General features: G+C 45.9%; 3 protein-coding genes and 1 long non-coding RNA gene across 5 annotated transcripts in view; 1 reads left to right on the top strand and 3 right to left on the bottom strand.

Moving 5' to 3' along the window:
- The first annotated feature begins 18,471 nt into the window (after window positions 1-18,471).
- Window positions 18,472-35,026, top strand: FAM174B (family with sequence similarity 174 member B). Its single transcript, XM_032122847.1, has 3 exons — window positions 18,472-18,766; window positions 25,864-25,995; window positions 31,181-35,026. The coding sequence occupies exons 1-3, from the start codon at window positions 18,492-18,494 to the stop codon at window positions 31,182-31,184; spliced, it is 411 nt and encodes a 136-aa protein (XP_031978738.1). The 5' UTR covers window positions 18,472-18,491; the 3' UTR covers window positions 31,185-35,026.
- A 21,065-nt stretch (window positions 35,027-56,091) lies between these two features.
- ST8SIA2 (ST8 alpha-N-acetyl-neuraminide alpha-2,8-sialyltransferase 2) lies at window positions 56,092-87,837 on the bottom strand. 2 transcript variants are annotated; one of them, XM_032123045.1, is made up of 7 exons: window positions 87,664-87,837; window positions 73,202-73,264; window positions 71,222-71,350; window positions 70,432-70,689; window positions 67,977-68,270; window positions 59,672-59,814; window positions 58,446-58,538 (listed from the first exon to the last, which is right to left on the bottom strand). In XM_032123045.1, the coding sequence occupies exons 1-7, from the start codon at window positions 87,759-87,761 to the stop codon at window positions 58,528-58,530; spliced, it is 996 nt and encodes a 331-aa protein (XP_031978936.1). In that variant the 5' UTR covers window positions 87,762-87,837; the 3' UTR covers window positions 58,446-58,527. The 2 variants fall into 2 exon arrangements, with proteins under 2 accessions (XP_031978935.1, XP_031978936.1); XM_032123044.1 differs by lacking the exon at window positions 59,672-59,814 and having other exon boundaries at window positions 56,092-58,538.
- Window positions 87,838-132,860: 45,023 nt separating this feature from the next.
- SLCO3A1 (solute carrier organic anion transporter family member 3A1) lies at window positions 132,861-271,006 on the bottom strand. Its single transcript, XM_032122688.1, has 10 exons — window positions 270,617-271,006; window positions 247,613-248,078; window positions 169,321-169,419; window positions 166,165-166,428; window positions 157,463-157,627; window positions 155,321-155,519; window positions 154,322-154,460; window positions 149,787-149,962; window positions 146,410-146,474; window positions 132,861-141,971 (listed from the first exon to the last, which is right to left on the bottom strand). Exons 1-10 carry the CDS (start codon window positions 270,788-270,790, stop codon window positions 141,592-141,594), a joined length of 2,127 nt encoding a protein of 708 aa, XP_031978579.1. The 5' UTR covers window positions 270,791-271,006; the 3' UTR covers window positions 132,861-141,591.
- A 13,253-nt stretch (window positions 271,007-284,259) lies between these two features.
- The window catches only part of LOC116450577, an 11,025-nt gene continuing 6,926 nt past the window's right edge, over window positions 284,260-288,358 (bottom strand). The window contains exon 2 of the long non-coding RNA XR_004242838.1: window positions 284,260-284,811. This is a non-coding gene — a long non-coding RNA (uncharacterized LOC116450577). The remainder of the gene's footprint in view (window positions 284,812-288,358) is intronic.

Below are 288,358 nucleotides of genomic sequence, written 5' to 3'. Positions count from 1 at the left end.
TTTCTTCTTGGACCAAATGAGTGCACACCCCATATGGAAGCTCATTTTACTATTAGATTTATAGAGCATCACTAGATATATAACCCCAAATCACTGCAGTTAAACAGCCTGTGAAATTCCTGCAAACATATGAGAGAACACATGAGGACAAAATGGTGAGCACAGCTTTTCCCTGGCATTTTTAATGCCTGCAGCAAGCTTTGGTTGCCCAGCAGTCGGTGCAGAGAGAGCTCCCTCTCCTGCTGAAAATCCTCTTTAGCCCCTGTCCACCCATGGGAGATGTTCCATTACCCAGCATTTACAGGGATCAGGCCTGTGGCAGTGTGAGATGCCATAAATAATAACATTTACATGGACACAGAGACACAGCACTGACAATTTTGTTCACCTCCTGTATTATTTGCAAGAGAAAAGGTAATTTTTTTATTTTCTTTTCTACTGCAGCAAGATTATCCCTGTCAACGGAAATCATCCAGCATGTAAACAATTCCTCTGAGAACCTGTCACTTCACAAAAAAAAAAAAAGCCAAAATACCCTGGAATAATCATGTTGTCTGCTGCAAGGGATCAGTAATCTGACAGTTTTAAGCAGGTGAGATGCTCCTGTCTGCAGGCAGGTGACCCCGTGCAGTGCTGAGGCACCAGGTTTGCACTGCGAACTGCAGCTGACGCAGGGAGGATTTTCCAGGAGCATCCACATCCAATCTCATCCAGAGTTTGCACTGTGTACAAATGTTTCCTGTAAATAGGGTTAATGCTCATAATAGGTAGCAAAGTGAGTAGGATTTCAGAGCAGCTGGAGAAATAATTGGGCCTGCATGGAATGGCTGTGTTATACCAGGCTGCACCAACAATTTCAACTGGCTATTTATACTCCTCCGAGGACTTTGCTATTGCCCACTTTTTTTTTTCTTTTCATTTGACCTGATTTGTAATGAATAGTCCTGGTTTCATAAAATGGAAGGTGTTGACATATGGAACATTTTTAAAAGTTCTCTTTTCCAAGTGTCAGAAACCTCTCCAGCTTGCCAAAACATGGCCACAGGTGTAGATCCTCCTCGATAAAGAGGAGGAGTTCAGAACAGCAACTTGGGGGTAGCAACAGAGCTGATTGTAACACAAGGTTTTCACTTTCTAGGGGCTTTAATAAGGGAAAAAAGGAGCCAGTGACAGTAACTGAATCAGGTTGGAAGGAAAATTGGTTGATTTTTGGTGTGAATCAGCAATCCAAGAAGAGGATGCTCCAGGGCAGGGCTGGCAGCAGCCCTCTGCCTCCAGGATGCAGCTCAACCCTCTGGGCTGTCTCTGCTACAATGTACAACAAAACAAGGAGATTTGGGAGTCCTCAGGCAGGTCTGAATGCTCGGGGTGTGCAAACAATGAGGGTCCCATTGCTGTAGTGCAGAGTGAGATGCAATGCCCCAGATCCCACCAGGGCTTCTACCCCCGTTCATCTGAACCTCATCCAAAAAATCCAAAGCTCTCAGCTCCCTCAAGACCTCTGCCACCCTGCTCCATGACCATAGCAAGCTTGCCCTCTGGGTAAATCTGTGCTGTAGGAAGTGTTTTCCATGGATTTAACAGATGGGTGAGCTGAGACGGGATGAAGTGTGTCATTTGGGGCAGAAGTGGAAAGGGAAGTTTGTTGTCCTACTCCTTCTCCATCGTGACCAGCTCCATCTGTTGACACTTCAGCACGATGCCAATTCCAGTGTGACTCCGATTAGTCTGCAAAGTGCTGTGTGTTGATGTTGTGGTTTGATACTTGGAGAGCTCTGTGAAGATACTTAATTAGGCAAAATTAATTCCTTTGAGAGCAACCTTCTGGCATCACTTTGGAAAGTGCTAAGAAGCTTCTGTTGTTCTGACACTTGTTAAAAATTGGCATTAGCCATTTCCTAAATTATTTTTGAAAGGGTAATCAAGCCACATTGCTCCCCAGGTCAAATGGGAGCTGTGACTTGCCTGCCAGCAGTGCTATGAGAACACGAGGTGCCAGACCTCCTCACCAGAAGTCACTTCCCACAGCTGTTGTCACCCTGAAATGTTTCACTCCTGCCTGAGCAGTCAAGTCCTTTGGCCTCATTGTTCCTGTCCCTTTTTTGCCACTTTCACAGTGATTGTGGGGTCTGATGATGGCAAGACAGACACGGTAGGATGGGGGAGCATCAGTGGTGACTTTGCTGGCCAGCTCAGCAAGGTGCCATCCCTTACAGCTACCTGATCTGATGGGGAGTGGGAGGTGAATGGGTGCCCCTCTCCCTGCCTGCCTTCTCATGCAGTCACACAGGGATACCAGAATTTCTTGTGGGACCATCTGCTGCTAGTTCTGCAAACCTCCTACACATAAGGGTGCAGAAGGACAAAATCTTAATATGATTAAACTTCAGGAGCTGCAGAGGTCTGCGGCTGTACCTGGTTTGGAGCGAGGAAGGAAATGGAACAGGCTGGAAGTACTATGTGAAACACACTTAAACCTGGAACAGTCCCTGTAAGCCTCTTCCCTTTCACACTGCACCCATGAGGCTCTGGCTGCTTGGGCCCAGTCACATCGTGGAGGAGCCCTTTGCAGTCAGTGGTGGCAGAAGGGCCATGTGAAACTGCATATCCTCCCACCAGAGACCACTTCCTGGGTATCCATCTTCTGTCCCAGCTTCCAGTCCCCTCCTCTTCTCCCTACAAGCTTCCACATGGGTTTCTCAGCATCTTGTCCATCAATGTCTGTGCAAAATAAAATTGTCATTTTGAGTGTTTGCTGTGGGTCTGTGGGCTTATGCTGGGATAGAGCATTCCATGGCTGCCTTGTAAGAAGCAAAGGGTTGCAGCAGCACCAAAAGGGATGGTGTTTAGCCCTCTCCTGGCATAGCCTGAGCAATGCAGCAGCACAAAGGGATGCACAGCATGATGTACATTTTAGTCCCTCTCCTCACTTCCTTTAAATTCCCTCCTTAAAAAATCCACTCATATCACACTATAAAGGAAGAAAGAATCTATACTTAACCACTTAGTTAGGGATGTGTGCAGAGTGCTCTGCAAATGGGATGGTACCAGAGTGTGCTGTGCATTTGCCATTTAAATATAGCTGTATACACACCCTCGGCCTCCTGAATGGCTGAAACCCTCCTAGCAGGTGATCACAAGCCTTTCTATAATCGAAATGAACTTAATCCCGACAAAAACCTAGCAGCAGCTGCTGTGAAAGCTGTGGCTGCTCTCCAAGTATTTCTTACATTCCCCTGATCTGTATATTAAAGTGAGACTGATTGCTGTGCTGCAGAATCCTGCCACAGAGTGTCTCTTACAAGAGAGCTGCTGTGGTTTAGATTTAAGGGCTTTGTTGTATTTTTCATAAGAATTCTTTTCTCTTGTGTGATGGTTGTCACACAAGGATCTGAGCTGCTCAGATATTAATTACTTAGGGCCTGCAACAATACTCTAAAGTAAAAGGTAAATACAGATATTGCCTCTCTTTCTCCTACACACACTATAGTGATATACATGGGTGTTGCCTGAGTGGGGATGAAGAAGCAGAACTGGTTTTGGAGTTAAAGTCAGCTGCCAGCCCAGAGTATGTGCACAGGATGCTGAGAGGAGACAGCAGCCAGCTGGAACATATGAGAAATGACTGTAGCTGCCCTCCTAATTTAACCTTCATGCCACAGATCTCTGCCTGAATCCCAATGTGCTATGGAGGAGTGGGACAAGGAGCAGCTCTTTCTGTAATTCCTGATTTTTCACTGTTGTTGATTTTTCACTGTCTGCCTTGGCTCCTTTGAGTCCTCCCTCCTCTCTTGTCCCTGGATCTCCCTGGGCTTTGCCGAGTGGAGAGTGAATGCCGCTTTGCTGAGTGGTGTTCACTCAGCACCAGCAAAGACCAACCATCAAGCAACTTCTCTGGCAAGAAAGAATGTCATGGCCTCAAAGGTGAGCAAACCCAACAGCAGAAATCCAGGGCAAGCGTGGCTCGGCGAGCGTGCAAGATGGATTGTGCTGAGCAGCACTGAGCTCCTGCTCCCTCGAAGCCACGGCAGCAGCGAGGGCATCACAGCCCTTGATAAGTCCTCTGAGCAGGAGTACAACCACCAGAGTCAAGGTGCCTCACCCAGGAGAGCACTTGACTGGGAGCAATTTGTCGGTGGATTCCAGGGCTCGCCGGTCCCTGCAGAGCTGGACTCGGGCTCCCCATCTGTTGTGCTATCACTGCTTTATGGCTTCGACTCCCAGCACGGAAAACATTAACTCAGTCTTACTCAAACTGTTCCTTCGCCCCAAGCTAGCCAAGGCACACGCTCCCGGTTCGCAGTGTGACATCCCAGGCTGTTTGAAGGGCAGGACAGAAGATGGTGCTGCCGAGCCAACATATTTTAACAAGAAAACTTCTGGAGCTGCTGGGTTTCTTGACAGCTCCTGTTCCAAAATAATCTTTGTTTAAACTAAAGAGTTGTCAAGGAGATAAGTTTAAGCAGCACATGAGCTACAGAGAAACATCCCACAGCCAGATCAGGAGCAGATGTGGTGAAATATTGATGGACCAGGGTCCCTAATTACGTCTCCTACTGAGGAGCTGGCTTGAAATCTGGAGCCTTCCTGCTTTGTATGCGGCACCGTTGGGATAAAGCGATGGGATCCCTCGCAGAGCTACATGGGCAATTGGGCTGGGATGTCTGTGGCTAATGAACAGGCGTCAGCCTTGTGGGAGCTAATGAAATGTTCAGAACAAAATGTGTCACCTCCAGGTACCGTCTGTGCCTCACTCCTGGTGTTTAATCCTCTTCCCTGCCGCTGCCTGGGCAGCCCCGCTCCCTGTTTACTGGATCTTCTCCGTGTAAAACAACAGGGGCAGCAGAAAGAACAAAAAGCACCTTTGATCATCAAACTGGGAGAAATGGTGTGAAGCTCTTAGGCTGTGCTTTTTATTTATTTTTTTTTAATTACGACTTACGTTACCCAGAAAAGGCAAATAATTTCCATGCATAGTGCTGCCTGCTTATTTTTAATAGGGAAACTTTAGCTCAAACTGAGAACAGGTAGAGGAAACTGGTTTATGTTTCACATCCAGTGTACCCTCATGGTCCACAGTTCACCTGCCTGGGAATTTCAGTGGTTTGGTGGAAAGAAACATCCTAAATTCAGATGCCTTTTCTAAATCCAATTTACTTGGCAGCTGTAAATAAAGCGGCTGTAAAAGAAGGGGCTGTCTCAGAGTATGTAATTTCTAACTCACATGGCACCTGTAAATGCAACTGAGCACAGGGTGCTGAGCATCTAATGCACAGCATTAGACCATGTTCTGCTTTGTCCCTTCTAGGAACCCCATGCTTGGTGAAGCCTGTGTGGCTGACAGGGCTGGAAATCAGAATTTGTGCTGCACCTCAGCACATCTTGATGCCAACAAATGAGGCCTCTCCTGTTAATTCCTCTAGAAAAGGTGCCACACACAGGCACACCCATGGCAGCAGAGATGATGACAGCCATCAACAGTCAGGAGCCTTCACTTCTGGCCTTAACACCAATTTTCTGGGTGAGCTCAGTGGAGCCACTGTGTCCTCTTGTTTTCACTTATCTGGCTCTACAGCAAGAATAATATTTACCAATTTTACTGGCCACACTAGAAAGATTAATTAGCTAATGCTTGTTGAGTACTTTGAAGATACAAAGCAAGAAATGCATACTATAAAATAAATAGATAAGAGCAGTGAAATCCTCATGCATCTTTCTTCAATAAAGGCTTATATGCCATTCTCCTGATTGATCTTCTGTCAATCCAAACTCTGGCGCTCTCAATATAGAAAGGTCTAGAAATGCCTCAGTTTCCCCATTGTGTCTCCAGAACAGCATTAATTGGGATGATCACAAGCTTTTACTTACTATTTCGTCCCAGCAATCCTAACAGTATGGGAATGGGTGTCTGCAGATCAAAGACAGAGACACCAGGCTCGGGGACTGGCCCTTGAGCCTGTAATCCAAAACCACTTAACAGGAGCCTACATTTATTAAACGAGACCATCAGTCTTCAGCTACTCCTAGAAAAGCTGAAAGGAGAGGAAAAGGCAGTGAATCTTTCGAAACATGACAGTGTTAGAGGCCATCTTTTCCTAAAGCTCCTGTATTTCTCTCAGTGTTTTCTGTGCAGCAGGTCATTATGAATTACTAATTACCAGAGCAGGCCAGGCGGGTCCGTCACTGACCTGCTGTGTAAGCTGGGCAAAAAAATGGGTCTGTCCCCTCTGCCTTGACTCCGTGTAAAATATGTGCTCTGAAGAGGCTTGAAGCTTAATATAGGTCTTGTTAAGTGTTCATAAAAGATAGCAAAACCCTTAGATTAAGAGGTACACCAGAGGAGAATGATAGGGTTATAAAATCTATTTCTACACATAACTCATATTTATATAGTCCCTTTCAATCTAACAGATCCCAAAGCTTTTTTTCAGCATAACACCCTGATATACTGTGTTCACTTCACCTACCAGTTCAAGGCAACCTCCTCTGAAGTGAAATGTGGCAGCTGTTTAAAAGCCCGAAGCAGTAGTAAGTTTAATAATAGGAAGGCATTTATATGGTCTTACAAACTTCAAAGAGTTAATTCTCTGCCCCTTCAGGAGGCAGACAAGGTTTATTATTCCCATTTCACAAAGGCAATATAACAAGAGTGGACAAGAGTGGAGGAAATCTGCACTCCCACAGATTTATAAAGCAAAATTTCGTGCATGAGCCTGAAGTGCTTTTAATCCCACACAGAGAAAACATATCAACATGTCTTATTAAAAAAAAATCCTTTCCTAAAAATAATGATGTGGAGAGATTTGATCTGGATTCTAACACCTGCCACTACTGGTGAAAAAAAAACCTTCTCAAGCACGTCTTGACATAGAAACATCATGGTCCACAAATGCTTCTGTGCCATGAAACAAATTGGGCGCTCAAAATATACTGCCAAGAATCAGACAATCTGTTTTAAGAGGTCCCAAGAGTTACTAAAGCCCTCTTGAAATACAGCAGGAGAGAAAGCTGCAGCAGCCTTAATGCTGGAGGCAGGCTGGCATTGCTCTCCCACCACATGCGGCTCCACGGTTCTCCCCAGCTGGCCTGCATCACACAGCAATGGTGCTTCCAACGAGCAGGAAAAATTCCTTCTGTTGTCCCCAGAGGTTCTGCAAGATGGTCCTGAACTTGGGAAAACAAAGTTACAAAATTGCTTGGATTTAACCACTTTCTCACTGGGAACTGGAGTCCCATCCCCAGGTGATATCACCATCCTCATATCGTTTCTTGAGTGCAGTCCTGATGCAGGATTAAGTAGGATCTTAAAAGGAACATCTTATCCCTGGGGTCCCAAACACCATTTCACTTGGTAGCACAGAAGTCTTCAGCTTTCATTCCTCCTACTGCTTCCCACCAAGGAATTGCCCTATTTCAACTTCCACTCTTATTTGCAAGCCAAAGTAAGAAACACCATCTTTTAGACCACTCTGATACCTTAAAATCTGCTTATCTCCTCCAGACTGCATAGCCCGTGTCATAGTCCCTGCAGCCTCCCTGCAGCCCTGGGGAGCTTTCAGTTGGGGCTGCAAAGCTGTTTTCAGCTGCGCTGCCCAAGCTCCCAGCAAATGGATCTGGAAAATTTTCCATCCAAAAAGCCAATCCCCTGCAGATGCCTCGAGTCACTCCTACAACGTGAGCAATGCTCGGGGCTGGTGGAGGGTGAGCTGTGGTCTCTGTGTCTGGCAGGATCTAGGACAGGGAGCTGGGAGAGATGAACTGACCCGTGCTGAGCATCATCAATCCTCCAGCAAAGTGATTTCCATCACGGGAGCACATTTGCTGCACGAATCACATCCCATTCATCACCGCTACTGCCTGGATGTGACTCTGCCAGCCAGGGCTTGGCCTCTCTCTCCAAAAAGCCCCTGATGTGCTGTACAGCAGCTTCACCGTGGATCAGTGCTCCCTCCTGACTCATTGCCCCCTTCCTCACTTCTCGGGAGCTGCGGGAGCTGCTCCCTTTCATCCATCACCTCCCTGGAGCCGTGCAGCTGCGGAAGCTGTTCTGAGAGCAACATGTTATCAAAAGCTGCTGCAGGGCCCTGCCAAACCACCTGGTCTGAATTCACAGGCTGGGGCTGACACTCCTTTAGGCACACAAATGGAGAGTAGGGGTCTGGTCATAAAGTGTGGGCTTTTCTGACACTGAAACTCAAACCCAAGAGCAAAATCATTTCCTACTGCTGTGGCACTGAGCTCACAGCACAGAGCTTCTCACCTTCACTACCATGCAAGTCAAACATGCCACCAATCTAGATGATGGCCCAGGGGAGAAAGGTCCTTGACATATTTGATGCCTTATGAGACAATGCAGATGTCGTGGAGGAGATCCTGCGACTTTGCTTCCTTGGCAACCTCGATGCCAGGACCCTGAACCTGCCATTGGCTCTGTATGGCATTTGGCCGCGTTCATCCAGTGCTCTAGCCCTGGAGAGGAAGCAGCCCAGTTCTGCTGGTGGCCTTGGTGGTGACAGCAGCTCTGCACAGGTCCATGCTCTCCCTGTTCTGTGTGCTCTGTGATGTCCCAGCTCCGCAGGCAGCACCGGTTCTGCTCTGAGCCCTGAGGAATGAGTGTTATGAAATGTGTTCTGCCGGGTCTGGCTGACGACGTCAGTTGATTTCTCAGGCTGACAGGGAGATTTGCAAGCTTAAGATGGCTTACAGGTCACAAGATGAAGCCTGGACCTAGACACCCGTATATTTGTGCTCAGAAGTTGAGCAAGTAAAGGAAATGTTTAAATATCTTTCCCTCCTCTTGATTCATTGCCTGTGGGATGACTATCCATCACAGGTACGAGTGTGAGGATGGAGCTGCCCGTCTCTACTCCACCGATGCCTCTGGGGAATCCCTGAATCCACATCATGGTGGGTGAGTCACTGTCCTTCCCATGGAAAATGGCATGGCACAGCCCTAGTTGGATGAAATGAAGGGACAGAGTGAAGCCTAGGTCATTCTGGCCACAATTTATGGGATGAGACAGTGGAGCACAGGCACAGGATGCTCCCAGTCTTCAGCTGGTGTTGTCAGCAGAACTGCCCCCACCTGAGAAGTAGGATTTTTCCATTAAAAAAATCCTGCAGCTCTTTCTTTCTTTTTTTCCCCCTTCCCTCTTTAACTCTGAAAGAATCCCATTTAATCTGTAGGGAGCTTTCCCTGAACAAAAATCCCCACCAGGTTTGACCCTGACCTTTGCAAATGGAAATATGATGTAGTGAGAATTGAGAGCTGAGAGTCAACTGGCATCTTTGCTTTTGCTGCTGAAATAGAGCAGGTCGTTTCACATTTCTATTATGAGCCTCAGATAATGGGGAAGAAAATTAGGTAATTCCATTTTTTGGATTAGTTGGTTTTCTTGTCAGCTGGGAGATGGGATCTGATGTATGTGGAGAATGACTGGAGGCACAGGATGAACAGAACAGCTGGTCACAGATATTGTCTGGGATTCTATTTCTGCATGACCTGCTCCAGAGATATCAAAAGAGATTGTGGCTGTCTCCCCTGACATTTATACCTGTTTTCCAATGCTGACTTCAAAGCAATTGCTCTGCATTTGCCCACATTTGAACGAGCTGAGAATCTGGACCATTGTTTAAAGATAGTCTTGAAACTTACCTAAACTTTGAAATGATTGAAAATGAGTTATGTATGGAGACACGAAAATTAAAGTACATCAGGGAACCCTCAGGCAATAGCAAGATGTGCAGGACAGCGAGCCTTGCCAAAGCTGACAGGTATTTGTTTATGGGGAGAATTAGAAGCTCTAGTTCAAAGTCTGCAAATTGCCCCATGAAAGAAGCACCTCCTCATCACAGAGACTGAATTCTACACACAGGCACATGTGAAGAGTTTGTAGAATCAAGAGCAGTGTTAGAAAAAAAAAAAAAAGAAAAATACACCAAAGATCACTGCATGAAACATCAATAAGCACAGCAAGAAACAACAGGATACCAGGCAATCTTTAATCTGAGAAAAAAAGGACACAAACCCAACATCTAGAAAGCAAAGCCTGATTAAGGTTAACAATAAGTGTTTTAAAACAAAATAAAAAAGGCAATATGTGAGGTTAATGAAGCAAAGTGTTTGATTTTTCACCTCAAGGGGTCTCCAGTTCTGGCCATTCTGGAAGAGATGCTTTAGTGCATCCCTTAAGTGACTTTAGCAAGCTCACCTGAGGATTGAAAGGAGCAGATTTGATGTTCTCATGCTTCTTTCTGATCTTAAAAATCTGTGAGCCTTTTTGGATTTGGTAAAGCACTTGATAACATATCACAAAATTTACCTCTTTGGATGATCTGAATGCAGTAATCCATGGACCAAATCACAGCTGAGTGGCTGCAGACAGAGGAATACTAAACAGGGACTGATTCTGTTACAGAATTATGTTTATTAGAGCATCACAGAGATCAGGTCTTTGGTCTTTACTGACATTTTTATTGATGACTCTAAGGAAGGATTAAACAAAAGGATGGCACGCATTCAGACAGTGACATGAAGTTGAAAGGGATCACAAACACCAGGGTAAGCTGAAAGATAATGCAAAGGAATCTGGGTAGACTAGAAACTTGGGGTGAAAATTCCCCAGTGCAGTGAATCTGAGACCTGAGCAGCCTGAAAGTTTCATCTCTGCAGATGCCTATAGGCTTTAAAGGTGATGCTCATTAGGATCACACCACGGGGTGAAAAGCCGAAAAAGTGCAATGTGTGGGGAGATGCTCCATGTGAAGCCCTAGAGATGTAATACAGTGAGCCAGAAGAAAAACAACAAAGGGTCCTTCAGCATTTCTGGGAGGCAGGTCATTTAATAAAGATGTCTACCAAGAATCTTCTCTAACAAAACTCGATGTATCGTTTCCCTTCACCGAGCTGGTGTCATGCCTGCAAACTGCACATGGCTTTGTCTCCTTGATTCATTAATTTCCATCCAAATGCCCAGGCAGAGCCTCTATTAGCCACCTCTATTGACAAGAGTGGATTATTCAGGGAAGCGTAACTAACTCTCTCTATTTCCCTGAAATCTATGCTCGCTCCTCTGCTGGCAGGTGAAAATTTAGAAGTGAAGAAGTCTACTGCCTTTCCTTTGGTTTAGGTGTTTGGGGTTGGATTTAAGGAGGGATTCTAGAGATTCCAAACAAGGTTTAGGCCTTTGGTACCTGCCACGGTGTGCAGGCAGTCTTGAGTTCCCTTAACCCATCTCCCAGCACCTCTTGGTTGGAAGAGAAGGGGGCTAGGACAGGGACAGGACTCCTAGGGACACTCTCAACTGCAAATGAATCGTTGATCTGTAAGCCCTGGGGAAACTGGGCAAATGTAGCCAGTTAGAGGAGCTCTTCTGTGCAAGTGTCCCTGCCATGCTGTGGCATCCCTCCCTTCAGGACACTGTGCCAGCAGCCAGGGAAGGGCATTCTGGAGGATAGGTAGGATGGAGGAGTGCAGCCAGGGAATTGGGACAAGAGAACCTGATGCCAGATTGCTCCAGAGCACCCAATGCTAAAGGATTTGGAGTAGGTGGGAGCAGAGGAATGACATTTGCCTGTCGGTTCACACCACTCTGCCTGGCATTAGCTAAAGCCCACTTGCCTGTGGAAAAGCTGTCTGCATGATTTCACTGTTCTGTGACCTCCAGGCCCTTCCCACTTTGCCACTGACTGAAGCTGATACAGATCCATGTGCAGAGCATCCCATGCCATCGCTGCATCCTCCCCTGGCTGGCACTGCTGCCCAGCATGGCTTTATCTCTCTGTGAAATAAAGGTCATTTTGGTGCTGTGCAGGTAGTGAAGGCTTTGAAGAGAGGCTTTGAAGTACACTGTAGAAGTAGACATTATTACCCACTGCCCAGGGATTTGGAGAATGTTTAGTCTGATTAAAAAGGCTTTGCATTCTGGTGGCAGGAAGCATGACATAAAGCAGAAAATTTTTCTGAGCTGAATTCAAATGAGTTGATTTTTTTATCAGCTCTTCTCCTAGAGAATGGGCACGCTGTTCCCTGCACTGGGTGAGGCTTCATGCTCTAACAGGGTTCACTCTACCAGTAAGGATTTGAATTTAGGACTGAAATTTTAAGGGGCTTGATTTGAAATGAAGTTTATGGTACACTGGAAGACAGTAAGTACATCTGGCTCAGGAGAAGGGCTCATAGGGTTTTTGGTGCTCAGGATTTAGAGGCATGGCAGATTTGGCAGAGACAAGAGTTGGAGGAGGGACTAAATTAGCAAATTTTCATAGGTAGAACCCCAGTGTATCCTTAGGGAGGATTATATGTTATGTTTGGCTCCAAATAGTGGTATCAGACTCCAACTTCATAAACACCACATTCTTTCACAGGTGTTTGGGTTGGGGGAAGAAAATTGGGAGAAACAGGATAGGCTTATGGATTAGACATCTTTCATCTGAACTGCAGTAAACCTATTAGCATCCCACAGGTGAGGAAGGGTTTGTGGCACTCTGCTGATAACAGCACTGACAGCAGATGTTTAATGCCAGGCAAATTCTTCACAGCCAACCTCATGTGAAGTGCTGCTTCCAAAAATCATCAGCTGTATTTGGGGTGATGCTGAAAATATTTTAAAAGCAAAACGAAGAGATGGGTAGAAACTGCAGCTCACAAAGGCAGGTTTAAGTGACAATTTGTGTGGTAGGAAGCGACATTTATTTAGTTGGTTTGAAGGGAAACAAATATATTTTACACCCACTCCTCTTGTGTCAAAATTTAGTTGAAAAAAACAGGTTTGCTACTGGAGAACTATCAAGACACTTTCCCTTTCTGCTTTGCTTTTTAAATGGAGTGGGATGTAGGTGTGAGGTTTTCTCGCAGTGATGAGATACCTGAATCTTCTGAGCAGCTCGATTCCTACCCCAGGTGTCTTTCTGATATTTGAATTAAATAGATGATAACAAGCAACAGCGAATTTTTAGCAATTTAAGAAATAATCCTTCCTTTCCTGATTGCTTATCTTTTATCTTTGGAACTAGTAAAGTCATAATCCTACTATTTCTTCACTCATCCATAGAGACCCTCCAGCCACACAAAGATAAGGCTTCATGATGCTAAGGTAAAAACAGAAAAATCCTTCTCTGGAAATCGCAACAGAAACAACCAAACAAAAACTCCACTAACAAACCACAGGATTCAGCCCTTTTAGAAAGCAACAGACCATAGTGAGAACTCACAGATTTCCTGCTGTCAGCACACCTTTTGGGATGCCCTCCCCCAATATCTATCTTGCCATGAGACGGTCTTAGGTGTGGTTTTCACGCTGGGGATTTGGAAGCCTGGCTGCAGATGTTAACAGATGTTTCCCTACTTTCCCCAGAGAGTGGGTGCCACTTGTGCATCTATAATCCCCTATGAGCTGATCCCCGTAACAAGATGCCACAAGGATTTAATCTCACAGCTTCCAGGGGAGCTGCTTCACACAGAGAATTATTCCAGGCAACTCAAGATCACTGTCATTCCAGGGAAAAGGCCGGTGCTGGGATGACAGTTACAGGCACTGCTCAGTTAAACCATGATTACAGTCTGCTTCAAGGGGGATGTGTTGGAGAGCCAGGACGCAAAGTCTGCCTCATCCCTGCTCCCTGTTCTGCTGGGTTTGGGATTCCTGGGAGCTGCAAACAGATGTTTGGCCAGGTGTGTGGCTCCCAACAACTCCCTCTTCTGTAGCCCTTTGGGGTTGTTCATGCTTTACAGAAGAGCACCCAGGAGCAGCAGCCCCAAATCACAGGCAGGGTGTGGGACAGGGAGAGTGCATCACCCCTCCAGAGGCACTGCCAGGGTGAGATGCTCCACATGGGATGGACAGGTGAGTGACAGGGCACCTCTGGGCCCTTCAGCCATTCTGGAGACCAGCTGCACACTCCAGAGGGATGTCTGCTGCTGAGGGCTGTACAGACATCCCGAGCTGCTCTCACAGCGGCAATGGCCACGATGTGTTAGAGCAGCATCCTACAAGGGCTCAGGTGGATTCCCTGCTTCTTCTGCCTGTGCAGGACTTCTAAGACATGGGTAAGTAGGTACTGATGGATGAGAAACATTATCACAGCACAGATATTTCCCCTTTGCGCTGGTCTGACTTATTTTCCTGCAATGACAAAATAAGTGCCATGTCTGACGATGGTTCAGCTGGACTGGGAGATAGTGTAGAGGTTAAATCCAGTTCTGTTTATTTCATATCCCAGTCACTTGCAATTCTAGATGGAGTCCTGCTACTTGGCAATCACTTTACCATCATCAATGAACCTCTAAAGCCATCTGAGGCTGCAAGATTAGCTACTACCACCCCGATGAGTTTATTTCATGCAGCTGAAATGAAGAAAACCAGTCTAAGGACACCATTTGAAAATTATTTAAAAAAAAAAACAAAAAGGCTTGACTTATTTGTCAGCTTTCTTCAGGTTGCACTTCAGCAGGCCAGCCAGGACAGACTGCATGAATAGGCAGTGAAGCAGTGAGAGGCAAAATCATAATCGGCTTTTGTGTTCTTTGATTATTGTTATCCAAACTAAACAAAGATTTGTGGTTTACTGCTGTCCTTCCTTTCCCTGTTTTTTTTAGATTAACTGCTGCACTGCAACGTCATGTGTATTAGCAATATTGTAGAACCTGCTCAAGAGATAATCTCTGCACCCCAGCTTAATGACTGTACCAACCTCATTTAAAGGAATCTGCTGCTTATCATAGACTTAAATTACAAGCCTTTTGCAGCAGTAACACTGGCTTTTAATGTCTGTAAAAAGCCATAAATGGTTTAGAGGGTTATAGAAGTAACAGGCTAATGTAATGTGCTAACTAGGAATGTGCAAAGACTTGTCCAAGTATATCTGAAGCTCCTGTTTCTCTACATCACTGGTCTTTAATTAGCAATAGGACATCTTTGCAGCCCTTGGACCACTCGTGATAGATGAGGCATTGCAGTTTTACTGCACTGCTGGTTGAGGTTATCTATCAAGTCACTGGAAGAATGATTAAATCTTGCAATTACCCTGTGCTCTCTTGTCTGACATCCAAGCTCAAACACCCTCTGATGGAGAGGTGATTGCTCCTTGAATTTGTATCTCTGCTAGTAGCCTGGCTTTTTGGTTTTGAGATGTCAGAGGTGTGCTCATGGAGCACTGATATCTTACCAGTTCCATTTTATTTCCTTCTTTGCTGGACCCTTGTCTTTTCCAGAAGGTGTATTACTTCTGCAACAAATCCTTGGGAATGTAGTTTGCCTCATTTTGTACACATTTCATTTCTCTCACAGAAACATTTATTTCTGCAAATCCAGCCTGCCTAAATCTGATGACTGAGCCAGCTTCAACTCCTTTGCTTATTTCTTCTCTGCACAATTTCTTGCAAATCTTCCCTATTCTGAGAGCTAAAAATACATCTGGGTGCTGCCTGGAGGCCATCTGAGAGCACAAAGGAAGGGGCAGCTCAAGCTTCATATGCATTGCTAAGCAGTGCATGAAGAGCCTTCCTCACAAACAGGGTTGCTCCTGCAACAAGCATCCATAAATACAGAAACCTGCCATTCCCAGAAGCAATTGCATACAGAAACACACTCACTCCTTCTATTTAGCCAGCACAGACTCTTCTACAGAAAGTGCAATTGCTTCTGAGAGCTCCAACACCAAACAGGTGTAAACGGGAAGAAAGCTCAGCAGGGAGAAAAGCTACACCAACTCCGAGCCCTGCAGACCGCAGAGCCTTCTCCTCCAGGAGTGTGTTTGTGTCAGGAATGAAACACAAGCTTCATCAGAGGGGAAACCAAATACTTTCTGCCTTTTTCACTGACTGAATTTCCTCTTGACTTCTCAAAGTTGTGTTCTTCTACCAAAGCTCTTGGGAGCACTGGCTTTCACAGCCGCCACTGCTAAAGGGGAGATGAAACCAAGATGTAGCTTCCTTGTTATCCAAGTGGGACCCTTTGTCCTATATACATGGAAAACAAGACTTACTAGGAAAAATCTAAACCCCACAAATTAGTTCAGATCCCCAAAAAAAGACTGTTCAGATTAAATGTTTATTATAGAAGGGCTGGTAAACTCCCCTTGCTCTCATTTATTACTGCTGTGTTCAGAACAAACCACATGATGTCATTGAAGAACAGAGTTGCGAAATCCCACATTCCAGACCAGGACCCAGGAATGATTCCCAAATTAGGCAAATTACATGTGAAATATCAGTAAAGCATCTGAGGAGAAAAAAAATAAACCTACAAAAAAGCCAAACCAAACCAAACCAAGAAATCCTGAAGCCGCTTGATAAAAATTATGCTCTCCAAAACTGTCACATTAATGGCTCTTCACCTCCAATATATTCACTCAAACTGAGGGAGGTGGTTCTTGTTTTGGAAGTCCTTTACACGTCTTCCCTCATCCTATGGGGAAGCACTGCTCTGCCAGAGAGATCTGCCAGAGGCCAGGCAGCAGCTGGCAAACATCTCAGAACAGGCAGGGCCAGCAACAGGGTCAGTGTTTACAAATAATAACTCATGCAAGGAGCGCTCACACCAGTGTTTGGGAAATAGCCCACACCACCAATCTGACCTCCTGCCCAGATGGAATTTTTACTGATTTATTTATTTTATTTTCTTCTGAACAGAAATAAACCGAGGCCCCATGTTGGAAACCAGGAAACTGCACAAAAGTCAGCAACAAAATAAAGCCGGAACAATGCCCAATTCAGACGGTCTAGGGGGCCTTCTGCACAGTGTCCACGTCAAAATTTCCTCATCCCAAAGAACTTCCTGCAAAACACAGAGGACGCTTTTATTACCAAGTGGGTGGCATTTGATACAGCATCCCAATTGGCCAGAGAGGCCAATGAACCAGGCATTATTTCACTGCCACCTCTCGAGTGGGACACTGCCTGCAGGAATACACCTCTGTCATCTCCTGCACAGCTTAGTCATGCGTTCTATAGATTATACCTTGCCATGCCAGCCCTGAAGTACAGAGTTTAATAGAACAGAAATCAGCTCTTTCATCTTTCCCCTCTTTGTTTCACGTCATTTCAGTGCCAATGTGCTCCTATCCCCACATACAATTATTTAGCAGCTATGAAGCTCTTGCCAATACTGAACACGGAAAGCAAAAATAAGTTGTATTTGGCAGCAGTGTGGCACAGACACTTTGCTCCCTCATTTACTCCTCACCTCGAACACTGTGTGCAGTTTTGGGTGCTACAATGTAAGAAGAATATAAAGCTTTTAGAGAGTGTTCAAAGGAGGGATATGAAGATGGTGGAGGATCTAGAGGAGGGTGGCCAACCACTGGAACAGGGCAGTGGTCACAGCACTGAGCCTGCCAGAGCTCAAGCAGCATTTGGAAAACGCTCTCAGGCACAGGGTGGGATTTTGGGGGCTGTCCTCTGCAGGGCCAGGAGTTGGATGATCTTTGTGATTCCCTTCCAGCCCAGGATGTTCTGTGATTCCTATAATTCTATGATTTATGCTCCCTGTCTGGCATGGCTGATGGCACCACTCACATGCTCAGTGCCCCAGGATGGTTTGCTGGACCAGGGCTGTGATTTCCATGAATCTTACATTTTTAAAGATGTGAAATATCTGTAAATACATTACCCTGGAAGCAGAGCCCTTGGGATCGGTGGAAAGGCAAAAGGACATAAATCTGATGTAGGAATTGTTGATGTAGCAGCTGGGCTGTGCTGACCCAGCAGCTCGGGAGGTCCGTGCCCTATTTGATGGCAGTGTGAACCCTGTGATCATTTTGCAGCTGGGCCGATGTTGTGTGTTGCAATTAAAAGTGGCCACGGAATCACAGAAACAGAGAACTTTATGGAGGGCACCCACTGCGATCATCGAAGTCCAACTCCTGGCCCTGCACAGGACACCCCAACCATCCCACCCTATGCCTGAGACGGTTGTGCAAATGCTGCTTAAGCTCTGTCAGGCTCGGTGCCGTGACCGCTGCTCTGGGGAGCCTGTTCCGATGCTCACCACCCTCTGGGTGAAAAACCTTTTCCTAATATCCATCCTACACCTCCCGTGACCCAGCTCCAGCCGTTCCCTCGGGTCCTGTCGCTGGTCACAGAGCTCGGAGCTGCCCGTCCCGAGGAAGCTGCAGCCCGCGGTGAACTCTGCGCTCCCTCTCCTCTTCTCCAGGCTGAACAACCAAGTGCCCTCAGCTGCTCCTCCTATGGCCCCTCTCGACCCTTCCCCACCATCGCAGCCCCCTTGGATCCTCTCTAATAAGAGCTGGTCGTGCTGAGCGAGGGAGCAGCGCCGGCCCCAGCAGCAGCGGGGCCCACGGCAGCGGCGGAGCCGCGAGAAGCTCCGGGGGCGGAGGCTGCGGAGGCCCCGGCCCCGGCCGTGCCCGGCCGCGGGGCCCCGGCGGCGGCGGCGGCGGGAGGCGGTGCCTCTCGGGGGGGCGGGGGCCGGGCCGGCCGGCGCTGCCTTCCGGGGCTCGGTGCGGCCGGAGCCGGAGCAGCCGGAGCGGGCAGGATGCGCCCCGCCGCCGCCCCGCTGCCGCTGCTCGCGGCCTCGCTGCTGCTGCCGCTGCTCCTGCCCGCCGCGCCCGCCGCCCGCGGTAGCCTGGAGCCGCCGGCGGGCAACGGCAGCCGCCCGCCCGCCGCGCCGGGCCCCGGCAACCACAGCGGGGCCCGGCTCAGCCCCGTGCCTGGGATGCTCCGCGACCTCTCCGCGCTCAAAGCCGCCGTCATCGGGGCCTGCGCGCTCACGGCCGCGCTCATCGCCTGCCTCCTGCTCCGCGTCTTCAGGTGGGGACCGCCCGTGGCAACCCGGGACCCGGCGGGGCAAGGGGGGACACCCGCGATGGGGGGCACCGGCCGGAGGGCCGGAGGGGGGAAGCTCCTCCTGTTTTATTATTTTATTATTTATATATATAATACGTATCTTATATATAATCATATATAATCATATATTATATAATAATAGCGTGACCTGCCCGCTAATGATGCATTCAAAGCCCGGCCCCAAGCGTGTGTGGCTGGCCCAGCAGCCCCTGGGGAGCCGTGCGGGGCTGCCGGCCTGGCAGACCCGCGCCCTCCTCCGCTCCTGCAGGAAATCAGGGCAGGAGTTGGGTTCCAAGTGGGATTTTCCAGCGTGGGGTACACCCGCTGCGTGCGTCCGCGGTGGGCGCCGGGACTGGAGTGGGCACGGAGCGAAACGCGTGAGACTCCGCTGGAGCATTTGGGGATGCGTGGGGCTGGTGGTGGTGGTGGTGGGTCACTGGGATGGGTGCCCAGGGAGCCATGGGGTGCTTCACCATGGAGACACACAAAGGCCAGCTGGAGATGCAGGCCCAGATGGCGAAGTGTCACGGCTCAGTGTCCGGTTGCTGGGCAGGGGCAGCCGGAAAGAGACGGGAACAGCTGGCGCTCGGCATCGGGAGGAGGCGAAGCCATGGCTCAGGTGACAGAAGCAGTTAAACAAGTGGAGTTGGCAAATTCTTCCTTGTTCTGTCTTCAGGCAGCTCCTTTGTGCATGGCTGAATGCTCTGCTTTTCCTGCTTTGAACTAATTCCATGAAGGAAGGGCAGCGCTCTCGATGGTAGTATTCCAAAGTATGGTCTATAAACCGAAATGATCAGGGCTGATACTTTATGAAGAAATTGACATTTAACTGTATTCTACTTAAGTGTGTGCAGCAGCTGGCAAAGGCAATGCAAATAAATGTGCTCATAAAGTGAGGTGGTTTGGGAGAGCCCAATAAAGTATTGAAGAGATTTTTTTTTTTTTTTAAATCAATATATTTGCTTCGCAGCTGTACAATGTTGTCACGGACAAACAGCAGAAATGGTAGAGGTTATATGAGCTAGAATTAGGAAGTCTATAACCAAGGTTTTTCATTGTGAGCTAAGTTTCTACTCCTAGTTCTGTGTCATCTTGGAGAGTTTATTTTCTTTGCCACAGTTTCTCCGGATTATAAAGCAAGATCTTGTGTCAAGGAGACCTGGCGTAAGGCTGAGTATTTGTAGCCAAAGAGGGCAAACGTATAACCTTTAAAGGCCTTCCCTATACCATTATCAGCAAAAACAGGTCCAGGTTAAAGTCACCTTGGGAAAGATGGATTAATTCTCCCGTGCCAAAGTTGTCATTATACAGCTGATCAGAGTTAATGCAGCATTAAAGATATGTTATAATATGTTAAAACCCTCTGAGATGTCTTGTATATCTTTGGTAGAACCTGCTGGGGAAGCGGAAAATTAAGCTATTGGCTTCTGAGTATGTTTCTTTATCTGACAGAGCACTTGTTTGTAAACAGTTATCCCAGTTGCAGACGAGACAAGAATACCAACAGGTATGTTTGTACAGCATCACACTCGTAGCTGACAACACAGATCAGTGGAGATTCTGTTGCAGAAGAGATAAAGGATTTACTCTCAGTAAATGTAAAGCTTTTCTCCGTCAGAATAAGAGCTTTGTTCACACTTAGTCAAAAACATTGCTATTTTTTTTTCTGAAGAGTCATGGATTCCTGTTAAAGAGATTTTGCTGAAATCCGATCTTTGATTAAACTTTCACTTTGAAATTGTTCTGGGTTGCTGGAAGTAAATTATCCTTTTATTTATGGGTTGTAAAGATGAAATAAACCAATGAGTGGCCAGATACTCATCACAGGCATTGGATTAATATTTTATACATTTTTCATATACATCTCATTTTTACATATTTTTCTGTTCATATTATTTTCCTTTTTTGTTTGAGCAGGAATAGATACATTTCTCCAGTTTTCAGCTCAGTTCTTAAGGCAACACTCAGAAATTCCTCTTCATTCCTTTTCGAAATGTTATATTTTGAATTCATCTGATGGTTCTCTAGTTCAGAATGTGGTATCACCCAAAGTGGTCTGAATTTCCTTTCTCTTTGTGGCTGCTGGGGTCTATGAAGGCCAGCCAAGACTTGGCTATTTGTCTGCATGTGGCAAGGTCTAATTTGCTATAGTATTTATTTATTTATTCTTTTTTGCAAGCTTGGTTCTGGGTTTGCTTTCTTTCCTGTACCCGCGGGCTCTGCATGCCCCCAACCCAAAACCATTTCCACAACAAACCAAATTCCATGTTATTCTCAATCAAATAGTTGGGTAGTTCGCATTACTAAGAAACCCAGTGTCTTGCAACAGATTGTGTGTGGCTGAACTCACTCTTTGATCTGTGTTTTGGATTTTGCCTTTTTACCTCAGTGTTCTGCCCTGTTTCTCTCTCCTGGTGCAGCTCGGTTCATTCCATTGCAATGCAACTCTTGGGATCAGCTCACAGGAAACACAATTTTTCTGATGTGGCCAACTGTGCTGGTAGACCATGTGCCTTCTAGGGAAACCTGATAAGTTGCTTTTGTTCCAGTGGGCCAGCTGAGAGCAACCCAAAGCTTTACTTGCAGAAAAGTCTGCTCTATAAGTGTGTGCTTCATGTCTTGACCTGCCCTTGAACAAACAGAATCCAGGGTGGAAAAGCTGCTGTATATCTAGATTTTTAGAGAGAAGCTACCTGCTTATTTTGCATCTCCTTGCTTTGTTATTTTTCCACTTGTTCAATTTTGATTTCTTCCTCAAATACCATTTTTAGCTTAGTTTTCCAGTAATAGCAAAACTGGTATAAATGACTGAGATTGAGGAGAGAGGTTCAAGCATATGATCGTAGGATACAAGACCCTTTGTTCTGTGAGCTGGACAATTGCTTCGGGCCATCCAAGGCTTAACCCCAGAGAGTTTTACTGATTTAAAATTAATTGTGTTATAACCAGTTAGAGTACTCCAGCAAAGACAAGACTTCTGCCAGCAACAGGAAAGAAGAACTCAGATTAAATTACATTAACTGGAGAGGGAAAAAAAAAACCAACACAATCGACCAAACATCCAACCCCAAAACATATTTGTGACCTATGTTGAAAGCCATGGGCAGGCAGCACCATTGATTGTGGAATCGTGGAATCACAGTTGGGGCTGGAAGGGGCCTCAAAGATCTCCTCATTTCAACCCCCCTGCATGGGTGGGGACACCTTCCACTAGACCAGATTGCTCCAAGCGCCGTCCCACCTGGCCTGGAACGCTTCCAGGGATGGCACAGCCACAGATTTTCTTGGCAACCTGTGCGAGGGCCTCGCCACCACCCTCACACTAGAGAATATCTTCCTAATATCTAATTCAAACCTGCTGTCTTTTAGTTGGAAGCCATTCCTCCTTGTCCTGTCACTACATGCCCCATCTCCAGAAGGCACGTGAGGACTTGGCTAAGTGCTTCAACTTTGCTGTATTCAGCACCATCCAGAGAGCAGAGATGCCCAGAGAGGTCAACAGTAATGAGATATTGCTGATCTAATTCATCAGCTGGTAGGAAGCCTGGAGTTTCCTGAGGTTTATAGTTCATAATTTTTTTTTTTTTTAACTGTTAAGTGAGTCCATTAACAGGAAATAAACTGGTCCTAATTCCATTCCAGGTATAACATTGCTTTAGTTCTAGGAGGGACTGGATTAATCAGACTTCCAGTAAGCACCCTACTTAGAGGGGATAAGGGGTTTTTTGAGGTTTGGTTTTTTTTTCCAGGGGATGGTCCCCTCCTTCTACACCTCTTAGCAGGAGGTAAGAAATGCAGAGACCTCTCTCTCTGGGTCAGGAAAAGAATAATCCTTGAATGTCAGGGTTGTGGACTAAAATAGATTAGAGGCGTAAATAGTACAATGAACCAGTGAGTTGATTCGAGCACTTACCCCACCACATGATGCTTCAGAGAGGAGGATGAAGTGCTGCATATGACTGGTGCTTGATCAAAATAGCCCCCGGTCAAAGTACAGACACAAAGTCAGCGTTCTGTCTCTGTGTGTTGTGTTTCCCTGCAGTCTGGAGAGGGATGCACGTCTGATTTCGGATGGACCAGGCAGACCCTGCTGTGGTGTGTGGTGCCTCAGCACTGGGTCTGCAGTCAAAGGTTAATATCCCTGTTTCCACTTAATTTGGGTTTTCTTTCCTCAGAATTCTGGGCAAGAGCTGTAGCACTCCCTCCTAATTACAGGGGGTGGCTGAATCACTAGGAGCAACAGGATTTTGTTAAGTAGAAGATGGTTTTCTCTGCTAAACTACCCAGAACCACTTCTACCCTGGCTGAACCACTTGAGGAGTGCATTGTCATTGTGCTAGGGCCACACTCTGACCACAGCTTCCAGCATGCTTCTTGTTTGCTTTTAAAAACCCCCACAGAATGAATGTGTCTGGAAAGGAGATGGTCTGTTTGCCCATGAGGTCTCGTGTGTCCTGATCCTGTCCAGGAGGTCTCCAAAGTTCATGAAACATTTGTATTCTGTAGTTCCTGCCCTGTGCTGCTCCGCTGACTCTGTTGCCTGGTCCCACCTGCTGAGTAAAATGGTTTTTAATTTTTGTGCTGTTGTTGCTGATGGTTACAAGGATCCCACTGAGGTTCAGGAGTTTTAATGTGAAACAGTTTCCTGACAGGCAGCCTTATTATGTGTGCATGTGGGGAAACTCCCAAGGCTTTCCTGCAAAGTTAGCTGGGGTAATTCTTCTGGTGTTTATGAAGCCTGAGGGAGTTGTTCAAATGAGCAAATGAGAAAACGGACAGCTGGAAAGCAGATTAATGACAAATTAGCTAGATAATCTGGGGTGGAATGGATTGAGAAAGAGGTGGCAAGGAAAGACCTTTTTGCCTTATCAATGGCAAACTGGTTGTAGCAGCTTAGCCAAAAACCAGCAGCAAAATGAGCTTTCTCCCTATCCTGGATGAGCACCATCATTAAGTGAGGTTGTGGGGATTAATAGGTCACTGTACAGTGAGTTTTTCTCCAGGTCCTCTTGAAAGTGTAGCCCAAATAGACTGATTAATGAATGGCTGAAGGCAAAAGGATTCTAGTTTCCCCTTTCTAAAAATATCTGTTCTTCAGTAATTTCTTCAACCACTCCTTTATTAACTGTTTTAAGATGAAGTCTGTGGAATAAGTTATGTTTTGTAATGGAGGAAATGAGGGAGGATGGGTCTCAGTAAAGTGGGCCTGATACTCGGGTAGGATCTTAAGAGGAATCTATGGAAACCCCTTGTAGCCTGTATGGGAGTGCAAAGTGGTAAAGCTGTGCTTGGTTAATTCTGACAGGTTAGTCTTGGTCTATATTTAGGCTTCCCAGCATGAGTAAATATTTCTTGTAAAAACAATGCATTACTTGCAAGAGGAGACCTCCCTGGATCACTTTGCTGCTAGGTTTTAGCAGGGAAGCAGAGTAACAGAGAAGTGGTTTCAAAAGGATTTTCAAGTGTTTGGGTTAAGAGTCCTGCTGCCCTGGATATAAAATTGCTTGTTTCAACAGAACAAACCACCCTGTGCTCTGCGTGACACAGCAGCACAGATCGCTCTAAAGATTAGACCAGGAGGTGACTTTCTCCTCACTCCTGATGCAACCTCAGCCTTCAGAACAGGGAGGAAATGCAAACTGCTTCATCCCAAGGGCTGGGACCTGTTTGTTCAGCCTTGGACTACTGCCCAAAAGCAGTGCTTGGCAGAGGTACTGAGATTTCCACATCAGAGCTCATCATTGATTTAAATTTCCTTAACTTTAAGCTTGGAAGGGACCATTGTGGTAGAGATGCACACTCAGGGCTTGAGTCCCAATGTCTTTGCAATGCTCACACCCCAGTTCCTGTGGCTGTGTAACTCTTTTAAAGACATCTTGAGGCAAAATTTGTGCTTTCGAATCCAGCACAGCTCGCATGACATGCCAGGGCAAGGCTTCTTGTTGGTGAGAGTACACTCGTGACGTGCTGACTGCTCAGAGCACTAGCTGTGATTACCAGAAATTAGGGCTGCTTGCTTGTGCTGACTGCTCAGAGCACTAGCTGTGATTACCAGAAATTAGGGCTGCTTGCTTGTGCCTGCACTAGCTCCCTTCTCATGCTTGGCAGGTGCGAGTTTTATTTTATAAAAGGCGAAGGGGAAAATTCTGCATTTTGTTAACCAAAACCACCCACTTTTCTCCCCGAAGGCTGGCTGGGTACACAACACCTTCTTGAATGTATAATCACAAAAATGCATTCATGCATGAGCAGTGTGACCTTCCTAGTCTGCATGAAAGCAGTAGGTGAAATTAAAAAAAAGGACCCATGCAGTTCAAGCTAGAGGCAGAGAATAAGTTGAAAAGCCACACACCAAGTGTTTGTTAATTGAAAGTGTTAGAAAATAGATCTCCCAAAACTGTGGGATGTGCAGGTGTGTGAGCATCTCCATTTCCAAAGGAAGGTGAGGCTGGTGTCTGTGGGAGGAGGGGTGGTAGGTACTGTTAGCTTTGAATGATGGCTGACTATTTTTCATAGCACCTACACAGCATGGAGCCTGAAACTGCTCAGATGAGACTCAAGGTTGTTGCTGTGGGAATCCTGAGCTTGGCCTGGTTGGGAAAGAGAGCAGGCTATTTGTACCCAGACATCATCACCTCCTTGCTCCTAATCCTGCCTAGAACATTCCCGTGGCTCAGCAGGGCTTAACCTGTGCTTTCTCATCTGAACATGTTCACTAAACCAGTGGCTGCTTCAGCTGATTAAGCCCATGTCTCACTTATTGAGTGTGGCAGCAGGAGGATGTGGTGGCTGCAGCGTTCGTGTGCCTGCCCTGTGTGCCAGAGCATCTCGGGTTTGTCAGCAGTGGAAAGACTGACGTTGATCTGGATTGCAGCTGACGAGAAACTGCTCCACAGACAGGCACAAACGGTGGCCTTGGAAAGGCAGCAGGAGGGGACGGAGGCTGGTTCTGCAGTGTTCCTCTTGGGAGGGTCTGAATCAGAGTCAGAGCTGGTGGGAACAGCTCCAGCCTCTCCAAGGAATACTGTATAAAGACAATCTTTCCCACCTCTGTGTTTCAGGTCTGGCAAGAGGATTAAGAAGACCAGGAAGTACGACATAATCACCACCCCGGCCGAGCGGGTAGAAATGGCTCCTCTGAACGAAGAAGACGACGAGGATGAAGATTCAACAGTGTTTGATGTGAAATACAGGTACTGCTGCCATCCATCCAGTTAGACTTGCTCACTGAGCTCTTGTTAATCGAGACAGCTCCTTTATTTCTCTGCTGTGCTAACTTGGCAGGGATGCGGCAGTCACAGTCTCCCTCTTTGCCCCAAGCATTATCCCTTTCCTTTGCAGCCCCTTGGCCTGTTCCCAGCACGAACGGCTCTGTCCTCCCCTGCTCCTGCAATAACCCTGTCACTGCCCCCGGGCTGTCTGCCCTCCTCTTTCCCCTGCAGAGCAGCACAACGGGATACACGTGTCCCAAATAGCTGACAGGGTTTGACAGACTGAACTTCCCCTCTCGGGCAGCTGCTGGCAGTTGTTCTGTGTGCTCGCAGTGGATGGAGGGCTGTGGATCAAGGGTCGTGGATCCAGGGCTGCTTTCCCAGGCACTGCCGTTGCTATGAGCCTGGGAGAGAAAGGAGAATGAATCTGCACGAGATTTGTAGCAGCGTGCTCCCGTGTTGGTCTGTGACACAGAGAGGACTGTGGGCCCTCACTGATGCTGTTAGCACTTATCCCTTAGCAACGAACTTTCCTTAAATATGTTTGTCTTTTTGAGATGGAAGTGGTGTGACAACCCAAAACTTCGGGTGCCTATTCTTGGCCTGAAGATTTATGGCAACAATTCAGCACACAGAGATGCTGCTTGTTGATTTATGGCATCAGGGTATCTGCATCTCTTATTTTTATTTGCATCAAGCCATCCACACTATTCGAGTTGTGTTCTCATCCAAGCAAGGCCTACTCTAAAATCTGTCCTACTTTGGCTGAAGTAAGCTCTCCTAATTATAAAAATGCAGATCTTGAGAACTTCTAACTGGAGATTTTACGGACTTTACTCACACTGCCCATCTCCTGGCTTTGGAAAAGGGGGAACACCACATCTGCTCTGAGCACATGCGTGCCAACATCTGAACCACGCACCACCGTATGCTCCATTGGTTGTTTCCAAAATCACTGCATTAGTTCTCTGTGAAAATCAGGAAATAGTTGGGAGCCATGAAACAATGAAGGGTGTGAGTCAAGCCTTTATGTGTAAACAACTAGTTCTTGATTTGGAAGACTCCTATCAGTCCTTACCTGACTTTTGCTGTTCCCTGTAGCTGCCCTGTGTTTGCTCTAATAATTTCAGCTTGTACAGTTTGTACTTTGGGATCGAGCTTTGTTAAACCCAGAGTGCAGAGATCTGAGTCACCATGACCTGCTCAGATAGCCAACATCTCCCACCCTTTTCCTTTTAACTCCTACTTTCTCTGTGAACTTTTGGAAATGGGATCAGAGGGGTTTTTTCCCAAAGAGTGAGAACAGAAGAATCTCAATCATGGCAGTGCTTCAGGACAAGATGTCTAATAGTAAAATACTGGATGAACAAAGAGAGCTTTCTGGAAACCATTTGTCTCTTGAGAGGTGTGTTTGTGTTATCTGACATTGCTTCCCTGGAGCAGGCACTCCGCTGCTATCACCGAAGGTATCGGCTCATCCTGGCTCCCTGTTCTTGGCCACCCAGTCCTCTTTTCAGCTGTGGGAATTCCTCCTTTCTGCCACAGTGCAACAGCTATTAAATTCCACATTTTCTGCAGTCCTTGCTGTTTCAGGCATACTTTTATTTAGCTCAAACAGAGCTACTCCCTTTAGAGGGGGAGATCATCTTACAGGCAGCCCCTTAGCAGTGCTGATTTTGGGAAAGCTTCTTTGGGGATACATTTGCTGTAAAAGGTGTCAAGCTCTCTGGTTTTTTGTGCAGCTTGGAGAGTATATCCCAAACAGTTCACAAATCCTGTCTCCAGTAAAGAGACTTCTTTGCAGATTTGTTTTTGAGTTTGTTGCTGAGTTTGACCATTGACAATCCCATTAAACTAATCAGGAGGTTCTTTGTAGGTGCTTGTGTTCAGATGGGAGGAGAGGGATAGAGCTGCAGAAAGGGCAGCTCAGACTTGCCCACAGTGAGTCAGGGAACAAACTTTTAACAGGTCTTCTGTTGGGGTGCCTGCCCCAGTCCTCCCCTACCCCCAAACTGGCATTCATGGTGTGGGAGGCTCTGGGCTGGTTTGTTTGAGATCCCCTCCCATTGCTGAAAGACCTATGCTTTCACTTGCATCTGTGTTTGGGGGAGTAATTGAGATTCTGTGGTCTCTCCCTGTGTAATGCAAATAGCTCCCTAATTAAAAGGCAGTTGGTGTGGAGCAGCAACAGGGGAGAAGCCACATTTACCTCTCCAATTGTTCTTGTGCAGTTAATTTTCTTTCCTTTAGTGCTTTGTCCTTGTGCAGATTTGTTTCCAGTCTTACATGAGGCATCAAAGAACAGCAGAGAGTGTAAATTGGACTGTTGGGTGAAGGTTGTTGCTATTTTTTCCTTTTTTTTTTTTTTTCAGGAGGCTTTAAGGTTTTAGCTCCCGGTAGATCCTCCCCCCCCCCCCTCCCCTCCCCCAGATTCCTTTGGGCAGTGGAGCAACAAGAAATAACCACCTTCCTCCAGTAAGGCAGACTAATGAGACCACTTCAAAATCTTACCCAAACACAGCCCTTTATGTGCATATAAAAGCCACCCACTGCTGCCTCTGTCGAATGTGTGCTGGATCAGATCCCCTCTTTGCAACCTCATTCCAGCAGCAGGGAAGCAGCTCTGTCAATGGCCTCTCTAATCCTGCAGGCACAATTTCTGTGTGCCAAGAGGGGGAAAGTATAAATCAAAGATTGTCGCAGAGTAAAGGTGCCAGATCACTTGGACATTGACACCTCCTTAAAAAGCTTCATGGAAACCACTGGTTTAATATGTATGTTTCTGTATGTATTTACTCTAGTATTGAGAGAGGCATTTGGATAAAAAGTTCAGGAATTGTTCTGAAATTATTATAGAGCTACACAAAGAAAGCAAACTGAGCAATGGAAAGAGTGTTTGTTTCGTGATAACCAATTCAATCTGTGCTGGAGGCCGAAAAGCATCCTTGTCCAGTTGATTCCTGAACCATATGAACTGTATTGGTCATAATTTCCCAGATGTCAGATGTTTTTTCAAGTTTTATGATGGGATTTGCTGCACATCTTCAAAAATGAGTTAGTGGAAAGCTAAATCCCATCCTCCAAATGTGCTCTTTCTCATCCCATAAATAGATCTTGATTTGAAGATTTCCCTCTCCTCTTTGCTCCTTCAGAACTTTCTTTCAAGAAGGCAAGGAGAATTTGCACGGGTTCTGTGATCTCCGTGATGGAGCTAAGCCTTTGATTCATCATTTGGCACTGAGTGATACTCGAGTAGAGAGCAGTGAAGTAAAATAGGTTACAGGCAAATGTCCCCAACAAACTGCTGTCCATCCCCCACCACAGAACACTCTGCTTGTTTTGTGTAATAAGAGAAAAGAGATTAAAACAGCTGCAAAGAGAACCAGTTTCTGAAAAGGTAAATAAAATTGTTAGCTTGTTAAGCTTATTAACTCTAGTGTAGCTCATTGGGGGATTTCTTGTCAGCTTCAATAGGAAACCAAAAACAAGTTCTGAATAAATTCTGTGGCACCTTGTACATGAAAGGCTTTGAAAGCGCTTCAGTAATCTGGGATATCAGCAGTGACTCCTCTCCCTGCTGACTTGCAGCTGTTGGAGGCAGCAAGTTCTGCTTTTGCTTCGCTTGCTGAGCCCAGCTGGGGGAATTTCACAACTGTCCAGGGCGATATGTGCCATGTGACAGCCCAGAGCTGGGGAAGGAGCTTGGAATTTAAATGCTAGTCCTGATGTCAGGCTCCTAAATAAATACTGATAGAAAGTTTTTCTTGGGGCAGATTGAAGCCTCTGTCCTTCCTGTCGGCTGAGTAAAATTCCTCAGTTTGTTTTCCCTGTGGATTGTCATTTTTCCCTCTAACAGCAGCAGCAGCAGAACGCAGAAGCAGTTTAGGAATGCATCTTCCAAAGTGCTCTTGAAAGGAGAAAGATTTATGTGTAAGGAGCAGTGGCAAGCTGAGGGAAGAGGACAGGAATATTTATTCAACCATCGTGGGTCTAAAGGGCTTTTGAGAGAGTGCAGGATGTTTTAGAGGAAAGATGCACCACATGTAAGGGCTGGATTCTGGATTCATCCCTTTTTCAGGCACTGATAGCATTGAATTGGATAGAGACATCTTCAGCACAGTTGCAGGGTTCAGCCTTTGATGTACTTGAGTCTTGGGAGTCTGTAAAATACGGGTTACACTGTTGGTGTCTTCTCTAGGACTACATCCTTTCCAGATCCTGACTGCCTGTGCAGCTCTGAATGGAGCATGGAATTGTTCCGTTTGTTACTGCGAGGTGTTCACTCTCAAGGGAGCAGGTCTAATGGATTTTTTTTCCAGTGAAAGCTGCAGGCAATTCTGGATGATGCCAGGTGAATTGTACTGGGGTTTATAGCAGCTTATTTTTTTTCCCCAGCAGGCAGCGGTGACAAGTTGTGTGTAAATGGAGGGGTATCATTTATCCTCATCTGAAGGGGGTGCAAATCACCAACACAGGCAGCAGCTGACTATAAATACAACAAATTGCCAAAGCTTTGGTGCTGCTGTTAAGGATTTCCCAGAGGTTTCACAGCAGGGGAGAAAAAGAGATAGTCAAAAAGCAATTTTTGCTGGGTTTTGAAGGCCAGTTGGTCCCTGATGCTGCTGTAACAGCTGTTGCAGAGCACACCCTGTTCTGCTGCTCTGCAGTCCTACCGGAGGGCTCTCACCGCTTTCCTGGAGTGTAGTAAGTTCCTATTAAGATTGTTTTTTAACCCTGAAGCAGTTAAGGCAGTAGGGTGTCAGGAGGAGCATCCATAGCAAGGAGGATGGTCCATGTGTGTTGATGGGTAAGGGGTGAAAAAGCTGTGAGGTCCAGAATGGGTTCCATGTGCCTCCGTGTGCACATTCCCTTCTCTGCTCTGCACAGTGACTGGCCACAGGATCTTCCAGCATCTGGGCTTTGTCTCATCTAATTCTGCTTTTGTCTTCCCTTGGTATCTCTTCTCCTGGCATGGCACTAACATCCCATCGGTGCCACCAGATACGTGAGCTGCTGGAGGGGACTGGTGGCAATCCCAGTGAATGATGCTGCCTTTTCCTCTGTGGCCGTTGGGATTTTTTTTTCCACTTTGCACGTGGGTTCTCATCTCTGCCTGTGAGCTCTTTAATTGCAAATCTCCAGCTGTACTAATTCTTCTGCTTTCCAGGTAAAGCAGCTCCGTGGAGCGTCGGTGCCCTGCAAGATGTCATTCTGCTGTCGAGGGACCTGCTGAACCCATAACTGTGAAAGGGAGGCTTTCATCTCTGCAGCATTACAACCAAACCAAGCCTCACCTCCTCGAGGTGCTGTTTGTACAGCAGGCTGTGGATCTTCTGACTAAAACAGCACCATTTGGTTCCCTGGTGTCCCGACTCCTGCGTTGGAATGGCCAAAGTTCCTCTTTGCAAACGCGGCTCTCTTGCTTTAGGAGGGCTGTAGTGTCACCAAAGCATGACAAGGTGCAGCTCCTTACGGTCTAAATAAGTTTTGCAGAAGGAGGAAGACAAGGAAAATTAAACTGAGCTGCCCCAAGGACTTATTTTCTGAAATCCTAATTCAACACCTCAGTCACTGTTAAACTTTGGTCATTGTTAAACAGATCATGTGTTTAAAAAAAAATCAGGAAGTATTTTTGGGCCTTACAGAGGTGACTTAGGACTTTAAGATGGTAAAAATGTAAGCCATGCTGAAATGCCACACTGTTTGGTGTAGGGTTTTGGGTGGGAAGGGGTTGGGACATTGACTCATGTAGGAAATTTTCTTGACTTGCTACTGATTTTTTTTTTTTTTTTAACAACAATTGCACTAAGTTTTCACTATGACACTCTCATTGTCCCAAGGAGCTCTGATCAGACCAACTTCAGTAAGTGAGACCACAGGGAAATAGGAAGAATCAGACATGCTCTAAACTACAACAATCTTGGATTAAAGAAGATATATTTTTGTAATTTTCTGCCCTTCCACTGGGAGTAAAACCAGTGTTTTGTACTGTTCTGTGCTGACTGTAACTTGTCTACAATTCATCTATATTACCTTTTTCTAAGCAAAGTAAGTCCTCATGTGGAATGATTGGATTGCAGAGAGACCATGTCTTATTTTTCATGGAAGCTTCATGTAAGTGATCTTATTCTCTGTCAAACTGGAAATTTTCCCTTACTACCTGCTTGACAAAGCTCATTTAACCCAAGGACACATTTTTACCCGTTGCTCCCTGCTGTGCTTTGTGCTGCAGAGGTCAGAGCTGTGGGATGACAACTGTGGGAATTAGATTGCTGCATCTGGAAAGGTCGGGTTTGGGAGACCACAGGCATCCAGGCAGCCGGGCCAGCGGTAGAAAGGGCAAACCTAACTGGGTTAGTTTCTCTACTTTGTGGTTTTCCTTTAGAGTAACCACAGATGAAGTTCAGACCTTACTGTTTACTGCCCTCCTTAACACCTTCTATTTTGGGTTTTTAAGCTGGCTGGAACCTTGCTTTTCTTGGGGAACACATATTTTCCAATTGTTTTAGGATTGTCCCACTGTTTGCTTGACCCTCTCCCAGCCTTGCAATCCCTCAAGGAGACTGCAGTTTCTGGCCAAGCACCAGCCTTGCAGGAGGCTGCCACTTTTGGGATTTTTATCTTTTTTTTTAAAGCCCTGTTGAGATTTGAGGTTTGTTGAGAAAACCAAACTGCTTTGTCATGATGTCATGACCTGCGCCAGTTCTGTGTGGTTCCCCTTGGCCCTTCAGTCAGTAAAAGGAGGTGAAGGGGAATTTTTTTCCTTTCCAGCAGCCTTGTGCATTCATCCCAGCAGCTGCCATACCACAGCTTGCTTTCCCTAGCTGTGACTCAGCAAAGGCTTTGCAGACAGCCAGCTCAGCCTGCATGGAAAAATCCCAAAGCAGACTGTTGTGTTAATATTAGTCATCAAGGCAATATAAAATGCTCTGTTATTTTCATTCATGGAATAGTTTGAGTCATTCTGTGCCACTGTTACCAAGCAATATTTGACATGTCAGCTGCGAGGTGAGGATGGGCTGGGCAGGTTGTTCTTGCTGGTAGGAACCAGAGCAGAGAGTGGAACGGTGCTGCAGGTTGAGGTAAGGTCTGGAGCTCTTTCCCCACCTCGGTAAAGCAGGTTTCAGACTCTAGGCTGGATGCTTCAGAAGGAAATACTGAGTTTCTTCAGGGCTGCAAGACTTTGAAGGCTGGGAATTGAACTTCTTGGGCAGACCAAGCCCTTTTGAAGTCAGAGAAGTGGCGATGCTGAGAGGAGAAAGGGAGGTTAAAAGCTTCTGTTGGTGTTTGTGGAAGGAGGGGACAGGGTGAGGTGGCTGCCCTGTCTGTGCAGGCACCATGGCAACATATTCATGTCCACTGTCCTGCCACGCTCATTCAACTGAGCATCAGGCACTCTCAGAGTGGGGGACAGGGAGTGAAACCATCTCTTTGCACAAAAGAAAGGCAAGACCAAGTTATGTAGGAGAGAGATGAGAAGAAAAGATGCATGAAGGGCACTTCTCCCTTCTGAGGGCAAGTCGGTTCTTGATATCAGTTTTTCCAGCACCTTCAGGTCACTTGTTGAGTTAGGCTGGCAAAGGCCTTCTGCTCCCCTTGCTTGTAGCTAAAAAAAATAAATAAAAAAAAAAATCCCACTGTTTTCACAACATGGCCAAATCTCAGTGGTGGACAGGGACCAGGTATTTAAGATGTTGAAGATGGAGGTGCTCAGTGGCAGCTGGGATTTCCTGGCTCCTCGGGGAGGTCCCAAACTGTGTGCCGTAAGCTAAAAAGTGCTTATAGGAAAACAGCAGCTGCTTGGTGGAAATAAAGGGTCAACCTGACCAGTTGCTCATGGTCATGAAAATAATTGGAATGCTCTTTCTGATACTCAGTTGCTGTTGCAAATGTGAGGCAATGTTTACCTCTACAGAACTTGCTGTATGTGATTTAAGGTGTCTGGTTAAATATTCTATAGCTATATTTAGTTAAGATTTTAAGAGCACTTGATGTGACTCATCTAATAGTATATATATATGAATATTTTTTTAATAGTAGAAATCAGTTTAAAACATAGTTTTAATAATTTGAACTGTTTGGTTCAGGTAGTTGAAGGAGTTCATCAGAGAAGAAATAGCCATTAACCACTACATGAGTTTTTTACCTTAATGTTCCGTGTATCTCACACTGCAGATTTAATCTGATTGTGACTGTAACATGTTTTAGTCTCTGCTGCTAGTTTGTGTTGCATAGTCAAACTTGCTTTGTTCAAGAGCATTTTTAAAGGCATATTTTTTGTTACAGAAAATGAAAACAGAAATGTTATTACAGCTGTCTGCCTGTAGCTCACTTACTGCTTACAGAATACACCGACTCCTGGCTGAGGCAAACAGAGTGTGTGAGTCAGAGGCTTTTCCTTTGTGCATGTGGAGGGAAAACCCTGCACAGAATTGCAGCTGCTTTGCTCCAGGCACAACCCTGTCACCAGAGATTACACTTGAGAAGCCAGAAGTCAGTGTGCCATGCTTACCTGCAGAACTAAGTACACAGATAGCTTTGTATTTGCATTTTCTCCCCTTCTGTTCCCTGGAAGTTGCAGAGATGACTGCAAAAACTTGTTTAGCACACTGACTTTGTAATCCCCTAGTGTTTATCTTAAGGCCAAATTTACGTGTAGGAGTTTACAGGCACTAATGAAGCTTGAACACATAGACACTAATTAACTCAAACACTTTGTTTATAACTGTTCCCTCTAATTCCATGTACATGGTATAATCTCTGCAGGGTGGTAGGCTGTGGTTTTTGTTAAAGATTTTTCCTTGTTAGATGAGTTTCTGCTGCTGCAGTTTGTGTGTCAGGAGGTATCAGGACCATGTGTTCAGTTTTGTGCAATTGCTTTGAAGTTTTTTTTTTTATAAAAGAATTTGTCATTGTGACCAAAGCTTCTTTTTAAGAAAAAATTGGTTGCGTTTGAATGGACTTCATGTGTTTCAGTAGAAACTGCCATCATTAAACATGTTCTTGAAACCCCTGTGCTGTGTGTTACATTTATAGCAGCAATGGGAGAGGGGTATTGCATTTTGGAGTGAGGTGCATGTGAGAGCACCTGTGTGATCCATTTTAGCAGTTCTCAGAGGACTGTTTTCCTCCTGGTTATGGAGAGCAGATGCTCCTGGGCTCTGGAGCAGCTACAGGACAGACTGGTCCAGCACCCTGTGCAGGGATTAGCTCTGCCTCTCTCCTCTGCCACGTACCACATGATTCCTCTGCCTTGATGTCTTCATCTCTTCAGGAACAGTCTAAGAGTAATTCAGTGCTGCAGACAAGAGGCAGCTGCTGTTCCATCTCTGCCTTTTAAATTATGTCCTGCCAGTAAAGTAAACCTCAGTCTAATTCAAAATACCCAACAAAATGCTGTCAGCCTTGAGTCAGCTGTTGAGCAGCAAAGCCGGTTTGTGTAGGAAGGCATAAGACCGTTCAAGGTGAGCCCCAGCCTAATGCTGGCTAAGCAGGACAGGCTGCTCTTAGCACAGGCTGCAGGAGTGAGGATGGCACAGAACAAAAGGCAGAGGCTGCAATCGCTGGGGTACTTACCTTTCTGATGAGGTCTCAAGTGGAAGATGAGCAAATGACCAAAAATCGCGGGGGAATTATTACCTAAGTAAGAGCTGAAGAGCTGAGTTTGATGAAGGTGATTGCAGCTGAGGCTGTGTGAGGCAAGGACAAGGCTCAGCTTAACCCTTTCTGAATTTTGACATGGGGAAGCCCAAAGCTGCAACAAAGGTTTTCTCAGGCAAGTCTTCATAATTTTTTTTTTTCTAAATGGATCCCATTAAAGGGTTATTTCTGCAGTATCTAGGAGAGTTCTGCATGGGCCAGTGTACAACACAGCTTCCCCTCTCCCGTGGGTGGCTGTTACCACCCTCGTACAAGCTGCTGCTCTTATTAGTGAGTCTGTGTGCAAGAGTGAGGTTAAGTGAACAGAGCTAATTCACATTTATAACCCTGGGAAAGGCGGGGGGGGGGGTGTCTTCATTGTGTCTCAGTGTTAGTGATCTCTGGATGCCTTGATACTGATAACTGCAAAATTGTCAGCGATGTGTGGCAAATGCTATCGGAGACAGGAGCTGAACACTGAGATGATTGGAATCATGCCTGACAACAAGCTCTATTAAGAGTATGAAACAGCAACAGCTCTAATTGCTTAAGACCAAGTAGTCTGTAACTAAGCTGCTCAGAAACATTGAGGATAGTTAAACTCCCTATCAGCTGGCAATTACCAATTTTGAAGAGGCCAGAAATTCTTCTAGCTCTGGTTTCAAACAGACGCCCACTCCAGGTTGGCTCGGTTCTCCCGTGGCCATTTGCTCACAGCATGTTAGATGAGCCAAATATATTTCAAAACAGTACTTGTAATTCATGGAAAACAACTCTTCAGCTCAAGAAAGCAGCATGGAAGGCGTGGCCATTGCTTTTAAAGCTAAGAAGCAACGGGGATTAAAAATCCAGATGCAGTTTTTGATGGCTTAGGAGGCATAAAGCTGTTTACTAGGCTTTTCTCTCCCCTCATCCTGGTGTCTCCAGCCTTCTTGTTCCCTCCCTTGCCTCCACGTTGGGGGACCAGCAGCACAGGGGAGCCCAGCTCCCCCCAGCTCTGTGGGGAGAACCCACTTAGGCTGCATATGGACAAGGAAGGAGAAGGCAGGTCCTGAGGAGCTTGAGCAGCTGCTTCAAAGCTTCAACCAGCATGTTTAATCTCTATCTTGGAAGATGTTACAATCCTAATTGCCAGACTTCAAAGGCTGCCAGCCTTGGCTTGAGAACACACTCCTGGTTGTTGCCTGTCGCTGCCCAATCCATCCTGCCCAGTGATGGAGGGAACCCACTGATCTGAGTGTGAAACAAAGACTCAGATTCCCTGGCCAGGGCAGCTCTGTCATGTGCAGATGGGGACTGTTGGTTTGAAGGATGAGGAGGGATAAGGATTAGGTGACCTACTGCACCACCTCAGCCAGGACAATTTATTTTACGGCTTTTCTGTGAAGGGTAACACATCACCTGCTTACAGCTCGTCCTGACTCCTCTGGCCTTCTTGCAGTGGCTCTTTGTAGATAATTTAATTCAGTGCACATGTTGTTATTGTGGCCTATCAACAGTCTAGCACCAGATACCTGCCCAGGACCTTTACCGATTCCAAAAGCCAGATGAGGCAGTTTAAACATCTTCTCTGACCTGTGCTGAGCAGCACAGAACATCCTTGGGGACTCCTCTGCCAAGTCTAAATGCCAGTGAAATAACTGTGGCAAAATTCCCTCTTACATCCAGGTTGGAAAGAGACTCTCTCCAGGCTGTAGGATCACAGAAGCCAGCCTCCCTTCCAGACTCACTATCCCTGCTCACAGTGAATCCTCAGCTGTGAGTTTCAGATGTGCATTTCTTGCCAGGGAACAAGTCTGTTAAAGGGGCCTGTGTTGATGTGGCTGGTCCTCATCAGCTCTGATGCCAGCCCAGAATAACCACTGTGCTGCTGCTGAGCAAAAATAAACTCTTTGTCATCAATTCCTTGAAGCATCACTTCCAAATCCTTTGCCTCCCCCAGCTGTTTCTCCTCCACGGATTTCCAGACTGTGACTCGATACAAACATATTTATCTGAAGAGAAGCTCTTCTTTACAGACACATTTCTCTCCCTCTGCCCTCAATTCATAAAGGTTTAAGCTCAGGTCAAGAACATTTGACATTTCCCCACTTCATTTTTGCGTGGCTGTCAGCAGAGTTGTCTCAGTAGCGCCTTTTGGGCAGTGTCTGAAATTACCTGGTTCTCTCCATCTCCTTGCATAAGCACTCCTACAGCGCAGATCCCAGTGGCACTGAGATGATTCTCAGTTAAACAGAAAAAACTCCAGTCTGTTTAGGCAATTTCCCCTATTTCCTTTACTGTGTATTATAACGTTTTTGGGGGTCAGACCAGTTCTTCTTGCTGATGGTGCAGCAATGCTTTCAGAGCTCAGCAGTGAATGCAGTGGTCCCTGGCCTTCTTCCCCTCCTGCCCCTTTTGCCATCCAGCTTCCCGTGGCATTTCTGCCACCAAATTCCCAGTTTCCTGACTCTCATCCCCGCTGTGCATTACCTGTGGTACAGATTAACAACGCCCTTGTGGATAAAGCTGTGGCAAAGGAGAAAGAAATCTGTTTATTTTGGACTAATGAGGCAAAACATTGCTGCAACAACCTACTGATGAGGATGGGTCTTGCTAGAAAGGCAGGTGTTATCCGGAACAATGCCGAGATCCTCAGGAGCTGCCACTTCCCATGTCTGACTCAACAGACCCATCGAATATACATCAACAGAACACATCGCACACACCCATCGAGCTGCATGATCTTTAAGGTCCCTTTCAATCCAAACCACTCTGTGATTCTGTGATTCAACGTTCCAATCTGAGCTCCTGTAGTTAAGAGGGAGGAATATTTAGGTGCTCTTAGCACTCCTGAAGCTTGCTAAGCTTAAATAAAAGAATGGTACTGCTCAGGATGCTCGCAGACAGGGCAAGGCTCTTGCTGAAGAGCTTCTATTTAATGAGCTGTTCAAATGAAGGACATGCTCTGTCCCTCTGCTCATACATAATATTTTAAAAATCACATATTTGCAGTGCATTGTTCATTGCTGTTCAAGGAAACAAATGATTTGCTTTTAACATAATCACTATCAGAAATAAGTTATTCAGCATTTACTGCTTGGAAGTTAAAAAGGGAATCTGAATTTCTTTTTAGTTCCTTCCTCTTTTTTATAATAGATATACAAGCTGCAGGGCACACTTTTATGCTCCTGTAGCCAAGATTTTGTAGAATTGACTAATAATCTATTTTGCATATTTATAAACACTTTATTATTTATTAATGGTGCATTTCAGGAGCAAATTTATAATCCTGCCATGTGATCTCAGCCTTTTAGAGAAAAATGGTTGCTCGTGTCAAAGAGCTGGAAATTAGAGGTAGCGTAACAAAGAAATGAGTGAGAATATCTCATTAGTGTGAGAGCAAGCAGGCAGGAGCTTCTGTGAGGATGAATACACGCACACGAGGTGCACGCAAGGAGATATCAAATACAGAACACAGCACTCAAGATGTGTCAATTCCTGCTCTCTTTGCTCTAAACCCACCAGAACATAGCAGAGCCCTTCAGTCATGTGAAATCACTGGCTCAGTACACCCAGAGCTCACTCTCCAAGCTGACATTAGTGCCCTTGGCCACACCACCTCCAGGTATTTTAAGCTTCAGGAATTTGAAGAGTCCTGATGTCCACCTTGGTGGGTTCAAGCCTGAAGATCAGATACAGGTGACCAATCACCTCACTACTACTGGAAGTCACCGATCCCTCACCCATTTCCAGTCTCAAATCTGGATGTCTCAGGCATCCCCTCTTCACCCTGAGCATTATCAAACCACTTGGAGAGGGGTGCCAGGAGCAAACAAGTACATGTACAAATGTAGTGTCTGCTACCACCATTATTTCACTTAAAACCAAAACACCTTCTGTGTGCTCAGAACAAATATGAGCTACTTTTTCTACCTTACCTGTCTCTAGGAAGCCTCTGGAGATCTCTCTGGTGAGGTGTGGAGCTCTGCTGGTCTCCATGAGCTGGTGGCTAACAAAACACCTCCCAGCCACCTTGTACCACTTGCAGTGATTGCTCCACCTGTGCCCTTTATCATTTTCTGGTCCTGACCCTTCCTCCCTCCCATCTCATCAAGTGACCAAACACTTGCCAAGTGCTATCCTTCCTAAAGCTGCTCCTCCCACCCCAGTCATTATCCATGAGACCCAGGTGGAGGAGGAAGCCCGATGAAGAAGGCACAAGGCTGCTGATCCAAAACAGAGCTGGCAGCTTGTGTAAAGACACAGCATTGGGCTGAAAGTTTCTTGGTTGTTCAGATTCACCAAATCACACCCCTTTAAGTGCAAAGATGCTGAGGCTGCCCCAGTGCTTGCCCTACATGGCACCGTGGCTGTGCTTCTGGGGAAACATGTCATTTTTGGAACCTGTGTGTCCAGAACTTCCCAATACAAAACCTTCCAGCAGCTTCAGTGGTGCTGTGTGCATTTCTTACCCCTAGAAGATGCTTTCTCCTGGCTCCTTCCAGCCATAAAATGAATGACACTTCCTTCCTCCATGCCAGGGCAGGGTTATTCAGCCATTTAACGGTGTGGCTGGGCTTGGAATCGCTGCACGGCTGGCTGGCTTTCCATCAGGCTGGGCTTGCAGCTTGTGCCAACCTGGGCAGCCTGAGCCACAGGAAAGACCTCTCAGAGCTCCATCCCTTCACCAGGGCTTCACAAGTCAGCCAGGGCATCACCACCCTGCACAGAGGGCTGCAGAACCCAAAGCTCCCACAAACTCAGGTCAAAAGCCTGGGAACCGCATCTGCCTCTTTTTGCTCCGAAGCTGGCAAGCACAGAGTGTGTAGTAAGGTCTCTCTTGGTAAGGGAGAGGTGATTAATGAGTCTGGCTCATAGAAGCTTGGAAGGAGAACTGAGGAGACCTGCCAGGCTCTTCATCAGCAGAACAGGCAGCCGGGCACAAGGTGGGTCTGCTCCCGTCATGGGGAGCTGCTGTGCAATTTGCCCTGTGCTGGAGGCATCAAGGTGCTGCTGCTGCTCTGGGGCAAAAGCCTCTGAAAGGTGACATTTCCTCTGCTCATTTTATTTTATTTTTCTGAAAGGAACTCGGAGCGTTTGGAGTTTTCTTTGATAGGATTTTCAGAGGAAGCAGAGCAAACCGGCTGTGCATCACCTTCTGACGGGGAACAGGTGGGGATGAACAGAAGTGGAGGAGAGAAGGTGAATGGAGCTGCAGTTTGGTGGCGGATCCGAGTGTAGCAACTTGTCATTAATGCCATAAAATTGTTCCCTGCACTTCGAATAATGTGAAAAGCATTAGCAGTAATAGCAGCTCCGTTATGTTCCTGTTTTGATGTGCTGTCTAAAAAGGTGAAATCTGAGGAAGGACATAAAGAACATGGAATTTTAGGCTTCCTTTGGCATTTTCTTTTTGTGCAGAACCTGAAAATACTTCATTGAAGCCTATTAAGGGCTAATAAAAATGTGTACAAACAGAGGAAACCTTTATACAGCTCACACATATCAAGTGTGCAGCAGGTGTGGGGTTAGTCAGTGGTTTTGGTGCTGCACTGAGCTTTTGTACACCATGTCTGTGACCCTCCCCAAAAAACAGGAGCTGCTAGGTCAGAGACCAACAGCCCTTGTTAGGAGCTACCTTTATTTAGCAGAACTAATTCTGCTGGCTTGGAAACCTTGTTGGGATGGAGGTAGAAGGTGCAGGGGACACAGCCTGGCTTGAAGCACTGAGGGAAGAATCTGTTCCTGCTGTTGTGGAGGTCAGCTCAGCCCCTGGTGACGCATGTTTGACACGACCAATACATTAAATCACCTGGCTCAATGGCTCCAGCTCTCTCCCCATCACACTCCACTGGCTGGCTTTCGTCACTGGGGTGATTGGAAATGTGGTGTGGCACCTCCAAGCACCCAGAGGATGTCACAGCTTGGTGTCCAGCCTGCGTTAGGCTTCGGTGCAGCACATACTGACCACAAGTGAGGGAAGGAGGAAGGGTTCCTGCCAAAAATGCAGCTGGTTTAGCTGTGGCTCTGCTGAGACAACACAAAGGAGGATTTCCTGTGCTGCCAGCTCCCAGCCAACAAGCCCTTATTTTGTTCTCAGTACATGGACATGTTGTTTTGATTTTTTGACTTTGCCCACCCAGCAGTAAAAAGCCAGAAGGGTGGACCCTGCTCCTGCTGCCACCAGCACAAACATGGAGCTTCCCCCACTGCTTGCAAGAATTCAGTGCCTTGTGTATACAAAACAAACTGATTTTTCTTTCACTCCAGTGCACAGAGGAGAGACACACCTAGGAGAGGTCTCAGGGGCAGTGGGGGTGGTGGATGGGTGGTTGCACAGAAGATATTCAGGTGAGGTGCTGGAGTTTGTCACCCTTCACCCCCTTTTCCTGCCCGAGGCAGCCTGCAGCCCGCAATGTTCACCCTGTCACAAGGTGTTTGCCATCACTGCTGCCAGGAGATTTCCTGACACTTGCTGGGGAGCAGGGACTCGCTGAGAAGGAAGAACTCAGTGTGGCAGCAGCCCGGAGCGATGGGAGGTGAGAAAATCCTCTTGCACATAAGGCAAGAGGCCACGCTGAGATTTCACAGTTTGCTGAGGCATGGTCTTTGCAATGACCTACATTTGTGCATGATATATGGGATGCAAACATACACAGGACACGATGGAAGAGCTGGAGAAGGGCAGGAGTGCTGTGTGATTCTCAGGAAGGCTCTGGGAGGCTGCGCTGGTTGGAGCCGGACCCTCAGGGTTGGGATCAGTGCTGCGCCAAGTGTGCTGGTCCTGAACCCAGCCGGGGTGCCTGGCCTGTTCCCCATCAGCCAGTAACAGCATGAAACCAGTGACAGATATGGCTCTCCCTGGGCAGCCTCAGAAAGCTGTGGGAGGCAGGAAGAGGAGCATCGATAGTGATTTGTCCAAAGCGCCTCAGTCTTGAAATAAACAGTTCAGGAGAGAACTGGGGCTATTTCTGTTCCCCCAGCTGTTCAAGCCATGCTGTGTCCCTGATGCCAGGCTATCCAGGATTTGGAGACATTCCCAGGGTGAACATCATTGTCCTTTCAGATGCTTTTGTGTCACTGAAAGGCCACCAAGCTCAGCTAGGTGACCTGGGTGGCCGCTGTGAGCTATCACATGCCTTCCTCAGGGCGTGTAGGCACCAGGAATAATGGGTTTTTTCCATGCCTTGTCTCCAGAACATACAAGGATGCTTCCTCTTCTTTCTCCCTTTTCTCATGCCATTCCTCCTCCTTCAGATTTTTTTGTCTTCTCTTTCATATTTAGCTTGTGAAAGGAATTGCTAATAATAATCAAGAACCATTTAAAATATCCTCCCAAACTTAGGGAAAGTAACAGGCATATGAGAACTTTTCCTTTCTCGTGCACAAAATCCAGTCAGTATGACTCATATTTTCTGGGTGTCCTAGGTGTAGAGGTGATGTGATGGATGGAGTGGTGACAAGGTCTGAAAGGATCAGTGAAAGTGGCACTTTTGTAAAAGACAGATGAGGCATACAAAGAACTCCCTTATGCACAAAAAGCATCTGACAGGTTCTTTTTCCTCACCTATGTGAAGAAAGAAGAAACCTGGAGTGAAAAACTTGCCTCCAGTGAAGACAACAGCAGGATTGCTGCCAGTGGCAACCAAGGCAGGACATTTTTGGATGCACAAAGATGATCTTATACAAAAACAGGCTAAGAGAGCTGGGGTTGTTCAGCCTGGAGAAGAGAAGGCTCTGTGGAGACCTCATTGTGACTTTCCATACCTAACAGGGGCTTCTGAAAAAGAGGGAGACCGACCTTTTGCAGAAGCAGATAGCAATAGGACAATGGGGAATGCTTTTAAAGAGGAGAGGTATAGATTAGAGAGCAGAGATATAGATTTACAAATTCTTTATTGTGAGGGTGCTGAGGCCCTGGCACAGGGTTGTACCATCCCTGGAAGTGTTCAAGGTCAGCCTGGACGGGGCTCTGAGCAACCTGTGATAGTGGAAGGTGTCCCTGCCCATGGCAGGAGGATTGGAACGAGAGGATCTTTAAGGTCCCTTCCCAACCCAAACCACCCTGTGATTCTGGGATTCCACAATCATTGCTGGAGCTGCTGCCTGCCCAAGGCTCTGCCCAGAGTGCCATGTGTGAGTGCACTTTGCTCTGCTCGTGCCAGCCCCATCCAGCACACTAGAAAGACAACAGGAATGCTAAAAGTCCTTTTGTTGTCCATCCTTCCCCTGCAGGGCATAAGTACAGCTAGTCCTGAGTAAGGAGATGCTTTTACAGAGACTTGAGTTTGCTGTTGGCTCAGGCAGGGCCTCGCTGCAGCCATGTGTGCAGGACATGCATGGTCTGAGCAACATCTGCTTGGGCACGGTTATAACTTCCCTCTTTGGACACCCAGGGAAAGCAGGGCACTCGTGTGTGCATTCCAGATTCAACTTGAGGCTAGAAAGCATCAACACTGGCAAAAGGGGCTTATTTGGAGCTGTGAATGTAGGTCATGCTGAAGATCAGCGACCCACATTTCCCAGGTTTGAAACTGCAGAATAAAGAAAGTCACATTTGTCGAGCTCCACAACATCCTGCTACTGTCCCTGCCATGGGGGAGACCAGCCTTGAGGATCCAGAACAGGAGGGACATGGCCTGTTTTAGGGAAAACTGAGGTGCACTGGGCTGGTTTGAAAGAATTACAGTTTGTAAGCCTGTATTGTGTTTGTGCTGAAAGGGCTGTGAGGAACCCAGCGTCTTGGTGGGAGTTGTCCATCTGATCCTTCCAGCAACAATCAAGGCTCTGTACTATGGGAAAAGTTAAAAGTCTTGCCCTAGGCCAAGCTGGTTGTCTTTATCACAACAAAGAAATGAACCAGGATCTCTCCCCAGGGATCATGAAATGCTGAGCCCTGCTCCTCTCTCTGAATCACAGCTCTGTGTTTACTTCCCATATTTCTTCCAGGCCCATGTTCTGCCCTGCTGCTGCTTCTGCCACTCCTCAGGCTCTCAAGCATCCAAAAGTCAAAACATTGGCTTGAAAGCATTTGAAAAGATCCCAAATGAGGCTTGTTTGTTTATTCATTAGTGCTTTATTGTGTTTTATATAATGTTGTCTCCTAATTAACTTGAACGTCTCAGTGGACATCTATTTACACACTTCTCTGCACACCCTGCCACCTGCAAGGTTTTTTAGTTTGGGGTTTGGAAGTGAAAAATAAGCATGGACTCAGACTCAGGAGCTGGAGCTGCAGAAAAAAGCACTCTTTGAAGGCATATGAGGCTCAGAGGAGGATCACAGTCTTCTGAAGAGTTGTGCTCAGGTTGTAAGGGCACCACATGAGAGCCAGCGCTACCCTGCCTGCTCCAAATACATCCTCCTGGGGTGTGCTTGATGCTGTAGAGCTGGATGACACTGGATTTCAGGCTGTGTGGAGGTCAGGAGCCAGGGCACAAACAGTGTTCTGGCAGGTTTGGGCAATTAGCAGCCCCTTTTGAGTTCCCAGCAGCGTGTGCTGCTACCTCTGTGCAACCTGTGTAGCCTCATCTGGCTTTCCAGCATTTGCAATTGCCAAAGCTTTAGCAGGGGATCAAGTGTTAGATCCCCTGTTCACCTGCCTTGACGTTAACTGAAGAATTATTAGTATAATAAACATTTAACTTGTTTTTTAAGCCTTTGGTGCAGAACATTTTGTAGAATTTGACTGCAAATCCGAACCCTGTGGCTTTTGTCAAAATACTAAATACTGAATTCTCTGCTTGCCTCCCTTCTGACATCATTAATGATAATAATCATCCCCCACAGCTGCTAATCCTCTTTGCAAAACGCTCTGCCGAGAGCCGAGCTGAGTCTCTTCTGCCCTGCATATTCTGCAGTCATTTGTATCAATTCAACGTGACCATGGAAATGACCTGGTGAGACTTCAAACTGATGGAACTGACCATGGAAGATGGAGGGCAGCAGAGACGAGCACGCTCTGGTCAGGGATGGCTTAGTGGCCATGGAGTGGCTGCTGCCCTTCAGTGTGGGGATGGCACAGCCACGTCCTGTTCTTCATGTGAGGAAAACCATGGCAGAAGGCACTTACCAGAGCAAGGATTTCCCCTGCATCCTGTCTCAAAGTTTCAGACATCCTAACTTGCTTTTATTTTTAACATGGGCAAAAGTCTGGTCTGGTTGCTGTGTCAGAAACACACCCAAGCAAACAGAACCTGGTGATTAGCCTGACCTCCCGCCTGAGAAACTGATTTATTTTTTACATCTATCTCCTCTTCATGTGTGGGTGTTAAGTCTCAGCTCATTTCATGTTCCCCTTTAAAATCACCTCTGAAGTGGTGAGTCTCCTTAGATTAACACTGAAGTGGTGATTGCAATATCTCTGGGTCAGCCTTTGCCATGGGCTCACATTCATCAAGCACCAGTTATGGTGCAAATTCAACCTCAGAAGAGAATGGCAAGACCTCAAATACGCCCTTGCACAATGGTAACAGGGAGCTTTTATTTAATGTTCTCCAACAATCCCTCCAAGAGCTTTAACAAGGTGGACTACTGTTTCTCTCCTCCTTTGGAAAATCAGGAGCTGCAGCAGAGATACTAAATTATGTCCTCAAGTTCACACATTTTAAGGGCTGCCTAGCACCACTGGGGAAATAATTCCCATTAAATATACCTCTGATGAAATTTTCAGTTCTGCGTGCCTGAAGTTTTCCATGGGAATGACATGATTTTTGGAGGTGTTCTTGACTGGGAAAAAATCAAGATGACCCAAACTGCACATTTCAGGCATGTTTATCCAATCTATCAGCTGTCTTGTGGACCCCACAGAGAAGGAGAGGAGCACCAGGGTATGTTGGATCCAAACTGGGGTGCCAGTCGGGCTTTTCTCCAACATGTGGGTGGATGTTGGACAGGCTGGAACCTTTTTAGTCATTCCAAATTCCCCCTCCCTTATGTGTATTTGTGTCACTTTCTCTTCTGTGAAGTGTGTGGCTTTTGTTTCCTGTTCCCTAAAAAGGCAAATGCTGAGACACTGCAGTGGAAATGCTCTTCTGCCTGGCGGTAGAATGGTATTAATGGTATTGAATTGGCAAAGGGATGGAGCACACAGATTTTCCTGCTCACAGGTCCCCTGCCTCCCGCAAGTCCACGGTCTAAAAATTGCAAATTTGTGCCCTCTCTCAAAGTTTTGAACTTCCCAGTTGCTCAGCTTTATGATAACTACTGTGGTGTCCAAAGGGAGATAGCTTTTCCTTGTCGTCTGTAGAAGATTCCCAGTCTTAGTCCTTTGGCACAGCCTTTCCCCATTCCTCCCTCCTGGTTTATCACAGCCCTGAGACGAGGCCTGCAAGGCCCATTCTTTCTTTTTTTCTTTATGAAATGCCTTGTGGTCCTTTTACCAGCACACTGCAAAACCTAATCATAAATGATTACAACTACAGCTGTCAAAATGAACGGCTGAAGTCCATTTTGGCAATGCTATGAAATATTATCCTACCAGGCTTTGCGGGGGCAGTTGGATTTTTGTGTGCTGGCAGCCGGAGCCTGGCAGTGCCCTGTAATCAGCAATGAGTTTCCCAGTCATTAGTTCAAATTAGAGCCGCTCAGATGACAAGTCAGTGGCAATTCCAAAGGCTGAGCAAGGTGCAGGCTGACCCTCCTTGCAAGCAGAGCAGAATGGTTTGTTTTGTCCCAATTTCTGAGCAGAGGAAGGGCACAAAGCACTTGCGTAACGCTGTGTTCAGATGGGTTGGCAGCCAGGAGGGCTGGGGCCAGCAGTGAGCACGTGGCTTTGGTCAGAGAAGCAGAAATTTCAGCAGGAGTCAGCAAACTCCTGGGGTCTGGAGCGGGCTGGAACTTCCACGTGTTCTGCAGACCATGGTCCCCCATTATCCTTTCTTTGGGCTTCATTTCAGATCCACCCTTTCCTCATCTTCTCCTTTCAAAACAAAGCTAGGGAGACATTTTTCCTGCAAGTAAATACATGTAGATTTGGACAGATCCAGTGGTGTGATTTGTGCGGAGGGGTTTGCAGTGTGAGCGTCCAGCTTAGAGACCACAGGCAGGGTGGGGCAGGAGTTTCCATTTGGGTCTTGCTTAAAACTGCTGTGGGAGGCTCTGGCTGTCAGGGTCTCTGCTCCCACCAGTACAGCAGCAAGAACAAGCTCTTAAGATCTCCTGATCTTCTGGTTTCTCTCCCAGCCATCAGGCTTACTCCCTGGCTTCTAAGAGTGAAGGTCCTGACCCAGGAGCTGCAGCCATGGAGGAGATGAAAGTAAGCTGTGGGTGAGAGTGGGATGTGAGCTCCAGGTAAAAGCTGAGCTTTGCAGGAATGGGGAAAAGGGGTGCTGTGAGCTTGCACTACTTTTTTTTTTCACAGGGCATGCTATTTGTGGGCTTTTTGAAGTCACAGCTCTTGAACCTGAGATTATTTGGCATGCTCAGCTTTCATTAATACAACAAAAGCTGTGAGTTTCTAGCCCTCGTGGTTACAGGGGAAAAACTTGAAAAGAGACCCTGAGAACCAGAAAAAAAACATAGTAAAATTAAAAATAGATGGCATACGGAAAGATTCCCACAGGTATTACTCCAACAGAATTCCTTGCCACTACCTTGCTGCCTGATCTGTGTTGGGTCACTCAGACCAAGCCACCCCAACCCTGTAATGCCCAAAATGTCATGTTCCAGCACTTGGCCAAACTACAGAGCAGCTGCTGTCACTCCAAGCTGTATTTTAAAATGCCTGGATTTAGCTGTGGAGATGACAGCACCCCCCTCCACGCCTCTGTTTTCCTTCTCTGTGGCATGAGGATAATAGCATTGGCTCATTGTCATAAATCACATTGAGCCCTTCGTCTGAGGTGGGAGGGGATGCTTCTCGAAGAACCTCAGGCATTTTGGAAGCATAAGTCCTGGTGAAAATCAGTTTGCAATTAGTCTTAGATGATTTTTGAAATTATTATTTCTCTGCTGGAGGGTGTTATTGCTTTCACTCTGGAACGGGAGCTTTTGCTTGCAAAGGTTTTCCCCAGTTCCTACCCAGCTGCTAAACAAGCCCTTCTCCAGGTCCTGGAGGCCTGAGGCTGGACACACATTCATGGGTCCAGTGCCCTCATTGGAGTGACCTCTGGGCACTGCTGGTGCTGCTGCCTTCTCAGCCAGGAGCTTTCCAAATCACTGCCATTCTTGGATTTCTCTCCCTTCATGGCTCTGGCTGAGCCCTTTGAGTGGCTTTTAAATGCCACCTCCCCTGGGACTTGTTAAAGTGCTTTATCAGTGCCCATCTTCCTCTGCAGGGATGACCTTTAACTCATCCCTGCTGCTGCTACCTGACTCAGATCACCTTGGAAGAAAGGTTGCCATGGTGATTTCATATTCAGCTCAGCCAAAAAAACCCAGCTTCTGTATCTTATTAAATGCTGTCTTTTGAGGACCCTACATATGGAGAGCCAAGGCCAGGGGTTGCCTGCATTCACTACAGCCAGGAGTTTGGTCACCAGGAGTTTCCCTGCCAGCCAGCCTGGCTGTTCCTTACCCCCTTGCCAAGCCAATATGCCTTGTTTTGGGTTTGGGTTTTTTTCCCGTGCTAGGTTGTAAGCTGGGGGTTTGAAGCCATTAGTATTACTATGAAAACACTCCTCTGCAAAATGTCAATCTGCCTTTTCAAGGGGATTTTTCACTGCTCTAATCTAAACCGTGCTGTCAAATGTCAGGAACGGATGTTTAATGAGGATCAGTTGGAAGCCTTAATTGGATGAGTATTCAATGGGCTTCCCTTTTTTGGTTGTTGTTTTATCCTTGGGACTCTGTTTTCACAGAGATCCTTGCTAAATTTTAGAAGCTAATCTCCATTTAAACTACAAGCTCGGGGAACTGTGGTCCTTGGGGGCTGCTGGGAGCCATGGCTGTTGTGGACTTTCATTGAATTTTTCTGGAAGGCAGAGAGAAAACCCATCCAGAATGCTTCTGTGGGAGCAGTGAGGACCAGCTGGGGGCATAGGCAGTTCTCTTCTTGCAAAAAACTAAGTAGCACACATGGAGAAAACAGTCTAAAGGCATCAAGGTCGTGGAGAGATGGAGAAAAAGCCCAGGAGTGTTGTGGTGGCTGGCCCAGGGCTCCCTTCTCCACTGAGAATGTGAACACAGAGACACAAGGAAGGGGACCAGCTCACAGACATGTCCAGATGCATTCATCTCCAGATGGATTGGGCACCCCAGTAGTAGGCAGCAAACCTCTGATCCTTTCCAAGGCCAGGAACAACTCCAAACCCTCATAATCCCTTGAAAACAGCCAGAGATGATGTCTGAGTGCCCTGCAGCTGCCTCTCTGGGCCTCATTAACTCCCCTCCATCCTGTTCCATGTTTTCCTGCTGTCACCTCTGTCAGAGGCAACAGGTGCTGCACAAAATGATTTTAGTGTGCCTGTCACTAAGCACAAAATGCATCATGCTCTGTCGTCTCAGAAATTACAACTGAAACTCCTCTGAGCCATCCAAAGATCATCCCAGCCCAAATCCAACATCCCCCTTATCCCACCTCCTGGCGTGTGATCCTGCTCCCAATCCTCTGGCATGTACCGTGTTTCTGGCAGACAGATGTACCTGATGGGGAAACAGCCACTTGGCAGATGCCCACAGCAGCCTGGAAGCCCCCCTGCACTTTATTGTCTGTGCAGCATGTGCTTCCTGACAGGAAAACCTTTCCCAGAGGGTTTATTTCTCCATGTGAACTCAGTGTCCCGAACTCCTTTACACGAACAATCGTTCTTTGATTTTCTTTCCCCCCCTACAAGACAATTTATAACAGATGATTGTTAAAACATCCTGGTTTCCTCTAGTCGTGCCTTTATTGTGTTTTTAATTAAAACCTTGGGAAGACCATAAAAGGCACATCACAGATGCAAGTGCTTCCATGCCCTGTTTCACATTAAACACCCATAAATACCCGCACACCCCTTCAGCACCTCCCAGCCCCCTTTGGCCTGTGGCACACTCAGGGGTCCACATTTTTAACAGACCATTTGGCTCGGAACTGGCTCCTATTCCAACACACATGCAGCACCTTCTCTCCACCCTAATTGCCTTTCATTTAACACATACAACTACCGAAATTGCTTCTTCCAAAAATAAACCACAGAATGTTCAGAGCTGCCTTGCTTCTCAGATGTTTTTTGTCCAAGAAATTTGTGCCCTCCTGGTCTCTCCTGAGAAGCCCAGGAGGAGGCTGGCATGCTTGTAAATTGCCCCTTCCATAAAATCCTGAGAAAAGGTGCCATGAAACCCGTGCTCGAGGCAGGTGAGACGCACAGGTTACAAATCACAACGCCTGCCCAGTCATTTCTAGCCATTTGTTATGGTGTCTTAAGTCAGCAACCTCAACAACTCCCCTGGTCTCCAGCCAGGAATAAAAGTGCTGAAGGAAATCAGGCCACGGTAATTTCCCCAAACCCCAGAGCTAACATGCATGGCAATTAATTAATTTAGTGGAGAGAGGGGTTTTTTTCTGCTATGAGCTCTCCCAGGGGCTGTCACAATAGCCCATCTCCTTGGCGGTCATCCCATGGCTTTAATCATGTGTCCCACACAGTTCTGCAGGAAAATTCGGCAGAAATGTTTCCAGCATGGTCCCTGAAATTCAGCCTCTGGGGTTCATCTTTCAAAGCAGAAATGTGACCTGAAGAAGCAGATGAAATCGTGGTGCTGCTGGGCTGTAAGTGCCTCTTGATTTCAGCGAGGTCAGGACAAGTCCCACCATACGCTGGCTTCTCAGTGCAAGAAACAGCACAGCATGCTAAGACTTGGAGTCTTTTGGGGCTAATTATTTGTCTTAAAAGAAAAGAAAACATCCAAGTCTGGAGCTTGTGGTTAATAAAGAGCTTGTAGGAGCAAAGTTCATTTTCCCTAGAGTTGTTTTAGTCATGGAAGAGCTTCAAGAGATCTTTCCCGAGCTTCCTTGAATTTGTCATTGAAAGTTGCCTGAATTATGCCTGCAAACCTCTTTAAATCTGATCACAGATGGAGCATAAATGCCATGTTATTGAAGTTGAAGGACACAGCTTACTTTCTGGGGAATAATACATTGGAGGAAGCTGATACAGAACCACTAGGATGATTCTTGTTTTGTTTTCTTTTAACCGTGTCTCCTTCAAAGCTTCCATACACAGCACAATACTCACCCACCCCCGTAACTAATTCATTATTTTACAGCAAGTAAAATCAAACAGGAGACAAATGATTGTTGTTTAGTGCCATTAGTTTCAATGGCTTTGCACAATATTTGAGTCATTGGCTCTCGTCTTCCTTTGGAGGAATCCCAAATCTGGATGAATCTACGCGCATTATAAACCATCCATGGGGCCAGGCCAGGCCTGCCTAACAGATGGAGGTCCATATGCTTTGGCTCTGCACCCATATGGAACACTAATATGCAGTCCAGGAATAGAGCATGCCTCTTCTCCTCTTCCTAGCAATCTCCAATCCAAAGTCCTTTCCAGACACAAGCCGAGTTAAGCAAGTTCATCTGGAAGCAGTGCAGCAAGACACTGCAAGACTGATGATATTTTCCTTGCTCTGTGGTTCCTGCTGAAGCCTAAATTACAACATTTTCTAGAAAGCGGCACATCAGGCTTTCCGGAGCAGTGGTTAAAAACCTCATTACGCTGCTCTAATGTGCTTTAACCTTTGCTGCCTGGGTCGTTCGAGAACACTGAGTGCTCCAGCAGCCCTCACTGGAGCAGCTTCTCCAGGCAACCAAGCCAGCAAATAGCTGAGGGTATTTCACAATGCCTGGGAGGCTTTGTTTGCTGGAGGCACAGGATTAGTGTCAGATGGCCTGCCTCCATCTCAGCACAGGGGGACTTAACTTGTGTTGCTGGCAGCGTTCCTCCAGCAGTGCCGTGGGTTTGTTCTGGCCGGGCACTTTGAGAGGGGACAACGGTCCTGGCTGCTTTCTGGCCTTCAAGGACACTGTTTTTTCCTAACCCATGCTCAAACTCTGTGCTCTTCTCATGGATACAATACAGCATATGCAGCTCATTTCTGTTTTCAGCATGTGAGCAGTAAATTCAGCGCACTGTGCAGTCTTCAAGGAGTTTGTTATCTCCTTTAGGATGGCATCTCTCTGACCATCCCCGGGGTCTGTCCTCCTCCTGCCTGTGCCTTCTTTAGGGGTCCGGAGATGGCTGAAGATTCCTTCATTAACCAAGCAGGAGATATTTCCATCCATGTTGTTACTTCATGTTTGTTCTCAGCTCTTGCACAGTCACCACAGTGGGAAGGGTCAGTGAGTGCTGATCCTGGTTCTCATAGGGGCACTGGTAGATTTGCTTGGAGAGGATGTTAAGCAGCCAAATGAATTTGCTTCCAGCTGGGCTGTGAAGGGAACAGGTCTGTGATGGCTTTGCTCGTGCATTGGGCTGGGTTTGATGAACAGGAGTTCATCAGACAGGAGTTATCCCAGCTGGAAAAGGAGCTTATTGTTGAATCCCTTGATATTGCTAATACTGGGAAAGAAGTCCATCCTCTTGGGTGGATGATGATTTTTTTGGTTATCATTCAGGCCTCTGTCCAAGGCCTTTCTCAGTAATTTCCTTGCCTACGTGGGTGATGTGCAACCGTCTGGGGGGGCACAAATAAGGCATGGAGTCCATTCCCTGCTGCTGGTGGTATCCACAGTGAGATCACCCAATGTAGAACTTGGACATGAGCACTAGGGGAGTTGCAGAGCAGATTTGCCAGCTTGTAGGTGCCCAATTGTTTTCACAGAGTAAAATAAGATTAAGTAGTAGTGAAGAAGAAGGGGAAGAAGGAGAAGAAGGAGAAGGAGATGACGGCAACGACAATGACAGCTAGAAAGTGTTTAATGTGGCTAAAAAGGTGACTCCAAAATGAAATTCTGCTGTCTGATGCTGAGGGTGATAGAGTAACACTTAGAGATAAATGAGATAGTGATATCTCTAAGAGATAACACTTAGAGAAAATACGTGCTAATAAACCATTTGTAAACTAAAATTTAAAACTTAAAGCAACCAAAAGAGTTGAAAAATGTATGGTTTGACAAATCATTACATTGGCGACCATGGTTATGTGCCTGGTTTTACATCCTGACATTGAGGGGCACTCTGGAGGAAACCAAACAACTTCCCTGCTGTCCCCTGTGGGTCTCTCAAAGCTTTAAGCTTTAATCTCCATAGTTTCAAGCCTCTCTAGCATGAAATTGGATTGTTTAAATTTTGAAAAGGAGTGGTGGATAAAAAACCCAATATCTATGTCATGATTTGTAGATGGTGCAACCTTTTTGAGACTATTTTGCACAAAATTAAAAATTAATTTGTTTTGGGATCAACTGAAATAATTTGTATCATTTGAGACTTACTGAAGTACTCAGTGTTATTCCCATGAAGTATCCAAAAAGCAATGTAAAAGTGCAAACAACTTTCATTACACCTTGAATACAAAATATTGTGTCTTTCTGGTTTGCAAGACTGGTGTCTCAAAAAAAAAAAAAAAAAAAGAAAAAAAGAAAATCTGTTTTTTTCGTAGGACTAAAGAAACCCCTCAGGCAGCTTGAAAAGAAATTAAAAGGTAATTTGAATCACAGTGACTATTTGCACTTTGCTCGCTAATTATCTGGGCTGTGACTGAAGCAGAGGGTTGGTTATCGACCTGCAGCAAGCCCTGGCTGATGGAGAGTTTGGGGGAAGGGGACTGTCCCTCCTCCATTCCTCGCCTGTGGGGCTGGGAGGGAAGAGGTTCCTCAGGCAGCCCTGCCTGGGTGAGGGGCTGGGGAGTGTGGGAAGCAGCCAGGGGATCCTGTGCTGCAGTTCAGAGGAGCTGCTGCAACTCAAACCACCCCAGTCAGCTTTAAACAAGGCAGCACAGGTATTAATTGTAAAGGATGTTGGCAGTGGAGCCTGCAGACTCTGCAGTTTGACCAGAGGAGATGTGCTCAGTGCCAGGGACAGATATGGGCATGATGTCCCCCAGCAGAGCAAGAGCCATGTCACCCTGTGTATATATGTATACATGCCAGAGCTGTGGCAGACTCCGAGGCTGGGATGTAACCCAGCAAACCATGGTGAAAAGGAAAAGCCATTCACACAGCTGAGCTTCTCACCCTGACGTGGGGAGTAGGCAACACACAACCCTTATCCCCAAGCTGTTGTACATGGAAAATGCCCCAGGGGCACACGGTGAGGAGAGCACTGTGTTTGGCCAGGAGCACCTTTTAGAGCATTGCCCCAAAAAGCCACACTGGGGAAACAGCCCCAAACTCTGGGCTTAGCAAGCTGCAGACTCAAGTTTGCCTCTATTTTGCAAGTTTAGGTCACTTCTTACCATCCAGAGGCCTTTTGGCACAAATGTGCCTAACCCGTGGGAGGGAGCTCCCCATCCCAGAGCCACCAGCACCACCAGTTTGGACCGGCCTCACTGCTGGAGGGAGTGGTGGGATGAGGAGGGAAGAGCAAGGGGAGCTGCTGCTGCCATTTAGGGCAGTTAACCACATCCATGGTGCAACATGTGCACCTGCATCTCTGCCTAAGTAGAATCAATACTCTCTTTTGTTTCACTCTTGATGACAGAAGAGCCTTAATTGGGCATGAAGAAATCCATCAAGCAGCAGCTTGGTGCAGCCGCTGGGTTCCCACAGCATCTGGCAGCTGCTGTGCTGCTCCAGGGCTGGCGGCTGCCCCAAAATAGCCCAAATATCATCCACCCACCCCAAGCACTGCTGCAGGAGGCGAATCTGAATCTCTGCTCCTGCTGCTCATGAACAGCACAAGGGCTTTATGGCTCGCTGGGGCTTGGTGGAGCCAGGTCTCAGCTATTTGCTAGAAACCGAAATGATAAATTATGTTTCCAACCTGAGGACCTGCTCAGAGAACCAGACCAGAGGGCTTCTCACAAAACACTAAAGCAATGGGAAATTTCTAGTTGTTTTTGTGCATATAAACACAGCAGAGACCAGCCTGCATGGCAGCAAGGTGAAATGGGAGCTCAGCCAGGGATTTCAATAGCTGCAGGGTCTTGCTCATGGTTTAATGCATTTTTACAACAGGGGTGGAACAGGACCCATTCTGGGAATAGAAACATCACCAGCAATTTCATCCCCCTGAATAATTTGCTTATAACTGGCCTGTGCTTTGATGCAGCAGCTGCTTCAAGGGCACCAGAAAAAAAAAACCCTTCTCCCATCCCCTTTTCAGCCCCCAGCACACCCCTGTTGTGCTGCTGTAGCTTCAGCTCAATAATCTCTGTAGGCACAGCGAGGACATCCTGATGGCTTTGGATGTCTCCCTGGTACAGCACTGACATCCACCCCACGTGGGCAAACAAGCCCAGCCTTCCCCTCTCCTTCACCAGCAAAGGGGGGGTCCCAGGGTTTCCCCATTTAATCCCATGGCACTTCATGGTCTTGCCTCCCCTCTTGCCCTTCTATTCAATGAAAATACAGAATAAAAATAAAACCCCTGCACATTTATTTCATTTCCTCTATTTTTATTTAAAAAGAAGGTTTGCTAACAGCAATCAGTACCACGGCCCAGGCCCCTTGATACAACAGTTGGCTTTAGCAGTCCCTGCAGCTCCATCCCTGCTCTGTCCCTCCCCCGTGCTGGGGACAAACCTGGGAATTATCTGGCTTTAAGAACCACTCCTGAATCATGGGAAACTCCTTGGGATTGCAGATTACTTCCATCCGGCAGTTTTACTCTCTGTCTCTTTCTATCTCAGCTTAAGCTGAGGTTCACAGCCAGGTTTAGCTTTATTGTGAAACTAAAGCCAAGTAAAAATAAGACGCAAAAAAATAAAAAAGCAGCACCAGGTTTAAAAAAAAAAAAGCATGAAAGAAATAATTTTCTGGTGCTGGAAGGAAACATCCCCTCAGTGGCAGATTAGCCCACATTTATCCACTATAATGTTGCTTATACCTTAATCTTAGCCATCTTCATCTGACACTAATTAGCAGGCTGGAGGCTCCTATGGGTACAGTAGCTTCTACAGCCCAAAACATGAAAGTGAGCTCTTCCTTTTACCACTTGAAGCACTCAGCTTTTAAAGAGACAATGTCAAGTATTTCAGCCCCAAACTGCACACTTTGTAACTCAAAAAACACAGCAGCAGGAGGAGGCCCAAAGGTGATGACACCCAGCCATGGCAGCAGTGAAGTGCATGCCTGAGGTCTGCCTGTGCAATGTTATTTACTCTCCCACAAATTAAACCCAAAGAGCCCTCGCTGAACCCTGGACTCACCTGCATTCTTGCACTGAGTGCTAATTAGGAGACAAACAGAATAGGCTACAGAGGCAGAAAATGAAACAGAATCATCAGATCCATCTAGTTGCTTCCTTCAAAACCCCCGAAAATCAGAGAAAAGCAAATGTAGTTATGACAAATTCTTTATATTTTGGTTTCTGTCTGGGAGAAAAGAAAAAAGGAAAAGATTATTTCTATGATGTTCATTTCTAGGCAAGCATCCAATCAAGATCCATCTGACATCCTATTTAACTGTTGAGAGTGAGAGATAATTAGGGCTTGAAAGGACTGACAGAGCGGGACTCCAGGAATTCAGCGCTGTGTGCTGCTTCTTTGGGGAGAAACTGAAAATAAATTATTTAGGATTGAAAAAGTCCCTTGAAGTCCTGTGGTCTTTCTGCTTGGCTGGGTCTAAACCTATCACCCATATCTCGGCAGTTTTTGGAGGGGGAGAGAAGGCAGGCTGCTTAGCAGGTAGCAGTTGGGAATTGGAGGAATTAGACCTGGATGTACTTATGGTTTCCACGAGCCCTGACAGATGTTGAGTGTCTTTGTGGCACAGTGAGACACTCAACACTAATGGTGCTGGTTTGTGGCAGCAAAGCTCCTTCCTGCCACATTCCAGCATCTCTGCTCCTTCCCACATTGCTCCTCAGAAAAGGAAGAGAAATACACGTTCAGCATCCTCATCGGCTCAACGCTGACGCTCTCGTTCTCTGGAGGCCCTCGTGTGTGTGAGTGTCACTGGGACCAGCTTAGCTCTGCTCCCTGCCACCTCCTGGAGACCCAGCTGCAGCCCCGGAGGCCTCTCCCTCACCGCTCCAAAGGCCGTGCCTAGCCCGGTGCCCCGTGTTCGGATGGATCTAGGCACTGGTCCCTGCGGGGCAGTCCCTGGGCTGTGAGAGCCGCCAACAAACCTTCCCTGCCCACCCCACTCCCTGCCCCTTCCCCTCCCCGCCACGAGCACGGGGCCAAGGACGCGCCTCGCTGCCGGCGCCCTTGGCCAAACAAACTAACTACCAACCTCGGACCAGTCACAACAAACGGCTCACGTTTACCCATCACCTAACATACCCTCAAAAACCAAGGCCACCTTCACACCTTTCAGATGTAAGGCAAACACCCTTCGAGTCCAGCAAGCCCCATGGCGAGGGGTCTTGCCCAGGCCAGTCTTGCCAGATGCTCCTGCATCCCTCCTGCCCCTCCCTTGGTGAACACCGAACAGTTATAATACTCAGGTCAATATATATAGGTACCACGTAGATATATTTGTGTCGCTGTCCTGCGCGTTAACAAAGACGACCAACCCCACCAGGCACCACTCGTCCTTTCCGCCCCCTCCCCTTCCTCCCGTGGCTGTGCAGGAACGTGGCCAGGGACCACCCTACGTGGCCCCATCGCACTCCCCCACAGTCAGCTTCAAGGCTCCTTGCTGGTGCAGCGTCTTTAAGGCTTTGAACTCCAAGGGCATGGTGTGCGGGCTGGCCTGCGAGGTGTAGCCGTACTTCAGGCTGTCGTAGTAGTGGTACTTGACCGGGTTCTGGTTCTGGTCCAGGGGAAAGGGCCAGAAGCCGTAGAGATAGATCTGGTTGCAGAAGCGGGTGGCCAGGGTGTACATGAGGAGGCCAGTGGTGGGTCGCTTGATGTGCACCTTGTTGGTCAGCCAGTACCTGCAAAAGGACAGTGGAGCCTGTTATTCACCCTGCACACCGAGCTCGTGTCCCGCACGTTTTCTCTCTCTGGCCTCTGACTGAGATGTATTGGTGATTCAAAGTGAGAGGTTTCTGACTAGCAGAGTTCTCCACGCCAAGAAAGCCTCTCCAGGGACTGCATCCTCCTGCTCTCTGTCTGCTGGTTACATCACACTTGTTGCCATGGCACTGAAGCATCTCATGCCTCGACAATCCTTTATGAAAAACAAATTGCTTGCAACAGTGGCCTTCGGTACTTCAGTCTACAATTATCTTCGAATCAGCCCCAGAGATCAATACTACAGACCAAAGCACCCACATGTCAAGTAGACTCCAACAACCCCTCGAAGCAGGCACAGTCAAACACATGCTGATGACTTTCATTGATGAAGATTTTTACTCTGATAGCAAACACGACAGGGGTGGAAAAGCATCCGCCTTGGAACAAAGGGTCACCAGGCTGAGAGAGTTAAAATGCACTGCTGAGTTCCCATTACACCCAGCAACTGCTGCTGTGATCCTGGACCAAGATACATCACCACACCCGGCAGCATGAGTCCATCAGACACACAATACGGCACACTGCAATATATAATGTGAGATATGGAGGTCAGCTGTGCTCGCTGCTGGGAAGTACGTTAGTTTTTATGAGGGAGAGCAAAACAAACAGGGGAAGGATGTACTGATGCAAGAGCAGAAACAGTATCAGCCGTGGTATTTTGGGCTGCTGATAAAAGTTACTGCAGCCTCAGCATCCTGTAAGATGTTTCCAGCGCCCCGTATTTATTGCAAAGGCAACTTATCTGGTTCACTCAGCAGGAAAACACTGTCAGAGGAGCAAAATCAGAAAGCAAAAGGTTTGGGGAGGTAGAAGATGTCCCCATGAGGCACACTCCCTCCTCCCCCAGAGTGTCTGATGCCAGCACTGCCCCAGAGCAGGCAGGGTTGGTGCAGGCAGCAAGCACATCCTGCTGTGCCACAGCCCGTCTGAGCCCTTGGATTACTTTTAAGAGGTATTTCCAAGGGCCTGAGCTCAGGTGAGTGACTGGCAGCACCTTGGATAAAAGGCAGAAGGAAGCAGAGCAGAGCACGTGGCATTTCTGTGCTCTCACCAGACATTTGGGATCCTGAGCCGGGTCCTGCTGTCGCAGTGGAGCCCCAGGAAGTGTCCTGCTCCTCATTCGCACTTTCTGCTGGGCTCCTGAGGGTCTGGTGCTCAGATGGCAGGAACCCTTGGGAGAGCTGAGCCTTAATCCTGCAAATTAGTTTTTCACGAAAGCCATTAAAATTTAGCAACCCAGCACAAAACGTGCTTGCTTGTTCTCAGCCAGATAAGAGAAAAAATTGACTTTTCTGGTGAATCAAATTCTGGAAGCAGAGTGGCTGCCCTGGCATGTGCAGGAAGAGCACAGGGACAGTTTTTTGGGGTGCCAGACAGGGGTTTTCAAGCACATCGGGCTTTAGCAAAGGATGAATATGATGTTTTGGGAAGGATGTCTTTGCCTGGCTCATGCTGGCATCCAGCATGAAAAAGGAACAAGTAACTGGGGGAAAAGCAGTATCTCAGGGGCACAGCATCAGCATTTTCTGCGCTTGCCCAGCCACAGGGCTGTGCTGTGGGGAGCCAGCAGAGCTCACTGCAGTGCCACGGCAGCCTGCTCCCACAGGTAGCCATAAAGCAGCCTCCTTGATGAGTTTATGGGTAAGCACATTAGACCCCCTGTGTGCAGAGGGAAATGGGAGATTACCACAACCATTTAACACTGTGAATTAGGGTATCCTCATGCAGCAGGGAAGCCACCTGGGAAGAACTGTCAAACCGTATTAACCAGCTGGCTTTGGGGGAGGACAACTGTCTGGGTTTGTCCTGCAGCTGCTTTAGCCTTAAAACTCTCCTTTTATCAATTCACCAGCTGGAGCACACAGAAAAATACTGGTGACCTTTTGCCCTCCCAAAATATTAACTTTTGTATTTTGTTGAGGCTGTAAATGCTCTATGAATGTCCAAGGACCCTGACAGCAAGATGAAGTGACTCTTCCACACAGAGTGACCACCAGTTTCATGCATGTTAACAATGAGAAAAACGACCTGGGTCAGACACTGAAGCACCCTACAGACACATGCTGTACTCTGCAACCCAGCACATACAAAAAACCTTACCAAGACCAAAAAATGTGCACAAGCCACCACCCAAAAACAGCCCTACCACAACCAACCCAGTATGTCCACCACAGCACATGCAGCTAGTGAGCACTCACTCGGCAATATAGGGGTAGGGAACATTGACAATTCATTTTTTTAATAATGAAAATGAAAATTAAAACCTGGCTCTTTCATCTGTATTTTCCTTTGTTGCAGGCAGGGTATTGCAAAAACCTCGCTCATGCAGCATTATAAATTCTCACCACAGGTTTGAGAAGGGGTGATGGACTCCAGGCTGCCCCAACCCACCCACATGGATGACATGACATAACATATAACATAACATAACATAACATAACATAACATATCATAACACATAATGCCCAATCCACAACACAGCTCCTGCAATTTGTTTCCTGGACGGTGAAGGTGGGAAATCCTCTGGTGAGGTCTGGGAAATACTTTTTAATGACTGGTTTATGATGGGAGTGTTGGAGCTATGCAAGATCTTCCTCTTATCTCTCCCACCACTGTCCAGCTGAGATAGCAACCACAACTCTGGTGCAGGAGAGAACAGCTGGGGATGGAAATAAAACCTAATTAATTCTGTAAATCCAAATGAGGTTGTCTGGGCGCACATGGGATGCTGTGTCAACAGCGCACCTTTAATATGTGAGGTCCAGGATTTTAATTAGGAGGAAAGATAATCTCGAAGCAGGCAGTAATTATTTTTCACATTGGCTACACCAATCACCATAAGTATTAACCGCAACATTTTATGGGAAGAGGCAGCAATTAAAAGAGAAGAGCAAAGAGCAGTCCTGAAACCCAATACCTCTGTTCTCAGAGCTGCTCTCCCAGCAAGGATCTCCTTCAGAAGCTGGTGCTGTGTCTGTAAATAAACCCTCAGGTGTGGATGCAGCTCCCAAGATAAGCAGGAGCCTGAGCAGGATGTGGCTCAGAACAGGAACCATGATGCTGTCGGGGAAAAATTGCCTGAGACAGCTCTGGTTTCAGACCATGATAGTGACAGATGGAAAATGCCATCAGATCTTCAAGGCCATCTTTTGTAAGGAGGCAGCCTAGACACAAGCCCTAACACTTTCTTGAATTGAGACTTAAGAAGAGCAGCTCAGAGTGTCTCATCCTACAGCTGGGAGGTGGTTCTGGTTGTTCCTCATCTCCTAACCATCAACTGGAGATGATTAGAAGTCTGCTAAGCAGAACTGCTGCCAGGTGCCTGAGCATCAGTGTATGCCTCTTGTGAGGGGGCTGCTCTGCAGCCACAGGGAAAGAAACTGCTGTATTGGGACCTTAAAGCCCAGTGGGAATCCTTCAGAAGGCAACACTCTGCCCCTAGGAAGCCACAGCTGCCACCCGAGCCAGGGAAGGTGGCAGCCTCCTCACTGCACAGCTGGAGTACATGCCCCACCACACTGACAGAGCTCATCCCCCTCCAGCATCACTGAATTTGGGGAGAAGAGCCTGGCCTGGATTTGGGCTGGAATGCTGGGTGCAAAACTCCTCCCTGAATTCAAGGACTGCTAGAGAGGGCAGGGCCCTGCTCTTGCTTACCAATCACCTCCTGACATGCCTGAAAAAACCTAAAATAACTTGTACCCTCCACATTAGGGTTAATCCACAGGATAAAATTAACAGAAAATCCATTGCCCTGATGAAATGAAGACTTAGGTCAATGAAGAAATCAAATTTCAGCAGTATCAGCTGCATTATTTAGTGGTACAAATCAGAATAGCCGAAATAATGCAATTTCAGACTCTTTTAAAAGAGATAATTCATAAAAGTGTGATATAAACACAAGCTGTTGTGGAGCTGCTAGTCCTTGACTGGCAGCAGTGTATTATCAGTCTGCCACACACATCCTGCTCCCAGTAATACCCAGGAAAAACCAGGCACAGATAACCAGAGAGAGTGCCCCGACTGATGTGGGTGCAGGTGGGGACAGGACCCGCTGCTGCTGGCAGGGGACAGAACATATCCCAGTGCTGGGGGGATCAGGAGCCCAGAGAGCAACTGCTATCCCCCCATTCAGCTTCTTCCAGCCCTCTTCTGTCCAGGTATTGAGCCTCCTCCTCTGTCACCTCCACCAGAACAGCCAAGAGCCATGTACAGTGATGAGAGATGTGCTGGACAAGCAGGAATGGGCATGTCCCCATCCAGATGCTAACACTGACTCCAAAAACTGGATCTGGTGTCAGTCAGGCTTTATCCGCAGGCTGGGCAAAGCCCAAACACCAAACCCAGCCTCCTTGTCCAGACTGGATCCATGTGGGACTGGCTCTGGTTTTGGTGACTTGGCACAAACAAATCAACTCTGAGCCACAGATAAAAAACTCTCTTCTCTGCCAGGTCCTGAGCTCTGCGATGCCCTTTCAAACACACATGGTACTCAACACCCTCAAGTTAAAGCATTTCCAAGCAGACACTAAAGGAAAATAATTGAGAATAACCTTATTTCTTTCACCTTTCCTTTCTATGCCCCTTCACTTCTTTTGAAAAAGACTAAATCTTCCTGATTAACAGGAACAAATTAACTCTCTTGGGGCCCCAGGGCAGACACACCACAGCTTGGGTTCAACGTGTCTTAAGTGCAGAAGGGGTGAGAATAATAGCTCACTCAAGGATTTCTTTATGGGATATGCACAGATCTAACCCACACATGGCTAAAAGGGGTGTTCCCCCTATATCCCAGCCCAATCACACACTTGTGAATGGCTGTTTTCTTCCCCTACACCCTTTGGACATCTTCCCTCAGCTGAGCATGGGACCACTGTCCTTAAACCATCTGTGGGGCCACAGGGGAAGGGCTTTGAGGCCCAGGACCCCAGAGCAGGTATTTCAGAGGAGCCCCTGTACACATGAAACACCGTACGGGAGGAAGCATGAAGTAGCTGGATTAGAAAACCCACAAGTGGGTGGTGCTGGCCAGACACTGCTGGACACAGCAGAACTGATCTTGAGACAGAGGGCGAGAAAAGCTGAGCTGGGAGGGCTGCAGAAAGGAAAAGCAGGAGCTTAGGTTTGACGTGTTAGAGAAAAGGAGAGGCTGCGGAGGGATGCAAAAGGGTTCAGTCAAAGCAACACGTCAGGACAATCATCTGCACACATCCTGTGTGGCTGCAAGTGAGGCAGAGGATGCTGGAATGGATGTGGCATAATGGAATGGATGTGGCATAATGGGGTCACAAGGCAAGGAGGGACCAGGTGAAGGTTTCCACCACGGCTGATGGATGGGAAAGGCATCGTGCCCTGAAAACTCAGCGAACCTGTTTGGGTGTGAGGGCCCAGGCAGACATCCAAGGCAAAGATGAATGCACCTTGTGGCCTGTCAGGCTGCACTACTGAGTGCATGTGGCACCCTGGGCCCTGGGCAAGGCCATCACTGTCCTGACAAGCGCTCGCCAACTGTCACAGCTGTTTGGATCTTAAAACTAATGGGAGACCAAGCCAAGGAGCTGCGAGGTTTATTGATTTTTAATTTTTTTTCCTCTCAAGAAGCCCTTAACAAAATCTTATGGGATTGGAATTGGTTACTGCCAAGAGACCCTTGTGATGGACACAGTGAGAAATGCTAGACCAGATTAGACAAAGTGAAACGTGCCCATGAATTCGCTGCAAGGAGTGACAGACAAACCTCCAGACACAATTATTTTCCCTCTCTTCCTGCACTTCATGTTATTTCTCTAACGAAAGCTGCTTGGCAGTAGGGATTACAAGGCTTTTTGGACACACTAACAGGCAACTAATAAGGGGCTTGCTTGCTCCCCAGACAGGTGAGGAGCACGGGGCTCACCAGATGAATCGCTCAGGAGACATTTTATGGAATTGCACACACACCCTGAAACACAGAACACTGTCCCCAGGAGCTGGCTCCTGCCACCAAACAACTCCCCTCTTCATCCCCAGGGGTGACTGTGCTTCCTTCTGAGCTCCTCCATTGGAATGCTGAAGGCTCTCTCCCCTCCTGGTGTGAGTTGAACCGTGTGAGAAGAGTCTCTGTCCTATTGCACTGATTACCCAGAATCAACAACACAAAAAGGTATCAGCAAACATTTAAAGCACTCTCACAGCTAGAAAGGTGATGTCTCAAATGATGCCGTTAAGGACAACAAAACCAAATGCTTTTTACTTATCTCAGCAGTGCACCCTATACAAATGCCCACTGAAAATTATAGGGAAAACAAAAAAAAAAGTGGCTCAATTGCCACTGAAATGCGTTTTGGTTTGAGGGAAAGCAGAGCAGGACAATAAATACTGGGGTTCAAGGAGGAGTCAAGGGCTCACAAATGTGTTTTGCTGGTAGTGGAGAAAGAAAAGGAAACACTTCTGTGGCCAAATTGAAATTGGCTGAGATGTCAGCCTTTGTAGAAAGTGCTATTCCTTGGGAAAAAAAAATATAAAGGGGTGCCTTAGCTGAAAGACCTCCCTCATTTCTCATTCCTTTGTGACTTCCAAATCAACTCAGGGTAGATGATAAAAGGTAGTTTTATCCAAAAAGGGAGAAGATGGGACATCTCTGCAACAGCAGCCCACTGAAGCACAGAGGGATGTGCTGTGGGGCTTTGTGGATTATTGACTCTCTGCTGCACACCACATGCCACAAAATGTATTTGTTTCACAAATCTCAGATCTGTCAAACAAAAGTGTAGTGCTCTGCACTGGCACAGAGAGAGCTGGAGACAGAGGATGTTATTGGAGACCATATCCCTCATAAAGCAAAAATATGGGATGATTACAGGAATTGGACAGCGTCACAGAAGATGAATAAGCAAACTCCTAGTGCTTCTGGTCAGTCTGACCTGAGGAAGGACTCCTTCACCCCAAACCACATATTGTCAATTACCCTGAGCAGATGGTCAAGACAACCCTACTGGTACCTGAGAGACTTCCTATACAGCACCAGGAGCATCAGCCACCTCCCTCAGCTGTGCCCAGTTCATTCAATTCTGCCTGAATCACTCTCAAATCCACCCCAGTCCAAACCTGAGGAGGCTGCACCAAGGAAAGGGTTAACACTGACTCCAGCCTTCCCCCAGAACTGCACAGCCCTTTGCCCCCCAGCCCCAGGTGATCCCTCTGCGAGCTCCTGGGCCAGGCCACAACACGCTGGGTCAGTGTTGAAGTGCTCCCATCAATTCTGGCTTTCTGAGGGGGCTGCAGGTTTCATTAGATTAATTGCTAATTAGTAGGCATCCTTGTTTTCCTGCTGATAAGTGTGAGAGCAGAAGGGCAGGTCAGGCAACAGCTCCCTTGGCTTAGAGGGCAATTCCTGACGAGGATTAGCACTGGCCTCTGTGGTTATAATTGAATTAGTGCTGCCAGGAGCCACCTTCTCCAGTGCCCCCAGCATGGTGACCAGCCCAAGGGACAGGTCTTGGCTGTATTTCCAGCCAGGACCTTGGAGTTTGCCATCAGCATCAGCCCCTGTCCAGCCACGTGCTGGTGCCATATTCATCCCCAACACCACCAGCTCACTTCACTTGCTTGGTCTGACTGGTTGTATCCCCCCTGAGCCCCAGGGGGTTTTGAGAAGCCCAAACCCACATTCCTTGCACAGGACCCCAGTAAAGTCCATGGTTACACTAAAACACATGCAAAAAGAAGCACTGCTCCAAGCCATGGCGGAGAGCAGGTGCACTGCTCCATGCACGAGACAGCACTGAACCCCTGGGCTTCTCCCCAGATCCCTGCATCTCCTCCAGCCAGGCAGGAACTGCCAGCCACAAGTGGTGGCTCCAACACTGCCCTGCTGGAGCTGCACAGGGACAAGCAGCGTGCCAGCCAGTCCAGCTGGACCGCAGGGCTGTGACACAGAAAGGCCAGGACGATGCTGTGAGTTGGAAGATAAGCTCAGCAGCTGGGCTTGTGGAGGCATCCTCCTCTCCTGTGGGAAAGTGATGCCCAACCCTTGCCAACTCCTCTGCAAAGCTTCCTATGGGAACTTTCTGGTACTGGGAATGGTTGCCAGCACAGGATTAGCAGCCTGTTGATTTAGAGGGCTTATTACAGGAGCTTAATTCTATTTTGACAGATGAAAGTAAGTCAATTACAGCTAGAAATAGCTCTGAATTTGGGTTGTGGGATTTTTTTTTTCTTCCTGTCTTCCCTTTCTGTGAGTTGTGGTATTATTTCCTTCTCTTTCTTTACCTCAAAGCCAGTGTTTTCTATGAGATGCCTCTCTGGCCCAGAGAAGCTTCTAACACAGGCACTTGGGGCAGATGTGGTACTTGCTCATTACTGTTGCCTGTGAGGCACCACTCCACTCCTCCCAGACCTCCCAGGCTGCCCTGGAGCCTCCTTGGGCTTGCTCCTTGTGGAAATGACCCCAAAACCTCTCTCCTACCCACCCCCAGCACTGACACACAACCTGAGCTGGGACAGGCAACACTCAGCAGGGACTCACTGACCCGCAGAGCTCAGGCTCAGAGGTGTAGGGGAGCAGTGCTCAAAGAAATCAAGGAACATTCATGCTGGGGCTTAGAAGTGGGAGCACCAGCTACACATGGAAATTCCCATCCTGTGAGACTAACAGGGTCTAGTCAGGATCAGAGGACAACTACTGTCATAAGTCATCTCCAGCAAAAGTCACAGTCTGCCTGAACTCTCTAAATGCCTAAGGAATCACAATCTTCCTAGAGAAATAAAGCACTGAAGCAGGAGCCTACCCCATTCCTAAGTTATTTACATGGAAGTCTCACCCTGGGGCTCTCTTTCTTTATACCCTCCCCATCCCCACCACACCTGTGTCTCCTGTACACCTGAAGATGCAAGCAGAGAGCAGAAAGATCCCTTCATTCCCTCACAGCAAACCACCACCACCTGGTCCTGTTAATCTGACCAGCAGGACCAGAGCACATCACCCCCCTCCCACCCAGGCTGGTACATGAGCTCCCTGCCTTGAGGACCTGCGTGAGACTTGTATGTGTCACTCAAGCACAAGGTGACCAATCTCATTGCTAGCTCAGTGCACACATGTTTCTCCAGGGAAAGCCCTAACCACAGGCTGGGGAGTTACAGTGACACCCCAGGAAAGCTGGAAGACTGAGGCTTGGATATTGCTAAAAGCCTTCACACTCAAAGAGCACAGTGCGGAGCCCCTGTTCACAAGGTGGTCTCCAGTTCTTATCTAGAGACCATGCACCACTCCTCAGGGTCTGCAGAAACAACTTGCACTGTTTTCCTCCAGCACAAACCCATGGATCTCTCTCCAGCTCAGGAAACCCTGGCTCAGAGCACACCAGAGAGGCTCTCACCCTCGGACAGCGTGCAGCAGGCGCAGCGAGGGGTAGGCAGTCCTGACGTTGATGTGGTGCTTCAGGATGAGCTCATTCACCCACTCCACTCGCTCCTTGCCCCCCTTGGCCATGAAGGCTGGGATCCAGAGGATGCTGCCATTGAGGCTGTGCAGGCGCTGCAGCAGCTTCTCCCTCCAGGTCTCGTTCACCAGGTCCTCGAAGGCGCGTTGGATCACCGAGGGGTTCATGGTCACCAGGTCTGTCTTCATGCCCACGTCCTGAGAGTACTCCTGGACAGGGGCCAGGTTGCACCTGCAAGGGGAAACACCCAACAGCCCTGTTCAGTGGACTGAGAGAGGGCAGTGACAGGCACGAGGGGGGTGTGATGCCAAAAGCCAGGGCTGGTGACAATGTGCCCATCTGCCCTCGCTTTTGGGAGGAAGAGGAGGGAGAATGATTCTCAGCAATAAATCGGTGATGATGAGCTGTCTCCATCTCAGGCCCCCATCCCTCGGCATGATGGCACGTGCACATGTGTCCCTCTGGGACAAGGCTAATGTCAGCCATAACTGTGGTGCCTCGTCAGTGGTTTGTAGCAAGCAGCAGCTCTTCTGGTGCCGCTCAAAAATAACATCAGCAACAAACCTCCAGTCTTTGCTCCCATGGCAGATTTGAGACAGAACAGCCTTTTCCACTCAAGGAACGTGCTTGCCTCTTGATTCCAGCCCTGCTGGAGTAACATTATCCCAAATGCCTTTTCTCCTCCTGGCGAGTCTCTGCAAACAGCAGACCTGGTGGCACTGGTGGTGATAATGACACCAGCAGGAGGGGGATGCTAGGACATGGTCACCACAGGGCCTGGCTGCCTGGAGGCTGTGACCCTCAAAAAACACCTCTTTCTGTGGTGTTCAGTGGTGCCTCCTCTCAGGGTGTACATGTGGACATGGGCCATGGGCCATGTGCCATGAGCTCGTGTGTCACACCAGCATGAGGGCTGAGGGCCTGTGGGACAAACTGCCAGCCAATCACCCTTGTTAGAGAGTGGTTTCCTACAGCTCCTTGAGGAGGGTAATCTGTGTCTGTGCCACACACATGGCACAGGGCAAATGGCACCGGGAGCCAGCTGATGGGGGGATGCAGAGAGATGCTCCCCCAGCATCCAAAAAACCAGAGGGTACCCATGTGTTTGCACACTGAGTGCTCTGCTGTGGTGTTTGACAGTGAAGTTACAGTATTTAACGAGCAGGAATTGCATCCTAACCATCTGTCTTGATAATCAGCCATTATTACTGTTTTCTCTACTTTACAGACGGGGAAATTAAGGGAATGGTGGGAAGAAAATCCAGCTGCTGGCATGGAGGCCCTTTGATGGACTCATTGCAGGAGTAAATTCACTGAAAATAAACATTGGACCTGTATCCTGGACACAGACCCAACCACTGGTCACTGCCAACCCTGCTGAAAAGGCTGCCTGGATGGAGCAAACCTTCCTCAGGAAGATGCAGGTTCCAGGAGTGGCTTAGACAACCTAAGGTGGGAAGTGTGTCTGTGCCAGACCTGCACTAGCACATGGCTGCGGAGAAGTCACTCAAAATCCCCATCCTCACATCCAGAAAAGCTTTTCTCCTGCAATTTTGCTGCCTGACACGAATGCCCCTCACTAAACTTTGCCAGACCACAATAAGCAGTTTATCCCTCTGCTCACTCGGGTTCCACTTGAGGAAAACGCTCTGTCCCCTGTGGACAGGCTGGAGCTGCCAGCAGCCAGGCAGCTGGAGCAGCAGGGTGTGAGCAGGGTGCAGAGGTGACATATCCTCATTCCCACGTCACACCAGCACCGCCTCTGTGAGCTGCTGATGGATTGGCCTGTCCTCATAATAGACTCACCAGAAAACAAATGTCTACACATACATAAATCATTCGTAGATTCCACAGCCTCTCAGCTAACAGGGGCAGCGGGCTGGGAGGGCAGGAGCTCCTCCTCTCCACTTCAGACACCTCCAGTAGTGAATTTGGTGTGTCCCAGCAGGGCTCAGGATGTGCTGCTGCAGGTCCTTGGGGCAGTGCAGCCGCAGGGACAGCAGTGGTGGGGACAGAGGGGACACAGGGCATCGTGCAGTGCATCCTGTACTCAAGGGTGGAAGTGATTTGGGGAAGAATCAGGTTTGTGAGAGCCCAGGATGGGGTTGGGGTTAGGGTTTGTTTGCAAGAGGGCAAACCTGAGAGAAGAGGAGGTTGTGGGGGGTTAATGGTGCACCATGAGAAGAGATGAGGTGCACTTGCAAGAACACATGGGGAGCACTTGGAGATAGATGAGTGGAAGGGTTTGCAGCAGGACACTCGCATCAGTGAACTCTATGGGGCTGTGAGGCCGTGCTCCCCCAGGTGACCAGGACTGCAGCCCCTTGCACTGCTCCAAAGGCCTTGAGGCCCCCGTGGCTGCTCTGTGCTGCAGGGAGCAGTCCCCTCGTACCTTATGACGAAGCTGTGAGCGTCGATCTCGGGGCCGCAGCCGCTGCTGAGCAGCACCCCCGAGTTGCCCACGATGGCACAGGTGGGGAACTGCTTGCCCTTGAGGGGAGAGGTGCGGGGCAGCAGCTCGTACAGGTTCTGTGAGACGTTCATGGTGCTGTCCCTGTCAAACACGTAGTGGATGATGTCCCCCGGCTTCAGCGTCCCCTTCAGCACTGAAATGTCCTTCTCTGCATCCAGGAACTTCAAGATCTGTTTCCTGAGGGAAAGGGAAGAAAACAGCCTTATCAGGTGAGGTACAGAGAACTTGGGTGAGAGACATAAGATGAGCTCTTGCCTCCTGGCTGCTCTCACTCTCTGGCCTGTCCCTCTGACCGATGCTCTCCTTACACTCAGCTTACAAAAGGATATCTCCATCTCACTGCCTGCTCTCTCTCCACTCATTCCTGCCGGGGCAGGGTCCCGTAGTCAGCCCATCATTACTGAGGGTCCCTAAGTTTACCCGGGGAAGAAGGTCTCCTTCCCTCTGTGACCCATCACCTGCACACATAAATTCCACTTGCCCTGAGGAACAGGGGCTCAAGTGCTCCTTGTTTCGTCGTTGCCAGGCCAGCTGGTTCAGCTGGGAATTCATTTCCAAGCGATTGCTTACAGATATGAAGCCTAGCTCAGCAGGAGATAAGTCTTTTTATTTCTTCCTTGACTTCTTTAGATGATACATGGAGGCAATTTGCCAGCTTGCACCGGAGAGGACCAAATCTGTCTCTTGTCCTATAGGTAATTACCAGTACCTGATCTTCAAAGAGAGTGTCTGGTTGTGTCTCCATTTGGATGAGGCTGGTTTAATGTTGTGCTTAATGCTTTCATTACTTCTGTCAACAACAGCTGGAGACGAGGAGTCATTTATTACTACTTCAGCTCTAGAGAAAAGAAAGTCGGGGAGAGGGAGACAGAATCCGTTAGCATCCCAATGGCACTTCTAATCACCATCTTCAGCTCTGGCTGCTGGAATTCAAACTTCACCAGAAAAGCAAAATTGTAGTTATTAGCTAAACAAGAACTGAAAGCCTGTTCGTATTCTGCTACTCTCAAGGAGGCAGACAGAGGTCCTTAAACACCCGCTTGCTTCCACGAACACAGACTGACAGCCAGGCACAGCTCCACAGAAAACACACGATTACACACTGAGCTGCAGGAAGGCATGCACAAAAACCCACACACTGACAGGCTGACGGATGGGCACTTGCAGACAAGACACCCCAATGCCCCCAAAATTCACCAAGAAACTTCCTAGCCAAGGCTGCTGTGCTGTTGCCTTGTGGTCACATACGGACATCCCAAAGAGGAGCCAGCTCAGCTCCTGGAGAACATAAAAATCCTCGTCAGAGAGGAGCAACCCTCTCTTCACCCAAATTAATTCAGCTGAGCTGCTGGGTGCTGCTTGTGAGACTGGGCTGTGAGCATCCTGTACTAAAGAGGGGCAGGCTGGCATCCCTATCACCTGTTCCAGACCAAGAAAGGAGCAGCAGCCAGAGATGATCACTGGGAGACCCCAGAGTTTAATCCCTGCTCTAAGAAGCAAATCAGCCCCAGCACCTCTGTGCCATTTAAATCAAACTGCATGAGTTGAAGGAGCCTCCAAATATTTGGTTCCAGCCAGCTGCCCTCCAAAAAAAAAGCCAAGCATCTCATCAAGAAGCTGTGTGTGTCTCTGCAGCCCTGAAAAAGGCTTCACACTTCAGAGCACTCTGAAAAATACACAGCCAAAGCACTTGCTATCAGCTAAAGGGGATCTCCCTCTCTACTGCAAAGGGCTTTTTCTAGCTGGGAAATGCTTTGTAAATCAATGCATTTGTATAAAGCATGTAAACCCCAAGGAGGGAGGAGAGTGAGGGATGGGGCAGAGGTGGTGGCCCAGGCTCATGGACAAGCATCCAGCTCCTGGGATTGTATCTCCAGCCCACGGAAAGAGGTCCCCAGGACACACAGTGGCTCACACTGTATAATGTTTCAAAAAGGCAAGGAAATGTGTTTATAAATGCTGGCTGCCAGTGTCCTGGTGTGTGTGTGTGTACAGTACCTCTCCAGAGGCTGCCAGTCTGTTGGATTTGTTTGCTTCTTGCATTTTGCTGCATCACTCATGTCTTGGAAAGCTTACCTAGAAGGTGTCAAAAATCATAGTGGAAGTAGGGTAAAGCAATCCTGGGAATAACTATGATTTTTTTGGTTTTGTCCATTTTCTGTGTTTTGATCACGGGTGGTGACATCATCACAGAATGATATCACTCTTTCTTGCATGGTGTCACTAAGCTGTTCAAATGTGCCACTTGGCAATGCTGGGCTGACAGGGAATCATTGTAAAAAGAACACAGAGGGACACTGAATGGCGCTGGGATGCCAGGGAATGACTCTGCCATGGAGGGATGCACTGCAATAAAACTGAATGGAGTTCTGATCCTAAACACACTGATCTCTCCTCTAATAGCACTTAAAACTATGGAAAATAGCAACTCTATCACTGACTTATTTTCACAATAAGTAACTCTCATTCTCTCAATCACCGCAACTTCCAGATCCTTGGTTATTTGCAAACGATTATTGCACTGAGCTGGAAGAAGGAAGGGGAGAAATGATTAAGAAAATGCAAAGCAGAAGTGAAAAGAAACAGATACATTTGCCAAATAAGAACAGCACTATCCAGCAAAGAGGAGAAGCAGATTAATAGCTGCCTTACAGCAAAAACAAATGAACACAAAATCTAATTTACAAACCTATTAGATTTGCTATGTAAGCTGTTCACAGCTGATCTGATTGCACCTCTGCCTCCAGAACTCCTGCAAGACAAAGGAAATGCATTATTTATAAATCCAGCTCCTTTTTGCCAAGCATTGTTCAACAGTCAAGAGATCCTGCTCTGAAGGGCTCTGAGCAGAGACACTGCCGCTGCCATGCCACCTGTGTCCCACCCCATCCAGAAGGGAGATGTCCTGATGCCTCTGAAGGGCTTTTCATCCATTGTCACCACCGCCCTGCTGTGACCGTGTCATCATTCTGGCAAAGAACGCCTCGAGCCACCCCAATTAATAATACCTGTGTGATCTTACACCATCACAGACATCTGGTCTTGCTGCCACAGCTGCATTAAATACAGCTCTACTTCTCTTTACGAGTCAGGTGCTAGCAGTGCACAGAGAAGCTCTCCTCCATCTCCAGGCTGCCAAGGGACTTTCCCTGTCCTTTGCAGGTAGGGACTGAACTGAATGATCTGGACAGGATTCTCAACACTGTCTTCACCTGGGCTTTTAGTTGAGAACATCCAATATCTCTATTTTATCCAGATTGAATAACTAGCCTCCTGGTGACTTGTGGAGACCTCATAGTGTACCTTCTCCCAGCTCCCAGGGACCCAGGCCAGACCCAGAGCTCCATTCCAGCCCACTCCAACCCTGTGAGAACCTTCAAGCCCACTTATCCCCCACCTTTGGAGTAACTTGGCTGAAGCTACAAGGCCAGCTCACCACAGCCATTCACATGTTGGAGCTGAGACCTGAAGTGACAGCAGTGTCACTCCCACAGCCTGACACCACCACACAAGGACAGATGCCAGACCAGTCTGAGCAAGAGCCGTGGGAACGAACAGCCAAAGTTTTCAGCACCTCTGTGATGCTATGTTGAAGAACAGGTTGGACCAAACCCCTTCAGAAACACCATTCACACGAGCTGTGAATCGTCACTTAAAAATAAATACATACAAGTATCAGTCTGCATCTAGTTGGCTGCAGAGCCCCTTCTTGCTTTAGCTTGCCGTTTTCAAAGGGGGCACAAAGAACAAGCCACCCACCTTGTGATGTCAAGGGAGCTGGGATCCCAGTCAGGCACATTTTAACTGCTATGTACTCATTGCTCTGTTTTATTGTTCCCATTGCAAAGATATCCCAATGAGCACACTCATAAAGAGAACCAAATTCTCTTCCAGCAGAAATATTGCTACCCAGAAATATATACCTTAATGAAAATGTATCTCAGGAGAATGTATTTCTACCAGTTCTGAAAAAAAATCCCAAATGCATTAGACAAAAAAGAAAGAGCGTGTGTGAGCGTGTTTGGTGCCATTAAAAAGGATTTTCAGACTCGCAGGGATGCGACATAAATCCCCTCATTAGGCTGAGCACAGGCCTCTGCACCACATAACATCAAACCCTTGGAAATGCCACGATGGCTTTCCCTTCCCTCTCTCCTGCCAGAGACCATCCACGGCCAAGTCGGAGCGATTCCTGCTCCGGCACTCTCCTCTTCCCTTTGACAGACCTGAAAGCCTGCGAGCTGTTTCATTTTTTGGTGCATCAAGGGAACAGCAGGACTGGCTCATTCCTGGAGCCTACTGGCATTTAACAAGCCTCCACATTAATGGGGTTCACGGCGGGGTGTGGGAGCAGACTGGATTAGTGTGCAAACCACGCACCCGCTCAGAGACATCTCCTCTGAAGGAGCCTTCCAAATGGGATTCACACTCCTTCACACTTGCTGTAGGACAGACAAAGACTAGAGAAAGAAATGTTATTTTTCCCTGAATATGTGCTGGTTCATAATCTCTGTGAAAGGAAAAAAGGGAAATTAGGAAGTAGAGAAGACTATTCCCTAGGTGTTAGTTCCCACCTCATCCATGTTTTGTGGCTGCAGCAGGAAGGATTCAGAGCATCAGAAGGTATTTATGCAGTCTGGCTTTACATGCCCCCAGCGACAGGTCCGTGTGTCTCCTCCTGAACTGAGACAGGTGTTGGGGCTGGAGATGCTGGACATGAGGAAGACAAGTCGAGAGCACCTCTCCCAGCTGCCTGTGTGCAGCCTGGTGGGGAAGGGGACTGGCTGACAGCTGAGAACCCCTCAAGGACAGTGTCAGGGTTACCCTTTCCCCCTCGCACACTGTGAAAAGCAAAAATATTGCAATGCAACACAGAGGCACAAAGTGTTCTGCTGTCATTAATGAATACAGAGGGTGCAGCTCACTGGTGGAGGAGAGCAGGGCTATCTCACCATCCTCCCATGGCACTGGGATCACGGCTCTGCTGGTCAGCAGCAGACACGATGCTCTTGTGGACACCTGAGATGCAGGCAAAAACTGCTCCCTGTGCCAGCCCTGGTTTGTCTCTCCAACACAGGGAGACCGCTCAAAGCTGAGACATGATACTTGGCTGAAGATCTGAGCTGGTTTAGTGAATCTTAAAATGCTCAAAACTGTCAGTCTTTTGGTGCTTTGTGTGCCACACTACAACTTCAGGGCGTTTTCCCTACAATCTCCCTTTGCACAGTGGAAGGCAGCGTGTGCTGTAGGATGTCGTGGGGTGTGTGGCCCTGTCCAGCCATCCTGCTCAGCTCAGCCCACTGGTGGGTCCCAGCCAGACAAACCAGCTGCTCAAAACACCCAGAACTGAGCCAAGCACAGTATTTTCCAGGGTCTGCCATACTTCCTTACTGACACAGGCAAGCCAGTACCCCTGTATGCCTTCGCTTCCCCCACCTGAGAAGAGGAAAGCATTTAGAAATGGAGGGTACTAATTAAGAAGCACATGTTAAAAAAAAAAACAAGTTAAAAAGAACCCAGTCCATTTTATTATACCTTCCTGAGCTGGAGCTTCAAATCTCTTTGCTTCAAAAGGCAAAGACCAACCTCGATTAAAATAGCACAGATAGCATTGATTTTGAAAAGCTTTCTAGTGCTACACTGTGTTTGGATTGAATTGCCTTATTAATCTAGTTGTTATCAGTTTGATTGTATAGCCAGCTCCACAAAGTACCAACCTGCTTCCTAATCCTATTATTTACAAAACATTTTTCTTTGGGCTTCTGTTGGGATGTTTTCCAGTGATAAGTTGCATCTATATGTGCTAATGCCATCTTACTGACTTAGCCATCTTTTCTCATTTCTGCCGAGATTTTCAAGCTGCATTGCCACTATCTAGGATATTATATAGGTCAAAAACATTCTGTGCTCAGATGTAAAGTGACACTGATTCATATATCAGAGGATATAAAAGAAAAATTATCTTATGGTTCAGGTCCAAATTTTCTTGGATGAATAATTCCTGACAAATCAGGTATGCAAAGACTCTTCTATTCACCCCCTGTGAATGGGCCTGTTTAGGGTTTTTGCTTCCCTTTTCATCGCTTCCCGCCTCTTAAATGCTTCTCTTAATTGTTGCTAGGTAAGTCTGGTCTCGCTTCGAGCAATTTCGACACGTGAAATCAAAGCTGCTTTGACTGAACAAGTAGGTCACAGAGCCTCGTTGGGCGAGCGGATCTCTAAGAGCAGACTTCACGTGTCCACGTTCCCAGGCTCACAAATTAGAAAATGTGTTTTCCATGGGTATTTTCAATGCCCACCCCCAAGTCCTGCTTCCCCCCAGCCTTTGTGGCAGGCACAGGAAGCGGGCACAAGAAACAGGAACTAACTGGAAATTTCAGCCATACCCAACCACCCCCTTCATAGACTGTAGAATGATGTGGGTTGAAAAGGACCTTAAAGATCATCTCGTTCCAACCCTCCTCCATTTAACCACATTTGTGAAGCTCATTCCTGGTAGAACAAAACCTCTTCCTCTTCCTGACCTTGGGCAACCCAAGTCCTCCTCCTCTCTCTCCTCCACATAAAAGTTAGGTAATAGTCCCTTGGGGGATTATTAAGCTGAATTTATCCACCTGAATTCCTCAGGAAGAGAGTTCAGAGTGCTGCAATTTTTACCTGAGGGGTTCAAAAGATTAACACCTACTAATTAGGTTTTCACAACCTGCTTTTATGTTAGGTGCATTTTATGATCCTTGTTTTACAGCTGGGACACTGGGGGTGAAGCAGCTTGGCCCTTAACACCAAAAAATGAGTTCCACAAGCCAGAAGCAGGCACTGTGAGCTTCCAGAAGACCTGTCCTCTTTAAAATGCTGCTCTTTACCTGCTGAGAGCGGGTATGGCTCTTGCTGGGTGAGAGGACCCAGGGGACCACGGGAATTGATCTGCAAAGGTTTCACTGGGCCAAGAAGCAGAGGCAGCCAATAGTCTCCTAAGATGGCTGCAGACTGTGCCCATTAAGGCAGTCTGTATCTATTTAAAAAAAAAAAAAATTACCACCTATATTTACTTTGCTTTTTAAAGACTGCTCTGATGTTTTCCTCAAGATCAGAATTGCTGTTTTCTATCTGAGGAGCACATGAGCATGATGCCAGGCCTGGCTGGAGACCACCCACTGTCCTCCCAACCCAGGGGCTCTCCCTGAGGCAGCCAAGTGTGGAGGGGATGCAGAGCAGGATGTTCACAGCCCCTCTGCAGGATCCTGTGTTGTGGCCAGCAACCCAGTCACTGCAACTAACAGTTCTGGGGAAAAGGATACACTGCCCAGCCACTGGAAATGAAGATATAGATGGCTTTCCTCCTCCCAAACTTTATAGATCTGTTCCTGCTGATGCTCACAGTGCTGTGAAATATGGATCAGGACACAGGCTTCAATCCTCCCTTCCCCTTCCCTGAAATTCAGGGTTTGTCTTGAGAGCAGCACAGCAGCAAACGCATTTCAGGGCTTTTGGGGAAAAACTGTCACATTTCCAAGTTGTCTGTGAAAGAGAAATAATTGGCTTCCAAATGCCAACCTGTCCAGCCCTACCCTGCAGGGTGGACAAGCAAAGGTATCCCAGGAGCCCAAAGTGAGAAGAAACCAAGGCCAGAATACGAACCAAGATTCCTTGGGTTTTGTGTCCTGGCTTTCCATCAGCACATCAGGGTGTGGCTGAAAAGATGGAAAAAGGACACATTCATTGCTAAGTCCCCTTGTGGGCTTCTCACTAGACACTCAAGTGGTTACTGTGGGGTTTAGGTCAAAATCCACCCAAAACCATCAAATGCTCTGCTGTTCCAAGAGAGACAAATTCAAAGAGGAAGGGCTGGTTAGCCCCACATGTAAATCAACTTGCAAATCAGAAACAAAGGCCAAAGCTAGATGAGAAGCGATGGGATCAGAGATGCATTTCTGAACCTTGAGATCCTGCATTCAGTCTCCTGGCACTGCTCCCCCCTCCAGGAACGCCGCTCTTCCGGGATCCAGCATTATCTCACTTTCCTGCATCCCATCTCATAACACACTGGGGGAAGCTGGGACATCAGACCCTTACAGATCATTCCTGTAACATTTCACCAGTGTCTTTGGAGGCTTTCATCCCAGGATGTGGAGGAGACTGTGATGAAGAGAAGTGGTGGTTGCTGAGTGGTAGCTGTGGTACCCACACTCCCCAGGTGAGCAAAGGGATTAACTGGGAAGACATTTCTAAAGCAGTTGTCTGCTAGGATGGAAGATCCTGCAATACATCTCGATGAGATGTTCGAAATTGCACTTCCATGTGTTTAAAAAATCTCACTTGATTCTATTGTCACAGCTTGGCAGCCCGTGTGTCAAAAACTTCCTAAATATCAGGTGCCATTTTTAGTGTTCCAAGCTTAATTCTATCGAGTCATACAATCACATTTGGGAAAGTGTGCCCATATTATGGCTTTCAGAAGCACCACCTGGTCCAGCTGGGGTCCCAGTGCAGGTCTGGTACATGAGGTGCAGCCAGCCTGGCAGTGCAGCATCTTCCAGCAAGCACCAGTAAGGCACCAGCCAATGGCCTCACTGTTGCTCATGGCATTTGTCATGGGAAATGCAGATTTGTCAGTCCCATGCAAAGCAGCCCTGTTAATTTGGTCACCTCCTCCCACACCCCAACCCCACCTCTACAACATCACCCATCCTGCAGGCTCCTTCCTGGGACCACAACAGGATGGGAAGGTCGGGGGTGCTCAGCATCCCTGCCTGTCAGGTGGTGACAGTGGCTCCACATCAGCTCCTGAGTAAATGTGAGCAGGGTTTGACCCTGACATCTCTGTCTGGCTGCAAGTCACGGTGTGTAATCACTGCAAGTGTCTGCTGAGGACACAATGGAATGAAGACACATGAGTTTGCAAACAGACAGCTATTGCTTAATAAGGAATATGCCAATTAGTCTGAAACACTTATGAGACAAAACCAGTGACAAATCAGCAGGAACAGTGCAGCTCTGACAATGGATGGACACGAGGCAATGGGAGGGATGCCCGTGGCAGCCTGTCACCAGGACACTGCTGGGGGTCACTCTGCACTGGGATAACCAAATCCCTGTCCCTGCCTTGAGCTCTGGGCCAGCCCAGTTTGTGCTTTTCCTGAAGCAGAAAAGTGCCTCTCGCACCTGTGGAGTGCAAGCTCTCACATCCACATGCATTTGCCATAACGTCAGCATGCCCTGACTCAATCACCTCAAGAAGCTCTTGTTTTATCACTGCTCTAAGGACAAAATATTCACATGCGCACAGGGCTCAAATGTCAGACACTTCCCTTCTCCCCACCCTGCATACTGGCAGGACCTTATTCCCTACTTCATCTTTAAAACATTACTCCTGGCATCAGCTCTTTTTCTCTGGCTGTGTTAATGAAATAGGCAGCAAAGAAACAGACACTGAAGCAGGCAAAAAGGATGCAGTGAGGGGCTTGGGACTGGGCAGTGCGTGTGTTTGTGTATTTTGTGCATGTTTGTGTAATTTATTTCCCTTCTGGAAGGGAGAAGGTAAAAACCCCAAGAGCCCAGGGAAGACCCAGGAAGTAGCTGAGACAAAAGCCTCACTCCTTACAAAACATGTCTACACTACACATGTGTCCTGAGATAATTTTTTCTAACAGAGCAGAGCTCTCAGGGAACACAAACAGCAGGGCATCAGTCTTTCAGCAGAACCTGTCACCCTGAGCATCTGTGTCCCAAAAGCCAGAAATCCCAGTGGCTCCTGCAGCATCTTGGATGCCACATACTTTGGGAAATGGTACAACATGAAACATTATCACATGGGGCTGTGGGCCCTTGGGCTTATCCTCCTACAGCCCTCTCATCTCTTTTCCCAGTGCTCTGTGCAGCATACTGGAATACTGAAGGTCTCATGTGGTATCTTCTTTCACTGTTGATGTGGATGCTGAGGACCTCTCCTGGGCAGAGACATCCTCCTGGTGCAGTTCTTCTGTATGAGCATCCTCAAAACAACATCTGGTGCCTACACAAAAAGGGCTGGGAGTGCTTGGGTGAGAGCTACACCCCACAACCAGCAACGGAGCAGTCCCAGGGCCTTCAGAGGGATGTAGATCCCAGATCATAATGTCAAGTTGACAAATATTGAAGAGCCCATAGTGGTTTCAGAGCTTGACCTCCTCTCTCCTCCCCTGCTCACAAAGCTACACCATGGAAATCCAGGCAGCAGTAAGAAGTTTAATTAACACATGAGTTCTGATAAACTCACTGATATTCATGTATCAGTGAGTTCATCAGACTTCATATAAACTTCTGATATTCCTGAAGGTGCTGGCAAAGCCTGGGCTGGAGGTGTCAGGTCACAGAGTAAGAACTATCCTTGGATTCAGAGCTGCCAGACACACAGGTGATACCTGGAGCCCACTGGGATGCTGTTTGACTGAGGATGCCTTGAGAGCACTTCAAAACTGTGACAAAATGTGCTTTTCAAAGCAGCCCTGCCTGTGGAGAGCGCTGCTCAGGGAGGGACAGCGTGCTCAGCATGCAGACATGAGCCTGGGGTGGGGTTTGTGTTTGTCTGGGATATTCCCAGGGGGTTTCTGCATGCAATAACAAGGACTTGATTTGCAGTAGCAAGAAGCATTCAGACTTAAGTTTGGAAAGAGCTCTCAGCCCACACCACTGTCACTGCCCTGGCAGGTTTCAGCAGTGCTGTGCCCATTGCCTTGGCTCAGCCCTTTCACTTCCCAATTGGAGCCAGTGCTGCTGCTGTTGATGAAGATGCATCTCCCAAGGCTGCCACCACCATCAAGGCTGCTGCCTGCCAAGACAAGGATTTACAGTACAAATGTGAAGAAAAAGGAACTGTAAAGATACTCTTCTTTTTTTCTTTTCCTTTTTCTTTCTTTTTCTATTGCATTGTGAGGGACTGAGCAGCTGACACCAACTCTGCCATGCTGTTTGCTGGAGGACACCTGAAACTCTGCACCTCCAGTGAATTTACTTTGTCAGGGAACTTCCTTGTTTCCTGAGGCAACTGGGGATGGAAACCAGAGAAATGGCAAAATAATTATTGTCTAATGTTGTACTTTGGGCTTATTTCTTGCTGCTGAGGATGACCCAGGCCCAGGGAAAACAAATGAAGGAGGCAATTAGAAGTAGTCTGGTTTGGAACAACTGGTTTTTACAGCAACTGTGCCTGTGGATGTATTTAAGTAATGCTATTCTCAAGGATGAAAAAGCAAAATACCTGTAGAATCACAGAATTATAGAATCATATAGATTAAAAATATCCTTTAAGATCATGGAGTGCAACAATTAACCCAACACTGCCAAGTCCAGCACAAAACCATGTTCCTAAGAGCCACAGCTACACATCTTTTAAATACCTCCAGGAATCATGACTCCACCACTTCCCTGGGCAGCCAGTGCCAATGCTTGTCAGACCTCTCCGTGAAGAACTTTTTCCTACTACCCAATCTAAACCTCCTCTGGTGCTACTTGAGGCCATTTCCTCTTGTCTTATCATTAGGACAGCCTGAAAGCTCAAGGAAAGATAAAGGCACTCCTGTTAAATACTTCTCCTGGAAGATCAAAAGCCCATCTGCCACGAGAGAGAAAACTGACCCCTTGAGCTCACCCATGCCTGGGAAAGGCTGGGGGGGCTGGTGATGCCTGGGAAAGGCTGGGAAGGGTGGTGGCAGTGGCAGGATCTGCTGTGTCACTGCTGGCCGAGGTCCCAGGGCTTGGCTGGCATTGCACAGAGGAGCAGCGCCGGCACTGCTGAGGCTGAATCGCTGAACTCACCGTTAGCTGCTCAACAAGCCTTCGCTAAACGAGCCAACACTCGCAGCTCCTTGCTCTCTGCTGGGACAGAAGGGCTTCCTCTGCATTCCCAACTGGAATTGTGCACTTGCAGGGTTAGAGGTGGGACACAAAAAGGAAACTTGAAGCACTTCTGGGAACTGCTTTGTTGTCTTCATTGCTCTGGTCGCATGAACTGGCCTGGCTACAGCAGTACTGCATCCAAGATGGGCTGGCTGGTGATTTGCATCCTCCTGCCACAGCGCTCCTCACCAGCAAGCTCAGAAATTCCCTCCTTGGTGGTCTTACAAGCTGCTACACACAACTGGACTGAGAAGTAATTTTTCAACAGATGCACCTGAAATCCCTTAGGTTATGCTCCCAGCACTGGGTTTTCTTTTTGTTCCACTGGCTTGCTTGGGGGTCTGTGAGTGCTTCCCATCCTGCTGCTCCCAGCCGTCCCTGCAGGTACCACTGCTCCTGACATTCCCTCAGAGCTCAGCTTAAGAAAACAAGCTGTGGACATTCATCTCCTTCAGCTTGCTCCAGGCAGGAGAACAGAGGTTTGGATATGTCTTTGTGGCAGCCTGCCCTGCGCCTGCAGGGCAGCAGGAGGTGAGGGAGTGTTTCATGGGGAGCACAGCCAACCTGAAATGGGCTGCTTGTGCTCCAGTTATTGTCAGAAGACTTGCAATCAAAGCCTACCCTGAGTATTTTGTTACTCAAATCAGTGCTCCAACATTGCTTTTATTTTCCAGCCTGATGTGTCAGGGAGCTTTTATTAGAGCCCTACCATACCCAAGGAGTACAAAGATCTCCTTTGGCTCCATTTATATGAATACTTCCAGGATGTCTGGGGGCTCCTGTCCTGCGGAAAGCTATTCCTCCTCCAGCCCAACCTGGACAATTGTTGGCTTGTGCACACCCACTGTGTGAGCGCACAAAAGCTCTTGTTGATAGAATGCAGCACTTTCTCCAGCAAAACTTTCTGGTGGAGAGCAAGTCTTAGACTAACTCTGGGCTAGGAGCAGTAAATCACAGCCTGGAAAACATAAGCAGGACATTTACACCCCATGGACCAGCCCTGACAAGGAGCATTACGACTACAGCCCGCTACAGACCGCTCATAGCAAGCGCAGCAGCCTCCATAAAGGACACAAAATCTCTCTTCCCGAGCCTTTGAAAGGCAGGCCTTAGAAAAGGGCACATGAGGAGAAAGTGCCAATTTACTGACAAGCTCCCAGGCAGGCAGGCCAGCAATATCAGAGCCTCCAATTCGTCACTTAGAGAGAGCAGAATATAACTCCTCTTGTAATCAGGATGGAAAGGCATGTGGTCTGGGCTAGCAGGGAAAAGGTTGACTCATATTAAGACCAACCCATTACCAAGTGTCAAGTGCTCCCTAAGATGGCTCAGACGCTAATTCGAGAAGTCACCTGGTGGCAGCGGGTCACCAGCTCCCTCTACAGACAATCAGGACACAGCCGGACCCCTGCAGAACTGCAATAGCAGGCGCAGAATAACAAAGAGAATCCCCTTAAACCGGAGCAGAATCTTCCTCCTCATCACCGGCAATAATCCCCCCACTCGATGCCAAGCCCTTTGTTTTCCTCTGCGGGGACAAGTCCGTCCCGCTCCCCTATCCCGGTGCGGATGAAGAAATGGCTGCGATGGCATCAGCGCTCCCCAAGACAGACGGGAGCGTGTCTTTTGTTTCCTTCCAGCGAGACAAAGAGCGGGAGCGGTGCATGGAAGCACAGGCGCCACCGGGCTGCAGGAAAAGTTCAGCAGCCCGGAACCAGGTGGCTGTTCGGAAACAAAGTGCCAAGACCACTCACCACAGCAATACTTCACGGCGCAGCACAGGCTGGCGAGCGGGGCGAGCGTGTCTCTGCCCGCCAGCATCCTACCAGCATCCCACCGGCATCCCACCGGCATGCCACCGGCATGCCACAGCTCTGCCGGGCACGAGACCCGAGCCACACACCCGTAGGTGACACGTCCAGACACAGACAAGGATGTAGCAGGGGCAAAACCCGAGCACAGGAACAGGCTAAGCAAGAGCGACGCAGCATCAGGAGCAACAAACTGCTGAATTTTCATCCTTGCCCCAAACACCTCTTTGTTTCAGCATCTCCTGGCTGTGGGAGGTGGTATAAGGATGTCTAGAGGAGTGAGATGCGACTGTGTAAGGCACAAACATCTTTCTCAGAAGCCTTTGGCAGGCAGAGCAGCTCCAGCTGCCCTCAGCTCCTACCTCCCTTCACCTGCGATGCGGGGAACTTATTGTCCAGAGAAACAGCATGGCTTTGGGTTTTTTGTCCTTTTGCCAGTAGTATAATATACTCTCTTACCTTTTACCTAATGAACATTTTGCGTTTTCTTTGGGAAATTTCTCAGTGTTTGTAGGTGAGAGAAATCTGCCCCCTCCCACCCCGCTGCCACCCGTACGAGGTACGTTCTTCCAAAGACAATCCAAATCACAGGCAGGGGGCAGGGTACGTGTGGAAGTGGGCAAGCTGTTCGCTCCTCACAGTAATTAGAGAGTGTTTCGATGCCAAGGAAAAAGAAGAAAAGAGTGGCACCTGCCTGTGTTTCCCAGCCCCCCTCAGTGCCACGAGCCTGCCAGGGGACAGCTGGGCAGCTCCTTCCTTCCCTGCTACACTGACCAAAGCGAAGGTCTGTGGGGTTGTGAAGGAGGATGCTGAGCCACACAATCCAACAGCCGAATATTCCTGGTGTCGGGGAAAGCTGCACAAATTTACAGCATCTCCCAAACCTCACAGAGAGGAGCTGTTCCCTCCTGGACACACAGAGAGCTCCTGGAAAACTTTGGAAGGGTCCCTTCTCTCCACTGCTGTGCATTTTTGCTGTCACACAGTTCCCTTTACCTACAGGACCTGTTAACAAAAAATGCTATTATGTGGCTCCCAAAGTTGAAAACCCTCTGTCATCCCCTGACCTACTGCAGAGATAGACACTCTGTTTTTTCATGTCACCCCAGCAATCCATTTCAGCCAGGTTGGAGCATCGTGTTCACCATTCCTGGCACCATGGCAGCACACAAGGATGAAGTGCCCTTTGTGCCAGGCTTCTGTACAAGGTGAGCTTTGTTTGGTCCCTTACTATGTTTGGGATGCAGGAGCTCATCAAACCCAAAGCGCTCCAGAGATGCAATGGGGAGTGTGTGGGAGAGGACAAAGCAAGAGAAAGGTTCAGTTTGCCCAACTTCATGATTAAGTGATATATAATTAATACAGCAGGATCCCACCTTTGCTCTGTTCATCCCTGCATGGGAAGCACGGCTGATGTGGGCACTGATGTGTGAAAGGTCTGGCGCTCATGTGTATCAGAGGGCAAGGGATGCAGGGCTCTCCTTCACCCCCTGGATGCAGGGTGCTCCTCTCCTCCGCCAGTTCCCTCCTGCACTACCATTTCTGAATGCTGTGTGGAACAAGCTGCTCGCTGTTCCTACAGAACTCATCTGACCCTGTTGCCGTCTCTGCCGCCGCACCGCTTGGCAGTACTTCCTTGGAGGAACTACAGCAACAAACTCAGATGCCAGGGTTTGGAGATAAGCAGCCAGCAAACAGCCAATTTCCATACAATGTACAGAAAAGAGAGGAGAAAAAAGACACAATACTGGGAATCCCTAATGAACCAGGGTGAAAAACAGGACAAGTAAGTAACAAAACAGAATAGATTTTCAAGAAGGGCACAGCAAGTTCTAGTGGGTAGATCTAGCAGATAGGTGAGGAGACAGAAGAAAGAATAGAAGCTGGAAAAGGAGATGGGAAGAAAGCAAGGGGATCAGAGCAGCCTGTCCAATGGGGAGGATGCATCAGAAGATTTTAATTTCCTTTATTATTATATAGATAGTGCCAGCTCATCGCAGAGCAACAATTCATCTACCGTGGTAACCTACAGTCTGGTGCTGGATGTTTCTGGACAAGACTACTGATCTTTAAGCACTTCTTGCCTGTGACACCCAGTATAACAGAACAATGAAACAATAAACAAGCACTACTGCATTTCATGTATCATTTCATCAAGCTGTTTGCTTTGGTGTAACACAGTGGGCAAAACCAGCTGGTCCCAAACAGAAAGACCTTTGTGTCATTTGGGCACCCCAAGTGCACACCTCATTACTAAAATTAATTGCTGTAGCAAGTTCCTTAAGTTAATGCAGACCCTCTTCTCTCCATTTGTTCTTTTCATCCCCTAAGTTTCCAAGCAGACCTCAAGAGATGGGGTTTATGGGGTGGAAAGGGTGTTGTTCCTCAGACTGAGGGGCTGCTTTAGCCCCTGCCATACATGGCACCTGCAGGTAAACACCGACCATGACAGTGATCAGTAAGGGGTGGCTATGAAGCCCCTAATGCATCCCACAGGGACACACCAATGGGTTAAGCTCTCTGGTCCATCACCCCCACCCAACTGATCCCTGCTCAATCTCTCCCATCCCACAGACTGGTCCCTTATCCACCTGCAGACTGGTCCATTATCCATGACTCCCATCAGCTGGTGCCCTCTCCACCGCACCCATCTGGACCAGCAGTGGCACCTAAGCCCCGTGAGCTGCAACTTGCTTCAGCATCTCTGTCCAGCAGACCACGCACACCAATAGCCCACTTAGGGACCTGCTCCATGTGTCCATCAGCACCTGAGCACTGCCTGTGCCAAAATCCCTCTCTCCAGACCAGGATCTGCTCCAACATTTCTAATCAGACGAGTACCCACTCCAGCATCCCTACCCAGACCTGTACCTCATCGAGAATCCCTGGATTGGTACCTCAGCCTCTCTAAAAGGACCAGTACCTCCACATCTCTAATGGGAGCGGTACCTGCTCCAGCATCTCTGCCCGGACTGGTACCTCAGTGCCTGTAAAGGGAGTGGTACCTGCTCCAGCATTCTCACCCGGACCAGTGCCTCAGTGTCGGTAACGGGGCGGTACCTGCTCCGGCATCCCTATCCGGACAGGTATCTCAGCATCCCTAAAGGGACCGGTACCTGCTCCAGCATCCCTACTCGGACGGGTACCACCGCGTCTCTGGCGGGAGAGGTACCTGTTCCCGCAGCCCTGCCCGGCCCGGCGTGGCTGCCCCCCGGCTCCGTGCCCCATCCTGCCCCGTCCTGCCCGGCGGCGGGGCGGTCCCGCCCGGGGCTGCCACCGGCCCCGCGGAGCTGCGCGGGAGCGCAGCGCGCTCCCTTCCCACTTGGCCACGGCAAAAACCGGGAGAGCCGGAGACAAAGAAACTGTCCGGGCGCCCGCCCCCTCCGCCGCCGCCACCGCCTCCTCCCCGGTCCCCAGCACGGCTCCGCTCCGCGCCCCTTCCTCCGCGCGGGGACGGGGGATTTACCCGCTCTCCTCCTCGATCTCCGAGATATCGGCGAAGATGAGGAAACCGACGAGCAGCGTGAGCAGCGCCAGCGTCCAGCCCCGGCACGGCAGCGGCATGGCTCCGGGGCTGGGCCGGGCTGGGCCGCTCCCCGCCGCTCCGCGGGGTGCGGAGCCCGGCGCCGCGTCCCGGCTCGGCGCCGCCGCCGCCCGGCGGGGCCGCTCCGCCCCTCGGCGCCCCCGGCCCGCCCCGCCGGCGCGGGGAGGGTGCGGAGGGGGCGGGCGGGGCGGGGAGGGGGCGCTCGGGGCGGGCTCGGCCCCGCCGCCCCCCGCCGCTAAAGTTTGCGGCGCGTCCCCGCGGCCCGCGCGTCCCGCAGCGCCCGCGCCGCGTCCCGGGGGTGAGCCCGGTGGGCCGGGAGCCGCCGCCCCCTGCGAGCGCCCTGCGAGCGCCCTGCCACCCCCTGCGAGCGCCCTGCCAGCCGGCTGCGCTCCTCGCCGCGGTGGCGTCTCCTCCCCTGCGCCCACCGCGCGGTGTGGCGGGGTCGGTCCTGGCCGGGGAGGGGGTGGGCACCGCGCAGGCGGGGCGGCTTCTCCCCGAAAGGACAAAAACTGTAATAAAATCAGACAACGGGAACTCCCGCGCGCGGTGCGGTGGCTGTACCTTCTCCTCCCTTGCGAGGGACGGGCAATAACAGCTTTTGGCATGGAAAACACTCCGTTAAAAAAAAAGCTGAATAACTCATCACACCAGTTCTATTACTATCAATTGCTATTTTAGCAACAATGATCCCTTGCACTTCTATAAATACTGACCGTCATAACCACACTGGTCCTGCCACGACTCTAAATCCCGTTGGAGTTTGAGCAGGCAGAATTTATTTAAGCACAAAACTGTGCAAGGAAGGTGCTCTGCTTCTGAGGTGCTTGGCTGCATCTCAGCCACATTGCAACCCCTGCAAGCATCCTCCTGCAGGCTACAGGCACCGTTGGGTTTTGTTACAGAGAGAAAAAGCTGCAGTTTCTACACAGAAAGTGTGTGAAAGCTGGGAAAAATGAAAAGGTACTGGCTGGACCAAAGAAGCCCCAAAAACCCACCAAGAGGTGCTTTCCCTATATCCCTGTTATCTGTTAGTCCAGTGCCCAGAGAGGAGAGGCCAGCTGTGTCAGGGTTTAGGCAAGGCCAGCCTGGCAGAGCGTCACCAAATCCAGGCACAACTCTTTCAGACCAGAAAGTTGCTGAAAATCAGAATATCTGGTGATATATGCACTGCTGAGCTGGAGAGGGACGAGATGGGTTTATAATGCAGCAGAGAGAAGCAGCACAGATGTGTTGAGAGCGAGAGATACTAATTGCTTACATATTTAAAACAGCATCTTTAGTCTGAATGGGAGGCACCATTAAGCAAAACAGAGCTATTAACTGGGGCCACTTGGAAAGCTGCCATTTTCCCTTCTGTGCACGGCTTTTTGCATCAATTCAAAAGTACAGTGTGATACACTGTCAGTGTTGTGTGATTCCTGCCGAGGTGCCTTGCACCAGGATAAACCTGTCCATATGTACAGGGATGCATTGTGTATGGGAGGGCAGACTCAGCACAAGACTTTTCTCTTTATCTGGATTAAATGGTGGAAGGAATGTGTTATGGCCCATGTGCTTTCCTGGGGATTCTGAAACTCTTGTAGAAAGAGGAGACAAACAAATCACCATTACATTTATAGGTAAAAAATACAATGCAGGTGAGCCTGGTACAATTATACTGTAGTATATATGGCAAATCTACACTCCAGTATACAGCTTTCATGATAGAGCATATTAAGGACCCTGGGGAGAAAGTGATTTTAGGTGGTGTAAGTAGCCCCATAATTTACCTTCTGCATAAATCTGAGAAAAGCCTCATTTTCCTTCTGTTTTATTCATCTTGGACTCCTTTTGCCCGCCCTGTTCTGGAGTTTCACAGCAGTGTGACTGGCCTGAGGATGAGGAAACAGGCTTTGAGGTGACCTTGCTGGTGCAGGGACTGACATTGGGGTTTCCCGAGATGCAGCGGGGCAGAGCACCAGTCCCCTGTGATTCAGGAGCACCACACTGCAGCTGGCTTCTCGTACACATCCTCGAGAATACAGATGGAGATATCTGCTCCTGCATCTTTTTCAGCTCCATCCCAGGTGGTGTTTCAGCCTCTTTTGTCTGATCTTTGTGTTTCAGTTGCCAATCACAGTGGCGATGTGCAAGAACAGAAATCTCGATGGAGGCTGAGCAATAAGTGGGGGGATTGTTCAGTGCACAGTGGGAGTTGGTTTGCCTGGACAAGGACTCTCAGGGGCAAGGGCATCCTATCTGCTGAGATGCATCTTCTGCTGAGGAGTAGCTTTTCTTAAAAGACACTCTGGGATTTGGCTCTGCTCCTGTGTAAGTCAATGGAAATGCTGCTGTTAACAGAAATTGAAAAAAAAAATCCTCCTTGCAGGGTGAGCTGAGAGTTAAGCTTGATGCCCTTCACTGGAGAGCTCCATTGCTAGAGGCTCACACAAAGAGCTCTGTGAATCCTCTACTTGGTGTCATCTGTTGCTTTATTTCTCTGAAAGATGTAGGTGAACGAAAAAGGTCATTCTTTGGCTGATTTGGCTTCAGACACGGGGACCAGGACCTTGAAGTGTATCTGGTTTGAGGTGAGGAGGCAGCAAGCTGGATGGAAGATGCAGGAACAGTGCAGCTTGCTGAATTATTTTGTAATCAATTAACAAGGCTGTATAACACCACCAAGTGTGACTCTGCGACGAAAACCTCGAGATCTTGTTGCACTGCTGAGGGCTAAATTCTGCACAATCAGGAGTCTTACTGCAGTGATAAAAGGAAATTAATATAATAATACTGACTACAGAGAGGACAGTTTACTCTGCATTCACTCCAAGTCCATCCTTTACAGCATCCTGGCCAGATTTGGGGGAGGAGCAGATAATCCACCCTGATAATGCACCAGTTTCATGCATTGCTCATTATCCTGAACTGCAGACTGCTTTGGAGCAATTGCCATAGTTCCTCAAGTGTTAGTCATTCTGCACATTCAATTCACCATGAATCTTTACATTATTCAGCTTAAACAGGTGCATAAATGTTGCAGGATTGGGTCCATAAGCATCCACAGCCTCAATTTTATGTCTCATTTGTAAGATGGGTTGCAGGAAGATGAGAGCAAACTGTCGCAAATAGACTGTTGTGGTAGAGTAATATATTCTAAAACAGAATAAAAGCTGATTATATCTTCTAGTTCCTAATAATTTGAGGAAGTAATTCTGTATCCAGAACATTTGCAGTAAATACAATAAGGTCTACTTAAAAAAAAATAAAATCTTAGCATAACAGCTAAAGTAACTGCACCAGAACAATATTGCATTTTCTGCTTTGTAAGGAGAAGAGAAAAGAAATGGCATTTTTACGTTTTCTTTTGACCTTTGAGAAATATCAGGAATATGTAATAGCCACACTCACCAGCAATAGCTCAGAGGATTCAGAAAATAAGAGTTAAACACCTGGGGACATTTACAAACAACTGGCAGAGAGGTGATGAATTTAAGATGTGGGTATGAAAGGCACAGATACACAGAGAGTGCAAAAATAATACGTATTTTAAATGCTTTTAATCTATGTGAGAAGCATCATTGAGGTGGGTAGTGACTCCTGAACAAGCAAAGGAGAGGCAGGGAAGATGACCCATGAGGTCCCTGCTACGCTGTGGCAAATGCTAAGACTGGTGCAGCGAGAGGTCTCAGGGGACCTTTCTCCATCAAATTCCTAATGCTGTAAAGCACACATAACCTTTATCGTATCTGTCAGCCAAAATGAGCAAAGTTTACAGCCCGTTTTATACAGCTGAGCACTGCTCTGATGTGACGCACGGGCACAGGAGCCTGTGGTACCCAGGGTTGTCATTGTCCATCGTGTCACTGCTGACACCAAACCTGCCTCTCGCTGCTTTCGCCAGCACAGCCCTCCCACGAAAGACAGGCGACTCCCAAGGGCCATGAAGTGTCTTTTCCTCCCCAGAAAGTTCACTGGCAGGAAGGAAGGATGCTGATTCAGTAGGTTTGATGCACTTATCTACTCCTGAATGCTCTTGCTGGTCTCCACACTGAGCAAGGTATTGGAGACTACCACCCCAGCAGCGCTGCTCATGGATGAAGGATGCTGGTAACAACTCAGCAGCTTCCAGAGCCATCAGTCCCCTCACCTGGCTTAATCTACCCTTGGGTAGATGTTTTCCAGCTGGATCCTGAAGTGGCTATGTCCCTTACTGAAGTGCATTCACCTGGCTCCTGGAGGAGCTCCCAGACACTGGACAAGCTGTTTGTCCGCGGTTGGGGAATATGAATAGGGCTCTTTTTTTTTTATCAGCAGAGGGCACTGAGATGCAGCTCCAGCAGAGGGATTTACACCTGTCCTAAAGTCAGTGAATCTGAATTTTGCCACATTACAGGGGTCCATAACTTTCTGTGGTCCATAACTTTCTGTGGTCCATCCCCTATTGAAATGGGTAAAGAAGCATCCCCTGGTCCTCATCTTCTAGACAGAAAGGGAGAGCCTTTACATCATTGGATAAAGAGCCAAAACCTTCCTGATTTTCTCTTTTCAAGGATTTTTGCCATTAGAAGGAGGATGCCAAGTCTGTCATCTTCTTTGTACCCAGAGTGGTGTAGCAGCAATAAGAAAGCTTTGTTGTTCACAAGAAAGGGAGAAGAAAATTAAACAGTATTAATTTCAAGCTCTATTAGGATTTTAAGAAAGTAAAATCAATAGAAAAGGATGGACTCAGTAGGGAACGTGACCTTATCTTCCCAGTGTCTGAAGGGGAAGTGCACACAATAGAGAGATAAAAATACATATATAAAACCAGATCAGTTTCTTTGATGTTGTTAAAAAAAAAGAAGTTAAAATGCTTATGTGAACTTGCATCACTTGACTGGCATTTAGAAGCATCTTAAAGATAAAAAGAACAAAACCAAAAAAAACCAACCCCAAATCCATCAAATAATCCCCAAACCCCACCCCATCCATTAGTCCTTTCTATTTCTTTCTCTCCTGCACTAAATTGTAAAAATGGTGTGATCCATGCAATATTTCATCAAATATGACTCGCTGTTGTCAGAGCAAAATGTTTGATAAAAAACAAGAATGATCTTTCTTTTCTTTTTGGTCAGATAAGCTGGTTTGGATTAATAAAAATGCCACATTCACAATGATATCAATAATTTGCATGTGAAAAGCCTTCCACCTGGTAATGAAAACAATTTTTCAGTTTTGCCACCACTAGTCAAGAGAGATAAGGTCTGCCGTCCTCCCCCTTGCAATTAACCACAGACACACAAAAAAGGGAAAAGGGAGAAAAAAGGGAAAAGGCAGGATATGTGTGACAATTGCAAATTGCCTGTTACCTGAACCTGATGCCAAGGAATTGATATTTCCACCTGCAGCTGCACAGCTGGCTCACTCCTACAGCCTGGTCCTGGTGCCTGCCAAGCCGGGCACCTCCAGGCTGGGAAGGCAGAGCTGGGTATGTGTTTACATTAAATTTGTCCACCGTGTTAATGGCATTTAGGGGAGAAAAAGCCCTCCCTAAACCAAGTTTGCACCCCCCCTTTGTGGTTAGCAAGCCACTGGGTGGCAGTGCTGTGTGCGCACGGGTGTTTATGTACGCACACATAATGGAGGGGCCTCTCTTTTTGGGAGGTGTTGTGAACCTGGGTATGTTTTGCTCATTCTGTGAAGCCACTGTGATGCCCAGGGCAGAAGGCAGGAGAAGAAAGATGTTTCAGCTTTGAAGAGTGTGGACAATTGCTTCATCTCCATGGGCCTGTGCGAAGCTCCGCAGCCAGGGAGGTGTGAGTGCCCAAATGCCACTCCCAGTGTTGGCATTCCAGACTATCCAAGCTGTCCCAGCCTTTCCTTCAAACCTGCACTTGCAGTGTTTGTCTGGCACAGTAACCACAGGAACAAAGAAGCCTTTTGCTGATAGTCCTGAAACAGAAAAAACACAAGACTCCTCTCTGTTCTCTGCTTCTACCCTTACCCACATGCTTCACCCTTTTTTCCCCACCTCACAGAGAAGTATTTAACCCAGCAAGGCCGTGTTTTCAGGGACTCAGAAGATGCCCACGTTCTCGGTGTATATGAAGGATGCACATTTCTTGCACGCAACCAGCAATGATTTGAATTTAACAACACATCCCCCCCGAAATAATTCCAAACTGATATATAATTCTCACTTGTAATTCTAGATTTCAAGTGGCTGATAAACAGATAGAGGGTTCAGATGCCAAACTGAGACCTTAACAGTTTTGAATTTTGTTTTTTATCTCTGATTAAATCTGCTAAGACGTGGCATTTCTTTCAGCTTTGTTTCTGCAGCACCTCCAGCACGGTATTCCTGCATTTCATGGCCCTCAAAGCACAGGTCATATTTGACTCTAGTTTTGACCTGTTTCAGGCTGGCAGGTTTGATTAGTCTTGTCCTATACTTGACAGAAAACCAATTACTCTCTACAGCCATGTTGAGGAGGTAAATCTACCTAGTTTGGATAAACAATCTTACACGTAGGATGAAGGAACAAGCTGTGTATGGGCACTGCAAGGTGTGGGAAGGGGTTTCTTGCAAGAATAATTTGAGATTTCAGATTGTTCCCACCTGTGAGAAGTCAGAGTGAAAAAGAGGGCTGGAGGTGACAACACAGGAATAGATAAAGAAAGGGAAATCTTTATAACCCTCCTTTGGGCTGTCCAAGACAGCACTGTTAACCACTCAAAAATCTATCACCTTAGTGAGGAGGCTTAGTGAGGAGTGACCTGAAGCTCTCTTGCTTTTTCCTGGGTCTCTAAGGGTGTTTTGGAAAACTTTGATTGAAATATTTGCAAAATGTGCAGGTTACAACAGCAATTAAAACAACCAAAAAAAGAAAAGAAAAAGGAAAATTCACATGCACACATGGTCCTTTGCAAATGAGAACTTTTCTGCCACGAAAACACGAGATCTGACAATATGTTCCATTTAGCAAAGATGACAAAACCTAAAAGGGTAACATTAAGAATGTAACTTTTTCTTCTCTCCACCTCTTGCTAACAGCTAAAAAACTGCTGTGCAAAAGGCCTTTAATGTGGAGCCTCATTTCAGCTCTAGAAAGGCACTTGATTTCTGTAACTACAGTGACTGTCGTTCTGCCCCCCATCAATAATAAATGCTTTTTTTCCTTCTCTTTTCTGCTAGTATTTCTTTCTCATCCTTCCTGGCCTTTGTGGTGGGCAGAGCCACTGAGGGTATTGCTTAGGCTTTGAAATAAAGGGAATTTTGAAAGAGTAAAGTAGGGCAAAAGGATTTCCCCTGAAGACCTCTAGCCAGAAGGTGCAGGGAGAGCATGGCCCCCAGGTTAGATCCTCCTGCAAAGCAAGAACGGAACTTCTTGGCTAGGACTCACCAAGAAAAAATCACCTATATTGATCCCAAAACCTCTTAAGGAACTGCAAACACCCCAGTCACATTAGGAGCAGCCAGGACAGGATTTTTTCAAGAACATACTTCCCTTCTAGGTTCCAAAATTGAACTTTTGAATACCTGATCCTCGTCGTGCAGCACCACACACTTGAAAACCCACCTCTGTGGGAATCTGATTTGTCAGCTCAGCGAGCACATTCCCTGGGAGGGAAAACTTCAGTGCAGCTTGTGCCAAAATGTGATTTTTGCTCTGATCTGGGATCATTAGTGTCCTCTGTGGTGAGGAATATGAATGACCTGCTGCCAGATCACACCTAGCACTGAACACCCGCAGCAGGGGGGCTGCATGTAGCACTCCTTACAGGCTGAAGTGCTCTGTACATATGTAGAAGGAGGAAGGAGAGAGAAAAAGAGCCAGTGTGGGGGAGAGCAACCAAAGGCATGTAACAGCCTCCCTGACCTAGTGATTTATTTATGGCAGTCCTGGAGGGGAAGAAGCCATACAAAGATCATGAGCCTGCGTGCTGCAGTAAGTGGTGTATATGTGCTTGCATATATTTAGCAAGCAAGAGTACAAGGCACAAAATCTACAGAGGATGGGGAAATGCTTCCACTCCCTGCAAGGTTTTTGAATGATTCGAGTCAAGCAAGGGGAGAGGTTTATTTGGAGGAACACGAGAGATTTCCCTTGCTTCTTCCTATAAATGAATTACAGAGATTCTTGGTTTTACTTCCTTGACAAGCCAGGGTGTTTCCTCTCCCAGCTCACACCTCACTGTGCCTCACTCTTGGGCTCGCCAGCAACTTCAGGGGCTCTGCAGGGAGTTTTGGGTGCTGAGAGCCCACTCAGGTCTATAAAAGAAAAGGCTCTGCCTGGAATGAGGTGCCTGAGAGAGGTATTTCACAGTGAGCTACTGTCTCCAGGGTAGGTAAAAAACAAAAGGAGCATTGCAGGCAATAGGCCTCCAATACAGCACAAAAAAAGCAGAATCTGTGTCAGCTGAAACCAGTTGCAATGTTCATCGGCCTGACAAATACCTGCTCTGGCAGGTGGGAAGCTTTATGAAGTACAGTATCACACGAGGGGGCTGCACAAAGGTTTACTCTGCACTCACTGGTGCTGCCTGGTGCTGAGGCCCTGCAGCCCTGGGGAAGAGCCCATCACTGTGGGCACCATAAATAGATGTTATCAAAGTGGTTCTCCTTCACTTCCCACTGGAGTGAGCCCTGATTCCACCAGGATGCTGCAGCCACCAGTGGGACCTGGAGCAGCACAGCAGGGGCTGCACTGTGCATGGGGAGACCAGGGGGAACACGGGGTGTTTGGTAGCACTCATCAGACCTTGCACACCACCAAATATTGAGCCCTAAATGAGAACACAGTGTCACTTTAGAGCTCTTGGCTCTGTTGTCTAAATTAAACCTCATCAGAAATAGGATCTTAAACAAAAGCCTGCAACACCCTCTTTGGTTTCTGAATTTAGCTCCTGCTTCAGCTTCAGGGATTTCAGAACCCTGGTGGCCTGAGCTCCTGGAGATCTGTGGGGACACAGAGCACCATGTGTCCCAGCTGCCTCTCCAGCTGTGTAAAGCTGAGGGTCTGATGGGTTGAGGAAGGCTCATAAGCATCATTAGGCTTATCCTGTACAGGGCCAGGACTTTGATGATTCCTGTGGGTTCCTCCCAACTCAGCATATTCTATGGTTCCATCAGCATTGACTTGATTTGAGGAGCTGGATTTGATTACTCCAGGAGTGGACTTAATGCTTGGACTTGCATCTCAATCAAACTTTTCTGTCATTCATAGATTCTAATGGAAAAAAATAATCTCTGTTTATATATGGGAATATAACAATCAATCAAACTTTATAGCTCCTGTTTCCATTCTAGCAGCTTATAACCACATAATAAAAGCATATAATGAAAACATCATAAAAACACACAGTAAAAACACATTCACCATGCAAGTATTGCCATCTTAACACATCCTGGATAGAAATGCTGGAGAGTTCTTGAGGCTTCTGGTATGTACTAATAGCCTCCATAACACTACATCACACTCACCCTTCCCACTTGAGGAGTGCTCTCTATTTAAACAGCAGTGGTTATGGAAGATGCATGTAAATGTTTGGATTCAGCAAATTAAGAACATGAAAGATCTCCAGAAGAATTTTGCCTTCCTGGCTTTACAGAGTTAGTTAGAAGATTCTGTGAGAAAAGCCTCTTCAGCTGCTTTTGTTGTATTATAGCCCTTATTGGAAAAGCTGCATGAGGTGGGTGTTGCATTAACACTCTTCTTCCCTGTGGTTTAAATTAAAGTTCATCTTCACAGGCAGTCCTCTACTTCACTTGAAGGATGCAAACAGCTTGTTCTGCCTCCCTGCTCTTGCTTCATTTCCCTGACACTTTTCCATAAATCCTTGCTCTAGCAGAGCATGGTTTGCTCACTGTGGAGGAACCAACGCCCTGATCCTGCAATAGGGGAATGATTCTGCACCCTGATAAAAGGTATTGGTCTCTGCTAACTCTGCCTTGCGCCCAAGCTGCTGTGATTCATCCCAGCTGACTCTCAGTGTGTGGCATTGAGGTACCAGTGGTAGGGCAGTAGCACTCTTGGAGTTCTTTTCCCACCCCATATAGCAGAGACTCCTTTGTCTGGGGAAAGCTGCTGAAGTCAAAGCCTTGTGTGGCTGGCCAGTGGACTTGCCCACTTGTCCTTTCACGTGTTTTCCAAGTTTCTCACGAAGTTATTTCAGTGAGTGAATAAACCAGAAATTAATCATCAGTCCTATCACAGTGACTTTCTCTTTCACTTCAATAGTGCCAGAATAGTCACCTCTCACTTTAATAAGAGCCTCTTGAAATCTTCTCACTTTCAAAGATTTTCATTTCGGTTTGAAGCCAGCATCACAGTAACACTGTGGACCTAATGGCTCAGCTGCAGGTTGATTTTAGTATTTTTTTTTAAAGCCACAGATGTTACTGTAATATCTAAGCTGACTGAACCTGTTTATCTTAGAGATTAAAGGCAATATAGTTCCCAGTTTTTCCCAGCTGCTTATTTTGTGGCTTTGGGAAGCACTTTGTACTCACATGGCTTTGCTTTTTTCCTCCATTACTTCCCTCTCCTTTGTTTGCTTGGCACTTTCATGCAGAGAAAGGGCAGAAACCTAAACTGGGCAAATGTGATTTGATCACAGAGCTGGTGGGGGGCAGGTGCAGTCAATCACACTGCCATGAGTGCTCTTGTGTGCAATCAGCTGGAGCTTTTCTGGGGAGAGCCCCCTGAAATGACGCTGTGCAAAGATGCCACTCCAAAGCCTGTGATCCAGGGATACCTTTGCATGGACTCCGGATCTGGTGTAGTGTGTCAATACTCCCCCTATAGTTTGCAGATGTGTCAAAGCTAGAGGTTGGTTTACCAAAAACTGCAGATTGATTCAGCCGCAGAGCAGAAATTCCTGACCCGAGTCCTTCAGTTCCTCTCATGAAACACAAAACCACCATCAGAGGCACTTTTTTTTTTTTCCAAGTTCTCAGCCTCTTCAGAGACACACACTAAATTAACCTGAACTCCCTTGGCTTCCCTTAATCTTACAAAAATGCGAGACACAAGCAACAGCATTACAGACGAAGGCAGTGAAGCTGCCCCCCTTACCCCAGCTCAGAAGTTGGTCCCTGGGATTTTAACTGCTCCTTTATCTACTGAAAAGGAATGTTGAAAAGTTTAATTGGCATGTAATGAGATAACTATAACAAGTTAATTAGTTCTCAATTAAATTGCGTTTACCATACGTTCTGAATATGTTGTTAGCAATTAACAACACCTAATGAACTTGCAATAGTGACTGAGTTTACAGCGATAAGAGAAATAATAATAATAATGCTCACATGTGGTTTCATAGAGCATTAGAAGCAACAAATGGTTTAATAAGTATGTGGTTAAATCATCATATCTGGTGCAGCCACTGGAAGGGAAACATCCAGGAAATTTATTCTGGCACATCTAGCAGGGTCTGTGAGGAAACAATTGGCTTTCAGGATGGGTCATCTTGGGGAAAAAAATTCCCTGAGAACTGTAGGAGAACTGCAGAGGAAAAGGGAAAGCAGAGCTGCAGGATAAGGTGTTTCACTTTAGATATAAGAAATCATGACAAGAAGTTCAGGTTGGACAGGGCTTTAAGCAACCTGGTCTAGTGAAAGGTGTCCCTGACCATGGCCAGGGGGCTGGAATGAGATGATTTTTGAGGTCCTTTCCAACCCAAACCATTCTGTGATCCTGTGATGATTTAATGACAAAGAAAGGTCATAGAAAACAAATGGAATAAGGTGGAAACCCCTGCAGATGAAAGAAAAGGGTTAAATTATTTTCCAAGATCACTTCAGCAGGTGAGTATACTGAGAGCAATTTGTCTCTGTGCTGCCAGTTAACCTCCCCTTAATGCTTTGTGCCATTAGAGTGTCACACTGAACAGGCATTAGAAGGAAAAAACCCTACAAAGTAATTTACATTTTAATGAATTTTTAATTGAACCAAAATCTGTTGTTTCTGTTTAAAGATGCAGTGTTGACTTTGTGGTCTGTGCTGCTGAGAGCCAAGTGGGATCTTAATGTGATAAAAACAATGATAACGCTAAGCTTAATTAGGTTTGAAAGAATCCCTGGTAAAGTGGTGGGGAATAAAAATGTTACCTTCCCACATGGAAGCCAAGGAGGAGGCTAGGGAGAGCCTGGACCACTTGCCCAGCCTGGCTGCCATGAAGCAAGATCCAGAGCTGCTACTTCTTACCTGTGTAAAGCTCAGCCTGTGGCCTGAGTGGGTTCAGAGAGACAAACCTGACACAATAACTTTAGTTCCTCCTTTTCCTGCCATCAGATCCAGCTTTAATGACTGGCAGGACGGACTGGGGTTTCTCTAATCATTTTCCCCTTCATAACAGGGTATATCAAAATGCCAAAGCCTGGCACTCACACTTTCCATGGCTGGGGCTTGGAGGCATGGGCTCTCATGCCCTTCTCCATCCTGAAGCATGTCCTCAGCAAAATAAACATATCCTCCTCTATGTATCCAGCCGGCCTAGAGCTTGGAGACAAGAGAGCTCACTGCACTTGGATTTAACCAAAAATGCTCCCTAGTATTGAGGTGCACGCATTTGCTCTCTCTCTGGGGTACCTGTGATCCCAATCCAGACATTATGAGGCATTTTGTTGTGGTTTTAGTGTCTTGCACGGAGCGATTTGCCAAGCTGACCGTGGCACGCACCTAGCCAAGGAGCTCAGTGAAATGGCAGCGAAGCAGCTTTTTAACACTAGTTGTACATCCTCTACTTTCATCTTTCCTCTGGCTGCCTCTGCTCCTGGGAGGATTGCTCTGTTCATAACATGCTCACAGTTTCGCATAATTAAACCTTGGTTTTTTTAGTTATCATTTATTAGGTTATTGTTGATTTGGTTGTAGCATGAGCACAAGCTGAATACACCCCTCACCTCCACAGAGAGCCCGAGCATCTGACACTCTAACGAGCCCAAATAAAATCACAGCAATTGAAAACAAGCTATGGCAGCAGGTTTCAAAACCTGTTAAAATCACTTTGTGAGCTTTGTCTTCAATATCCTGCTGCTACTTAGCAGGTCCTGCTTCTTGCAGCAATTTGCTCCACTCTTGCTCTGTTATGACACTGAATTCATACTGCACAGGAGTCCCTAGCCTCAATGCTCAACTTTGAACTTTGTATTATATACCATGTTATTTCTGGCTTTTAAAAGTAAGGGTTCCCTTGACCAATTTATTTCATACCTCCTCCTGCTACCATGGGCAGTAATTTGGTTCCCTGTTAGCATGGGCTGGAAGTATATTCCTTTCTAAAGCAAGCAAGTTTGTCATTAAAAACATCTTTGCATGCATAGTGGGTGCAGAACAGTTAAGACAGGGACCTTGCACCTCATCACATGCCTGAAACTCTCCTTATTTCTAGTTGGAAGCAAGGAACTTTTCACTGCTACATCAATTTTTCAACTGCTGCTGTTTTCGCCTTCAGAGGCATTAAACTCCAAACTCACTTTCCCTACTTTGCTGCTGTATCTGAGCTGCTTCTCTCTGGAGCTACTGAACAGAGAGAGCCACAGCACTCCTCACATTGCCTTGGCCTGGGAAATTATTCCTGCTTGCCCTTCCGTGCTTTGGAACAGCAGGAGCTGTCAGTGCAGGCTGCTGTTGCTGGGTGTGATCAGCAGAGCGGTCCAAGAATAGCCCTTGGTCCTGACAGGGCATAATCCCAGAATAGCTGGGGTGTTAGGAAGTTAGTAGAAGGGGAAAGAAGTCACTGAGAATTTTGACTTTCAAGCAGGGACACCAGGACTCCCAAAGCCACGTGTACTGAGAGAAGCAATGAACTGAGCACAGGACTCAGCAGCTCTTGCCCTCACACATCACAGAGGGGATTCACCTGCCTGAGGGAGGTTATCAGGACCCCTCTGGGCAGGGAGGTGCTGATGCATGTTACCTCTCCCCAAGAGCAGCTCTGGAAGGGGTCAGAGGGTTTCCAGTGTATTGTGGTCTCTCTAAACTCTTTTTTCATCTTGGCCACTGAGCAAGAGCAGCTCTAGAGCTGGAAGGCTGGGTGCAAACCCAGTTAGCAGGGCTGGGAAGCTCTCAGGGGACAGAAAAGATGGAGGAGAGGCCTTTTTACTCATCTCTCTGCTGTACTTGTACAGGAACTGTCACTCTCTAGCCCATAGGAACAAACTATCTTGAAATCCAGGAAACAGCTGTTAAATGACAGAGATGTCTTTGCATTTATACGATGATCGTTACTTAGCTCCTGCAAATAAGCTCCAAGTGTGGGAGGGTGCCACTTCATTTTGATTCTTCCTTCAGAAAGGGTCTTTCAACAAATTGTGTCCTCCTCCCCTTCTTCTCTTCTCTTCTCTTCTCTTCTCTTCTCTTCTCTTCTCTTCTCTTCTCTTCTCTTCTCTTCTCTTCTCTTCTCTTCTCTTCTCTTCTCTTCTCTTCTCTTCTCTTCTCTTCTCTTCTCTTCTCTTCTCTTCTCTTCTCTTCTCTTCTCTTCTCTTCCCTTCTCTTCCCTTCCCTTCCCTTCCCTTCCCTTCCCTTCCCTTCCCTTCCCTTCCCTTCCCTTCCCTTCCCTTCCCTTCCCTTCCCTTCCCTTCCCTTCCCTTCCCTTCCCTTCCCTTCCCTTCCCTTCCCTTCCCTTCCCTTCCCTTCCCTTCTCCCTTGCTGTTGCTGTGGGAAGTTAAATGTCAAGTCAATGGAATGATTTTCCATTTTGCCCTGACAGTTGCAGGCTCTTGAGGCCATCTGGATATCCTGTGGCCCCAAGTGATGGACCAGGCCAAGGGACCACTGTCTCCCTCTCAGATGAGCCTCAGTGTGTGCCGGGCAGGTCCTGGTGAGTGCCACAGCAGAGTCTCTGCTTTTGTGATGAGATGAAAAATAAATGAAAAGGAAAAAAAGCTGACTAATTGCCTTTTTGCATATTTAGATGACTATGGCCCAGGTCTACAGAAAAGGCTTTTCTGAAGTGAAGCATCTCTTTGAGATTGTTTTTTTACCATAGCTTTATGTAAAATCTCTCTGCTTCTCCCCTAGAGTTGAATCAGATCATTGATCTTACACTGAGAGCTTTGCCTCTCCCTTTTCACCTGCTCCTGCCTCTGTTCCACATAGCCTGGTAATGATTCTGAGATACAAAAGCTCACTGCCTTCCTCATAATGAGTCCACTTCTGCCACAAAGCCTAATTTTGGGTACCTGGATGGAAAATATTGTCCAGATGCCATTTATGAAAATGTCTTTAATTCTGAAAGAAGGATGATTTTGCAGTTCTATTAAGGAAAAATGAGGACAACAAAGGGAATTTAGTGCAGAAGGGCCTAGAAAAGACATATTCCACATGCTGCAGGCCACAAAACACTCTCCATCTTCTTTGTCTAACTTAATGTCTTCAGGGAAGAATAGGCTCACAATGCCTTGTGCTGCAGGAGGTCTCCCACCCTCCTAAGTCAGCATGTTTGGGAGAGAAAGGTACCTGAAAGATGGATTTATGTGTATGTTGCTGCGGTGGTTTAGGCTGTTGCCTCCTCCTCAGAAGGGCACAAGGACCTGGACCTCAGTTGCACCCAGGCAGGCTCTGGCATCCTTCTTCAAAGCCACCATTGCCACGTGTGAGAGACAGACCTGTTGCAGAAGAGGCTGAGGTGCTGAGCTTTGGCAGAGACGCAGCAGAACAGCCAAAGGCTATAATGTCTTAAGCTGCTGCAGCAGGAATTCACCTGGCAATGCTCTGTAACCAGGAGGTCCCAGTGAGTAGGTGGCTGCACACCCATGTCCAGCAAGACTTAGGTCAATTGTGATAATTTTGTTCCCCAGCTCTGTAATGTGATTAGGCATAGAAAAGCTGTCTTTCTAAGTGGATGGATATAATTGACACTTACAGACATCAAAAATTCCTAGGAGACTATGAGTATGATCTTCTTTGAATGCAAATAATTCCTAGCACAACAGCCCTGACTTTGGTTAGGCCTAATGCAAATTAATAAGCAAAAGAAATTATATAATGGATGGAAGAACTTCAAAAAAACACCAAGAAAGTAGAAGTGATTTTTCAATAGCACACTTTCCAGGTTTTCACCAAGCTTCAGCTGCTTTTTGAATAATGAAAGAGATGAACAAGTGAAATACATATACTTAAACCACAATCCTAATTGAAATACATTATGGTCAAACAGGGTATGTTCTACAGAGGCAGAGATCAGTGTGATAAAACCAGGAACAAGATGGAATAGCGCTTCAGAAGTGTTTAAAAGCTCTTCCCATTCTGCAGGAGTGGCTCACATTTGCAAAACATTTATTCAAGTCTCGGTTGAAAATAAATCCTCGAACGTAGCTATGGTACTGAGAGGTTGCAGGGTGGCAGTGGCCTCTTTAATCATTGTCCCATTCAAGTCCTAATCAGGGCAGCATATGCAGGAACGAGTGGAAGGAGCTGAGAATTCACCTCCTCAGCAGGGTGAGTTTGTCTGTCTCTTCTTTCTAATTAGAATCTCTATTCAAATGTTAATCAGCAACCCCATGATTAAGGAGGATTAAAGAGAACACTTGGCCATCACTTCACTGATGTGGCTAAAGAAGTTGTTTTTCTTTCTTGTAACAAATAAGGGTGTTCTGCTCCTGGTGGAAGTCAGTGTTGTTTGATTCCACCTTAGCATCAAGGATGCCACCCCTACTCCAGAATGCTGCCGTGATGGAGGGCAGTTGTTTTACTTCCAAGACCTTCTGCCAACCATCTGAGACGCACTGGTGCTTGGTAAACACTGCTGATGTGTGAGGAGTGATAAGGCACTCGTCCACCACAGCTGAGAGGAATTTAGGAAGTACTCAAGACAAGGATGGCCTGAGAGAAGGTCACAGGAATAATCTCTGCTCCCCTGACGTTTGTTTTGAGCTCACTCTGCGGTTATTCCAGTGCTTTAATAGCCTTCTTATCCTATCTTCTCTGCCAGTATAGGCTCCTAAATGGTTCTGTTTGGATTTTTCTTTAGAGAAAGGAAGAAAAAAAATCACTGTCAGGGTAAGATGAAATCAAATTGATCTGAGACAAATGGGAGAAGCCAGTGAAGAAGTAGTCTTAAAACTGATGGAAATGGACATAACCCTGCAACTGGAAGGGACAAAACCACTGGAGAATACACCGGGATGACTCCAGACCAGGCAGAATAGAGATGGACCACAGAACCAATGGGCACTTTTCCACCCACAATTTCTCTGCTTATTCGAAGGAAAAAGGTGCTACATGATTAGAGACCATGTCCTTCTCCAGTATCCTCTGCTGAGGTGCCTGCCTCACATGCCATGCCTTCCCCTGCCCATAATTAGGAGAAACAAAAAGCTCTCTTGTGTTTGTTTCTTCTGAGAAATAAGATCAGCTGGCATAAAAGGAAACCATTTGTCTAATGGTCTTGTATTTGGAAAAAATCTTTTCAAAGAGACTGTACTGGAACTGGTTATTCTTCCAAATACATGAAATGAATTAATTAAAGGTGACAATTTAAACAGAAATTTTAGTGCATAGTGACCTCATTGTAAGTCTGTATTTTGCTTTTACAAAAAGTTAGCTCCAGGTGAGGCTGCCCTCCCAAATCAAATGTCATAATGTAACCAAGGTCCTAACACAAAAACCTTTCTCTGAACTCTGAGGCCAGGGGAAACTCCCTGTATTTGCATATTTCAGGGGGAAAAAAAAAAAAAACAACCAACAAGAAAGAAAAATTGAAAGCAATCAGCTCATTTCTGATAGAGAATTTGGATGCTGCCTCCTGCATCCACGAATAATCCTCAGCATCCATTAAGCCCTGATGATTCATGACTGACTTCTCCAGCTGAGACACAGGATGGGTTCAGCCCTGAATTGCCCTCCCTGTCTGGAGGCATTTAACTCTAGGGGTGACAACACAGACAGCTGTGAGTATTTTGAGGCTGGCTCTGCCCTGCAAATTTAACTGTTGAGTTCAGCTGTGTTTCTGACAATACCAAAGCAGGCAAGCAGGAATTTAATCCTGCACTCTATATTGTATATGAAATATGATTGTTTGGGCCAAAAGAACTACCAGGGTCTTTAATTCTTCTTGGTATTGTAGAGGAAAGAAAAGTGGTGGCAACAATGGGCTCTGTGTTTGTAGAGTCCTTCCAGGCTGGAGGTTAGCTCAGAGTCATCAGGGGCTTCTGAAAATTAGGGGTTTTCAAAGCATCCAATTCCCATGCTGAGATGCTGTTTGCAGTCAATATCCAGCCCAAAACTTCAAATATCAGCTGGGCCTTCAGCATGCCTTTAGTCCCACTGATAGACATTCACATCTCAGACACCAGCACTGAAAGGATGACTCCTTGAACTGGAATCCTGTCCTATCTAATGGAGATAGGCTGTAATCTTGGGAAGCACATCCAAGCTGGATACATTTGATGTATCCAGCACGGACAACAACAATAGTGGAGGTCCCATGGAATAGACAGCTGTGTAAGCTACACAGACTCACAGTCTACTGACCCATGGCAACATCCACATCCCTCCACTGTCACAGCTCACTGCTACCTGCACTAGGTAGATTAAGCACAGCGCAGCTACACAGAAAAATCTGGGGAGAACTGGAATTGTAGCAAAGTGTGCCAGAGGGAAGGTGAGTAGGAAACAATTATTCGCTGCTCTTGCAGCAGAAGAACAAGGGATCATTACGTGAAGCTCTGAAATTGCAGAGTCAAGCAAATGAGCATTTTGCACACAGTGAAACTGGAACATACTGCCACAGGATTGCATGGGGGCCGAAAATATTCATGACCAGGAAAACCTGTCAAGAGTCATTAAAAAGAAAGGCTTATACATTGCCTGAGGAAGTGCATACAGTACTACAGCCTGAAGGTGAAAGGGCACCTTTCAGCAGCAGAAAAAGCTTCTGCTGCTGTTCATTGTCAGACAGAAACAAGAGCAAAGCTGATGTTTGGTTCAGATGAGTACAGCCATTTTTATATCCTTATAAAAAATTGTTCTGTTCATGGACTTGTCCTTCCTGGGGAAGGTCAGGATCTCCAGATATCTTTTTGACAAATTTTGGAAACTAATCAGATAATCAAATATGCCTTTGACTGATGCTGAACAAGGAGCGTCTTCTTGGCTGGTGGCAATTAATCCCAAGAGTCCCTCCATAGCCTAATGGATTACCAGGACTCCTAAAGGTCATCTCCTACCAGCAGAGCTCTCCCAGGATAGATGGGCCTCACGTCAGCAATGCCACCCATGTCCTCACAGAGCCAGGGTAGCAGTGCCTGCTTCTCCTCACACACAGGGTCCCCGTTCCTGTCCCTCAGCTCGAGCCAGCAGACTGAGAGGAGCCTGTCTCAGCCTCACAGCTGCCCAGGTCCCTGACATTTTACTGCTGTCACCATGGCCGTGTCTAGGCAGCATAATTCAGCACTCTGCAGAGCTGTCTGAGCCAGCTCAAGCCAGGCAGAGTCTGCACTGTTGGTATCTGAACCACAGGCACGTGGAGCTCCCTGGCACTTCCCACCAATATTTCTACCCACAGGGCTACTTTGGTGTCTCTTGCACCTTTGCTTGATTTTAATCTCACAGTGATGAGGCCTAACATCCCCTTTGCACATCTCTGAGACTGCAAAGAATGACAGTGTTGGTCTGTGCCATCTCTGCACATCTCACTGCCCTCCCTGCCAGCCTCAGGGAGGCGAGGAACGAGCCTGGCAGGACTGACAGTGCACCAGGAGCGCAGACTGACAGCTTCAGTTGTGGCACAGCACCAGCCCAGTCAGGGGCAAAGCTCTGCAGGAACCCTCAGGAGCCCTGCCAGCCTGTCTGGTGCCACACTGGTCCCAGGTAGTCCAGTGAGCATTTCTGGCCACATCAAAAGCCCATGCTTGGAGATGCTGTGTCTGCAGCTTAGCTGAGTCATAGCTTGGGGCAACCTCAGGCCTCTCCTTGTGCTCACTGTGGCCAAGGGTGAAATACTCTCACTAAGGAGCTGGCTCTTCTTACTGAGATTGAGATCACCTGGTGCCACTTAGCTTGGGACACCCAGTAGCTAACTCTAGCACTTTCCTTAGGAAAGAGACTGGGAAAAGTTGAATTTCCTGTCTCTGTATCTTTTGCTTAAAACATGGCTTTGCATCAGAGCCTTTCCAGTGTTGGACACTTTGATCTGGCAATAAAATTCTCTTAAAGCATTTAAAATAAAAACATCACAGAGTTACAAAACACCAAGGTTTTGATCTGAAATCATTACATTCCCACATGCTTAGTAACGTATTCATATTATTCTTTCTTGCTTCTTTCAGCTAATAGTATCTCCAGAGGGGTTCTTCCAACATCACCTATTTCTTGGCTTGAAAAGAAATAAAAATCCTCATTGATGATTGCAGGCAGACGTGATGAAAGCATTCCAATCAGAGGCACAACCCTGGTGCCTGAGTAATGGGTTTCCCACGCCCACAGGAGGCACAGCACGTACCAAGTGATGAGGTTGCTCTTCTAGCAGGCAAAATCCTGCACCATCAGAGCTACACAAACTGCCACAAGTTCACGTCACTGGACCAAAGAAAGCAAGTAGATAAAATACCTCCCTGCTCTTGTCTTTCCTCTTGTTAACATCCAGGCGGGAGCAGTAGCCTGTTGCAGTAGGTCATTTGTTTTAAGATTGCATTTGGCTTGACAGGGAGTCTAGACTGAAGAGAACTCAGTTAATCTGTCAAATTCCCATTGCTCTTCCATGCATCGAGCAAATCTTGGATGAGCTGGTGCCTCGAAGGTGAAGCAAGGAGGCTGAAGCAGAGGCTTTACTGCAGAGCAGCCCAGAGGAAAGGTCCTGGCAGACCATGCCAAGACTCCTCTGGAACCAGGGGAGGAAGGAGCTCATTTTCCTCTGGAGCAGAGCTGAGACCTTTCAGGTCTCAGAAAGGCACAAAACCTTTCTCCAAATCATGAGTTAAAGGACTGGTAAAGTTAAAGCTCCTCAGGCTGGTGTGAATGGATAGGCTTCTTTTTAGAGCAAGACTTTGCTTTACAAACGTTATAAAGGACATTTCTGTTTAAGGCACTGGGTCCTACCTAAGCCCAGTGGGACCCAAACTGGGTCCCTTTGCTGCTTGCAAAAATCAGCACTAAGAGAAAACAGCTGCATCTCTTTGTAGTGCCCTCCATGACGCTGTAATTCTCACTCCCAGGCTCATCTTTGCCACCGTCCTAGTGTGTCATTTTTTGGCACCTGCAGGTAGCCTCTGCCATGAAATGCTCACCACGTGGCTGCTTTCTTTTAGAAACATCCATTGCCATAGTCCCAGACAGCTCTGACCAGCCAACACAAACCCTTTTAGGGGTCACCAGGGAATTTGGATCCCCATCTTGCATGCATGGTTAAGAAACAGTCAGCCCACCAGGTAGAGTGGTTCCACTTTTATGTCAGGCTCCTAACACTGAATCTATAGTTCTTACAGCAGCAATAATCAGCCACAGAGCCTTGGAAAGACAGGCAGACCAGGTTCATTTTAGATAAGGGAACTGTGAAATATGACAGCATGACAGACAACTGCACGAGGGAGAACTCTTTCCACAGTTAAAGCTTTACTGACAAAATGCTGCAACTTCCCAGCAAGAGCTGCTCAGTCAGCTCCAGAGCTTCATCTGCTGTTATGCCTCAGCTGACACCTTCCAGGTGGGATTCTTCTCCAAGGAAAAGGAGATGGGAAGTGGAAGTTATGACAGATGTAGCTATTTTGGGGTAGAGAGCTCTGAAGGTCCTGGAAGTAAAGATGAACATGCCCATGGCACTGTGAAATCTGGTTAGGGTTTGTATTTGCTTCGTTGGAAGATGCCAAGTGTACCTTCAGCGAGGTCAGGAACAGGGTGTTCATCTACAAGCACCCATCCTCTGTCTTCTCACCCCATTTCTCCCCCCCACACATAAAAATGCACAAAATTTTCTAAAAATTTCTAAAAAGCCTGCTTCTGGGGGACAGTATTAAGTCCAAACCTCTGGACATTGCACAGGGCAGGGTGTACCAGCTTTATCCAGCTACTCCAGCTAAAGGGCAGCCTGCAAAAACTGCTGAGCACTGGTTCAGGCATGATGCTGGCTGAGAAGCCCACGCCTCTGTCCTGTATGATCCTGGTCATCCCTTCTCTGTGTGAGAGCCAGAGCTGGTGTGTGCTGCTGCACCCCTGAGGGAATGTGAGCAAAAGAGACCATGGAGGCAGCTCCAGACAGAGATTTTTGGCTGCATCTCTGAACACTCCTCTGCCAATGAAATATTTATGATGACATGTTGCCTAGCAATGACCAGATTGCCCTGAACAGGCAGGAGATAAAATATACCATGGGATGTGGGAACCAGGGAGAGATTGTGAAAGGGGGGAAAAAAAAAATCAAAATAAAACCAACTCCAAATGGGCACGGATTTTGCTGGGCTTAGAACCTTTTACTAGTAAGAGATGAAAAATAGGTTTTGTTCCGTAAAGAACTGGATTGGTCAGACTGACTTCACCAGCTAGGTAGAAGTGTACAGGGATAAAAGCAGGCAGTCAGGAAGCTGTTATGTAGCTGTTATGCTACGTTATGTAGCAAAATGGTTTATTTTTGTCACTGCTTGGCGATGTGTGTCCAGACAGCACTGTCCTGTAGTGTTTTCCTTCCTCTCCTTGTCAAGGTGCCAAAGCTAATTAAAGTGAGCTGGGTCTATCTGTGAAGTGGGATTTACTGAAACAAACTAATCAGGAAGGCAAAAATAGCATGTATTTTTGTCATTTGGAGGGAATTGGTTGGCTCAGAAAGAGGATGGATGGGAGAGCCGAGAGCTACCGGATGTCGTCTGGTTTGCCATCTGATTCTCCTCAATCATCCTGCTGTATGTGCAGAGAACTCTCAGGTTGTTTTCGTGTTTTTCACCTCCTAGATTTAACCCCATTTCCAACAAGGTGGAGAGCCAACAGGTGAGCCAATAGTGTTTCTGAAAAACAACCACTTTCAAAAAGCTGGTGGTGCATTTGCTTTTTTGGTGGTTCTCAACATAAAGAGGAGAGAAGAGGAAAGAGAGGAGTTCTTTTCCTGTGGAAAGAGATCATCTTGCAACAGCATTTGTTTGCTGGAGCCCTTGCAGAGGCCAGCTGTTAATAGATGGGCTACATGAGCCTTCTCATTCAATTTATCACCAGTCTTGCACAGAATGATTCTGCTGCTTTCACAAGGGCAGTCAATGCAACTACCTCACAGATCTAGAGCAGCCCTGATTGCTTGACCTTCCATTGCCTGACAGTCTTTATTCTTCCCACATCCTTGTGGGGAAGGGATGCTTGCTTGCTCCATTTTGCAGATTTGAAGAGACGTAGTGCTTAAAGCCAGACAGGAGCTTTGCATCACCCAGCCTAACACGGGTCAGGACAGTTCATTGCTCACCTCAATTCTTTGTGCATGACTGATACCATCCTTCCTCAGAGCATCCCATCCCACCACCAAGCTGTGGAGACTCCTTGGAAAGCTTGATGCTTTTGGTTAAACCTCCTGGAAAACCTGTTTGATTTCAAATCAATGCATATCTAATTGAAAAAGTATAAAATATAAAGGGCAAAGATGGACAGCTGCAGGCAGGTGCATGGCAATGTGCCAGGGAGAAGTGTGGGCCCCTCTCAGCAGGGAGGTTGTGGTGCACTGAGAAATGGTCTCCAGAGAGGTCAGAAGACCCAACATGTGATCCTCACTGTAATAATCACTCTGGAAGCACACCCCAAACAAACCCCCAAGTCTATGGAAGGGACTTCTCTGGCCAGACCAGGCGAAGTGCTGTTGGGGGGATCAGTGTTCTCCTTGCCAGGGCTTTGGCACGCTCATGGGCTTTGGTTCCAGCAGGCTCCTTCAAGCATTTTGTCAACAGCTTGAATTTCTGCATTGCTCTGGCTTCATGAAAGCTTTTTCAGCTTTGTCATTTTGACATTTCTCCTTTGCTGGGTTTGCCAGGCAGAGGTGACACAACACTCTTGTCTAGCTCCCAGCACTGTCTCTGCACAAAGCAACCCCCAGGCACCTGCCTGGGCCGCAGCAGTGTTTGCCAAACTTGCAGTTTTTTCCCTCAGCTTTTATCCAAAGCAGCTGCTTAGCTGGGCCCTTGGAGATATTCAGTCAACTGCTTGCACTTTGGGAAAAAAAATCCCTTTCTCCAAGGTGGATGATCACTGTGGAGCCGTACAAAGGCATTGGGGTGTTTGTGTTATCCTCTCACAGCAGCTTTGGGGACAAGGTTACCTCACTCCCTCCCAGCTCTCACTAAGAGTCAGCGTGGGGGAACTAATTGCTGCCACCTTTAATGGGTAAACCAAGGGCTGTTTAATCTTTGATGACTGAGCAGATCTGGGAAATAAATTCAACAATCTTAAACACAACAAATTATATGGTCAAAAAGAAGCCGAATGCGATGGCAGGTCCATTGAGCTGCTGAAATTGAGGGGCCAGAACGTGACTCTCTCTCCTCCATCCAGATAAAAGGCTGTCCATCAGAATGGGAGTTCAGGGTGGGGCGATCACAGATGGCACATTTGTGTCAGGAGCCAGGCTCATCAATTACCATTGACAGGCTGTCACCAGCGAGATACTCCCCTCGACACAGAATCAGATAATGCTGAGTCAAAACCACGTCCTTCAGGAGACTTCAAAGGCCCCCACTCCCTGCCCGATGCTATCGCTGTTATGAGCAGCTGGAAGGGTGAGATGCAGTGAGAAAGCACCAGCTCCCTTGGGTTCAGTGGCTGGCTTGGCCAGTGATTTGCTGGATGCCCTTGGAAAAGCCAATTAAGTTTTGCTGCCTTGGAATTCTCAGTTATACAATCCAGAGCTGTACTCAAGCATAATTAACTCATGATCTGACCGCAGTTTCGGGCATGTGGTTTGTAAGAAGGAGGTGTGATGGTTAAAAAAAGCAGGAATTGAAAGTATTAATAGATTTTTAGGGCCTGAAACAATGACTGTGCTAATTTATCTATAGAGCATTTGTTAACCAGACCGCAGAACCTCTTCCAGCAGTATCTACACTGCAGGCATGCCTGTGAGTCCTGCCTGTGCATCCAAAGAGATGTTGAATCTTGGTTTAGACATCTCAAGTGACAGAGACTTCATCACATCTGCAGGTCTGCTGTTGAAAGGCTTATTTACCTGCCCCTCTAACACACACCACATTGGCAGTCTGAGCATATCCAGGATCAGCTCCCACTGAGATGGGATTAAAGAGCCGTAAATGTGAGCAATCTCTAACCCAAGTGGAAGGCTGCAGGCAGTGACTGAGCAAGCTCTTTGCACTCTGGTGGATAAACTGAATAGATTAGGGTTTAAGCCACTCACAATAAAGAAGGTTTTGAAGGTCTTAAATCATTCTCCAATTCTCTCCAATTGGAATTCTCTCAATTTTCCCAGCATCTTTCTTTGAGTTTTAGATACCTAAACTGAAGAAAGGACCAAACTCATCTCACTGACCTTTCATTTACAGGTAACATTTCTGCACTACTTTTAATCTCTTTCCTTATTCATTCATGGCTTATATTTGTCCCTTTAGCTACAGCTTTGTGCTGAGAGTTTGTGTTTGAATGGTTTTCTACTGTGATGCCCTATTTCTATTCCAACAGAGTTTTTGAACGCTCTCAGAATATCTGTTTTACAACCTGAGCAATGTTTAGACATAAGGGTAGGATGAATAACTTGATATTTTGATCTAAGATAATGTAACAAGTGCCCCCAAGTCAGTCTGAGTTGGAGAGAGGGAGTCAAATTCACAGCTGGAGTTGTTCAAACAAGACTTGAAAGGATACCCTGGATGGAGACTGGAATTAAATTTCAAGGTGGGGTTTCTGTTGGAGCACATCAAATCCGGCATTAAATGTGCTTTTTTCCTTTTCCTTCACTGTGGCTTTGAGCAAGAACCAGCTCAGGGAATTACAGGCAAAATGTTGCAGACATTTATTCTAAACTTTTTTTTGCTGAAATGGAAACGTAAGGAGGATCCCTGACCTGAGAGAGTAAACCAAAATATAGCCAGGGGCAGGTGAGTGTGGGATACCCATAGAGGAGAGAAGATGGACAGGGAGAACTGAGTTTCACTGGTGTACATGCTACACCTGTTCTTTGCTGGCATCTTATTTAAATAGAAAGTTGCTGTGGGACCACCAATGACCTCCTGTATATCCAATAAGGACCCATCTCAAGTGCCTGGCTGTGGGGTCACAACATAAGAAATTACCAAAAAATCTCTGTGTCACCAGCCTTTGGAAGTAAGTTAGAAATAAAACGTATCCATTAAAAATCAATTTAGAAACCCCCGCTGCTTCAACATGATACAGAAATTATGGCTCCAAGGAGCATCCATCAATGAAGCTGTTGTCTGTGGAGGAGGGCAGAAATCAGGAGAAAGGATGCAAGAAAGATGCAGGACAGTGGAAGAACATATTGAGGAATCGTCTCTGGGAAAAAATTCTGTGGGAAGTGAAGGGTTTTAGCAGGTAGAAAAAGGGGTTTTCACTAAACAGAATGTGAATGGTAAGTACCTAAAATGCCAGGACTTGCTCTAATGAAAAAACAAACAACAAACAAACAAACAAAATAAAGAGATGCTTGCAGAGAAATCTGGAGCTGAAAACTGCTTGCTTACATGAATAACTAATTCCGATTAATAAATCCAAGTTAAGAATTCCATTTTCTTGTCAAGTGGATATATCAGGCTAAGTAGGATGGACAGTGAGGAAAGAGAGTGGGCAGAAAATAAAAAAAAGAAGACAGCATACACCGAGTGTGAGGTGTCGGATGGATAGACTAGAGGCTACACCAAAGAAACAACATTTGAGTGTTTGCTTTTGAAGTGAATAAATGGGAAACTGGGGGAATGGAGAAATAGAGATGAGAATTGTCCAAACGAAATGATGGCTGAAAATCAGGAACTGAAACCAGTGGAAAGGGAAGCTGAAGGGAGTAGGGACAAAATCCTATTTGACAATCAGGGAAAGAAAGACACAGTGCTGGCAGAGGTGGAAGGGAGAATTGTTGGCAAGGGTGAAAAGGAAGTTCCTCTGCAAAATCTTGTACTCAAAAATCACAATCAAAGATATAATGAAACATTTCTACCTCTGGGGAAGTCCCTGAGGAGCTTCATACAGACTTTCAGCTGCTGTGGTCAGATAAACAAACATCTTCTGGGAGGTTTTGTATTGTATATTTGTATCAGGTGGGACAGAGCTGGACAGAGCAGGAGGCAGGGCCGTGATTTACTGTGTCATACATTAATAGTATCAAATTATGGCTCTGTGGTTATTGGGGTATATGGTGGAGTGTGTTTTACTCCTGGCAATAAATGTAGTGTTTGCCTTGGGATGTCAATCAATAAACTATCTGCCTTAATTGGTATCGATTTATTCATTCATTATAACATTGTACAATGAAAACCAACACTCCTGCATCGTCACAGCCCCTGCAGCAACAGAGCTCTCACCAAACCCGTTTTGCACAGCAAAACTCAGGGTTTCAGATGGGGACAAACCTCTGAAACTTGCAGTGATTCCAGCTCTCCCCATGGACACCAAGGGGCTGCCCTCCATCACTTCTGATTGCTACAGACAAGAGGCTCATGTTCAATTTTGCCTTTTCCATGATCCGCTGCTGAATGGGAAGAGAAAACCTCTCCCTCCTTTCTTTCTACCTCAATTCAGCAGTGGAGAACAAAGCTCTCCCTAAGTGGAGGTGTAAATGTGGATACCCTGTGGTTCCGAGGCGCGTTCGCAGCCTGCAGAGATGCTCAGCCGTGCAGTGATTGGCTTTGCTTAATAATGGTGACAAAAGCTCCTCATCCTGCCAAAGCAGCACTAAAACCTGCCCTGCACACAGGACTGGGTGGCAGGGGCAGTGCTGGGGGCTCATGGTCTCTCCCAGGAAGACACCTGGAGTCTGCTGTGCCATCTGTACAAGGTGAGTGGCTTTCATGCTACTCTTGGCTCAGTGGGATGCTGCCACTGTAACAACATCTCCTGTCTTTTACCTGGGAGGAGGCAAAACACTTGAGTCAAAAGATTAACTCTGACACAGCTCAGAAGCTGCTCCAGAGGGGCAGAAGGGATGCAGCAGTGCATCCAGCCTGGAGAGCATGGGCTCAGGATGGAGTGAGCACTGTTTGCTCCTCTATGGCTCGCTTTCTTTTAAGTTAAAGATGATGACTGAAAAGCAGGAACTGTGAAATCAGTGGAAAGGTAACAGGGGCAATACCCTGTATGACAACACTGAAAGAAAAGAGGACTGATGGCAGTGGGGGGAGGGAGAATAGTTTCCAAGGGTTTTAGTTATAATGAATAAATAAAGAAATCTTTTTTTTGCTAATTCCGTACTTTAAACAGTGCTCATATAGAATACCAGGCAGTCCCAGAACTTATGGCATGATACAGAAAGAGGAACCTCTTTTCCTGCCTCGCTGGTACCCTCAGTCATGGCTTTGTGCTTTGTTCTGGGGATGCCTCTCCCAGACAGGAATGTATGTGCTGGCAATTAGAGTTAGCACAGACAATTACACTTCTGGGGTTTCCCTCTCGTCTCACCTCATCTGAGCAAGTCAATTAATCTCCCTGCTTCTCAGTTTCTCTGCCTGTAAAACAGATAATCATGTGGGCACCACCCAGAGTGGCTTAATCGAAGTGCTGGCATCTCCCCTGGCCACAGAGGTACTGTGGATTCTTTATCTGAAGCCAAGTAAAGCGCTGCTGTCTGACTGGTCATTATACCTGCCAAACCAGCAGCAGCCTCTGCCCACCCCTGGGATTTGCTGGGTCACCTCCCAGGACCTCCTGCCTGCTGTGGCTCTGAGCCATGGGAGACCCTGCTAAAAATAGCAGTGCTGGCACTTCATCTCTGGATGCTGCAGTTCATCTATTTTTCTTTTTTAAAGAGCTGATTTTACTGACATTTCTTTTGGGGAAAAAAGTGAGGAAGGGAGAGAAAGAAATAATTCAATTAGAGATGAAAATAATGGCCCCATTAGGCGGTCAGCGCTGGATCAGGCAGGAGGGAGGTGAACATGCAAAGTTCTCATGTTGGGAGGGAGGGTGTGTGGGGTGTGAGGGGCTCCCTTGCAAAAAGTGCCAGCGTGATGTGAGAAGAACAAGGCTGCAAAGGGAAACAGCCCCAGAGTGATGATGGAACTTGCCCAGGGTTGTGCACCACAGATAGGAACAATATCCATCTCTGCTGGGAGGACAGACCACCCCAGATCACTCTCCACAGCTCCCCCACCCTCACTGTTATTCCTCACAACGCTACAGAGCATTCCTCTGAGCCTCTTGAGCAGTGAAAAGCCACCCAGTTAGGTCCCAGGATGAAAATTTACCAACTAAACAACTTTTCTACTGAGGAAACTGCTGCAGACATGCCACATCCCTTCAGAAGGAGATGTCCACTAGTGCTGAATGTGCTGGTGGCCCTGGCAATGGAGACACTGTCCTGTTTGGAGGGGGATGGACGAGCTTAATCCGATGTCAGTTACGCTACCAAACGGATAGCGGCTGTTAATTACTTTAGCCACTAATTATTTGTATCACAGTATAACCCATGACCCTGAGGGGAAAAGTTTTGTACCCCAGTATCATATCTCTTGCATCAACTAATGACTCCAAAGATAGACATGTTTAAATTACAAGTAATTTCTACGTGCTTTGTGACAACTCTCTTTCCAGCATACGGTCTTTACATGCTCCCCATTTTTATGCAGAAAATGTATTGTGTTAAAGCTGGGAGAGCTTTTTATTGGGTATTTTTGGTATGCAATGAGTGCTTTTCTGGCACTAGTCCATCTTATGCCCACTTGGATTTTGAGGAGAGACTAAATGGCTCTGACATGAGTAGAGGAGGGTGAGCAAATGGAAGAAAGCATAATTGGAGCAGATGAACTTTTCAAGGCTCAAAGAGGACTGTAAGAAGAACCACTCCAGAGTTTGGAGAATCTCCACATTTCCCAACAACCTACTCCAAGAAAAAGGCAGTAGGTCAGCAGCTAGTGGTGGGTACACAAGCAGCACATGGGAGCTGTGTCAGGCTGGAGCCCTTCTCTGGAAAATCCTTTGTGCTCTCAGCAAACATCTCCTTCCACACAATACATCAGCCATCCTCCCAAGATTTCAAATTTTCATTGGAAAACCATAGTTTTTTTATGGAAATCAATTGGTTCTCATGATTTGTGGTTTAGGGGTGGGGAAACATCGATTTACTACAAAACAATAATAAAAAATGTCCAAATTCCCACCTCTTCTCATTTTCTCATCCAGTTCCCGTTAGTCTGTGCTCATCCATCTTAAAGCACAATAGGAAGGGTTCTTTTGGGTGGGGTTCATCTTTTTAAAATGCAACCCCAAAACAACATTCGAAAATCAGGTGCTGACGTGTCTGAATGGGCGTGCTGAGCCTTCAGGACAATTTTTGTAACAGGCAGACAGGTGAAAGGGAGAAGTCACAGGAGGATTCAAACGTCTCATAAAACGCAAGAACCAACCTGAGAGCTCACATGGTGCTGAAACAGATGGCTTTCTGAGAGGTAATCTGTTTTCTCAATTTGGTGCTGTGGAAGGCACATAAACATTTCCTAAGGAGAAGATGACTCCTTGTCTTTTGATAAAAGGCACCTGCCCTCCATGCAGCCACTACCTGAACAAGGACAAAGAGAGAGAAAACCGAAAAAAAAAAAAATTATATAAAAATCATGTTGTGTTTTTCAAGTCTTTGTTGGAAAAAGGATGTAGAGAGGGTGAATATTCCTAATTATTATCTGAGCTGCATTCACAGGCAGTAGCTTTGGGGAAGCCTGTGGCAGGTTAAGAGAGCACATCAGCAAGCGCACACAAATGAGAAGGTACCTGCTCAAAGGAAAACAATGCATAAAACATCCTGCTTATGCAAATGTATGATGATGACATTACCAGGTGCTGATTAGAAAATAAATCTGATTTGCTCAGGGCCCTTTTTTTCAGCAATCCACTGTTTTTTAAAAGGTGTCTGGTGGCTGTAACCTTGGCTCATTCCTCCATACTTGGCTGTCCCCTGAGGTGAGGTCCAGTCATTTGGAAATCAGCAGAGGAGGGAAGGCTCCTGCTCTCAGGGTGTCCTGCAAGTGAGGCTCCAGGCATGGCTGGTGAACAGGCCAGGGTGGTTTTTGTGCTTGCCACAGAGGAAATGGCTCTTTATGCATCCTGTAATCTGAGTTCCTGCTCCTAAGGATGCTCACACACACATCAATTCCTCTCCAGCCTCGCCCTGAGCCTCTAGTCATGCAGCAGAGGGATAAATACTGAAACAACTTATAGAGTAGGCTGGTTAGAAGTTCACTTCTAGCTGTGTTTACAAAGGTTTAGAACTTTCCTGTTTTCTCTGCAGGGGCAGAGACATCAGGACATGGCAGGAACGCTCCATCTGTATGGGCTGCTGTGGTCCCGGTCACCAAAGAGCAGCACTGTCTCCTTTGATGGCATTCATTTCTAGCAAGATTTTTCTGATAAACGCTGGCCATTAGCACATCCTGCAAGTGCCTTTTCTAAGCCCATCTCTTCTTGGCATCCATGACCTGCAGAGACTGGTTCCTAGCTCCACAAATTGGCACCGGATCACATTAACAGATGGCCCCGAGTACGCGCGTGCCAGGACTCATTATGCACCTCTTTTTTTCTAAGAGCTGTGTATGGACTCTGTCCAAGTATGTGGCAACATCTCTCACATCTGGGATCACGGTGATAGCTCCTTTCTTGTATAACAAAGGTGTGTCTCGTCTGTGATGTGCTCCACAGTCCTCACACTCGAAGGGAGAGAAGCATCTGTCTGACTGGAGTAAACAGCTGTGCATTCCTCTTCTCCAGGGGTGAGCTGCTGGCAGCCACAACAAAACGCAGCTACTGGGATCCATCCAGTCCTCAGTCCACCCCCATCCTTGGTAGCTCTTCCCAGCCAAACACAACCTCAAATGTTCCCTCATCTGATATTCCTGTGGAAGCCACAGCACAGGGAAAACCGGGCACAGAGCAGGAATTTTCTGGCAAACAGCAGCAGGTGGCTGACAATGGAAATGGCAAATGGAGCCTGCAGCCTCCTTCCTTGGTGATACTCAAAAGCTGTGTGGGCACAATCCTGAGTAAGGTGCTCTCAGGGATCCTGCTTGAGCAAGGAGGTTGGACCAGAATGTTTCCAGGTCCCTTCCAACCTTACCCATCTGTAAACTTGTGATTTTACTGCGCAGGGTGCATTGCTGGGGTTGCCTCCGCTGCAGAGCTGGTCAGGGAATGTCTTTGAGGCGGCAGCTAAAGGGCACAGACACCACGGCCCCATCCTGATCCAACAGACACTGGCTTTGAAGCTTTTAGCTTAATTTGCAAAACTTCAGGTCTGTGTTATTTACCTGATGGAGAAAGACTCATCCCTTTGTCTTCCTGAAGATCATCACGACTCTGCTGCTGCCCCTTTGTGTCAACCACAATTTTTTTTCCTTGGGAAAAATATGTTGTGCACTGATCTGTCAGTCACTTCTTCAGGGATATGGAATCTATAAAAAAGAAAAGCCTGGTTTTAAATGACATGTCACACTAAACTGCCTCATTACCTCCAAAGTGAGATGAAATGCATTCTTTCTACGTATTATTTTTTCCCCTACTTCTCAGTATTATTCTTCATTCATGGGAATGATGTTTAGCCTGGAAGATTATAGACTGGTCATAACCAAAGAAAAGGAGAGAAAGATTTACTCCAATCATGTCAAAGGGACCTCAGTGAGTATTAACTGATAAAGCATACACAGGTCTCAGCACCCCCTCACAGCCTGCCTGTGAATTTATCCAGCTTGATAAATGGGAGCAGTTTACAGAGCAGGCAGAAATTGATACGGGAGAGGTTTCTATCTGGAATGCTCTGTATAAATTACTGGATGCTTATCTGTGAGTAATTCCCTTGCATATGCTAACTGTCCAGACACTTAGAGCCCATGGCAAAGACATTAGATAACCTTCGATTCGCAATTGCTGGGGGCAATCTTCAAGCTAAATAAATAGTTCATCTCTTTCAGACCCAAATGATGTATCTGTTTGCAAGCACCACAAATACTGGTCTAGAAATGGATACTTCAGCTATAATTTTTGAGCTGTCCTTCCTTTTGTTTTGTGCCTGCAATTTGTGCCTGCATTTTATGTAATTTGGCAGCCTGCTACTCCTGCCTTGCCTATTTTATCCATCAGGTTTCTAATGTCCCCATTCAGGTGTCTGTCAGGTAGATGGACAGTTAAAAAGATGATTTTTGATCTTTCTCTTTCTTGCCATACATGCTCTATTGAGGCCACAAACCACCCCAAGCACCTTCCTTTATTTGCCTGCTTGGCAATTTTGCCACAGCTCTTCCTTGCTACAAACTTACGTGCTGAGCTGAAAAGGAAATATTTTTCTACTGAGCTTTGCAGTCTTGAGATCAGAATTCATCTGAGCAAAAAGTGAGGCCAGGATGCAGGCAGGGTGAAAATCAAGCAGTCAGTACATAAAGACAAGAGCATTTTCAGCACTCAGACAGGTGAGTGACAAATATCATCCTTTTCTGATATAACTCCCCCACCCCACCCTAACACAGACATTGCATAGTGTTTGTTCGGCATCAGCCGAATTTATAGCTCTATTTTCTAGAAAAAAAATCACTATCTCTGCCTGAAAGTCAAAGCAGATTTTTTTTTTCCCCCAAAGGAATTGCATTGGCACTCTCAGCCCATCTCGCAGCCCAGGGCCAACCAAGTGTAAATGAACCAGGAGGAGGAAGTTCATTGCACAAAGAGGAAACTTCAGTCTGCTGGCAGTGTACAGCAGCAGATCTAAACCAGATGGGTGGAAGCTGCTACTTCTCCAGCCACCAAGAGCCAAGCCAGGGATGCCCAGCCTGTTGTCACCCAACTGCTGAGCCATGGAAAGTTTGTGCCTCACTGTGGGGGTGAACTGGAGCTGTGAACAGCACGTGGCCAAAAGCCACGGTGTGCTGGGACATGAGTCCCACATGGAACTGCTGTCCCTGCCTGGAGAGACACAGCCCTCCATGGAGGACAAGCACAAGACTCAGGGGGTCCCAGCTGCTGCCTTTGATTTAAATCTGCACCTTCAAGCTGAGCTGCAATAAGTTGAACAAGATGGTCCGTACCAGCTTCCTCACCCCAGCCATGAAATAAACTGGAAATTATTAAAATCTTGAGATACTCTTCACCCAGCAATATTCTTTGCTCTAACTTTTGCTGCCTAACAAGCTGTGCTGGTAAGTCCAGTTTCCCAGTGAAGCTGGCTCTGTGTGTGTGCTGGATTTGTATTTCTCAGCTCTGGAAGAGGCGCTGATCCCATGCCTCATTCTTGGCATTGCCAGGGTCCCTGGCAGAAAGCTGTGCACAGATCCTTCCACAGGGGAATACTTCATTAATTGAGTGCTGACAGTCCTTCTCACTGGGCTTCTTTTCCACATGATAGTCAAACACATAATTTTTGCTCCTGAAAGACATTGCCTGCAATCCTGCACGGCTCGACTGCATCACACAGGCCCTAGCAGTGGCAGAAGGTCTGGAGCTCAGCCTGTACCTCTGGGGAAGGGAGCAGTTCTTCCCAACATGCAGCCAGGATCTTGTACAGATGCAGAGACAATCTCTGTCTTTTGATGATCTTCTTCCACCTTGTGGGTTTTACAGCCAGTGACAGCCCATCTCTGCTGGTCAGAGCCCTTGAATGCTGCAGGCTGTGGCACCATCTCCGGCTTGGCTGCCCTCTCTCTCAAAGCCAAAACTATCCCTTCCTTTCCTCAATTTTCTGTGTGAAAGCAGCACTCAGCAGCTGTCCAGAGCTGCAAGGCACAGCTAAATATCCGGAGTCCATACCTGCAACCAGGGGTATCCCACCCCCAGAATGGGGGTATCCCAAGGTTTTATATGGAGGCAAAACAACTCTCTCATGTTCAATGGCATCCCTGATATTTTGCAAGCTTTTTTTGGCTGCCACTGCACATTGAGCTAATGATACTGGAGAACTGTCAAAACTGAATCCAGCTATGCCCAGTCCAAGCTCAGCACGTGCAGAGATGGCCCAGATTGTTTCTCCCCACATCCATTACGGTCAGTTACACCGGTGTTCAGATTTACCTATTCACACAGATTTCTGAAATCCTTCGGAGCTTCCCCGCTATTGGGATGGCATTTGACTGCCCAGATGCCCAGAAGACCTGAGATCTTCCCCCTCACTCCAGCTGTGTTGTGAGCAAAGGCACAGCTGGAGGGAAGTCCAGTTGGGATGGCTATTGGAGGAGCTCAGCCCTCTTTGGCCTCTTGCCCACCAGTTCTTGCTCCTAAGAACCTGAAGGCAGACTTTACACCGCAATTACTTTTTTTCATAAAAAGCTGACATCATTGATTATTAAAGGTCAGTGAAAGGAAGAAATATCTTTGCATTTGTCTCTTTAGCTGAAATCTGGGAGCTACTGCCCATCTGCCAGGGTAGTGCTGGACATAAGCCCAAAGTCCAAACTCAGCAGCAAGCTACAACCCCTCTAGATCTGGCCAGAGCAAATAACATCTCTTGCCACTGCTACATGCCTGTGATTTGGGTCAAATAAACCTTTTGCTGCATGCTTGCAACAATTTGCATGAATTTCTTTAGACTCAGGGTCCAACAAGTGTTCTGTGCAGAAGGGAATTGGGCACAAGTTTCTTTTCTCTGTCTCAGCAGAAACATTTACATTTCCATCTCACAGAAGAGAAAATCTAGATGCTATTTTTTCCTCCTCATGGCTTGTTGCAACAAGGACTCTCCCTACTACCTTTCCCAGAGGAGAGAAGAGTTGCCTTCATTTCTAAATTTAGATTTAATGAGTGCAAAATGAATAAGACAGCAGGGGAACCTAATCTGGTTAGCAGAGCAGCAGCAGAAAGCACAAGATGCTTGAGTACAGTGTTGGGCTGTGATTTCCTGTGCTGAGCCCACAGGAGCACTGGTTTTGTGGATAAACAGCTAAGTATGAATTCTGCAGGCAGTCCTTACTGCTGGTGATGACAGCAGAGCTGAATTTGGCCCTGGGCAAACACGCCTTCCTGCTGATCCTGCTGCTTGGATGCTGTTTATGAAGGGAGAAATAGCACAGGCTGGAATATATAAAGTTCTGTGTAAAACCAGCCCCTTGACACAGCTTGCAGATGTACTTGGCTCCCAACAGGCACCCTCTGGCCGTCCCTGCCATCGTCCTGCTCTTGGGTCTGGGAGGGCCTAGTGTGGTGCCTCTCTCCTCCAGTCCTGGAGCACTATAGAGCTCAGATCACTCACTGATTTAAAGCAAAATTATTTGCTGCATTCATTCAACTCCAAGATCCCAAACCAAGTCTATCAGCACACCTCAGTTTTGCTCCAGACCTGATTTTCCAAGTCCCTACTGATACCCTTCACTCCTGACTTGCCTTATCCTTATTATCCTTCCCATCCCTCACACCCCAAAAAGAGAGTGCTGCTGAGCTCAGCTCTCCTGCATGGCTGTACTGATCTGCAAAACACCTAAATGGGTAGGATGTCCTGACTTTTGCAGCTGGGGTTTAGGATTCTCAGAAAATGTTTCCTCCAAGAACCCAAACATTACAACCCCAAATTGCTTCGTGGAGGTCATTCTTGGGGAGTAGCTCCATGGCTCCATGAGGAAAAAAAAAAAAAAGAAAATTGCCACCATTGTAGCCAAAGTAGCTTCACTGCCCAAAAGTACAAAGAAGAACGTGTACACAGAGATAAAATATTCGGATTCCACTGCAGGGCATTTTAAGGCAGAATCAGCACCTGGCACTCATCAGAAATGGCAGAGGATGGCTCATGATGTTAAATGATCCAGGCACTTGCTTTGGTCTCATGTGAAAGCCAAAACTATCTTCAGAAACCATAAATTCTGCTAATCCTGTGCTGATGCCACCACTTTCTGTGGTGTCCTGGGGCTTCCTTAGTGGTCTGTGGACCAGAGACGCATAAAGGATGCACAGACTGAATTTCAAAAGCATCTCTGCTCCCACAGTTTCTAGTGAAGTCATCTGCAGAGACTGCAATGCTCCAATCCTTTCCTAATTAGATCAGCAGTCTCATCACCTCCTGAGAGGGCTTGGTATATCCTCTGGCTTTTAAAGGAATTCTGTATCAAAAGCAGAGATCCAACAAATTGGAGCCTCCTCAAATACAGAAAGAAATGTAAAGAAAATAAAGAGCTTCCCCCATCACAATTTTGAATAATGACAGCTGGAGAAATAACACTTGTTTGTAAATAACCCATGACCCTTTTCATCCAAAGGGATCTTGGTAGCAAATTAATCAATGCTTTTCTCTGGACATAGAGGGCATTAATAACATGCTTGGTCAGTTTTCTCACTTGAATTTTAACTTTTTCAAGGCTGTGACCACACATTCCCAGAAGAAGAAATAGATAAGGTTATCTTTAATTTCTCACTAAATTACAATGGCCTTATTTTCAGGGGATGGAGCCGATACTATTTATTTTTATACACACTTTATTTCAGGGGATGAATGCAAACAGCACCATCAATTATTCAATCAAGCATGGAGTTGGCAAATCAGCTGCACATGAGCAAACTGCTCATATGACCACGAGGGTCAATGATCCCCCTGTATAAGATATTTCTGCAGTATATAAATTAATACAAAAGGATGGATTTGTGTTTCAGTGTTCTCACGTTGCCAGGTGTCACACAGATACTGCATGTTGATTTGTCATTGTTGGGATGAGGGTTCCTTTGTACCAGTGGCTGTAAAGATGACCCTGGATCTGTGGCTTGTAGCATTTGCAGGGTGAGCTGACAGGACAAGGGAAGGGAAACTGAGAAAAAGGAATTGTTATTACTCCCATTTTATGGGTGAAGAGTGAAGGTCTAAGGAAACAAGGCCAGGTGGAAGCAGGTAAAGGGCCGAGAGGTGACTCCTGTGCTCCAGTCACAGTGTGTGTCCTCTCAAGAAGCTCTACAACTCAGAAATTCAGTGAGCAGCTGGGAAACTGCAGCTCTGTCCTCTCCACCTCCAACAAAATGAGTGGGATTAGAGATGCTCAGAGATAACAGGTGGCCCAGAGGTCACCAGGGAGCCAAATCCTCACATCTGTAAACCCTGTGAGTGATTTCTGTGCAAGCCAAAATGAGCAAAGAACGGTGAAGTGTTTGTAAAGATTTATATAAATGATGCTTGAATGTTTTCCTTGGGGAATGTTCCTGCCCTTTGCCATGAATCTTCATACAAATGATATTTTTGTGTACAAGACCAATTGTACAAAGGCAAATGCTCAGAAATACGCATCTAAGTGAGGTTTCACTACAAAGAAATCTTTGTGGTGCATAAAAGTTGCAGTCCCTCAGAGAGAGAATTGAAGAAATACAATCTAGGTAATACATTTTGCAGACCAGAAAATAGCAACAAAAGGCTGGCAAACAGCCAGGTGCCATAGAAATGAACTTGAGGACTGAGATACATCACAGACTGTGTTTGAATAAGGAACACTGTCATAAAAAACAGGCCTGATCATTCATGAATAATACAGGACCAAGGGACAGGTCTGAATTTGTCATGTAAATTATTTACTGTAACTATGAAATGGCCACCTGTCTGGACTTGTTGCAGCATTTGAAACACAGCCCATTTAATAAAAAAAAGAAAAAGTTGATTAAGCTGAAGAGGAACTTCTTTGGTCCTGCGGAGTAGCTCACTCCCGGCCTCGTGCACTGAGGTGTGACTGGGGGTGGGACCTCCACTGGGCTGAGCTCCCCTCGTTATTATGCTGGGGAACACCTTCAGGGGGACTTTTCGCTTTGCTCTGCTGGTGAGGTCAGTGATGAGTTTGTCCATGGGGCCCAAGTTTGGGGCCAGGCCACCAAAGTGACCCCAAGGTATCCTAGACCCCTGAAGCCACGAGCAGGATGGTGCCAGGAGGCAGTGGCAAGACCCAGCTTCAGAGAGGAGTCTGGGTTTAGGCTTAGTGAGATGGTAACACTTAATATAGAATAGTTGTGGATTTGGGGCAGAGATGTCTTGATTTGCAGAGGCACATCCTCAGTGGGATGGAGACCTGTCTGCCAAAGCCAGTCTGACCCAAAGCTGGTGAGACAGCAGCTCTTAAAAACACAGCATCTTCAGGGCCAGCATTAGCAGTTGTTAAAGATGGGATAAAATCTGCACTGGAAGAAGTCTAAAAGACATTTCTCTGGGTTCTGGATACGCCCTTCCATGCCTCCCCCAGCCTGTTCCCACCATCTCACCTCAGTCAGCTCCTCCATGGGGACAGGCAGCTCTGTGCAATCGGAGCTGGAAGACAGCTGAGCTGCTCAGGATCTCAGTGTGGTCTTTTGTTTCTTGGTTTTCTTTTCTTTTTTTTTTTAAACCTTTGGCTCTATAAAGTGCTTCCAAAAAAATCCCAGCAGATCAATAATGAACAAGAGTTACTTCAGAAAGCCACTCGGCATTCTTGTTTAAATAACTTCTTCTACTTCTCAATTGCCTTGTTTTTCTCAGGGTTGTCATAGAGAGGAAGATATTGATGAGTTGGTGGTGTGTGAGGGAGCATGGATGAGAGCAAAGTCATTTACTCTGTTCTCAAAAGCATTTATTTTTGACCTATTTATCTCGTCTGTGTAGCTACAGCATCTCTCTGCTCCTTCATGTCAGTTTGTTCATGGGGAAGAGCATCCTGCAGCAGAAGCAGTGCACAGACATGGTTAATGCTGCATTTTCTGGGGACTAGAGGAGTGTCTGTCATGTTTAATACATCCTGAGAAAGCAGACGCCTTGTAGCAGGCAAGTCAATAGGTTGTTTAGTTAGACACAGCTTCCGGAAGGCAAAACCTCATTTTCACCTCTCTAAAGAAAGGAGAGGTTTTAGGTGTCTGTGCATTAGATCTTAAGAATGTCCCATCAAAACACAGGCTGCTGCAAAGGTTGCTACCTTGTAAGAGAAATGTCTTACTGAAATCAGCAAGGTCTCTGCTCTCTCCTACGAGAAAGGAGATGAATGAAAGCAGGCAGTAGGTTCTAAGACTGCTTTCCCCAGGAATAGCCCAAAACTTTTCTTCCTGGTGCACTGCAGCCTTGTTTGCACTTACCTAGAAAACTGGAAAAGAGCTAAAAGGTGAATGATGCCAGGCCAGGCTGTCTCTGAGTTTTAACCATCAAAAGGCTTCTTCAGCAGCAGTAGCATTATGAAAAGTGCAAGACAGAATGTATGATGTGGATCAAGAGCTACCCACAAACTCTAGTTCTCCTGGAAGCTACACTCTCTGTTGAAGGCTTTCCTCTGGATATTTTTTCCTGCCCTTGCTGAAACAGAGCTTTATTTCCAACCCACACAACACACTTGTCCTCTTCAGGTCTCACAATTCCTCTGTTCACGCTGGAAGGCAGCACTGCCAGCAGAAGAGTTTTGACTGTAGCAGTACATTAACTAAACATCCTAATTAACTGATTCACCCTTTTATTGTCTCACATCTCCACTATCACTGGGCCTGCTGTGCTCTAACAATGCTTTAAAATTCTAACTTGTTTTTTTCTCCCCTGGCTTTTAAACACCCTCGCATTCCCATCTGCAGCTTCGTATGGAGATACACATGCAAAAACAAATAAACATGCTTCTAGCAGGCTCCTTCTTCTGAACACAGCCCCCAGAAGGTGGCTGCCCTACATGTTTCTAAAGCTTTAACCCAAACTATGACCACATAAATACAGCTACAGTGACACCAGGTAGCTAACAATGGCAATAAGAGAGCAGGGAAAAGAGGGAAGGAAAAGGGAACAAGCTCAAATAATATTTTCTGAAAGATGATCCTAAATGTTATTAACCTGATTCTCCCCTGCCATCAAAATTACACCAAGGGATCTCCGGTTCAATGAGATTCAGACCATGAAAGACCAACAAAATCCTTTCTGTTAACAAGCCCATAAACTAATGGCACTTGAAAAACTCAGCACACCAGGCTTTATGACCCGCAGTGAAACGGATTAGAAGTAACACAAGGGCAAAGAGGGTTCCCTAAAACCTTATCTTTAGCTACAAAGAGTGTTCCTCTGCTGAGCAGGTTTTGGTTTGCAGCTCAGCACCCTCTTCTGTATCTTCAGAGGCATTTGTGGTCCAGCAGCATGTTTCCACAATACTGGAAAAAAGTAAAATAAATTAAAAAACTTGTCATTTCAAGAAAATATTCTGGCTTCATCCAGAAGTCTAGATGTTTCTCAAGCTGCTCTGCTCCTTTCCAGACACATTTGTAAGTTGTGTGGGTGTTGGCACTGGATGAGTGCTGTTTTCAGTGGGGAATTAGTATATGTCCTGAATGGTGAAGATATGCTTTGTATACACCCAAGGCTTGCAGGAAAAGGTCTCCAGGATTTCAGGTGAAAGCATTCCTAATTAATCTAAGGGGAAGGGTAGCATTCAGCATTGTCTAAGGGCTGCCACAAACACATCACCATATCAATCATTCATATCACTGGCTCAGCAGTCCCTTTCTTCCTGCATGCAAAGGGAGGGTTGGAGAGGTAAGTTTAATTCCAGAAGCCATCTCAAAGACAGACAATCAGGATGAGGCTCCATTCCATCCCAAGGATTTCTTAGACTCCTAGATTTCTGCTTGCTGACTTTCTCTACTCATCTGCTGGCAGCAGCCTGAGGACCTCTGCTCATTTTGCACAGGCCACCCTGCAGCATTTGGGGCACGTTCACTCCTCACTGCCATCCCGAGTCCACCCAAGAATAAGATAAAAATTTCCATCCCCTCTGCTCTCCCATCTCTCAGCAGAAATTTTCCTAACTTGCTGTATAATGAGACCATTTTTATTCTTTCTGGCCATCTCCTAAAGGTGAAAATGGGCCCTCTGCTGAGCTTCAGCTTCCCAGGCTCAAGGCTTTTAATGAAGACCTCAAATTCCTTTATTTAAGGCCAGCAAGGTGACTAATGGACTAAACAGCCTGAGAGATGGAGGACTGGCTCTGCAGAAAAGCACCGTGGCAGCCAGCAAGGTCCTTGTGCTGAGCTAATGTTCACAACACCCAGCCGGCCCCATGGACCTCAGGCAGGGAGCAAACTCCCCTGAGCTGCACTTTGTTCTCCTCAAGCAGCTCTTTCACACCTACAAGACCAGTAAAAACACCCTATTTCTACAGCTGCCCTTCAGCTTTATGGATTTTCACTCCTAAAATAAGGGTTCTCCTACAGAGAACTCTGCATTCTGAAAAATCCAGGCTGGAGCTCTGCAGCCTGTGCTCAAAGGCAGTGGGACACGAGCAGGCTCAGCCCCTGAACATGGTGCTGCCAGTCTGAGGATGAGCCCTGCTCAAGCATCTTCCCATCCCCTGCTGGGAGGACCAGGAAGGGAAGATGCAAATTTGCAAAAGAGCAGCCACAAAGCCAATTTTAAAACCAATGTTGGCCTCAAGCTAACAGGAAAAAGTGCACCATTAGCTTTGATTTTTAAATACATTAGTTATTCTCTCAAAGGCTGGATCAATGGAAAAAGGAAACTGAGCAATGGATAAACCTTTAATTGCTTATAGGATTCATCCTCACACTGCCTGGCCAGAGCATGGCCTTCTGCTGGGTGACTGGGTGCTCCTGCATTCCCTCACAGCAGCTGTGTCTGCTACCATGCCCCAGGCGACCACTAGGCCAGTCAGGCACTCAAAGTATTTTTCTGGTGGGGTCTGGATTGGCAAAGAGGCATCTGTGAAAAGTTCCAGAAGGTTTATGTGCACTTGTGTTTCAAAATAGAACAAAACACTGAATTTCAGAATTTCCACAGAAGTGTAACGTTAAGCAGAAAATATTGCTTGAAGGCAATCAAAATATTTCATTTTGATAAAAGCCCAAATATTCCAATTTATTTTATATGCTGAGAGAATTCAAGCTACAGCTTCCCAAAGAAAACTTGAAATGCTCCAATTTCAACAAGATACTGTGAGCTTTTGTTTGAATGAAATAGCATTGAAATGGAGATATTCCCACAAAAAGTCGTAATTCCCTCACAGGGAATATTCTGACTGGCTGTATGTAGCAGTTTGGTTTTGCATTTTGCCTGCATAGCCAAAGGCATTTGTGTGGAAGGACACACATCTATCACAGGAGTGACAGGAACACAGAAACACCTAACTTTGCCCTGCTGTGAACAACATGGGATCCGTCCCTCTTCTCTGGCTGGCTGAGCAAGGCTCTTCAAAGAAGGTTTGTGGTACAGAGTCACAATCCTAAGGATGTGTTTTATCCATCCAACATTCTCCACTCTGCACCACCGGACTGCTCTTTGCAGTCACACACAACCGAGGGAACACCACAACCCAAAACCAAAACAGGTTCTCCCAAGCCCTCACAGCTCCTCCAGGCCACTCAGCCAGCTCAGGAGCACACAGATCATCTAAAGCTTTGGGAGCTGAGCAAACGTGGTGCAGAGCTAAGATCTCCTGTGGAGCACACTGCCTGAACACCACAACCTTCTCCACTTGGAGCTCCCCAGAATTCACCACCGGTCACTGCCTTAGATCCAGCTCAGGATGGCCTGGGGTGGGCACAATAACATCAAGATTTACCCAAGGTCCTGGGACACCAAGGAGGAGAAAGATCAGAGAAGGTTGAAGGAGGCAGGTAAACTGATGCTGTTGATGTGACCCATCTGTGAGTCCTTTCTAATTAAAGCAGGGCTCACAGCACAGCCACACAGGGCCCTGTTGCTAATTAGGGAGGGCTGAGCACTGACACATTAGCCTCCCAGTCTCAAAACATTAACTTTACCAGGTGTAATATCTTCTGGGTGACATAAAGGTTAATAATCTGCATCCACAACAGAATTCAGCTCGGTAAATACCCAATTAACCAGATTCTGTCAGAGGTAGCAGCAAAAATGAAAGGTCTAGGACGGCTGAAGGGAGGCCCTGAAATGCTGGGTGTGATGTGTGCTGGTTCACCCACTGTGGGGGACAGTGGGGACCAGCCAGGAATGGACAGCAGACCAAACAGGAACGATTCCTTCAGAGGGAGCTTGCACAAACCTCAACACTACCAGGAGCTGGGCTGAGGGAAAGCAATGAAGTGAAATAAATAAAAGATTCTTCGCTTTCAACATTTAACAAAACATTTTTTTCCCAGCCTTCCTCCCTCATTCCTCCTGAACTATTCTCCAAAGCTCTTGTTGTTGGAAAGTGAATTCAAAGAAACAGTGGTTGGATTCAACTCGTGTGCAACAAAATTGGTGGTGTTTTTTTGTTGTTTTTTTTTGGTGTGATTTTTTTTTTCTGACTTTTAATCTTTGTTTTGCTCACTGCCTTCCAGAAGAGAGAATTAGAACAGGGAAGGATGAAAAATGGAACAAACAAGGAATAACTGAATATTCAACTCAGTTGGAATGCAATTGCCTTATTTAACATCATTTTGTAGAAGCTCAGGAGAAAACTACCCTATGATACACCAGATTTGAAACATTTAAAAATAATGGGTCAAAGAAGTGCTTACTTTTATTCTGACCAGTACAGCAGCTGGAACAAGTGGAGTGTGTGTCGCTGAATCCTCAGCAATGTGTCGTCCTCTCGGCCTGATCCCACAGCAGTGGGAGCATTAATGGAGATGGAGAAGCTTCTGCAGCTGCAAGGGCTCAGGGTGCACAGCAGGGCTGAGCCACTTCACTCAGCTGTTGCTATTGCCGCTAAAAGCTGTTTTTTTTTTTCTCCACAGCTGAACTGACTCAAAGAGTGTGAGACACATTCATCACCCCTAACACATCCAGCATTTTCCTGCCCAAATCATGTTCCTTCTGAGCTCCTCCTCATTTTAGTGTCTTCCAGGTGTTCAAGTTCCTCTGTCGTTCAAGAATCTAGGATGCCCTTGTTCTCTCCTTCCTTTCTCCATTAATTAGACTTCATCTTACCCTTCCCCCAAACCTGCTTAACCTTCTCTGTCACAACCACTGCTTCACTGGACCTCCCCTCTGAAGGCACTGCACATGCACAGAACACAGTCACCCTCACTGTCATTTCTAGCAATCTTTCAACGTCAGCATCAGAACCTCCAACCTGAACTCTCAACCCTGCTTTTACTGAGACTGAAAACTTTCTGGGACAGTCAGAACACCAGCCCAGCCAGCCAGCCTGGGGGAACCAAAGAGATCATCCAGTGAGACAGGACAAGAATGAAAATAGTGTTTTTAATATCATTTACAGCAAACTTACAGTATGTATTTCACATCACATATTTCTAAACTGCTCATCTGGAAAATATAAGCTGCAAAAATACAGAACACAGTACTCAAAATATATCGAGCATGTGGCTTCTCTTTCTTTTTTTCTCTTTTTTTTCTTTTTCTTTAAAGTCAATTGTACATTGAAACATTTCCTTTTCCAAACCAGGTTTTGGTTTACTTTGGAAGTGTTGCTAAACATCTGAAAAATTACCAGCAGTCAAACCAGCACAGTTCAAAGACCTTTCTGAGGCCCACTTTCCCTCGGGCACTGCAGGAAAACAGTGACCCCCAGCCCGAGGCAGGGGCAGTGGCACATGGGCTCATGCAGGTCCCACGCACCGCTCCAGACTATTGGTGGAGATGCTCTGTGCAGGAAGAACCTTCTCCACAACCCACAAATGCTGCTCTGCCCAGGTGACTGTGAAGGACAGCAATGGTATGAGGGACAAACACCACAGACTGGTCTGGTACAGAGGCAGGTAAATAACTCCTCCAGTGCTGTGGATCTTGCCACAGCCAGGGCTCTGCAGGTGAGGTTTGAACCACAGCTGTGACAAACCGCATGCGGTGGTCTTGTTCTCCAACAAGACAACCAGTGTGGAAGCACCCTCCATGCACTGATGGAAGATTACATCCACACACCAGCTGCAAGCACTTGTCAGAGAAGTCCTGAGCTTCTGAAGCCCAGAGAAACTCCCACCAACAACCCTGCTGAGAGATGCATCAGGATTTGGAGGGCACATGGCAGGCCTGCCTCATGAAAATGCATTATTTTCTTTATTTACACCACAGAGAAAGAGAAGGATGGATAAGGGAGTGGGTTAAGGAACAAAGTAAGTTCCTAATATTCTTATTAGCTAAAACCCCAAGCCCCTCAATCTCTGCCAGAGACACAGAGGAGCCAGCTGGTTAAAGAACAGAACTTCTTTCCCAATCTGCCTTGAATTTTAAGCTCTCAAGTTTGCTCATCTGTAGCTGCCATTAAGGGCTGTCAGGGGTGGGGGATAACCAGGTTACACAGGCAGGGCATGTGCTGCTGGTCAACCCCTGCAGGAGGAAAACAAGCAAAGAGAGATCAGCCAAACCAAAACCTCGCTGTTTCTCCACCATGCATGAGGCATGGCCAAGGACTGGCTGGGCAGTCGCTTCTGCTCACACACCACATCCAGAGCTGCTCTCCTCCTGCCTGTGTCAACTGCCCCCACTCCCTCCCCTCTGATTTCAGATGGTGCTCGTGTGTCTCATCTGCACAGGGCAAAAGGAATTTAAAAACAGCCTTACTGCAAACATGCCCCATCTATTGCCATTTATGCACTGCTAGCTCACATGACTCCAAATGTCCCCGTGCCTGGAATGTGATATAAGTACATACAGCAGGGAAAAAAACATTTCTGCAGACTGCATTTGACTTGTATCAAAATCCTAACGAACACCACGTTTATTGTACTAGATTTACATGGTAGTCACGTATAATATAATACAACACAGCGTTCCATTTGCAGTGGTAGGCACTATGGGTTTTAGAAGGTCACAGCTCTTCCCCTGCTCCATCCCACCCCCTCCTCCCTACGGATGTGGTACCAAAGTGAACCAAGAGCTCCCTGTTGTGCGGTCCCAGCGCTGCTCCAGTTTCCCTCTGAACCTGCTCTGGGATGGCTCCTTCCCAAAAGCAGGTGAGGGAAGCTGCTTTCATACATTAACACGGAGACTCCAAAACTTTGGTGGTCACAGACCACTGGCAGCCCTTAGCACTTGTCAGGGGCAGTCATGTGCAGCCTCCTCACCACGCTTTGCACCAAAACACCATGAAGGCAACGTGGGGCTGTGGCTGAGCTGCAGACCCCTAGCACAGGGAATAGGCCACCCGTGATCACAGAGCACCGTTTGGTCGTGCTGCAGTAAGACTTTAGGAAAACAGCTGTGAGCCTCCAAGAGGGATCATCTCCCTCCTCTGATCAGGCAGGAAGCGTCACGGGTGAAGAACAGGGCTCATTTCTTCCTTTCAAGTTCACAGTTAGAGTTGTGAGGCACCAAAAATATAGCACTGTTTGCACTGAGGGGTAAATGCACTGGTACTTGTGCGATGTCAGAGTACACGGCTTTCGGGAGCTGAGATACCCGTGGCAGGGGAAGAGGCCTTTTGCTGTCCCACCCACGGGCAATTCAGTTGGGAAGAACTAAGATATGTTAGGCCATATGCAACTCTCTTGATGCCCGAGAGGTTTCTGCTTCTGATCCAAGAGCTGTGCAAACATCGCAAATAAAATTTACACCACCTGCTTCACCTCAATACCCATCTGGTTTTGTCAGGGTTCATACCCTTCTGGTGTTTGCTCTCAGTAATTACTCAAATGAGTGCATTAACCGGTAGGAACACTGGGAGAGGCTGAGAATTTCAAGCATCTGTGAGAGAATGTTCCTGGAAAGTGGACTGGGAGTTGGAAGCCAGCACTTTGGCTGTCCTGGAGCACTGCGTGTCCAGCGGCGCTCAGCCCACTGGCACCGAGCAAGGATCCTCTTACTCAATTCCTAATCACGTATTTTTGAACTAAATATTTTTACTAATGAGAAAATTCCAGCCTAGGTAACTCAAGGAGCAGAAATATCCCCTGTGAGTCTTATGTCCATCCAGAACAAATCCCTGTGTATGAATTACAAGAAAGCTTTTCCAACTCCTCCAGACCACAGATGATATGCAGAAACGACCTTGCAAATACACTGGAGGCATTTTCTTGGTTTTCTCAGCAAGTTGCAAGGAAGAAATAAAAGGGAAAATTCATTCATGAAGTTGCTATAAATTATTTGCTGAGTTGGAGCCAACAAATTTCTTATTGCTTTCTGCCATATGCAGACACCAACTTTGTGTAGAATAAGTCCAGCACTACAAACTGTTCAGGGTATGACAAATCTTTTCCTTTTTAGGGTTTAACACCCTGCTCTGCCACACTGAATCCAAATATAAAGTGGGGGAAACATCACAAACTCGTCCCATCCCAAAGACCCCATTCCCTGGGGTCACTCCATTCATCAAACAAATACAGACTGAAGCAAAGCTTTGACAAGCAAAACAACATAAACACTACAAACATCCTAAAGTCCTACTTTTGCAGCCATCTAAATGGATTGCATCCACATGGCTTCTCCTGAATTCCCTGTGTCCTTCTGGAACCAAGCAGCTCAGAGCCAAGCAGCTGTGGCAAGACTGAAGATGAAAGAAAAGCAGTCCATGTTCAAACTCTGCCCCAGGAAACAGCAGTATTGCATCTGAGCAGGCAGAGCTTCCCTCTGCTCCCCTGGAGTCAGGGAACAGACAATGGCCAAAGACTTTACTTGGCATCACTACTTAATAAAGAAGTACCTCATGTCTAAGAACTGCTGAAAGGCCGTTTTTCAGCAAAGCAATTGTATTAAGACTCAGATTAGCTAGAAATGTCAATGGAATAATAGAAAACATCGTTTGCAGCCTAGAAGTTATAGATTTAGGGTACATAAGCAGAACAAATGATAATATTTTGAACATACGTAAAACTAAGTGAGACCTGCTGGCATCCCAGGCAAATTTAAATGCCACTCAGTAATTCTTGCTACCTTGTATTGGCTTGGTATAGCCAAGCTGTGCTTTGTCATCAGGGGAAGGAAGAACTGTGGCTGGAGAAAGGAAGCTGATGGTCAGTTTGGAAGAAACACCCACAAACCATGGGTCTGGTGGAGGTAGGGCTATCCAGGAGCACAGAAGGGTGGATAATCCTTTCAGGGACACCGAGTGGCTCAGTTACAATGTTCTTTCTGCCTTGGATCAATCTCAACCAGATAACCATGGCTGAACCTGGCTCACACCAAAGGTTCCCATCTTAATAAACTGCTACCTATGTTCCCAGCAATTAGCTTGGCTGCCAACAAAATAGGTGAGTCACAGCAGCAGTGTGGGATGCTGGGAGAGGTGAACCCAGATTTAGGTAAGAAAAGCCAGAACCTCTAATGCAAACGGGAGCAGGTCAGTATTACTTCTTGTAATCAGGGGTGCTCTGCCCTGTGCACAGGAAGCTTGAGAGCTTTGCACATATTAATCAGATCTAGAGAGAGAACAACAACAAACCTGCTCCTGTCTGCAAACACAGTTCACATGAAATTAGGGGGATAGATGAGCACAGCGGCGTTTAAAGGCAGAGCAGGAGTAAGTCTGGAAACCCTTGTGAATAAAGAACAAAGCTGTTATCACATCAGTCCAGTGAAGCATCTGCATGTGTCTTTTACACTGACAACTCCCCACATCACCTGCCAAGAATAAAGCAAACATCACACCAAGAACGCCCAAGTCTGAAGAAAATACCAAGCCCAACACACCCAGCTGAGACAAATTCTCACATGGCAGCAACAACTGTGGCTGACTCGGGGGCTAAAGCTTCACAGTGCTGGTAGGGTTCAGGTTGTTGTGGGTTGGCTGTGGAGTGAAACTGCTGGTTGTGAGATGGAGTTGCCTTTCTGTGTCCCAGGACCTCACTTACTGAGAAAAAATGTGAGTCTGTCTGAGACACAAAGGTGAACCTTAAGCACATTGCCTCCACTGCAATGTGATGAACACAAAACTCTGATGGGGATAGGAGAGGGTCCAAATCTCATTCATTCCCTTAATTTAAATTTTTTTTTTTTTTTTGCCAGGAAAAAGAAGTCAATGCATCTCAGCCATTTGGAAATACTCCAATCACTTTCCAAATGTCTGCAGACCATCAGTTCAATTTGGAAGCATTTTGAAGCGTAGCTAACTCAGATAATGGAAGCTAATTCCTCTCTGCATCTTTCTCTTCTCACCTTCTGAGCAGGGTGAGACCCAACCACAATTAACAATAGCAGCACTGAGGAGTTCAGTGCATCTCACAGGGGAATGGCAGAGGAAGGTCACTGTTAGCTGAATTGCCAAGGATGGAAGGTTTGTGATATTCAAGTGATAATTCAAGTGATGGACTTTTCAGTCCCACTCTACATCCAAGATGTGCTGGGCAAAGCCAGAAAAATGGATGATTTCTATATGTATTGAAAAAAGCTTCTGGAAATGCATCACCTTGTTAACAAGGATGCAAAGAAAATTATTCCAGTGTCATCTGCACCAGGTTTAGATTGGGGTCCCCTTTTGATTCCACTGGGGCTATGCCAAAGTGGGATCTGTGCAAGGGAAAGGAAACCCCAACCTGAAGTCATGCAAGGCAACTGGTCAATCCCAGAGAGACTGCTGAATCTCAAGTTTGTTTTTCCAAACGTCCCATTCCTTAGCAGACAGCCACGCAGGAACACAGTGCTTGGAAACACCAGAATAACATTTCTGCTGAGACTGAGGCCTCAACAAACCCCTGAATTTCAATGCCCTTGAATATGAACGAACAATATCCACCATTGGATCTGGACCACACAGCTCAGACCATGCCCCCGTTTCTGTTCCTGGGAATGGGCATCTTTCTAACTCCATCCTTGTTTTTAAGCTTCCTGCACGGTTAAGGCAGTTGCAGGATGGGGGTGAAGTGCTGACAGGTGAAGGCCCATAACGCCATTTGGGAAGCAGAAGGATGTCTGACACCCTTCATTTGTTCTTCTATAACAAAAATTGGGTTTCAGGCAAAAATGGCTTGTGGTTCTGAACCCAAAATGCCTGCTGGTGTGGATGAAGGGTTTGGTCTGTGTATTTTCTTTAAACTAAAGCTCCGTTCTTAAATCAGTACCAAAGCACTGACAGCAAAACCCTTCGCAATGCAGGCATCAGACCTAACCAGGGAAAAAAAAAGCGTGGCATTGGGGGCGGGGGGGAAAGCTTTTCAAAAGTTCCATTACCAAAAGAAATAAAATAACAATCATGCAGGAGTTCCAAGTTGCAGCTTAAAAATAACTAAGTAACCTCATTCAACTGCATCTCCCACACAAACTAAGAGAACAAATGAAAAAGGTAAAGAAAAATAAAATAGAAAATGTTATGTGCCCTGTTTCTATAACGCCAGTCAAGGGGGACTTTTGACTGTACCAACAAACCACAGCTTGAGAATGCTGGGAGTTTGTTTTACCTCATGTCAATCAGCATGCTATTCTCCTTCACCTTGGACTTTCAGAGGGGAAAATCATGAAATTGTGAAAGGGGTTATGAAATTTCAAGCAATCAGGCTTTTAGAAAGGTTCTATTCTGTGACATTTGTGTTCTAGTCTGAAAGTGTGTGTAGAGTATAAAATTATGAGCTAACATTTGCAAAGACAGCAGTCTAAGTAATAAATCTGCAGAATGAAGAGAACTGTATAGAATGATTTCAAAGGCTTATACTTGACAATTATATATATTTTATGAGACAGTTATGCACCCTGTGCCTTTTTTGAATTCATTGTTTTATGGATGCAGTATCTCTATTTTAGCAGACAGGATATACTAAACCCATGTAATGGTCTAAAAAGCATCATTTACCACCCAACACAACAATGGCACTGCATAGCTTAATACTTTTTTTTTCCTTAAACTCCTTCATCAATTGAGTGATTCTTAACATGGCTGAAACACAGGAATTAAATATCTGCAGTTACAACATTTGTCGAGTATTTGGCACAGTGGAGTTTATTTGATACACCCTTTTTTCCTGCCCTTATTGTTGCTGAACATGTAATTCTGTGCATAAATTACAAACACACATGTAAAGTCAGTCAGGTGGGAGCAGTTTGATGCACCACACCCATGTTGCAAAGCCTGGATAAGAGCAAAGTCTGCTAAAAAGGTGCTGAACATGAGTGGTGAATTATTAACCCTCTGTAATTGTGCCAGCTCTGGGGTGTCCACCGCCAGCAATGGACAAGGACTTGGGGAAGATCAGCCCCTCTGCCACCTGTGTGGAAGTGACACCCAGCATTTGACTCAACATGCCAGGTTACTTCTCTAAACATCCTCAAGTCCACAACAGCTTCAAAATTCACACAGAAAAGGAACTTTTAATTATGATGCTAACCCTTAAAACCCTTCTGACATTTAGTCCATCAGAAACAAGTCTGGTTCCTGGGGAAAAACTCATCAAATGCCACCAATTTGTATTGCTTCCCAGCAGGAATGTTTTGGAAAACAAAAATATGCATGCAAAGTAAGTCTGACCCCCACGCTTCTTGTAATCAGATGAAAGTTTCCCCACGGTTTCTGCAGGTTTAGGTAAAACTGCATTGCAAGAGCCAAGCCAAATCTGCTCCTGCATGGATGCTTTGTGGGGAGCTGAATGGAAGTTTGAATTGCTCAGTGCTGGCCAGCCTCTGCTCCCATTACCCAGCCTTCCAGAGGAAAACTATTCCCACGTGTAAGAGCAAAATGCGGCATACAGGAGAGGAGATTATTCCATCTTCCTCACACAGCTTCCACTGAAAGTGGAATTGCTCAGGTGAAAAGTAAAATACCAATTGTGAGGGTTGAAGGATTAAGGTCAGTATCCCTCTCATCTTGTACATACACACACACACACGCACACACACACACACTTACTTTAAAGAAAACATCCACCACACAATTTCTAGATTGCAAATTATATATATATATATCTTTAAAAACTGGAGAGAACATAAACAGCCTCTCCACATATATATGTATTCACTGAGTCACATAGAATATGAAAAAACTATATTATGTAAATCATCATATTATCTATAATTCTCCAACTGACAATTGTTTTTATAGAGACACAGTGCATTCATTCTCTTTTTTAAAAACATATTATGTGTCTTCATTGGCTTGGTAGCATATTAGAATGAAGGCGTATGGATAAAAATGCAGAGGATTAAACAAACCCCTTGGGTCACATCACGTTTGGGTGAATTAAACAGGATCCTTTCCCAAACTAGCATAAATAAATCCTCCTCATGGAAAAGTGTCAGCGATTTAAGGGTTAACATAGATTTGAAAATAATTTTAAAAAACATCTTATTAGAGGACTACACAGATAAGTATTTGGAACTCATCCCCCTTTAAAAATGACAGCACGTTTGGCAAGTGTGAGCAAATGTCTTGAACTCTACTGGGTTTGAGATTTGAGCGCAGCTATTCACAGACAGCCACAAAGCTGCAATCTGCGAATAAGCCTGGGCTGGAAGGACTTGGATACCCCTGACAGCAGTGCTCGCCACCGGGAAGGTTTCCAGCAGCTTTCAAGGTATTTATCGTGGACTCGTGGCTGGTGACAGAGTGTGACTGGTGGAAGGACTCCAGCACCGCTCCCTCTTCGCCATCGCAGACACAGCAGGTTGGAGCAGCACCCAGCCTGGCCAACCCTGCAGGGCTCCACACACCTCATCTCAACTGGGAAAAACCTATTGCTGTTATCACCTTGCTGTTATCACCTGGCTTTCTCTATGCCTCGTGCCCAAGCCTGTGCCGAGCTCTCCGGTGAACCTCTGCAGATGCCCTCCTTGGAAGCTCGTACTGTCATCAAAAGGGCTGGTACCCAGCCACAAGGGCTCCCTGCTTTCTACATCACCCTGCAGGATGTCACAAGTGATCCCACTGAAAGATGCTGTTCTCAAGAATCCTGGCTGGGTCTGACTTTGAGAAAAAGACAAAAGTTTCCTGTGTTGCCGTTGCTGTTTTGCAGTTGTGTTTCTTCTTTCATTCGTGCTCTCTCCTTGTTTTTATTAAAAAGGACCCTTGTATTATTAATATAGTTCACCCCTCCACAGTCACTATAAAACAGACTCCATATTTTCACACCACTCATGATCTTCAAGGTTATAGATAAATTTTGTCCTATGTGGTTGATTTTGGGGCACCGAGTCCCGCCCCAGATTGTCTAGGGTGAGAGTAGAGGCAAAAAACTCACTAGTGCTGAGACCACCTTCGTGGTTCTTGATGTATCTTTTATAGTTTTTCCTCAAGCACTGCCAGGTGGTTGTGTACAGGATGAATGCAAAGGACTTGAGGGCGATAGCAATGCTGACATACAGGTATCTGTAGACCACGTTGTCGTACAGAGCGCAGGCTCCTTGCTCGCCACAGAACGTGCTCCAGAACAGACACGTGGAGTCAATCCCGGCCCCGAAGATCAGCGGAGGTGGGATAAAACCTGCCAAAATAAGAGAGACAAATCATGCTTTTATGATCCCTGTGATAAAGACAGAAGACGTGACTGCAGTGAGTGGAAAGAGAGTACTTTATCAAGGTTAATAGTGCCAGCTGCAGCCTGTGATTCTAATTTTTAAAGTTCTACATCAGCCTAAATGAAGTCTGTGGATGAGCTTTTAGCTTGGACTTAATGTCTACAGAAGAGATTCCTGCTGATATCAACACGCAGCAAGGATCTTATTCAAGTTTGAGCGGCTTTTATTAAGCTTCTTGTTTGCCTAATGAGACTAAGTGGAGGGGTGAATGAAAGAGGAGGAGGAGGACAGTCTTGCAGCTCACTCTCTGTTTAAACACTGGCAATTCTGCACTTTAGGGTGTTCACCTGAAGGATCTCACAACACTCAAGCACCTAAACAGCTGGGGCACTGAGATCCAGTTCTGGACTGTACCCTGACATAGCAAAAGCTTTCCTCTGGGTCTAAGGAGAAGAAACAATAGCCTCTAATAGATGTCAAAGATGCCCTCTGAAAAGAAGGGAAAATTTCAGAGTGCCATTAAATGAAATATCACAGCAGGACTCTCCCACAGCCATTGCAGCTGACTACCAATGACTGTTCCTCAATCATAGTTTGCAGCAGAGCTGCAATCTTAAAGCAAAATAATCACTCCAGTCTCCTTTAACTAATAAATGCAGTGTTTTTCTTCTCTACTTTTCCCCATCCCACAGGGACACTGCAGCAAGCCCCCATTTCCCATTAGCCTGATGGCGATTAGGACATCCACGTTCCAGCTCGAGACTCCCCAGCCAGCGCACGTGCACCGAGTGTGCAGCACTGGGAAGAAAATGTGAACATTCTACATAATGTAACCATTTCTCTACCTTCTGCTGTATTTATGGGCAGAGGCTAGAAGCAAATAAACCCTGAAAAAACCCCTGACTGATAAAGTCACTGCTGTGGGTTAAGACACAGGAGCATTGCATCTACTGAAATCCAACAGCAGGCAGGCACAACACCCCCCTGACAGTATCAATGCATCCGTCTAGGTGCTGTGATGACTGAGACTCTATAAATACCTGTGAAAGCAGACACAAGGACTGCAGTTTTTAGACAAGAGAGTGTTTAATCTTGGATCCAGTTTCATCATTAACTTGGATTTCCAGGCTTAAAGAAGATACCTTCCTTCAGCTTGTCACGAGCAAAGTAGTGACATTCATGACATGTATCCTAAGACTACAAATAAATTGGCTGTCTTCACTGTTTCCCTGTGGTAACTGAGATCTCTTTATTTTATTTTGTTGATGACTGGGGCTGTGCAGATTTTGTTTGATCTTCCTTTACGTTGATAAATGCAGGAATTAAGAAAGGCTATATGGGCTTTTGGTGCTCATTTTAACCAGTCATTAATAGCACAAATGTAGTAAATAAACCAGATGATAAAGAAGCAAGACAATCTGTTTGTTAGAAATACTAGTCTCAGTCATCATATCTAAAAACATGTCTACGTTCTGGAAAAAAATATCAGCATCAGCTCTTTGTTCATCATTTCAATGACTGGAAATTCCAGGCTGGGCTGGTTCTGCTCCTAAGTTAAAAGATGCTTTTTTTGTTGAAACCTGTGAATAAATGCACACTCAACCTGGATTTTAAAAATTCAGCTGGGCTCCTGCCACAAACAAGCAAGAGGCTGTGCTGCTGACTGCAGTTTGTGTGCCCAGTGCTGCTGGATGGCACCTCAGGGGTAGCACCCAAATGTGGCAGTGACTGAGGAGCCACCTTCTTTCTGGAATAGCAGAAAACCGCATTTGGATCATAATTTTGAGTTGAGAGCCCCTACTTGTTAACACTCTGAGACATGTTGACACAAAGCTTTGGAGACGTGCAGGCTGAACTTCAGAGAGAGCTGCCATCCCCACCTGCTGGCTTCAGCTGGCCTGCCTGGTGTCCACGACAATTTGGCCTGGAAAGTGCTCCTCATAAGACTTGAGAAAGGACTTATTTCCCTTGAACTGCAAAGCTACTCCCATGTGAATGCAGGCATGGATGTGGATGTGAAAAACTTTAGCAACCAGTGAGTATTTCAGGTTGTTTTAGCAGAGGAGAGGACAAGAGACTCACAGGAGTGACTTGGTGCCCAGAACTCCTGAGACACGGGAGCTGAGGGGTTGCACTACACACCAGAAACTCCTCCTGGAACACTGTGGGGTTTTGTTATGTTAAAATAAGAGGCAAACAACATCAGCTTGTAGGAAAGAAACCTAAGGAAGTGCCTTGATAAGCAGAGGCTCTTCTAGGATGCACAGTGAACACCACCCAAAAAGTGATGCACCCAGGATCTTAAAGGCCTGAAACTCTTTGCCATTCCAGACAATTCCATTCCAAACCTTTGGCTCCAATGGCACTGCTTTACTCTCTTCTCTGGGAAACTGCAGTAATGCTTTTATATGGAGACATTGTTAAGCTGCCCTCTCACAGCAGAGTTCCTATAAAATAAGATAATACATGCAGGAGGATACCAGGAGAATTCAGTCATGTTTCATGTTATTACAGTGAATATTAGAGAGAGTCAATCATGTTCTACCTCTTACTGCAAAGTGTTGCAAAAATTTCTGCTATATATATGTGTATATATATATATATTTCATTGCAGAAACTGTAGGGCTGCATAAAAAAAGGTGCTTCTGTCTTACTGAAATCTATTAGCTACTATTGCACCTTCGGGTCTCATAGCTCTTCCATTTAATTCTCTCCTTTGGTTTGAGAAGCAGCTATTACCACTGTCTTCTTAAGTCAAAGCTTAAAGGTGAACTGAAAAGCTTTTAAAATAAATCAGTAAAGCTATTCTCAAACCTCAGGTTGATAGGGGCACAATTTGGGTACCTTTGCTCACATGGAAAAGTATCTTTCTCTTCATTTTCTGTGCGTTCCAGCTACCTTGCTGATATGCTGCAGGATGTATTGTCTTATTTCATGGGAATCCCATAGTGACAGAGCAACATATAAAGATTTGAGTTTAAAGTCTCACTACAGCTTCTTTACTGGAATGAAAAGAAGAAATTTGTTCAACTTAAGCATACATGTCTGAGCCTGGTTTTAGAGGAATTCAGGATGCTGCTATCCTTGAGAGGCTTCTCTCTTTTGAAAGGAAGAAACGAAAGAGAAAAATCTCTCCCCTTAAGTATTTTTCCTTTGGAAACAACAGCCCACAGCCATCCCCCTTGCACACTTGCCTGCTGACACTCCACATCCAGCCAGTCAGAGCTGAAGACAGGCCAAAATCCATGAGGAGCAGCACCAGCAGCTAAAGAAAATGCTGCATTTGCAAGGTTTGAACCACAGCTGACCCAGGTCATCCCAGAAACTTCCCTTTGAGTTATCTGAGCTCTGGGTAAGTTAACTTGATGGAGCTTTTTGTATGACTGCAGGTACTGCACCAAAACCAATGGGCATCTAATTGGCTTTGTAAACTGGTCTGGGAGCATCATTTCCTGTTCAGCTAACAGGGAATAAGGTGTTAAAAAAGTAAGTTAAAAAATGAGATAACTTATTCAAAGCAATGTCTGGTACTGCTGGATTTTCGGTCCTGTACTTGCCAGTGTCTTGCTGTAGCCTAAGAGATGGTACTTTAGTCTCCAGCTCATTCCTTTGGGACCAAGGGAGCTATGCAGGGAAGGTGCTCCCTGTGCCCTGCTAAAAAAAGTAAATTCCACTCCCACAACATGCAGAAACCCTGGGCGTGAGATGGACCCACACAATGACGGATCAGAGCATCCCTGAATCACTGAGACTAATGAGCTGAAATAAAAGAGCTTAAAAATAGGAGCCACCTCTTCCAGAGGAGAGAAAAACTCCACCCAGAAACAAGCAGCATGTGAACAACAGCCTGGTGTGTTCCCTTTAATTCATACCTGAGAAGCACATACTGGTCAGGAGGAGGAGCCATGTGCATTTTAATGGGATATTAACCCACAGGAGGATACAAGGACTCAGCCTGTCTCATTTTCCTGGTTTCCTTTCTGTGACACCCAAAGGAAGGGGCAAACCCACCATGTAACACAGGTCCTGTCCCTCAAAGGAGGGTGAAAATCCATATCCCTCTACCTCAGCAATATGCAATACAGCAATAATTCTGCAAGCTGCTGACACGTTAGTTACAGCTACAGAAGAGAAACTGGTTGTGTGGGACCATGGGAGAATCAGTCATTTCTCATGCAACACTGCATTTTCTTCCATTAGCACAACAAAATAGCAGGGAAAGTGCCTTCAGGAGCCTTGATGTGAAATTCTTCATGGAAAGGTCTTGGGCCCCAGTGTGTCAGACCCCACTCACGGCAACGACAGGTCTACAGGGACTAGAAATCAACTTCTTCATGTTAAAAAAAGAGTCTTCCATGAGGGAGCAAAGGTTAGGAGAGAAGGACATACAACTTTTGTACCTACCTAGCAACCGGAGCAGCAGGAAAAGCACCCCCAGAGCGTAGGACTTGAGTTCGGGGCTCACGGTTCTGCAAGGAGGAGGGAGGGAGAGAGAAGAGAGAGAGAGAAATCGATTCCTGTTGCTCTGCTTTGATTAACACACCCCGTGGCCATTCTGTGCTGTCAGCCAGGATGCCACCAGCACCTCTTCAAAAAGTCATTAATGGGGCTTTTCTTCTGCCTTCTCCTGAACTGCCTACAGCCCCAAAAGTAATTGCATTGGTGACAGGTTCAGGAATTAGCCAAGTCATTAATAACAACAGCTAATCTTGTCACTGGATGGGGAAAAATGGAATTCCCATCTCATTAAATCATTGTTTACAAGCTCCCTATCATGTTTTCAAGGCTCCAGATGTTGAGAACTGGAGGGAGAGAAAACTTTTGGTTCTGAAACTCCCCAGGCAAGAACAAGAGAAGGAAGGCAGGATGGTGGGCCAAAAGGTTCAGCCTGTTGATTCAAGCCTCTCCGTGAGAAGTGCTCAACAGTAGTGACTTTAGCATGACACTTTTTTTATCTTGGGAAGACAGTGTTTGCAGTGTCTTCTGCTATGGACACAACCACTGCTGCATTAAGTGCCATCCTTCAAAGGTGCTTTAAAAAAACCAATCACGGCAGGGGTGGTTCTCTGTATAAATACACTGGAGGGCCATCAGCCAAAACTGATAAAACAGAACCAGCAAGAGCTTTTAAGTTAAGACAATTCTGATCACCTGCCCTCCTTTCACACACTCATGGGCCATACCACATGGGTAAGACCACGCCATGGCTTCTGCATGAAGCCTGTGACCTTGGGATGAATTTCATCAGTTTTCAGGCAGACCCCCATGCTCTAAATAAAGCCTTTTTGCCAGGAATTATCTAACCTTGGAAAAATGTTCCAGTGGTTAATGGCTTGGCTCAAATAGGATTCTACAGTTGAGTGGGAAATGAAGGAAACAGAGCATTAAAAGTTTATTTTAATGAAAAAATAGATTACCACATGAAATAGTCACAGTGGGTTTTTAATTGGTGGTGGTGTCCTTCCATCCACTTTTCTGTATTTAAAACCAAAGTCAATCCCCATACCTTAGGGTGCAGTAAAAATTGTTACCTGGAGACATCTCCTTTCCTCACCGACTACAGCAGGTGACTTGCTTAGACAAGACATTTAATTTGTAGACACTGAGCTCATTTTTAAATGACTATGGGAGCTGCCAGTGTCACTTGTCACTGCTCTGGACACCGAGAACACACTGATATGCCACAACTTTCTTTAAGCAATGGAAGATGGCAGCTGCAAGAGAGCATGAGGTGGTATCTAGCTCAGAGCTCTCCCCTGTACATTTGCTAGCTATCAGTGATTCTGAGTGAAGTTACAAATCTGGACATTGTAGGTTACGTGCGGGTTCGGTCGGGACGGAGACGGAGACGAATGGAGAGATCTCTATAGGCAGGTCTTGGGACACAGTCGGTTTATTGTAAAGGCGTGGGTATTGGGGCACTGCTCAGAGCTGCTAGACTCAGCTCTGAGCAGGCCCAAGAGAGTAAGCAGGTGAGAGAGAGAGAGAGGGTGTAAGAGCAAGAGTGGAAGTAAGAGTAGAAGTGGAAGAGAGGAATAGAGAATGAATAGAAGAGAGAATGGAAGTGAGAATGAATAGAAGTGTCTGAAGTCCTGGTTACAATACAATAAATCATCTTCTGTACTGAATATTCTAATTGTCACTAACCAATCTAATACAAGATACAAATCCTATAGCATTTACATACAGCCTATAAGAGTTCTTATATTACCATAAAGTGTTACATCTTAACTTCTAAAAACTACTCTTTGGACCCCTTCTGCTGAGCTAGTAGGGTCTGCTCTGACCCTTGGACCTGTTTGCAAGCAGAGGGTATTGTTCCATCAAGAGGGGATTATCTTCAGTGGCCATAGCATTGTTTTCTAGTTGTTCAGTAACTAAGACCTGGTATTTCAAAAGTGGCTTTCATTTCGATGTTGCCTGTAGTTTTCATATTCCCAAAATCTTTTGTCAGGCAATCATATTTCCAAGGTTTTCCTGTTTCATCTTCCCCAACAGGACATGTGAATTGTTTATTTCCTACAGCTTCCTTCCCTTTGCTTTCCTTATTCTCTGGTATTCTTCTTCCTGGCTGGTGCTGGGCTTATCTCATTTGAAGGCAACACTAAGATGTCTCCATGCAGGATCCTAAAGGTGCTGGCAGCTTCCTTGAACAAAGAACTCTTCAAACTTCAAATTGCTTTTGTCACAATATTTATCATGAGGAATTTGATTTCCCTTTAGCTAGCGGAGATGCAAAGAGAGAAATGAACTAGTAGGTGGAATATCTCATTTTGTATCCGGCAGGGAGACATGCCCTCACAGAGCTGTTCTGTCCAAAATCTACTCAAGAGTGTGTTTCTAATACAGACGTTATTGATTGAATTTTATTGGAATTTTCCAGGCAGCAGAATGGATCTGCTATTTATGCCTCTGGTTATTATTCTCAGTAAGTGACAGCTTGGACAGCTAAGTAATTCTGGATAAATGTGAGCTTATATATATATATGTATATCATAAGGTGAAGTGTTCCATATGTCTGGAAATAACACAAGGTCAGTTCTTTGAATAAGCTACTTTTGCCCACCTATTCACATTGGTTTAACTCAGACATGTCCTTCAGACTTCCAAGTTCCTTATGTTCTTGGACTTGGTCCAGGGTGAGGGAAGTTAAACTCCAGTCAGGGAGGTATTCACCAAAGCTAGTCTTTGCCACAGCTTTTCATTTTTCTGTGGTTTCTATGGTCTTCAGGCCATCTCAAAAGGTGAGCCTAAGCCTCTTTCTAAGCCATTATGTGCTGAGAACATAGGGGGGCAATTCTGCCCCTCTCCTGATGCAGCTGTAACTTCCTCGCTTCCTGGATTGGAAACTGCACATCTGTGTTTCCATGTTAATCCCAGAAGAACAACCCCTGCCACCATTTTCTGCAATGTCCCTGCAGGAATCTTGTCCACTTGCAGGCCCAGTTCCACCTCACTCCCTCACTTTACCAAAGGAGAGCTCGAGCAATTCCTGTTTTCTCTCTAGCAACTCCATACTGCAGGCTCTGAACTGGGGCCACGCCATGGCTAAACCAGGTGCTATAAAGTGAAAAAGTGGCTTAGGGAGAAATTGGCTTGAATGCAGGCTCAGTATGAAATCATGGATCTGGGGACAGCAAGTTCGGTGTAAAGGGCAGAGGCCAGGAGCTGCGTGGGACCCTCAGCTCCTTGCAGCTCCTGGCCGTGCCCTACAGTCCCTCCAGCTCTGATCCCATGCCAAGAGCAGCCCCAGCTGATGAGGATGGTGACTGGAGCCCTACCTGATGAGGATGATGACTGACGGCGTCTGCGCCATGGCCCCGATCATGCTGCAGACACACATCACACACAGGAATGTCAGGAAGGCCTCTTCGCACCCAGGGCTGGGGCATTTGCCAGGAACGACGGTGGCGTTTTCGGCAGGGACCGAGGTGAGGCACGAACAGCCACTGAGGTTCTGCAGAGGAGCACAACGAGTCAGGAGAAGGGAGAGCTGTGATCTCCACTGCTGCCCTCTGCAGCAGGGCTTGTCAGCAGCAACGCCTAATCCTCTAATGGTCAATTAAATAACTCCTAAGTGCTTGTTGGAGGGGGGTTTGGAAATAATTTCAGGAGCGTCAGAGCTGACGCATGTTGCCAGCAAGGGAAAGCTGTCCCTTGGCTTGTTCCTTTTCTTCTGCTCCTTTCAAGTCTCTCCCATAAATGTCACCGTGACAAAATTATTACCAAGTTATACCTCTTTGGAGGAGAATAAAGAAACAATCTGTGTCTCTGTGACAAGGAAGATCCCCCCCATTATGGTTCTAATTACTTTCTTATTTACCTCCGTCCTCTTGGCTGTTGCAGTTAGACTGAAGTACATTAAATGCAGGTAAATCTGCAGCCCTGTTCTTGGCTGCAGGTTCGGAGCCTGCTTCCAGCACCTCAAACCCTGGGAAGCCGCCACCCACGATGGGCACTGCAGCTCACCCCGAGCTGAACTACCACAGCCTGGCAGCACGGACACTGCTGGACTTCAGTGCACTCCAGGGCTAGTAAATGACATCTGGTTCAGAAGGATTTATGTTGAGCTAAAAGCTCAAGTCAAGCGAGATAAACTTTATCAATATGTGATCAGAAGGAGGGAGGAATGACTGCATTTTGCTTTGATCTCTCCACCAAGTGCAGGATGTGAAGAGAAGCTTTGTTTGCCAATCACAGATTCAAGGATTTACTTTTTTTTCTTATTTTCCAACTCGCCTTCCTGAATTTCTGAGTGGGGGATGTCAGTGCAATTAAGGCACACAATACTACCAAGAAATCCCTTAACGAATACAGAATGAAATGGTCATAAATGATTCATGGCTTGTCTTCATACACCCGCTGGGTTTGCAGGTCACATGTTTGTGTGAGGAGTAATGCCATAAAATACAACGTTGAAAAGCAGCTAAATCTCCTCCCCTTCCCCTCTACCATGTGCAAGCAGAAATTCCTTTGCTTTTCTGCAAAAGGGGTCCCCTTAGGACCATACAAAAACACACTTTCTGGTTCACTGCTTTCAAAGATAAGGATCAGCAGGGATACTACTCCAACCTTTCTGACACCAATCTCTTTCTTCTGCATAGGAGTCAAATCATTTTCTTCCAACTAAGTGCACAGAGGGCAAGAGACACCATGGTGCAGAACTCCAGGAGAGCTGGAGCAGACATGCAGGTGCCTTTCTGCTGGCAAGCAATAATTAATGTAACAAATTCCTGTGCTGTTAGAAGCTGACACCTGAAGGCTCCAGAATGGTGACAGTTAGCACCACTGAAGTGGTGTTTGCACAGACAACAGGAATTTGTAGCTCCTGGCTCGTACTGCAGTGCACTGCTAGCCACCAGCCTGGACACGGCTCTGTGGATCAAAACCCAGGTAAGTCTGGAAAAGTATATACCTGCACTGAAATATCCTTGGACAAAACTCCCATCACAGCAAACACGCAGAACTGGGTGCTTATTTCCCATGGCTTCTCATCAAGGGACATAAAGTACCTATTTTGGGCAGTGGTGGGGCAGATTCTCCCTCCACCGGGGTGATTTTTTTACAAAGCACAAGGCAGATCCCACCTTCACTGCCTGAAAATTTGTCCCCAATTCCAATTTTTTGACCATTTTGCGTCAAGATGCTGGCCCGAAGCAGTGTGAGTGGTTTGTACCAACTACATCAGCTTGCTTAGCACTGCACCTCATCCTTACCTGGGAGATCTTTGATCTTTTATTACTGACACAGTATGCAACTCACAGATATCAAACAAGGCAACATCAAAGATGGAGTTACAACTTTGTCCTGTGGAGAGGCAACTTTTTGCTACCTGTGCCAAACTCTTACAGATCCCCTTGTCTGCAATCCCACTGCATCCAACCACTTGTTATCAGAACCTTCTGCTTCCCAGCAAGCTGCACACCCAGATTTCTGTGTGCCTGTGAGGCTACACAGATGCAGAGTTTACACCTTTAACAGCATCCTGAGTTTGGTGTGATTATCCATGCAAATTACCCATGGTTTTAATTACTCATTTTTTAAGCCCTGGCTCTGACAGGGAAGGGACAGGCTGGTACTTCAATGCAAAGCTGTGAGGTGCCAGCACAGTAACTCCAGGCTGGAATTCATGTGTCTCCAGCCAAAATGCTGAGAGAGTCAATGGCATCAAACAAACAAGATGCACAGTCCAACATGTGGTATGCAAGGGTCACTCCCAGGAATGGCTTGAAAGAAAAGTTCTTGGGGGTGCCAGAGCTCTGCCTACCAGCACTACCTATGGCTTTTTGGATAAGTGCACCTCTGGAATCACCTCAGTATGAGAGAAGGAATGAAGAAGAAAAAAATAACTGAGCTACACATTGCTTTTAGAAATTGTTCACAGAGGAAAAGTGAAGGGAAGCAGTCAGAAACGCACAATGTAGTAAAGTTAAATAAAGCATTCAGAGAATTTTATGTCCCAGTAAAAAGCAATCCTTGGCTCATCACAAGCGTATAACGTTCACAAGACCCTCCAGACAGGACATTACCTGGATTATGGGTTTAAAACTTGGTTTGGCAATTTGGCTTTGCCTCAAGGCCATTGCATGGCCAAACTGGTCCATAATTCTTCATAATGCCCTTTCCAGCAGATGCTATTGCTTCACCTGTTTGTGTTCAAAATGTTACTGCAAAAAACCCCCACAAAACAAAGAGATGAGAAGAACCCCAAGGATGACAACGAAAAGGCCAAATAAGAAGGAATGAGTAAGAGAGAGCGTGAGGGAGAGTGAGTTTTTTGCTGACAGGTTTGCTCTTGCAGAGCAGGAGGTCAGGCACCTGCAGACTGAAGGGGAAGAGCTGAATTTTCATTACCATGCTCCTTCCAGAGGAGCCAGAGCTTTGCTCTGAACTGCACAGTGAGGAGATCGCTCCCATGCTCCAGCCACAGACTAACACCAGCTGTACACTTGCTGAAGGCTTGGTGAACTGGTGAGACACAATTCTGTGTGCCTGAAACAAGCTGGTTCCTTGTTAAAATCATCCTGCTCCCTTCTCAGGTGTTGACTTATTGTGAGCAGGAGGAAGAAGAGGGGAGGAGGTAACACCTTCATGTGTCACACACTGATGTAGATCCTTGCAGGGCTGCTGAAAGCTCAAAACTGTGGTGTTTCAAAGGAATGCCTGCATCTCTGAGGCTGGGGAGAGAATGGAGGAGACAAGATGTTTAAGCAGGACAACCTCAGGTGATCTGGGCAGGGCTGCACAGCCAGCAGCAAGTGTCTGCTCAGCAGCACTCACATGTGCTTTGTCTCCAGGGCAGGAAGGGAGGTTTGATGTCTCCTCGAAGAGGACAGATGAAGCCATGGAGGGATAATTGCATGTGGTGAGCACTGATGTCCCTGCAGGCACAAACAGTCCCTGTGACCAGGCTGACCTCCCACAGACTCCACACAGAAGTGATCACCATGCCTGGCACAGCCCCACACAGGGAGCAAGGAAGCAGGAATCCCACCAGTCCCACCCACAGGAGCAGCAGGCACTCATTTTCAGTGTAACCCAGAAGACATTAACATTTCAGCAGCAAAAAATGAAAAAGCTGACTTTTAAGATATCCCCCACATCTTCTTTATACAGAGATAGTTTGGTCTTTAAGAGTTTTCTGAGGGAAATAAACTCTTACATAGAGAGAACTGAAAAATGCAGAATGTCTTTGGATGGAATGTCTGCTCCCCTGACAACTGCCCTTGCTGCTGCCTCAGAGCAAAGCAAGGAAAGAGAGAGAAGCAAGAGGAATTAAAGGAAAGCTTACACAAGGGTGAATAAAACCAGAATCTGCTCACAACTGTCTAGGAACCAGACCCAGGGAAAGAGCAAGAGGAAAAAGACTAAAAGGATTGGGCAGGGCAAACATGGGCAGGTGGAGAAGAGGGGAGAAAGGGAGCTGCAGGATAAAAGAGAAGCTGGTTCCTCAGCTGGTCCCTCCTGGGCTAGGAATCTCCTGCAGAGGATGTGCTCTGCTACAGGACACTTGTGCAGATTTCCTATCATGTTCCTTGCTTCTGTGCTGAGGAGGAAGACCAGGGCAGGAGCATGTGAGATCCCATCGTGCTCCATGGGTGACCCTGGCCCCTGCTGCCAGAAAGAGTGGGCATTTATGGAGCAGAGTGAAAAACAACAGGGGCTCAGGCCCACCTGAGATGTGAGGTCAGCTTCGGGGGTGCAGCCACTGCTGGCTGTAGATGAGATAGTCTGTACCAGACACGCATGAAACTCACTCACTTGAGCTCACAGAACCGTTCCTACAGGCAAGAGGTCCTCAGGAAAGCCCACTCACCGTGCTGCTGCAGCCAGCAAAGCAGGCAGATAAGTATGTGACCCCATCTGCCCCACACACTGGAGTGAAGGAATCAGTTTGGCATTCACAGTTGTTATTGCAGGGGGAATATGGGTCCAGAGATGAGGTTGGAGTTGAACTGTAAGAGAAAAAGAAAAATAAATTAATGGACAGTGTGGTATCAGCCAACTTTTCCAATTGTTGGCTCACAAAGATGGCTTTGAGGGGGACAGTTAAGGCAAACACATTACAAAAAGGCAGTGGGCAGGCTAGCTGTGTTCCAGCTCTAAGAAATCCAGGCTACAGCCTCTCCTTGGGGACTGAAATGCCACGGCCAGTGTGCCTCTGCAAAAGAGAATCTAATGCAAGGCTTGGGCTGCCCTGTAACCTCAACAAGAAGCCCCAAGGAAACACAAAGAGATGCTGTGGAGATTGCTCTGTATTTTTCTGGAACACTGCAAGGAGCTGACAGGCTGAAGTTGTCATCTAAAGAACTGCCACTGCATACAGGAGCACTCAGAAGGAAAATACCCAATAACTTTCTACAAGTCCTGCAGGGTTATGTGGGCCTCATTTCTCACAGTAAAATGGGCTTGCAGCCACAAACACTCTCTCTTCACCATATCTGTATTTCCAGGCATCTAAAACCTGGTTCTACAAATTCCCGTCAGAGACTTAAATCAATGTACAAAGCAGTTCTCCCTTGGTGCTGGGAGAAACCAGACAGTGCCATGGACCTAATGCTATAGAGGTGGGTAGAGAATTAGGTCTGGCACCTTTTGACTCAGTTTGATTGATTTTAGTGAAACTCTGCTGTCATCTGCAGGTACTGAACTCTCACAGTTGAGAGTGGCATGGAAACATCCCAAACTAAGAGCCCCATACAACACTGCCTTCTCTGTGCTTGCTCTATGGTTGTCTGAAGGCCAGCACTGCCTGTCAAGGACAGTAACATGAATTTATGTTGGTAAAGCTCCCTGAAGCTCTCTGTGGACTCACTTGTTTCCATAGGGAACAGTAACCCCTGCCACAGGTCCTGTGTCGCAGCCCAGGAACAGGAAAGACACATAGCAAGCTGTGGACACCAGGTTCACCAGCATGGCCATCCTGATGGCTCCCAGAGCAGACAGGCTGAGCTTCTTCACCAAGAGACCACCCAGGAATATGCCCAGACACGCACACGGGATTGCTGTCATCCCTGCAAGAGGAAAAATCAGTTAGCAAGAGGCATGAGCAAGGCCCAGTGAACTACACTGTGACAGGGTTGAACTCTCCAGCAGGCAGATCTGTGCACTGGCATGAGGAAACCTTGTAATGACCAACTGCTGGAGTAGCACCAGGCTGGGGTTGCCCAAAAAAAGGAACAGATGCAAACGGGCATGCTGCTTTGCACAGAGGAAGCGGAATCTCCTGCCAGTTCCCATCCATGCTGGAGGGAATGCCAGACTTGCTGAGATTGGCCCAGCCTGACCTAAGCAGCAGCATCTCTAATGCTTCTTGCAACAGTCAGCACACAAATAAAGTCGAGAATTTTCCAAGGTGTGTGGAGGCTTTGGATGAGCTCTGCTGGTGCAACTCTCAGAAGTCTGATCTTCAGAGATTAGGCAGGAGCAGCATTTGAGAATATAAAATCTTCCTAAAAGAATTTTCTTTAACTGTGAAATGCAAAATCACTGCCAGAAGCGACTCCCATTCCAGCACAGACAGGAATTACCCCACTACACTTGTCTGGGGTCACTTTTACCCCTTTGCTGCAAGTTATACTCCAGATCTCACCCGCCTGAACTGTGCTTAGAAGAGAAACCCAGTCCTGGCATTTCTAGACTCCCTTAAATGCCATGTGAGAAATCTGGTAACAACTTTGTTTTAACAAGTTGCTGTGAAAAACACAGAGGTATCCAAGTCTCCTTTCCCACTGTCAGGTCAGAAGCAGGATGTGCTCTGGCTCACGGGTGATGCCCTCTCTGCTGGCCACCCAGCTGTACTCACATGCTGACTGCCCAGCCAGCTCCCACCAAACAGCTTTTCCCCTTCTCCCATTGAGTCAACAGTGAAGCTACTTTCCTTTGCCAAACTTTTAATTTTCAGGAAAGATGGAACAGCCTAACAACTTTGAGATCTCTGGCCTTCTGTCAAGTTGTATTAAAATTCACTAGCAAATTCCTGTGTTGCTGGGGGAGGCAAGGCTGACTGCAGGGGATTGATTATTTTGGAAAACCAGGCCAAAACCAAAATATATTGATGAGTTTAACAGGAAAATAAACAACTGTCAGGAGAGCAGCTTGCAAACTCCTTGTTGTGATATGGAGATCCACCCATTTCCTGATGTCCCAGTTTTTGACAGATCACTGCCAGCTGCCCATCTGGCGAGCTGTGGTCGCAGATCATCCAAGATCAACTTGCAGATATCTTAATTGGGTGCTGCTGATAGAAGGGCTGTCATAAACAAATTGCTGGGCCTGCCTGGGATGAGCAGCAGCAGAAAATAAATGAAGGTCCTGCCATCAGTGTCCTGACAGGGAACAAATGAACACTGAGAAACGTAGAACATGAAATCATAGCAGCATGGAACAGTCAGAGAGAAGGGACGTTTGAAAGACAACCAAGCTGCACTAACTCAGGTACTTGAACTGCTCATTGCAATCTCGTCATTTCCAGGCCAAGGGGAGAGGAGTGACTAACAGGAGAAATTGGGCTTCCTAACCCAGATGGGGATGGGGTGCAGAACTGCACCAGAACCATGAGAAAAGCAGTTCAATGGGCCCCATGATCACTTGGCAACCAACTGCAGCCTCAGGCAATCAGATGGCCCATTTCTGTGGCATGCAAGGCTCTCACACTTTCCTATCCTGGCTGTCCCACACCACTTCCCACAAGGGGTTGGGCCACAGGGGAAGTGAGGGCAGCAGGATGCAGTGGAGAGCACAGTCAAGGAGGAGGGATGCTGGAGGTCTGCTCTGGGCTCTGCAGCCATGACACAGCTGAAGCCCAACCCTCCCACTCAGAGACACATTTCTACATGTCAGACAAGGCACTTTTTGGGCAGCCTAACCAGTGAGACTGGCAGCAGTTACCAGCCATGCTGAACGCTTTTAAATACCTTTGGATGCTGGAGGTTTGGTGCCCCCTGTGGTTACTCACCCAGGAGCTGGTTGGCAGATGAGGTGGTGAGGTTGAACTGCTGCTCCAGGTACTTCCCCAGGAAGGCAGCGAAACCAGCCACCACCGCGATCTCCATGCAGGCTGCCAGGATGATGCAGGTGAACACGGGATTGGAGAGCAGGTGCTTAGTCACTTTGGGGATCACTAGGAGAGAGGAAAAAGGGAGAGGTGCTTTTGTGTAGACTTTACTTGAGGTGCTGGAGGTGCCTCTCTCCTCTCCTGAAGGGTAAACTCACTTCACATGGGGAGTAATTTCCTGTTCTGCACAGACAGCTGCTTGAAATGTGAGAACACCAAAACAAAGTGGAACACCCAAACAGTGCCATCTAAAGATTCAAGTACCAAGAGAGCGCAAAAAGAAATCACCTGCCATTATTTACTCTTATAGACAATTTTGAAAACTGGAAGAATGAGCAAAATTTCCATATTGCTATTTTGTTTCCCCCATAGGGAAGTCAATCAAAACCTGGTGTGCTCTTTCTTCCCCTTCTCCTTTCCCAACCTGCCCCCCATGAATAACGCTGAGCCAGCTGAAGGGTGCCATCAGTGCTGTATTCAGCATAAACTCTTGCAAGCTTTCAGACACCAATGAACCCAGCTCACATCTGGCTTTTCCTTCCCCTGCCATCCAGATTTGCTTCATTTTCCTATTCCAAACTGGCTCATTCGCTGATGGTCACCTGCTTGCAGCACACAGGGGTGTTCTCACAAGCTGAAACTCTCTGGCTTAACATGGCCCATGGATACCCACAGCACAAGGGTCCTCCTGCCTGGGACAGGCATATCAGTCTGAGTGTTCCCATAACCTAAAGCTTCTCCAGCCAACCAACGCCTTCCATGTAGACCCTCCCATCCTTGTTGGCTGAGAGGGTGGAAGAGGATGCGCTGAGCTGCTCACTGTGTAGGACACACACACACGGCTCTGCTTTCATAATCCCTTGGCTCTCCCCTTCCAAATCATCAGTGTCCAGAATCCTGTTTCCTCCAAGCCTGTCTCAGTTTCCCAAAGGCAAACATGAGTTACCCTACAAAGGGAAATCTGGCTAATGAATCAGATCGCGCGTTTTCTACTCCAGCGAACATTTTAATTATTGTCGAGATAACACAGCTTGAAGAGGAGAGCATCCCAGTACAGAAGAGAGCCTTGCTTTGTCTCAATACCTGGTGACTAATTTCTCCCTGAATTAAATGTGAAAATCATTAAGTTTGAAAATTACCTTGATGTAGTGTAGTGAAGCCTTAATAGACCCCTATTTTCATTTTGAAAATCCACCCCCCACATTCCCTATGGTGCACCAGGGGCTGGCAGATGATGTTTCTCTGGTGCTGGCTTCTGTTTTCCCTCAGGGATTTTTTTGCACTGGCCTCAGCAGAGAATGCACAGCTCTTTGTCAAAGCTCTGCTTGGGTGCCCTTGGTTCTTTCTTGGGGACAGTGGAAAAAAGGGTTATAATTAGGTTTGATCTAACCTTTTCGGAAGAGGTCACTCCACTGTTTCTATCTCTTTGTATCAGAAACGTTTTCCAAGCTATATAAAATTCTTGCTTCCTGAAGATTTACTGAACATAATTAAGGTGCAAGAGGCATAGTACTTTTTAGTAGAACAGGGGAAAAAAGAAAAGAAAAAAGAGAAAAAAAAAACTGTGTGGGAGGAATGGGGATGGGGGAATTCAGACATGGATAAATTTCAGAAGCCACCTGCTGCTTCCTTCAGTTCTTTGGTGGCCACCTACAGAATTTCCCCTTCTTGCCAGGAAAAATATAGAAAATGCAAAGGTGGACTTGGCAGTACTGAGACTGAAAAGCCATATTTAAGGTATTAATGCCTGTTGTGCCCCGGCAGTTCAGTTTGTTCAAGATTAATGGATTCCTTGAGATGTAGCTTTGTGCCAATTTAAATCCAAAGACACTAAGGTCTAGCTCTAACTTCATCCACCAAACAATAGTGATGACAGCCTGCCTTTTGCAGGAGGGAGTTAAAGATCACGGACATTTATTTCTGAAGTTGGCACCCAACCATCATGCACTACCAAGGTCAAAATCCATCTTCTGTGCTTGGGGTGGACAATGAAAAATTTGCAGAGTTATTGCAGCATCTCACACAGGAGAGGAACCCCTCACTTGCCTGGCAGTGCTGGGCTGCAAGTCACAGCACTTCATCACCTAAAGGGGCTACAGGAGAGCTGGAGAAGGACTTTCTGTCAAGAGCTTCTAGTGACAGGACAACGAGTAATGGCTTAAAACTGAAAGAGGGAGGGATTAGATTAGATAGAAGGAAGGAATTATTTACTGTGAGGGTGGTGAGACACTGGCACAGGTTGCCCAGAGAAGCTCTGGATACCCCTGGAAGCGTTCAAGGCCAGGCTGGATGGGGCTTTGAGCAACCTGGTCTTGTGGAAGGTGTCCCTGTCCATGGTGAGGTGTCTGGAACAAGATGATCTTTAAGGTCCCTTCTGACCCTCAGTGATTCCACGATCTTTACCTCTCCTCCCTGTGAGTTTTCTGGGACAGATCCTGTCCTCCCCTGCATGCCTGACCACTGTCTACTGCAACAGGACTCTGTGCCAGCAGGCAGGTGTGACACAAAACCCAGTGCAAAGAGTGCACAGACAACTCAAGCAGTGTCTGGCAGCCTCCACCATCTCCTCAGCCAGGGCCAGCTTGTTCTCTCTTTCATCTTCTAAGGCAAATGACAGGAGAATCCCTATGGAATTGAATACCCTTTCATCTTGCTACTGCCATTCGTTAAGATCAATCATTTGACACCTGCTGCTGCCTTATATGTCTCAGCTCTTGGGGTGAAATACCTCTGGGAAAAAGATTAAAAGTCAGTAGTGAAGTTTAAAAATCTTTCTGTAGACTAGAGTGACATCCTTTCAGCTGCCTGGCATATGGTGCTGGTATGGAGCAGGAATGGAAACATCTGATGAGGGACAGTGAAGCCCTAGGGAACACAACAGCTAAGGATGGTGCTTCTTCACTGGACTCAACCCAGAAGGAGTCATGGTAAAAGTCACCCTACACCTTATGGGCCCAAAGGTTACCTGAACACTTTGGAGCAGCAAATCTCAACTGAAGTCCATTTGCCAAGTGGGAAAAGTCTTTTGGAGTCCAAAGAGTCTCAAACATCTACTCAGAGAACCCACAGGCTGTACCAGACACAGCACACAGACAGACAGACTCATCCTCCCACTCCCAGAAGGACGAGCTCATTTAACATCCTCATGCTGCTGCACCCGATATGCTCCAGAAACGGCAGCAGAAAAGCGATTCCCACTGCCCTGCCAAGATGCACTGAGGAGAACATGACACCTTTTTTCACTGCTGAAGTATTTTCAACCCAACTCTTCAGACCATCCATGTGCAGCGTTTGGTCACAAGATCATCCACAGGCTGGGAGGGACCTGGGTGGATATCCCGAAGCTCTCCAACACCCCCCACCAACCCCTTGACTTCTGACCTTCTCACACTCCAGCAACACCCGTGCGTGCCAAGGCATCAAACATCCTTCCCTGTCTCCCTCTGTGGGGCCTCTGAGGGTGACAGGCCAGGGGCTTGACAAACGCACACACTTACGTTCACCAAGTAGCTTTGATTTGTCACTGCACATCGGGGAGTACCGGGGATAATTGGCAACCTCATTACACGAGGTTTAACTACTCTCCAGAAACGACAAACTATAATCATCACGTTGGTGCTTGAAATGAATTGTTTGGAACATTACAATCACCAAGGCCCCTGTTTCTGGTTGGAGCACCCTACAGAGACATGTTTTCAATTTGCAGTAAAGATGAAGAACACAGAAAGCAAAGTAATAAATTAGAGGGAGGTTTACAGCCCAGTCCACCTAGGACAGTGTGGTGAGAGAAAGGCAAAATGTAGCATTGAGCCAAAATACGACTTTCTACTACCCATGTCAGCAGCAAGCCTCAGATCTGAAGAGAAAACAAAAGGCAAAACCTCCACCTGGGCTTGAGGAAAAAGGGATGAAGAAAACAGCATAGACAGCAAGAAAATACATTCTGGAAAGAGGTAGCTCCTGTAAAAGAGAATATGGAGTAAGGCAAGAGGTGCTGAAGATATCTTAGATAAATTCAATATGCTGAAGTTCCATGTAGCCTTGGCAAAATTCTCATGAAGGATATGAAGAAAAAGGAAGACACCTAAGTAAAAAGAGCCTTCCTGACAAGATCCAAGCTTGAAGCAGCAGTAACATGCTCAAACATGGAAAGCAAGTCCCTCTAGTCCATCATCTTCCTTGCAGGAACCACATTTACTCATCTTCAGAGGGGGATATAAACCCCCCTCACCTGTGACACAGAAGTAATGGGAAAGCATTTTTTGGAGACAGGCTCTGCCAGCCTTCAGCTGCTGCTCAGCTTGGGCCCTGAGGTGTGCAGGCTGAATGGTGCTGACAACAAGATGCTGGTTTGGAAACAGCCACGAAGAACCTGACAACAATACCTGCACTCTCATGAAACACAAGCCAAAGGAAACTCAGAGACTGATGGGACTTGATGCCTTTTTTGATCACCTGCCACCTTCTCACCTCAGACCTGGGTTTCTCAGCAAGCCTTTAAGATGTTCGCAGGGGGACAAGACCCAAATCCAAAAAGGCATTGAAGTCTAAACCTGGACCAGAGCCTCACCACTGTGGCCATGAATGTATAAGATGGAGCCCTCTCCAAAACGTTGTCACTATTGCTCATGAGAGTCAGCAGTTAAAAACTACTCCTGTTAGCCTTTAATCCTGCCCAATCCTATGAACTCCCACTGAGGATTACAGGCCCCCCATGGTCCAGGCCCTCCCTGCACAGCTGGGAGCTTTTGGCCTAGCACTATGTGTCTGCTCCCAGAGAGCACTTTGTGGGAGAGAAATCCCAGATTCAGAGCGGCTCCCCCCCTTAGATATTCAGCAGACTGGTACACAGAGAAGGAAGGAATTGAACAGAAGACAAGGCAGCTGTCAGCTGTACATCCCAGCTCTCCTACACTCTTGAAAATGAAGCTGGAAAGAAACCAAAATGTTTCCAAATCTAGGGAATTTGCAGTTCTGAAATTCATTTATTACACAGCGAGTTTGCTTTCAGTTCCTTGTAAATGAGCTTCTCTTTCCAAACCTGGAGGATTCCATATAAATTTCAACCCTTTTAGGGTTTTAATCTCTTCTGCTAGACAAAGTGGCAGAATGTAATGAATTTCTGTTTTAAATCATTGCAAAACAGAATGCATCTAGGGCAGAGTGTTTCAGAGATGTTAAAGATCACACCAAGGAAGCATTCCGAAATCAAATTTCATCAGAACTGGCCGCTCAATTTAATAGACATGACATTTCTGTTAAAAAAAAAAAAAAAAAAGGTTTTAATGAACTATTTCCAAGCACATCCCAGAGCAGGTGGTGTGTCAGAGGCAGCGAGTGAGAGGGCAGATGCTGGACAGACACGAGCAGAGGGCACAGGTGCCCCGACACAGCAGAGCATCTTCTCTGGCCCCAAGGAGCAGAGAGGTCCCCAAGGCACAGCAGAGGCAGGAAAGCAAAGCTTTTACCCCAGGAGAGCAGGGACTGCACAGCTCATGCCTGAAGCTCTCTCACAGACCACACGGAGAGCGCAGGGCTGGAACAACCCTGCCAGGCAGGAGCAAAGAGCAATGGCAGCATTTATCCAGACTTCTGCTGCTGTTAATCCTTCACTTCTCTGTGCTCCCAAATGGATTTGCTCTGCTGAGCTGAAATACTAATCAGGCAAAGCGGTGCAGCAGTCACGTGCCAGTTTAGCAACGGGAAGCAGCTCTCAGGACTGTCCCAAAGCTTTCCTGCCTGAGCTGCCATGCCCCAATGCAGAGCCCCCTGCTGCCTCTGCTACCTTTGATTGCCTCTCCACCTTGTGCCATTCAAAGGCACCACTTTCATTTCAAGTTTGCAGCTCCTCTTAAGAATGTTTCTTTTCCTGGCATGAAAATACCCCACAGGAAGAGATGCCAGGGCTTCCCAAAAGCTGGGCCCTCCCTCCTGCTTAGACCTTGACAGAGGTGTAAAAGATTGAGCATGTTCCTTTTATATTAGTCCTGGCTTTTTTTGCATGCCAAGGCTAGAGAAAAGCCAAAGAATCTCAGCCAGCCCTCCATCTCACTGACTTTCAGCAGAACTTGTGGTGTCTGGAGCATCCTCCCACGTGCCAGCCGTGCCACGTCTCTAGCTGACAGCCATGACCCAGCTCAGAGCATGTCCCCAGCTGACACTACCCTGCTTCCTCTCCTACCATGTCCTTTCTCTTGTGGCAGTCACTGCAAGGGTTGGAAAAAATGTAATAGAAAATGATAAAGCTCATTCAGTAGCAAAAAAGGAGATGCAGTTCATTCTCTAAGGATGTGCTTGATACAGAGGGTGTTTGCATAATCAATCCAGAGAAACAACTCTTCCTCCCCACACTTGCACGAGAGATGGACAATCTGCACCTCCATGCAGACATGGACTTACAGCAGGAACAGCCCTGCCCGGGACAAGCTGCAGAGACAACGCTTGCTAAGAATGAGGCACGGTTATAGCCATACAAACACCAAGGAGCATTTCTGGTCCCAGCCCCTGGTACAGATAAGAAAAGCCCAGAAAAGCTGTCGTTGTCCCATCCCTGGAAGTGTTCAGGGCCAGAATGGATGGAGCTCTGAGCAACCTGGTCTAGTGAAAGGTGTCCTTGCCCATGGCAGGGAGATTGGAACTACATGATCTTTAAGGTCCCTTCCAACTCATGCCATTCTATGATTCCACAGATTCTGTTCAGCTTCACAAATGCATGCAAAATCCAAGGCCATATTAGGACAGAAGACATGACTATGCATGCACATATATACTTTTAAGCTCTGTATATAATTAAAAGTCCTTTTTATTCTAGGAAAAAGCTTAAACAGTCTTGACTTTCTCCAAAGGAGAATCAACAAATAGATTACAGATACTAGGAGCTGCCACAAAGGAATGCATACAGATATTCCAGCTGCTACAGAAGTAATGTATACCCACAGGAAGATTTAACCATCACCTGAAACACTGCTCCTCAGGAAGGATGAGGTGTGTTTGCCTTTCCTCATGGAATGTCTGAACATCTCCAGGCACGCACTTCAGCCACACGACTCTTGACCACATTCCGACTGACAACAGTGGCAAGGGACTTGAAAGGAGATGTCAGCTACCAACCCCGTGTTGTCTGTGACAACCTCAAAGGAATAACTAAAAAGGTCATTCCTTGTCTTATTTGATGTGATGTAAATTTTATTTCAAAGTCCATCTACAAAGAGGCTCCTGGAATACCGACTGATCCAAAATGGGGTTACCTGCAGAGAGAGGACTAACATGGAGGACTGTGGTGCCTCCTAATGCAATCAATACTTGAAGCATATGGACGTGGCAGTTTCATTTCTCTACTTCAATGAGCAACAGATGCTCAGTGAACCCCCCATGGCCTCCCTGTGTGCAAGATGCTCAGCACCATCCTCAGGCTGAACTGCTGCCCCTCCGTGCAGCAGGGATACGTCATATTCTTTCATTTTTCTGTATGAAAACCTGCAAGCATTTCCAGTGTGTACTCCAAAAGCTCAGTGGCCACAAGCAGACACTCTGATGTGTACACAACAAAAGCCACAGAACTATTCATATGGACCTACCATGGGAAAAGCCCATGCAAGAGAAAATCCTTGCAACAAGGATGAAAGGATGAAGAAATTAATTTTACTGACAGAGTTTCAAACTATTTATCCCTCTACCTTTCTTTTGAATTTCCTCATCAAGTCAAAATTTCACATCTTTGACCTTCCCTTAATGAACAACCGCATCAACTATTCAAGGCTTTTTTTTTTTTTTAGACAACGCTTTTTTCCCCAAAGTCTCTTCTTCCTTCCCACCCGCTCTTCATTCAACTCCCAATTAAGGTGACTGCACAGGGAGTAAGTGATTTTGTCCTCGTTTATCTAAATGTATCAGGCAGTAATGAAACTCACTCTGCCACAGCAACAGGGAGTGGGAAGCAGCCACCAGTGCTACAGAAACACGCTCGCAGATGAAGGATTTTCCAGCGCAGCCTAGAGAAAGGGTATTTGCCCACACTCTCCCACGAAATGCTGGATCCTCAGCTGACTTTAATTAGAGTCACCTCCATTTCCATCACTGCAGGACATGATGTGAGGCTTTCTCTCTAATTTGCTACAAATCACGCTCTGCCCTGCCATTTTGCTGCTATTCTGGGCTGGCATCTCCCTCTTCCCATTTCAGTTTACGAGCTGTGGTGGTGCCCAGCACTCGTTGCTTTGTATCTGGGATTGCACTAAGCTGAAGCTCAGATGCTGGGAGCTCCCAATTTCTTTTAAGTGCCCTTGCTGGCTCGCTCTCTGTTTTGGGAGGCAGATGGGAGCAGGGACAGCACGCTGGAGAGCAGTTCACAAATTGCTCTGGCAACTGTGCTGCCCTTCATTTTTTTACCAACTCTATAGGACTACCATACGTTTCTGAAGCTCTGCAGCTTAAAAAAACGCAATGCCTTCAAGTGGAACAAAGTCTCTCTTTCAAATGCAGGCACCACCAGCGATAATTAGAAGCTGGGGACTGAAACTTCAGGCCACTGACTTTTTGGAGGACTTTTGTGGGGACAGAGGACCTGCTGCTGAGCCTCACAGACAACACAACGAGCGTCTCACCTCTCAGCTGCTGGAAGCAGGTCGTGCTGCTCTCCCCATCCAGCGGGTGCCGCAGGACCCCGTTGCTGGGCTTGGGCCGCTCGTATTCCCGCTCGGGCAGCATGGCCTGCTCGCTCTCCCCGGCGCGCTCCGGCCGCGGCGGCAGCGACTGCGGGAACCCGAACATCGGCAGGGACGAGAAGAAGAGTAAGGCACCACAGAGCAGGAAGCCTCCCCACCACGCTCCGATCCACCGAGGGTCGTCCGGGGTTATGTCCAGCTTACCTGTGGGGGGAGCAAACACCAGTCAGGGGTTTGGCCATGGGGAGAGGAAGACAACGGTGTGAGGATCCCGTGGGCTGCAAGGTGGTTGTAGGGGCCTTTGCTGGCTGATGAGGAGCACGAGACACAAGGTGGGAGCCCACAGTGCACCCCGCAGCTGTAGCGTGTAGCCACCAGTAGCTACCAGTGCACAGTGACCTCCACATCCAAGATCACCTCTTCTATCTAGATGGTACATCCAGCTTCTGCAACACCCTGTAATCAGAGCTTCTCTCCAGTGTTTTTGGCTCTGCCAGCTCTAGGAAGCTGCTGTACACCAGTCAGTGTCCCCTGTGCTGGCACTGAGGTTTTGGACATCCCTGTCCCAGTGAGTCACACTCCCCTGACACACCTGCACAGAGAAGCAGCAGCACACACAAGGACACTGCATCTCCATCCCTGCTTACCCTCTTTTCCCAGGAGCTCAATGCTCCCCCTGCTTTGAATTCACACGTCTTTTCAGCAAAAGAGAGATTGGCATTTGGGCTTTAGGGACACCTGTGAATGTGTGGAGGGTGAAACAGTCCTAAATATTGGAAAAGAAACCCACCCACTGCATCAAATGGGCTCAGGAAGGTAGAGAAATAATCAGAAAATGAAGAAAAGCAAAATAAAAGGCAAGGGTATGCTGTAGGCCACCACTCAGTAGAGATAAGGTATAAGAAGGGTCTGAGTCAGTGTGGGGAAATAAAAATAAACAGCAGGAGAGGAAAAAACTGTGTTCCTAACTGCTGCCTTGCTGCCACAGCCACAAGGGTGCCCTGTGCTGGAGCTGATTCCTGGGGGAGATCCAGGTCCATGGGGCTGGAATAACAAGTTCCTCTGTTCATGGTGACTCTCTGGTTACTGCCACTCTGAAAAACCTGTCTCAAGCGAGGCAATCAAGTTGTCTCTCAAGCAGAGACAGAAGGAAACTCTTTTCTCCTTAGGGAAAATAACATGTAGCTCTCAAATACAGATAAAGTTTGAAAAATAGTGTTGTGGAGGGACTGGATTCTTGTGCTGTCATTTCCTCCTGCCTGAAGCGCACTTTTTTCAGGTTCTTGGGAACACAACAGTGTGAACAGTCAGGCAAATCAGAGTCTTCTTCATATTCCCTTCCTAAAATAGCTGCTGGGTGACAGCGAGTGCAGCACCATGCCCTGCCATCCCACACCTGCCCAAAACAGGACAAGGCTCAACCCCCTGGAGCTTGTTCTCCTTGTGCCACCTTGAGCTGCAAGGCAGAGCCAGCTGCAAAGTGGAAATTCTTTCCCATACATAAATCAACAGAGGCCATGTGTGCCCCACCTTTTGCATGACAGCAACTGACCACGGCCAAAGCCAGCAGGACCTGGAGCTGGGCAGCTCTGCACCCTCCCTGTAAAGTGGCTGAGGCACAGCCCTTCCAGGCTTCTCAGCAGTAACATTTTACAGTTCTCCTCTGTGGCTCTGTATTTGTCTGGGCTTTTTGAGCTGTAAATACTGAGAGCAATGTCTTATGTTAAAAATGGCCAGAAGACATCAAATTAACTTTTTAGCTAGGTCAGCGTCTTGCCTCTGATGGTAACCAGCTGCAGCTGCCCAGAAAGTCTACAAGAATAAAGTCAGCATGTATTTTTCTTGTGGCTCGGGGGCTTTCTAAGCTAAATTTGGTGTTGTGTTCATTTTTTGTGTATATAAACTTGTCCAATTGCTTTAAAATCCATTTGGAGATTTTTAGCACCTTCTGGTGAGGAGTTCTACTGGGAGATAAAGTATTTTGCTATGTACATTCATATTTCAGTGTAAATTATACTAAATGGTCAAATATCTAACAGGTTTCACACAGCTCTTCTGTCAAACAAGGCTTTGGTAAAGCCAAGGAATGAAAAGGGGCCGTGTGGTGTTTGACCAAACTGCAGCCAAATGCCTCAGCCATCCCAAAAGATACTTCTTTCTCATTTGATGTTATTTACAATTCTTCAGCTGCCATGTGCACGTGAGACCAAAAAAGGCAGTAACACTTTTGCAGATTTGCACAATTCTGTTCTGAGTCCTGCAAGGTTCAACTCCATCCAAATGCACCCTGTCACAATGTATTTGCAACACTACAGAGATGAAATGCACCCTCAAAGGGACAAAACCCCTGCATAAGGGTCTGTGGGGTTCAGTGGAGCTGAGAACTGTGGAAAAAGCATCTGAACAACTGAGGAAAGGAATGAAGCATCAGGTTTGCTGTGTTGCCAGAGGGCCGGGGAAGCAACGGAGAACAGCCTGTTACATGTTGCCCTCTCATGGCGAAGAACACATAGTGCAGGTACCAGTAAGAGCAGAATTTGATCTAAATGAACAAAAGAACAATTTGCAAACAATCTGCTTTAACCCGAGTGAAGTCGAGGTGAGCAATAATTATTTAGTGCTTTGGAGAAAAGCAATAATGCTGTGGGACTGAAGCTACCCATCCAAGCAGGGTCAAGGGCAGAAGGTGCTGGGCATGGGTCTTACTGGTGTGCCTCCATCAGAACGTGGATGGCTCCCCCATGCCCTGGGATGGCAGCTCTCCAGTTTTCACCCCACAGCTCTGGACACAGCTCCCCTGGTATGACAATGCCACAGTGCTATTTCGAGGTGTCCTCTAAGAGCTGGGCTGAAACCCATCTCACAGCAGAAAACCCACAGAAGGGAACAAATTTTAACCACTACAAATCTGTTATTTATCAGGACAGAGCTGAAACCTTTTGAATCCCAGTCTTAAAACCCTTCTAAAGTGATGCTCATACATGCAAGAGGCACTCAAGATGGAATGACAGTTTCCTGCTTATGAGCATCTACATTTCTGTCCTGCTGGTACAACTTCAGCGTATTTGATTTGAAACCAAACCCAGTTCTCCTTACTTGTGTCAATGAAGACAGCATCCACATAGATTTTGGTACAGAAGGAGCCCAAGATAAATCCACAGGCTGGTCCAAATACCAGCATCGTAAACAGGATGCCTACAAGGAGAGAGAAAAGAGAAGATTAGTACTAGGCTCTGGTTATTCATTGCAAGTTGTTCTGCTTGTCTCCTGTGAGATGGCATCACCTTACTGATGCCAAATAGATAGGGATAGTCTCTGTGTTGACTGCTCCAGGCAAAAGAGCACCCTAAATGTGTTTTACTTTTCCATATCTCTTCAGGAAAATGAACAGATGGAGGTGTGATAATGCTGAAGGATTTCTATTGAGCTGAGAAGACAGTGTGGACATATGCCATGTTTTGGTCGGCTGGCTGCTCTAAAAGATGTCTTACTCAACAGCACAAGGTAAAGCAAACCTGCCTTCTCCCCACGGGCAAGTCTGTCTTTGCCACCTCCAGCTAAAATCCTGGTAGACAGAATTTTCAGACATTAGGGACAGCAAATCTATGAAACGAGCATTGTCACAGACTGCTGGATAAAGTCCCTTTACAGAAGTAGGAGCACTTTTCCAAATCTGTGAAGCCCTTCTCCCCATCAGACACACACGGAAAATATTTCATGAAGGTGTGTGGATCTTCCAGCCTCTCATAACTGCTTGTTCTTTCTGCAAAACCTGCATGAAATTGCCAGTGTAATGCCAGGAGAAGAGCTATTATGAGTAAATTACTTATTTGTTTCCATACAGTACTTAGAAGCATTTATTTTCACTCCCATTTTGGCCCTGAAACAGGAATGCTACAGGCACAGTGCCAGCTCTCAATTATCCAGGGAAGAAAGGTGGGGGGACACAAGGATAATCCAGAAAAAGAAGCAGCAAAGATAAAACAAAACATTTGCAAATTAGACAATAAGAACATATTTGGTACCTTCACATTTGGGATAACAACAACATTTGGGAAAAACAACAAAAAGTCCCCCAAGGACCCTTGTAAATGGATTTCTGAAGGGAGCAGGGACAGTCTGAGCAGTATGGAGCAGAGCAAGAGCCTGCTTGTTCCCTCTGGGCAAGGCATTGCTGATGGACTCATGTGCCTGGTGAGGGGGGGACCCCAGCAGAGATGTGCCAGCCTGTGCCAGCACCAGTCTTGGTGTCACTGCACTTCAGAAATGGCCCATGAAGGAGCTTACTTGCATTTGGGTGCTTTGCTCACTCTCCTGATCTCTCTGGGGGTGTTGCCTGGCATCTCAGTGCATTTATAATGCACTTCAACACAGCTATCTCAGCCCTCAAGTTCCTTATCTGGAAACTTTTAATTCCCAAGTTCCCTCTCTGTGCATTTCTCAGGAGCTGGAGAAATCATCAGAGCTGCAAAAAAAATTCCCAGACCACCATCCCCAGGCAAGGCAAACCTCACCTGCTGACGATGGCTTAGCCAAGCAGAATAAACTGGTATGGTGAGAAGCAACTTCACCTTCATTTTTAAAATGCAGGGTGCAAACTAATTCCTCCAGGTTGCTGGCACTGGGACTTGGCTGGATTAATAACCAGGGGCAAAGCAGAGGTGCCTCCAGCCAGCTGCTCACATAGGAACCCGGCACATTAATGCCTTCATGGCTCTCACCTACAGCAGCACGAGGGACAAACAAAGGTGGTGGGAGGAAAAGAAGTGCCAGGTTGTATGAGCTGCAGTGAGGAGTCACTGCTGTCAGGGCAGCAGCAGGAGCTGCCAGCCCCAGCCCTGTCTCTGCCAAGCTCAAAGCTGCAGCAATGGCACCACACTGCAGCCCATGCTTAAATCAGTCCCCAGGATCTCTGCCTGTGATGTCCGTGTCACAAGTGGACCAGCCATCTCCTCTCCTGCAGTCACCTTGTCCTGGGGTGCTGGGTTTGTGCTCCATGATCCAGCATTAATTGGGGAATTTGTGTTCCTCGAGCAAGAGAGCTGCTCAGGAAACCTGTGCCTTGCTCCTTTGGGGATCTATAAAGCCTCACGTGGGATTTCCCTGGTTACCTGCAGAAATACTTCATGGGATGTGAAATGAGGGAAGAGACCGGCTGGGAGAGCAGAGAAAAAGGGATTTAATTTCCCAGCACACTCAGCCCCATCTCCCCTCCTTCCCAGCCCTGCTTGGGGCTATACAATTTCCAACAGGATTTTATAAAATATCCATGTCACTTTTTTTTTTGTCACTAGATGGCATCAGTGTTTGTCATTCAGCCCCCAAACGCCACGTGGAGCAGGCTGGGTAACAGCGCTGCTCATCCTTGTTCCCAAAACACGATGGTGGTTCCCGGCGTCCTGCAGCCCCATGGAGGATGGCACTGACACAGGGCACTGTTGTCACCCACGTATCTGCCAAATACACACTCAGTCTGTGCCCCTTCCCGTTTGTGTGAAGAAAATCACAGGTTTTAGGACAAACTGTTCTGTAACTGTTAAGTTTTTAGTCACAGAGTTTAAGGAGACAGCATCTAGCAGAGATTGCTGTGGCTATTCTTGTGACGAATGAGACAGCATTCAAGTATCATTGAAAACTGAACATTAATTACAAATTTCTACGTAATTATGGTCAAGCACATAAAGACATGCTGGGCCCCATATCATTTGGGGAGATGACAAATGGAGCTACTCAGGCAGAAGGACAAGGGCCAGTTCCACCCTTTAGGCAACACCTTTGGACGCACCAGTGTTGGGTCAAGGAGGGCTGGAAGTCTGCCCCGTGATCTCCAAAGCACAGAGTTATCTGACCATGTGTGTACAGGGAAAACCACAGAAATGGTGTTTGTTTCATGGAGCAAAGTGCCAAGACAAAGAACATGGAAAAAGATCATACTTCACTGAAACCAAAAAGGAATTATTTCCCCCTTTTCCCAAAGCAGAAGAGAGCAGGGACCTGTGGCTGGTGATCCAGCAGCAGCAGGGAGATGCTTGCAGACAACTAGCTCAGAAAAAGGCAAACATTGAGAAAGCCATGGCCAGTGTAGGTACAGGCACAGGTGACAGCTGAACACTGCCCCTCCTCACACTACTGCATCTCAAAATCACTATGTAAGAAACAAGCTCTGTCCCCAGTTATTAAAATACCACATTTTACATCCTCGTGGCTGCAGGACGGCACGATTAGCTCTGCAACATCCTCACTAGAGGGCAATGTGGGATAGAGCATCCACTGAAACACCTAACATCCTACAAAAGCTATTAAATTATTATTCACCTCTAGGCTAGCTTAAAAAAACCCTTAATTGTGTTTTATCTTTTTCTGTAGTTTGTCCTAAAATCAAGAAAACAACCAGTTCACCCCATGCCCTTTTTTATCTTTTTTTAAGACTCCAGCAAACTCCTAGGGTTGCAGTAATAGTATTTTACACTTTAATTCACAAATCAAGCAGATTGTGGAAAAACCCAAGGCATGGAATGTCACAATGGATAGTCCAGGGTCTGTACAGAGCAGGAGCATGCTCAAGGATCAATGGAGCATGCTGCTGGGCACAAAAAGTAGGCTATTAAGCAATTGTGGATAGTGCCTGTGGTTGAACATTTATGCAGAATTGAGGACACAAGGGGAAATTAGGCAAGTTAGAATTAGCTTAAGACATCCTTCCTCTTTTGAGAAATCCTGTACAACTGCTACCACCCTGGCTATTAGGAGAACACTTTCCACATCACCCACCTCGTCATGCAACCACAAAGCTGCTGCTTAGTGGAGAAGGAGTTCCTGCAAAAGCCCTCTTCCCAGTGCTGGGGCTGCTGCTACGGATTAAGATGTGCTAAATTTGTGGCTGGCTTTAATACCACTTGCTTCGTTTTTTACCATGTTTCCCTCTGACTTTTAGATCAGTCTGATTTGATGGAGCCAGAGGACACTGATACCCGGAGAGAACACATCAAAGGTCCTATCCTGGCTCCACGAGGCTCTTGGGAAATTCCCACTGATGCCAATAAAACCAGTGATCAAGTATAGGTACTGGAATTTCATGGTATTTTTATTTTTAATCTCAGAGTTGTTTTTAAAATTCTTTCTAAATTATGGCAATTCTTAGAAATACTCCAGAGAAGTGAGTTAAAGAACAAAGCAACTCTCTTGGGACAATTCAAATGTTTTGTTTGGTAACTCTCAAATACTTCCTTCCAGTTTGTGTCCTTTTAGAGCACAATTACATTTCAGTTTGAAAACAGCTAACAATTTTCAGTTTAACTGCTCTACCCCCCTCATCAGTCTCCCTGCCTCCCAAAAAGGCAGGGGAAAAAAAAAAAAGTAGCAAGTAGGGCTGCACTGAGAAATCAGAACTATCTTCCTCCCCCATCTTTTCAAATGGAACAATTTGCTAAATCCTACTTTGTCCTGTCAACTGACATTTTCCAGGGGCTGAGGAAAGGATTGGGACAGAGGGAGTATTAGATCTGACATTTTGTGATGAGATTTTATCACTAGTAAGGTCCAAGAGTGATGATGCAGTTTGCCATCAGAGCAAAGGGAAGGAGCAGCAGCAGGTACCACATCTGTGGAGAGACAGTGGCACAGAGATGCTCAGTGAGTCATGCAAAGTGCACAGGAACCCAACTGCAGACACAGAGTTAAAGGCTGTCAGTATTTCAGTAATAAAGACCTGTCCCTCAGTGTTTCAAGTTGCTTTCCAGTAGCAACAGGATCCTGAAACATGAGCAAACCTGTGTTGTTTGCAGGGTAAAACAGGTGAAGCATCAACTCAATCCCTGTAATGAATTAACTGGGGACAGCAACTCCCAGGCTGGAAATAAGGTGTCGAGGGAGACACTGCAAGGCTTGCCAGTCTCACCGAGGTGCAGCCAGAGGCATCTCAGGTACAGTTCACTGAGGAATGAGAGCAGGTTCAGCACAGACACGGGCTCAGGAAAAAACACACGTGGGCAGCTAAACAACACCAAGTCATTTCGCTTCAAAGCCTCAGCCCTACCAGAGGCTGAGGACATGAGGAAATTTATTTTGGAGAGCTGCCAACATACTCCAGGCAAAGGTGAGCTGGGTAGGTGAGACAGGAGAAGGAAAGGGAGCATCTCCCACAGCGGGGCTGGCTATCAGAGCAGGAACCATCAGCAGTGACTCACACAGTGCTTCCCAACCATGGGCAAACCCCTGGTGCAGCAGAGAATCCTGTTTTATTTTAGCTATGGAGTTGTCACTGGTATCTGCTGGGTCCCCTGGAGCCAGGTTGCTCCTGCCTTGGCATTTCCATGAAATTGGAGAGTGTAGGAGATTATTCACTGTGCTCCAAAGGATCAGCACGCCTTCAGCAAAGCACATGGTCAGAGAAATACCTCCTCCGCCTTGCACCATCCCAGGGGACAGCTTTGGTGGGCAAAAAGCCGATCAGTTTGGAAGATGTGGGAAACTTTTGCAAAACAGTTTGTTCTTGCATCGAGTAACTACATCCCTGTAGAGGAAGGGATCAGGGAGCTAAATGAGATCTCTGTCAGTAACTGGGTGTTAAAGTGACCATCACAAAACACAGGTTCTGGGGTGTGTGGGGGAGGGCACAGCACATACCCCACCTGCCATGGCCATGGGAGTGCTGCTGTGGTCATGGGACAGCATCCGGCCAGGAATGTCACCCCCAGGCTCCTGCCTGTGCAGGACCAAGCTCTTTCTAAAAGCACAAAGGGAACTGGCTTTGCAAAGCACGAGATAATCTCAAAACCCTGCTTGTCCCACATTTCCCGCTGCGTGGAAGACCAGGCAGGCCAATGGACAGGGATTACTGGAATATGGTAATTCATGTGCTCTGTGACCTGCCCTTAAAGAGACACCAGCCCAACACAGCCTGTGGGAACCAAAGGCATCCTGGTACAGACTGGGGATGCTGCATCCTCCTGCACACCAGGTAGCGGCTCTCAAGGGCTTGGGATAAAGGTTCCACACTCACACTTGGTGGGCAAAGCTTCAGTGGGTTTTCTCTGACTTCTATCAGTTGCTGTAACCTCAAAAACGCACAGTAAGGGTAGAGGGAGGCTGCTTGCTACACAGATGGCTTCTTTCCACAGCAAAACCTGCTGGAGTCATCCAGCACTGCCCAGCCTCCCTGGCAGACAGCGTGCCCATGAGCTGCCCATGCCCACAGGAGTGCAGGGATGCCTACATTCCTTCTCAGCCCTTGGTCTCTCATTCCCAGCTTTGCTCATTTACCATGGAAAGACATAATTTTTCCTGCCACTCAGCTCCCTGTCTACACAACCAGCTGCCCATCACCACCTCCTGTTCCCTTATGGCTCCTGCTTACTTGCACCGGCTGTAGGAAAGGTGAAGAGGTGGTGTTGGACCAGTGGCGTGTTTTGATTTGTTCTGCTTCCTCAGTGCAACCACTGAAGCGAAGGAAATGTTCAAACAGTCTGGACAGACATTTCCGAGTGCCTGCAGCTCTTGATTAATGAGGAATAACGTTGGGATAATTCACTTTAACGTTTAGCTTTTGTCCTGATGGGGATCAAGGCGGTTCCAGCCCTGTATTGGCATGAGGTGGGGAGGAGTGAAGAGGCTGGGGGTTCATCCCATCTGTACAGTAGCACACATATTATTTATTAGTTTTGCCTTCAGGAGCTCAACACCAGCAGATCCCTCAGACACCTATTTAGGGTTGCTCAAGTGACGCCAAAGACAGGGACGGATGTCCTGCCACTCCCAAGGCATGAGAGGCTGGAATCCCTGCTCAGCCATCCCCTTCCCACGGACCATTCACTGCATCTCATTACTTTTCCACCTTTTAACAAAAGCTAGTCGCTCCTTGGGACGTGCTGCAAGATGCACAAATACTATGCATGCTTTAGTAATCAGGAACACAAAATGTATTAGAATAAACTGCGTTTTAGTTCTGAGCTCTTCTCATTGATTCCACCGTTACAGCTCACTGCCTGCATCTGAGTGTGCAACACAACACCTGGAGAAAGGTCCGACAGCACTGTCCCAAGACATCCTATTTCTCACTGACAGACTTGCAGCTGCTTTTGGGCCAGTGGAGCAGCTCCAGAAAGCCTGCAAAGCAAAAGTTTTGGATTGAATCTGACTCCTCCCATTTCCATGTGACCATTTGTGATGCGAGAGCCATGGTTTAGTTCTTTCAGCCAGTGAAAAAAATTATTACAGAGTTTGAAACCAGGCAGCCTTGGACATCTCCCATCCTCCCCTCTTCGCTGATCAAACATTTCCATCAATATAACAAATCTGTTTCAGCAGCCTCTAGAATCTGCTCTTGCTTCATGAAGATGTGGGGGTTTAATGCAAGCCACCACTGCATGGAAGTGCTGCAGACTTCCTTATTTACCTCCAAGTTTAATAAGACTTAGTAACTGTAGCTAAGCTGGTTGGGGAGTTTCATTTACTTATCAAGATGCAATAAAAACATGCACCCATGCTACAGACATAACAAACTTCTAATATGATTCTTCCAGGGCTGCAGAGAGAGCCCATGGAAGTGGCCTTCCTCCTGCCCCCTGGAAAAGACTATTTCACTAGTTCAGCACAGTTTTTGTTCTAGCCTGTATTTAACATTCAGATGTTAATCCCTGAAGAGGTTGCTTGCACTTGAAAGTACATTACATGGCAGTCTCTCCCCGGACTATCAGGGTCCTTTTAAATATTGATATCCATCAGAATTCAGGATTTCTCTAAGGAAATGTCTGTTGACTTTGAGGTGAAATCTGTTTTCTATAAGCAGGTACTTTGCCTGGTGAACCACCGTGCATTTTCAATTATTACCAAGCCTTAGGTTTGTTTTATCAGCAAATCCCTGTCCCCAGCACTATCAAGGCTACATGTGAAAGGATCAGTGTTATACCAACAACTGACTGTCCCAGGGGATCCTGATGCACACATGGAATGTTTGCAGAGTGGCACAGAAGGGGATTGGACTTTTGCATTTAGGAGCACAAGCTCAGCATCCAGCCCCAGATTTTCCATAATGACTAGGTGCACTTGTGGCAGCTCAAAAGCACACTGATTAGCTAGTTTGTGCCCTCATTCTGATGAGCACAGAAATAAGGAAAACCCAAGCAAAACAAAACCAACACCCTCCCCCCCACAAAAAAGAAAAAACTCTCACAAAACAAAATACAACCCCAAATCAACCAAAAACCCAACCCAGAGCCCTAAGTCTATTGGCTTTTAGGTCCCTCCTTTATCCAGCTGCTGAAACAGGATCACCAAAAAGATGGCATAGAAACAAATCACGTGATGAAAAAAGCTCCACAACCCTCAAAACTGCGTTTGCAAGAAAACAAAAATTAAAGCAGCCAATTTGTGAGTTCTGCAAGGTAAACCATGGGGATGTGCTCCCTACAGAAATCTTGGGATTAATTTGGTTGCACCAGTTAACACTGGGAACAAACTGTCCCCACTCCAGTTTTCCTCCCCAGCATCCCAGTCCCCTCCTAGGCAGCGGAGGGACCTCTTGCTGCATTTCTCTCCTCACTGATGGGAAGCTGGAGAAGAAATTTGCTTATGCTAATCAATCCCTGGCACCAGTCACACGAGAGCTAATCCACTGGCAGTCTCCATCAGTCTCTGCATATTTAACCAAAGCAGCGGACACTCACAGAGGATTATGAACGCAGTGGCATTGTTGTAGCAGTGTTTTCCTACTTAAGCTGCAATCACTCTGATGCTCTGTCTCTTAATATTTATACACACTCTACACACAAACAGTGTGCAGAATCACATCAGTGCATGCATGCATCCTGGTCAGACAGTGCCTACGAAAACACACGCACCACACGGTGATTTAATACATCTCCCTGCACTCAGTGCTGTCTCCGCCCTCTTCCAAAATGCTCACCTTCATGCTTGTTATTTCTATAAACCAGCATCCCTTAAGATAGGCATATTGCTTAATCCTCACAAAAGATTTGTCTCCTTCTGCAAAGGTTTTACAGGTAGTTTGGACATACATGGCAAGAAATTAGAGACTCAGGCTGGGTTAGGAGAAGTCTTGAAAAAGAAGCTTAAGAGTCAATTTTTCTGCCACTTTCTGCAAAAAGGAAACAATGAAACAAACAAAGTATGAACCCATGTCCTGTCCAGTCAGGGGTGTCCTGAAAAGCTGGCGCTGAGCGATCTCTGAAAAATAAGGACGAGGCACTTGTTCCACCTACCCTGCTGGCTCACATTCCTGTCCCTGAAACTTGCTTGTTATCACATCAGAAGAAGTCAGCTCAGTTTAAGAAGTGGGTACAAGCACGTTCCTAACTATAGCGTGCAAATCCAGGGCAGGCTATTTACACCCTGACGCACGAGCCCACGAGCCACGGATTCCACACCTTCAACATACGGTGCAAACACACCAGCCGTAGCCATGGGCTTGAACCAGCAATTTCCACCTTGCAAGCAATTTTCCCCTTGTGCTAATTACCTTGGGAGGCAGCCACCAAAGAGACTTTGGAAGAAAAGAAGCCACATGCTCCAGCGCCAAGTACGGGTTTTTGAAAGGCTGAAGTCACACGCCTTGGAGCTGTGCTCGTCTCCTCCCAGCAGTTAAACACAAACACCTGTTCCACCAAATCCACGACGCCTCTGTAGCTACAGACGGGCAGATTTCCTTGTGCTATTTCCCAGGAATTGTGCCAACTGTAGGTTTGTATGGAAATATACTTTTAGGGCACTTTCCTCTCTCTCTACAGGACTGCAACTCTGCTCTGAGTTTGTTGACTGATGTCCCCTTTAATACTGGGTGGTTTTGATCCTACAGAGGAGTGTACGGATACATTAAAGACCTGCACAAAATTGTTCCCAGCCTTCTCTCCCCTGCTCAGATGAGCTGTCCACCCCACCTGTGAGCACAACCTGAGTTTGCTCAACAGACATGAGCCCCTTTTGAGGCTCTTGCACATTTTGACCTCTATCACCTGAATTCTGCACAAGTCAGCACCTCCTTATACTCTAAAATACACTAGGGGGAAAAAAACCCCGACAGCTCATACATCTGAGAGTACAATGAGCTATTCACACATACGATTCTCAGAGCCTGTAAAATGTGAATTTTGGCACTTGGAGGTTGGTGTAACACCACCTTCCCTTTTTATTTATTTATTTTCAGCTGTGTACTGAATTCAGAACAGACAACACGTTCTTTTGAGGAAAGAGCTGCCAGAACTGCCTCCCTCTCTCTCTAACCTCTGCCTTGGGGGTATCCCTTCCCACCCCACATACCTTAAATGAGAACACGTTCCATTTCTAACTGAGCTTTTATGTCAATACAGACAGCTTGCTTCTTTTCTTAGCAACGATGAGTGAGGAAGAAAAGTTCAGCTCTGTTTCCTCCCTGCTGGACTTCCTACATGTCTGTCTCACCACTGGAAGAACTCTTCCCTGCAGAATTCCCCACTGCTCCTTCCCACCTCTCACCTGACTGCAGCAGAGGGCCACTGCTGCATTTCCAGTCTTTTTCATGTCTGTAAAAGCATTTGCCATTTCTTTCTTGTGCTGACAGCACCTGGGATTTCAAGACCTTTCTTTCCTCTTAGCATCATCATCCAGAGAAGGGATTTTCCAGGGTTAGAGGACACAGACTCATCAGGTATGGTGCTGGATACCCCAACAGCCCACAGCTCCCCAAATCCCACTCTCCTCCCAGTTGATCAAGCTGTTACACACACATCCATGAGTAATTCTCCATCCCAAACACAGCACCTGCCACAGAGTGTGACGCTCTGAACAATGGGTGAAAAGTTCATATTCCTGCTGTTCAGGCATTTCCATGCCAAGCAAACCCTCCCACTGGCCCACATCACCCCTGCTCCAGTGCTTCTGGCTCAGCTGATGGCTCCCTGGGAACATAAGCAATTCTAATTTATTCTTCTCCTTTTGTTTCATGTTTTTTCCAAAGGTCTTGAAGGAAAAACCCAGAACAATTAATGAGCAACGCAATATATGGTTTGTTCATCTGTGAAGGAAAGCAGGAAGAAAAGAGTGTCCAAAAAGCAACAGTTCCCTAAGAACTGCCTGGGCAGCTCCTGCCCTCCCAAAAGCCATCAGCAAAGCTTTCACTTTTAGCAAGAGCAGTTCTCACACATTTTCAGATGTCTCTTCAAACCTCCCTTTGCTTGGCTGCTGTGCAGGTACAGACTATGCTGCACGGTGGAGGATGACTCGCAGGCAACTGGCACTGGGTAAGCCCATCCCAAATTTCTGAGGCAAGGAGAGGCCTGGGAATCACCAATGATGTCAGGCAAGCTGCTGGGAAGCCAGTACTGATAACAGTTATCTGTAGGCACCATTTAGGAAAGCGCCGCGCTTTCCTCTGCACAATAGATTTAATCTACTCTGGTAATGGCTGAGCTCTCAGGAAGGAAAGGAAATTAAAAACAAAACTTGTGTTGTTCTGCTTCCTCATATTGCAAACGCCATCAGAAAAAAGCATTTGCTCTTGACAATAGTCATTCTTTGCCCTGATCCAAATCTCACTGAAGTTTAGGGGAACTCTTACACTGATCGTAACTGGCTTTGGATCAAATCCACCATTTGCTTCTTAGAGCAGATAAATATTTGTTCTTACAGACGTTTAGTGTGCTGGCCTGGGACCTGCCAGACTTGGCTTGACGCAGGTGTCTCACACCTCCTTCTCACCCACCTCCTCCCTTTGAGGTCCCTCACTGCAGAGGCTGCTCAGCCCTTGGCCATACAGCTCCACCTGCTTCCTTTGGACAGTGGCAGGACTAGGCCAAGGTGTCTCCAAAGCATCCACGGGGATCCCTGTGGGAAATGTAGGGTTGGGGCTTTAGCTGTGCTTTGCTTCTTGGCAAGGCTACTTCTCAACAAGGTCTATGTAAACTTCTCACCAAAGGAAATTTGGGAAGTCTAAATACATATTATTTATGGGTGGGACAGCACTACGCTCCCACTAAACCTTCCAGGGAAGGCAAGGGGGGGGGATCCAGTCTGACAACCCCCTCCAAACATCCCCCCCCACCAATTACCCCATGTGGGGAAGTCTGAGGGATGCCAGATGCCAGTCTGTTCTGGGGGATGGGGAGACTGGCTCGATGCAGGATAATCCCCCAGTCTGACTTCCAATGTAATTGTTTAGCAGTCGCTTGCGCTATCAGCACAAACCCTGCAGACTGCATCCAGAGGAGTGTGTTCCTGAGAGAGTGTTATTCAGCATTTCATCCCTAGTGCTCAGCCCTCCTTCCACTTGCCAAAACTACAGGCCACATGGGTTTTCCTGAGGTTTCTTACAAAGTCAGAAGCCATGGGGAGCTGCCAGCCTCTTCAGGGCTATTTTCGTAAGAGTATTTCCTTTTGTGCCAAGGAGGACCCTGTCCCTGAAGTCTTTTTCTGCCCAGGGGAGAGAACAGCTGCTGCTATCATTATGGGCTTGTCTCCCTTAATTAAGCATCCACAGTCACAGCTGAAAGATGAAACAAAGCCCTTTTCCAGCCCTTCAGGAAAGGGGCTGGATGGAGGCTCTGGGAGAGGACAGCAATTCTCCCACAGTAGACCTGGAATTGCCTTTTAAGTTGAGAAGTGAATTAAGAGCAGCTGAATATCCCATCTAAAATCAATCACATCAGAATGGTCCAGTTAAGGGTGTTTAGTGGGAGGTCACCCTTGCCTTGGGGAAGCAACCCTAGTTGGCTAGGTAGGATGAACATAGGAAGGTCCATGATGGCCTCTAATTACTGAAACAGATTTTTCAAAATTGTTTCTATTACTCCTCCTCACTGACCTTTCATGAGTTGGTGTGACTCTGCAAGGTCACTCTTCTGGGAGTAATGGCTTTAAGGATAAATACTCAATTTCTACTTTGTTCAGAGATGTCCATCTCTGAATTTGCTACTTTTTGATAGGCTTTTATGTTTTCAAGATGGTGAAGGCGTGGATTTGTTCTGCCTTTTTTTTTCTTTTATTTGCTGGCTTGGTTTAAAAAAAAAATAATTAATTTTTAAATTAATACGAGCATCTTCATTCCAAAATCTTTGGCTTCAAGTAGCTTCTCTTTGTAAGCATCCCTTCATCCTGGTTAGATGAAAAATGGAGCTGCAACCAACCAAATAACTGGCATATCTCTGAGTAGTATTTCTGGTGCTGTCACTCCTTCTCATCTCCATTTCTCATTCCTCTGTTAATGAATTCCTGGTAACTCTCTTATTTCTCTGACTGTTTATTACCCCTCTTCCAGCAAGCACCTCCTGGAAGATGTTAACCCCTTAAGACTGCATAGGCAAATGAGCTGCTCAGAAAATGAAACCAGTTCCAGACCATGCTACTCTGGCTGGACCTGAGCTGGACTCAGAGGTTTACAGAGCTTGTTAGCACCCACATGCTGCAAGTGCTGCCAGCTGAGCTGCCAGTGCTGCCATTTCCAAGCCCAATCCTGTGAAGCAATCCAAGTTAAGATACCCATACTTTTAAAATAATCCAGCTAAAAAAACTGCTACAGGGAGGAATTCTAGAGAGCCTGTGACACGAAGCTGGAAATGGCAATTTCCAAACCAGCAAATACAGCTGTCTCTTATCGTCCTTTCACAAGGTTTATCTCTACTGCAAAGTCCTGGTAAGTGGAATTGGTCAGAAAGCCTTTGATGGACCAGTGTGCCACTGGAAAAATGCAGTGGATGAAGCCAGGAAGCTTTATGAGACTGTGGCTACTTATCCTTACTTTAGTTTTTGGGAGGGGAAAGAAAAAAAACAGGATGTTAAAAATTCTCCCCAGAAATTCAAAACGGATCACATTATTATTTTTGGGGCTGAAAAAACACTGTCACTTCTGCGTGATGAATTTCCAGAGTGTGTGATACAGAGCCAAACAGAAAAACCCGAAGAGTTAACAAAACCACTGATCTCTCAGACACTTGGTTCTCAAAACATTCTGTATGGAAAGTGTTGAAGTTTGCCCCTTTTCCCTGCTCGCAGAGGAAGGCAGAGCTGCTCCACGCGGAGCCAGGCCCTCGCAGGCCGTGGAGCCGCTGCTCCCGCCCCGGCGCTGCCAAGCCCCGCGGGATGCGCTTGGCCGGCCCCCACAAACTGCCACATGTTTCAGCTGGTGTGGCTTTGGACGATGATCTACTTTCATTATTTTTGGCAGAGTTTGTCGCATTCTTTTGGACAGTAATTACATTTTCCAGGGCAGGCTTTCTGCCAGAGCTTGAAACGATGACCAACAGGCCCTTTTTAACCACCTGCTACAATTCCAGCCTTGATTAGTTATTAATGTGCTGTGAAAACCCATTGCAGAAACCACCCTTTCTGGTTATGTTACCAGGCTGGCTTCAGGAGAGGGAGGCTTGAAAGGAGAACAGGGAAATACCATAAGCAACAAAGACAGAAATTTGGAAGGCCTGAAATCATAGAGACTTTGTAGAACAGTACATGAGTGGGGACCAATTCGTAAGTGGGAACTTGCTTTGTCCCCACTGTTCCCACATCAGCTAGGACTGAGCAGCTGTGATGTGATATGATATGAGCAGCCCAACGCTAACGATACCTAAAATTAAAAACAAAACTCCTCGTAAAAATCTGGGATCTTTTTCACCCAACAAATATCAGGCTCCCATTTTCTTCTTGTGCTGTAGCTGACTGGGGGGAATGGGAGGCATTGGGTTTCTGCAGGTGTATTGGCACCTTCTGACTGCTTCCACCCAACAAACACCAGCTTCATGGGCTCATTCAAATTTGACAGAGAGCAGGGGTCTTAAACACACTAAATTATTATGACTGGAATGAATACGTGGTCCTGGAATAGCTCCGTGCTAGCTCCAAAGTAGCAACAGCCTGGCCACAAATGTTGTCTGTATTTATACGTATTGTAGATGCTTATTATGGGGTATCACAGAGAGATTTCAAAGCACAGAAGTTAATCTGTGGGCTGGTAGGATGTAGCAAGTTCATCCTGTCAGGAAAACTGGTCTTTCAGTCAGAAGAAAACCTCTAATTTCCTCCACCTTTTAATTTCTACCCTCTAATTTTTACCATCTCCTTGTTTCCAAAAAAAGAAATGATGGTTCCGTGGCACATGGGGATCAAGCCTTACATGAGGACAAATCACACTGTCTCTTGCTGAAGGGAAGTAAGAGGCTCCTGTCACTGCGTATCACACAGTACAGGTACTTTCTTCATTAAACCACAGAAGACAGAGGATTGAGGCACCAAGAGGCTAAGGCATATGACCAAGGATACTCCAAGGGTTTTAGGGAATGATGATCCTAATCTTCCACCTCTTTTCTCCAGAGCTGGTACCCAGAAATGCCCAGATTCCACATTAGATACTTTAAAGTCTGCTCTGATGGATCCCGTCTCATAGTTTGTGCAGTCACCCATTGAAGTGTATGTCCTTCTCCTTTTAATAATCAAGTCTTAATTTAATTTTCACTCATCGAGCACAGAAACAAGTCAAGGGCTTGGCACACATCACAGGCACAAAGGACACAGGTACCTGGTACCTTCTCAGTGCAGCAGTCCCAAAACAAGTAATCACAATTACACTCAGCAGGAATTTCTATTCTCTACAGGTACCAAATTTTAAAAGAAACATGACCAACAACATTGCTGGTGTCCTGCATAGCATGTAAAACCCAGCAAAACCCCCATTAATCCTGATTTAGGCCCACTTAAATAGCACATTTCTCTGTAGACTTGGTCATGAGTATGTATTGTCCAGGGTATATCAAGCTCCCTGACAACTCTCTTACTCCTTCAAAGCCATCAGGATTTCTCCAGCCAGGCTTTCCACAGCATCCTCCCAGCCTCTCAGGCTGCAGCTGCAGGGTGCCAGGGCTGGTTTGCAGCTTCCCTCTGAGTAGATCTCAGTAAAGCTACCCACATGATCTTGATAAAAATTAATGTGAAACTCTGCCATATGCCACCAAATCTGCATCCTGGGGGGGATACAGGAAAACTACAAACTTGGTTTCGTAGTAAAGCATCACCAATGAAATGGCCATCTCAGGAGAACATTCCACCTTCATTTTCAGTCTGCTCTTTTATCCTCTCCCCGAAGTTTTTATTAATAAAGCCAGCACTATGTTTATAAGGATCCAGAGCAGACACACAGAAGGCACTCTGTATGTATTGTGATGATTTCTGCTTTGCAAGGCAGGCATATGTCTGCCAGAAAGCTCCCTGCTCTGCCCTTGCCAGTGTAACCTGAACCACGGGGAGGAGAAGGGGACTTGGTTTTTCACATTATCCAGGTTCTGCTCCTTTTCTCAACTCTAAAAGCATTTAAAGTTAATTCTTCTCATCACTTTTTTCCTTCACCTGATCAAATCCATGATTTAATAAGGAGATAAACATCTACAGACACCTTGGAGGTTCCTCAGTGCACGAGGAGTTGCCAAGAGAAGAAAAGCACACCACTGCTCACAGCTTTAGAGGCTTAGATTGTTCTATGGAAGGTTTGGCAAAGTAGCACAGAAAAAAGAAAAGATTTTTCCATCCCTGTGAAAATAATTCCTTTAGTCCAACGTTGAGACAAATCATCAGCCCTTGTGATTTATTTTGCCAAAAGAAACATTCCCATGACACTTCACTGAAATTACTGAAACATTATGTGTTGATAGAGGGGAAAAATAGCTATTTAAAGTTTGTTTCATCTCAGTACTAAGTTATATAACAAGATCTTTTGTCTCCACCCAAATAACACAATGTTGGCAATCTCCTGTTGAGTATGTGGATAAATTTGATGCAAAACACCTCAGTTTGAATGAAGTGACCTTATAGAACACGTGCCACAGTAAGAAGTGTCCAGCAGACCTAACCCAACAATCACCCTGCAAGGTTCCCTCCACAAACCTGATGTGCCTTATTTTCCCAGCAGTAAGGTGCAAAAATCACAAGGGGGTTTCTGATCTGGATGTGACCTTTATGAACATCCTTAAACATGGACGTCGTAGCAGAAAGTTTTAATCACTGCATTTTGGCAGTGCACAAGACTATAGCAGGGCATTTGTTTGAAGGAAACTACCTGGGCACTGAAGTCATAGAGTGTTTTCATCTCCAGTGACTAACTGAAGCCTTCAGGCAAATTATTACACCTTTCCACTTAGGAAAGAGAAAAGTTTTCCTTGACACTAAATGACCATTAAGCACATAATACTAATAGGGGACAGTAGCCATTCAGAATGGCAATTAAAGTGTGTGTGCCACAAAGGGCAGTTAGGAAATATGCAATTTTCACAGTCTAAATAGGTTAGAGTCCATCTAGTTCATGACTTCAGTAAGTGTATCACTGCTCTGCAGTATTACAGCAAAGCTGCTGGGTCACATCTACTTTTATCACCACAGTCAGTGCAGGACTGTTCCCTGGCTTTTGCAAGGGGATTATTTTCAGGTGTCCAGATGTACAATTTTACTACGTGGAACCGAGCATTCATGCGCATTGTTAATACCGAACTAGCGAACAAGGGGAGAAAATGTAGATAGGGAAAAAATGTACTTGATGCTGCATGTGAAAACCACCATTCCTTTCAGTAGCAGCTGTAATACAAAAAGAGGTGCTGACTGACACAGTCTGAAATTTGAAAATCCTTCTGGAGACACAGAGATCTATGATGCTGTTAATAAAGGACCCTTCATCCATCCTGAAGTGACAACACTACACAGGCACTGCTGCCAACAGCATGTTTAATCCTGCCTTTTGAGTTCTCTGTAGCAGTGATCCTGCTTTCTACACACTGCTGGATAAGAAACGTGCTCCAACCTCCCCATCTGGCCATGGCAGGCAGTGAACAGAGCCCTGTTCCCCAAACCACCACTTTGTGCCACCCCTCCTCCTCCACAGCTCACAGAAGAAAGCGTTTGCAGTCCTGTCACAGCAAGAAAAGATAATGTGGAGGAAACCAGGTTGCCTCTTGGTACACAGAGGAGACAAGCCATTCCACAAACCTTTATAGCCCTTTAATACTGGCATTTGGAGTAACTGGGCTTGCACAGAAGTGCTGAAGAGAGATTTTAATTTGTTTGAAAGGGGAAAAAGGAACTTGATGAGATCCATGCTGCACATCCCAGATACAACGCCTACAGCTCTCCTCACCTGTCCCTGAGACAGGCACAGAAAGCCCATCCCTTTGCATGGGGGAGCTTGCTTTTGTTTAACTGTTCTCACAGCTTTTGCCATGGGTGATTATGAGACCTGAAAAACCCTCCAGACTCAGCAACTGCACTTCAAATCTCCTGGATGCTGCTCACCCAGCGCTTCCAGAAAAAAACTCCCAGTGAGGACTACTTTTTTTATAACCTGCCAAAGGATGAAGAGGCAACATCACCCAGGTATTAGAGTATTCCTCCCTCATCTGCCTCCAGGAGACCACATCTTGATTGTTTCCCTTGACAGATAAGTACATGCATCACTCCCTGTCTGATCCCAAATTTCACATGTGACTGTTCCTGAACTGGAAGCAAGCCAAAGGTTTCCAAACTTCTCCCTACCTCATATGCTGTCCTAGGGTTTGAACTTTATTGCTCAGAAAGCAAACGGGGGAAAAAAAAAAAGAAAAGGTATCAGGAGCAGTCAGAAAAATCACATTTGATACATACTAAAAATCTACCCCTTTCACTAACGAGTGCTTCTCTCTCCACAGAGGTTCTCAGACACATCTACATAAGAGGCTTGATTGAGCTTAGCTCTCTGGAATATGTGTCACGCCAGACCCAAATCACAGCGCTGTGATGTCACGGCCAGCAGCAGAGCTCAGTTCCCAAGACTTGCCTTTTTTGCACCAAAATAGCAGTTAAGCCTGAACAGGAAGTTCTGAAATATTCATAACGATGGAATTAGAGGTAACACTTAATCCTCATTACTCACTATTGGTATTTAGGCAGCATACTGTCTGGCTCCTGAATAATCCAGAGGCAGAAGGCAAAAGAAGTTAATATATGTGAACAGGGCACTGTCATTTCTGAAAAGTGACTCTGCGCTGCCTGTTGGCTCTGTGTAATCTTTGTGGGCAGAGGCAATGCAAATTCCTCTCCCGTTATCTGTTACTGTAAGAAAAATTAGAGCTGGCATGAATAAAGAAAAGACTAGACAGTTCCATCATATTCTGCTTGCAGCTACCTGGAGCCGCATTTACAGCGTACGAGTCGCATCGAAACTCCTCAGATTATTTAAGAACATTTTGGTGCGGGGCTCTCGATGCCTGCACCACCAGGTCTGCCCAACAGCAGTAACAAATGTTGCTCTAAGACTTAAGCCACAGATAAATATTCCCTCTCAAGCGCAGCCATGACCTCTTTTTTACTTCTCATTATTCTTTTTGCTAGCAGTCAGGGCAGCTGGCCAAGCTGTCAGTGCAAAGGCATCCTACCTCCTTCTAGTCAAGAGCAGCCAGATTATCAAAGACCTGTTCATATGCTCAGTCACCTGTCTCATTTTGGTTTAGGGACAGATCAGAGGAGCAACTCTGTTTGCTGGGATCAAGGGTCAGCATCTCCTAAATACCAGCTAGAGAACTAAACTGCAGCTGACACAGCAGAGGCTAGAAAGGTCACATCTCTGTGGCCTCGGTTTAGCAACAACACTCATTTCAGGGGCTGCACATTCCACAGTCCTTGATCTCAGATTATTTTGGGAAAAAAAAGGTCAAAATATTGCCTTTCTTCCCTCTGAAGAAAGAACAAACTGAGAACAGAACACCTACATCGCTTTCCACTGCTGGCCAACAGCAGAGAAGACAATACAAGCCAAGACCCCAAGTTCTGCGGCCTCCCCAGCACCAAACATCTCACACACCTTGTGCTGGGTACCATCCTACCCATTTCTGGCTTGCTGTATCTTCCCTCTTCTTCTACAAGGACATGAAAGCAGCAGCCAAGCTGAGGGTCCATCTGCCCCCATCACACAGATTTCCTTACCCTTCAGCCATGCTTTCCTCTCTCTCTCTCTCCTGGATGAAAGCTCCTGTCTCATCCCACTGCCATGACCAAGGCATCCCACTTCCACTCAACACATTAAAGCCCTTCAAGAATAGAGGTTGCTGCCTTCTGATAAAGCCAGCAAGCACCACGGTTTTGAGCAGAAACTTTGAGTTCACCGTCTATGGTGTCAGAGGGGCGAGGGAAAGAGGGGACATCCACAGAGGCTCTGTACCAATAAAAAAAGGCCTGAAAATGGACTGTCAGCTAGTAAAGCCCTTCAAAGAACTGCAGGAAAAGCACTTCTTACTCTCAGGAGTATAAAGATTCATGTTTCAGTGCTGCCACTGTAAATGAGGACACGTTGGGTACCACCATGTACTTCACAGGTTCTGCAAGCCATCTCTGTGATGGGGTGACAAAAGGCACAAGTTCAGGATATTGCCACCACAGAAAGGGCTGTGACAAAGTTTTGACTGGAGCACAGTCACTCCAGCTGGCTTCCAGCCTGCCAGCATTTGTATCCCTGCACTTGCAGCCTGCCAAGGGTCAGAGAACTGATCTCCAAAGCAACCTCAGTGATGAAAGTAAAACCTGATTCTCAGCTTGTGAGTCGTGGCTTGCATCAAGCAAGTTTAAAGGCAGTTCAGCTACCTGTCGCATTGCAGAGCAGCCTCTGTCCTAAAATGACAGGTGATGTGGGTCAGTGCTCAGGTAGCTCCATCTGGTTGTGAAATGCTCTACAGATGTGGGAGAGCAGGCAGTGTGACAGCCCTCTGGTTTGCGTAGAGGATGCTGCAAGGTAACAGAGAGAAAAGAAAAGGAGATTCACTCATCAGCAGGCAAGAGTGTCAAACCGTCAGAGCCTGTCCTTTCCACCACTGGATTCGGCCCTGTGGAGACAGAGATCTCTTAAGTACAGAACAAAGCAGGATTTTCACCTGTGACATTACAGAAAGAAAAAGAGCAAAAAGCCTGCTGCTTACTCACAGCTCCTCTAGGCCATCCCTGTTGTGTGGGCAGCAAAAGCTGATTGCAGATTGCTAACAGTAGTTGCCACCGCCATCTTCAAAATTGCCATTTGCAACTGATTAATTAATGCTGCCTGGGTACAGACTGTATTGTTAATTAAGCTAAGGGGGACTTTTCAAAAGCAATACTGATGAGTGCTACACTGTGCTGTAAGGGGCTGAACGTGGTTGTCTTTCCCCTCCAGAAACAGGGAAAACAAACAAACAAGTAAAGTATAGACCTGAACAAAACGGGTCCCAGTACATTTTTAAACAGATCACATTTGGTTAATTTCAAATAAATGCTATGCAATTTAATTTCCAGGGCTAGAGGCAAGAATAATACAGTCCTGCTGTGTTGTCTTCATCTGTCTTCTAATAAACTGATTAGAGCCCAACACGTTAAAAGCCCTGTGCACCATTATCTATTATTCAGGTCCCTAAAAGATGTTAATTAACCCGCATGTTCTGAGGAGCTCCATTGTAACACATACAATAGAGAGCCACATGGCACAGTCAAAGCACGTGTTGCTTACTCGTTTTGACTTAATTACATGGGCATGATGCCAGGGTGGTACTGGAAGAAAAAATACAGTATGGCAGAGACAATGTCCAGACAAACACGTCAGCTTACAGTTCATTATTTTACCAGGAAAAAAAAAAACAAATAAACCCACCTTTCTCTGTTCTTAGCAACAAAAAAACTCCATGTAGCTTCGTCAGAACTAGGTTATGTCAGGAAAATCTGATACTAAACAAGACAAGTTTGGGTTCAAAAAGCAGCACTCAAAAGAGTTGATCCTACCATGAAGAAGATCTGAAAGAAAAGTTCTTTTTAGGTCAAAATGCAAACTAAAAACTAAAAGAATTGTAGAAGGAGATGAATGGGGTTTTGACTTGGCCCCTGGTCCCTAAGCCACTGAGAGATGAGTGGAAAGACTAAGAAAAAGAAGCCTCTGCATTAGCTCCTGGAGCCATGTGCATGCCCATCGCAAAGGATGATCTGGAGAAGATTCATTACTCAGACCCCCACCAAGCATATACAAAATAGAATCTTTCAGAGGTTCAGCACAAAATAAAGCCTTTCAGACTGCAAAGTTCAGCATGCCTAAGTGACTAAAAAAATCCTCCTAAGGCAACAAAACTCTCTCTCACCAGACTGCAAGGCTTGGGAGTATGTGATAACTAAGAATTGTATTTCTATTTGAACACGATAAAATAGCATGTGTTCAACCAAAAACACTGAGCCACAGCTGTTTGCACTAAAAACTGTATTTCTTCCTAAAATCTCACCCTGAGGTAGACACTCTGCATGGAAAACCTTGGGTCAAGCTCTGAAAGTTGGAAAAGCTGTAAGCACTAAAGCCAACACAGTGCAAAGGGACACAATCAGCTGTAACGCTGCTTGATCCATCTCCAACACTGCAGAGCCAAGATTTAACAGGACATCAGGTAGGCACCCAAGCTCCTGCAAAGCCTGAGGTGCTTGAATGGTGTCTTTTAAGCCCAGTCCTCAAACACAGAGGTAATCAATGCACACGGAGAAGGTGTCTGAACTGCTGGTGACTGGTTTCCCAGCGCGGAGTCCCTGCTTTATGTGTTGGGCAGTTGGTGCTGCACTGGTGAGAAAAACACTGTGCTGAACACCCATGCACTGCATGGGTTAAATACCTAACCTGTGAAACTGAGGTTCTGGGTATCAACATAAACCACTGACAGGTGTACACTGATGATTTCGGGCCAGTCCAATAATCAAGGGATTAAACTAACATCACCCCATACAACAGATCGGAGGGGATGACAGCCAGCACTTTGGACATTAAGCTAACTCACCTCTGTCTTGCAAACCTCTCCCTTTTTCTTGTTTTACAACACTTCCAGAAGAAAGTAAAAGGAAAAAAAAAAACCTCCACAAAACCACAGACTTTTCCTATAAGGCTTCAAGGATCATGGGCTGGTGAGGTTGCAGGAGAAGCACTGCAATCCCTGGCAGGAACAGGTCCTCCCACTGGATGCACCCAGAGTAACTCAAGCAACTCGGCAGGACTTGGGCAGGAGCACACGAAGCTCTTGTTGGAAGGGGTCACAAACAGCAGCTGGCCCCACATGAGCTCTCTGCAGCCCAGCACCTGGCTCAGGGCCTGCTGATAAGGGCAGGACTTTGCTCAGGGGCAGGAACTGACGCTGTCCCCCAGGGCTTCCATGCTCCGTTTCCCTGCCATAAATCTAAGCCAGCTCCATAAATCTGCTAACACAAACTGCTGGTGGGAGCTATGCAAACACAACACATGCAATGGGGAGCTTGGAGGGAGCCTACCTTTTGTTCATCTCCTAGTGCTGCTGGTATGTTTTTTTAAAGCTGTTTCAGAGCTGCTCCATCTACCGAGCACTTGTGATTTCAGCCAGCATAACCACCCAGCCACTGGGAGTATATTACTTTGTGCCATACAAGACTTTTGTGGTGGACTTTCAGATGTACATGGTGCTGGGATTTTGTACTTAACTGCAGAAGGACAATTTTTTCCTTGCTCTAAGGCAAATGGAACTTGAAGACATGACAAAATTTGTAGAAGAATTTAATGTTAAATGAAAAATCTGCAAAGGTTACTTAATCTGTCCTTAAGCCCTTTTGTGTTCTAGGGAACCAAGTACCAGGATCAAGTTATCCCACATGAATTTACCACAGATCTCATTCTTTCCTGACACACATAGAAATTTGGAGAGGAAAAGGCAATTTGAGGTTCTCTTCCCACTTATCCTGATGAATCAAAGATCTCTCTTTACCTGTTCGGCTCCTGCTTTCTCTAATACAAATGTTGAGTTCTCCCTGTGCTTCCTCTGAAGTCTGAACAGTGCAGCCTTTAGAGAGAGGCCACTGGACAGATGATGGGTTTGACCCCTCCTTTTTTAAAAATAAAAAGAAAAATCAAACAGAAGAACTCAGGAGTTGCTGAAGTAGCTACTCAGCAACACAGAAAGTTCCCATCTGAGGTTTATTCTTCTGGAAGAACTGTGAACATGGAGCAGGTCCCCTGGCAGGAAGGGTTTGCACCAGTACCACCAGGATTTTATTCTATCTTATGTTGACCCTTCTGCACATCCACCCAGCAATTCCTACTGCTGACAATGGCAGTATTTTTACAGCCACCCCGTATCAATGCAGATGCCATTAATATGTCTGTGTCTATCAGTGTAAGTAATAGCACAGTGTTAATTGAACAGCTGAGTGTTCCTTTCATCACACATTAACACTGTTAAAAGTTATATAATTCAGTTCCCAGGGAACATTTTACCATACACTATAAACCACCTCAAGAAGAAAGAAGGCCAAGACAAAGCAAACCAGCTCCTAGCGGCTTTTCCCCTCTTGGAGGGCTGTTATTTAATCAGCTTTTACTTCCATTATTTATCATGTGGAAGCAACTGTGCCATTTCAGTGGCTGTAGCTTAAAATGTAATAAAATATGGTTGTGACACAACAATACCTGGATCCTTCAGCCAAACCCCGCATTTCAGTGTCAGGATGTACAAAATATTAATCACCTGATGCAGCTGCTGCCACCTTTGTGAACAGAGCATATATTTCACTGCACCCTGGCACGTCTCTTCTCCTGAGGGCTTTTATTAAAAAGAGCCTGTGAGTTACTGAACCATTAAGGTTTCCAAGCCAGAAATTTGACCCAATATCCAGGTTTATAATGCTCTTGGAAAATATTTAAATCAACGAGCAGACCCAGACCCTTAAATCACAGCAAAATACCACCCGACACACCATTATACAACAAATCTTTTTTAAGAAGAGGCGGCTGATAAAGCTCAGCTCCTGGCATCATTCTTTGCAATGTTTTATAACCAAGGAGGCCAGGTTCCTACTTACGGATTAGGTCACCAGACAGAGTCAGAAAACATTAGGGCTGACAAACCAATTCTTAGACTTCATCTTTGAGTCATGAGTTTCACAACACTTTAATTAAGGAGAATGTTAGCACAATGCAACTGGGCAGTAGGAACAATGCTTTGCTTGGAGGGGAGCACTGAAGGGCATTCTCTGATGAGGATGATGATGATGATGAGGACAATGACCATGCAGTTGGGCTGCCAAGGCTGGGTCAAGGTTCTGCTCTTGCCTTGGCCTGGCACAGCAGTAGCAGCCCAAGAGAAGCAGCTCCAGTTCCTTGGAGCATTGCAGCTTTTGGACAAAGCTCACGTGTCTGTTCAGCCCAGACTTTCAGAAAAAGGAATACAGAAACACAAAGGAGGATCAGAACACTTCTTTTCGTGCCAGCGTCACTCCTGATGAGAACTGGGTCATTCAAGAAGAACTATTTCAGCCATTATATCCAATTACAAAAAGGAATCAGCATCTAAAAATAAAGCTTTGGGTGCCTGAACAGATAATTCACAATCAAATAGAAGAGGCCACCTTCCCCAACATGTTGAATCTCTGCTGAGATGTCACTGAAATGCATCACTAACGTGGGAGCTGCACGCAAACGACAACAGCCACAGCTCCTGAAGGATGACACCACTATACAGGAACCTCATTCTTGGAGATTTTGAAAACAAAGAACTCCACGGCACTTTTGTAATTACTGCTGCTGAACAGAACTTGTCTGCTTTGAATTCACTGGTATAACTGACCCATAAATTGGCCAGATATCTGTTACCTCTCTCCATCATCCCTCCTGTTTAGACATGTAAATGATATATCCACAGATACTCCATCCTCCAAGGACTAAGAAACATGCTCAGAGGCAAATCAGTCTACTGAAACACAAACCACCCTCTGGCAATGCCTGAGTCTTCCCACAGGCTCCATACTCAGCCTTCTAGCTCTGAAAAAAGTGCCATTGTCTCTCCAGAGAAGGATGTCTCAAGGCCACCCTATATCCCAACTTAAGTGGACACTGCCAAGCTAAAACTTCTGGTGGAAGTCAGGAGCAAAATACCTTTGGAACAAGAACGTGGGAAACTGGGTGCACGATTGCACAGCCAGCAATGGGCAGAGCCTCAAAGCTTGTTTGATATATGCAAACATGCCAAAGATCAGACGTAGATTTGAAACACTTGGAATTGCAAAGCTGGATTGAAGTTGCACAAAAATAATCTTCATGGTACATCTTGTTCTTCCTATTTCTGAATGTGATGGAAACACTGCGAGAACAGCCTCTGCCATCACAGAGCAGCATATTGTATTCCCAGGCTGCGCCGCAACGGAAAAGCAGACGTGAATGGAGCAGAAAAAAGCGTAACACTTTGGCATTATCACCCCCAGAAACACTGTTTTTTCTTTTCCTAGTATGCCATTTGAAAGTTTTTTACACCTGTTTTATCCTGAGAGAACTCCTCTTGAGGGCAATTTCACAGAGAGGACCTAAAAGTGAAATCAAATTTGAGAAATTCATCCATGTTGGGGTGGATACCCCACCTCTTCTCCAGAAAAGTGTGGATGCAATTTATCTGTGCAAGCTCAAAAAAAGGGCAGGGAGGACAAGAGGGAGGGTCCCAGTCCAGCTGAAGGAGGGACATCAAACACAATAGGAAGACCAGAACAGCACTGACACTGATAGGGCATTATCAACTGATGGGGCAGTTCTTGCTCACACCTGAGGGAGTGCAAATTAAAAAGCTGCCTTTAGAGGATCATCATCTTACATCCTTCCCTCTCTTGCTTTTAGCCAAACTCCTTTCATTCCTCTCCACCTCCTTCTGACACACAACTTTTACACACCCTGTTCACCTGTCCCTGTATCACACCCTGCTCTGTGTTCATCCCATCTCCTCAGATCCCAACACTACAAAGATGCTCATTACATCACACTTGCAACATTAGCCAGACTTTCAAGAGCTTACAAGAGGGATTAAATAGCACTCAGTAGATAGGGAGCTGTGGGAAATCAGCAAGTTTTTCACACAGGCCCAATTCAGGGTAATTACTAATCACATGTTCATTACAGATGCAACCTTTTCTGACCCAATTCTCAACAGGCAACATCTGTCTGCCTGCAAAAATGTGCATCATTGTGCTGTGACTCTTGTATGTGTAAAAAGAAGTCATTATGTACAAAAAGCTCCCCTTCTGCTCAGACATGTTTCTACAGATTGGATGGGTTTTGCCAGTCTCTGCCTTCCTTCCTTTGCCAACAGTCAAGGAACTTGCATCACTTGTCACTGCATCTCTTCATGGCCATGGGCTGTCCTGTCCCACACTTCACTGCTTACCAAAAACTTGCCCTTATATTCTGTGGCATGCTCCTTCCTGGGCCTAAATAGCAGGACTGTCAGGGCTGCTTCTGAGGCTGAAAGCTCTTGAAGGTAGGGAAGAAGCAGAGGAGGGTTGTTTAGCATCTGATCCTTTCTATTCCTCTGCAAACATCTCACAGCTCCAGCCAAGCTGCTCTGTGCTAGCTACCTGCTAATCCAAATTTGCTCACTGCTCACAGGTTGGCCACCTCCTCCAGGATCTGTTCTAACAGATACTAAAAGAAAGATGAAACTAATGTGTAGCCATTTTCTCACTGGTTAACACAGAGCAATTACCACAACGTTCGTGCTCCGTAACAGGCAACAAACTCTTAACAAAGCGATGTTGTACAGAAGGCTCCTGTAGATCACAGCTGGGAGCAGAGCTGAGAGCTTGGAAGCCCTCCTGGTTAAAAATAGGACAGTGCATGGAAGAGGTAGGATTTGTAACTTCTAAAAATAGTCTTCCCTAAAAGGATGCTTTTTACCTTGCTCACAGATCCCATGCGCATCAGGCCTCTTGGCTAGTAACAGCTGTTATATCAGGATTTTTGCCTGGTCCGAACTTATTATTTCAGAAACATGTAATCCTAACTTCCAAACTTAAAAAAAGGAAAATATTTACCATAATGACTCGTTCTGAGAACTACATTCACAAATGCTCCCTTCCCCCTACCGGGAGACACATTCCAGGACCATGTGAGCAAGGAAATGCAGTGGCAGTCTCCAAACAACAGGCCTCTACTTATTTAACAATTTTGGCAAGCCTCTGTTTCCTGATTCGGTGCTTCAGATTTGCAACAACAGAAGTGAGAGATTACAGAGCAGGTTCGTGTGGAGGCTGGGATAAATGTAGGTCAACCAAACTGCATTTCCTATGAGGTGCAGGAGAGCAGTGTTGTCACACCATAATGGTCTCCAGCTGTTACGCCACCAAAATACACAGCTAACACTTAAAATACACGCATATAGTGCTTAACAGCATGTACAAAGCTGGCTCATCTGACAGCAGGTCCTGCAGGGCAGAGTCACTAACACAGGACCGGGTATTTATAGAAAGCACAGAGAGCCATCACTGGGTGACACTGTTTACATGGGGCTGATTCTGCTGTGGAACTACCTCAACTAAATCATACAGGGATGAGCAGGATTAAATGAAACTATTCTCCAAATTCCTGCCTCCTTCTATTGCTCTGCCAGCATCCTTGCTAAACCTGATGTTAATGCATAGCATCAAAGCTGTTACTCCACAGGAGCAAGGAAAGCCCAATCCGCACCGCTGGGCAGTGCAAAAGGGAAGGGAATGTGACCCAGCAGACCCAGCATGAAACTAGCAATGGAGCTGCTGTTCCCAGCCCTGCCACTGGCCCACAGTGCATCCCTGTGCAATGAAATCTGCCTTTTTGTGCTCTAATTTCCCAATCTCCAAAGCCAGGCTTCTCTGTTAAGATCTTTCAGATCCATGCATGTTCAAGAGCTAGACTGGTTTCTAAAACGAGGGCAGCAAAGCCTCAGGGCCAGTAAAGACACAGGGACCACCCAAGCAAAATGCGTGGGTCAGTGGAATTCCTCCAGTTTTCATTTGTCCACAGTAACCAATGAGCCATGATGCTGGCAGGTTGCCACAGGACTCTGACAGCAGCCGCTAAAAATTATGGGTTTGGTTTTTCCCTTGGTTTGGGCATAATGAAGTAAGAGCACTGAAGGTATTGATCTATTTTTAAGCCAGTACAGTAACCAGCAACATCTGACAAAAGTGCTGGGCACCACAGATTTCCAAAAGGAAAAGCTGCCTCAGTTTGGACTGCTCAAATGATACTGCCTTTCTCTCTGTGGGCTCCACAGCCCTGGCTACAAGACAGGTAGGATTCCAGAAAACACGAGGTATAAAGGCCACCAGAATTAGTATCTTCCAAAACATAGCTCTAAAGACTCTTTTTATAGGTGCTTTGACTTAGCCTTTGGCAGAATAGGAAGGAAAGACAAATATAAGCACTTCTTTCCCTACTACCTCCTGTGCTGGTTATATTTATACTGCCACACAGATTGCTGACAGGTTGGTTCAAATGTCTTAGTAGGAATACCTGAAAAAGCCTCAATTTTCTCAACAGCCTCCTTCAAGCGACAAATAAAGATAAACTACACACAGTGATACAACTGCTGTGTAACCAGGACTCGAGGTTTGCACTCCTGGTAGACAAGAGATGCATTTGCACTATTTGTTACTCCCACATGAGCTCTAGGAGGTAGCTCAGGAAAAGTTTACCTGGTAGAACTTGCCTCAGGGGTTTATGCTTTAGCATTTTACAGGGTGGAATGGCCTGGGAGCAACTTCAGACACAAGTCTGTCTACATATTAGTGACAGAGCACTGAAAGGAAAAGCGCTGGCAAAGCTGATGTATTATGAGCAGCTGTCCTGCTATGCAATGTCCTGGCTCCAATGACCAGTCTGGCAGAGCAGTTTCTATAGCACCTGATTTTACAACTTTGTCCAAGAGCTGAAAGATTGTTCAGGAACAACAAACAATGGAGATCTGAGGAAGACACCTGCAATTGAGCTTGCTCATTGCATTATGTTGGAAAAAACCCCAGAGCTATCAACTCCCATGTGGGAGGAGACATTTAGCAATTCCTCTATACTGTGTAATAAGCTGGAAGAATCTGAGGGAATTTTTGTTGACCAAAGGAAGTAATTGCTTGTTCCTGGGATAGAGGTGTAACTGAGGGCCCATGTTTGTATTTTGAGACTGAAAACAGAGCAGGTGTACTGTACAGGTTGTACTATACCTGTGGGCAGAAACACCTACTGCATCTCATCAGATCCACCACTGAGACAGAAGTGACCATAAGGCATCAATATTCAGTAGAGTGTAAAAAGCAGCAAGAAGATTTCTGTATTTTATTTGCCTTAGTTACAGCAACAGGCAAGTGTTTGGGCAAGCAGCTCTGGTGCCATGCAAATCTGTGGCCTCTCCGTGTATCTGAAAGAAAGGAATTTATTAAAGGATACAGTGACATGCCTTTGATGCTTCCAAAGCTACGCTGTCTGCCTCTCTGAATAACTGAGTCATAATCACAAAGGAAACTCTTCTGAAGTTTATTTCTTCTATAATTTGCATCCTGTTTTCTTGCTCCTCTTTTGTAAGTTGTGCTTTGAAAGCACATTTCCCTGCCAGCAGCAGAGCAGAGCTGGGAGGCGAGAAAGCTCCCTCCCACCACCGCAAGGATTCCTTGCTCGCTGCCTACGTTGTCTCCCATCGCTGGGCTGACCCTGCCCACTGGTGGGAAGGGGAAGCTCCCTCTCAGAGCTCACCCACTACCCACCTGTGAGGGCTCTGGAGAGATCTCCATTCCCTGTGCTGCACCGCAACACTTGTGAATAAATTGTGCTTCATCAGAAGGACACAAATATAGATGCTTACTGTTGATTCACATGCACCCCATCACTGTTATACTCCTGTGCTTTCCTTAGCCTGGTTTCCAGGAGTGTGGCTGGCCTAGAGCAAACTCTGCAGCTGGCTGAGATTGCTACTCTGAGCTCAACTGTCCGACCATGACAGAGCATTACATTCTTGGGCCACAGTCCTTGCATTTGATTGGAAAAAATAATGTATTTATTTATCAAGATATTTAGTGCATAAGGGCAGCGAGGTACAGGTCCATGACAAAGCGTTCCATTTATCTGACACCCTTTACACAGTGTAATGTGCTTCCATTACAAATTCCAACATCTTTCTAAGCCAGAAGTTTCACTTTTGCTCTTTCCAAGGAGCCATGTTGCAGCCCTGAGGGTAACAGGGTGGTCCTACTCTATACCCCAACCCTTGTCCTTGTGACTGTGGCCTGGCAAGATGTGGTTCAAAACACATTCACTGTTTTCTGAAGGGATTTTAAATGTAACAGCATCTGATGCTGACGAATTCCAGGGGAAAAAAATGCAATGGACAGGCATAATTTTTCAGTATCTCTAGTACTGCAGGCCTCTGCTTGAACCTAGAACTCATTTTTATAGGAAGTCTATCAAAACAACCAGAAAACCATGACAGAAAGATATTTCAGTCCTAACTGTCTGCAGTTATGCCCTGCAGGACTGTCTATGCTGACCTTCACACTCCTCCGTCAACGGGCAACCCATGAGCTGGACAGAGCTGTGCCCACCTCTCCAAGATCAGGGGTGACCCTAGAACTCAGTAAAATTGACAACTCCAAAATTATGCCAAGTTTTTGCCTGGGAAAGACAGCTTTATCCAGTTTCTCAAATCCCATTAATGGCTCCTTGACTACAGTCTATGTGTTTAACTCTAAATGCAGAAAGAAGAGGAAAAAAAAAAAAAAAGAAAAAGAAAAAAGAGACTTAAAGAAAAAAAAAAAGATATTTCAAGGTCAAAACTTTGTGTTTAATTTTTTTCATGAATAATGCAATGGCAGCAGTATGACATCGTGCCTTCTGCCCCCATCATGGTTTCTCAATCATCAGAATTCTAAAGGTGTCTTTCCATCTCTCTCCAACATTCATAGGTAGATACTTGACAATTCAGTAAACTAAACTGAAATGAAGGCTCAACAGAGCACAAAATTTGAGGCTAGTTGGAGCCTTTGAACCAGACCATTATGGTATTTTGGGTCAGTGAGTAGGAAAACAAGTTGGGATAGCAAAATGTCAAAGTGTAAAACTGTCAGAAAAAAAAAGATGTCAGAAACAATATACTTTCATTCCTCCCTGAAGATGACTCTGTGATACAATACCAAAATCATTTTACACACCAGAGATCCATGAAGTCCTTTTCAGCTGGAATGGCAGCAACTGATATCTCCCTCTGGAGTGTGCACATTGAGCTTCGTCACTCCTGATCTTGTGCTTCAAGAGCTGACTTCGACCATGAAATTTTCTTGGTAGCACAAAAAAATTCTTTGACAAAGCTAAACTGATGGTTTTGCACTGCTGAGAAAAGGAGATGTGTTTATTTTGATCATTTTATCTCCTCAGAGATAAAACTAAGAATTTAGAGAAAGATGCAAACATCAAATCACAGATCTTCTACATCGGTACCTTGAAAGTTCCAGTATTTTCTTAGCTAGGAAAGACAGAAGTGCAATTTGATGAGCATTCAAGACTTGCAGCAGTGTGTTTTATTTTTTAATCAACATGAAATATAGAAACTACAGTGCCATTCCTATAAATATTCCTCTAAAAAGGTAGCAAAGATACTTGTTAAACCCTTTAGGATAAATTGGCACTCACTCATGTATTGAAATCAATGACAAGAGATAGAAGCATCTGAAGCGATGCATGAAATAACTTGGCTGAAGTTTCTCCAATTAGGCAGCGCTGGGATTCAACAATTAACTTCAGCCATTCATTGTGTGAAGTATCTGGTGTAACCTCACTGTAAAAGAGCAAATAATTTGTAATTGGAGCAAGAATGTGTCCCTTGACAAATAATTATGAGTACATATAATATGAGGGGAAAAGACAGCTTGAAGACTCTTAGAGCCTCAGAAAATCATGAAAGATGGAGGGTTTCAGATTTCAGACCCTGATCATCAGTGAACACAAAGGATCATGATCATTCTATGCCTATTAATGGATTTATATAAAAACACCTGTGAAGGGCTCCTACCAGAGCCCTATGTGCCCATCCCACCACAGTTGAACTGGAGTCTTTGCTGAAAACTTGGTGTCAACACCAGAATAAATCTGAAGAGATGCAAATTTGAGTTTGCCCTGGGATGCCCAGTGAAGGACCACACAGAGCAACATCAGAAGCTGCACATGTGGGGCTCTCCTCACCACCAGATGGAGAAGGACACTCTTCAGGTCAGACAATCTGGCACCAGTGACCATTAAACTAATTTCAAATAGCTTAAAATGACAGCTTTAAGTTAGGATCCATTTTCTTCTGCACACTGACTATAGAAATGAGTAATCTCCTTCTTCAGCTCCCAGGAGAAAGCCAGGACAAATACACTTTATCAATCACAATATATCATTCTGCAGCCCCAGCTTCCCTAGAGAACCTCAGCATATGAGCCATTTACTGGACTGGATGGGCCATGAGCGTACACACTGTTGAAAATCATCCTGCATTCGACCCTGAGAGGACAATTGTAATAAATATTTCCAAACTCTCATTTCTGTGGTTCCACTCCATGTACTTCTATTAAAAAGATAAAAGGTAAGAGAACAAGTGGAGTTAAAATAGCCACTTGCAGGCAATGCCTAGCATGATCCATCCAGGTCAAGGATCCTGGAACATAAATACAATGCAACAGAGGCTACAAAATAATGGACTTGATTGTTTTCAAGTGGGTCTTTCTCCCTCTAGGAGAACTGCTGTTACATAAGCCATGGAAATGCAGGGCCCTCCATTAGCAGAAGCAGCCTTTGAGTGAATCTGTTGAATTTAATCTCAGATCTACAAGTCTGCGCTTTTCTCATGCTTATTCCCTAATCTGATATGTTATTCAGAAGGAGAGACCAGCAAAGACAATTGTCAAGTGTTTTCATCGGCAGAAGTGATGCCTTGGAGATGACCTCCACCCCACCTGTAATCACACAGCCTGTCACCCCCTCACTGTGCCAACCAAAGTGATGCCTTCCCAAGAAAAGAAACGCCAGGTATGTATCTGGCAATGTATTACAGGCCACTTAACTAAGAGGAAGACCAAACACCAAGTAATCAAGCAGGGATGAGTCAGCTGCTGCTTGCAGGTACCCTCACAGGGAACAATTTGGCCAATTCTAATATTTATTATATACATAATACTAATGTATTCCCAAAGATCTTAAACAAATGGAAGAAAATACGTTTTTGCCCCAATTAATTTTGAAGTTGTGGAACTCACTGTCAGGTGATGAGAGCCAAAAGTTTAGATGGATTCAGAAAGCAATTGGACAAAATTAGCAATCTCTCTTCCTGTCAAATAACACAGTATATGTGTGCAGACAGGGGGGAGCACGGTTTCACTTCCCCTGCTATGAGATGGGGCCAAAGGCAATTCAATGAGGAGTTAACAAACCACCAGCATTCAAAATCCCAGCCCTGGTCAGGATAGGAATTTGAAGAGACAGACACTCAGTTTCTACAACCCAAGTGTACTCTGTTGCTTTATATTTGCTCAACATTTGGCCCATGGATCTTCCATCACAGGGAAGCTCTTGTGCAGCCACAGGAATGTGACAGCACACACAAAGTGGGCTCCTCCTAGTGACCAAGCCTGTATTGATGGCATTGAGTCACAGGTTTGCTGACATCGGTTCTGACAGACACTAGAGAACCCCAGCAAGCCCCCAGACAGCTTTTGGGAACAAAGAAGCACTAGTAATTTTGCACATACACATACAGGGTGAGCTACAGGGTTGCAAACAAGCAGTAGCACAGCAACAACCACCCAGATCCCAGTCCAAGGATCCCCAATCCAGTAATTTAGACATACCAGCATGAAAGCCCTTCGAGTGGATTCTGGCTGCAGCCACCACGCTTAGAAGCTCTTTTCTTTGTCATTCCCCTTTAATCAAATGTTTTACTTTGCAGAGACAAATTATGTTCCTAGCTTTTATTTACTCAGGAACTGCTGTGACCAAGCAATCAGCTCCAACACTCTCCTGTCAGGTTTAAAAATGCTGATGGTCAAATAACACAAGGGATGATTCATCTTTCAAATACATCAAGCTGCTTGCAATTGCCCGACTGCTTTTCACACAACAAGGAATGCCTGGCTTAAGGGGTCTGTTATTCACAACAAACAGGGTTCCTCCAAGTGACTTTCCCATATGTTCACAGTTGTCCCACACTGTTATATGTAGGCTCTTCTTGAGTTGCATTGCGCAGGGGAAGGTATGGAAGTCATACATCAACAGGCAGCATCCCTGTGAAACAGTAAACAGGTTCCAGGAGCAGTTAGATCCAAACACCTTTCCTGTCACCCCCTGTACAAGATGCTGGAGCAGCCTCTTTTTGCTCCCAGCCACAGTCAAACTGGAGTCATACACCACAGCTGACAACAAAGTGGGTGAAAACCAGGCTACAAGTTGGCCAAAATTCTCCCGTATCTTATTTAATTTAGAAGAAGTTTTCCTGTAAAAAGGTAAAAAAATAATTTCAATATTGCCTTTTTCCCTAATAAAAACTTTCTGAGAGACAAAAAAAAAAAATCAGGAAATTTGAGAGGGGAAGAGTGACTGTCAAAAAACTGTTTCAGTGGCAGAAAGAAAACTCAGTTTATCCCCTTCCTACTACCATTGTGGGAGCATGATGCAATTCACTGGGAGGCCTCAGTCCCACACACTGGCTGCTCATAACCATTATGAAGAACATCCAAGCTCAAAGTCCCTCTTTCTGTCCCAAGTGCTCCTTCCACCACAAAGGATGAAGCTGAGGCACAAAGATCTGGATAGATGTCTTTGTTCCAGCTGTTCAGTGGATAAAGAAATCAGGGCAGGTAATTAGTGCTGGCAGCTGGCACAAATTTAACTTTTTTTTTTGAGATGTGGACTATATATTAGACAGGTTACATCTCCATCCCAAATTCAAACCACTGCAAAGGATGCACATCAGGCTGTGGCTCAGCATATTCTCTTAAACTTCTGCATGTGAATAAAGAGGGTTCAGCACTAATTCTTGTCTTTATCAGAAGTCAGTGCAGACCATATGTGATCCAACTTTCTGGACTCAAGACAGCCACCTGGCACCAAAACACTGCATTCAATTAGTGTGATGGATTGATTTCTCCAAGAGGCCAAATTAATGCAAAGCATTAGTGTTATCCAGCTTGTATCAGCATCTCACAGTTCACAGAGCAGGTGACACCAGCATGGCAACACTATGAAGATACAGGGAAAATGTGCATCCCTAATGCTGGCCAGCTGGTCAAGCCCACAGCCAAGATTTGAGGAAACCTCAGGAGGCTGTCACAGGACCTGTGCTTAGGTAGGAAACTTCACTCAGCCCCTGATGTCAGCAGCCCTGACTGCAACCTGCAAGCAAGTCATTTCATTACCCTCTTTCTCTTTGCCCAGTAAACCCCATGCCTTACCTCGCACACTGCAGCATCTTGCCAGAAAGGCCACCTTTTCCTTCTGCCATTTATGTACAGACAACACATTTCTCTGCTTCTCATCCTTATTACATGCAACCTTGGGGTCCCATGTTTTGTTCACACAAGAAGTGCTTTCTGCAGACAAGGGAACTGGGTAAATTCATCTGCCAAACCCTCACAACAACCGGAACATGGATCATACTTGAAGAGACTCCTAGCAGGTCACAAAGTTTTTTCAAACTAGAAGCAAAGAGCACTTCAGAAACTCTCACTGCAAAAATAGCCCAGGAGACCCAACTGCTGTAACAGACTCAACAGCTACAGCTTCAAAAATTCGGCAGAATTTTACATTTCCATAAACCTAAAAGCATATTTCTTTTTTTCTTTGTGAAGTCAAAAGTGGAAGCAAACCATACAAAAAGGAGGCAAGGCAGTACAGTGAAGCTCTCCTCTGTGCTCAAGTTTGTAGGCAGTGTTGCAGTAGACTTCACTGTACAAGAACAGTAGACTCTTCTTGTGGTAGAAGAGTCATTCATTTGGGCTGCTGCAGCTTTAGCTGGAGTACAAACGTACTGAAAACCAAATAAAGAATAATGAAAATAAATCATTATTTTTTAAAAGCTGAAAAAAATCAATTTGCATATGGAATTCGTGTTTATTTTAATTTAAAACTGCGACAGCTGCACCAGCAAACTTATTACAGCCTCTTCACGAACAGGTTCAGGGCAACCAAATGTTAAATTATGACCACAGACCTGCAAAACTGCAGGTGCTAAACACACACTCAGCGAGCCCAGTTCACATTCAAGAGTAAAGCCCTACAGACATAGCTATAATTTAAAGGAATAACAGATTTCCAAAGAACATCAATAAAAAACATACTTGTTTTGGTTTTGATGGGTACATTGGGCCAGATCTGCAGGTCCAGTAACACTGAGTCTTTTACAATAACTGATGCTGCAAACTGTACAGCACAGAGGCATTTTGCTCCCACCTGTGAGCTCCAGGCTCCCCAAAGTGGCTGCTCCGGTGAGATTTTGTAGCTAGCAGAGCATCAGAACAGACAGTGCAGGAACCAGCTTGGTCCTTTTGGAGGAAATTACTTGGTACCTTATTACAAGAATCAATTCAAGGGTAAATCAAGAGTTGTATCAAAAGCCTGATTTACTGATAAATCGGTATTTTTTTCCTATATTATCTTTATGGCACAAGAAAAAAGGAAGAAAAATAGGAACTAAATAAAATATGATTTCACAAGTAGAATAATTTACTCCGGCAAGTATCTTAAGAGACACCCATTAACAGAACGGCTTAGCAAGTCCAGCCAAGCAGTGATCACCAAGCCAAGCAGAACAACCCCTAACATGAGGAGCTATGGTGAGGAAGGGAATAAGCATCACTTAAAAATGGACAAGGGAAAAAGTATTGATGGTTTTGTAACTCAGAAAAACATGAGGAAGGAAACATCTACAAATTTAGGCATGGGTAAAGGTCACCAAGGCTTCTAACTGCCATGTTTCCTCCTTCCTTCTCCTCTCCCCTGAGATCCTTGCTAAAAAGGAATTTACAACCTCCTTGAAGGGCTTTGTTGTAAAGTGGCTCCTTAGTTTCCTCTTTTTAGGTTCCTTCTGACAGCCCTGCCATAGGGCATGTTGGAGCAGCACCTCACTGACAGCTGTTGCTCTGGTTCCCTTCTCAAGCTTGCAGAGACATCAACTGCATTAGCAAATACAGATGGGAAGGTGCAACCTACAGGTATAACCTCAGTGGCATCCCTTTTATAGGTAAAAATAATAAAAACAGCCAATGTGCAAACTCCAGTCCCTGCCTTTTTACAATACCATGTTCTGGTAACACCTGGCCACTTCTGCTAATCCTTTGTTCTTTGGCAAAATGGAAAGCAGAAGCTTACCTACAGAGATCATAAACCAGAAGGCTTTCATCTCCTGGAAACTACGCACGCCACGAACAGTCATGACTGAAAAATCACCCAATGACTGTTTGCAGAGCACAAAAACCCAAGTTCAGCCTTCCCCACAGCACCATTTGCAGAAACCTCACTCTCAGATGCCAACCCCTCAGCTCTCAGCTTGACATCACCAACATCCCATCTCTCTTTTCTGCTAACAAGATGCCCACATTTCCCTGGCAGGGAATTCTTCACAAAAGAGGCAGCTCCCTACTTCACATGAGACTGAGTCCCACCATCACTGCCCAGTGCAGATGCCACCTTCCAGAAACAGTCTGAGGGCACAGCGGTGACTCCCACACTCAGATGTAAGGACTGAATTAAAACTGGGTTTTGGAGGCAGCACCATATTACGGTCTCAAAGCATTTAGGTGCCTGTCCATGGGACTGGGAGTGTGCTGCTCAACAGCCAGCACCAGGAGCAGGACAAAGAACAGCAACCACAAGCACTGATGTGAAGGCAGACAGACAGAAAGGCTGTGGGAAAGGCTGTGGAGAGTGTTAATGGGGACTGATGGGAGTGCCAATGGTTACACAGCAAAAGTTTTGCCCTCTGCTGTGGATAACAGCATTGCCCTCTGAGCAGCTCCACTGCCAGTGCAAAACCTGTTCTTGCTCAGGGTCTTGTTGATGAATATTTGCACCCTGGTCCTCCCGCACTGGTGCCATGTAATGATGCACAAGCCCAGCTGCTGCAGTGGCCACAGGGAGGGGAGCTCTCAGTCACCCACAAATAAAGTGTTTGTCTTGCAGTTTAGATCTAAATAAGCCATTTGGAAACCTGCCCTGGTGATTCTGGTATTCTGTAGACTCTGTCAAATGCCTCAGTGAGAAGGCAGGTGCCTGGTTCCTATGGATGGGAAAGGTTTGCCTGCATTTGTCTGTGCATACAAACACGGGATGATCCAGGCAGCCTAAAATAACTGCCTTAAGCACTGGCAGTCAGGGGCAGATGTCTCTGATGACCTTGATAGTGAATTTTTTGGAGGTTATGAAAAACCCGTGTTTGAGTCTTAAGTCACTGTGAACCTGAGGAATAACTGGAGAAATGGTCCAGCCAGACCAAACTTACACAACTGTAGATACAGGGTCACCAAAACAAGTCCCTCCACACCACAGGATCTGTGATACCAAAATACCATTACTTTGTCCTCCCCGATCACACCCAAGGCCAAGCTCTCAGCCTCTGGTAATGAGGAAAACAGAGGAAGGATTATCCTCTTGCCTTGATGCACACAGATTTGGGCTGCCATGTCAGTGAAAAATCACAGAATCAATCCACTGCAGTAGTATCATTAAAAAATACTGACTCAAAAAGCAAGTTCAGTATGTGAAGAAAAATATTTGCAGCATGTCAGTGGGGAATACATCACTGCTCCTCATGCACAGAGTAAATGTTATTCCCACCTTGCAGTTCTCCAGCACAAGAATTCCCAAAGCTTCATCCCCTTCTCTAGGAAAGGCAGTGAACAGCACATTAAAATGGGCTGCTGCTCACAAAAAATCCCAGGCAGAACTTCCAGCTTCTACATCCACATTCATGCACTAATGACACCACAGCCACGTGGGATGTATAAAATTACAGCTCTAAGATTACAGCACCAGTGATGATATAAATAGGTGGTGATGCACAGATGACGACAAAGATGAAGGGTCAGGGATTTATGGTCTGTCAGGTGTTGCATGAGCAGATGGTGGCCAGGCAGCAGCCAAGAAGCCCACAGCCATGCCAGACAGTTTTGTTCCATTCATATCTCAAGCTCCACATCTGCTGTAAGAGTTTCCAGTTCCTGAGCAGCTTCCCAGAATTGGCACGGTGGTATTTCCTGTCCACACTATTCAGAGATGAAGCTGCTGCCTGACCTCACACATGGCAAAAGGGACGTGTCCAGACCCCCAGCACGCACTCAAAAGCCCAGTGCTGTGCAGTGACCTACATCAACCAGCCTGGCTACAGAGGTAGGCTGCTTAGAGCTAAATGAAAGGCCTAAAAACTTGAAGATTTGGAGGATTACAAGGGAGATGAGGCTGAGTCAGGTCCTAATCCTAAGTATTTGCCCGATTTTGTGTGCTAAAATGAGATCTCTGTGACACTATGTACTGCAAGTTTTCTTTCTAGTTTGAATTTGTTCCCAACCTTTTAGCATTTGCCACCTCAGCGTCTCTTCTTACCATAAATTTCAGCACTGGAAGACGACACATCACTGGAAGACTAAGCAGTATGAGTAGGATGCCCTGGTTTGGTCCTCTGGATTCAGTGTTATCTTGAGATAGAGACCCGAACACGCAAATCCTCCCTTTCCCTGCTGCTCTGACAATAGTGCTCCTTCATGCCAAAAGTCAAAGCAACAAAAATCCCCAACTGCTGAGAGAGGTATAAAAAAAAAAAAATTGTTTTTTCACAACATCTTCTCGACCAGGTACATGTAGAAACATCTTAATAAGGAAAACCAGGATCTTGAGCTGCATTCCAGAGGTGCTGGCAGAATACTGACTGCTCAAAACATGTAGAAATGGATGCAGCGCCACATGGCATAATCAGTCCTGCCTGACACCAGGCAGTGGTCAAACAGTCCTCGGACTAAGAAAATTTAAATATCTTAATTAGGCACTCTGCTTACTCCCACATATGTAACAGGACATGCAAATGCAGGTCAGTGGCATGGAAAGAGGAGGAGGAAGCTCAAGGGAGGAAGGAAGAGTACACTCAACCATAAACTGCCCAACTAAGGACAAGAAATTTAGAAGTGTGAACTTCAGTTTAAGCATCCTATTTCCATTACATTTTCATGGGAAAATAAATATCCATGCTCTAAAGGTTCAATTACTGACAGGACAGCATCAATGTAGGAAAAGAACTCAGCTTCCCCGAAAAGTCAGGAAACCTTAACTATGGTTTAAAAACTAATCCGCCACCACCACATTCTTAAGACCCCGATGAAACTCGTACAGGGCTTTAAGGCTTTCAAGGGAAATTTTAGACAGAGCACTAGCATTTCATGGATCAGACAATCCAATTTAAGGGTTTGGCTATGCTAGAAGTTCACTGCTTTTACCTGCCTGCGGTGGTTAGAGCGGCATCCTGCTCAGCCAGGCACATGCCCCAGTATGGGTGCAGTTGTGCATGTAATAGTAATTGCATTTGTAGGGCTTATTCGCTTTTGTAGGCAAAATAAACCATTCCAAATAAGACAGTGTTTCCCTCAGCCCAGCACTGCGAAAACCACGGGTACAAAAATAAAATTCCATCTCTGACAACACCGTTTTTTATCAGTCCGTGTTTTCTAGTAGGCCAATATCTGAACACTTGCAGAGACAGGAGGTGAGCAGAGAACCAGGAGAGAGGATAAAATACCTCCTTTCCAATTTGCGTGGATTTACTAGTGCCCCAGTGGTGATGTTTCACAGCGTATTTTCTCCCAGGAATGGAGCAAATGGGCTGACATCCCACTGTCTTTTCCACCCTGTGCTGTATCACCTCCAAATTAGCCCTACATGGGAATAAACTCTCTCCTAAAGCAAATAAAACATTTCCTCATAGCACAGTAAGTTTTCTTCTAGCTCGAGACTCTGTAATTTTAAATACAAACTTGCTCCCTTTACACCACTTTCTTGACATTTATGGTGTGACCCACAGGCACGAAACAGGATTCCCAATAACACCAACTCTTCATGCAGCTTTGACCCTTGGTCAGTATGTCCTACTAGCAGAGCCCAGATAACTATTTATTTGAGCCATTTTCACATGAGAAAACTTGGTTTCTCATGGTGCAAAATGAAAGGGAGAGTTTGAAGTCCCTTCTCTTTCCAAACAAAGTTTGGAAATATTTTTTTAATTGCTCCTGTATTTTCTCCAAGATGCCTTCAAAATGAGCAATATCATCTTTTCCAGTCTGACACAATGTTCTGCCCAGAAATTCCAAATGAAAAGAAAAATTTAACAGTAAATAAACATTCAAAAATATAACCTTTGACTTAGTATTTGGAACCTGCTTTTTTCATCTCATATCTCACCAAGTGACACCTTCATTCTGGAGGATGAAAGCAAGGCAAGCCAGAAACACCACCCTCCTGCTGACTCCCTGCTTTATCCATTTGGTTGCATTATCTTCTGCAACTTGAGGTTTTGTAGGATTGGTGTGTGTTTGAGTCCAGGCAGCATCCTGCCTCCTTCCTCTGCTGTTCCCGCTGCAGCACGAGGGTACCAATGCTCAAGGAGCAGACAGAAATGCTGGGTGCCACTGCCTAGCCCAAATGCACATCTAAAAGATATTTTATTAGCCAACAAGGTTTCTGCACTTGAGCTGTTAAGCTTATTAATCTTACAGTGCCTTTCCCTCTCCAAACATATCCATACTACTTCTTTTGCCTGCTGCGGCTTCTTGGATCCATGCAAACCACTCTTCCCCAGGAAAACCCAGCCAGCAGGCAACACGTAACCTACAGAGCACCATCCTGCTTAGCTTCCTTCTGTGTTGTTGAACTGCTCTGTGTGTTTGTGGGACCCAGTACACCCTGTTCATTAAATAACATAATTAGCTGTTTGGATCTGCAGCACTATCATTAGTCCACAGCTTAACAACACAGATCAGGGAACACGCAGTTTACAGCCAGTGCGGCTGTGGGGACTCGGATCATGGCTCAGTCTCAGGGCAAGCTCAAGTACTGCAAAAAGCATCCAAGCTTCCTGAGCATCCCAGTTCTGCCTCTGCCACAGAGCTAGATTCACGCACTGCTCACCAGGTAGAATTGCCATGTGCATAAAGGTGGGCTGGGACAGCAGGAGAGCCCAGGCCCCCACAGCAGACCCTGGCACAGCACAGACAAAGGGCTAATTAAAAGTTTTCACAACGAGAGCTTCGTTCAAGTCCAAACTTCCTTTTGTGGCTTCTCCTTCCACCCCATCTGCTTTTGGGCAAGTGCAATTCTTCTTATCTAGATACCCATTCTACATGAGGTTTCATCAGGCTGGTGGATGAGGTTTCCTTATCCTCTGCAACCTGCCGGAGTGGGGAACAGAAGTGGCACGTGAATAACGGACACTCAGGAGAGGGAAAAAAACACCAGAAAACCAAGCCAAGGCTCACTTAGCCTGTTTGGGGTTTTTTGTATTATTGAAGTAGGTTTTCATTAGCTGATAAACACTCTGACAGTGCGATTACTCCAAGAGAAATCATCACGCAGAACAAATCAGTACATCCACAAGGCTGTCTCCATTCTCCAGCCTCCACAGGGACCACTTCCCCCATCGATAAATGCAGAAGGAAAGGAGATGTTAATTCTTCCTAGTAATACTTTGCCTTTCATCTGAGATTTTCAAAGCACTCAACACTGAGCATTTGTTTTGTTAATGTTTAGAGGACCCAGGAGAGTGGAGGCCTCATTAGGAAATTGATACAGACAAAGCAGCATCATCCTTGTGCTGAAGACTATGGTCTGACCAGGCTGGACAGACCAGGTACATCAGCAGAAATGAAGGCAAAGGAACTCGTATACAACTATCCCACTGAGGTGATCTGGAAGCCAATTCTGTTGCCCTGAGCTTCAGTCTTACTCAATGGATCAGACTGAACATCACAGCCCAGCTCCCCACACCAGAGGCAGAAAATCCCTATAAAACAGACAGGAGAGGCCAAAAGAACTTTGGTTTCCAGGAAGCTCAAAGAACAGACATTTATCTCCCTGGCTGGCCCTAAAGGAGGTGCCCAGCTATCTCCCTGATAAGCTCAGGCCCAAATACCTGCACAGAGACAGCTCCACCATAAATGCCAGCAAAAAACGTGTGGAAAAGCATATATGTGAAAAACAGCCACTTCTCTTTTCTTTTACAGTGCTCCCTCCCAAAGGAGAATGTCGTGTGTATTACTTGCATCTATAAATAATTTATGTGTCTGAAAGAAAGAAGGCAAGGTCTTACAAATTTAGGTACCATATGCCTTCATTCACATATTTATGTATAGAAATATATATATATATATATATATATATATATATATATGCACGCACAACACTCTGCTATCCTGGCACTCGGATTTCTACAGACAGCTCATTTCTCTCCCCTCTCCTCTCCTCCTTTCCAGGATCACAGTAATGAAGTTAGGCCCGGCAACATTAGTGAAGCACTTATTTAATCCACCCTTTCAAATTCAACTGATATCTGCCCAGATAATATCAAGAGAGCAGCTGAGGCCCCTTTGTCAGCAGCCTTGAAGGAGTCATAAGCAAGAATATAATAAGAAATCTTATTACCAGCTTGGAGAGAAAGAGAAAATAGGGATTTGGAAGAGACATATAAGCCAAAATTGACCCTAGGCAAATGCAGGTGACTAAGGCTTTCAAATGCAGTACATCAGGAGAGCCCTAAAAAAGGGTTTTAAATGTGTACAATGCACCCAACCAATTAAAAAGGCGTTTTATCAGATGCTGGGCAGCTCTGTCTCTGTCAGGACACAGAAGCAAATATTTATCCTCAGCTGAAAAAAAACCCCAACAATTCAGCTTTCTGTTTCACCTCCAGGACATGAATTTTTTTTCATTCTCTCCCCTTCTGCACTACCAGTGAACAAAAATGGCAATCTTGGTTTATGTATCTCCTCAGAAACACAGAAACTCTTTGCATATATCTGGAGATGCCACCTAAATCTTAAAATTAATCTCAGAAGTTGGTTTCAGTTACAGGATGTTTTTGAAATAAGCAATCTTGAAGAGCAATAGCACTTCATACGTGCCTGCAAAGTAACCTAAGTTACTTTATTTCTTGGAATTTCTTAAGAACCAGAGACATAGCATATTTCATATGATTTATCAAGTATTTCTCACAGAATATTGTGTTTTTGGCAAATTTTGACCAATTTTTATACTTGAAGCTGGATATCACTTCGAAAAATACAAAGGTTTTGTAGCCCTGCAAAGAAGAGACAGCCACATTAAGGAATCACAAACTGGTCACCTGATCTGATGACCAGAATGACCTGCACAAACCCTTCTGGTAACTATTAGGTCCAAATTAGTGATTCCTTCACCTCTGTTCTCTTCCCTTAAAATAGGGCAGACACTCCAGCATCCATCTCCCAGCACAGTTCCAGTACACCCTGGTTTCACACACCCAAGATGGGAGAGGAACCTTGGCTGGTGAAGGCACAAGGACCCCTCACCACTGCATCTTCACAGCCAAGGCTAAGCAATGCTTTGAGGAAAACACTTTCACTGAGATGAGCCTGAAAAGGCAAAGGGAGAAGCTGATGGCCTGCTATTAACAACAGATGGCTCTCAGTAGCAGATCTTCAGGGGAAATTGTATCATTTCCCAGTTCGGGGGCTTGGAAACCTGAGACACCATGGAGGTGAAGTGGTTTGCCAAGGGGCACTCACAGTGACTCTGCTCCTTCTGACTTATTAATAACTCCATCTACACTGACTCAGCTGGAAAATATGATGGCCTCTAAAGGCAGATGAAAGCTGCTTTATGGCCCAGAAAGGTAACGTCAGTAGAGCATATTTCTAAAACGAAAGTTATATATAAGCACTCACATGTTACAGCTGATCTTGACCCAGAAGATAAAGTCTATTGTGCTTTGCAGGGTGTCCCACCGGAGGCAGAAACAATTATGTTTGCTTCAGTTTGGTTTTTAACCTCAAAAAGAGAATAAGCAGCATTTTAAGTTGACCCAAATACTTGGCTTCACATGACCTATTTCTGACAACGATAACTGCACAGACATCATTTACAGGTCACCGAAGTGTGACGTGCAGGGAGGAGCACAGCAGCTGTACAGCAGCCTAGAACCCAGCCAGAAATATCCTCCCCTTGTGCCTGACCACACAGAATCCAAAGCCTCCTCATCCTCACCAACTTTGGCGCAGAATGGCCATTTCCAATGGCTTCATTAACTGCAGATCAAACATACAGTTAGGACACGGATCCATCTGACCCATTGGCTTGGATTTGACAATTCTTTATAAGCTTGGGACATGCTCACTTGAAGAATCTCAGCCTAGCCTGCATCAGTTCTCCTTTTGAGTGAATCTAACACCAATAAAAGATTAAATAAAGTGGCCTCCTCTGCTGCTCTGGCAAAGACCAACTACAAGCAGCAATGGCTGCAACGAGCACAGCTCACCCCTGCACTTTCATCTGCCCATCCAGGGGAAGGAGTGGACTGCTGAAGGTGACAATGGATCTGCTCCACATCAGGTTTGGCATTTAAACAACAAAAGGCTCCAATTTGCAATGGAAGTATGGACTGAGACTGCACGTCTACTAGGCAATGAAAACATGGCATAACCTGTTGCAACAGGGTCCTTACAGGGACTGCTATGCAGTCCTGTGCTGTTCCAGCTCCTGCACCAGCTCTACACCCATGTGATCACGTCTCTGCCCGGAACACACTCGGGAGCTGCGCTGACTTAGTTCAGCTCTGTGCCTAATCAAAATTAAAAGCCTCTTAGAAAGACTGCAGTCTGCCAAGACTTCAAAGGAATGGTTAGTTAAACTGCAGGACTACCTGTAGACCCAGAGGGACAAGATTTTCTTTTACTGTCATAACTGAAAGTCAATGCCTGTGTGTCATGGCAGGAATATGTGTAAAGAGCTCCTTTGCCTCCCCATGTTCTGCCCAGCACTGAAGAGTTATCCCTCCCTCCAGATATATCTCCCTAGCAGCTCTCTCCCACAGCTGCTGTGACAAGAAGGCACTTCTCCAGCCCTGAGGATCTGCTTCTCCTCTTTAGTCTCTACAGTTCAGAAGCACCAGCTTCAAGCGCTGACAGTAATGGTGGATGTCTCCTTTCTTCACACACCCATCCCCAGACCATGCCTCACCAGCCCCCAGCACTTCACGAGGTGCTCCCTGGGATCAGGGAGGAAGGGGACTGCAGACCAGCGTGACACTTCTTATCAATCACATTTGGTCCTGTACGTGGATGTTTTTGAATGGTATTTGAGAAGTTACTGCATTCACTGACACATTTTGATATTCTTCTATTGACATCTAAAGATGAAAATAGATGTAGCCTAACTTTCATGGACATCACTCCATGGGCATCAGATCCCAAAGGGAGGTGACATTTGAGCACAAGTCAGTGTAGACAGTAGGTGCCACAAGCCTCCCTTATTCTGCTGGAAGCTTCATTCCCTCCTGACTTTGCACATCCTTGCCTTCCACAGGAATTCAGCACATGCCCATCCTAACTGGAGCCTCCCTGACCAACTCCAAATTAAACCTAATCACCAGCTCATGCCTAAATATGATTAGTGTCCATGAGTGGCAGGGAACAGGGAACATTCTATAAAACTGAGATCAGGGCCAGGCTTGATAAAACTTGATAAAAATTATCTCTGGAAATAAGTGCGCTGAAACAGAGGCTCCATAACAGGGTAAAATAGCCTGTTTAGAGCCTCTGCCCTGAATCTTGTCCAGCTGGTATAAAGTTCTCTATACTACACTAGGAGTAAGACGACAGGTAGCAATTTTATCCAAAAAGCTTTAGATGGATGGATGATAAAGCCAATGCAGGAGATAAAGACAGGAAGAAAAGACAAGGCATAAGGAAAAGTAACAGATCAGCTACCACATCAAAGGAGCAGCCCAGCCACGCTTTTCAGACAAAGGATCCTCTGTCATGCACAGTGTTTCCAAAGGCATGGATTGCAAATCTGTGCTGGTGCCACTGGAGCATTCAGGGAAGCCCACTGATACCAAGGAAGACCCTGAGCAGCTGCATACTCTGTCCTCATCAATGGGAACAACATTTGGGAATTCCTGTCATGGAATGAGAAGCCATCACACCTTCATCTACATGGAAGGCACTCAGCCTTACTCTCATGGCCTCCAGAGCTGTCCAGAGAAGAATGCAGTTGAAAAAACGAAAATAAACATCAGCTTTTCTGTTCTGGAATGTGGTTGTTTGCACAGCTAAAATATTTTTGGCCACACATACAAAATTCAATTTAGATGTTCCTCAAGTTCAGTTCTGACAATTGGAGGACTTACTTTTATATCCTGACTGAACCTGTATTTTCAGGGAGGGTTATATTAGTTTTGGCTATAAAATACTGATTATCAGCTGTTGATTGCACAGGCGTGGACAACTATCCTACTTTGCTAAATTATCACTGGATCTCTGGGAAAAGCAAACTTGCTTTTACAGCAGGAAAGGAGACACACAATAGTGTTGAAGTCTTGTCATGACACCAAGGAAAACTGGTCAGAGTTAAGCTGGCAGTCTCTCCAAAGCTTGAGTAGAGCTGAGGTGCCTGGAAATGAAGCAAGGAGGGGCTGTTTTTTTCTGTGCAACAGCCAGGAAAAATGCTACAAGCTTCTTTTCAAGGCCAGCCCTCATTTAACTGAAAAGATTAGAACAAAATCAAACAGTAAGCCACTCTCAAACTGACAGAGCTGGAGGACGACACATGCAAGCGAGCAGGCTGCATGCAAAAATAAGACAGCTGAAGAAGCAATGGCTGTATTTGCGTCCTAGAAAGCAGCCTGGGAATTTAGACATAGATTGGCTCTGCAAAACTTCGGAGAATATCATCTCCCACTTGATCGGCATCCTTTCCCACACCTCTCCATAGCAGAATTGAAGAGCAGGTTTCAGAGGATTGCTGTGACACTACAGGGAGGCAGCACGACAGAAAGGCTCCAGCCTGGATGGCAGAATCCCCCCCAAATCCCACCCCACAGCCCAGCCGGCCCTCCTACGTGTGAAACCAAACTGGCTGGCAGCTCTGGGTAGAGTTGTAGGAAGCCAAGGAGAGAAAAAACCCATTTATAAAACACACTGTTTAGGGAGAGCTATAGCATCTTACAGTGACACCATTTCACAGAATAACTGATTAAGCCCAGGCAGGATGCAGGAATTCTGCTCCAATCTCATCCTCTGTGCCAGTACTATAAAGACAGAATTAAAAGCAGTAAATAGGACTGCTCTGCCTCTTTGGCATGAAGGATGCCCAGCTGGGGGACTGTGCCACTAACTCATTTGGCACCAGGGAATGTGACTCTTGGGCAGATGACAGCAGCAAAGGCACTGACTGCTCCCTTCTCCTCAGGGCGGGGTTACGGCTGTAGGACCATGGACAGCCCAGTGGAAAGCAGAGCGTCTTTCTTCTGCTCGCTGGATCAAATGAGCGGAAGGATCAGATCGAAAACATGGCCCTCAGCAAGAACTTTTTGGATTTTCTCCCACTTTTACAAGTCTTCCAAATCACATCAAGTGGCACATCTCTGGTTTCAAGGAAGTGCCACATGTTGAAGCACTTCAGGGTTTTTTTGCCTTGACAGCAAGTAGAAAACACATGGATAAACTGAATACCAGTCATTGCCATGCCCATTAAAGCATTTGACAGTATCCTAAATGATAGCATTTCACCACCACAAATAAAACCTTCACTGAACACAGGAAATGTCCAGCCATAGCCCATGACAAGCAATTAGTAGCAGTGGTTTGACAGACATTTCCATCCTATTAGCAACTCTTGCTTTTACCTCTTTAAAAATATTACTCAAAGCCCGTAACACCCTGTGAAGTTCTGTAAACAGGGAAAGCATAATTGAAAGAATTCAGCCAGGGCCTTGGAGGAGCAGTGCAACAACTGGACTACAATCCAAGCAATTCTTCTCTAACCCTCCTCCCCAAACATGAGCTCATACTTGGTTGCTGAGGATTCAATAACAATTAATTTTTGCACCACAAAAACCTAGCTGTCTTTGCTGACAGAGCTCCCATTCTGCAAACTATATTATTGTTGTAGAAATGCAAAGGAAAATATCCAGTCAAAAATTAAACAGATTCTACCAAATGCCTCAGCTCCATACAAAGAGCAGATGTTAAAACCTTCAAGTGGTGTCAAAATATCTCTCTCAAAAGTGGCAGGTTTTGAATGGCTTAGTAATTAAAAACTCTGAAGATTGCTGGCTTTAGTTCAGCACACTTCATATTCAGAGAAAGCCTTATTTCTTCCCTCCACAGTGCCAGATATTGATGTACCGAGATATTTAAAAAGGCAGTCAGCCACCAACTTCCATGAGAAAACGGCAAAAAACCAGCAGTGCTAAAATCCCAACATCTGCAGAGACTGCTCACATATCAGTCTGCCTGGGTAATAAAGAGACAGAAATTTGCAAAATCACGTAAACCCACAACCAGCATTCACACCTTGTAGGTGAGGGCAGGGTTTCTCCCTGTGGGCACAAAACAAAGAGCAGAGGGAGCCCAAGCAGGACATGGAAACAACCAAACCCCAATCACCTCAGGAGCCAGGTACTGCCCAGGGGGAGCTCTGTTTTGAACATACTGAATAGGAGGCTCCAGAGCTGTCATACTTTGGCCAAATTCCATCGCTATTTTAAGAGGAGATCTGTGTATATTCCTTACAGGATATACAGAGCATACTGAAGCACGCAAACTCCCCCATAAATATGCTATAGATCAAGGACAAAACCAAGTCCTTTTTTAACACCAAAAATGTTTTCCACACAAAAGCCATGTAATTAATTACAATTTTTTCCTAAAGTGGCTCACACCAAGGGTTAGTCATATACCTCCCATTGACTCTAATGAGAGCCTTATGGTTAGAACAGCAACAGCTTTTTCCAGAACATGGTGGGTGGAAGCAACTTCTATTTTAATAGGCCAAGAGTAGCAAGAAAGACAGAAAATCAGAAAAAAAATTTCCCCCTGCATGTTTGAAAGGGGAAGAGATATGGCATATGTGTTCTTTGCCTCCTATCAGGGACCTGAAATGCATCTTCAAATTAGTTCTTAAAAGCTTTGCACCAAGACAATAAAGTAATTCTCAGAAGAGATGTTGACCTGCTGCTTCCTTTAGGATGAGCAACTTCCACACTGAAAGGACAACACCAAGATACAAGCAAGGAAGCTGAAAACACATCTTGGGTTTCAGAAAGATCTTACAGAAAACTATATACATTGCCAGTGGTTCAAGGCTGGCATATCTAGATTACCAGAGCTGGAGAGAAAAAATAAAAGGCTTCTCCAAAGAGCCATCACATTTCAAGCAAACTTGAATTCTGAAATGGAAACTCACCCCCTCGAACCTATACTTAGAACAAAAATCCTTAAAAAGTACAGTCTGAAATTTCATTTAGGAAAACTGGAAACAATCTTGTAACTGGGGATTTTCAAAACACTTCTGAAGCTCCCTAAAATGCCTGAAGCTCAGCTGTTTGCAAGCTGACAAGCTGGGCAACAGACATGAGAACTGGGTTGTGAAGGGTATTTTAAAGCAGAGGAGCCTCCCATGGTGCACACCTTTGAACAGGGACACAGGAGCCCTACAAATCCAGAGCAGCACACAGAGTGTGAGCCTGGAAACCCACACTGCTGTAAAGCATGAAAACAATTCAACTCAAGCTTCTTTTTTTTTTGACAGTTCTGTTATTCCACGGGGCCTATTAAGAGTAACCTTAATATTTGCATAAGGTTTCAAAACTCTGTCCAAACATCAGTTAATCCTCTTAACAAATCTGTGAGGTAAGCAAATGAGTATTATCATTTCCATTTCATGGATGACAAAGCTAAAACACATAAAGGAACTTAAGGCCACTATTTCCAAACGAGCAGGTGAACAGAATGAACAAATGAATGAGCAAACAGAGCATCCCGAAAGTTCAAAAGAGATCTCCTCCTCCAAACAATCACATCACTTGCAAGTGTGGTTAGATATTCAGGTTCTTGAAGGAGCAGGGCATGCACACCTTCATGTAGAGGGTGACACTTGACACTCATCTTCACGTGAGAGGTAAATTCTGCTTGGATTTGATGGCATTAGGCAAGAAGCTGCTGGGTGAGTACAGCAAGAGGTGGGTCCCAGGATCTTGCTCCCAGGAAATACTGAAAATTATTCCAACAAGCACCACTTCAAATCTCCCTGGGAATGGTTCACCCCTTAAAACCCAAAGCTCCTATCTGTTGATACACCAGTTATGGCTGGGATGGGATGTTTGAATCTCACCCAGCAGTGCTCTTCAGGACAGACTCCAGTGGTTCCTTCCCCAGGGCAACCGAGCTCATTTTCCTATTGCTGTACACAGCAGAGGTGGTCACCAGTCTTGTTTTCCTATCTGGCTCGTTTTGAATATATTTGTAAGGGCACTGAAGTATTTGAGCTGGGCATTTTATTGTCTTGCTCTTATAAATCCAAATAAACATCACACCTGCTAGAAAAATTGATTAGTTATTAAAAAATACAAACATGAGCAAACAAGAATTTACTTTTTTTTTTTTATACACCTTAAAACATGTCCAAAAGTCCTTAATGCCTGAAAGGATAAAACCCCAAAATGAACAGTACACCAGAGGCATCACAGGCTAATTTATATGAGCCAAAAACCTTTTGTACAGAGCATACAGAACTGTGAAACAGGTTTGATCATGGGCCAAGCTGTGTTTCCTGGGCTGGTGTGTGATTATCCAGCATGACTTTGCACTATAGCACAAGGGCACAGGTGTGAGCTACAAGAGGGCGCTGCAGAAAATCACAGGTGAAGAGCCAAAGGCTGAGCATCTTCAACAGAGAAAAAAAACCTGCATTTCAAGTATATGAAGCTTTGAGTTAGGCCAGAGTTTTAAATTGTGGTGACAGGGAGGAGAAGAGTAAATTAATGGTGGTTGATTTTTACTAAGAAAGAACCTCGTACCCTATATGCTTTTATTGCTGACATAGAAACAGATTAGATATATTAAATTGATGACAATGACACTTATCTTGAGAGTCAAGACACAAAGTACCAAACACTGACTTGCTGTCAGAAGCACACAGAGCAACCTAGATTTTCATAAATCTCAGCTGTTGCTCAGGCAACAGCCACTTTTAAACAGCTACCATGCAGAGAGCATTTCCACAAACCCAGCCTGCAGCATCTCTGACTCAGTTTACTTGCTGCAAGCAGGCATGGGAACCTCAAGGTGAGAGAAAGCAGCGTTTCATAGTCCCTGAGTGAGGAAAGCTTCCCTGGGGCCACTGTAAAAGCTGATGCATCCCAGGGAAAAAGCTTTGCTGTTCACTATGTGAGGAATAAACACCCGGATCAGGTCTGTTACCCTCCCTGGGTAGCGGGATGATGTGGCAGGGCTGCAGGGAGGACCTGCCCTGTGGCTGTACAGCTTCCTGCAGTTGCAAAAGCACCACAGACCAGCCCTGCCAACTACAACAACTGACAGACAAGAAAAAGTTCTTTCTGATCCCTGAGGCTACAGAGGCCCTAGAAAACAGCTACCAAACAGGAGGAGAGCTTGCATTCCCAATTCCCTGCCTCTCGCTTTACTGGAGTGTGGCCTTTCAGTCCTCCAAACACATTAGCTTGGCTATTTAATTTTCCGCCCTCCAATTCTCACTGCCCATGGAGAAGCAGCTCCTTCCCTGCCAGCCTGTTCCCACTCACCTGATCCTTTTGTTTCAGCTCATTATGACTGTCTGCGTGGGAAGGAGAGCTCAGTAAACGAGTACCAAGTGTGTTATTCTCAAATTTTTCTTTACATTTCGTAGCAAGGTGGCACATGTACATCAGCACATTTTCACTTTTCTTGCTGAGCAGTTTGGACACAGCCTCAGAGTTCTTTGGGATGGAAACCTGGTAGCAAAGCTCTGTCTCAGCCTGTTCTGCTCTCAGAACACAAAACTGATTTTTTTTTTTCACATTTAAATACTGTACCCCAAAAAAGGTATTTCTTGCAATAACCCTTAATGCTCAGTGTATATAGTGGCCTGCTTTGCTCTGCTCACTGTAACAACAAAACTCTCCCATCTTTATTTCTTTCCTCTGATCAAATAGCAATGGAGGTTTCCAGACTTGGACACCATTAAAATCTGTATTCTCCACTAGTCAGGAAAAGGTGCCTGAAGAACTGAAAGGGGTAATAGGGCACAAATGATTTTTAGGTGGAAAGTCCCACAGGTCTGTACAAAACACAGACAAGATTGGAAACTGTGCGACCTTATATAAGGGCTGTAATTTCAAAAACTGGAACAAGATCTCTAAATAACATTTGCAGAAGAAAAAGGAATTGCAATCAAAAAAAGGACTAAGTGTCCCTCTTGCCACAGGTGAGACTGCAATAGGCTTGCAAAGCAGCCTTAGGCTGAGGCCAGGAGACAGAAGGAGAAAGGGATTCAAATGTGGAGCCAAAGCAAAAATACCCAACAAATGTTACTTTGATTTGCCTGTGCAGCAACACTCCAGTTACCTGGAGTGACCCTGCCAAAGGAGCCCAGCAGCAACGAGGGTTATGGGGAGATGCTGTGGCCAGATTGTCATAGAAATGCAGGGTATTTTATCAGGTTGAAAAAAGCACAAGACAGTGCACGACAGTAAAGCAGCAGCCTCCCTGCTGACCCCGCAGAGGTAAAAAAGCAGAAAGGCAGGGGGTTTAGCTGAAATTAAATAGACAGTGGATTAGTATGGGATTTTTATCCTTGACCTGGCTTTCTCTCTTGCAGACAGCTTACACCCAAACACACTGGCAAAAGAGAAACCGTCAGACAAGTAATACAGTTTTGCTCTGGCACAATTAGAGGAAGGAAGGAAGGAAGTTATCCATGCTTTACTGTACACAAGGTAAAATTAGTTTCCTGCAGTTATAGGAAAGCTTGTCCTTCCTCCTTTCCCAAAAACACCTAGAAGTACTCAGTGCAGCAATACCAAGTCTTATACAAGTTTTCTTCCACTTCCTCAGGAATAAAGAAGAAACTAAACAATTAAATTTCTTTTTTCTTTTTAAACTCACATCTTCCACACATCCAAGACTTACATTTGAAAACAAAGAGCTGCAGAGAGCGCTATGAAGGGTTCTCCTCAGCCACTTCAGAAACATGCACATGAATCAGAAATGAGCCCTAGGAAGTTTGCTGCCATCCTTTCATTCACAACAGGAGCCTTTCCCTTCCCCAGCACCTTTTCAGAGACAGAAGCTGCATCAATAACCACTTCATCCTACACTCCAGGATGAGACACTGTGGGCAGGAGTTGGCTTTCAGTTAAACCCCCGTCCGGAGCGTTTGCTGCATTTATCCTCGCAGCAGAGCCTGCAGCCCACCCTGTGCTGGCGGCCTGTATGAGCAAAGCTTGCCTAAAATAGTTGTGTATCTTATGAACTACAAACCAGTTTTGCTTCAAGTGCTTCAGAGACAGCAGCTACTTCAAAACTTCTTCAGAGTAGGTTAAACTTGCAAGGTCAAGTGATAACTCTGGGATTTTTTTTTTTAAACTGTGGCATACAAGAAAGCCTCAGGCAGCACTCCTTTTCCTTTCCCCATCCCAATCCTAGGCTGGCTCTGCATCCCAGCAGGATAAGGCTGGAGCAGCCCCAATGCTGCTGTGTTCTGCAGCAGCCACCTCAGCACCTGTTTGGAACCCCAGGGACCAGGAGGACTTTGAGGTTCCCCATCTCACCAGGCACAGCAGACTCGTGCAAACAGAGTAAGAGGTGGCACTAGGACAGCTTTGGGAGGCAAAGCTCTCCAGCTCCAGCACCACAGCGCTGGGAGATGGTGACATTTCTGCAATGTGAAGGCTGATGCAGGTGAGAGGAACAGCAGCAGCAAGGCAGCCCCTCCATCCCATGACTAAAGATACACCTCATTAATTGCTGTGCAATGAACTAAGATTGTCCCTTTTCATAATGTCTTTAATTTTGAAACAAACCCCAGAAAAACCCTTGCTGCTGCCTTGGAATGTTGCAAGCAAACAAAACTTTGACATACTTCCTTTTGAAGCTTTTTTCTTCCCCTTCTTTTTTTTTAAACCCATGAAATACTGACTTTCTACTCAGTAAGAGTGCTTGGTCTTGCACATATTCCCAGCTACAGTCCTTCCTTATCCCCATCTTCTGTGCTCCTGATCAGTCTGAAACTCCACCAGTGTTTCTAGGATGACCCAAAGGAACAGCACAAAACCATGGTGTGACCTGAATCTCAGCACAGTGTGTTCTCTGAGCAAGCTACACCTGCCTTTCCTGAGAATTTGAAAATAAGGATGACTTTGCTACTCTGTCACAAATCCCTAGCCAATATTTCACTTTAGTGGACTTAAATTGCTCTGGCACACAATGCAGCTGAAGGAAAAATGCTCCCCTGAGCAGCTGCAGCTGCTTGTTTTAAAGCAGAATAATCCTGTGTAGCTCCTCAGGATGGATCACAGGAAACTGTGATTCTGGGATGTTAACAACCCATCCCAAGATGACACATACAATCCTTTGGCCCTAAAACAAAAAGCAAACTGAAGCACAAAGGCGACACTCTCCTTCAGGTGCCGTCATCCTCTGCAAACACAGTCCAGGAAATGCTGTACTCACTTCTGCATGGCAAACACCTCTACGAAGAAGTGAAGCAGTAGATGAACATCCCATAGAAGCATCCTAGTGTGACTCTGAGGACAAAATATGGCTCTAACGTTTCTGACAGGGGAGGTAGCAGAGAAGGAGAACTGCACAAACACTCTTCTCTAGGGCTGTCCCCAAAGCAATGGCTCAAGATTAGCTCACACAAACTGCTGGAGCAGCTGAACTTTCTGGGGTCAGAGGAGGAATTTCAGTCCTTAAGCCATTCTGCTTATGTGAGTCAGATGCTCTTGGAGCGATCTGTGCACACATGTGCATTTTCACATGCAGCCCCTTCCCTGCACATTGATTAGCAGCAGCATGTTCTGTCCTTCCCTGCAGCTCTTTAATGCCAACACTGTGATTGCAACTCAGCCCTGTGGAAAAGAGGAAGCTCTTACAAAGCAGGGGGGAATCGATACATGACAACTATAATTCTCTGCTCAATAATTACACAGAATTTACACTGCTGAGTAGGTTCCCTCCATTTATTTTTACAAAAAAATTTACTGCAGCAGGAATACACGTGTAAGGCTAAGTTTTGAGGCTCTGTCTTTTCAGTGCATTGATTTCAAAATAATAACCAATTTCATACTGTACAATGCTTTAATACCTTCATTCAGAGACACACCTCCATACAGACCATGCCTCTGCCTACAGTATTCTTCTCCCTCTCCATTTCTCTTCCTTTGTTCAAAAATCCCAGTTTAGCAACTCTTAAGTACTTATCATGGTCTCAGTAAATGAGTCACGTTGTAGAAGGCCTTGGGTCCAACAAGAAAGGACAACATCCCTGGAATCCTGTCAACCAACTCCACCCAATGACACAACAGAGGGGCTGGGAAGACGACTGCACAATTGCCAGAATGTCTCAATGCTAGACAATGCTCAGGCTGTTAATTACACTGTCATAAGAAAAACAAACAAATCCATCCTGATACCAAAAAATCTCTCCAAATGTGTTCTGCAAAACTTGGGAGGCGAGGGGAGGAATTAAGAAGGGAAGAAATCATCGTGATGTCACCATCCAACTCCAGAGCAAACCTGTATCATATCAAATGTGAACATCTGGCCATCCAGCTTTAGAAACAATAGAAAAGAACCAGACTAGAAAAGAAAGACAAGACGAGACAAGGAAGCCAGAAATATAGAATGGAAATATGGCAGGAGAGAGCCACTGGTTTGGGAACTTAAGATGAAGACAAGAGATGACCGAATCGCATGGAAGAGATGAACAAAACATAACTATTCTGCCAGGGCTTGTGGGTACCCGGCACAAGATATAAAAGAGTTCTAAAAAGAAGAATTTCATTTGTGGGACTTGCTGCTGCAAGATATTGCAAGGCCTAAAATACAAATCAGCCTAAAGTCAGGTTAGATGAATCTGGAAAGTATAGACTCACTCAATATGGCAATGGTCCAGATGGAGCCTCCAAACCAAACCACTGCACAGCCAGAACTGGTTGCAAATATCCATGAGAGATCATCCTTGCATTCTTCCACACTTCAACACTTGTTGCTGGTTACTATTTGAGACAGGGCACAGGCCAAGAGGGACTCTGGCCACAGCTGTCTCTAAGTTTAATGTAGCACAGAAATCCCTGAGCTACTGCCAATGGCAAAAATCTCTGTGTGAGAGGAAGGGCAGCTCAGAAGCACCCGAAAAAGATGGACACAAACTCCCCTCAATTTCAAGGAATAAAGTCATCATTTAATTACTTCCTTGCTGTTGATGCTGTCCAGAAGGAAAAATGAAGATAGGCCAATAATCTGTGACTGCTTTTCCATAAAACACCAGTGTGCAGCAGCTTCTGTGGACTCAACAAAAGATACTGACCTTTCTATTTAAACTGAGAAAGGAAAGTGTAAGCCTTCAAACCAAGACCAGAAGTCTGGACCCAAACTAATAAATCCCACTGGTACATACAGATGAAGGGTAGGTAGCTATATGGCACTCTGTATTTTCCTTTTCATTGCAATCAATTTCATTTTCTAATTTTCCATATGCTGTAAAGAAACTGTGGTTTAATTCCATGAGAAAACAAAGACAGAAGGTCAATACTGCATAAAAAGTCTCACTTCTCTTGGTTTTCTCTCCTGAGAACACTGATGGTACTTATGCACCATGAATTTCATAAGAATGACTCATTATCTAAATAATGAAAGATTAAGTTTTTCTTCCCCCTCCTTAAACTTCTGCAAGAGAAGGTTTTTCAGGAGTGTGATCAGGGTGACTCATTGTGGAGGGCACAGGGGCCACAGCTGGACATGCAGCATTCCCATCTTGGAAACCCCTTCCAGGTGCTTTGCAGAGCCGTGCAAAGATAAATGGCAGATTAGCATCTGACATGCTAGAGGAGAGCTTGTAATTACCAGCAAAGTAGAAAGGCAGAGGCAAATAATAGCCTCTCTTCCAGGAGACAAGCATTATAAAGGTTTACTGAGCAATGTTTCTTGGGGTGGCAGTGGCCCCCTTCAGCACCTCCTGCAAACCCTTCTTCAATTTTCCCCATGCTGGGGCCACTCCAAAGCCACAGGATAAACTGTCACACGAGCAGTGAAAGAACAGTAAGAGGAATGAAACCTGGATCCAGGCTACAGAGCAATAAATATTTATTGCCTTTCCTTTCTGCACATTGTGGAAACAGATGCAAAATGAAGTTCAGTGACTTGTGGGAAGCGAGCCAAACCCAGCTTTGCTGCTGCTGCAAACAAGCAGAGTCACAGGAACGGCTCCTGCTTACCTTGCTAGTGGTGCAGAATCTGTGTGCCCACCCAGGACCTCCTGATCTCTAACATCCCTGTTCCACTCCACATGTACCAGTTCCCCCCAGTCCCACATGCTCAAGAACAGCAGATCCTCTGCCAGGCAAGACAACACACTGACAAGTGGCCCTCTGAAACACTGGGACGTGGCTGCTTAGTCCTCAAGTATTGCAAAGACACAGTAGCTGTTGCTGCTTTGTTAGGAAGCCAAAATTTTAATAGCTTCTTTTGTCCAAGGCCCAAACATCAGCTCCTCTTCTCATGTGATGAGAACCACTCTTTGTACCTTCACTCAACGTTTTCAAGGAAGCCTGTTACATTCTCTGAGGCCTTTTTCAGCACAACTGTGCACTGCAGAAACTGTTTGTTCTCTTGTCACACTGCCAGAAGCATGCGAGTACTACAAAAAGCCACACAGAAAAAACCACAACTGCATTTTATTTGCTGGCTTTCATATTTTTTCCCAGATTAAAGACAAGTCCCACCATCCAACATACAGCTTAAAAAAAAAAAAGGCAACTGCAATAGATAGGGAAGTGGCTTAGGACCAAATGATGCCACAAAGTTTAAATATAATAATCCCAAAATCAAATTTATCTCATATTCAGTAACCTGGCTTCAAAGGGATGGGGAGGAGTTTTAATTTCTATCCTTTCTCAGTGGATTTTCTTCTGTGTAGTCACTTCAAAATTACCACTTCCATCTAATATCTTAAGTTCTTACTGGCTCCTACCTCACAGGGTGACACAGAGACACAAACGGATATTTCCAATTATTTAGCTGATGATGCATCAGGCTGGCACTGAATCTGGAAAACTCTTTGTGAGCAGCTCAGGCTTTGAGCACCCCATTCATCAACAAGGTGGTGAAGCTCAGACAAACCCCACAAAAGAGATGGGGTGAGGGAGAAGGATCCTTCTCCTGAGCGGCCATTCTAAACAGCCTCACTAAGAGACCATCAGGGAACAAGAAGTTTGCTCCCAGGACATGATATTTCCTCAAAGCAAGAGCAGGTGGGGAGACAACACAGGCTATATGTAAATTGTTCAGGATGCATTTCTTTCCTTAAATAAATGGCTGAAGGTCACCACAGGTTACAAGAGGACATCAGAGAAGCATGAAATGTGCATCAGTTCAAGAAAAGAGAGAAAAACCTGGGCCAGGGCTTGGCAATGCAGACACCAAGCAGGTCTCTGGGCTGGAGAGGAGGAACAGCTGAACATATAAAAGACTTATAAAAGTCTGCAGGTCTCATGGGAGCAGCAGGTGAGACAGGTCAGTGCAGTTTCACATGCTCACAAGGGGCCTCTGCAAACAGCAGCACCTGCCAGATGCTGGGAGCTGCTGCTCTGTCCTCATGCACACTCTGCCCACATTTTCCTAATGCAGTTTGGTTTTTTTTCCCCCTCCTCCATGTCTGTAACATCTCCAGTTGACTTAAAAAGCCACTTTCTTTTTGTGGAAATATGAAAGCTCTCCATTATTCAGCACTTATTCCACATGGATGAAGGTCAGCAGCCTCCTTAAAGAGCTTTCCTGCAGCGTATAACATTAATAGCTGCACAAAGATGAAATTAATTTCATTTTCCGAGATCTTACTTTTGACACTGTACAAAGTGCGTGGGGTGGGAAGGAACAGGAGTTAACAATTCCTTGCATGACTCAAGGGGAATTACACCTCAGGCACCAGGACCAAACCCCACAGACCATTTCTGCCCTCTCCTCCGGGGCATGCAAAGGACTCTCGGGAGAACTGGTCCACACTGCTCAGCCCCAAATCCCAAATTCCTGAATACTTGTAAGTCATAGCCAGGACCCTTCCGGAGTGACATTCACAACATGTGAGTGTGTTGGCAGAAGACTTGAGGAAGTCTTAGAAATGCTTAGGAGCTTAATGAGGTTAATTACTAGGTAAAAAAGTACTTTAGTCATTAGAAATAAAATACAAGAAACAAACTGTCCACTTAAAGGAGAGGAAAATGAGAATAAATTGAAATGGCTTCAGCATTCAGAGCCTTTGTGAGCCCCATGCCAAACCAATCCCTACCAGCTTTAACCCTTTAAACAACTGACCTTCTGAATCTGGGTGTTTTAGACTGAATAAGACATGGTGGCACCACCAGCTCTTCTGGGAGTCCTGGTGGGATGGGACATCCCCCATTAGTCACCCACAGCCAGAAAAACACAGAGCCAGACCCGTAGTCATGAGCAGCTCTCCAGGAAGGCAACAACAAAGCCACCAAGGTTATGAGGCCAAAGCTAAAACACACTTGGGGTGAAAAAGGAGAGAGTTTGGCAGCAGGGAGCTGCAAAGGAAAGAAGACTGAGCCAAAGCAATGTAAAGATTAAGAGGAAGGTGGAGATTAAGCACTGCTGTGACCTGCCCATTCTACTGTGAGTTAAGAAAGGGTACAAGGAAATACAACACCAGTGCCCTGCTTCCTGCTGTGCTGACCTGCTCCTGTTTAGGCCACCAGCATCAGATGGTATAAAGAGCCCAAAGGAGATTTCATCGTGTAGAAATCATATGCCATTTAGAAGCCCTGGAATTAAATTGACTTTGCAATTCAACAGCAAGCACAGAAGGAAGATAAATAAAAAGCCAATGGGTTAAAAGTCAGGATCTCCCTCAGTGCTGGGAACACAGTTTGATTTTAGCTGCGCTGCACAGTTCGAAGACTAAAGCTTAAGCCGTGATATTAAGGTTCATACGGCTGAGAAGATATTGGCATTTGGGCAGACATCAGCAATTCTTTCAAGCAAATTACAGATACCAAGGGCTGGAAAGTCAGAAGCATTTCTGCTGTGTAAAACACGACATGCCAAGATACTTATTCTGTTGTAAATGATGCTCCACATGAACCTTGAAAGACTGGGCTTCTTGCAGCTGAAAAATAGACACCCCATCCTCCACACACACAGGTTTTGGTCCAGGTGTATTGATGTTCCTGGCACCTGCTCCCCCAGACTGTGCTCCCTCACAGAGCATTTGGGACTCATGCAGGATCCCAAATTCCTAACACCATGTGGCTCCAGGGAGAAAAATGATAGGAAAATGCCTCTACATTAGTTATAATAAGGCTTGTGAGCACAGACTGGGTGATGAGTGCATTCTGCTAGCGCTGAATACAAATCAGAGGCAACATACAACCACGGATCGCCCGTTAAGTGATCAGCTCGTGTTTGCACTCCCTGGAAAGGGCTTCTTGCTCCTGGAAGGGCATGTGGAAGAAGCGGGACGGGAGAAGGGCAGCCCAGGACACTCTGCCCACTGCAGAGCTCCTAGCAGGAATGCTGCCAGTTCCCACGGCCGGACAGACCGCTGCCCGCAGCAGCTCCACTTTAGGGACCCGGGCACGCCGGGACCCTGCAGGCCAGAGCTGCCCAACTGAGGTTCCTTTTAACCTCACTGAAAATAACAGGCCTTGTAGCTCATGGCCAAATGTTAAATGTCACTTTAATGCTAATTTTCAAGCTTGGACACGAGTGTTTGTTTTTCAGGGAATGCTCCAGAAAGCTTCTGCCTTCTGCACAGATGGGTACAGCCAAGATCTAGAAAGCAACCCACCAGAACTGATGAGACTTGATTTTCCTCCTTACGAAATTATTATATCTGTGATTTTGCTGACTATAAAAGGTTAAGACTTAAAACTTGGGATAATGAAAGCAGAAGTTGACTTTCATTTAAAAAAACCCAACAGAACATTGCAATCACTTCTGCTACACAAAAAGCCTACTAAAGGCATTCCTTTACTCAGAAATTAATATTCAAGTTAAGTATTTGACTTGTTAAATTCATTTTTTGTAAGGCTTGTTTTATTGGGCTTTCTTCCTTTCTTAAACAAACTCCCTCCGATTTGCTGCTAGAAAACCCTGAAACAGTGGAAATAAAAGGGAGCCAGCATATCCTGGTAAGGTTTAGATCATGTCCAGCTGCATAAGAAGTGTAGATAAACAGGAGGGAGGAACTCAGCCAACAGGATTTTGGGCCCATGGGATGGATGTCATACGTGTAAGGAACGCTTTTTGCCTTCTTGCCATGATTCCAGATAACACAGAGGGCAGAAGAGAAAGGCACAGCTCCTGCCCCATGTGCTCAGGGCTGGATATGCAAGGACACAATCACTGTTATCTCCACTGCACATTAAGCTCTGTGTCACCCTTGAAATTGGTCAGGACCACAAAGCGCTGACGAGCCTTCAGTTTATTAATAATTTGTTTTGCTCCCTAGAAAAATTACACTAAAAATACAAAAGAGCATTTTAATTTCCCTTGAAGTAACTTGGAAAATGATCATTCTGATTTAACTTCGGCATTCTGATTTTTTTTTAGTCGTCTACAACTTCCTCTGAAGGGAGTGGTAAACTTGTTGTCTGTCAATGGAGGTTTACTTGGTAACCAGTTGTATGCAAGTGGAATTAGACCTTCTTTGCCATTTTTAGAGCATCCTGGGGATATGCACAGCATTGCACAAATGAAGAACTGCACCAGACAAATAACAGGTTGCCCACCCAAAAGGGCTTACATTAATTATGTTAATCCAGTAGAGACAGAGCAGTGTGATTAAACAGTCTCTACTGCCTGGGATTTGGCTGTTATCCAGTGGTAATCCTGCACAATCTGTGTTTGAAGTGTGTGTATAAGGAGGATACTCTAACCACCTATACTCAGAATAAAAGCCAGTGACCTGGGTAGGTGATGGCATTCCTAGATGCAGGAGCAGTTCCTGGAGAGCAGCATCTCCAGAGGTGAGCCCAAAGCTCCAAGCTCAGCTCCGGAGTCTCTCCCTTGACTACTGTGAACCCAAGGGCACTAGGGACTTGAAGCTAGGCAGTAACTGTAATTAAACCCCAAAAGCCTCGTTAAGGAAGAGCAGAAGTAGACACCAGAAACAAACCTGGTGCCAAACCCTAACACGCAGCTGTTCCCTATGCACCTGATAGGGGAGGAAGACTCAGCTACACAGACCCTCACTGCAGTCATTCAAGGTTAGATTTGAACTCCCTCTCCCAGAGAGGGGAATCTCTGTACAGGAGGTGGCTCATCCTCCTGCTGCACAGAGGAGTCTGTTCAATGACAACAACTGAAGTGTCACCTCCAAATCTCCCCTTCCTTCAGCTGTAACACAGCAGTTATGAACACAACTGGCTGAAAAAGGGATACTGATTCCCATGCAGCAAAACAGCCTGGGGCATCAGTGGAGCTACAACACACAGCCCTACCAAATCACATGTTTGTGACCAGAAGAAAAGGAGAAGTCCCTTCAGGTAACTGCAGCCACTCTGTGCTGAACAGACAAGTTGTGACTAAGAAGCCCATAACCTCGGCTGGAGGCAATGAGCCTCAATGGCCAATACTGGACCTCCTGCTTCTCTTCCAGTGCCCTCCCACAGAAGGCCATAGGTTACACAAGGAACAGGAGGTGCAGACCCTGCAAAACTGAGCCTGTGCCTGCTCTGTGCCAGCTCCCCACTGCAGCAGTATGCCAGCCTCACCCCAGCGATAACACCAAGCACACTCACTGTCCCCAGAGGCATTGATGGTGGCATGTAGTGTGACACAGCCCCGACTCTTGCTCCTGCAGCAAAAGGTGATCTCAGCTTCTGGCCCAGCTGGCAGCAGAGCCTTGGCACTGAGATGAGGACCCTGCTGATATATTATCCACTGCTGTAACCACAGCTTATATATTCGCTCTGTCTCTGCCAGGCTGTCTCCCGTCCAGAGGCATCTCCAGGGAAAGGAAGCAAAAGCCCCAAGTCACTGCTCGCAGGCACAGGGAGCTCTACCCACTGAGGAACCTTCCCCAGCCCATTCAGTCCTAAACATCACCTTTGGCAAGCAAGCAGCAGTTCTGTGCCACCTAGCACAGCTCCAGAGGGAAGCTGGCAGCAAAAACAATGAATCATCTGCTGAACTTTAACTCATGACAGTGTGAGCGTGGACTCCGCTGTGCTGGATACAGCTCTGAAGGCTGTGAGGAGCAGAACCAGAGGCACAACTTCTGGAATGTGAAGTGGGAAAGGTCTGCTTGTAAACATCAAAATCCATTTCTACACTTGAAACTGACAGAGAAGCAAATCCTTAAATCTAAAGGGATCCACTTAAGCAAATTCCAGTCCTCTCACCTGCATCCTTCTGAGACAGAAAGTCTGCAGGATATTGTGGAAAAATCAAGACACTCTCAGAACAAAGGCTGAGGTCCCAACCCTCCTTTTCCCTGCTTTGCACAACAGAAGATGACAAGTGAAAACTGCAGCTCTAGAGAAATGCTCTGTTTCCAACCCTCCTGGACAGAAAGCTGAAGTAGTAACTTCAACATATGCACTCACAGAAGATGATAAACATGTCTACAAGCTATTTCTAAATTCTCAGTCTCATTTGCCAACTGAGATGCTACAGACAGCAAGTAATTTCTCTGTCTCAACAGGGGAGACAGGGCAGAGATCTGTAGACAATGCAATGAAATGCTGCTCAGTCAGGAATCAAAGAGCCAATCCTTGCTAAGTGCCTGAATAACAAAGTGCAGATCACTGCTACAGAAGTCCGGTTTGCAATGTGGTCTTTCGTATCATAGTAGAAAAACCCACTCATACAAGCAGGAAATAATGTCCAAATGTACCTATTCTGCTACTCACTTCATGGTGGGTAAACCCACTGCAATCATAAAACCTCCAAACTTATGGGTTTGCTGTACCTGTCACTCCCACAACCTCAACTCAAAGTGCTCTTTGATGATCTGCTGACAACTCAATTGTTCAAGGTTTGCATTTAGTTTGAAAAGCTCAACATCCCCAGCATGAAACACAACGTTTTCCTTGGGTCAGCAAAACATGGCAAATGCAGCTTTTTTATTTTTCACCCTAACCCTAACTGGGAGAGGCACGGCTCACATTCAAAGGCACAAGTACTCTCTGCCACACGGCTGGGAATGAGTGTTGCTCAGCAGCTCTGTAACATCATCCAATTCTCAGCTGGAGGTTTTCTAGTTAATAAAATGGCCATATGGGGCATTAAAAAACAACACCAAAAAACCAAAAGCATTTCCTTCCTTTGCAACCTTCAGTCTCAAAACTCCCTCCCAAAAAAAAAAAATGCCAGCCAAAAAGTAAAGCAGCAGCCAGTGGTACTCTTGAAATTCAAGAGCATCTCCTTTTTTTCCTTAAAAGCCTTTTACCCAGCGAAAGCACTATCAGCACCTCCGATCGGTGAGCTGCGGGCAGAAGACAAATAATGATGGGTTGGAGGCAGCAATTAGCATCTTCAGTAAACACTGGATCTCTCTCTGGGAACAAGGCTTCTGGCACACTCGCTTCCGCTCCTGACACCACCCACACTCACCATCAAAACACACTGTTTATTCACAAAACAAGCTTGCTCTGCAACAGAACGGAGACCGTGAGCAGCCTGTGGTCTAGGAGGAGGCACACAGCAATACCCTCGTGAATCGTGCAACAGTTGTGACCCAGAAAGGCAACGTTCAGCACAGATTCCACTTAGACACCTGATTCCCATGGGTGTCAATTATTTTAAGAGCCTGAATTTTAATAAAAAAATGGAGTCTTTGGCTGTGAGGATCCAGGCTTCTGTAGACTTAATGGAGATGGCCCATACCATGTTTCTCTTGTATTGGCCGAGCTCCTGTCTTAACTCTGGTTCCTTCAATATCTGCCCCACCACAACCTTAACACGCTGCTGCTCATGTCAACACTCCACTTTCCCTTTTGCCAACATCCTTATTCTTGCCTCTGCTGAACACAGCAATCACTCAAGCAGATTTCCCAAATCCTTACCCCATCCTAAGCCACCTCCAACAGCTCCCCAGGGCACTGTAGATTTAATTTCCAATTGCCTTCCTGGGCCGCAGTAAGCAGCAAGGACTTTCTCGAGCATATCCTTAGCCAGCACTACACCTCCTTACTTGCCTCCTCCTTCCTCTGCTCCTCTGGCTCAGCTCTAGAATTTACTGCCCCTCCAGGGCTAATAAAACCCAAACTTGCTGATTTTAAGGCACAGAGTAAGTCTCATCTGTTTACTCAGACTTCAAGTACCACAGGACAGCAAGACTAATTTATTCAGGAAGCTTCACTCAGCTGCTCTCATCTCCATATTAGCACAGTTTTGGGGGGTGCAGAACGTGAGATGAACTCAGGGAGCCACACATGGGAGCATTTTACACAGTAATGCTGAAGAGCAGCACAGCTGCATTTTCACTTCTCTTGTTTATCTGAAATTTTCACTTCAACAGGTCTTTTACGCATCGGCAAAACCCATTTAAGACTGTATTTTTCACCTAATGGGATAGCCTGTCCTGATTTTTGCCAGCTGTGCCAGCCTGTGCCTTATCTTCCCTGCCCCAGCACACTTTCTCACCAGTCCAAGGAATTCCCAGCGCATTACTATCCGTGATGGGATGCTGCAAGATCAGAGTGGTATCATGACTGCTAATTCAGCAGATTTTTGATAGGCAGATGCTACTTCTAAGACATCTTTACTCCAGAAGAAGTTTTGTGCCCGCTTCACCACCTTCACAGCCTTAAAGCCAAAATCCTAAACATCCAATCAAGAAAGCAACAGTCTTGGGAAGAAAAATGCACAACCTAACTAGGAGATAAGAAAAGCCACATGGAACTGTGGAATTTGTTACCATTTTGGTTGTGCAGGCTGTGGGTGAGGTTCAATGACGACTAGACAAGTCTGGGATGTGCATCCCTGTACTGCTGGCTCCTGGAAACGAGTTACAGAAGAGTGAAGAGTCTTCTTGCAACTCGCCAACTCCTATCACAGCCTGTGCTGGAAGGGACCTTAAATTCCAACACCCCTGCCATGGGCAGGGACACCTTCCACTAGACCAGGTTGCTCAGAGCCGCATCCAGCCTGGCCTTGGAGACTTCCAGGGACTGGGCATCCACCAGCTCTCTGTGCAACCTGTGCCAGTGCCTCACCACCCTCACAGTAAAGAGGTTTTTTTTTCCTAATATCTAATCTAAACCTCCTCTCCCTTTGAAGCCATCTGCCCTCATCCTGTCACTGTATGCTCTTGTAAATAGTCTCTCTCCACTATGCAAAGACAGTGCTGGTCTCAGTTTAAGCATCCAGCTCCTGGAAGCAAGTTAAACATAGCTTGCAGAGGTGGAGCAGGCTAGTGCTAGCAGACAAAAAGCCAGGATCTGTAACCCCTCTGACACTGAAAAGAGAGGAATGTTTGCACCCATGGAAGATGCATTGCTTTGCAGGAATGTAGTGAAATGCTTTAGTTCTCAGAGCAATTGCAGAGCACTGGAGCCAGAATTCCTGGGGTCTACTCTCACCCTCTTGCTAACTTGCTTTATAACCCTGGAGACATTGCTGAGTAGGAGTATTTGCTTAACCTAAGCTTAACTTCAGTTTTGCGCCTACTTATAAATCAAGTACCTCCAGGACTCTCAGCTCCTAATGAGGTGTGGTATACAATTACAGAAGAGACTGTTTCCATTTGATAGGGAATTCTCACCAACACATGAAGTTAAACAAGGTTTAAGGAGACAAGAAGTTGTTTTACCAGATAAGGTGACAACTAGGAAACAAAAAGTTAAACATTCTCGAGTATGATTAGTCACACTGGTCAGAACAAGATCCACCAAGCACGAACATGCGTGTGTGAAATAGGTGTTATCTCTCCCTGCAAACCTCTTACCCTCTGGCACTTGTGGGAAACTCTTCACAGAACTCTTACCCAGAACCACCACAAATAATTTAGTTTCCTGCAAGGCTGCTTCCTGCAGTCTACAACGCAGCTCACTTGTCTCCCACCAGTACCGCAACAGCACATTTACAGAGGACGTGAAGATGTGCGTGGAGATAAAACAGAAGCACAATAAAACATCTGTATGCTTGCATTCCAGCAGTGTGAGTTTTTATAGAAAATGGGGAGAGGCAATACTCAAAACACACACACATCTCTACACCACAAAACCAACAAGTGCCCAGAATAAACGAACGCTCAGGAGGAACAGACAGCTCAGGCCAGTAAAGCATTAGTCAGTGCTCAAGACACCTCAGAAGCATGGCCAGGGGACTCTGTAGCTCACTTCTTGCATGCTACCACCCCTTTCAGTCTCTAACCCCAGCACAAAGTTTGTAACTGCCTGCTGAGAAAAAGCTCTCTAACAAGTCTTATTCTTTTGATGATCAGTCTGATTGAATTAGGACATCCATATGTTATAGCTGATGGCTAACAAGATAGAGGTGGTTTTTCACCACATGGGTAATTGGTCTCTGCAGCAATTACTAATACACCAAACTTGTCCCAGTTGGCTTTTCCTCCCCCCTAATATTATTTCTTTCGAACTCTAATAAGCAGTATCACTGTCTTGTACAAACAGTTACAGTGGTTTTGTCTAACACTGAGGGCAGGAACATACAGAAAACTGCAGGGAAAAAGTGAGGTAAATATAGGGAGACAGAGAGGAAAGAACTGGTGCACAGAGCATCTTGCTCTTCTACCTGTTTGAACATTCAAATGTTCACTATTTCTATGACCTGCTACCTTTAGTCAGATCCTGCTCCTTGTCACAGACACAGCTTTGTTTGGCTGCACTCAAGTGCTCTGAGGTATTAAGTCAAAGAGCAACATCACATGCTGTTAACTTCTATCCAAGAAACTAAATCTCACATTTTAATTGGTTAATAAAGGGCAAAATTTGAATAGTCTCCTCCACACAAAATCCCTATTATTGAAATCAAAAGGGGGCTTAGTGGGAGCAGGCCTCCCTCTTAGGAAAAGCCAAATACCTCATTAGCAGCATAGTTAATGGAATGGCTATACCTTGGCAGAAAGAAATCTGATAAAAGACTGAGTCCTTTCAAATGAGCAAAGTTTGAAGAAGCAGTTTTGGGACCAGACACCAACTTTGACCCAAACAACCAAATTTTGAGGAAGCAAAGCCAAAAGGATTTGTCCAAAGACAAGGGGGTAGTGTGTAGCCTAATAACCCCAGATTTATGCAAACTTTCCATTTACGCAAAACAAATAAATGCTTAGTCATGAACTTTCAACATTCACCAAACCAAGGAAGGGCTTCCACTCCACTGGCTCTTCTCATGGCTGCTAAGGTGACCACAAAGCACGTTGAGGAATTTTATTTTTGTTTTACAAGGTACCCATCACTTGTGGCCCCTCTTTTTCCTCCAGGCTGCATCAGACAGTCATAGTTAGAGAGGGTGCACGGATGTCCCCACAGCAGCTCTGCCCCAAGTCTCACACTGCTGGGCCATCTCACACCCTCACAGGGCCTGTTGGGATCATGGTTTTGAACTACTACAGGGTCAATTCAGACTAGATATATGGAAGAAACATAGCACATGACACACTGACAGAGAGTTGTGGAGTGCCCTGCACAGTCTCCAACGCCCAGCAAAGCCAGGATAAAAACACACTTTGGCAGCTAAGCGCTGCCAGGCCCTGTGTGTGAACAGAGCCACGGGTTTGTGCCATGGCACTGCTTGGGACTTTGCAAAAGCAAACACTTTTAGGAGCTTAGTCAAATAGCACTTACTTGGCACCTAAAGGGTGTAAGTGTCAGCTTGCCCAGCACCCAGCTCAGACCTGCAGCAACCTCTCCAAAGGGCAAAACAACTTGGTCAAGCCCCTCACCCAGCCACAGGAGAGGCAGTTGTGAAAGAGGGAAAGCAGGAGCTTGTGTGAAAGAGCTTTGCATTCTCTTATACACTCATATGAGCACCTTGTCCTGCAGATAAGTGAGTAACACCCAGCCAGAGTTCTGAATTGTGCTGGCAAAGGGGGAAATTCTGTGCCTTGCCCCACCACAGGAAACAGAGCCCCAGGTGTCCTCAGTGCCAGCCTGTAAACCGTGACCAAAACATCTGGAGGCTCCTTATGTGCAATGAGTCGGGGAGTCTCGGTCAAGTCCCCAGGCAAAGGGCCAAGATTGGCACACACCACTCCTGCTTATGCCATCAAGGAGGCACAATACAGCCTTCAGTTTTTGACATGGGCAACTCACCACCTTTCAATCTATTTAATTAATTTTATGAACTTTAGGACTCTGCATATGTGCCATTTAAATGACAAGGGCACTGCACTAAAGAGGCTGCCCTAGGAATGATGTACCTCACTAGGCCCTCCCAGCTGACGACAGTTTAAAGTACATTACCGAAAAAACCCAACATGCTCAACAAATGGACTGATTTTACAAGACATCAGAGTCAGCGAGTCCCAATTAAGCCAGAACTCAGCTGCAGAGTACACAGAGAGCACAGACTAACATAGAAACAGCTCCCACCCTCAGTATGCTTTCACACAAAGTCATTTGTGTTGGACCCAAGCTTTATTTACTCTGCTCATAAAAAAAAAAACAAAAACCCAACAAAAAACTATTAGCAGAAGGTTAAGGTAACTGAAACAATTGCTGTAAAATAATGGAGCCCAGAGCAGTTACGACTTTGTGCATATATTTGTTTAATTGAATAAATACATCCATTCAGCTACTGCTTTTCACAACAGCCTTCCTGCCTGCAGTGGAAAAGGTTATTCCCATTAATTGATTTGTTACTGCTCTAATACACCCTACACTTGCTTGTGTTTCCATTTAATTTTCCAGGGTATTACCACTAGCACTGTAAAAGGGGACATGTGTAACCGAGCCAGCCCCACTGACACACAGCAAATGAGAACACCCATCCCTCCCCAAAGGGGCATAATTATAAAAGGCTGCAGGTTATCAATGGATCAGTGGGTTAATACTGGGATATCCGCATGAAGCCATGTAATTTAATCTGATCACAGCCCACGGGGAAGACAACCCAGTGAATCTGATGCAAAGACACCTTTCAGTAATGAACAGGCATCACAGCCCTAGCGCTGGCAGCAGCACTACTCGGAGCTCAGTGCTAATACTGTGTCTTTCTCAGCCCATGGGAGACTGTGATAGAAAGGAAAGGCTCTCCAAATCACCCGTAGGAGGATGCATTTACTGAACAAAAGCATTACAGAATTCCATCAAGTCTTTAGGCTAAAAATATTACACACCTATAAAACTGCCTATACCAGCAAGGAGAAAAGCAATTCTTGCTTCTGTGCCCACGTGGGGGTGGACAAACTCACCAGGCAGCTGATGGGTATGGAGTGGGAACAGAGTAAATACAACAGATAGGAGTCAGCTACAATCCACTACAAAAGACCTCACAGGCTCTTAAAGGAAAAAGAGTAAGGAATGCACAAGGCTGGCAGAGCCTTAGGTGGTGAGCTCAGAGAAGCATGCTCCAGCAAGAAGGGCTAATGTGAATAAAGTACCTATGTTGCTTGCAGACCACAAATGAGCACAAAAGGAAGGAGTGTGGCCATGTGGGAAATGCTGAAGGATTTCCAGCCATGTGAGGAGTGAAAGGATAAGCAGTCAGGATGGGCAGAGCTGTACAGGTGGGTCCTAAAGGCTTTCAGGTGGGTCCTAAAGGCTTTCCAATCAATACACATCAACAGACAGCCTCAAGAGGCTGACAATATGACCTGTACGCTATAAACACACAATTATTCCACTTGTGGTTTAAAAATGTAGGTTGAGACATACATGTCAAGAAATTTGAGAGATTTGGAATGGGCAAGACTGAGCAAAATACATTCCTCCTCCATGTAAGAGACTTTTCATCTGGTAGAGACGAAACTAGCAACCCTTGAACATACAAAATGTTGACCCAAACTCTGATTTCAGCAGCTTATAACTTGCCATTAACTCACCACCATAGATACTAACTCTCAGATTTAATTCTTGTCAGTCGAGAAAATGTTTCTCCTCCAAAGCACAATGGCTGCTATCAGTTTGACTGACGTAAGCTAACATAAGTGATTTCTTCAAATGGACAAATTTATCCCCAGAGACAGCAAGATTCCAAATAGGGCATGTTTGTCTTCCTCAGCAAATCTTGAGTTGGTCCTTAAAGTAAGAGAGAAGGCACCAGAAGCCAGAGTGAGCTTTCTCTCTGTCATCACAAAACAAGAAGTGCTTCTACTGATGCAAAATAAGCCCACCCTAATACAAAGGTCAAAGCCAGCAGGGTCCTGTTCCTCTTACAGGATTAGTCCCATCTAGGCAGATGTGGAAAGAACACACCATTCTCTTGAGTTCTCTTCTTACACCAAGGGTAGGAGCTGCAACGACCATATAATAAAACCAAAATACACACAGAAGAGGCCAAACAGAAGCCCAGGAGATAAGACAGAAGAAAGCAGCTAAACAGAAGCATCCAGCAGAGCTGAGTTATCCATTTTTCCATTCCTGTGCCCTGCCATGAAACAGACCAAGGACAGCTCTATGCCTCAGAGGATGCTGTGCTGAGACACACCCTCGCACACCAGTAACTCAGGAGCACTCCCCAGCACACGCTCCTTGACTCAAGACTTGTCCCTTCTGGGATTTCCTTTAAGCCATTCTTCACGTTACTGCAATTCAGCGAGGAGCCCCAAAGTCATGGGTCCTGAACATGTGGGGCATGTGCCCATGATGCCAAACACAGAGACAGCTTCAACAAATATAAAGAGAAACTATGAAATGCATTAAAGATCAGCACAGCATTCTTCTGAATGAGCCTCACAATCTGGCAGGGCTCCTTCCAATATCAATATCAATTTCCTCCATCAACAGGAGACAGAATAATAGCAACTTCCTCTGTTTAATACAGCCCTTAATTGTCCCAGATCAAATACTGGCTCCCAGAGGCTATTAATTCTGCTCTATAGGTAGCCGTATCCTAGACAAGATGCAAAAACTTTTATCAGCAAATGTTAAATGCAGCAGGAAGGCCAGAAGGTGTGTCTCAGGACTGCTAACAACACTAACCAAACACATCACTGCACTGGTTCTAATGGAACTCACAAAGCACTGCTGGGAGCAGCACGGGCACCAGACAACACTTGCAAGCTCTTGCTTATCTGAGAGGCAGCAAATCCATACAGTCACTGTCAGATCAGGGTTTTTTTCCCTCTTTGTATCAGCCACAATGCCTCTGATCCCCCTCCTAATGACAAAGTCCTCATTGATTTCAGGAGAGCTCAGCAAGACTGAGCAGAAAAACTAAAAAAGGAAATGCCAAGTGAGTCATTAGTGGGTGGAGGAAAGAACCGTATAGTAAGTAGTCTTCAACTTTTACTCCTTTAAAATAAACAGTGCCACAAATTGAAGGAATCCTTTGACACTGGTGAAGATGGAGCAATAACAAGCCCTGCATAATCTGTAGGAATGATGAATTTCTCCACTAAAAGGGGCTACTTATGCCAATAAGCACACAGGTAAAATTAATCTGCTTGTCTGGAAGCCTCTAAATGGGAGTTCAGATATTAAATACAAGAGGGAAGCAAGCAAACCAGCACCAATTAGAACACTTTCCCAAACTTCAAATAGCTAAGAAAATTCCTTTATTTTTTCCATCTTTTTGCTGCTACTGCCAGCATTACAACCTTTGTGTTGAGCAGGAGCTCAGATGCTGAAATGGGAGGAGATTTTATTCCCCATCATTAGGTTTTACTTGACCAGCAACCTGTTCAAGTGAAAGATGTTCCTTGCCCACTCCAGGGGGTAGGAGCTGGATGATCTTTGAGGTCCCTTCCAACCTGAACTGTTCTAGGACTCTATGATTAACCCAAGCAGGCATGGTGCCGTGATCTTTCTAACCCTGCTACAGCACAAATGCGTTCCCTTTTGAACATACTTTGGTGTGTACTTTCACACACTCATCTCTTTGATTCATTTTGCCCTGGGTTACTAAAACACAGCCCTTTTTCCTAGACCTGGTTACTACAGCAACGGAATCTTTTTGAGTTTGGTAGCAACACATTGCAGGCACCAAAAAAAAAAAAAAAAAAAATCTGCCATTAGTTCAAGAAACGTGAAGCCGCAAGTCAGCAGCCCATGCAGAGGAATATTCCTGTAGTATCTCACCTGCCTCTCTAATTAAGAAACGCTATGAATCCCCACCTCCTTGGCAGAGCACAAGCCTGAGCAACCTCTGACTTCAAAGGATGCACAACAGAGGTGCACTGCCCACAACCTCCTGTGTGCCTGTCACTGCAGAGAAACCACAAGAGAAATCTGATGGGCTTCATAGCCAGAAGAATATTACACTCCACAGATGTTATTAGTTCCACTAATGATTAAAGCCAAAGCACCACTTTAAACTCCATATGGTACCACATCTGCATTCTTCTGCGCACACGAATATTAACACAAAAAAAAAAGTTTGGGGGGGGTGTTCTTGGGGTTTGGACTTTTTTTTAATAACCAGAGAAGCCTTCCTGTATTGTCAATTCATTGCAAAGTGACTGTATTAGATATTATATTATTACTCCACTTAACTCTTACTCAACTCAGAACAATAAAAAAAACCCTATCAGCACACAGAGTTATTTCTATCCAATTCACTGCCTTGGGACACAAGAGGGTTTTTACTGCAGAGGTGAACAATGACTGGTCCTTAGCTGTCAGGTTCAGAGACTGCTGCTAACCCTCAGCTACAATCCAGCCCAATGCAGCACACACTCAGCATAAGCAATACATTGAAGACGGCACAAACTGGTCAATCTGATCATTTCTCAGCAGCAGCCAGTCATTCTAGAAAGTTCAGCCAGACTGTTATCACTGTTATTAATTAGTTCCTGTCCTGAGAGAATGATCTATGCCAGATTTGCCCCTAATTTCAACTGAGGGAACTTACCCAAAAACATTTCATCTGGTCACACACAGCCCCCACTGAGTGAGAGTGCTATTATGAGAAAGCAAACTGATAAATATAGCACGGTGACAGTATCCACTCTGCAGTTATTTCCTCTGCGAAACAGAGCAGAATGAAGTGGGTAAGCTGCTCAGCTAGCTTTCTTCTGAAGCCACTGAAAACTGCATTGATGATATCAACAAAAATAATCAGTGAAAGACAAATCTGAGCAAGTAATTCTCAAACAACATTTAAACCGAGCAATCTGACCTCCTCTCAAGTATCCACCAACATGACACTTCCACTAGTTTCTTCTCCATTTATATTCATTCATGTAATAGATTTTTTTCCTGTTAGCTTTTATTTTCACTAGCCAAATTGATTGCAAATTGATAGATGAATTAATCATCCAGTATCTGAAACCCTACTTGTGATAGATAGGCTAGGACAGGGCACAAATTAAACTTCATTGCTGGTTAAGTGTGCATACACAGGCACTCTTCTGCAATCCATAATTCAGATGTAGAAATTCAGCTTATGATTTCCATAGCTAAAGCCAGAAAGCAAACAACCCCAAAATGCTTGGGGTTTTGTTGTGAGTTTTTTTGGTGTGGTTTTGTTTGTTTGTTTTTAAACTCCACAAGTAGTAATGAACATGGTTAGATAACATCCTTATCTCTACAGGAAAAATAAAAAAGCAGCCTATAGTAAGCAGAAATAATTTTCTGGAAGTATTTTCCCAGCTACAGTTGAACTGCCAACTTTCAAGACGTTATTTTAGCATACAAGATGAATGTAGCTCAGGAAGAAGAAGAATCACTCCTCCTAATCCTTCTCTCATACACCCTCCTCCAGCCCTGTTCTCAAGACATGAAGCATTGCCTAAAAAAATGCCCATGGAACAGACTGAAAGAAGCTGCTGCTCCTCTATATAGTTATATATAATAGATAATCTTAGAATCACTCTTAATTCCAGCTCATCATTTATGGTGTTGGCACAGTTGCTTCAGTGAATTCAGTCTCGTTATTCACCTTTGGGTTGTACAGCAACTTGTATTTCATACATCATCCTTCTTTGTCCAGTGGATCCCTCACAAACACTTACAGAACCAAGTGAAGATGAATAATGACCCAAGGACAAAGCTAAATGCTGAAATACTTTGATTTTATGGCCAGCAACAGAAAAGTAGGGACATGTTTTGAATACACAGACGAAGCTCCAAGTGAAGCAGCAATACATCCAGGAATGCCACGCTATGTAGTGACTTTCCACCAGGCTTCTGCACTATCCCAAGACAGTGAACAGCACTCAGAAAGTCAGCAGGACTGCTTAAGCTTTGCTGTCTATGGCCACACCCAGAATGGAAACTTGATAAAAATGTCTTTGGATGAAAACCAAGCAGGAACAGGATCGCTCATTCAAAGTCACGCCAAGATGGGGATGATGGGACAAGTGCACACTTTTGGTTACCAAGACTATACTAACAAGTGCAGAAAGATCTCAGTAATGGCTGCATGCACTCCACTGATTTATTGCATTGGTGCAGCTTATCTAGTGACAAGTCCTGCAGAAAGAGGAATGTGCCAAGCTGGAACATTTTTTCAAAGAAAACTTCACCAACAACATCCTTTTCAAACCTGCTGGGAGGGGGAACTACTGCTGAAACCCATAAGCACTTTACCACAGTAACTGAGATATTTCATTGGGTAATCAAAGCCACATTTCACAGCTTAACCATCTGAAAAGAATTTTGCAACATGATCACCAGAACCACAAGATCTACTCCAGGCTCACTGTATCTCAAAATAGACCTCATCAGCTTCCACATCCTGTTCCGTTACAGGGATCACATTAGCAAGGGTCCTGCTACAGCATCCTGGGTCACAGCACCTACTCTGTAACTGGCACTTCCTTGCTAAAATGTGACAGTGGTAGTGAGAATGCATGTGTCCTCTCAGTCTCCTTAGACTGCAGTGATCACTCAGACACATGCTTTGGAACAGGAAGAGAACTAGGGTATCTTGTGGGAAAACAAAAACAAAATAAAAAAAAAATCGATCATCATCACACATACCACTTGAAAATTCTTCAGCTAAAACCCAGCCATAAGCCAACAATGTAAGAATTTAAAGCAATCTGGGCAAACACAAAAGAAGGAATAAGCATCTGCCCAATCATCCAGTAGTAATCACCAAGGCTGTCAACCTTTACCACTGCTACAATATGAGCAAACAGCATTGTGTTTCCCTGCTGCTTGATGCAGAAACCCATGCCAAGTTACCTTCACAAGCACAGCAGCACACGGAGAAGAGGCCTTGAGGCATCCCTTCCACTGGCACCAAAGAGGGAACAAGAGCCAGATGCCAGCCCACAAGGAAAACCTTCCGTGAGAAGTTCAGAGAGCCTTACCTATGTACAGGGAGGAATCTTTCCGTCTGACGTGGTCATCGATGTAGGAAACTCCCAGGGGCTGGACAGGGGTAGCACCAATGCCCAGGAGGACCTGTGCCCCGATGAGCAGCAAGTACATCATGTTGGTAGCAGTCCTATTCCTGCAGATAAGGTCCGGGTCTGGTCCCTCATCGCTGGTGGACCCGTTGACAGCACACACATCCCTCCCTTCAGCACCCCAGCGTATTTCTCCCGATTCATATTCGTACTGGTGGGTCAGAAATTCAGGCAACGCAGAAAGGAGGGCACCCAAGGCCATGACTATCCCTCCACATCCTATCAAGCGTGGCCGGTGTCCTCGGGCTCCAAAGTAGCTCACGAAGAGGATGAGGGCCAGATTGCCAATCTCAAAGCTGCTGGCAATGACGCCCACGTCAGCACTCTGGAGGTTGAATCGCCGCTCCAAGGTGGTTAAAACACTCACCTACAACAGAAATCCAGAGAAAATTACATTCCATGCCTTCCGTTCTCCCCATATGTACTGCTAAAGTGTAAATCTCCTTGACTTTTCCTTGGAGCTGAAAACATATCCATCAAGGACATCCAAACCACAGTATAGTAGCTGACCTCCAAGCATGACCTGACTGTTCAAATACAGCCACATCAGAAGGTCCTAATACCAAGTGACATTTCACAGCCTACCACCTGTCCAAGCACACGTCCACTTCCGAATTCCCGTGCCCATCAGTGTGTATTTTGGATGCCTGCAGACACCCATGATTCCACGATTTGTCAGCCTGTCTTTGGGCTCCCTTTCTGTTTGAAGGCAGAACCTTCACAGTGCACTGTCCCACAGAACCATGGCACAAACCACACCGAACTTCACATCCTGCCAGGCCCCCAGCCTTTCCCTTGGAACAAAGTGCAGTTAGGGAGCAGCAGAAAACCCTGCAGATACTTTGCTTGCACAGCACCACGAGGCCATTGAGCCAGTCAGAGACAGCGATGTACAAACAGGCAGTTTGGCTGCACCGAATGCTTTTACTGAAGTATATAAATAAAATGCTGATCAAAGGACTTAAACTGTTTGTGGGTAAGTTAATGACTGGGATCGTCACAGAGTATTTTTGAGAAGACAGGCCAATCAAGGTTTACATAGAAGATTTAAATCCACCATGAAGAAGGGATGACTTAAGAAATTGTGGGTGTTTAACACTAAGAAAAGAGAAGCACATGAATAGTCTTCAAATATTTAACATTGCTGCAAAAAGAAATGACCTGTTCTTTGAATTCAAAATGGACAGAACAAGAAGTGACAAGTTTAAACTGCAGCAGAGATGATTCAGGTTAGACATAAGGTGGTGAGAAACCAGATTTTACTGGTAAGGATTGTGAGGCACTGAAATATGCTCCTGGAAAGGCTGCAGAAGTCTTTAACAGAGACTTCTAACAGCATCCATCAGGAAAGACACAGGTATGACTGATCTTGCCATGGGGCAGGAAAATGAACGAGATCATCTCTTGAGAGCTCTTCCAATCTTGATTACATGGTGCAGTGAAACAGAGTGTGGGTTTTCGGCACCAGTCACAGCACTGATCAGAGCATGAAGGATGAACCATCAAGTACCTCACTTGCTGTCAGCCCTGCTCAAGGGGAAAACAGGGTATTCTCATGTCTATGGCAGTGTCCCTCTTACACAGTAAAAAAAAAAAAAAAAACCAACAAAAGCAGTCTTGAACACATCACAGAAATGCCAGAAATGTTTACCTTGAATAAAAAACTATCTAGTTTTTCAGACTGCAAAAGATGAAGGTATTTAAGATTGTCCTAAAAGAGGCAGGTTTCTCTAGTCTAAAAAAAATGTGATAAAGACCTCAGAGCAGAAGGTAGCCCCTGGATAGAATAAAAATAGCCTCCCACTGGAGGCACTGAAAATCTTTGCTGATAAACCTCACGAAACAGGAGCCAGCCTGACCGACTTTAAAGTATTCTGACAGCAGTTCTTCTCCAGGGGCAGTTTGCCTCTGCTAGGGTACACCAGGGCACAGCTGGACAAAGACAGCCCCATCGGCAACAAAACGGAAAGTGGAAACAACCCACCCCTGCTGCTTTGCATAAGCAAAAGCTCCCAAACCTGACTCTGGTAAGTGTCCAAGTCAGATCTCCAAAACTGGACTGTTTTAATGTTTCCTGAAACTCCAGCCTTCTTCTCACACAGGCAGCTATCATTTTATACTACCAGTGTAATCCTCCCCCACTGAAGAGCCAAGAGCTGAGGAAGGCAGGGAGAAAGAAACCTAAAAACCAAATCCTATGAATAAAGACAGCGCCAAGAGCAGTAATTCTTCCCATGCCAAAGCCAGGTGCGTGGGTCAGAAGGAGAGGAGATCACCACTCTGCCTGCAACACCAGGTGCAGGTCCATGTTGGGATGAACAGCTCCATGACTCACGAGGGACAACGGTGTCCTCTGTGTGAAGGCACAGCACAGCCTGTCCCTGCTCCAGCAGCCTCAGCGAGCAGGGCTGGAGCTCACATCCAGCAGGGACACTGCTGCTCCCAGCCCTCTGTGGGAGCTGTGACAGCCGAGCAGGTGAGCACAGACACTGCTAGAAAACATTATGCTGGTGTTTTCAGAGCAAGGCATGCCAAGGAGGAGGGATATGGGCAACATCCCATTGCCATGGGCAGATCCAACAAGCACCTGCATGACAGAGAACCACAGAATGGTTTGGATTGGAAAGGACCTTAAAGACCGTCTATAGTTCCAAACCTTCCACCATGGGTAAGGATTTACCATCCACAACAGTGGTTTTATTGCAAGATGTGGTCTAAGGGGGCTGGTGCTGGGGTCCCATGAACACCAATTTTGACAGACTGGGGAATCTCTCCAAGATCAATATATAGCTCTGAGCATGCAAAATTATGTCTATGGTGCTCATTTCTGAGCTGTACCTAGATGGAAAACTCATGATTACTCATTACAGCTGTGTAAACTGAGGTAGAGAGCCAACTATTAATGAGACAAGTACAGTAAACAAAATTAATTTCTGATGGAATAATTTAGGCTGGAAGATTGAAAGCCAACAGAAGTGATTTCCCAAGGCCAACTGGTATTAACTAGCTTTGGAAGTCTCTCACATTTTGACCTGGCTGCCAAATTTTAGGCTTTTACCATACATATATACAAGTGGCTAGAAAGCAGGATGGTGTTTAGAAACACATGGGTGCCAGATCTCAAAAGGGTCAGATTTTGGACAGCTGGATTTCAGATACAAAAACCACACCATTTTCAAGTGCAATTCACAGTGACAGAGACAGTAAATTGGTGACAAACCAGGGAACTAAAACCAGAGTCCCAATTCTCATTCCACTCTTATTTCAGTGGGACTTCAGCCATTCTTTCCCTTTCACAAAAGCTAAACCACTCACAGTAGGGAAAAAGAGTATCACCATCCCCTAATAGTTTCTTGCTTTACTTTGGGGAAAAGACTGAAACAAAAGTAGAAGAAGGGTGACAACACAGGGAAAATTCCAACCCTCTTGATAAAAGCTGGCAGTTCCCCTCATTCCTCTAGCCAGACCACACTGCATTTCCCCAGTTTGCTCCTTCTGGCTGTAGCACTGCTACCCAGTGCTACCAGCTCTGCCTTTGCTAAGTGGGTTATGAGAAGCAGAGGGGTATGGTGAAAGAACAAATCCATCATACCAGCCTTGAGCATCCAGAAGAAAATAGCACTCAAGTACAAAATGCTGAGACCAGCATCAGCAGAGTAGCCTCCAAAACTGACAGTCTCAGTCAGGGGAAAAAAAAATCCCAAAATAAAAATAGGGCTGGGAAATAAACTGTCAACATACATATTTTCAGCCAGAGAACAACAGGAACAAAAACGCATTTTATCCAGGGTGGCTGCAGCCCAGACAGCACACTCCAAACTCTTACTATGACATTGGCTGTGACCTTACAAAGACCAACTACAAAACCAGCATTAGCATAGGAGAGATGTTACCTGCATTTATGCAAAATAAACCCCTGCCCATGGCTAAAATAATTCTCTCACCCTCCATGCTCCACTTTTATGGGACTTCCTGCATATAAGGTACAACCTGACTAAATACTTGCAGTTTCCATGTGGGATGCCCGTGGTGCCCTTGTAACTGCAGGATAAAAACACCGTACTGCCTGTATTTCCTTTCACAATCCTGTTCCCCAGCAGATCAGCCATTGCCATTCCCAGACACTAACTCTATTTACCCAGAGTTACATAAAATGTTGCAAAAGACAGATCCTTGTAAAATACTGATGTCATGCAAAGGCTGTTAAGGATTATAAAAAGTCCCTGTGTGCTGAGACCAGGTTGGTCACTCGAGGGCACAGCTCATATGGATGCTGTTGAAGAGCAGGGATGTGGACCACGGGATGGTGCAGCAGCACAGCAGCTTCAGATGAACAACCTCCTACTAAAACACAGCAGGGAAACACCAGCAGCCCACAGCTGTGAAGCTGCTACTTCCTGACTCCTGTCAACTTACACAGCTGTTTAGTCAGGGATGGAAAGAATCGACTAAGAGGGTATTTATTCAAAAAAAGCTTCTAACCCAAGATCAAAATGCTTACCAGGACACAAAGACAGCACGCAGCAAAACTCATGCAGACAACATAGAGCAGATCATGCGGCCTGACCCAAGATGTTACTGGTGTGAAACCACCCACAGGACCAGACAAGTCCAGAGCAGGCACAAGGACAGAGGCAGGGCCACTGTTCTAATCGTGGCACATGCCAGTGCCCAGGAAAATGGGAACAGCACTGAAGCTACAACTTCCTGTGGGAATGTGCCTGCCTGCTATCCTGATGTGCTCACATCTGTCCCTTAGCAGGTCACTGGGGCTCTGACCAGCAAGTACTTAAACTGCAGCACTGTACACAGCCTTCAGTCGTGCCAGCCTCACTGCCTTTCTCCATGACTCCCATTTCACCTACTCCAGACATCTCCCACCTGGTTTTTAACAGCAGATCCACTGAGATGTAGCTCTGGCATTAGAGAGATCAACCGTGTGGCTGTTGTTACTCCACAGGCTCATGCTCCTCCAGTCTAGGTCTATACCAGATCAGTCAACTGGACCACCAAAAACTACACCAGTTGGGCACCAGCACACTTTGCTCATGCAGAAAGCAGGCTGGGCATCTAGAACAGATCACATAACCCAACCTTCTGGCTCTCTGTGAACACACTGCAACATACAATAACAAGAAGTGATTAAAACTTGTACCATGCTTGCTTGCACCATCTCCTCCTCTGATTGAGCCACAGCAGGCTGCACACATGCATTTGTATCAGATGACTGACATCAAACAGGCCTGGGCTAAAGGGGCCTCCTAACACCACCCTAAAACACTCTTCGATGATTGAAAAAGGAAAATATCTCACGTAATGCACACAGTGATAAATGACCCACATCAAAAAAAAAAAAAAAAAAGAAATCAATCACCACCTTAAAATTTTCCAGCCAAAGCAATTTATATTGCAGCTTCTGTAACTAAATCCATGGAAGCTTATGCCATGCCATTCTGGACTTATTTCAATAATACATACTCACATTCATCATTCCTGTCTGTCCCAAATCTACAGACCTTGGCCTTTCTGAACCAAGGTAAATTTGTTTTCTCTATAGGCTGTTTATCTTATATTAGTGCTCAGCAAAAATACAATCCTGCTTCACACTACTGCCCCGCTTTATCACTAAGAAATGAACTGAAGGCTGGAAACACCATTATGGAGTCAGAGACACAGTACATTGAAAATGAGTATCATATTGTTCGTATCTCCAATGATCAAGTCAAATTCACCCACAGAGTCTACAGTTAAGTTCACTGTATTAATAATACTGGGTTATATATAGAAAACACATTGACTTTATGCCTGAAGGGCCTTTTCAAAAGGCTTCTTTTTAATGTAAAATACATTTTCTCAGTTATGTGGTAAGAGATTGGACTTGAAGAGACATGTCTGCAGTGCTACAGGGTGTAAAGTAATTGCCTGGCAACTACGTTCCCAAAGGAAAACAAACACAAACCATCTCCCACAGTCTCCATTCCAGAGCTGGGAAACACAAGATTCCTTGAAGAGCCAAAGGGACCATGCCAGAAACGCCACTGCTTCCAGGTGCTTCAGGTATCACCTTGTCCTCTCTTCCAGCAGCCGTGCAGGATGGGACAAACGGGATCCCATCGCTGGGGGCAAGCTCTCCTCCTGTAGAGCTGGTCCCCAGGGGTACAGTCACCCTCCCTCCCACAGCCACCAGGCTCATGCTTCAAGCCCAAGGAATGATGCTGATCCTGTGCTCAGACGTTTCCCTGCTCCACAATTCCGGTGCTGAGATGGATCACTCGTGGTTGAGCCAAACTTTTAAAAAGGCAGCCACTTTCGTGGCATTTTGCCCACTCCTTCCCTTTCAGATGGCTGGGAAGAGAGCAACACCTTAACACCTTTTGCCCAGCCCCAAGCAACAGCACTTCTTGCTGCTGCTCACCCCAAAGAGGTGATGGCATCAGGATGTTCTGTCCCGTCTCAGGCAGCTGATCACTTCTTTGAACACCTTTCTCATTCCAATGAAGTCAGTCAAAACTTAAAATACATTTTCACTGCAGATGCCAACACCTGTGCTTTGGGCACGTGAACATAAGGGAAAGCAAAAAAAAAAGGTGGCGATATGAACACACCCAAGCTGCCTCTGCTCAAGGCCTGGAAATCATCTCTGCATTGAAATTTGCATTCACATGACAGGGATAATAGACGCCACAGCTGAACCCCCGCTGAAAGTAGGGTGTTATTAGCTTGGCTCTTGCTGCATGTGCCTGTGCTGTTTCTAGGACAGCACTCAAAAACCTGCAAGTTACTGTACTGGTGCCATGAGGAGTTTGCAGCTTGGATCTGTGCCTCACTGGTGTGAAAAATTCATTTTATATTCTAGTGACCAGCTCTGAGGTTACTGACACAGTTCAAGTTAACCATATGTTCAAGGTCAGGATTTTCAGGGCCTGAGAAGAAATGGTATTGCAGCATGCAGCAAGAGAAATAGCACATCACACTCCTAGTCAAGGCAAGGCACATATTTTTGGCAACCTCTTCTCTCAAGCAGAAAACTTTCCTGCCATCTCTTGTAGCCCACTGTGCATCTCCTTCCCACATTTCAGCAGTCACAGCATCCTGTGCCACTGGCCCTTGGCCAACACAAGGCACAAACCAAGGGTACCTGGACACCTTTTGCAGGGTTTCACAGCTGCGCCACAAACACAGCGATGCTCCAGGCTGTTGCACACAGCAAACAGAGCAAAGAGCACTCAGCATCCATGGAAGATTCCTGTTTGGTCAGAAGCTGATACATCAGTGAAAGCCACAGTTCGCTTCAAAATAGCTTAAACCAGAGAAAAGCCACGTGCCTGAAAGGTGAACATGCATTTTCCACTACTCTGGTGAAACTGGGATCCACACTGACCGAACATGTTGCATAAAAACCTAACCTCTAACCCAGGCACTCAGTGCAGCAAATAGCAACGCAGGCAGGGCTGTCAATACCTTCCTCATTTGCTTCCTATGGATCCTGCATGGGACACAATGGGCTGACTCTCTTTCCCAGCTCCCCCGAGGAAGGGAAGGCGCAGTGCCCCATTTAGAGCGGTGTGAACAAAAAGATCACCGGGATGTTATTTGCAGCTACCCCCTCACGTTCATCATGGAAAGTGAGCCTGAGTCACCAAGAGCTCAAAGCAGACCCAGGTACAGAGCCAGGCCACACGGAACTGCCTAGCGAAACTTGAAAGGCTTTTTCTGTTGTGCTGAAACAGATGCACACCACAGCCAAAATCTAGATTTTTACCCTTTTAGAGTCCCAACCTACAGTGATATGATAATCACAACCACAGACTTGGTGTCCACACAAGCTTTCTGCCTCCAAGTCTGCTGTTTAATACTGACCTCACTATGTGAAGGCAGGTGGTATTTTAGTCCCTGACAAGGTATCTACATAAAAACACCCAGTGCCAGAACCCATTTTTAGCACAAACTTTCCTTGAGCAGCACACTTACAATGAAGCCAGTGGATATTTGAATCCTTACTTATTTTTAAATGTTATGTCATTTTCACTGGCAGCCAAATAACACATCACAAACATGCAAAGAAGCACAAACCTCAACCCTCTAGCTGTATTTCTGCATGCTTTAAAAACTGTAGCACAGAACAGCGCTGCCAGCACATTTCTGACCTGGAGGATGAAGAATTCCATGTGGAGTAAGTGCAGCAGCAGGGGCTGGTGAGCAGGGGCAGCCAATCTCTCTGTCAAAGTAAACAGCCAAGGGAAAGCTACTGGAACATCTTTGACACATTCAGAGATGGATCCCTTTTTTTTCACATGGCCAGCAAGTAGGTGTACGAAGCCAGATGAAGAGGAATTCAAAGTGTGTAATTTAAATGTAGGGTCCTACAGCACTCCTGGCCACATACAGAACTGGCAGCAAGATTCATACCTGGGTCTGGAACTCTGCAACCTGGTCACCATCATGCTGGGTTCCAGCTGAGAGGAGGAGATGAAATTCATACTGCTGGAAGACTCTTAACAGGAAAAAAACCGTTCCTATATACTATCACATGGACTATGTACTACCACTGGAGAGGCGCGATCCCAAGCTGTCACACTGCAACACCCTCCCTTCTCCACCTCCACAACTGAATGCAGGTTTGCTTGTTCATCTAATAAAACACTTCCGAACACAACACTTCCATGCCTGCAGAGAAGGGTTTTCTACTATAAACAGGGCACTTACCACGCAGAACCCACAATGCAAGCCTGACAAGGAAAGCTGTCATGCGAAGGGCTTCATGTTATCGTAATGTATGATCAAGAGCTGAACTCGGGGCTAAGGGCTGCACCCGAGTTATGCCACAGTGCAGATGAAGTAGCAAGGCCCATAGAGCTGCTTGCAGAAGCATTCCCAGCTGTCAGGCATGAACCAGGGCAGAAATGACACAGGCAGGACACTCTGAGGCAGCATTAATAAAAGCTTTGAAGGAAGAGGAATTCAGTTTTCACGGTTGGAGGACAACGGTGATTGTATAAAGGCTATATACTGGGAGAGGAGCTTTTCTGACAAGTCCTACTACTTTTCTCCTCATCTGCTCTGCCTCTACTGATTTCTCCTGCTCTACTCTCTATCCAGCAGAAAGGATGCCTGGTTGCAGCAAATGGGAACTCGGCTTAGGGAGAAGTTGAGGCTTTTCTCATCAACCAGTACATCAAATGCTTTAATTTACTAAGCCTTGCGACACAGGAAACCATTTAAAAGGGAAACAACAAAATGGCCACATTGCACTGCCATTCCACAGCATTTTGTAACAACTCATGAAAGAAATACTGAATTACTGCAAACTTCTGCACGTGGAATTGGGGTCTCTCTAGCACCTAACTAGCAACACCCCAAGCTTGTCCCAGAGCCACATGTGCTGCTTGCTTATCCCCACCTCACACCCTGCAGCCCACACAAGCACTGTCCGTGTCATCCTGCTTACTTGCTAAGTAACACCCTCCTACAAAGCTGTTTACAAACGACTCATTTCTCCTTTCACGTTGTCTCTGTGCAGTGCCAAGGGTACAAACAGGAGCCATGTGCTGGCTGCTGCCAAACTTCCCACTAAAGGGAGAGGCAGGTTGGGAGGAGAGCAAGGAGAGCTATGGTATAAACAGACAAGCCAGGGCTTGAAGGTGACCTTACTGTAGAACAACCAGAGCCTGAAAATCTTTAATGAGCACATGCAAGGAAAACAGAAGTCCCCACCTCTTCTATTTACCTATCAGAGTCTGATGTGAGCAAAAGCACAATAGGAGAGGGGTTCCCATGTAAGACCACTGTCCCTACAGCAGGGAGGTACCAAATTCTGGGAGGAATCCATCACTCAGGCACTAGAGAGTGGGAATTGTTTTGCGTTCACCATTCAACACAAAGCCAGAGACAGACACTAACTAATGGTTACTGCACCCAACATGAGTGCTCTCGCTTCTCTTTCTGTACTTTCCCAAACTGGGTTCTCTCAACCTCCACAGCCATTTCAAATCCCATGTTTTCATCTCCTTCCAGTTCTTCATTCACCCTTTGCAGACAGCTTCTACATGAAGTTACTTCTCTTTATATTCATTTTCTCCCTGGTTTCTGCCTCCCCAAGGTTTATTAGCCAGGCACACAACATTTAGGCTCTAATTTTGCCCTGCTTTAAAGGAAGCTAGACACCACTGAAGCAGTCTACCGCAGTCAGTAACAGAGAAGGGGAGTTTTCAAAAGCACTTTAGTGGCTTTGGAACAAGGGTCCCATTTTCAAAGAGACACTTAGAGTAAGTCACTTCTGTCAGCAACAGCATGGATCAGAAAACATCCTTGAAAATAACACCCTTAGGCTCTTTCAAAATCCATCACTTACCAAAGAGTAAGTAAAGCAACCCCAAGTAGTCTTTTCCACTGAAGCTTCCAAGAGCAAAGAGCTAAATGTTTCAGCCCTGAAATTTCAGGCAGGTGTGAAGGAAAGAGGGATAGCATTCAGCTGGCAACAAGGCTGCATCATAGGTAGGATCATCACAGGTAGGATAACACAAAATTACCACCCCATTAATTAATTTAGTTCAGCTGATTGTGATAACTGCTAGAGACCTGGTTCAGGACCCTCTTTCATCTCAGTTACCATCACTGCAGCAGCTCAGTGCCCATCATCCTATACCACACGTTGACCATGAAACCTGACAATAACACAGCTAGCACATTTGCTGATTGAGAGAGAAAGCCCAAAGAAGGCCTGAAGATGTCCATGACAAAGCCAGGAAAAGAGCCCAAGCATGCCTGGTCTGCACCTTCACCACGGAATACAATTAGTAGTTGTTCCTCAGCCAACAAGCATTACTCCATGAGCTAAGCTGTCCTCTCCCAAGTCTGCCACATGTCACATTGTCCAAATGGGAATAAATCCAGATTCCTCTGGGCACAAATATTAGTCTTAACTCATGAAGGGAGTCAGTTTGGACATGACTCTGGAGCCAGCTGCAAAGTAAGAGCTTGGCTTGAAAACATTACCTACATGTGGCAGGACTATTCCTCTGTTCCTGCTAAGATGCCACCACCAACAGAATCTGCCTTGCCAGTATCGGTTCAGAGGAATCAAGTTGCTGTTCCTCCATCATTTAATCTCTCACTTCCTTGAATAGTGGGTGCAAGGAGGAGGTCAGGAAAATACACAGTGACAGGACTCCCAGAAACACTCCATGAACCTAGTATTTTGTGATGCTGTCTGGATACCAAGAGTTCTGAGCACAATCAGGATGCTGAGAATCAAACTGCAAGTGTCTGAATCTATGCACTATGCACTACAGGGGGCAAATAAAGGAGAAACCAAAGGTCATTTTAGTTTCATTTGCACTTCCAGTGTAGCAAAGTTCTGTGCACCTCTTAAAAATCCCATCCCTTGAAGCCTCGGTGTGATGCCTAACAGAAATCCATGAAAACTTGATCAAGTTCAACAGTAGCTTGAGTACAAGTGTTGGAGTAACCATACACACTCCATTCATGTCAAAAGGGCTAGTTAGCTAAACCAGAAGACCACACTTTGCCACAAGCCATTTGCAGAACATTTTTGTCCATTTTGGCCAACCACTCCCCCAAACTGTAATGCCAGCTCAGAGCAAGTAATTTTGAAGATGAGGATACAGAAGTATTGGTTTGGAAAAATTGTAGGAGAGCCTGGGAAAAAACTTCCATGCATGAGACCATAAAACCTTACACCAAATCCCAGAGAGAACTCTGGTAAACATCCAGGTTTACCTCCAAGTTGTTACCCTGCTAACCAATTGCTCACTGGATACCTGCCCACAGATACCAAAGATGAAGTCCATTAATGTGGGAGAATCTGGAAAACTTAGATAATGTCAAGGGACCCTGGGCACTGTTCAGGGATAGACTTCAAAAGTTTGCAATCTGAAAATACACAGAGCTGATTCTGGAGGCTGCATCCAGTATTTCCCAAGAGTCATTATATACGACTACAGTAATTCATTAGGGATCTGTTTTAATAAGGAGGCAAAATAAAAATTCTGGCAAAAAGCTTGTCCAGCATTGAATTAAGCTGATCAAATCAGTAAATGCCATCTCAAGTATGGCAGGCTACATCATAAGCCCCAAATGCTTCCCCCAAGAAACGGGAAGAAGAAATTTGAAACTTCTGCTTTCTTGCTAAGAAAGAGCAAGATCTGAGATTAAGTGCAACACAGTAGCCTTGATGCACCCTAATCCATGGAAAACACTGAACTTCTGCACAGGGCCAGTGTCTGAGAAAGCTTGTGCAGTTGTGCCAAATGACACAGCAAACCCACAAAACTGGGCCTCTAGCACATGGCTTGCTGGTGTGGCTTAACTTCAATAGCCATCAAATAACTCCCGAGCTGATTTTGGAATCCATTCATTCACACTGTGGTTTGTCAATGCAGAAGCGGCCTCAATTAAGCAAATTAACTCATGGAAGTGAACAGTTTATCTAGCTCCATGGAATACTTGAATACTTTCAGCCTTTGCTCTCAAGCTCTCTGAAGCCATAGGTTTGAATCCCGAAGACTTTGGGAAAGCTCTTCGGTAACACTAAGCAGCTCCCTTGAGTTACAATTCTTTAATAGCATCAAATACACAGACTATAGAAAGAGAACTATCAAAAACCAAAACCCAACCTAGACTAGCATCATAGCACTGTGACCCAAGGGCTCAAGCAGCCATGTGGTTTTGATATAACATTTTGATATCAAACACAAACTTGGGGTCAAAGCACCCCTCTTTGGGCCAAGGCTGGAGAAAACAGGCTCCTGCAGGAACACAGCTGAGCTCAGTGGGCAGTCCTTGCAATGAGCACCTTGGATGAGACCATTTGGGATCACCCAAACAGCCATCACCGCCCTTCACAAACAAGCACCCCTAGACAAGGCATCCCTTCAGCCGAAGCTCCTGTCCCTCAGCCAGCAGCTGCACTGACTTCAGACAGAAGGACCTGCATTATAACGAGCCATAGGCAGCAGGAAACAAAGTGTGCATCTCATGCAGAGGCTGAAAGGCCCATTGTAATTAACTGTTCTCAGCCCTGTACGCTGGACAAGACAAAAACAAAACCCCCAGTTTTCCTTTGCTGGTAAGCCCTAAAAACACTGCCCACTATTTCTCATAAAGGGCCCATACGTCCAGGACTTTCTCTATCACAAACTAGAGCACTTGGCGCAGGCTATGGGAAGGTTAATTCCCACAAAAATCACATTTTACAGACAATGCCTGCAGGACAGAAAGAACACCACCATGTTTTAGTCACACAGACACGCTTCTCCTTGGGCTGAACCCTGCTGCCCAGTGGGGCACCACAAAAACCAGTGACCGATCAGCTGCAGAAAGGACCCAAGCACAGGGGAAATCATTTACCCAACGGCAGCCAACATTCCTGCAAAGAGCGTGTCAGTGCTCAAACATGATTAATGGTTTACTTTAGCTCATGGTGAGGGTGGATGCTCTCCCAGCAGAGCACAGTGAGGATGTGATAGACATACTCCCAGAGAGCCTAGGGGAAAAAGAAGGGGTAGGATGGGGGTAAGATGGGTATTTTGATTTTTGGCTTTGTTTTAAACATCAAAACCTATTTTAATTTGCAATAAAAATTAATTTTCCCAGATCAAGTCTGTTTTATCCCTGACAGTAATTGCTTTATCTCAACCCACAAGATTTTTCATCTCATTTTCTGCCCCCACTGTGTTGAGGAGGGAGTGGGAGAGAAGCTGGGTGGGCATCTGGTTGCAGACCAAGGTTAACACACCACAACATCTCACCAAGCAAGGTGGATACCCTTTAACAAGAAAAGAGTTAAAGCCTGAAGAATAACTTGGAGAAAATAGCTTTCCTAAATCACAACAATTACAGCTCTTCCTGCAGCTCAGGGTGATGATGAGAAGCAAGCTGTAGGACTGAGAAACTGAAAGTCTTAACTCAAATTTTTCTCTTTAAAAATCAAAACTTAGTTATAAATTGTTATTTTTCTGTTGTTTCCAAATTACTGGGTAAGAAAGGATCCATCCCTAACTTGGCACCTCAATGCATCCATCATACAACACTCAGACCACGCCAGGATGAGAAGTAAGCATGTTTCCAGCAGATGAAACTCATTAGCAGGGCACAAGAAGCAGCAGGACACCACTGGGGGCATTCCCCCTTCATGTTTTTCAAAGTCATCCTCTTTCAGTCAATATTTCAGCTTCTCTCTTGGAAAGTTTTAAATGCTTGCCCTCTTCTCTCTTGGCATTTCTCAGTGTAGACAGCACATGTGTTCGTACAGGTCTGGTATTTTTCAGAGGTACAGGGGCTTGCCCTGCTACTGTCCCAAGCAAGGCACATGCCAGTCCTCCAGCAGCCTTTCAGAGATTCCTTTCAAGCCAAAGCGTGAGGTTTAGTCCACATTCCAGCACCAAAACAATCCCAAACATAATCTCTGGCCTCCTGCTAATGATGTGCCAAACTATGCTTGCATGAAGCTGAGAAGTGGAAAGGAGTAGCAACTATTTCATATCCTCCTTTTAGAAATGAAAAACAAGAACTCCAGACAGTCTTTCTGCAGCCCTTCCTGGTAAAGTTCTACCAGAGAAAACAAATACCATTCATTGTTTAACAGGACAGGTTGCAAAACTATTACGTTATGTTTTTTTCTCACTCCCTGTTATTCCTTTGGAGAATTAAAGGGATGAGGTAAATCTGAAACTACAGAAAACTCAGAACTCTGTCCTGCTATGGCAAACAGGCCCACCACTGCTATCCTCTGGCCATGCTGTGTCTGAACATGGGTGCTCCCTGCCAGCCGAAAGCATGAAAAGCTCCATCTAATACACGTTCCAAGAAGACTCCAGGAAAAATACTTACTTTTCACCTTAAACATAAGTTCACAGAGTAATTCCTCTGTTTTAGGAATGCAGAGGGCACCACTACCTGTCACCCCCCACTGTAAAGCAATTCCATACTGTTTCATGCAATTTTCCAGGTATTAAAATGTTAGCTATCACCCTAAAATACATGTATACAGCATTCATTTTAAGGCTGTTTCTTCTATATTGACCCAAACCAAATCCTGATTTCAATTCAGCCAAAAGTCTTTCAGTGGGGGACAAGGAAAAAGAAAGTATACCACAAATATACCACTACTTATCTTTCAAAATGAAAAGCGAAACATTTCTGAAAGGTTTCTGTATTCTTCCACACCCACACTACACATCTCTTCTCAACAATCTAGCTTTCTTTCAGTTTCCTTACAGCAGTTTGTAGTTGCCTTTCAAAGAAAATCAAAAACAACTGAAGAAGATGTTGGATCCAGATGCAAACATCAAAGCACCAAAAAACAAAACTGCCATAGTTGCTTCAGAAACTGGGTGAGTCATGAAGACCTCAATACAATTGAATTATCCAGGTTCTGTCAAAAACTTCACTGTCATTTAATAGATCACCATAAAACTTTTAAGTCTTTTTTCACTTTCAGTAAACTAAGGCATTATGAATTATACAGGTGAACAGCACGGTAAGTGTTTTAAAAGGACACTTAAATATTAAAAATAAGACTATTCCAGCAATCCTTGCCCAGGAAACAGATGTAGCATGGAATAACAACTCCTGTGCTCCCACACCGGCCCTCACAGCCACTTATCTAAGAGCCACGGTGCCTGCAAGCATGTAGAAATCATCCAAGTGATAGCTGCAGACACCAAGATGGTGTTAAAATACACAGGGAAATCAGCTGCCTGCTTGGTGAGGAGAAAGGCTACTATGAAGGGAGAGGCAACAGAGGGGAAAAGCAAAAACCAAAGCAAATTCCTTTTCTTCTTGAAAATAACGATGATAAACATTCAAGCAAAACAGAAATAAATATTCTGCTTTTACACCGCAGTCACCTAAAATAAATTACTGTGTTCAGACACTGCTGCAACAGAAGCTCAGTAAAAGATCTTCAACTTCAGTAACAGTGGGCACTGTGCAAAAGCAGGTGGGGGCTGCCTGCCTCTCTTCAGCAAGGAATACTCAGGTGGCAAAATGCTAAAGCACATCAAACCAAGAATAAGGCTGGGAAAAAAAAAAAGTTGCTAACTGGAGAACTTAGAAAATCTGATTTTAGTTCTGAGGCATTTTCTAGATTTGCTAAATCCAAACCTGTGCTCCAAGTCGTCACCTCTGTATGATTACGACTGCATCCCTCTTTAACATCTGGGAAAAAGGAACATTCCTCTTCCCCATCCTCTCCAACAGAAACAGCTTGGATGCAGGGACCATCTCTCTGAACACTACAGAATGCTTCCCACAACAGGGCAGAGCCCTCCCAGCACTGATGGGAGAAGTGACAGACACTCCAGAAGCTCCCTGAACAGCCTGCAATCACTATTGATCCTACTGACAGCGTATGGAGCAGGGCAGTGTAAAATCTCTACTCAGTGGAGCACGCACTGCCATTTGCGTTGCACTGCCTACCTACAGACAGAGAGTCTAGTGGCTGTTCCAAGGTGACCTGGAGATGGGACTCTTGGGGTTCTAGTCCTGGTTTTGCTGCAGAGCTATAATGAAGCCTTGTAAATCAAAATCAGTGGCCCATTTTCCTGTGCAATAGGAAAAATTAAGTCTTCCAAACTTCAGTGGAGCACTTAAAGGAGTTACTACACAAAGTACTATCACATTTATTTAAACTTCTTTGGATGATGCTTAAAATACAACACTTGTAGTTTCATCTGGTGTTGATCAGAAGAAGAAGCTACACTAATTCATCCAAGCTGCAATCTCACCCACTAAATAGTTTGCCATTGTTTGATCTTCCCGTGAAGGAATAGCTGGAGACCAAGGAATCTACAATTAAGGATTACTATACACAGAGGACAAATTCTTCTTGATGAATTGCAGAATAACCCTTCTGAAGCAATAAATTTACACTGCTGTAGCAGGACAGAAGTTGGCTTTTGGTCCTTTACAATATCCTGAAAGTAAGGGAAAAGAAAGCCCATGCAAACCTGATACACACCCCTTTCTGGGAAACAGGGAGTATCTGCTCTGCCTTGCAGAGGAGGGGAGGGATCACAGTTCCACTGAGCTCTCTCTGGGACAGGGGCTACAGGACCACTAGAAGAGTCACACTGCATGAAGGTCGTAAGCAAGAATGGCACAGCCCTTCCGACCAACGCATTCTCTGCTCTAATTCAAGATCCCTTTAAACCTCAGCTGCAGGAATACTGTAGGCCATTAAACCCCAGAGAGTCTGTCACACAGGCACCCTGCAAGTGCTAGAGGGATTCTGGAAGCGAAGGCTGGACAGAAGAAATGAGATATTGGTTTTACGATGGACCATAACATTTCTAACAGGCTGTTTTGTCTTTCAGGGCTTACAACACAGAGAAATGGAAGAACTGCCAAGTTTTCTGCTAAAAAACAATACAAACACTAAAATCAATTAGTCCACATTTAGACACCAAGTGCATTTTGCCTTTAAATGCCTTTAACCAAGAAGACATCAGATTTTAAGTTGCAAATTGCACATAATACATAATGTAAGAGATAAGCATGTTATCTCTGTACTGTTTCATCTATTAGTCGCAGATAAAAAAACCCCTTTCTCCTAATCAACGTATAAATGCCAGTTACAAGTTTTCTTGGTACTCAAATATGCAACCTACACGGGATTGGAATTTGTTCCTGTAACTTAAATAAAGTTTTTATGTTAATGTGTCCATGCCACACTCCTGATGCACACCCCACAGGAGTCTGAAAGCATCAGAGCCCAGAGCTGGATCTGGTTTCTGCTCCACTCTGCAGTCAAGACCCAAGGAAAAAAAAAATATATATATATAAATAAAAAGGCTTCTTAGAGAAGAAATATGAATGTAGTCAAAAGAGCTAGTTTAGAATAACTTTCTGTGCAACTCAGCTGCAGAACAGACAATATTCTCTAATGGGAAAGGCATACTAGAAACAACTTTCCAGAAATAACATTGCCAGCAAAGATATATTAAGGGAAAATGAACGGTAAGCAATAACCAGCCAATGCTTGGCAATATTCATCCCCACTAAAATGTTTATTTTCACTCCATGGGTTTTTTTACCCCTTAACTACCCCAGTGACAAATAAATTATGAACATTACAGCTAATTTATTACTCAGCACTGCTGAGGATGGAGAGAAAAAAAAGACAGCAGTATTTTAAAGCTGATTCTTATTCTAGGAGAACAAATACTTTATTAAAAACAATAATAAATTAAAAAGGAAAAACTCCTCTTGTAGTTACGTCTGCCCATCCCTAAGCCATTCAGGCTCTGCTGCTGTCAACCAATCAAAAGCTTTATCAATAGCTTCAGAAACAGAACCAAGCCTTAATCTCTGCCTCAGCTTCCCTACCTGTGACATTTCTCCACCCAGTCCATTCAGACTGCAAATACTCAGAGGGAAATTCTACTGTAAAGCACCAAGCCCAATAGAAAGCACTGCAGTATTCCCAAAAACTGACTTTAATGACATCCTCCATGCACATCTTGCCAGATTTCAAGGAGGGTTTGACCAGGTACGTACCACAGAACACAGTATTGTATTTGTTACGTTTAACATGGGAGGGGAACGGGCTGAGCACCAAAACAGCTTAAAAAATCCAAGAGCCAAATTCTACTGTTAAGCCCTCGCTTCCCAGGTGTTCTACCACACAGGGCCCCTATTTCTGTTTGTTCCACCAGGAACCCTTTGGTGATCAACTTCTGTATTTACCCTTGATACTTATCTTCTTCCTGAAGATGGAATTTCAAGATTTTCATTGATATCCCAAACCCCAGAAGCAATAAAACCACACAGACGGAGCCTGTCTCAGAGACCACATACACACACACACACTCTCACCTGGAGTCACACAGCACTAATTTTACTGCAGACATTTAGTTAAGAGAGTTTTTACAGGCTGCAGTCAAACACTGCTACATGGGCAAAGCTCTCCCCAGGAAGTTAAGCACGGCTCAAAAGTTTTCATTCAGCAAAACAAGAAACAAATTGGCATTTATTCCCACGCAAACACCAATGTACCCTCCTTGGGAGGGACCAATTATTTTCCTTTCCATCCCATGCTCAGGCCAGTCACCCTCTATCACTTGATAAAACACATGAATAGCTGCATTCAAAGCTGTAGCAAACAGAGACAGCTCAGTAAAGCTCTGTAAAAACAGCTCCCCAGAGCACACCACAGAACTGGTTCCCAACGCGCTTCCCATATGCACGCCCTTTATCTAAAGAAGCCCATGACTTTGGCAGATGTTGCATGCTTGCAACTAGGTCAGTTTGAACCAGAGTGAGTCGAGGCTAAAGGCTAGGGAGAGAAATTAAACTGCGCTCCTGCTCCACAAACTGTGGCTGTCAAACTGAGAGCTCTTTGCCTTCTGCTCAAGCAATGATTTCACCACTGGCTAGGCAAAAGATTTGACTGGCAGGGTGATGAAATGCCTCAGTGATAAACCGTCAGGAGCACTTGGAACGTTATCACTGGTAAAAATATTCCAAAATATAGTGCACAGAATAGGAATTCATGGGGAGGGAGGTGGACAGGCAGGAAAGTGTTGCCAAGGTATGTGAATCAGCCTTATCGAAATCCTCATCGCTGCACGGCTGGCACGACTGATCCCACTGCTGCATCCATCCGAAAGGCACAAGGCTTCAGCTGGAGAACGGAGGCTCCAGCCCTTCCCTCCTGGTGCCATCTGCACCAGTCACCCTCAGCTCTTTAATCCACTGCCCAGCGCTGCAGGAGAGCAACCGAGGGTGGAAATCAGCTGGGCTTTTAAAAGTTGCTGCGAAAATCCTGACTAACTTCTGCAGCAGGAATCCCTGCAGACTACAAGCAGCATTTTCCCCACTGCCACTGCAGTTGCTGGGAAATTCAAGTTTCCAAAAGCACGCAGGAGTAATTAGATGAAGCCAAATAAATGCATACACAAAACCTTACACGAATATGCAAATAATAGGGTGTATTCAGCAGCCCCAGAAACCAAAGAAGCAGCGCAGGCTTGTATTTGCATAAACTATGCAGGATATGGCACCAAGTAATTTTGGAACATGTGCATTTTGCAAACAGCAAGCATAATAATAGACAAATATTTTGGAACGTGACATTGATCAAATACTCCCTAAAACTTCACATGAAGAACCTCAGAGACACTGCACTATTTAAACACAGACATCTACTACTGGCATCCTGGGGTATTTTCACTGCTGAGTTCTGTGGGAAAAGAATTGGACTTTATATAGATTTTTATCAGCATTTATTATTTATAAAGCCCTGTTGGCAAGCACAATGTTTTATGAACAAATAAAAGTGACTGATCCTTGCTTAAAAACCACATAATGAATGAATGTATACTTTGTACATATATTCAAGCGGATGCTGCTAGTCGATTGTACAGTGAACATGGAAAAGGGGAGGTTTTTTACATCTCTAAAAAGAAATAACAATAGCCACTTCTAAATGTACTGACATGAAAGCCAAGCTCAATCCAAACTGAGCTCTTCAATCACTCCTGAGAAGCCAAGCCCCTGGCTTGTCTTCTTAACAAGCTCAGTTTCTGCCCTCATGGTCTCCCTGTGCAGAACAAGACAGACAAAATCTGAGGAAACCAACTTGTCACCGTATAAGGCAAAAAAGGATTTCTTTTTCTGAATTACAAATAACTAGGGAAAGTCACACATGTGGCTAAGGAAAGCAGAAGTATGAATACAGAACTCCCTCACTGCCGACAGGCTAAAATTAGTAGTTTATTCAACTGCCCAGAACTACACACTGTGCCTGTCCTACGCAGCATCTCCCTACTTGTCTGTCTTTCTGTTTGCTCTCTGCTTTGTCTCGCCTGCTAATTTGTCCCTCGGGGAGCAGCCCAGCAGCCACTGCCGAGCCCCGCTCATCCCAGGGGCCTGAGCAAATTACACCTGGGCAACTCTGCAGTGCCTCCACTGATTCCACCCCATGACAGCACCTGAGAGCAGCACTTGGCCCCATGGGACACTCAGTCTGCAAAAACGATTAAATCCTCCATGCTTTCCACCAAGCATCTTTGCTGCTCCTGCTCTCACTCCCCTGCAGCACCTGTAAGCACAGTGCTGGGCAGATTCGCTTTAAGCACAGATTCACCCTGCAATGACAATTCCACATTTGTATCTGTTCATTGTACGAAGAGCTGTATGGTATTTGTAATGACCGCAGATAAATTATACAGGGAACAGAGGAACACTTGCCCAGTGCAGCTGGGCCACTGCTTATGCATGCTAGGGATTGTTTTGAGCTTAGTTTGCTTTTTTTCTTTCCCCTCACTTGCCCAGTTGTCTGTTACTGCCTGTGGATCCGGCTGGCCATAGGGCACACTGTCATGCTGCTCAGGATACAGACCTGGAGAAGGGCAGAGAGTAGAGACAGCGGCACCTCAGTTGAGCTCACCCCTTGGAGGAGAGAGGACTCTGGGAATCGCAGTGCTCATTTCCAGACGGTGGGGCTGGGGTGCGTGAAACACTCTAAAGCAGCAGCAACGCTACTCCGGTACAAAGCATGCCCCAGGAGTTGGGGAAAACAGGAAAATAAATGCTAAACTGGTGAGGAGTGAGCAATGCAAAGGAGTTTGAGGGAAATGCCACACTAGGGACTATTGCTGCTGATCCTACGCTCAAACACCCCAGCGCAGCGTGCTGATACACAGTCCTCTAGCAGATCCATACATTCCTGGCACACCGGTGCCCACTGGGTGACATCACCCGTGGGCTCTTCCTTGGCTATTACTTTGAGGAAGGATTATCCCACACTCGTTCACACTGACAGCTCATTTTGCAAGTAGCTCATCGGAAACAATATATTTACTTACTAAGGTGTTACTCACATAAAACAGGCATGCTCCTGTCAGGCTCCTACAATTAAGTTATATCTCCATATACTCACCTAGAGTATAGAACTGCTGAATTTATCTCATCAGATGTGATGCAGTTTCCTTTGGAATTACAAGTATGTCTCAAACTAAACTTATGTTTTATTATATGGAGATGAATTCTAATTTCCATTTCATATTAACCGAGACTATTAACCATGGGTAGTTTAGTCACATACCTTGAAAAATTACAGATCACGTTCAGTACAAATTTGCATAAGTAGTTTGAGCATGTGAGAGAAGCAATGCTAAATACTGAATACAAGTACCAAATGCAGAGTTCTTACATTTACTGTAGAATATATTACGGGTATGGCCTCAAAAAGCCTCAGAGATTATGAATACATTTCTTTTCCATGGAAACTATAATTCTCAAATCCAGCAAGCTATTTTGAGAAATTTAAATCAACTATACACTTACATCTGCTGGAAGCAGAACATTTCCACAGGCTGTACACTTCAAGGCACAAGCACAGCCGTATGGACATCTTCCCAACTCTTCTACTACACTTCTGCCTCTGACACCCATCTCACCATGCAGATTTAGTGCTAAAGTCTTATTTGGATTGTTCTGTACCCAACACCGGGACTTTCGGAGCTGCTGCGCTTTGCACCGCTGCATCACTTAAGAGGATGAGGAAAACCGGCAACGCGGGAGGCACGAAGTAAATGCCCCACTAGATTCAGCCGGTATTTATTCAGTGTGAAGTGGAAAGGCTGGCGCTGGAGCCGAGTGCCCGGCCAGCCGCGGACCCGCGCTGGGCACGGCCGCGCTCCGGGCGCTCGGGAGTCCCGCGGACCGGCCGCACAAGTTGGGAGGCAGCGGGTGGGTGACCCCTCGGCACTGCTGAGTCATTTCAGCCGCCGAACGCCGGGCTGCCGTGACCCCCCCGGCCTGGGGGGCTGCCCGCAGAGCCGCCCCGGCGCCGGGGAAACTTCCCCTGCGCTCCGCCGCGCATCCCCTCCCGCGGCTCAGCCCCGCCGGCGCGGGGGAGTACCGGCCGGCCGCACTCACCAGGTACGCTCCCACCGTGCCCTGGGCCAGCATCAGGGCGCACTCGGACACCAGGAAGAGCTGGATGCTGGAGAAGCAGGAGACCTTCCTCCGCCGCCTGCGCTGTCGCGGCGCGCCGGCCCCCGGGAGCTCGCTGCCGCCGCCGCCGCCCGCCGAGCCCTGCTTCCCGGGCATCCTCCCGGGCACCGCCGCTCCGCCGCCGCGGGATGGCGGGCCCCGCGGCTGCTCCGCGCCTTCCTCCTCCTCCGCCGCCTCCTCCTCCTCGGGGTGCCAATCACAGCGGCAACCCGCGGCTGCCTCTCCGCCCGCGGGCTGCTGCCATGACCAGCTCGCCACCGCCTCCGCCGCCGCCTTCTCGCTTCTCCCCTCCCCTCGCCCGGCCGCGCTCCCTCTCTCCGCCGGCTCCGCGCAGGCCGAATCCGCGTCCCCGCCGGCGAGGGGCGGGGAACGCGCGGGGCTGGGGCTGGGGCCGGGGCTGGCGGAGGCTCCGCGGCGGGCGGGGCGACCCCGTCCCGGGCTCCGGGCACGGCGGGGGGAGCGGCCGCAGCGCCCGCCCCGACCCCGCTGCCCCCCGGCTGCGGCCCCGCACCCGCGAGCGGAGGGAGCGGGGATGCTGCCGCTTGGCGCCGGGAGCGGGGATTCTTCCCGCAGGTTGAGGGCAGGATGCCCCCGCATCGACCGGGCCGGCGGCTCCCTGCCAGCGTGTGTCCCCTGTTCCATTGAGCTTCAGGGGCCCCTTTTCAAAGGGAAACGGAGGCCCCACAAATATTAAATGTAAGAAGAAATGAGCGGCTGGAGGTGACCTGCGTCGCGCTGCCGCTGCCATGTGCACCAGCCTTGGCCGTGCTTCGTGTCCCTGCCACCTGCCTTCCATGGTGCCCTTTGTGGTCAGCCCCACCTCGAGTTCTAATTTCAAGAGATATCTTCTGTTAAAAACCACTAATCTTCACTTCTACTATTACAGATCACATTCCTTGTCAGCATAATTGCAAAACCTGATCTGTTTCACTCTTCACATTCAAATCTAGTTCATTTCTGGACCCACACTGGGGGCTGCTGTTCTACTTCCTTGTGTTATTAAACTCCGAGTTATGTGGAGCTTTAAATCCATGATCCATTTAGTACTGGGATGCTCATGGCCTTTGACAGGAAGAATTGTCTGTGGAAACACAGGTTACATTTTTCAAAAATACCCATAATTTGCATCCTAAATTTCATTTTCAAAGGTAGAGGAGGCCTTGAAGCTCCTGAACACATCAGAAGATACCTTTGAAAGTGGCACTTAAGACCGTTCTAATTTTCAAGGCATAAACCAGTCATCACCAGAAAGTCAAGAGAACTGATATTTTGAATGAGCCCTTTTTTCTTCCTGTACTCTTTTTGAGTTTCTTCTCCCAAAATATTATCACCTTTGGGGGCTTTTTGTTTTGCCCTATTTTTACGCGAGTAACCTTAGTAAACGCGATGCTGAAAATCTCTGGGCAGAGTCTCCACCCAGGTTGATGAATCTTTGCTCAGACCAGCTGGTGCACATTGCCCCAGCAGAACTGCAAACCATTGCTTGGAAAGAAAAGGGAGAGACCTGGCACAGTCAGTTGCTGCCCTTTGCTCATCAGCTGCCAACAGGTCCCTCCCATCTTGAACTTTGTCTTGCTACAGCTATTCCAGCAAGTCTGGGCCACATCAATAGGTGTCAATAATCCAGTCTACCCCAGGGACACAGTCTCCCAACATTAATGGCCTGAGGCATAGTTATCAAACAATTAGTGGGGAGAGCAGTCTGGTGCTTGTAGATGAGTGGTCTTCATTTTAATGAGATACAGATCGGTCCTCCAGACATTGCAAGCCTCACAAGATGCACGTTAGAAACTACCTGAGGCCTCAACTGCCAAGGTTTTTGCATGAGGCCATGAGAAACTGGCTCTTCCATACAGGTTTCTGCCAGTTCATAAGGTGTTTGTTTTCTATCCTGAAAAAACTGGTTCTTCCACCAAAGAAACCCCAAAAAGGCAAGTTTTCCGGAAATCTCTTTAGACAAAAAAAGTGCTCATCTCCTTCCTGAAATGTTTATTTAGGCACCTCTTCTATGAAAATTCTGAAGTTGGGAAGCTAGCAAGGTCTCTATCTCTAGATGGGTGAATTCACAGACTAATTCAATTAGCATGGCTAGACCGATGCTTTGCTCTAGGTGGATGCTGTAGTGCGTTATGAACAGGATGGACAAGCTCACAGACTTTTAAATAGGTGAAAACAGAGTGGTGTATCTTAAAATACACCATACAGAATTATGCTAGGGGAAGTCTTAACGTTTCTTGAAAAAAAACAACAGAACCAATACACATTTTTGGGGCATGCTGCTCTTTCCAGTCAACTTTTGCCTGCGCTAGGTTAGATGCTAAAGGCAGAAAAGCTCTGAAAACTCATATAAGTTTCAAGAATATATCTGGAGGCAGAAGTGAACTTTTGCACGTGCTACTGCAGTTACCAATATTCAAGTTGATGCTTTAAAGCTCTTGAGAATATATATATGTAATATATGCAAATGACATCTTGTGTCTTGATCACGTCTTAGACATCCTGTTGGAAGAGTTTGTCCAGGCTGATACACTGCTTGTCTTTCAAAAGGAAAACAGCTGCTAGAAAAATTTGACTCTAATACTAATTATCTGAAACATCTGGTTGCTTGGTTTATTGCAGCAGAATACAATTTTCAGTTCAGTTTCTGTCCAAAAGAGAATGCCTGGATTTTTTGCTCTTCTTTATGTTGTAAAGAAGAGCAAAACACTTAATTCCTTTAGAAAAATTCCTCCTAGGTTGCTCTGCTGAAAGAAAGAGTGAGGGTCTTGCATCTCCACTCAAGTACATTGGTAGACCTGAGTTTGCTTTTTGCCACCTCTCAACAGACCACATTCCTGAGACATCTCAGTAGAATGCTTCAAGGATGGACAAGTGACCTGGTTGGATTTAATAGTTAATTATTGCTATACCCAAACAGCTTTTCTGGCCTAAACTGACTCAGCTTTAACTACTAATGTGTGGAATACTAATGTTGTTGGATTATCATTAGCCTAGAATGAAAAATGAGTCTATAGCTAGAATAGTCCCATCTCCTCAGGGCTCAGCAGTTTTGCCAGCACAGTTCTCAGCTGTTTCCCCAACCAAAGCAAGCGTTTCCGCCCACAGTAATTTGCACTAAATATCTTGCAGATACCTTCTCAGGTTTTTATAAACACTCCAATGTTCATTGCTGGGAGGCAGCGTGCTGCCCTAGATAAGGCTGGTCACTCCAATCTTAAACAAGCCAGCTCCCCTAAGACCACCTCATTACATCTTGTCTCTGGACATCTCCTTGCTGAGTTCCTGTGGGCTTTGCCCAGCATTCACCTCTGGGTAACCTTAGCAGGCAGAGTTTTCTTAATCTGTCACCACGCTGAAACAATTTCTGCTTTAGTTCACTTTTTTCCCCTCCTGTTCATGGTTAATACTACTGCAAATTAGCTGTGTAATCGTGTGTCTTGATACTAGGCAGGCATAACTTTTTTGATCCATGTGTAGTCATTGCCTGTGGTATATGGGGTGTGTGGCACTGAAGAACTGAGAGAGAGCTGTGAAGGTTGAGGACCTTAGTGCAGTACTTGACTGGTATCTTACACCTCAAGGGGCAAAAGTGCAAACTGAAAATCTAAGCTGGAGCATCAGCAGTGTGGGTAACAGGAGAAGGAACAGGAGAGGATGATTTCCCTTCAGCAGAGCTGGTGGAAACCGCTCCTGTGAAATGTGCCAAAGCAAGCAGCTGAGCTGTATCATTAGGCATCTCTACAATTGCCATTGGAATTGTATTCCCAAACCTTCCAGACATATTTTACAGTCCAGGGAGCTAATGTGTGCCTCACCCAGTACAGCCTTACTGGAGCAGTGTACCTATTCTTGCTGAGGATGTAGCAGGGAAAACCAAGAACAGGTGCTAAGAGAAGACAATGGTCTTACAGAAGACCTGTGGTAAATGTTAAAAAAAACTCCAACCAAGGCAGTGGTGCAACCATAACTATTGACTTCTGCCACCAAAACTGCTTTGGATGTTCTCTACAGGGTGACTGCACTTCACTGCTCTCCTTTCCACTGCTGTAGGTCAGGAGCAGCTATTGCAGTCTGACACTCACCCAAGTGTCTGCATCCTCACCCCTCCCCATGGCTATGGTTTTAGACAGGTGTTTGGGCAGCATTGGGGTTGCTCTCCTGCCCTGTGGCCCTGGGTGCCAGCCCAGCTGTAAATCGCTGCTAATCTGACATAATTGCAAGGGTGACTGAGGAGCATCATCGTGAGAGCCGCCCTCGGGCATGCTTGCCTCAGTCTGCCGGGTTGACACTTGTTCTGCCCCTTGCTCTGGCAGAGGAGATGCTCTCACCTGGCTGTGAGGATGTCACAGCGCTGCATTAGGTACAGGAAAATAATGTTCCTGAGAGGTTTGCATTCTGCTCCACTCAAAATCCCACCAGTGAAGTTAAAAATCAGGCACAGCTGTCTCAGATACCAGTCTCTGACTACAACCATTTGGGTTTCTTTCCAGGACAGTGTATCCATGTTCGGGCCAGTTTCCATTTGCTTTAAGCCATTTGGATGAAAGGAGAGCTCATGTGCTGCCAAAACAGATTTGCATGTAACGTAAATCATATCCCCTTGGCACCAGATCTGCCCCCCTGACTGGTCCTGCTTGGTGCATTTGTCTGAGGGAAGGCTTACATATTAAGAAAATAAGGAATAACTTCAGATATGTTCAGAGTACAAGGAGGAAAATGTAGATAAATAAAGGGCTTTAGCCAAGAGGCTTTTCCTTGGGATGGCTTTGAAATTATGTTTTGTGATTCTCTGGTGTAAAACCCTGTGGATCAGCTGGTACAGGAGGGAGGAGACAGGAAGGGATTTTAATCATCTACTGGTGTAGAATGGGGGTATAAGTGTGCCCATCAGCCAAGGGTGTATGGCAGTAAGGAGAGTGAGACTGGGGCAGCTTGTGGTTGTATCAGCAGCTGTCATTTCCAAGATACCATGACAATAACAGTTTTAAAGCAATTTCTTTCTATAAACACTTCTGACTTTACTGCCTTGCTATTTTGAGTCCTGCTGGAGACTTGGACTCATTAAAAAGGCATTTCCTTCAGACAAGCAGATTAGATAGCTGTTCCTTCCCCCACATGATGAAAGGACAGGGAACACCTCACTGAAGCTAAAAACTGCAGAAAATTAGGACACATTAGTTTAACAAGAGGTGAAAGTTCACCTTGAAATCTCCATCTATAAAAAGAGTTAAAAAAGAGAGTAGATTCTTAAATGCAGGAATTGGGTGTTTTGTCTAAAATCCACATTGCATAAACCTGGCTCTAACCTCTAATTACGATTTCCCAAATAAATGAGACTTGGATCTGAAGGCAGCTGAATAATCTCTAGTGCCACTGACTCCATGAGACCTGAGGGCATGCGACACTTTTACAGCAGAACTAGGCACCCAGCAGGATCATGGTCTAAATGGAAATCAGAATGACTTTTGAATTAAAGCAATGTCATTTAGCAAACACAGTATAATTGTGGAGTACCTGCAAATATTGACATCAGCCTAACGCCTCATTTAGTAGGAAAGTTAATTTGCAGAATCAGAAAATGAAAAGTAAATTACTGGACAATAGACTGCTGCTTTCCTATTAATCAGCATCTCATAAAGCAATGCTTGTCCAAACTGTAAGTCAATATACAATAAAAATATTTAATTTCTTTATAGTAAGGATGAGACCTTGAAGCTCTAATTCTAGAAGATAATTCCATTTAATCAGTCAAAAAGGGAATGTCATGGGTATTTTACACATTGATGTGCATTTGTGAAACAACTAGGATACTTACTCATGGTAGTAACGCCTTATTACAAATATTCTGCTTTCCTGTCACTGTCACACTCTGGAAAATATTCTTGGCCAGACCCGTCCGTGGCTGATGATGCGGCAGAAGGCAGTGCTCCCTGGAGTCTGTACGAATTCATTGTCCAGGTGGTGGGGTAGCACAAGGAGTGATGGTGGCATCTTTTGTGTAGGAAGTCACACCAAGCCCTCACACAGTTGCAGCTGCTGGTGACACACAGACACTTCTGCCCAACTCTGAGCATCAATATTAGTGGGTCAGCCCAAAGTTCATTGCTGTGATTTCATTTTGATGCCTTACTCTGGGTTTTTTTTGTGTTAGCTGGACACAATTTGGGTCCTTCTACGTGTCCACCTTGTAATTAACTTCATTTAAAAGCAAAATGTAGCAGAGCTTTTATATGAATGTTTGTGAAGTTCTTTGGACCAAGGGAGCTGTAAACACTTTGTAAGCAAGTGGAGTTCCACCCAGACACTGAACACTTGTGCCCTGACACTTCGTGCTAGAGGACTTGATGGACCCAGTACTTGTAAATCAGACTGTACCCTTAATAAAGAAATTGTTTACAGTGATACTCAGTGGCATCTTGAAATCCAGCCATGGGTGCATGGGCTGACTTCTCCTGGAGCCTTTTATTTACTGCCCATGACCACATTCTCAGTGGATCCTGCAGCTTGGCATGAACATTTTCAATCAAACATTGCTTGCTTTCAGCGCAGTCATATTTTTTCTCTAGACATAATGTAAAGCATGTATTTGTCTCATGATACTGGTTCCTGGGTTTATTGAAATGACTGTTGTATCTCTTTGAAGAATAGATTTTATTAACATCTCTGAGCTGGTAAAAACCTGGCTTAGGGTTTTTCTGGGTTAGCTGTTTCTTTCCAAAGGAAGAGACTTTCCTGTGGTGATTTTGTGGCGAATCTGTAGTACCAAGGTCTCTCTAAGACACACTGTAGTCACAGATGAAGTGAGCCAGTGTGGAGGGTGTTCCGTCTCTCAGGCTGAGGTAAAGGTGTTCATGGGAGAGTGGGAAGCTGAATGACGATAGATGACAATTAAAATAGTGGCCTGTGTTTTCCATTAAAGAATCGAGGCAATCAGCAAACACAAAGTAGGACAGTGCAGACAGAAAAGGGAGGAGCTGCACTGACAGCATTGTGATGTTGTGGAACAGCTCCTCAAAACAAAAGCAACTCCCATAAATGAGAATTTTTATTGCTTTTTTTTTTTTTTCTTGGCCAGAACTGAGTTCTCCCACCCCTTCAACTGATGCATGACCCTAGTTCAATTCAGTAAGTTCATCCTAAGAGCAGCTAACTGTGTTGTTGGGTGTTACCTTATATACTTATGTAATTTCAGTTGGGTGAGCTTGATGTAAAAGAACACCCTTTTGTCACCTTAGCTGTACCAATGCCTCTGGGCACCATAAGGTCAGTCACAATCTTTTTGGCTGGACACATAGCCCTGAGCTGAGTTGTAATCTTTTAGGTTCATACTGATTAGTAACAATGTGTCTTTGAAAAATGGCAGCAATATGAGTATATAGTGAGCATTTTGGCCAAAATTAAATGTTTTTCTTCTGTCTTGTACTCTACTGTAATAGCCTGTTAGAATTGAGTTTCAGCATTCTTGACAGCATTTGGTCCTCAAAGGTTTGCACACAGACTAATGGAAGCAAGAAGGAACTTCAAGAATGGAATTGAGTTTTTTTAAAACTTATTTTATTGAGGGTTTAGTGGTTTATTGTGCTTTATTGGTTCAAGCATTTAGAATTAACAGAATCTCTATATTACTTCATGTCTATGTGAAACTGAAATGTCCTTGCCAGCCTCTTGTAGTAAGTAATGTCTGAGTACACAAACTGATATTTAAGGCAATGGTCATCTGATATGAAGACTTGAGTGTGAGGGAAGCCTTTACTGAAGTCATTGCAGAAGACTGGCTGAAGACCTTGCAGAGCATTCCTAAGGATCTGCAGGCAAAACTTTATCCAAAGAGCACCAGAGTCCTTCTGCATCCTTTTCATCCCTGTGGTCCTAGAGGCTGAACTTCCCCTTACGAAGGATGCTTACAATGTCTGGTATGAAGGAGTACAATATCCCTGAAGCAATGATAAAAATGCAGGATGGAGGAATGCAGGGGAGAGAGGAGTTGTTGACCTCCCTGGAACTTTGCTAAATCACTGAAAGATAAAGGGAATTCACTTGCTCCTGGCCTGACCTCCAGTAGGAAAACAGGGCAATGAAATGGGAGGTCAAAGAATAAAACTAAGTTATTTGAGAGTGCCTCAGTAAGGCAGCAAAGAGTTGCTCTACTTGACCTTGAAATAAGCAAGGCCCTCAAGGAAAAAATGTCCTATTCATTTACTTACTGTGAAGCAATGGAGCCCATATTTTGGCTGATGTAACAGAACAACTCTCCTGTAAAAAAAAGTCAGGGTATGGGAAAGGAAGGTGTCATTAAAGGAGATTTGTGAGCTTGTTATCTTGATGCTTCTCAAGCCTTGCCTGATGCTAATTCTAGAGTGTTCAGTAAGCATGGAGAAAATGGAGCAACAAGGAGAGGCAAAGCCTGACAGGTTCTTAACAACGTTACGTTCCTGCTCCACTTTTCATTGCTATTTTAAAAAGAAAATAATTGGGTTACAGGAAATATCCTGAAAGCTCTCAGATGAATGTTTGCTGTTTGGGTAGAGTGGCCTGCTGGTGAGCCCTCAGCAGTTATTTTTCATTGAGAAAAAGACACAGTTTCTATCTCCTACATTTTTGCAGTGTGAAGGGCTGTCCTCAAGCCAAGAATGGCATTCTGCTAATGCTGAGGGGGCAGCAGTGGCGATTTGGATGCTAATTATTATCTCACAGCAGAGAATGGGATGGCTAGTTCGAATGGATTGAAAAATAAATAATCTCTCACTACTCATTTAAATGTCCTTCCCCTCTAAATCAAGAAAGTAGTTCTAGCTTTTTAAACTCATGACGGGACATCAAGAGATGGGATTCACTCTGCCACTAAAATTGTTCATCTTCCCAGAGGAGACCATATGCACTTACACAGGAAAGTTACAGACAGGACCTAATCTAGAGAAAGAAATGACCTTGAGATGTTGTTTTCAGGGATATTCCCTAGAGCTCAGTGGGATCTGGTGCCATAAAGACACCACAACCCATATTGACACCACAAGGATGGGAACTATTTCCCACAGCCTAACAACAAACACTTGAAACTATCATTCAGGATCTACCTTTGCACCCACACCTTAGCTCCCTTTCTAACTTTCAAAGTCCCTTTTCTGAGAGAAACATCCTAACTGTCAATTATGAAGGATATGTTTGGCTGCATAATTAGGATGAAGGACAGTTGTTTGGAAGGCCACTATTATTTTTATGTATCTATGGTAATATAAAACTCTCCTGTAAATCAATCATAAATGTCTCTTCATTGATTTATGACCAGTATGTGAAAACTGAGAGATGGCTTGAATGCAGATTTTGTTATAAATTAGTTCCCTGAATTTTTGTTCCAAATGCAATAATTTACTATTATTAATAGTCTGTGCACATCGCATTGAAGCAAAATGGAGCATGGCAGCTTAAGACAACCAGTGTACTCAACCAAACTTCCTTGCATAACTTCCTCCCCGTGGACATATGTCATTAATCTTTTGACAAGAAGCATCTTGATTCTTCTCTTTCGTACAAAATTAAAAATGCCTTTCTGGAATAGAGAACTGAAGTAGTACATCAGCTGAGAGAATGAGAATCAAGGTCTTTACAAAAGATACAGCTTTTTAAATATTCAGCTTTGTTGACTTACATAAATTGCAGCAATGCCTACGTGGTCTGTTTTGGACTGAAGTTCTGGAGGTGCTGCTTTCTCCTGCACCAAGGCTCAGTCTCAGCTCTCCTCTATGTGGAGATTGTTTTACCACCTGGACAACACAATATGATAATGATTATTCAAGAGAGTGACTGTCACCCCAGTCATTCCATTGTATCAGCATGCCTTTTCTCAATCAAGCTGAACAGACCCTCCGTGAACTATTGCTGTTGTTTGCTTGAGAAGAGCTCATTGCCAGAGCTGATCAAAAGAGATGCTTCAGCCAAAATAAATACACGTATTTCTGTGCAACTCAGCTTTTTATGTCATTTTTCATTAAAAGCAGTATGCTTTGTTTGCTGGATTTTCTATCAGAATTCTCCTTTCAGTAAGTGAAAACTACAATGACAATTTTAACAGCTTTATCTATAATTTTTCTCTGTGTTTTTCTGGGAAGGTCAATAAAAGTGTGAAAATATGTCCATTTTAAGTTTCAAAATGAAAACGGAGACATCAACATATCTGTCAAATTGCTTGCTCTATCTTGATTATTTAGCCAGCAGAATGCACCTTACCGCTCCTTGTGTGTTATGAATCAGCCTGGTAACACTGACATTACCACAGTTTTCACATCCTACAGAGCTTTTTGTGGGTTTAGGTTTCCTAATAGAAGCATTAGAGGGACACATTTACATGCTGGCTCTGATTTATGAGTAGGTTTTATTTGTGGGGAGATTAAATTGTGGTAGGTTGGGTCTGTTTGGGTTTCCTCAATAGCCTCTGAGTAGTTTTAATACAGGTAGCCCTCACAGTAAATCAAGTGTCCCAGCTGATTACAACAAAGTGAAGCTGTGACTCATTACCTGGTAGAGGAGCCTTTCCTCAGACTGTAACTCATTAAACTGAGGGAGTTATTTATGATCCTTGCAGCCACCCCAGCTGATGGTGTCGTTTAGGAAACCCGGACGATCCATATGCAATGTGAAATATTTGATGGTTTGTAGATAACTCATTAAGGTCTGGACAGATTAAAAGTATGCTTTCCCGAGGAATGCTCATCTGGGTGATGAATGTGGCCATCACTGGGCTCCAGAGGTCACCTGGAAGCACAAAGAATGTCCCCTGCCTTTGCCCAAGGTTGAGGTACATAAGGTTTTCTTGGAAACTTGTTAACTCTGTAACCTGCAAAGTGTAATGAAGAAAGGATTTTTTTTCCCAAGTCAAGCATGTGAGTCCTGCAGAAACATCACAAGAACAAGCTTCAAACTGGAGTTGTCAGGAGCGCCGCTGAAAGAAAGACGTTCTTGAGCTTAGAAGCATGGCTAATGCAAGCCTGAGGGCTTAGACACTGCCCAGGCCTTGCAGAGTATCTGAACCCAGGCCTAAGGATGGGGTTTACAGCAGCACTTGGGTCAGTTTATCATCTCTCTGTTATTCAGCATCTGCAATATATTTCATTACACTTCTGTCTTTCTGTCACTCTTTGGTGTCTGTACTAATGAAGTTATCAGTGCTCACAATCGTTCCTTGAATTCATTCACCATCATGCCATTCTTGAAAACTCATGGCTGCACCATCATATTTACATTTCAGCAGCAAACCCAACCCCCAAATCCCTCTGTGTCCACCAGCCAGCTGGACCCCCTCTCCTGAGCAACCATGCAGTCATTCCAGGAGGATCCTGGCCATCCTCTTTGAAATATGCATTATTGTCCCTTGGACACCAGTCTGTCACTTGGATGGCAAGCAGTCTGAGACAAGGGCTGCACTCGTGCTTTCTGTTAAGTGGCTAATGCACAGGGGAGGCAGAGGGGGATATTAAATAATAATGACAATAATAATACGTCTGATAGAGTTCTGTTCCACTTTAGCACTAAATGGAAAGCTGAAAGCCTCCCTATGGATCTTTTCCATCTCCTGCACCAATGGTTGTAACAGATGCATCAGTTTAAATTTATGACTTGCACGACAAATAAGACTGATACATGTGTTTAGGAAATCTGTGCCCAACTGGCATGTTTTGATTAACTGCAAATGATGACACTGCCGTGTCTGTAACGCAACTTATAAAAGGCATAGATGTGGTCCACTTTTTTAGTTGGAGGAAGACAATATAGATCTGTTAATGTGATGTCTGTCCTTTACCTCCAACTTTATGAAAACCTTATGAAATAAAAATAAAAGCAATGAACAAAAGAACTTTCTTCTATGATTTTAAAAATACATACAAACAACAAAGAACTAGTAAAACCCAAAAGAGGAACGAGGAAACACTGAAGATGAAAACCACTGATCCATTTAAACGCAGATGAAATGATTTGACAATGTACTGGAAAGGAATAATACACAGATACAAGCTATTAATTTCCACTGAGGGTCAGCGTGGGAGCTTGAATGGCACCTAAGATTCAGGTTAACCCTTCACAGTGGGGAGGATCTCACCATCAATCACAGCTTCTTACTCCTCTGGAGGATGTTGATACAGCTCATGTAATAACTGCAAAATGTTTGGACAGGTGATAATGTTTATAGAAGGGAAGGATGGTTTGGAAGGTAGAAAGAGTTCAAAGATTACAAGGAAGACTAACAAATGGAAAAATTAGCATGGAAAAATATCGATCCTTTCATTTATTTCTTACACATGGAGGACATTGAGGGGTGAGACTGGTCTCAATGGAAAATAGTTTGTGCTATTAGGGCCTCTCATGGGAGCAGAGACCTTCCAGCTCATAGGTCAGCTGCTTGTATTGCAAACTCCCTGTGGGCTGGGCTCTCCGGGCCATTTTTAATATCTGTGTGCTCCCAGAGTATTTGAGCATCTTCCATCTTGAGTGTAACAAACATGAAGCTTTTACAGGACTTCACAATGTCACTGGCTCATCCCTCATTTTGAGGTTCACACTCTCTGCTCTGTGCTTCTGGAGGGGAATGAAGTTGCTGGGAAAAGCTGTGCAAGCAGTTAATGTGAGGAATTTCAGCCTTGATACCTCTATTCTGAGCACTCCTTCACCTAAAACGGAGCATTTACCTCCTCTCAGCTGCCTCTGCAGGAAACTTTTTTGTCCTTGTCCTAAAAAAACCCCCAAACATTAAACTGTACAACAAATCACTACACTTGTCCACATGGAACAATAAATGCCACTCTACTCATACCTTACTCCTTCAACAACCCTTTTGCCAGTGCTAGAAATAATGATGTGAATACCTCTATATCAGCGTTTTCTATCATGATTAAGGTTATGCCAGTCACCATAAAGGTCACCATATGATAGACTACAGACCACAGGCCCCCACAAGCCAGCGTGACTAACACATTAAATAATGGACTGCAGCTTGGTCAAGTGACTAGTGTAGTGTGGGAAATGAAATCAATACTCTCCCTGGTGAGAAATGATAGAAATGAGCATTCACCGTCAGCCACGTTCAGATGGCTGCGAGTCTGGAATGCCATATTTTCATGTTTATAACCTAGATGTTGCCTTAAAAATTGCCCTGAAACTCAGTAGTAGTGGCAACACTGAGCACTTATTCCTCCAAGCCTTTCTTCAGCTTTATCAATGTCCTTGATTTTTGAAGCACCAGTTTCCTCCCTGGAGGTCTTGACCCATCCTGCCCCAGCCATGAGGGTCCTGCTCTGCCAGGCACCAATTCCAACAGAAATAACTGTACTAGGGAAGATTCAGCTTGTTCTGCCTGTTAAAAAAATACCCCCAACAAAACTGTTGTAGCTGTTTCAAGGAGATTGTATTTCTGTCCCTCACAAGAGAAATATTCCAGGTATAGAGAGATGCATTTTAATGACTCGCACATCCTGTGGGACAAAAGCCTTTATTCCCCCCGACCTTTCTCCCTTCCCAATCTTCCCCATTTTTAACATGTTCATTACAATTGTAAGTATTATTGTTATTCTTGTGGATAGTATTATCAGTATATTTTATTTTCTTTCATTTATTAACCTGTTCTTATCTCAACCCACGAGTTTTACCTTTTTCCGATTCTCCTCCCTATCCCGAAGGCAGGACCATGATATACCATGTTACATTTTGTTGAATTGGAATTAAACAGAGATGTTTCTAGAGGGAAGGTTGATGTCTCAGTATCTTCTCTATTTGGTCTTGAAAGAAAGTTCAATTTTATTCTTCTACATTTTATTTTTGTTTCAAAGGTGCATCAGTTGAACAAATGAATAGGCTTTCACATCGATCTATTTGTTTACAACAGGCTGGTCTTGAGTTCAGAATCATCACTGTCTAAAAAAGCATTGAAGTTGTAGTCATGAGTATTTGAATGTGTTTTATGTGCAACCTTCTGGTCTTGAAAGCAAAAAGAAGTGCCTCAGCTCCTTTAGCATATGTGCTCCTTGAATATCTATTTTCCAGGTCAGTCTTAAAAGCAGCCTGTTCTTTACAAGAGCAAATCCAATATTGAAGCTGTTAAGTCCAGGCACCCACTTAAAACTTGGCCCTGTCTGAAAAAATAATAAGAAGAAATAAAATTGTATTTGTGTAACCTTTCTGTGGAAGAAGCTGCTAATTGGTACGGAAGTCAGTGCAAAGAAGCACTTGGAAGAAGCATTGATAACAAATCCCGCTGGGATATGGCTCGCTAAAGGTCAATCACTCCTTCTATTAATTGCTTTAAAAATAAGGTTTGGAGAAAGCTGCCTATGAAATAATTGTGGGATTTTGGCAATCCCTGTTGTAAACGATGGCAGTGCTTCCATTGGTTTCAGGAGGAGAAAGTTGTGCCACAGCTTGGATGGGGCCTTTTATTCCGCTTGGGTTTGTTTGTAACAAAATTGGCTGATGAAGAGGTGAGCATGGCAAAGAAGTGCCAAAACCACAGGTCTTGTTACTGACTGCTGTACAAAAACACATTCATTTCAAACACCTCAAAAAGCGCAGGAGAGAAAATTAAGTCTGGGTATGTTTCATTTCTCCAGGCAATTTTCCTTCCTGGGTTACACGAATCTATTCTTTTTGGTTGTTTAATAAAAAAAGTCACAGAGTGTAATTGTTAAAACAAGCGGTGGGAAATGCAACAGCCGGACAAGAAATTACATGTCTTATTTATCTCCACTGAAGTTACTCCTCCCGGGACTGGGTGCTGGTGGAATGTATTGCAATGGAGCATGTGCCTCTGATGCTGGGCAGAGGTACTTACCCCAGCTCTGCAGCAGTTTCCTCTCCATTGTAAGTCCTAAAGGTAAATGCTAACCCAGGTCTGAAATAACCTATGAATCTTGCCAGAGACTGATGCCCCTCTGCGCCCTTGCTGTTAATGCTGAGGCAGAAATGAAGCAGGTCAGGCAAAACTGGAGCTCTGTGGGTGGCCCCCTGACTGTAGGAAAAATTAAATCAAAGCTCAAGGAATAGTTATCCCTGGGGAAGAAGGTTGGTGCTTACAAGTTTTCTCTGTAGATGCCTGAAAAACTGCCCAAGCACGATGCACAGTGCGCAGCCCCAGCACAAGGAGCTTTGGCTGAAATAGAGATGAAAATAGATAAGACAAGAAGAAATAATGTTTGAGTACGTTTATTTCATGGAAGTGGCAGTATAAAATCAGATCCTGTTTAACCAGATTGGAATTCTTCTGTGCAATGATTTAGCAGCATGCTGATGTGCTGAGAGCATTTGCCATCAACTTCGCTAAATGCTGGTACATGGTGCTCCAGTCCTACAGAAATTCACTCGTTTTCACAGATAGCTATCCAAGGGCATCAAGGCTCTTCTTAGATGGATGGCTTCTTCTTTTGAGGACCCTAGCTACTATTTTGATCAGCACAGTGTAAAAAACCCGAAGGGAATTTAAATTAGATTTAAATTATTTCTTCATTTTGCTGTCATTATGTATATTGGGAGGAAGGGGAATGGGCAAATTATGAACAATATTGCAATTATACCTTCAGAGGGTTTGGCTTATGTAGGGCAACTGGGCCAACAGATGGTGAAAGCAATTTGATGTATAAAAGTATGAAATAACTGATCTGGACAAAAGGATTAAAGTCGGGTGTGGGTATAAATTGAACATGGATCATGAAAAGTATATTGGACTATTATGGGAAATCACTGAAGCCTGAGCACAGATGCTGTGAGCAAATCAAACTGCACTGGCACAGCAATAGAAACAAAGACAAAAGGTGAGAGTGTTATTGTTTTAGTCCTTTGTCAGTTGTGCAGGCTTTGATCGGCTGGAAGGAGAGAGCTGCCTTGGGGGAGAGGTGCTGAAGGATCTGGTCAGGACCAGAATGTTCACAGGGGTTGGGCCAGTTTGCACGACAAACTACAGGGTGATGTGCTGATTTTAGAGAAGCACCTTTAAGGAAGGGCTCCATCAGGGCATTGCATTTCTTAAACTAGCATGGAACAAGACAGAATATCTTATTGGTGTTGGCAAAAGGGCCTGGATGAGGCAAAAAGGCCAGGCTGCTTCTTCCAAAGATACTGCAAGCACAAAATAAGTAAGATGAGGACACATGTTTGAGAGTACTTAATGGGAAGCACCAAGTTTTCAGTTGATAATAGCCACTTAATCAAACAGCCTTCTGTAAAGTCCTTCTAATCCTAGCTCATCAGCAGAAGCTATGCATCACTGGGGTATTCCCAGGGCAGAAGTACAGTTCTGCTGACAAAGAAGACTAAAAGATAGCAGGAAATTCAGGCAGTGCTTCTGTCCGTGCTGCTCACTCTCTAAGGGAATGTGTGCACCAGACACGGGTGAGTTGGTTGGGATCCCCAAGAAAGCTCTGTCCCAGCTGCTTCCCGGGGTGGGCTGGGCACGGCACACACCAAAGTGACTGCACAAATTTGGGAGTCCCATCCTGCGTCCCTGCTCCGCTCTCCGTTCTGTGCAGCAGGACAGCCTGGCTTGCATATGCCTCTGGGATGTCCACATCAAGCCAGCTTACGCATCTCTGTTGAAAGAAGGTGTTACCCTGCCTCAGGTGGGTGTTGTGAGGAAGCTGTCTGGGCTGGCAATACAATCCCTCCCTTTTTTTAGGAAAGAATGCCTTGTGGTATCCCCTTACTGTGCATGGGACTGCAGAACTGACAGCAGAACACAGGCTGTGGGTATCTTTTGCTGTGATCCAGGGGGAGAATTTGGGGGTCTACCACTGGACAGACCCATACAGAAGGATCCCTGAAGGATTCCCCAGAAGGGAAAGGGAAAGTCTGTGGGATATTGAGTTGCTACGGTAGCTCACTATTGCTCTGTGTATGTTCAACAAATGATAAATTGAATATGCTGCAGCAGAAAGCCATGACCAACCCATCTGTCCAAACCCAGAAACACTCTCGTGTTCACTGTAAAGCTCTTCTAACACAAGTGTGGTGCCATGGAACCCCACTGATCTGAACTTTCATGGCATTGCCTTCCTACCTGGGGAGGATAACAGCATATGGCTGCCCTGGACCAGCAGGACATCCCAGTTTTCCTTATTTCCTAGCTGGCTAAATTGCTTTTGGCTGGACATGTGGTGGGTGGAGGATTGCTTCAGTTGATTTCCCACCCATAACTGAGCGAATCAACTCATTTACTCTTTGAGCTCCCATTAGCAGAACTGATGGAGGGGTGTGAGGAAGTTCTTGTTTGCTTTTTCATCCACTCAGTCACACAGTCCAAAACCAAATTAAATCTTCACCCTAGAAATGTGTCCTATTGTGAGAGGCACTTAATTCCTGCAAGGCCCTTGGAGTGCTGAGGAGTCAGAACAGCACAGCCTGAAGGGCTGAAGCACAGTAAAACCCTGACTTTGGGATTTAATGGCAGAAATAGAAAATAAGAGTGTTGGAGAAAATCAGTTTAGAGGAAGTAAAAATGCATTTTTCAAAAAAATAGTTTTCTTCAGCTTTGGATTATTTACCATTATAAACTTTTCTCTCTGTTAAAAAATCACTTCTAGGTCAATTTTTCAGTAAAAATTCCTGTCTCAGCATGAAGAGACCAGTTTTTTCAACTTGAAAACATACCCCTGCAACTGGCATGCCTGCACTGAAGTATGTTGTTTTAAAAAT

Source organism: Corvus moneduloides, chromosome 13, assembly GCF_009650955.1.
Source record: "Corvus moneduloides isolate bCorMon1 chromosome 13, bCorMon1.pri, whole genome shotgun sequence".
NCBI classification, from domain to species: domain Eukaryota; kingdom Metazoa; phylum Chordata; class Aves; order Passeriformes; family Corvidae; genus Corvus; species Corvus moneduloides.
This window is presented reverse-complemented; position numbering and strand designations above follow the sequence as displayed.

Excerpts from the sequence above, each read along its gene's own strand:
- FAM174B (XM_032122847.1), top strand. The coding sequence starts at position 18,492 with ATGCGCCCCGCCGCCGCCCCGCTGCCGCTGCTCGCGGCCTCGCTGCTG. Across the intron at positions 18,767-25,863 it reads CTCCTGCTCCGCGTCTTCAG|GTCTGGCAAGAGGATTAAGA; the intron begins GTGGGGACCGCC and ends TCTGTGTTTCAG.
- ST8SIA2 (XM_032123044.1), bottom strand. The coding sequence starts at position 87,761 with ATGCCGCTGCCGTGCCGGGGCTGGACGCTGGCGCTGCTCACGCTGCTC. Across the intron at positions 73,265-87,663 it reads GAGATCGAGGAGGAGAGCGG|GAGTTCTGGAGGCAGAGGTG; the intron begins GTAAATCCCCCG and ends TTTGTCTTGCAG. Across the intron at positions 68,271-70,431 it reads GCTCACAGCTTCGTCATAAG|GTGCAACCTGGCCCCTGTCC; the intron begins GTACGAGGGGAC and ends TTCCCCTTGCAG.
- SLCO3A1 (XM_032122688.1), bottom strand. The coding sequence starts at position 270,790 with ATGCCCGGGAAGCAGGGCTCGGCGGGCGGCGGCGGCGGCAGCGAGCTC. Across the intron at positions 157,628-166,164 it reads CTGCTTCCAGCAGCTGAGAG|TGATCCCCAAAGTGACTAAG; the intron begins GTGAGACGCTCG and ends CCTCTCTCCTAG. Across the intron at positions 154,461-155,320 it reads ACTGTTCCCTATGGAAACAA|TTCAACTCCAACCTCATCTC; the intron begins GTGAGTCCACAG and ends TTTCTCTTACAG.